The sequence below is a fragment of the Sciurus carolinensis genome, chromosome 2 (assembly GCF_902686445.1).
Source record: "Sciurus carolinensis chromosome 2, mSciCar1.2, whole genome shotgun sequence".
NCBI classification, from domain to species: Eukaryota; Metazoa; Chordata; class Mammalia; order Rodentia; family Sciuridae; genus Sciurus; species Sciurus carolinensis.
Genome location: NC_062214.1, coordinates 100,148,550 through 100,436,907, shown reverse-complemented (window position 1 = coordinate 100,436,907; position 288,358 = coordinate 100,148,550). Strand labels below are relative to the sequence as shown.

At 36.0% G+C, this 288,358-nt stretch overlaps 1 protein-coding gene and 1 long non-coding RNA gene across 2 annotated transcripts; one reads left to right on the top strand and one right to left on the bottom strand.

The window, feature by feature from the left end:
* Positions 1 to 67,242: 67,242 nt before the first annotated feature.
* Positions 67,243 to 71,561, top strand: LOC124972248 (uncharacterized). Its single transcript, XR_007106445.1, has 4 exons — positions 67,243 to 67,412; positions 68,386 to 68,471; positions 69,474 to 69,657; positions 71,506 to 71,561. It is a non-coding gene; the product is annotated as an uncharacterized LOC124972248 (long non-coding RNA).
* A 9,123-nt stretch (positions 71,562 to 80,684) lies between these two features.
* On the bottom strand, positions 80,685 to 286,949 carry Wdr72 (WD repeat domain 72). Its single transcript, XM_047540696.1, has 20 exons — positions 286,780 to 286,949; positions 261,935 to 262,099; positions 253,837 to 253,943; positions 248,453 to 248,531; positions 247,125 to 247,299; positions 246,431 to 246,507; positions 245,214 to 245,333; positions 244,222 to 244,367; positions 243,746 to 243,842; positions 238,491 to 238,632; positions 237,871 to 238,116; positions 235,472 to 235,692; positions 232,975 to 233,170; positions 209,258 to 209,460; positions 167,674 to 168,491; positions 164,823 to 164,914; positions 160,948 to 161,027; positions 155,683 to 155,875; positions 88,337 to 88,441; positions 80,685 to 82,764 (listed from the first exon to the last, which is right to left on the bottom strand). The coding sequence occupies exons 2-20, from the start codon at positions 262,085 to 262,087 to the stop codon at positions 82,709 to 82,711; spliced, it is 3,306 nt and encodes a 1,101-aa protein (XP_047396652.1). The 5' UTR covers positions 262,088 to 262,099; positions 286,780 to 286,949; the 3' UTR covers positions 80,685 to 82,708.
* Positions 286,950 to 288,358: the final 1,409 nt, after the last annotated feature.

Here is a 288,358-nt window from a genome sequence, read left to right as displayed (position 1 = left end):
TCAAAATCAAGTTCGGTAAGACTGTGCTCCCTTTGGAAGCTCTAGGGCAGAACTTTCCTTAGTTCTTCCCACTGCTGGTAGTTGGGAGTGTTCCTTGGTTTGTGATGGTGTGCTTCTAATCTCTGCCTCTGTCTTCACATGACCTTCTCCTCTTCCATCTTTAATAAAGATACCTCACCTTGGAGTTGAGCCTACCTAGTTAATCCAGGATAATCTCATCTTGATATTCTTAACTACTGTACATCCACCAAGATTCTTTTTTTCCCCCCTCCAAATAAGATTGCATTCAAAGTTCCTAGGTTGAGAACTTTTGGAAGACCACCACTCAGTCCACCACAGGGTCCATGTAAAGTTTTCTCTGCTAACTGGAAGTTTTAACATAGGGATGGCAAGAAGCTGTATAGATACCATGGTCTAACTGTGTCCACCCAAAATCCATATAACCCCCAGGAAGGTTAGATGGTATTAGGAGGTGAGACATTTGGGAGTGATTAGGTGATGAAGGCTGAGCTCTCTTGATTAGGATTAGTGCCATTATGAAGAAGATCCCAGAGAGGTAGTGCATCCCTTCTTCCAGGTGAGAACACAGGAAGAGGCCACTCAGCAAACACTGAACATTCTCTACATTCTCAAAATCTACAAGACAAACTAACAAGGGCACAGATGGTTACAATCCAATATGACACGTTCTCTAAAAGAGGGCTGCATACAGAGGTGGTGTAATGTATATAGGGAATGTGTGGAGAAGGTGAGCAGGAAGTCAGATTCCCTTTTATCATAGCAGAACGTGAGGACAGGTGAGGCTGAGTGGTCTAAGATCCCACAGCTCAGACTTGACAGAACTAAGGCTTGAGCCCAGAGCTTCTAACAGTTATTTAGAGGCTATATGCCAAAACCCAAAAGTTTGTCCTGTTAAAAAGCAGATCCTCATGTTCTTGGTAGTTTTTTTGTGAATTCTAATAATTTTTATTACTTTTGTAGAGCAACTGGGGAAGGTTATATAGACTGCTATTTACCTGACATTCTTGCTGAGTATCTCAGAGATGTTTGTCTTTTTTTAACCTCTTTTTCATTTTGAGTCAGTAGGTGCTGGATGTGAAATCCAAACTATTTTTTCCTCCACATTTTTATTGGTGCATTATAGTTGTACATAATGATGGGATTCATAGTTACATATTAGTACACGCACAAAATATCACAAAATAATTTGGCCAATATCTCTCCTCAGCACTTCCATTGTTTTTTTGATAATATACTTTCAAAAAACAATGAAACAGGAGAGCAAGTTCCTAGGTCAAGAAACACTGTAAATTGTAAATTTACTATAAACATGCAGCGAATTGACTTCTTCCTCAGCCTTTCCCCTAGGAGAACCTATGTGAAGCCTGTGGGGTAAACCCACTTTGGTCTTCACCCTTTGCTCACCATCTCCCACTTTCTCTTTTCCAGATGCACAATGAATTGCAGTGGGCACATAGGGGCTTCGGGACTGGATTTACTCAAGACAGTTCCATTCAGTTCAAATGACATTTATTGAATACCTTGCAAGAGTCAGTAATTGTATTTAACAACTACTAAGATACAGCCTCTGCCCTCAAGGAGCTTATTGTCTGATGGATTTTCAGGATAGAGACATGTGACTGAGAAGAAGGAACATGAACATTGGAGAAAAATCCATTGTCAAGGTTGCTGTCAATAGGCCCAAAGGAACAGATAAATAAGTAATACCTGATAGGTGGCTGGACATAGGTCTCACTTGCAGTGAAACATGGAGACTGAGGAAGAATGATTTTTATATTGCACATAGAATAATGGGCTAGATTGAAACTGCAGACAGTTAACATTAGGGATGAAGAGATGGTAGCAAAATGATCCTGGAGTAACAAATTCTTTACCAATCCAAAAATATTGAGTCGATCTTTCTCCCTCAAAGAATTTTGAAATTGAAAATAACCATGCATACTTCCTTTTATGAAAAGATGAAAATCTATAAGAATAAAAGAGTATAATAAGTTATTTCCCACACTTATTGTGCTACCAATTAACCTGGTGTGTCCTCTAGTCCAGGCTCTGTTACTAGGCTCTTTCAGCCTTGGGACAAATGCAAAGCAGTTTTGCAGTGTAGTTTGTCTGAGTCCTAGTTGCCTCTTTGCAAGAGCCAAATCTAGATATTAGGCAACTCTGTTTTAAAAAATGCTTGTTGTTTAGGAATTCCATAAGGAGCTATTGCCATGACCAGTTTATGTAAGTTCTAAGTTACAGCTACTTCTTTCTTAAAAGCTAGTGTAGCATTTTTTGGACCCCCTTAGAGAATATTATAGATGGAAAACCATTTACTGATTGTTGTTTCAATGCCAAAGAAAGTAGTGAAAATGGGAGAAGATGTTAAAGAAGGGAAAAAGGCTAGGTGTAATGTAGAAGGTGTTCCAGTTATATAGGAATTGTCGGAAGTCCTCTGTAGGAGTTCAGGATAATACAAACCCTCTTAAAGTTATAGGGTCCTGAGATAAATGAAGGCTTCTTCCTTAGATCCTGGTATTAGGAGGTGGAGCATTTGGGAGTGATTAGGTGATGAAGCCTGAGCTCTCTTGATTAGGATTAGTGCCATTATGAAGAAGATCCCAGAGAGGTAGTGCATTCCTTCTTCCAGGTGAGAACACAGGAAGAGTCCACTCAGCAAACACAAGGTGGTTTCTGATAATGCCTTTCTACTCCATGAGAATGAGTCAACAGTTGGCATTTCAACAGGCAGCCCAGGAAGAGATCACATTCTGATCTTGGGAAAAGTGATTGCTGTGCAGCCTCTTTATGCATTTCAGATCCTCTCAGTCTCACCTGTCTTATGCCAGTTGCTGCTACAGTGACAGGTGGCTCTCTCCAACTTTGCACAGCTACAACCTGGGAGCCTAAGTCTTCTGATGTACATCTCGCCTCCTGTCCTGGATCTCCTGCTTCATGGGTCACCACAGGAAGCTATTCATTTGACCCTCTGTGTGCAAGGCAGAAGTGAGGGGGAGTTAATATCCTATGAGTGAACCTTTGGACGATGGGAGATAGTTGTTGATATCTCCCATTATTAACAACAAATAACCACCTTCCCCTTTCTTCCTTCAGGAGGCACTTGTATGATGTGTTTCTTATGGCTTCTGAGAGGGTCCTCTGGGATGGAGCAGCCTATGAAGGCTGGTCATGTGATCATATAATATTGCACTGCAACCCCTCCCTCCCGAATTCCCTCTCCATCTTTCCCTTCTACTCCCTAGAGTCATATGCCCAATAATAAACTTGTGCATAAACATTTCCAGAGAATACAAGGTAAGATAGTAAGCCAGTGTTTCTTAAAATGAATTACTATAGTTGACCTTAACAGAATCACACACACTTTTAAAATATATTCTCATTATAATCAATATTGGAAAAATGTAACTACTACAATAAACCCATGATAAGATACTTCCTTTGGAAATAAATTTGCTTTAGTAACAAAAATGAACTGAATTAAAGACAAATGTGTTGATACAAAGAAACTATGAAGGTGATATTGAACTAAGTCTAACTTCTTCGTATTGTTCTCATTATTCCTGACAAATGCATAAGAGTCTATAGGGCAGGTCTTGCTGCTGACTTCACTTAGGGTTGGAAATCCTTAAACTGGGGGAAAAGCAACCTTGGAGTGCATGGAGATGGTCCTGCTCACACTACAGTAAGGTCCCTCAGGAGTCCACGGATGAGTTCCCACAGGCCCAGGTAATTCTCCTTATACTATGGGGGAAGGTTATTTTGGAATCATGGACATAACCCTAGGATTGCATGAAATTTTCTTAATTTTGTATATTTGTTTTTTATGTAATATTTTAAAGTATTTTATCTATTCTAAATGAAAATTTCACTTTTGTAGTGATGATTTGAATTTGAATGACATTTCTAAAAAACGGGTTTATTTCTTAGACTAAGGGTTTCTCTTTGCATGGACTCTTCCTTTATTAAAATTTAAAAAATGGAGGTAATTTATAATGTACTATGCAAACATGTTGTTATGAATTATTATTCACTAAATTATAAAGCTATTAAGACATCCATTTTTTTCTCCAAGGATAAAGATACATGAAAGAATATGAGACAAGTCCTATGTATGTGGGAACTTTAAGAGGTGCAAAATGGTATGCAAATGTAGGTGAGAGAGAGAGAGAGAGAGAGAACTCAATTAAGAGCCATTTGAGAAAGATCCATTGAGTAGACATATTTCAACTTCTGTTTCTTTTCTAAGATGCAGTATGAGAGAATTACCTAGTGTGACAAATTCCAGTGGCAAATTAAAGGGAGCTCTGAGATGAGAGTAAGCCTAGATCCCCAAAAGGAAATTAGTCCCCTCAAATGAAGGAAGCTCACAGGAGCTCATCGAGACTGCCCAATCTGAGACTTCTGTCATATAAAGACCATAGTATAAGTTATGGTGGTGCTGAGGTTTGGGTTTTTTTCTTTTTTCTTATTTTATTGATTCTTTTTAGTTATATGTAACATTAGGATTTATTCTGACATACTTATAAAAGCCTGGAATATAATTTGCTCCAATTCGGCCCCCAGTATTTCCCTTTTTCCTCCCCTTGTTCCTTCCTTGTTCCCTCCCCTCTATTGATCTTTCTGCTACTTACTTTTCGTTTTGTTTGTTATTTTTTTAATAATTAGTGTCTTTAGTATATACAAGATAATGAGATTCACTGTGGTATGTACATATATGCACATAGGAAAGTCAGGTCAGATTTATTCTGCTCTTCTTCCCTTATCCAGTCCTTCCCTTCTCCCCCTCAGTCCTTTTCATCTATTCTGCCAATCTTTCTTCTATTTTGATTGAATCCCTTCCTTCTCTCTCTCTCTCTCTCTCTCTCCCCCTTATTTCGAACTAGCCTCCTCATATCAGAGAAAACATTCAGTCTTTGACTTTCTAAGTCAGGCTTATTTCACTTAGCATGAGAGTCTCCAGTTTCATCCATTTAGGTGGTGAGGTTTTGAGAAGGTACAGACCTAGAAATGAAGAGAAACTAATCATTGAGTTCCAGATTTGACTTTCTAATTGCCAGATTGACTCTTCTATTTTAATATTTATTAGGCACCTTCATAGGAGCAAAAAGGCAGGAATGGCCTACACAGGTAAGGCACCATGACCTAATTGGTTTAATTCTAGCCACAATAAAGGAAGAAAGAGTTGATTATTATTATGACAAGTTACAGTGGGAGCCAAAAGCAAACTTGGAAGAAATGAGAGCCAGAGTCCAAATTAATAGGCCTATTACCTAAGTTCACAACAGAGGGGAACCCTAAAGTCTAGGGTGAGCAGGAAAGCAATTTAAAGTATCCAAATGCCATCACCTCTTCTTCATTAGCATCCCATTGTTCTGGCCCTTTCCTCCCTGGTCAAGGGGCTGTAAGAACCATTTCACTCTCCTTGCCTACAGAGGAACAAAGACAGATGCACAGCCAGGGCCTTGGGCTGGCCCCTCTTTACATCACTCAGTAGCTCAACACCAGGGAAATCAATCATTTAACAAAAAGATACTGAACTGTAGTTCAAACTTTGATTTCCTCCGGGGAATCAGATACAAATGTATCCGTGAATCTGAAACCTTCCCAAAAGTCAAATCACACTATTAAAAATATCCTATTGGAACTGAAGCTTGGATAGCAGAACTATATTTACAGGACAAAACAAATTTACAAATAGTTGCTTTTCTTTTTTTTATTGGTTCTTTTTAGTTATTCTTGATAGTAGAATTCATTTTGATATAATTGTACAAGAATGGGATATACCTTATTCTAGTTAGGACCCCATGCTTATGGATGTATGTGATGGTGGAATTCACTAAGGTGTCTTCATACCAAGTATATAGGAAAATTATTTTGGATTCATTCCACTGTCTTTTGTTTATTAAATCCTACCTCCTAAAATCATTTATATCAGTTTCTATAAAGCTTGACCCTCAGTTCCTTTCTCTTCCACAACTGTACTTGTCTCGAGAGATGACTGTCATCACTCCACTGATCTAATGCCATCTACATACTAAAGATTCACACATTTATTTCTCTAGCCCACTGAACTCTAGACTTGGACATCTGATAACCTAGTTAATTTCTCCACTTGGATATCCAGCTAACATTCCAAACTTTAAAAAAGTCAAATGGAATTCTTAACTTCTCCTCCAAACCCTGTTCTGCTATTCTGCCTTAATTCTTCCTGTCTCCATAAATAACACTACCATACACCCATCTCCCAAGGTTAAAAACCTTAATGTATCCTCTCTGTCCTCTCTTACTACATCTAACTTATCACCAGATTCAATCCACTTGCAAAGTATGTCTCAATCTGCCCGGATTTCTTCACATTCATTGCTATGATCCTTGTCTAAGACTCAGCATCTCTCACCTGCATGACTGCAGTGGTCTCTGAACACTGACACCCCCGGTTCTCACTCTTGCTTCCCTACAGCACTTTCTCCATACAGCAGCCAAAGAGATCTTTTAAAACTGTAAATCATGTTTTGTAATACTTTAGATCTTCTTGTGGTTCCCTATCTCATATAAAATAGTGTGAAAAGAATATACAATGTATGAATCCCACTACATGACATTCTGGAAATAGCAAACTACAGAGATAATAAAAAAATAGCTTGAAACCTATCACTAGTCCTACGAGGTGCTTCTAAAGTAGGAAAAGATTCAAGCCTGGGCATTTAGTTATATTTCTTTCATTAATTTTGGTTGATAATTACTTCACTGATGTACCTTATTCCTGCAAGACAAAGACAGACTATTCTGTCTTTTGACTACCATGCCACCGGTGCCCACAGATTTAATTAGTTCAGGCCTAATAAGTCAATCATTAAATACTTTCAAGGGTGTACTTACAAAAGCTAAGGCTCTCATTGACTTGAATCTCTGTTCTTGGGCCTCTTGTTGTGGTCCTAATCTCTCTAGACTTATGCCAGTTGCCACTTCAAAGGGTTAGTCATCTTGGATGGTTCCACAGTAAAGACTTAAAGTTTGTCTACAAGGCCAGACTGAAAGAGCTCTTTTCCAGTTGAGTTGGTTTTATCAGCCACAATAACAGCCAATCAATGAGCTATCTATGGACACATGCATGGTTGATCCAATTCAGTTGTTAAGGTGTCTGAAATAACATCAATCTCATTGATTGCTTTGCCATTTATGGCAATCAGCCCTTATGATGACTAAAAAAAAAAAAACTATTTGATTGGGAAATTATCAATAGAGTCATAATCATGCCTTGTAGATATGTTCTGAGTGGGTCTCAGGGGACCTTTTCATTTCTTAATTCCAAAAAAATGTGTCTTCCTGATTGGAATTATAATCAGGGAATAGAGTGTGTATGTGATGGGGAAGTGAAAGGGGGAGTCATTTTCTCACAGAGCATATGAGAGGTTCTTTTGATCATAACCAAAGGGACTCTTTATTTTTAACCCCTTTAATTATTATGGCATTACTATAGTCACCTCATTCCTCACAGCAATCTTCTTGTTTTCCCAAATGCAGATAAAATGGCAATGGCATATGGGCTACTTCTTAATTCTAACAGCCACATTGAACTGGTCTTGTGTGCTATTTGAAGCAGTGATTCCTCACATTTTGCATTTTCCCATTTTGCATTTTGTTCCAAGTGGCATTTTTTTTTTTTTTTTTTTCAGTACTAGAGACTGGACCCAAGGCCTTACATGTGCTGGGCAAGCACTTCACCACTGAGTCCTTTTATTTTATTTTGAGATATGGTCTAAGTTACCCAGACTGGCCTTGAATTCATGTATCCTGCTTCAGCCTCCCAAATAACTCAATTGGCAATTTTGAACCTACCTGCCCATCCATCCATCCACAGAGACATATTTATACACACACATGTATAAACTCATATGTACCCAAAACGTGTTTTATTTGTCTTTTGTATTTATCTGGTTGTACTTTGTTTGAACAGATATGAGTCAGTCTGGTCCACTACCTATTCAGAGGGAAGACATATTTTACACTACAAGTTCCAAAATATACTTCATATGGTTTTGGAAGTACATAGAAAACTGAATCATATATTTTTTAAGAATAAAAAACTTTTAAAATCAGAAAATATGTTGAACCATTAAATAGAAAAATGTAGAGAAAGTATCCAAAAAACTATTTTATATGAAAAATAAGATTTCTATAGAATAAAGTGTAAGCACAGAAAACATAAAAATAAAAATATATAAAGTAAAAACATTTAATAGCATTGAAGTACAAATACACAAACCATTTCTCCACTTGGAAAATATAAACTAACTTATTATCTCAGTAATATACCTATCTTCATGTGAAAATATACTTTTCCAATTTAGGCTTTGAGTTAAACAGAAGTTTAATCAGGTTATATAGAATAAGAGAAAACAAAGTAATTTGTAGTTTTTCTTGTTAGAGGACATGTCAACAATAAAACGACTTTCTCCATCCCTGCTTTTGTTCCTGCTTCAACCAACATCCCAATTCCTTTACATTTTAATTTCTTTCTGTTCATTCCTAACTTTCTTTTCACCACTCCTATCCTGGGGGATTACTTCTCCCAGTGTTCCCATCTTGAAGTCTCACTCAGTGGTGCGCACCATTCGCTCTGATAGCATACCCTTAGTAGAGGCCATTCCTACCAGCCCTTTCTACATGTGCCCAGATCTAAAAAAATTCAGAGGACAATGACAGTTTATCACTTGCTCTGGCATGATGATCAATGACAGCCATGCTTTCTTGGCTGTGGAAAAGGTAAGGTACCAGCTAGAAAGCCTCTTTTTCTCCCCTTCAATAAACATGTCACTGTACAAATGCCAAAGAATAAGGTTTCTTTTGGTAGGACTTTGAATAATCTCTACTTAAATAACTTTTGAAAGTAAATAATACTCAGTTTTGGTACTCTATTTTAACTAAAGGTTTACTTTCCACATTCCTCATAACTATTTAGAAGACCCAAAAGTTTCTTGAGTCTATAGCTAGGAAATGCAGTGTCTCTGAAATGGAAATTAACAAATTGCTGTCACAAGTTCACAAGTAATGGCTTCCACAAACAGAATTGCAAAAAGGAAGCCATATATGAAAGAACAAACCTGGCATGATTCCATTTACATAAAGTCAATTAGCAGGATAGATTAACACACAGTGAAAGAAATCTGACACAGACACATTTGTCTGAATTGCTTTGGCTGGGAGGGACCAGAAAGGTTTCTAGGGTTCTGGTGAAGTTCTGTTTTTTTGTCTGGGTGGAGATTATGAGGTTGTATTCACTTTGTGAAAACTTATCACATTGTACTCATGATTTGAACAGTTTCCTGTATAGATGAACATTGTACTGTGTTTGCTTAAAATGAATACATAAGTAAAAGTTGTGCAGAGCCAGATACTCTCACCAGGAGAGGCAACACAGACTAACATAATCCATTGAGTGTTCACCAGTTGCCAGGCTCTGGTAAAGGTCCTGTAGTTACATTATTTAATTTAATGCTTGGAACACTTTGGGAATGCTATTGTGATCTACAGTACAAAGAGATAAATCAACATGTCTACGGTCCTTGCAGGTAGCGAGCAATAGAGACAAGTCATAATGCAAATATTTTTAATAAGAGCACACTCGTCCGAACTGCAAGAAGCTGGGCTAGTGTGCTTGGGGATGAGCCAGTCACTGTCCTGGATCCTCAGCCTCTTTGCCTCTTTTAGCTCTCATATTCTAGTTCAATCTGGCTTTGCTGACAGATTCATGTATCTCTTCACCTTTTTGTTCCTGTTCCCCTACCCTTAAAAAAAAATTCTCCTGGACAGACCGATGAGATATTAGCAGACACATACACCGAGTCTGGAGTGCAATTGCAGAATGTTTTCTTTCCCCTCCTTTTGTGGGTAGGTGGAATGCAGACTTTGCAGTACTGTCTAGATGTGTTCTGGGAGATGTGGCTGTTGTATTGCTTAATACAATTCTATCAACTTTAAGTCCTCGTTGCTGCAGGCCACCGCCTTACAGAGGTTGGTTTCCCTAAACAGGGCACTGTCATTCTGCAGTCATCCTCATTCAAACGGGCTTTTACCTGGATAATGCCTTTTAAGGATTGTATCCCAGAATTTGCAGCAGCTCCCAACTGAACAAGCTGCCATTTGTGATGCCTCCTTCAGGTTAAACATTTTAGATTAATCAATAAGTAAATGGCAAATAAATGGCATGAGCCCCATGTCCAATATAAATGAGATCAACAGAAGAAGCAGAAAAGGGCACTTTTGGCACTGTCCACCAGGCCTTGAGAAGTGCTGCCCTCAGCTCTGTCTACTTGGGATGAAACAACCAGATGAAATGCGAACAATGACGTGCATCACGCAGATGTTTAGAACAGTGTCAGGTGTCCTGTACCTTCATACACAGACTTCATTTTGAGGTGCCAGAGGTACTATTGTTCTGAATTCCTGACATCAAGAAGAAGGTTCATGATTCTGGTGTAAAATTCTCCCTCCTCCAACATAAATCTGACCAGCCAGCCTCAGAATACAGTGGGATGAAAATAATTCCAAAGCCTGAGCAAAAGCATCACTGACTTTTTCATAAAGAATCTCATTCATTTCTCCCAATGCCTTCTGCTAATTTACTTCAGTTACACTTTTCAGATGTGTAATATCTCATTTTTGTGGAAAAATACATTACAGCCCAAAGAGCTGACCTTCGTGCATTTTCCGAGTCTCCACTATGTACCTGACAAATGAGGCACCCAGGTCTTTCCTTATTCCGTTTGGGGGTCTGTCGACTGAGGAATCCTTGGTCATCCCACCTGCCTGGCGTCTAGGATCATGATGAATTGTCTCCAACTCTCGCCTCAGATTGTTTTTTAACATTTAATTTAGTTTCTTCCTGTGCTTGGATGAACATGGCCATGTTATGGATTTCTGCTCTAATGTACAGCAGCAGGCTGGAAGAACAAGCCTCAGCAAGCTGTGGAAATTAGAGAGACTGGATCAATAGGCAAGGTCATGACCCCCGGCTCCGATTCCGTACACTGTCCTGAAATTCTCTCCCTGAAAATCCTCCTGCTGCTTCTAATGTGAATCCTTGTTTTTTTCCCAGAGAGGGATTCATGTAAACATGTCTGCCCCACCCTCCCATCTCAGAGAGGGGCACCCTTAATCACAAGCACTAAGAAATTTGTGTAAACAACAGCCTAGAATATAAACATCTAGGCGTTTGCTCTATGTGTAGTTTGTTAACTCCATTGTCCAAAGGACCCTTTCAGAGGGAGGATAAAGAGACAGATGACCTGCCAATTCTGGAGCACACCTCTAAGAAATGATTCTGTATCATACACATATCTCAAACAAAGGGACAGAATCTTCTGTGCCTATGCCTTGAAATTTTTATGAGACACAGAATTGTAAAATCATCCTGATTTCAGCTCAAAGACACTAAACTCTAAAACTCTCGGTTCAATGAGACAGAGTGAAGAGAAAGCACGTAAAAATATTTCAAATGATAGTAGGTGCTTTTTAAGTCTTCTCAATCAATGTAAAGGACCTATCCTTCCAAACACAAGGTTATATTCTTAACAAACCTATTTTCCTTCTAGAGATTTAGAAGTTGATGCTGTACAGAGTTATAATTTTCCTGGGTGGAAATAACTAATGCATCAAAACTTCAAACCTGCAAAAGCAAATCTGCTACTGGTAATTTATCATGTTCGCTAATCACTAGTTCCAAAATGACCTGACATCAAACTGATCAATTTAGAAAAAACAATCCTAAAGATCTGTCTTTTGGGGAGAAGGTTAAAGGTGTGCAAGAAATGGGAGAAAATGAAAGGAGGTTTGGATCAGGAGGATGGTGAGGAAGTCCCAAGAGCCCCTTTTCATCTGAAATGAGGGTGCCACTTTCGCTTTATAAATTGAAGCAACATAGTCCAGAGAGTGGGATTTCTTTTATTTGGGGAGTAAATTCAGTATAATAAGGCATGTTTTTAGCTAAATTCCTTTTTAGGGAACAAGGCTTTCTAGAGCCCAGTATTTCTACAATGCTTAGTACTTTTGCTTCATAATTTAGATAATTGGGTTATATTCAGGGAGTGGGTGTGTGACCTTCTGTTTAATTTTTGTTCAACTCCTTAGCCAATTTCCTGTGTTTCTACTGTATCTGGGATTTTAAGTGAAACAACATTACACTCTAAATCTCTAGATGGAAAATTAGTTTGTTGAGAATATTGCTTTGTGCTTGGAAATGTAGGTCTTTAATGGCAAAGGATGGTGTTTTCAAGAACTCTGGAAAATTATGATGCTTTCTTTGTCAGCCCAGGAGCTAATTGCAAACAAGAGTAAATCTTGGGCTTTGCTGGTACTTTTTATTGTGATGGGAAGATGCACAGTCTCCTGTTTTCTATGGAGATACTACAAGAATTGCATTTGCTCTCATACTATGGAAGTGCCCTCAGTGAAAGTTCTACATGTGAACAGGGTATAAGACAAGGAGTGATGAGGTAGTGGTTTAGAACAATGTAAAAGATGAAGATTTCTCCCCTACACAATGGGGGCGTTAAGTTTGGGAATAAATCCCACCTTTGATCACAATGGCCAGTCACAATGAGTATTTAGATGAATCAATTAGAATCATCTAAATTTAGAATCAAGGTAGAGCAAGATATAATCTTAAAATTGTTTCCTTTTAGATGAATAAAGTTATGATCTCAGATGGGTCAATTAAGATCCTGAGACATCTTGCCTAAGGTCTATCAGCCAGGAGGTCACGGCCAACTGAAGCAGAGTTATGCACTTCTGTCTCCTCATTCAGGCCTTTAGCTTCATCCATTTCAAGGTTCTACCTTCATAGAAGCTTCCATCCTCTAATGCAGGGCTCTCTTCCCGCTACAGAGCTCTTCCAAAATCAAGAATCTGCCCCAATACAGGACTCACTCTATTCCTAATATAGGGCTCTTTCCATGCCCTCAAGTAAGAATTTACTTCCATTCTGGTCATTTAATGCTACATAATAAACAAAGTAACCCTAAAATGAGTGGCTCATAATAATAGCAGTATATATTTGTTCATGAATCAACAATTTGGACAAAACTTGAGGAAGATAGCTCATCTCTGTTCCATGTGTCATCAGCTAGAATATCTGAAATCATTAGGAGCCTCCTCACAAGTCTCACAGGTCTGGTGGCTGATGTAAGATATTGGCAAGTGTCTCTTTCCCTCCCCAGGGTTGCCTCTCCATGTGTACTGTCCACCTGGTAGTTTGGGCTCCCTCACAGTATGATGGCAGGCTTTCTCAGAGTAGAGTAAGCATCTCAAAAAGATCAGCCTTGGAAGTCACATAGCACACTTTCTGCTTTACTCTACTGGTTAAGCCATCAATCACAAGCCTCTGGCCAAATTCAAGGGGAGAGAACATACATCTCACCTTTCAGTGGAAAGACATTTGATGTCACATCAAAAAGTGAATAAGTAAAAGGGAAGATATTGTTGCATTTAGGAGAATACAATATTCCCTCTGGCCATAACAATTCAAATCTCTTCCATGTGTTCCACCTCCAAAATCTAAAGTCTCATCCCATTGAGGCATTAGATTGCAGTCCAGGATACTATTGAAATAAAGTTCAGATGAGAAGGAGGCTTCTGTAGTGTGGTTTCTTAGTTCTAACTCCTGGAACACGGGTCTTGATATGAGGCTCTGTGAACTGAACAGTAAAAGCTTCATGTGGATAGCTTTTCCTCTCCTCTACTTGGCAGCAGACAGGTTGGTTCCAAGGCAGGGACGGGAATCATCTGAAGTGTCATTCACTAACATGTCTGATAGTTGCTTCTCAATCTTGACTGGAAACCTCAGTATCTCTATAGGTGAACCTTTCTACAAGGTCTCTTTGTGTGGCAAGATTGGGCTTCCTTATGGCTTACTGGATGGCATCCCTAGAATGAGCACCCAAAGTTGTAAGCTGGCTGGATGTTCTAGTCTTTGTGTGTGTGTGTGTGTGTGTGTGTGTGTGTGTGTGTATGTGAGAGTTGGCCTCAGAAGTCATATAGCAGCACTCTTCTGCACTCCATTGGTGGGAACAGTCCCAAGCACTGCCCAGATTCAAGGAGAGGAGCTCTGGGCTCTAGTTTCAATGGGAGAAGCTTCAAGGTCACATTGTAAGAAAACAGGCTGGGTGAGAAATATTACTATAGTCATTTAGGAAAGTACAATCTGCTGGAATGGGTTGCCTTGCAAAAGCGAAAACTTCTTTTCAGTCAGGTTGGTCGCCTGGAAACTAAATGACCAGCAACCATCAAGGTTGTAGAGGGGATTCCCTCTACAAAATTAAGAGAAATTTTGACTAAATGTCCTCTTAGATTTTTTTCTCAGATTCTCAGAGTCTATAAGGTCACGAAAAGATCAACACAACCCAAGTAAAGTGAAATTTTCAGGACTTAACTATATAGCCCTGTGTCATATGAAAGGAAGGTAGGTGAAATGGGCTACATGGATAAATCGAAGGTGCCTTTAAGGAGGCAGCCCAGGATAGCTGGTGTCCAAATACTATGATCCTGTCATATAACAAGAACAAAGTGCCATGACTCAACCAGAGTGCAGAGATACATGCTGTCTAGATGGTAAAGAAGGAGGCATGTCGTGCAGGAATTTATACTGACTGGAAACCGGAATGAACCCGAAGCACAAGTAGAAAAGGATTGTTTCCTCTGTTGGCCCAGAAGGTAGACACAGAAAAATCTATGACTCTTCAGACCAGTAAGAGGTAACTGTGATTGTATGTGTTTTGCATGTATGTGTGTGTGTGTGTGTGTGTGTGAGAGAGAGAGAGAGAGAAAGATAGGCAGAGAGAGAGAGAGAGATAGGCAGAGAGAGAGAGAGAGAGAGAGATAGGCAGAGAGAGAGAGAGAGAGAGAGATAGGCAGAGAGAGAGAGCAGGAGAACGCTTTATAAAGAGCAAAGCATGTGTCAGTATTGTTTATTGTGTTGGGACTCCCATTCACATAGCTGAGACTTTTATAAACGAAGCTGAACCCTCTCTTGCTCTCTATCCCACACACGGATTGCTTACATTTGGTCAAATCACCTTTCCATGAAGTGTTTGTCTGTGTGCATTTCCTGAGAGACCCTTTCTTAACATTCTTAGTCAATCAATCAGTTTGGTTACAATATTGGCTCCTCACCAGTGGCAGGGGTTATTAGCAGACATGGACTCAGAGTGTGTTGCTCTGGGTCTGCTCCTTGTCTCTTGTTGTGTCCCCTTCTCATCAGTTTTTCAAAACCAGGCACTTTTTCTGCTGCCTTTCACTGGGCTGGTTTCCAATCGTACCTTGCTCTGGGGCAGAATAGTACTGTCAAATGCATAATTCAGTGGTTTGTACTTTGCATCTATTAACTGTGGCACCAAATGTAGAAATGACACAATGGTGAGACTTTTGCTTAGATCATGTTTTTCCTGAGTAAAGCTTAACATTCAAACCAATTTATAGTTCCTTTGCATAGTAGATAAGTATCATAATAGTCTTTTAATAGATGACTTGATGGAAACACATACATTATAAGGTCAATGTCTCTGCAAATTATTATAAGAGATGAAATTCAAGGGTCCTAATTCTCTATATCTAACATTTGCTACTAGATTTATGCATAGTACATAGTAGGTTTTTAAAAAATATCCATTGAACTTTATTATATTATCAATAGGCAATTAAATAAAATGCAACTACAAGGCTTTTTATTTTTTTAATCCAAGATTGACTTAAGACACATCTATTTAACTGGTTTGAAAGTCTTGAGCAGATAATAGCTATTATGTTTCTACTAGATAAACAATGGCATGCAGCATAATGGCAAGTAAAATATAATAACATTTTACTTGACCTTGTGCTAGTTTTGGAAACAGAAGTAAGGTTGTAATGGGACACTTTTATTTCTTTTCTGTATCTTACACTTAAATATCATTTACAAAGTTAAAATATTCATAGTTCCATTCATCTACAGAATAAGCCTAGGGGAGATACGGCATAGATACCATTATTCCTGTGTAACAAACAAGGATTAAAAGATTAGGAGCAAGTCATTTTGATTTGGAGCCCAGCCTCATGCCCTGGTTCAATTCTCTTCCTGTTGCATTGTAATATTAGATAATAATAACAACAACGTTGCTATCCATTGAAAGATTATTGTGTTCTAGGCTCTATAATGAGCACGTTACTCACATTATCTCATTTAATCTTCATACTACTCTTGAAGGAGACAGTATTTTTAGTGTCATTTGACAGATGAAGAAACCCAGCACAGAGAATTTGAGTAACTTGTGACAGTCAAAAGGCTGAATAGTAGAAGAGGTGGAATTTGCAACCACACAAACATGTTTAACCACAGTGCTATATTGCTTCTCATACCAGATACCAAGGAGAAAACTAAAGGCTGCAGAAATGAGAGTAGGTGAAAGAAATGGGTAAGGACAAACACTAGTTTTCTTCTAAAATACCATTTTTAATTTCTAACATTAAGAAGAGATTTAGCCATTCTATGAATGAAACTCTTGCTCCTGTAAAGCTGAATCTTCTCCCCTCCTTCCCCATTATATTATTACAGCTCAGTTGATGTTCAAGTGGGAAAGAATGTGCTCTGGGGTGGATTTATATTTTATAAGATGGAATAGGCCATTTTCATGCCCCATTCACTCAGTCCTGTTCTCCATCTGTATCCTGGTAACACCTAAGTGTTTGTCCATTCAAGGATATCATCTAACTTGGATAGGCCAGCTTGTGTAAACCACACTTTCCAGTTGCTCGGTTATCATTACTAATGTATCAAAATCCTTTTTAAGAACTTCTATGCATCTTTCCACCCAGTGAGCCACAATTTTCTTATTCAACATCTTGTCTGTCTAGTAATTGGGCTTCTCTGTTACTGTGATCTTTCTCCTCTGTCTGGTGCTAGGGTCTCCAGAGTAGGCTTCATGTTATCTGCTCTCACTGTACCAAAAACAATGATGGGGGAGTCCTGTTTCAGAATATTTTCTTAAGGACTTTTTCATCTTTTTAAATAGGCTACAATTTGTGGAAATGTCAAATTGAGTCCAGAAGCTTAACTCAGTCTGACCATATGAAATCAATGTGTATTTAAGCTGTCTTGATCCAAGTATCAAATTGGGCAGAGCAGGACCAGGCTTCTGAGCTTCACCATGGTGATACTCTGCCTACTTAACTCCCTATCATAGTCTTAAGGATCACATGATGACTAATTTCCTAAGCAAGAAGTTTGATATTATGTTGGAATCAGCAGTGCTACTGGTTTGCACAAAAACCTATGGCCAAAATATCCCACCACTTTTTCTTTCTAAACCTAAAGCCATAACATAGGTCTAGATACTTCCATTTCTTTTCTTCTTTTTTTGTCCTTAAGATATATCCCCTTCTTCAAGGCATTATCTTTCTAAACACTGGAAAATTTGGTTGAAGTTTCCTTTTGATTACTTCTTTCCTAAATCAGAAGTTTCCATGACTCCCAACAACTTGTTATTCCACGTCATATGTGATGATACCTGTGTTAGTCAGCTTTCTGTGATTGTAACAAATACCTAAGATAATCAGTTTATAATGAGAAAATTTTATTTTGGCTCACACTTTGGAATTATCAATCTATGATCAGTTGGCCCTGTTCATTTGGTCCTGTGGTAAGCTAGTGCACCATGGCAGGGAGCACATAGTGGAGTGAATTGCTCCCCTCATGAATGGCTGGGAGAAAAGAGGGCCGATATCCCATAATTCCCTTTGAGGACACAACCCCCACATTCGGTGATCAAAAGATCTCCCGTTAGGCCCCATCTTTTAAAGATCCCACCAGTTTCCAACAGCTCCGTCCTAGAGACCAAGCCTTCCATACATGGGCCTTTGGGGGATATTCTAGATCTGAACCATAGGACTAGCATGTATATAATGTGTGCATGGACTGTGGGAAACTAGGTCTGTCTATATAATATGACCATCTTCAATGAATGTAATTAAAGTTCTGTATTGACTTGCTTATCTACCATAGTAATTTTCTTCAGGGTTACTAATGACATCCTTCTGGCTAAATCCAAGTAATCCAAAGAATGCATGACTATACATCATTTGATGAATTTTTTTCCCCACAAATGGTGCTTCCATGCTTCTTTTCTTTGGTTTTCTCCCATTTCTCTGATTCTGTTTCCTCCTAGAAGGACTTCACCTCTTGACCATCAGGTCCTATTTTTCTAAAATCTCACCTCAAGAGTATTGACCCTTTCTTGGGTTTCAAGATATCACCATACAGATGACTTTCAAATCTGCCTCTCCAACACAGTCCTATATCCTTATCCTGTCACTTTATAAGAGATTAGCCCATACCAGACCTAACCCACTCTTTCTCCCCCAAATATTTTTGTCCCAGATTTATAAGATGTAAAATTTAAGTAGTAGACCAATGTAGTAGCAGGCAAAGGGAGAAGAAAGAAATTTACTTAAATGTACTTAAATGGCTGATTAGATGTAAAGAATGATTCAGGGTAAAGTATTATTAGTTAAGCAGTTCCTCAGTGTCCCTGATATAGGCTTCAGGTCTCTTGTGACTCCATTCTTGGTTCATGCCTTGCATTCCTTCCCCATCCAGTCAAGGTGTTTAACAATTTTACTTTTATCTTCGGGTCATCATAGCTATTGGCTTTACAAAGTACTTTTTAAAAGAATTAACAAATGCAATGAATGGATCCTATTTTCATCTTTTCCTGAGGAGATTGATGTGACCTCCCAGTGGCTGCCAGCAGCTTTGAATTCTTGTTCTTTCAATTCAGGCCCTTACTGAATACTTTTAGAGGCCATGGTTGTTTCTGTTTTGTGGTTGGGATATCATATCCAAGTGACTCTTGCGTTTCACCTGCACGAGCACTTCTTGGAAGCACAATCATTTCAGAATTTAGTTAATCCCAGTAGAGAGGCCTGTGCTTCCCCTTCCATTTCCAACTCCATTCACTCCTTTCTGAGGACATTTTGTGACTCCTCTGGGAGATAGAATAATGTTCCCCATCCCAAACAAAAACACATCCTCATCCCTGAAACCTGTGAACATATTAGGGTACCTGACAAAAGAGCTCTGCGGATGTGAGTAAATTTAAGATCTTGAGATGAGAAACTATCTTAGATGAACCTAGAGAACCAGTGTAAGCACAGGTGTCAGTGAAAAAGGGAAGCAGAAAGTCAGAGGAGATGTGATGGTGGAAGCAGAGTTCGGAGTGATGCCACTGCTGGAGGGGGCCACAAGCCAACAAAACATGGAAGCTTCTAGAATCTGGAAAAGGCAATGAACAAATTCTCACCCAGAGCTTCCAGAAGAAATGCGGCCCTGCCAACACGTTGATTTTAGCCTGTAAACTCCCGTTTTTGGACTTCTGACATCTAGAAATGTAAGACAATAAATTTGTATTGTTTTGATCCTCCAAGTTTGTTGTGATTTGTTATAGCAGTTACAAGAATCTAATAATCCCCCGAGCCAAACGTTCTTCACCATCATACAATCCCTGGTCACTGCTTGAGATTCACCTTTCTGCTCATTTATCTCCCCAAGTTTTTCTTTCCCCAGGTGCTCTGTGTTCCCTCTGCCGAGGCTTTCCATCATGTTGTATGCAAACACTGCTGTGTTCTCAGACTCCTCACCAAATACATCCCATAACTGCTGGCTATGACTGTAAAATGCTCTTTCCTGAGAACAACAATACCTCAAGAAGATGCCTTTATTTCTCATTCATGCTGCATATCTCATTTTCAAAAATGGACTGTTTCCAAACATTGCATTTTTGTCCTTGTGTGAAAATCCCTGGTTGATAGACTACTCGTGATATTTGACCATATTAGTCTTGACTTCTTGTCACTCTTATCTACTAGTCTTATGATAACTCTCTCCTTACTTACTGAAAAATTTAAACCTACATCCCTTCATCAGATTTCTGAGCTAAACCTTAATGTCACCTTCAGAGATTTGGGAATTCCTAAGAATACACTATCCTAGCTTATCCACATCTTGGTCTCTTATACTCCAATAGCCTTCAGCTCCATTCCACTTCTGCCATGAATTCCCAAGGACCTTGTTGTCACTTAGAATTTCTTCACCTTTGGAACTCTACTTTTAGATTTCCCATAAATGGTTGGGCTAAAACATGACAAAAAATTAAAAACAAATCATCATAATACATTATCTATCCCAATTATCCCCCATCCCACAGGTCACACCTGCTCTTCCTTTCCTGATATCTTGCTCAGGTAGTGCCATCTACACCTGGGCTTAGGGATCTGGGCATTGTCTCCACCTCTTACCTCTGTCTCCCAATTTCCATATCCAAACAATCATTATATCCTGTCTAGTTTGCCTTCTGTTTCTGACACCTGTCCATTTCTCGCCATCCCCATCATCAGTTCAGTAGACAGCCTTTCTTCTGGATTTCTACGGATCTCTTACTGTTCTATATCTACAGATCCCCTCATCCCCAACAAACCTAAGTACTGTCAGGTTTAGGTTGATCATTCTCAAGCACATTATGATCATGTAACTTCCCGATTTAATATCCATCAAGGGTTTCCCCCTGTATTTGTAATAAAGTTCATATGGACATATCCTTAGTGACTGGCTGCTGTTTACCCAGGTAGCATCACCTGGTTTACCTGCCTGATGACATCCCTTCTCCCTCAAATAAACACATTCTAAAGTTGTCCCGAATTACTTTCAGTTTTCCAAAAGAATTTTGCTGTCAGTGTTAGTAATCTCCAAGTTTTTAATTTATTTATTATTTTTTATTTTTACAGACTGCATTTTGATTCATTTTACACAAATGGTGTACAGCTTTTCATTTCTAAGGTTGTATATGATGTAGATTCATACCGTTCATGTAATATTGCATGTATATAGGGTAAAGATGTCTGCCTCATTCCAATATCTTTCATACCCTCACCCTCTCCTCCATCCCATTTCTCTCTACATAAACTAAATTTCCTCCATTCTTCTCTTACCCCCTCATCCCTCCCGCCCCCGTTATGTATCCTCATCCACTTATCAGGGAAAACATTCGGCCTTTGGTTCTTTGGTATTGGCTTATTTCACTTAGCATAATATTCTCCAATTCCATCCATTTATCTGCAAATTCCATAATATTATTCTTCTTTATGGCAGAATAATATTCCATTGTGTATATATACCACATTTTTTTATCCATTCATCTGTCAAAGAGCATCTAGGTTTGTTCCACTTTCTAACTATTATGAATTGAACTGCTATAAACTTTGATGTGGCTGTATTACTGTAGTATGCTAACTTTAAGTCCTTTGGGTATAAACTGAGGAGTGGGATAACTGGGTCAAAAGGTGGTAGTGAGCTATTCCCTTAAATAATAATTGTCTCACATCTTCTTTACTTATTTGATAACAATACATATTCTTCAGATGTTAGCTAACCCATTACTTTTCTGAGAAGTCTTTCTCTGTTTTCCGTCCTGCCACCTCATCTCATCATTAAGAAAGGCTTCTCTTTCATGGGAGTAAACTGTATTTAACTCCATTCTGAATGCTATTCAAATGTCTCTTTAGTTACCTCTTTCTCCAACTGTTAGCAAACTCCTAGAGAAAGGAGAATGTCTTTTTTACTCTTGAAGCTTCAGTGCATGACATAATCAGGAATTTTTTAAAACTCTTTTTTAAAAATTATTTATTTATTTATTTTTTACAGACTGCATTCATTGTACACAAATGGGGTACATCATTTCATTTCTATGTAGATTCACACTATTCATGTACATAAGGTAATGATGTCTGTCTCATTCCACAATTTTTCATACCCTACCTCATTTCCTTCTACATAATCTAAAGTTCCTCCATTCTTCTCTCACTCCCCACCCTCCCAACAAATTAACTAAATATTGACTTATATTTCTCAATATACTCTATGTATTGGATTAACTTATTCAGAGCCACTTATATCTATCCAGATTGGAGCTACTCTTGGATTAGATGATGTCTTCATATGCTTACTAGTGGTTCTTTTTGCTTGCTCTTATTAGCAACCTATCTTTGGCCCATGTTAACTTACATTTGAGATTCCCTGATCCATCATCAGTCCTGTCTCAATCCATTCCCAAGGACCCAAGGACCTATATGCCCAATCTAGTTCAAGTTCAAATGACACAGATATGTGTGTGGTTCCTGAAGTACTCCAACCCCACAACCCCAACAAACTACCTATAATTAAAGAGAAAAGCCAGAAACTAGCTCACAGTTTGTTCCTGAGTTAGATCAAAGCATAAGTCTGACTTCAGAGTGGCTAGAAACTACTTCTACAGAACCCTGTACTCTCAGTTGGTCTTGAAAACACTGATTCAAAGTCTTCCTATTCAACCACAGAGAGAATGGAAATTAAGAAGAAACTCTGAGGGAATCATTCTGATTACATTACTAGTGAGTCCTTTTGTGCAGAGAATAAAAACTCTATTTTCCCTGCAAAAATATCTAGGCTATCACATAACAGGCTATGCAATTGGCTGAAAACTGACAGAAAAGTCCTATGGATTATCTAGAATTTTAAATTAATTCATTCATTATTAATCATAGAAATAATTTACATGTTTTAAAAAATTTGTAGTACGTATACATGTAAGACTGTTGAGCACATAAAATTGCAATAATTATTCTATTTCCCAGGTTTGAAAACTGCTAAGTTTGAAAACTTTTTAGTTAGAAAACTACTAAGATGATTCTGGATAAAGAAACTGGTATATATACACAATAGAATATTATTCAGTCTTAAAGAAGAACAAAATTATAGTATTTGTAAGTAAATGGATGGAGATGGAGAATATCATGCTAAGTAAGACAAGTCAATCCCCCAAAACCAAAGATTAAATGTTTTCTCTGATAAGTAGATGCTGATACATACCAGGGGCAGAGGTTAAGGGAAGAATGGAGGAACTTTGGTTTGTGCAGAGGAAAATGAGGGGAGGGGAGGGGGGAAAGGCTGGGAAAGATGGTGGAATGAGACAGACATTATTACCCTATATACATGTATGATTGCATGAATGGCATGACTCTACATCACGTCCAACCAGAGAAATGAAAAGTTGTTCTCCATTTGTGTACCATGAATCAAAATTCATTCTGCTGACATGTATAACTAACTAGAACAAATTAAAAAAAAAAAAAGAAAGAAAACTAATAAGACCATTCTGACTCTAATGTTGCCCAAATCTATCAGTTAAAGTAATTATCACGAAACTAGTTGGGTGAAAACTTTACCCCACTCCCTTGATTGCCTAAAGCCTGATACAACATTTCTTATATTTTGTACCATGGGAATGTAATTGTTGATTGAAGAAGAGTTCCTGCCCAAATAATCTTGAGAAATTCCCATAATATCGCCCTCTTAAGGATGCTTTAATGTGCATACCATATTAAAGACTAGCACAGTAGAGATATTTGTTTGACATTATTTAATTCAGCATTTCCTATACTTATTTGTTCATGGTTTTTCCTGCACGGGACCCTTATTAGTTTATTATGAATACTGCTTTGAGAAAACAGTTTGTTAACACTTTGGTAGCCAAGGGAGCAGGAGTTCCAAGAGCACCATCTCCCACTGCTTATTACAGGCATTATATATTCGTCCTCATGTGGGAACTCAAGCTGAGTAGCTGTGCATGATAGTCTAAATGATTTTGATCTAGAGATGTGGCCATCTGTGTAAATCTCATGCTCACTGAACCAAATTTAGAACATTGTAGCAATCCTGAAAAATCCATTCGGCTTCCCAAATTACAGTTTAGTTGAAGATCTTTCTGTCCTTAAGACATAACCATCTTTGCAATTTCTCAGATGCTGACCCTTAAGAAGTGCAATTCACAGAAGGAGGTTGATTGGACAACAGCAAAGAGTAGCACTACTACATTAAGGAGGGGTGCTATCAGAGTGGTGTGATGAGATTTCTGAATAATTGCTTGCATCTTCCTCAGCATTCCAGCACACACAAATTCACTGTTTGCCAAAATAAATGCAAAGTGACCCAGTCCTGTTCCTTGTTCACCATAGATATGCTCAGTGTACAAGGCAGGCTAGAGATGACTTCTAGAAACTCTTCTGGGTGTAGCTGTAAGGTCAACAAATTGGAAAAAGCCACAACTCACCCTTGGGAAGGATTAAATACACTGACATCCTCCAAATTGATTTACCTAGATCAGACCACATGTTAATGAGGCAGGCAAGTTACTCTAATTCGTTGTTACTCTTCTAAATGCAAGGACCTTTTCATACTGAAGAGGCGGGACCACAGATTCAAATGAGTATCACTTACTTATGGCTTGTCACTCACTCTACCTAGTCCAGTGTCTTCAAAGAAATCTATAATCACTGTCATCCAATCTTCACCCAAAAGAACTGGACATTATAAGAGCACCGCTCCAAGAAATAAAATGAGTTTTCTTCTCCTATTACCTGCACCTCTGAATAGATGCACACAAATGCTCTTAGCCAGCAAAGTGCAAGCATTTAGGTTTCTTCTGGATGCAGACATTTCTAAGGGCTCTAAGAATTTCTATTATTTGAAGGGTCTCCTTGAAAATGTCTCACCCACTTTTCCTTTTTTACTGAAGGACTCCTCAGTAAAACTGAAACATCATTTGGACCACAGATCTCAACTGTGTCCAAATTAGGAAGTAAAGTCTATGCCTATATAAAAGTAATAGTTATTGGTGTGTTTATGTGATAAGTCATACACACAAAATGATTGGAACAATTGTTTAATAAGCTTTTACTATAGATAAAGGAGAACATAAGTTAAGGACAAGATAGTAAACACTTTAGATTTTGTGGACCATGTAGTCTATTGAACTACTCAACTTTGCCATTATGGTATGAAAGTAGCCAGAGACAATATGCAAATGAATGTGTGTGACTATATTCCAATTAATTTCTGTTTATGGACAATAGTGAAATTTGATTTGCACATAATGTTTAAATGTAACAAAGTATTCTGATTTTGTTCAACAATGAAAAATTGAAAACATTGAAAAATGTAAAATCTGTTCATCGCTGGCTATTCTAAAAAAGGTGGCGGACTGAATTTGGCCCATAGCCCATAGCATACTGACCCCTGCTTTAACCCACAGCTTTGAAACCAAAACCTATAAACTCTTTGCTTACATTTCATTTTTAAGTTCTTTATTGACATGAACTTGCTCTGCCTGATTGAATGAGGAGATCAGTGGAGCCACGAAAACACATGCAGAAGAATTATTCTAATGTGTAAATACTAGTAATTTCAGGAGTTTACTTTTGTAAAGTAAGAAGGAGAATATCCAGGGAGAGGGAAAGAGAAAGAGATATTTGCATTTTTCTTTTAAAATGTGCTTCAAGAAAGATTGTTATGATTTTTCTTGTCTTTTATAACTCCTTGAGTTAAATATTTCCCGTAGAGTACTTCCAGTTTCCCAATGTCTTGTGAATTTTTCTAACAAATGAACACTCATTATTCCTATTAATTTTTTTTAAATTGTAAGAAAAATTACTGTTTCTGATTACAAAATTATATTTGTTTATTTAAGACTATGTAGAAAATGCACAAGAACATAGGTTGCTTCTAATTCAGTAATGGAATGATTTTACCATTTGAAACCAAGAGACCTTCTTATCTTCTTTCATGTGTCTATAGCCACTATATAAAAATTATTGTGTTGGTGAATCAAAAGGTGAATAAAATGGCTGTATATTTGGCTAGAAAACTTACAACTTAACCTTGCATTTAGATTCAAGGTGAAGCAAAGTTCTCTAGTTCTAAATATTTGTTGGTAAATGTTGCTCCATCAGCTACTTGGGAATCAGTTTCCATCAGATTGGGTGAAGGCTGCTAATCCAGCAATGCAGCAATTAGGACTCCAGGCAGAAAACAGCCTCTGTTTTATTCTCTTTGTGCCTATGTAACGTCAGTTTGTCCCCGGCTGCTCCTCCTACATTCCTCCTTCTTTGGTATAAAATGTCTTTGGGCTGCAAAGCCACATCTGTGGGTTTATTAACACGTTTTGTGGCAGGCTCACTGTGCACTGAGGGCCCACACAGGTGTTCATTCTCTGACTCCAGCTTCCTTCAGTCCTCTTGCTCCTGGGCCAGAAGCTCAAAGCAGCACCCTGGAGCTTCCCTTTAATGGGAATATGAACAGTTGGAGTGAAGCTGCGGACTACAGGGCTTTCTTAAAGCAAATTCAGCTCCTTAAAGAAAAATAACAACAATTCTTTGCCTTCAAACCCCTTTCCCCTGCCCCCAGCCCACACCCCCAAATCAGACAGGCCAGATGTTTGTGAAAACTGCAGTTTCCGCAATCAAAAGTACAACATTTACCATAGCTTTTATCAAAGATTTCAATTCCCCTCATCTTAAGGAAAATGACCCTTTTATTTTGTTGTGGACATAAAATTATGGCTCTGGGAAAATTGGAAGCATTTCTGTTGAGGGAAATCAATTTTCTCACTGCCATATATGATCAACATGTCACAGCCATCAGCCAGATAATAATAGTAAAGTACAAGTAAAATGGCTGGTAATACTGGCTTTAAAGGTGGAAAAAGATAGAAGCAAGATAACACCCCTCCCCCCTCTTTAAAGCACGTTTGCAAAAAAGAAAAAGAAGAAAAGCCTCTGAGGGTTATTTTTGTTCTTTAATTTTCTTCCTTCCCAGTCCACTTTCTACCGTTTTGCTAGTGCTTTCTAGAGTATAAGTATTTTATTTTGTGTACTAATCGGCCAAAGCATTAATGAAACTGTAGAGATATGTGTTCTTCCTGGAAAAGAGTAAGCACTTTATGTGTAAACCACTCTGGCTCCTTTTCAATCATCCTGTTAATGGGTGGCTAATTGTCAAAAGATGTGACCAGAGTGAGATGACCCAAGAGTGTGTTTAGGTGGGAGGCAACAGGGAAAGTACAGAAGCAGCTTCTTAATTTGGATCCTGCAAACAAAAGGAAACATCAAATCTGACCTCGCTGCTGGAGTGTTAATGGCTTTCTCCCCATCTCCCCCCTGCCACTTAGCATCTTTTGTGCCCCACCCTGGGAAGCTTCCCGGCAGAAGTGTGCATTAGCAGAACTCTACAGTTACAAAATGCTGCTTACTTCAGACAAGGGGAAAAAACCTTCAGAGTGATTAAATGTTCTTTGGACAAACACATCCACAGCCATAAAAGTGCCATTTTTATTTCAGGCAGGCCTCTCAGTGATGTTCCTGCTGTGGCCACTAGCACAAAGGAGTGTTGTACCCAGGATGTCACTGAAGCCCTTCAAAGAAGATCTAGCCACTATCTTTCTCTTTATAGAAAAGTTGGCTCTCACATGTGGATGTGGGAAACTAAAACCCACATTCATTAAGGCCAAGGTCATATCTGAGGAAACGGCAGACAGGATTTTGGCAAAACCTCAAATATTTAAATAATTCAACCATTTGCAGCAAAACAAAACTGTCGGTTTTAGAATGAAATGACAGTGAGATATGGAGAGGACAAACTCACCAAAGGAATCTAGGCTGATGGAATTTCACAGGTATGAGTATCGTGCACAAGGGCATCTATCTAGAGAATTGTCAAGAACCCAATATCATCTGTGTATCCAGCAAAGAAGGGTTGTAAAATATTGACTATGGCATAAACATTGGATAGTATATTCTGCAGCTATTAAAAATAAGGGTTTGGGGAAACACAGATAATGCTAAAGAAATAAACATATACCATGGGTAAACAAAAAAATGATTATAATGCATAGCTATGGAAAAATGAATGCTCAGAAAAACACCAAAAAGAAACACCCCAGAATGTTATAACAATGGTGTTCTGGGTGAAATATGTTTCCTTTGTATTCTCATTGGTAGTCATTTGGATATTGTATCGATTTAAAATTTATGAACAATAACAATAATAGAGTAGGCAGAAATGACTCCTGAGAAATCTTTTTCGGGGAGGAGGCTGATAACAATATTGTTATGTTAACAACATTGTTCTTTTGTTAAATTTCCCAGATCTTTGAATTTGTAATACCACCTTCTCTCCAATGCTTAGGTAGTAAATTGGGAGCTAAAGGAACCAATGGCTCTTTTAGCCCAGAGGGGTTTTACTCTGTTCCGAACAACGATGCCCCAGTGCCTTTTCCACACTTGCTTTCAAACCAGCATACTCTTCGGTGCCATGATTTCCACAGACAAAGTGACATGAAATTTAGAGATTCCAGACAAAGCCTATGCTCAATGACATCAACCTAGATAGCACCTGGCGTCAAAGAAGCTAACTTTTCTCCATTTATCTGATAACTCCTCTTTCCCCAGACCTGCTTTTCCGTGTGCACTGGAGAAGGGCATAGTCATGCAAAAGTTCATTTCTAGCTAAAACTAAATGTCTTTTTTTAAAAGACCATGAATCGTCCTAGAAATGTATATTCCCATTCATACTTCCAAAGAGGGGCTAGATCAGGTTGGGATATGAATCCCAGATCAGGAAAATGCTGCATCTGCATGGGGGAGATTTGGGTGGCTGGTGCCCCACTTAGCACTGTGGTTGGTGAGGCCCTCAACTCACCAGACAGTGGCGGGGAACCATGTGTTGGAAATTATCAAACTCAGTGGCTTATTGGAGTGGAATGGGAGAGAAGTGTTCAAAGAACACTTCCTGTCAGTTAGTAAAAGCACATCAATAAAAATAAATCAATGCCCGCTTGTTTTCTAGGAATCTGCTTCATATTCAGCAAGAGACTCCATTATGCTGCATTTCTGATAGACTAGCCTAGAAAAGACATGGTTCGAGCTAGAATAAAATTTCTTGAAAAAAATCATTACTCTGAAATGCTAAGCCTTCCACTACAGATCAAAATGCAACACCTAGATAAACTCAGATATACATTTTTTTTAAAAAAAATTAAGAGATGACTCAGAGTAGATGTTTGCAAAACAAATGGAGGCAAATATATGGGTGTGGGAAATCTTTCAATAATTAAAATAATTAGGAAAAGTTTAGTTAAAATGTAAATTTTTGAAGGAAGATAAAGGTATTAATAAATGCCATAAATACAATGTTTTGTGATTTATTTGAAGAGAAGGGGATTATGAACAAATTGCATCAGTTTGAAGAACTTGAGTTGATTGTTACTTATTTATTAACCTTATGTGTGCTTTAAGTTTTCCCTTATTAGAGCCCTGGCTTTTTAAATCACAAAACAAAAGGTTTGAACTAGATTGGTGACTCTAACATGGCACACATACCTCTTCCATGATGCCAGTCTTGTTATCCATTCTGGTCCTTACCTGCCAGTCCTGACTGGGGCCTCAGAATCCATCATCTGACTGTGCTCCTGGTAGCCATTATCAATCAAGTGTAGATATAAAGGATCACACTTTTCTACCACAGGTCAAAATAGATTCCTAAGTTTCTGGTCCTTCGGGACTCTAAATGCTCTTTCCCCACACTCAATGGAACAGAATTAAGTTTTCCACTAGATATGTGAACATCTAACTCCTTTGACACTGCTCCATATCAACTTTACTCCGCATGTGTATCCAAGCCGTTCTACATTTCAGGACTTACTATGCCAATAATACCAGTTTTATTCAAGTGTTTTCCTTTATAGTAGCCAATGTGTACAAATAGCAGATGCAAGCATTTGTCTGGCATGAGTGACCTGGCATTCTTTATTATGGTTATTTCCACTATAGCCATCCTATATATTACAGTAAGAGGATATGCATTATCAGTTCATCATTAATTTCATTAATTCATAATTTAAAATTTCAATACATGACCTACAATTGTGTGAATAACTTTATTTTCTTCCCAAACCTGTGTAAAATAGAGCAAACGTGGGTTCTTCCCAAACCGGGATGTGTTCCACAATCCAATGGAACTGCTGCATTATTTGCTCATGAAAACACACTTCACATCCCTTCTCCAAAACCTAAAGTAAGTCCACTATCTCCTTGGCCCCAAACTCATTGCTTTGTGCTTTATAAATTGTTACCAGTTGGACTTTTCACTGAACTTTCATATCTCTTACTGGCCTTCACATCCTTACTCCATTCAGAGACACCTGCTTGTTGCCTCTTTGTCCAGACAAGAATGTGCCTGGTGAGAAAGGTGAGACAGGGAGCCAACTCTAAAGAGTGAGGCATTCTCTCAGACAACTACTGACTAATCTCCTTGAATTCCCTACATGTCTTACTTGCTTTAGTCTACTTCTGGACTTGCCTTGTCCAGAAATGATTATGGCGAATATTTACCAAGTAAATTATGGCTCCTGTGCTTTATTAATATATTAATATATACTAATGTAATATATATATATATATATGTAGATATATATATATATCTTTTCAACATTCAAAGCCTATTAATATGTATGATATAATTTTATCTTCTCAACTCCCAGAGATACCAATATTATTCTACATAATGAGAAATGTGCAATTGTGAAACACTAAAGCTAGGGAGTGTCAGAGTCAGAACTTGATATCAGGCCTGCATTTGAGCAGAATATTCTTTCAGCACAAGGACACTATTCCCCTCTTATGTGCTCTGGAGAAGTATGCCTTTCTCTTTCTTCAAAAAATCCACAACTTAACTTTTCAGTTCTGATCAATCTCATTTATTCTTCCTGTACCCAAAGATTACTTCTCATTTGTTTTGCAAATAATGTGCATTATTGTCTCTAACATTTTTTTTTTCTTTTTGGACTTGTTTCTTTAATAGATTAGGTATTCTTTGAGGTGATGTATACAATAAATACAATTTTATATTTTTATAGAGCCTGAACTTGTTGGTGGACTTTGTGAAGGATATAGATGTTTTCATTGTTAGTCAAGTTTTATAAATGAGAAAATCAATTGGCATGGAATAATGATGAGAGCTATATATATTGGGGACTTCAGTATTGCAAGGACTGTGCTAAGCAGTTAATATGCAAATTTCATAACAACTAGCAGCATAGTTTTCATGATCACATGCTAAAGATGAGAAAATTGAAGCTTTATGAAACACAGTAACTGCGTAAGTTCATAGCATTTGTAAATGTCAGGGCCTGGATTCATACCCGGGTCTGATTTTAAAACCCATGCTTTTGTGAGATTAGCCCCCAAACTGCAAAACTAATGAGAGGTCAAGTTGGGCCCAGTAGTCCTGACTTCAGCCTGGTTCCCTTTCCAGTGTCCTATTATGCTTCCCATTTTTTTTTCACAAAACAATGTAGGTATTAATAAGTGTTTTTATTTTAAGTGAACTGATGTTAAGAATAATTCTAACCCACATTTGCTTTGCTTTAATGATTTAAAGGTATACTTACTTGAAATTAAAATGTAAGTAGAAATATTACAAATCTCTGTACCTGGTACTTGGTGATAGGATGAATATGGTACAGTTGGAACATGCAAATTTAAAGATGTCTCAGTACAATGTGACCTTCCTTTCTGTGCCTTCAGGCTGGGAAGCCATAACAGGCTGTGATAATTAAGTCCTGGTGGATCCCCTGGGCTATAAGTGTTGTGGGTTTGGGAACCAGTATAGCTCAGGGATGGCAAATATGTAGCATGGCTAATCTATCCCAACCTTTTATCCCATGGGGCTTTGTGTGGCTCACAATCTATCTTAGCATAGAACTCCAGGCAGCCCCTACCCTTGACCAGGGCTGACTCTAGAGAAAAAAGCTATATGATCTCCTCAGTAAAGTGAAAAGTACATAGGCTATGTACCCTAGAGGTGCCACTTTTTAGTCAAGTAGCCCTGGGAAGATTACTTAATTCTGGAGATCTTCATTATTATTGTATCATTATCATTCAGGAAAAAAAAATTGATGACTCCAATATTCCCTCACCCCTTTTTTCTTCCCCCTGAATTCTGAACTGAATCAGAATCATTCTGAGTTTTCACAGAATTATTTTTAAATATTTATTTTTCTTTTTAAATGTATGATGTCATTAGTTCATGGGATTTGGGTCAGCCAGACAGATCTAGGTCTGAAGTGCAATTCTGTTGTTTACTTGGAGACAAAGAGTAAATTGCTTAATTTCTTGAACTTCAGTCTCCTCAACTATGAAATTACAATAACATTACCTACATAGAGTAGTTTTTGAGAGAATTTTTAAAAAGCACCTAACAAGGCACAGGAGCTATAATTTATTTGGTAAATATTCACTGTAATCATTTTTGCAAAGCATGTCTCTAAGAAGCACCCATGCCCATTCTAATGGAAGGAGACAGCTGGCCATGACATTGCCCTTTGAGCTTGTTCTGTTTAGTGCAGTCATTGTGTTAGCTGCTGTTTATCTAACTCTGATGTAGTTACTCAGTTCTTGTCCTTGGCTACTTCCTGGCCCTTGTGCAATATCTCCTGATTTGAAGCTGGAGCTCTGCAGATCACGTAACCCGGTCACATCAGAAGTGGTTGTGCTTTAACTCTCTCTGCACTGTGTTATGAACTATCAAGTAGAAAGACAGAAGGAACTGGGAGGTCAGAGTCGGGGAATACCAGGAATCCTGCACTACCTGATCTTTTGCATGATTCAATAATTATTGATTGCCTACCTCACACCAGGCTCCTAGGGCATAATAAACAGGACACGAGCCAGGCCTCAGGGAGCTCAGTGCCTGGTACTACAGTGAGAACATGTTTCCTCTGAAGTGAACATTACACAAAAACACAGCTGGATATAGCAAGAGCCTCCTTCAAGAAATGTATGTAAGTGTGCATATGCCAACATCAAGGAAAATATAAATATATTTACTCAAAACATCCCTTTGAATTTAACAAGAAGAAAGATACATCTTTCTCTAAAGAAAATAGAACCAAAAGCTACCAAGGACATATACAGACATTTTCAATGTGTGTGCATCATCATCTTTATTAAATTTTCTTGTAAAGTGGAAAATGAATGTTTTTGTCAAGTGTGCATATACTCACACCTATGCATGTCATAATTGTTGAGTTCAGTGAACTTTCACAAACTGGGCACACTTCTGTAACCAGCACACAGATTAAGAAACCTAACATTTCAGGCACCACACAACACTTGCGTGCTTCTTCAAGTCACTGCCTCCAAGGGTGATCAATATCCTGTTGCTATTTTTTTGTTTTTACATTTTATATAAATAGGATCTTAGAATGTACAAACTGAAAAGCATTTTTTATCAAATTCCAATTTATTAGTTGATGCTTTATTCATTAAACTAAACCAGCAAAAGTTGTTCCACTGTGAAGCTTAGACTTGGATTGAAGTTCTCGAAAACTTGCATAAAAATCGCTGACTTTTTCTTTTGTACCTAGATGTCCTGAGTTTACAGGTTATACCTCAGAAGGTAAACTCATTCATTAGAAAACACTTTATTTGATTGAGAGTCAGGTACCTGCTTCCCAGCAACGCAGCTTAAGTAAATGCCCAACTCAGACAGTCAACATTACTGTCTCAAAAATCCTTCATTCTGACCTATTATCACACATTTGTCATTAGGGAACTGCATACTCACATATGTCCATAAATATTTGGTCTTGGTAGACCCAAGTTGACCTGCTTGAGAAAAAGCAGGAAAAAAATATCTTATCTCTGTCCTTGGAAAACATACAAGTGAATGAAGGGAAAGTTTGAATGTGGCCTCTGAGAGACTTCGTTCCTGAAAACAAAATCATTTTGCCCTAGTCAATCAATAACTCTACATGGTAAATGTGAATCTTAGGCTCAGAAAGAGGTTATCGGCCATAACATTTCTTAACACTTTCATAATGTTATCAGGAATTAAAAGGTAACATTTATCAAATATTTACACATTGTGTGGGACACAGCACAGTGTAAACATGGTGAATCTGATAATGTCCAAGCTGCATTTTAAAACAGATGCAAAAAAAAAAAAAAAAACTCAAAAATGTTTGCTTTCCAGTGATGCATTCTCCATCATGTAAAATTTTAACTACTGAGATGCTCTAATGACACATGGAATGGGTCACACAAGAAGGATTCTATCTTAGGTGAAAGGTCAGTATCAACACAGATGCAGGTGACTGCATAGGCAGCTTATGTCCACCAGAAAGGACACACATTTTATAAATAAATATATAGAGAAATAGCTACTATACAATGAAAACGTGGAACAAATATTATTCACTTGCACTGAAGACATATGAAAAGTATGTTCTAAGATGCTAAAAAGAAAGTCCCATCTTCCTGTGGTCAGCTCCATTTTCCTTTTAATTATCAGTGGTGGTGTTTCCTAGGTTCTGTGGTGACAGAAACTCAATTATCTCTCTCCACCTCAGTCTGGGTGGTTTGCCTCTTTGGAGGATTCATCCAGTCGAGCCTCCTTAGCCACCTCCCTCCTTGTGAGTGGATCTTCTGTTTAATTAATCAGAGTTGGGCAAGAAGAAGGGGGAGGGAAAGCAGAGGAGGAGGGGAGGCAGAAAGAAGAGAAGAAAGACTAGGGGGAGAAGGAAGAGGAGGGGGGACAAGAAGAGAGGGAGCAGGAAGGTTTAAGGTGAGAAGCAATAATCTTAATGAAAAGAAGGACACTAACTGATAGAACAGTCCAATAACCCCATCCCACACCCTTCTTGGTCCTGGGAATTTAACGCCCAAGGGGTTGCTGAGAGTCCTAACCTGTGTGCATTTTTTTTTCCCAGTCTTTCTCTTCAGGGCTGAGTGTGAGGGACAGGACTTGGCAGAATTGGAGTGGATTTGACAGTACAGTAAGGTGTGGGTAGACTGATCTGAAGAGTTAGGACAAGGAAATCGCACTTTCCAAAGGAAAAAAAAGTTTGTTGTTGCTGTTGTTTTGTTTTGTTTTTTTTTAAAGCAGATGACGTTGGTAGGGCATTTCTTTCTTTTGCTTTCAGAGTTGAAAGTGTTTTCATTGATAATTTTTTAGCCCTTAAAAAATTATTGTATTTAATTCTACAGTGAATGTGAATGACTGCCAGAATTCGAGTTTGCAAGGGTAATTGGAAGTTAGGCCCAGATGGCCTCACAGAAATAGAACAAAAGAAATTTCTCCTTAAAATATAATTTGTGAGGTTTCTATCAAATTTGAGAAGAGGAATTAAGGTGTAGAAAGAACCAGAACTTGACTCTCTTATCAGTTTTCTATAGAACAGGCATGTGTGTGTGTGTGTGTGTGTGTGTGTGTGTGTTTAATTTCAGGATTCGGTTATGTGTTCAATACTTAAAATTATAACATGCAGTTGTTTTTATTCACATGCATGACAAATTAATAAAATAAATAACATCATAAACTTTTTTAAAATTAGGCTATAAAACATAAATCTGTTACCACTTCATTATATTGGCACTTTAATGGCTATTCACCCTGTATAAATATGGGCGAGAAAATGGAGAGTCTAATAACTAATTGACTTCCTGCCCCGGGCACCCAAGCATCTTTCTGCAACTCTGGATTTGTCCCTCCAGGATACTACTGCCAAAATGATCAACATGAGCTCCCAAAATAACAATTTATTCTGCCCAAAGGACATTGGGCCCGGAGTCGCCTGGCCAGATGAATTGGCACAATTACATCCTTCTCTCTTGCTTTCCCCCCTCAGGATACCCTAGGTGTCAGGGCTATACATGTTGTGATGATTCAGAGCAAAAAAATCTGTTAAGAAAGAAGACACTGCTACAAGCATCTTCTTAGATTCTTAGGTCCAAACTGATGGAGCGAAACACAAATCCTCCATTGGTTTGTTTCCTTCAAAACTTCACTGCCCCTCAGGCACATCCACAGATCAAGTGGAGGGCTAAATCCTTCCCTGAATCCCGACACAAGCGTATTGGGGGTAAACAACAATGACCCCAATTTAGCCAATTTCAAGTCTTTTCTTCCACCTGCCCGGCTACCCCCATCAAGAATTAGTGACTTGGTCTGGGATTGTAGCTCAGTGAGACAGCACTTGCCTAGCACATGTGAGGCACTGGGTTCGATCCTCAGCACCACATATAAATAAATGAAATAAAGGTATTGTGTCCATCTACAACTAAAAATTAAAAAAAAAAGAATTAGTGACTTAAAGACCATGCATAATACAAATGCCAGATTAATCTTAATCTGCTGAGTTACATTTCCCTGCCTGGAGCCAGATACAGCAGAAAATATGCATTCCTTTCTGCTTCAGAAAATAAAAACTTCAACATGGTTGTTTTGTTGTTTTTTTGCTCAGTTTTTTCTTTTTACTGTTTGAGCAAAAACCCACCAAAACCTTGGATCAATCAACCAATAATAAACACAAAAATAAGTCATTATCTCCATGGTTTGGTTTTCCCAACAAATTCTCTTCATAGCAAGTTTTCAGCCAATTCTCTTAATGATCATTCCTTATTTGTTTTGCCTCTTTTGCCTTCAAAGTCTTTCTGTGAGTACTTTACTTTTTACAGACTCATTTTTTAAAAGGTTACTCTTAAGTGTTTTACGCATTTTTCTTTCTGAGTCTTGTTCACTGAGCTCTGAATGAACAGTTTGTGGAGAAGCCCCACAGCTCGCACTGGAGATGTGCTGAGGCAGGTGTGTATCTGCTGCAAAAACTTTTCTCATTGTAAATTAGCTCAAGGTAGAGCTTTTAGCAGAGGGCTAGAAGGTTCGAAAAGAAGGTGGTCATTTCCTCAAGCAGAGGCTCAACATTCTGCCCTCCTGAGGAACAGTATTCATGGATGGTTGTGGATGACGCTAGCCTGCACACCACAGGCACTTAGTGCTTCTGAATATCCATAGCCTTCTGCTAGGGGATTACTTACTACCAGCATTTAATTGCCATTTAAAAACATAATGCTTGTTTTAGTCAGCTTTTGTGCTGCTGTGACAAAAGACCTGACAATTTTAGGAGGAAAAGTTTATTTGGGGGCTCATGGTTTCAGAGGTCTCGGTCCCTAGATGGCCTAATCCATTGCTCTGGGCTGAAAGGGAGGCAGAATATCACGGTGCAAGAATGTGGTAGAGGAAAGCAGATGGGAACATGGTACCGGGAAGCAGAGAGAGAAAGGCTCTACTCGCCAGGGACAAAATATATACCCCACAGGCACCCCCCCAGTGATTTACCTCCTCCAGCTACATCTTACCTGCCTTCAGTTACCATTCAGTTAATCTGTATCAGGTGATTAATTCAATGATTGGGTTAAGGTTCTCATAATCCAATCATTTCACCTCTAAACCTTCTTGCATGGTCTCACACAAGAGCTTCTGAGAAACTCCTAATCTAAACCATAGCAATGCTATTAATTGGTTGTGGGTGAGGAGGTGGGGAGAGAAGTTCAGAGAAGATCATTCCCATGAAAAAGCAATTCTCAATGAAAAAGAAGCATTTATGTAAGAACTCCTCAAGAGTTCTTTAAGGCTAAAATTTGTTCACAAAATTTTGTAGTAAAATGACGTTTAAAAAATTATGAGAAGCCATTGATTTGATCTGAGATTCTTTGCTAAGCCCCTATGTAGAATAACCCAAAATAAAATCACAATTGCCAAGGTCCCATGCCACCAAAGCAAAATCTAAGCTGCCCACTTGTACAATTCAACCTTCCAGAACCAGATGTGGTGGTGTATGCCTATAATCCCAATGACTTGGGAGTCTGGGGCTGGAGGACTGAAAGTTTGAGGACAGTTTCAGTGATTTAGTGAAGCCCTAAACAACTTAGTGAGACCCTGTCTCAAAATAAAAAATAAAAAAGACCAGGGAAGTAGTCAATGGTAAAGATACCCAGGGTTCAATCCCTAATACCAAAAAGAAAAGAAAAGATTCAATCTTCCAAGAAATTGGAAGATGAGTGTCAAATTCCCAAGTGGAACAGCTTGCCAAAAAACCCAATGGATTCAGAGTACCCATTCAAAAAGGACCCAGACAACTTGAGCCCTTGAACCAGAAGAATAAGGAAATCCCCTTTGCTTTTACAAGGAAAGAAACTTGGTGCTAACAATCCACTTTTTGGACAATGCTGCTTCCTTGTTCCTGCTTCAGTTGTGTTACAAAAAAATGACTGTTCTTCCAGGTCCAGTGAAACTGTTGTGTATTTTGTAGTCTGAATGCTTCCCAGTTAATGAATTGCTAGTAAAAGCCATTTAGATCTTTGAAACCCACTTTGCTGATATTTTGTTCTTTGATAAACAAAAACATGTTAGATCTACTCACTACCCTTTCAGCTTTCGGATATCTACCAAGAGGGACATAGCTCCCTTTTGAACTTTAAATATTAAATAGAATAAATTTGTTTGCAGAATCCCCCTCATTTTCCATTTTCTCATTTGTTCATATAGTCAATATTAATCATTGAGTGTCAAGTCTACAGCAGGTGTGACAATAGGTACTGGGGTAACAAGTGAGCAGAACCAGGCATCTCTACCTTTCTAGGTAGATTAATGAGAGACGACTAGTCACACAAATAAGCACAGATTTCTAAGCCCTTCCAGGAGTGAGGCATGTGGTTATGCAAATAATAAAGTTGTTTGGCCTTGTTGGGAAGATGAGAGAGCACCTGATGCAGGGGTCACGGGCTTGGACGTGGGAGAGCGAGTGGTGGAGGAGGGCTTTAGGGACAGGGTCATGCAAGCTCTGAGCAAGGGTCATGTGAAGGAAGATGAATGTCAAAGATGAGTGCTTTCCCTGAAAGCAAGGGAAAGTCATAGAAGAGTTTTCCATAGGAGGATCCCAGGGTCTGATAGTGGTATGATATACCACAATGTGACATAACCAGGTTGGGTTTCTCTGACTGCAGTGTGCTGGTGATGGCAAGAGTGGAAGTGCAGAGGCAAGATGTCAAGATTAAAAGAAGTGAGAGGTCAAGAGTCATTATGCATTAATTTAATAAACCTGATATTGTTGAGGTAGCCCAGATCCTGGTTTTTATCAGACACAACATATACTTCTAACTGGTGGGGCCTCTCCATTTACCCTTCCTCCTGACTCCTAATAGCTTGATCCCTCTACTTGTTCAACAGAGGATTTGACTGTGTAACTCATGGGCTAGAATCACTTAGCCAACCTGTCTGAGAATCCATATTTGTAAAAGGACTAAGTATAGTCTCCTGGTTCTCTGACAGGGTTAGTTATTATGAGGTTAGTCTGAAATAATGGATATGGTGGTGCCTTGTCCACTATATGTGAGATCAACGTATATTGGTATTACTACCATATTGCTCATGGTGCATGACCACCTTCTCTGGGTGTTAGAATATTGATATGAATATTTCTGTAGAAGGAAAAATTCAGACTCTTTCATAGGATACTTATCAAATTCCTAGCCAAGCAATAATTAGAGGAGAAATAAAAAGGCAAAACAGAGGTAGTGCTGTGGTGGGAATTGGATAACTTTGCAACTGCAGTCTCAGGTCTCTGAACTCTGTGAGACCATCTTCTACCCATTCACCACTGTGAAGAGGCACGTGTGACAGCAGCAGAGAGGAGCCATGCTCTCAGGATGTGTCCACTCATGATGGTGAAGAGCTAGACAGATTCTAAGAACTAAGAGATGGCATCTCTGCTGTCCATGGGGAATGTAAGAAGAGTTGCTAGTTTCTCCAGAAAAGCAAACACAGCCACGATTATTGTCTAGCTTGTTTGTGCAAGAGGATTCAAGATTTGATCAAACAAACTACTATAACAAGGGAGGAACCGCCCCAGGGATAAAGGTGGGAGAATTCAGGAGAGAAAAGAAAATAAAAGCATACCAAACTCTTAAAGAGGTTTTCTGTCTAAATACTGTGGGATCCTATGCCACTGCAGGAATCAGAGGAATCTTTGATATCTGCTGTCTCTCCTCTTAACCCACTTTTACCAAATATTGACACATTCCCTGAAGATTTTGCAGGTGGGAAAGCCCTACCCATATACCGGGCAGGGGCAGATAGTCATGAGCTTGTTTGCACAAAGGAGTGGGAGAAGAGAAGGAGGGTTTGGGGAAGATTCCTTTCATTCGTGAGGGTCATCAACAGCACACCTGATGGAGTTAGAGTTTTGAAATGTGAATTTAGATGGGCGCACAATTCAGTTCAGAGGACTAGGCACCATTCAGATTTTTAAAACTTTCTAGCGATTGTCTATGCTTGCGATCTACATGTTTTGTCATTTAATTCTGTCCATAACTTTAGGAGGTAGGCAATTATCTCCCCATTTAACACATTATCAAAAATGAAATTGTAAGAGTTTAGAGAAGTTTTAAAATGGCTACTATATCTGCTGGTGACTCCTGAATTAGAACCCAAGGTCCACTTTCTCTGTTCTGCATCACCCTGCCTGTTATTGCAGATGTCTCAGTCCTAATATCTGAAGACTCCTAGACACCTTGGAGAGGAGTTTCTCAGCCTGTAGAGGGCTCTGCAGAGCTTGCCAGGGGCTGAAAAACAACTCCTGCCCCCAGAGAACCCAGGCTGGAGAGAACATGTGAAGAAGGAGGGTTTTAGTGGAAAATATATCAAAGTCAGTTTAAGAAAAATAACTTTTAAAGTTTTTTTTTTTAAAGTCCTTTTTTATAAAGAAGAAATTTAGAGTAAAAAAGTGTTAGAAATCTTCCCAGGGTAGATTTATTTAGTTATTTGGGGAAATCAAAATGTGTTTTCTATCTGTGGAAATATGAAATCTTCTATTATGGTTTGAATCTGGAATGTGCCCCAAAAGCTCATGTGCTAAGGTTTGCTTTACCGCTAAGGCACTCTAGGGAAGGTGGTGAAAATTTTAGGAGGTGGGGCCTAGGTTGAGGAAGTAGATCATTGGGGGTGTATCCTTGAAGGGTATCTCTTGTCCCCATCCCCTTCTCTCTCTCCCTTTCTGCAATGAACTGAACAGATTTGCTCTATCTCCTCCTCTCTACCTCTCCACCATGATGTTCTGCTTCACCACAAGCCCAGAAACAATGGAGCCAAGTGACCATAAACTGAAATCTCTGAAACCATGAGCCAAAATCAATCTTTCCTCCTCTTAAGTTGCTTTTCTCAGGCATTTTGCACAGCCATGGAATGCTGAGTAACACGCCTCCCACCTCCATAGCCTCGTAGTCTGTTCTGAGTCTGACTCTGTGCACACACAGCCCGTGCTGAGGGAAATGTGCTTGAAATTGCTGTGACAAGCTTCTGCAAACTGTCATGAAAAAAGGAGTCTGTGGATAAAATTATGAGAATGCATTGGTTGGATGGTCCATTAATTGAAGTAAACTTTCACTTTGCCAACTCGTCAGGCTGGACTTTCAGATAGAGTCATTCTGAGTTTGAAACTAATTTTCCCTTCAGTTGACAAGAGAAAGTCAGCATTAGAAGCATTCTCTCACTTGGATCTTGTATATCAATGGCTCTGCAGGGAGAATAAATCAAAGCAGGAGCTAAATTCAACAGCTTATATTTGAACAAGTTAATGTGTTTTCTCTTAAACTCACAGTAATAAACATGAGTTTGATAGCATAGAAGATGTTGATTATTAGTGAGCTAATATTTGTTTGCCAAAACTTAATAGCTCATTTTTGCTTTCCATCACTCTCAGATCCTACACTTAACTGAGCAGTTCCTCTGCACTCAGAGAATTAACATAAATTGTATAATTTAATCTTCATAGTGACCTAATAATGTGTGGTTATTTCCATGTTAGAAGTAAGGAGAAAAATGATGCCCAGAGAAATGAATGATGAATGAGTTATATCTCCTGTAAATTCATTGAGCACTATGCCCATATATCTTCATCCAATCTTCAGAGCTCAGCGAAGTACCCATTGCACTAGAGATGCTCAGTATTATTTGTGAAATTACTTAAAAGTAACTGAATCTCAAACTCAGATTTATGGCTCTTATGGCAGCACTTTTCTTAGAATAACAGGATGGCCTCTCATTCAGTAATAATAGAGAATTATTTTTCTCCATTGGGCACTAATACTAAAGCGTTATATATATACTTTGCAATATCTATTTGGATTTTTCTATCTTTTTAAATAACACACATTGACTGCACAAGAATAAAACTAAAGAAGAACAAAAACAACATATTCAGGTCACTTGAAATTAGCCCAATAAGAAATAACTGCCTCTGTTCTATAATATTCATTGTTCTGATAAAATCTATATTGTTTTCCAAACAAAAGAAGTGTCCTTCCCATTTACTTTTCTGAGGCTCAACAATACTCTTTCTTGGAGTCAAAGAGATTTTTTATGATCCTTCAACAGAATTCAATAGGGTCTTTCCTTGGCTGGTGGACCACAAAGCCTTGCTGGAGTTGGCAAGTCTCCCATTTCAAACATTTTAATCCAAGTGCTGTTAGGAAAAACAAGCACCAAGGTCATCTTCAAAGGGTAACAACTTTGTCTTTCAGGGTAAAGAACAAGTTTAGGTGGGTTTATACTAACAGCAGCATGCTTTCTCCAGTGACTTAGTTAGCTCATTGTGGAGGTAGAGGTATCCATTCAGATGGTGACTAGGGCTTCTTCCAGTCTGAGGATGTTTATAAGAGAGAGAAACTCACCTCTCAGTTTCTCCATGAGCATAGGGTTGTCAACTAGGTGTTGTTAGATCTAAGAAGAATTCACTCCCATTGCTGATTGCTTTATGGACTCAATACCAGTTGCTTTCCAGCTGCCAATCACTGGTGGGTAAACTAACATTCCCTTGTTGATCTTTGGAGCCTATGGACATGGACCTCAAATGAGTCTCCACCAAAACAAAGTTCCAAAATCCTCTCATGAAAATCATATAACCCCTGCCTCTGACTGAAGGATAACAGAATATTCTACTTCCCACTAAAGATGGAGAAACTAGAGGGTGGGTTTCAAGATACTCACAGTAAGATCCAAAGCTGTGACAGATCTGCAGGTCCTGCCTGATGATCTACCTATCAGAACAGGCCATTGCATTTTCCAAGTTTACTTTTACCCCTAGAACTTAGATGTACTGTGTTGTGATTTCTCTGGCTTCATTTGACAGAGTGATAACTGCAAGCTACTTTTGATGGTATGAGACATTAAGAAGAAGCTGCCCTTCCCAGTAAAATTCACTTAGTATTGTCAGCTAGTGTTCTACCCCTCTATTTTCTTCTAAATTCTAACCTCTTCTTGGATCTCTAAAATCACAGTGACATTGTGCTTAGCCAAAATGTGTCCCATACCTCTCTCCCATAGCAATAAATGGACAGCTTTTGAGGGTGGGGAGATTTCTTTTCCACGATAGTAACATCACCTTTACCTTGCAAGAAAGAGCTTTAATTTCTTATGTATTATTTTATTTTTATTTTAAAGAGCTCTGACTTGTTATTTGTGAGAGAGGTGGAGGAAGTATGGCAAATATAGAGAGGAGAGAAGAGAGTAATATGGCATTATCTTCTGTAGAAAAATGTGTTTTGGGTGTCAGGAGCTGACAGGGGGAAAACACACAGACATTCATGACAAAAGTCTTGATGGAAGCTTAGGGGACTAATTCTGATGCTTACTTTATTTTCTTTTTAATGGGATGTCAGTTCTGAAGAATAAACAGTCTTTCCTGAATCCAGAGTTATAAGCACTTATTTGTCTAGATAAAGTACAGAAAAGAAATATTGTGTGCTGCAGCCCATAAGTCATCTTCATGGCCTTTCAGGTAAACCTACCAAGGATTTTTACTGTTCAACTCACCGGAACACAAATTGGTAAACTGAGAGCTAACTGATCATGGCCACTGAAGCAGTCCAGAGCTGAAACCCAAAATTTCATCTTTATTTGAAATGCCACCATCAATTATCTACAAAACTGCTACAACTGAGGATGTCCACAAAAAGGGGAGAATGCATTTAGACACTTCAAGGAAAGCAAAATTTCAGGGACTTATTTGAAATTATTCAAAATTTTTTCCTTTTTAAAAATTGTACCTGCTATTAAAATTGAAATCAGTGATCAAGATGGCTTTAATCCCAGTTTAAATGAAAAAATCTAAAGAATGGTGGTAGAATCAAGCATATAAAGGATGAGAGTATTTATTTTTGAGCCATTTCATCAATTTCATCTTGAAAGCAGGAATATACCATGGCTGGACTCTAGTATGCTTCTGCTCTTGGACTCTAATCCAGTTAATTTTTTTTATGATTTTTTTTTTCTTTTTAAGTGACCATTATATGACAAGCCCATGTCCAAGGTCTAAGGCTACAGACCTCTTGGAAACCCTGCCGAGTAGAATGATAACATGTGCATGTCTATGACACAGTAGACTAAGGGCCATGTTGGTGATTTGATACCAACATCTATTTAACCAGAGCCCTCAGGAGCATGACATTACCTGTGCTTGGAGAGATGGGAAAGATTCTTTGGCTCTGCAATGTCACACAAATCCTCTACCTTCTCAAGCTATTCCTCGGTCCTGTGTACCTCTGAAAATAGTAGAAATAGAGGTTCATGTAGCATAGTCCAAGTTCATGAAAATTACAAATCAAGCAGACAGACTGATAAACAAACTATGGTTTATCTCCATTCGTGGACAAATAGTACTTAATCATCACCTGGAAGACCAAGTTTGAGTTTAGATTTATAGACTTCATGTGGCATCATGGGGTGAGCAGCCCCAGCTTCTGGCTCCTGATTTAAAGATCATCCATCTTCTAGTTCACCTGAGCTCCATACTACATCCCATGGAACTGGGCAGATTGGGCAGTGCTCAAAAGGATGAGCTGGGGAAGAGCACACATGGGCCCAGGGATGGGGTTCAGGTATGCTTCAAGTAATTTTTCTAATACTCTTGTTTCTAAAAGAAACAACATTAGGGCTTCCTAATCATCGGTCCTATCACCTACTTAAAAAAAAATACATATATATATATATATATATATATATATATATATAGTTGTAGATAGACACGACACCTTCATTTAATTTATTTATTTTTATGTGGTGCTGAGGATCAAACCCAGTGCCTCTCACATGCTAGGCAAGCACTCTACCACTGAGCTACAACTCCAGCCCCCTATCACCTACTTTTACTTTGTCCTTTACCCATCTCATCTGGTGACTTCTCTCCATCCCTAACTTAAATTCCAAGGTCAATTCTTAAAATGTCTCTTACTTTTGCTTCAGTATCCCTTGTTCAAGTCTCCTTTATTACACTCCCTTAGAAATTCCTAGCTCTGCTGAACTTTAATACTCCTATTATTCTGTGGCTGCATGCATGAAATTGAAAATTTGGGGAAGCACAAATTCAGGACGCCAGATTTCATGAAATTCGCCAACCTTAACTTTATGGAGGCCTACAATGCTGCCCAGCAAGCATCTTATGCTTTCCTTATACACTCTTTCTCTTCTCTGTGACTGCTTCAGAACTTAAGAGTTCTTAAAACTTCAGATCTTTCCTCTCTGCACTCTCTGATAATAATCTGGCTTTCTGTGTCAACTGAGGATGCAGAAGCAATCTGAATAGACCTTTCAAAGGTTGCCACTCCATATCAGCTGGTTTGCACTTGAATCTACATTTGTTGCCTTCTTGCCTGTTACTATTGGAACTGTCCTTGCTCTTCCTAAGGCAAATTCCTCCTCTTCTGCACGGCATTATCTCATCCTCTCCTGTCTATTCATAAACCTCACTCCAACAATGATCCTTTTGTTCTTCTATATCATCAAAGTTTTCCAACCCATTCAATTATTCCACCAGCATATATACATGCTGTTATTTCTCTCCTCTTGAAAAAGAAAAAAAAAAAATTCTTGGTCTCTTGCCACAAACCTCTCTTCACTTATTATGTAGTTTCTCCACTGTCTTTTACTTGGAGCGCTGGATTCTTCTTCTTCATTTATTTCTTGAACTCACCCGACTCAAGCTTTTGACTCAATTACTTGACTGAAAACACTTCAGACAGGGGTGCTTATGACCTTGATGGACTTAACTCCAATGGCCATGTCTCTCCTATAATAGTTTCCATAAATTTTCTGCAAAGATGGACCTCAGCAATTCCTCCCTCCCAGACTGATGCCACTCCTATCAAAAGATAAAGTCAAGCTAGGGTGAAGCCAAGTGGTAAAGCATTTGCCTAGTGTATGTGAGCCCCAGGGTTTGATTCCAGCACTGGGGAAAAGAAGAGCAAGCCTTATTTCCCTGGTTGGGCCTGAGCTTTGCTCTAAACAGCAGATTAAATTGAAAGTGATGCTCTGCCAATCCCAAGCCTTGGTCTCTTCATTCCTTCTCTCTTTCCCTCTCTCCTTTTTCAAATGCCTAGTGTCTTACACATAATTCATTATAATGTATGTTTAATAAATAACAGATGGTGGGATTTTGAGAGGGGAGGATGAATAAGAAGTCAGGAGTAAAAAAGATGGGAAGAGAATCGAAAGCAGTGAGGCATTAAAATTCGTAGAATGTTTTGGATGCCAAATGGTCCTTTTTCTCTCAAATATTAGGATGGAAAAAGAGCAACCATGAAGCTTGGGCCAGATTTTTTAACAGTTGTGAATTCCAGACTTATCTCTTTAAGTTTGGATCTTGTCCTCTCTAGTCTAAAGGATTTATAGGGGTATGGCTTCCACATGGAACTTTTTAAGTGCAGATCTCAGTCACCTCATCTCTACAGAAACTTATGGTTCCTCCTTGATTTCCACCCCTCTGGGTTTTTATATTTTCTTTCTGACTTTCTTTTACCTTTTACTTTCTGACTCCCAGTTTGTCATCTTGCTAGGTGACAATGCTCACCAGACCTTGAACATGCTGTGTTCTTCCCACGCACTCTTCACTGGTGTTCTTCTTCCACTTGTGATAGTTATTATTCTCATTCCCTTCCAAGTTCTATTTACTCTTCAAGATCTTTCTTTGGCCCCAGAGGCTCCAAGAATTCTTTCTCAGTCATTTTATCCACAGATCTTTTTCTCCATTCTCTGAAGTCATCTTTTAGTTATGGCTGATACAACTTGACTTGGCACTTGATTGCTTTCTCTGTGCGTTATGTGTGCTAGTCTTAAAATCCAAGTATGGAATCAACTTCGTGAGGACAGGACCTACATCCTATGATATATTTTGGTGTTCTCTGTACACTTATGGTGTTTGTGAGCTAGTTACATGGAATAGACCTGAGGAGCCTGCCATCAAATGTTAGAGTTGGGATGGGTGGCAGTGGAGTGTCCTGGTAGTGTCAGTGGTGCCTATGACTTAAATACAAGGAAGTGGCCATTTTATTCTAAAACCTGTTCTAAATGTTTCCTGCAAAAAGAGCAGAGTGTGGCCTCCCCCAGTTCCTAGCACTCCATAGGGCAGCAAATATACAGAAATACAGGTCATAAAATGCAAAGAAGGAAAATGGAACTATAGTGCTAGAGAAACAGAGAAATGAGGTTACTGGAGTAGGTATTTTTAGGAGCCTGTCCTGTTCTAGCATCATGGTTTATAGAAGTAGAACCATAGCAGTTAGGGCTATAGAATAGCCAAGAGTTGATTTAAAATCTGAACCATGTACAATTGCTGAAGGAAAAGCTGTGAATCCTCTGCAATTGGTATGAAAAGTCAATGATAAGAAACAGCTGTAAGTGCAGCACAGAATGACATGAAACAAAATCAAGGAACACAGGACAACCAAACCTTAATGACAAAAGAAAATGTGAAATTTTTCACCATTTTTTTTTTACTGAAGAGAGTTGGAAAGCTAATAACAGAATTGTATTGTCCATCATAACATTATAATAAATATGATTCCAATGGAGATTTTCTTACAAAATTGTTCACATATTGTCATGTTCGAATAATTCTAGCATAATGGGAAACACTTTGAATTTTGTCTCAGACCTCTTGCCTATTGGTATCTGCTCATTTATTCATTCATGTATTCTTCAATTATTCCAACAAAATTGTTTTGAAATTTTGAATTTATGTTCCAGTCTAAATAAACTTAAACAAAAGTTTTACAGTTTTGGAACTCAAAGTTCTCATCTGCAAAATTGGGATAACTATTCTATACTGATGATTTACAATGTCTGTAAGACCTATGGAGAATTCTTTGAGAAAGAAAAAGAATTGAACTACAAATATAACTTTTCTCTTTTTTCTAGAAAGTGAACTTAAGTTCCTTTAATCTGGTCTAAGTAATGTGGTAGTTACCTTAGCACTGCTACTGCAGAAACCATCTTTTGATCATCTAAGCTATTATTGAAACTATGAACAGCATTCAATCATCCATCCCCAGTGCTTACAACACTTCATGTATAGTTCAATTTTACCTGAAAACTGTCAAATATCAATTGGGATTAGTCTGATTCCATTGATCTTTTCACTCAGTTAAATAAAAATATCAGACTTAGAATCTATCACATGAAAAAAAAGGAAGAAGGAAAAAGAAAAAGCCTCTGATGCTCACAAACAGGGTCCAGAGGGCCCCAGAGTCCAGAGGGCCACAGAGAAGGCTGCAGTACTCCATTCCTGCAGGCAAACACTAGTGCTCGTCTTTGAGAAAGCCCTATCTTATCAATCTATGTTCATATTAGATTCAAATTACACTTTGCACTAGTGCCAGCATTTCAACATGCTTTATATAGATTCCTTCCTATGCCTTCCCTTTCCCGGAATGGCCTATCTTTAAGAAAGTATCCTTGGAACCAGGTGCAATGATGCACACCTCAAATCCCACCTCAGGAGGCTGAGGCAGGAGAACCTCAAGTTTGAGACCAGTCTCAGCAATGTAGTGAGACTTGGGTTTAAATAAAAAGTGATGGACATGTAGCTCAGTGCTAAAGCACCCTTGGGTTCAATCCCCAGTACTGCAAAGAAAAAAAAAATGCAATGGAGTAAGAAGACATTATTACATAACCATAAACTCAGTGCTTGGAGAAGCAGAATATTAGTCTGTGCATTTTGTTAGTTCAGAGGTGGAAGAAAGGGAGCACTCTACTTTTCAGTGGTTACTCAAAGAATGAGAGAATGTAGCTGGATAACTACTTTTCTTTCTTTTTTTGGCTTGGCTAATGCACTCTGAGTTTGCATGGATAGAATACAGTATTTGAGTGTAAGGGGGATAGTGCCACTCAATGCTGGTCAGATTACACCTCAAACACATAGTTCAGTTCAGGACATTGATAAAATAAAATATCATCTGTGTTCTTCTGCCACTGGCACCTAGGGATTTGGGCCTAGGGGTGAAAAAATGTACAGAGAACACGATTGCTGTCTTCACAGTAGGAAAGGCTGTCAGAGGGAAGACAGATTAGACTCACTCTGTGCTGCCTGCCCTCCAGAGCCATGCTGGGGTCAGTGGATGGAAGCCGCAGGGAGGCAGACTGGGGCTCCACGGAAGGAAATGCTTTCTAAATTATGAGATCACTTCACTTTGCAGCAAGTTGCCTCGGGAGGCAGAGAGCTCCCAGGTACCAGAAATGTGCAAGTGAAGGCTGAGCCATACTCTGCCAGAGCTGTCAATGCAGGCATTTGAGTACTGGAAGGGGATTTGAGAAAATGATGTCTCAGATCTCTTCTACTCAACATATTCGTGGGTCCCATGAGTCATGGCAAAACAGCCTGCTCAGAGGCTTCTCTCTTGTTTTTAAACACTCTAAACAAGCTTTCTTGAACACCTCCTCCAATAAATAAGAATTTACTGTTTGGGGATAGCCTTTTGAGGTTTTTTTCTCAATTCTTTGTTCCATTTAGGCAGGAAGAACATATTTTACAGTGAAAATGCAGATATCCTCGCATTTCTTATGAATATTTAAATTTAAGATAAATTGACTTTTTTTTTTCCTTTTTTAGAAAACAGAGTATCACTCTGGTGGAATAATGGGGGAACTATGCATATATAGGGTCAGGGAGTGTGATCTTTCCTTTCAATTTTGCTGTTAACCTAAAACTTCTCCAAAAATAAAGGTGATTTAAAAACAGACATAGTTTGTACAAAACGACCTCGACTCTGCCGCATTTCTGTGAAGGGGATTTTGCTGCTCTTTCATGGGTTCTTCTGGTCTTTTTATTAGCAGGAATGAAATGACATACTTGAACTTCATCATTGAGCTAAGTGTAAGATAGGAAATGTTTTCAAAGATGTAGGCAGGGTTTAGGAAAATAGTGCAGAAGCCAGGGTCTGATAGTAATGGGTATAGTTACTCCTCTAGTCCTAAAGAAGCAAAAGGAAGGAGCAGATTGCAAAAAGCTACTGAGGGTCCCTGTAGGAAAAGAACAACTGCCTGGAGCTGGTGGAGTACACAGCCAGCCCAGGGTGACTGGCAGGGAAGGAGCTGAGGGAAACAGTCCTTATCCTCACTCCCCCAACTCTCTGCCACTACTAGTGTCTCCCGTGGACAAAATGCACTGGAAGCCAGTGGGCAAGAGCAGCTGCTGGTGCTGTCCACATGCTCCAAGGCTCACAGAGCACAGAGTTGGGGAGAGAAAGCTTGAGAGTGAATATGGAGAGGAAGTGGGACATATCTGGCACTATTCTTTCCCATAGAACTATTTAGGTTACCACTTATTATCTGCTATTCTTTCAGCCTGAAATGTAGCTCCTGGAAGAATCTATATAATGGACTAAGATTTCTGACTGGCTGTAAAACGATTTAAAGGAGTCATAATTTCAAAAGAAATTCTATCTTTTGATTTTTGGAAACTAAATATTTATCAACAATGTATATTTCAGTGCCAATCAAATGTTTGGGCTCATTTAAGAAAAGGTTTTATACTAGCAGATTTTCTGATACACCAGTTCTTAAAAATATTTTATTTTAAGCTTAAAGAAGATAGTTTCAACATTAATACCTCTTGTGGAGCCTGATTACCAATAGGAGATGAATACTTCGTTTATGGGATATGAATTGTTAGGATGTTGGGAACTGACATGGTTATGACATGAAGTGGGGGAAGGGCTAGATGGCTATCCCAGATTCTGTGCACACATTTCCTCCTCCTCGCCCAGAAGGAATTATCAGAAAACTAGTGAGTCTGGTATTTAAACATAAATTCTCCTGTAATTTGGTGCTCTTCAATGAAGGTTTTCAGAGCTCAATTTCAGTTTCATCTCAAAGTGGAATTTCAGAGTTACTTGACAATAACAGCTTTGCTCTTGAAAAATGAAAGTGGAAAGTGAAGTCTGGATCCCTCCACCCCCACTACACTTACCCTGCTGTGGGCTTCCAGCCTCTTCCAGAGTAAAGAGCATGCTCAGTGCTAATGGAAACATAGTGAGCTACTTTGTGGGAACTACTTTGGTACAGTCAAATGATTACTATAGTGGGATGTCCAAATCTTTCTGATAAATCCACATAACTAAAAACAAAAGTCTTCCATAGTCTTGCAGATGCATGCACTCGACATCCTGTGAGATCTAATGGACATGTGGATTCAATACAATGTATAAGAGGAGACCTGGATGAACTCCCTATTTTGATCCCATATTTCTCTAGTTTTGCAAATAGGAAGGTTTTCTTTGTCATTCTCTGACTGGAGGATCTCAATAAGATGATCAAGAACAAAGATGTGTTATGCCATTCCAAAAAACAAAGAGTCTCCTGAAAAGGAATTTCCCCTAAACAAATGTCATAAATCCTCTGCTTTAGGGACCAGGTTGGAATAAGTCAGTAGAGTTGGACTACTTAGATTCTAATGGGGAAGGCAAACATATATGAGGTGTTAAAGATATAAAATCTGTTTGTAGCTCATAAAATGTAACTAAAATCAAATCTTCTGTTACATATTTTCAAATTTAATTTTATGTAAATTTGATAGAATATGAAACTATTAGTATAATTCATAAAAATTGGGAGTAAAGGGTTGAAAGTGAAAGATGTAATTCATTTCCAGGAATTAAATAGAAAGGTGGTAGAATATGTGTTATCCTGTGGCCTTCATTCAAAAAAGCAGCTTTGCAGATGGCGCTTCTTAATTACTCTATACTAATTACATTTCAATGATAGAGACTCAGTACAGGTCATTCATCTATGACTTCCTTGTGATTTACTGTTTGATAAATATTGCCTGGTGGAGGAAATTTTTTTTCAGATTCAACTTATTGCTTTTCCCAGGAGATATTTGAAATAGATGCCTTTTGTAAGTAAACTTAAACTGATACAGATTTATCAAAGGAACATTTCCAGTTCAAATAATGAAAAGCTAAACATTGGCCAGATAATTGGGGGTTGGGCAGAATGAGAATCCAGAATATATTGCATGTTATACCAATCCTTGTACAAATACATCTTGGGAGACAGCCTGCTAGATTCTTTTGCAATAGAGTTGGTTTGAAAAGCGACATAAAAACCTTCACTATATCATGTACATTTTATACACTTTACAGTTTTTTGGTAATAAAAATATGAAAAGGGTTTGTCAAAGTGTGAAAATGACAAATGATTACATATATGTTTTGTCTTACGTTTCAGGTGGGAATGGAAGGCAGAGAATGGTGTACAATGGTCACAATTTCTCTTAAATTCTTGTCACCACTTAACGAATAAGATCAGAAATAGCCCTGTTTGCTCCTTTTTTCCAAAGTTGTCCCTCAGTGGAAGAAAAATAAAAGCAATAATACAGTTAGCAATGGGCAGGGAAAAGGAAACAGTTTCTGTTTTAGACCAATGATAAAGTGTGTCACTTTCTTTTAGAATCCAACAGAAGTAACAGGACAGAAACTGGACAATTTCAATCCAAGACCCAAAGTCATATTTCTTACATGAGAAAATTTGGACAAAAGACAAAAACTGCATTGTATTTTGATATATTTAATGCATTAAAATTTCTCTGCCATTACCTATCATTTGCAGAGGCTGTTCTTGTCATTCCAAGTGGCATACATGATACTTTGTAATCTGGCTCTTGTCTGCCTCTCCAGTCATACATTCTGACACCCATCCATCCACCCAGGCAGCACCACAAATACATCCCCTTCAATTATTGTAGCTCCTAAGTGGACCATGTCTTCATGGCTCCATGCCTTCCCTTAACTCACTCAATACTTATTTCCTGGCTACCTGCTATGTGCCAGATACAGATGAACAAGTCAATGTGATCCAAATACTGTGCAACAATCCCACTGCCACCAAAAAAAAATGTAAGTCATTACCAATTGTGATGCTGATGAGGGGAAAGAAAAAATAAAACAACAGCAATTCTGAGTGTAGACATAGAGATAATAAAAGGGAGAAGAGAGTGAGGTGTGGTGTTTAGAATTACCTGGAGATGACCAGAACAAATACTTGCGAAAAGAGGAAATAACATGTGCAATCTCTACAGTAAGAAGATTTTGTCAGATTGAAGAACTCGAACAAAGGCCAGAGTGGCTGAGATATGATAATGTGGGGGACTGGAGGTGCAGATGGAGGGAAGGTCGGGTGTCAGATTATGCAGGGCTATATAGCTCATAACAGGGAGAGTTTTATTAGACATGATTGGTTGAATTTAAGCAAAGGGGTGAGATAAACCCATTTGTGCCTTTAAAGATTGCTCTGGCATCTGTGTGATTAATGAACCAAAAGAAAGATGAGAGACAGTGGACTAAAAGGTAGTCTAGATGACAAGAAAAGGAAGAATGTGAATGATTCAGTGCAGAGGTAGAATTAACAGTGCAATTGAGGTTTTCTCTTCCTACTTCCCCTGCCTTAAAGGATCAGTGCAGCATCACTTCCTCTACAAAGTTACTCTGAAGGCCCTTCAGTTCCACAGGATTAGACAGCCTTGTGTTCTCTAAGCAGCCTGTGCCATACTTCCACAACGTGGTATACCATGAAGTTGACCTTCTTGATTGTGACCCTTTTTAGGGCAAAGGCTATGCCTTGTCCATATCCATATCTGTATCTCTAGCCTTAAGCACAGAGATCAGTGCCTTGTCCTTTGCATATCTTCAGCCCAAGCAGAGAGCCCAATTCAATGGTTGTCGAATGAGCTGATGAATCTTGCTCTCTGGACTTTGGAGAGTTCTTCATGGAATGTGCACCATTGAGTGGAAGCCATGTCTATGGGCTTGGGATTGATTCTGATATTGAAAGGACTGTGGAAAAGTTAGTGTATTTTGTGGACACCTATGTCCATTAGAAGTGACCAAGAAATCTCAGACAGCAAGGCAAATTGATTTTTCCAAGGCCATTTCAGAGGAAGGAGTTCTTGACTAAGGTGGACCCTCTCAGAAATATTTCAAGTTCCATTTCTAAACCTGCTGGGACAATTACTGGTCAGAAACACTTGCTTGTAACATATAGCTTAGCACACACTGTCATTTTTGACAAGGAGTTTGCATTTATCAGTTTTGTGTCTGAGGACTGTTGGACAGAAATCATAACCAAGCTGTCACCACAGCCTCCTATTACCTTCAAGCAGATTCATTTTAATTCACCTCCATAAAGATTTAAGTGCCTAACATGCACCAAGTGTTGTACCTGGCTATTAGGGTAGGAATGGATGTCAGAATATTTATAAATGATCTCTTCCGAAGCACTTGCAATCCAGTAGGAAAAACAACTAAATTAAAGGTCACAATATACCATATATGTACAAATATTTTATGTATGTATCTGGGGGAAAATATAAGAAGATAATTTATTTATTCTTCTGGGAGAAGGAAGAGAATGTATATTCAGTCAAAAAGAAGCTGACATGAGTTGTATTGGTAGAGTTTGTTATCAGTCCCTCTTTGTCAATTTCCCGAAGGCAGGTAAGCTCAAGGCTTAAGGCAGCAGCTCCAAAGCTGGACTATCTGGGTTCAGATCAATTACTCTATGACATGTGCAACCTCTGCCAAGTTATTTAACAGCTGCTCCCCTCAGCTTACTCAACTGTAAAGTGGGATAGTTATGGTACATTCCCCATAGTGTCGCTGTGAGAATTAAATGAGTTAGTACATGTGAACATGAATAGGCCATTCCAGGCAGAGGTAAAGTTAGTTCATCGAATATCAAGAACAGCAAATCTTCTATGCAAACAGAGTACAGGGTGCTTGTGGAGAGGAAAATCAGAAATAGTTTCATGGCTCCAATTCTTCATGAGCCTTGGTAAGGAATTTGGATTCTATGCCATTGATAATGAGAACTGTCAGTGATTTCAAACAACAACCATGTGAGCAGGTCTCTATCTTAGAAAAATTGTTTTAGCAAAAAGAGAAAGTTTGAAATAGAAGGAGAAAGACGATGAGAGTCAGGAAGTCTAAACAGGTGGTCACCGTAGTGATCTACAAGAAATAATTTAAAACCTGGCATAGAAGGCAGCAGCTGGGCATGGCAACCTGGTAAATTTAAAGTTTCCCAATTATTTGAACAATATCTTTCCTTATATATCATTCCAAGAATTCTTCAGGATTCAGTTTGGGAAATGCTAAACCAACATTTGCTTATTTGGGGATGTTTTAATTTTACCTCCTTACATCTTTCCGCATCTTCAATTACCTATCCCTGTAGCCCAGGAAGATATCATAATCACAGACAGAGGTAATTATAAACTATCTGATGATGCACAGTTTATCCGATCAGTAACAAACGAGTGTTCCTTCAAAACTGGGTTTGTTCTGAGTCCTCAGGATCTTCATAGCAGCCAGTCCTGCCATAGTGCTCTCTTCCCTCGGCTGCCCAGGAAGCTTCGTGGAGAGGACAGAGTGAGAAAAGTTGTATTTGGAGAATATTAATTGCTTGCTGTTATACATTTTAAATTGGGGGGAGGAAAACATTACTGGGGACTTAACTTTGCCTTTCTAATGCATTTGGTGCAGTCCTCTCTGAAGATAAAAATAACAGCAAATTCTCAGAATGTGCCAGGCATAATTATAAACACCCCACCCTCCCTCATATTCTCTCATTCTCTCTCTCTCTCTCTCTCTCTCTCTCTCTCTCTCTCTCTCTCACACACACACACACACACACACACACACACACACACACCACTTGCAATAACCCTAGAAGGCAGGCAACTTATTATTCCTATTTTTTGGATGAGCAAACTGAGTCCAAAGACAGCAGAAGTCACATAAATAGTAAAGAACAAAGAAGCCAGGTGGGTCAATGGTAATAACTGATATTTAATGACTGTATGAGTGAAACAGTGAGAAAGTGCACAGGATGAATGAGTAAGTAATTGGTGGTAAGAGTTAGAAAAAGAAAAAATTATGCATTCAGCTTAATGACAACTTCAGAGGTCAAAACAGGAAAGGGGTCCCCTTAACCTGGACAGCATTCCAAAGAAATTACTCTCCCAATGAGGGACTCTTTGAAGTAGAGGTAGAAAATAAAGAGTGAAATTTACTCAAGATTACAGAAAATGCTGTATATTGGGACCGTTAGCACATTTCTCTGCTGTCAGGATCAAGCCCTTCTATTACTAGTGGCTCTAATATAAGTGGCATTTGAAACAGATACCTTTTCAAATGTAAAGAGTTTACTGAGTGAGGCCCGAGAAATGTTTTCAACTTGCTTGATACTGTGACCTTGAGAACAAAAATGGTATCTGTGTACCTAGAAGGAGGTGCAGAAGGAGTCCTGGGTGACAGTGCTAAACAAGACATCAGGCCTATCTGCACCTGTAAGTAACCTCTTAGAGTCTAGGAACCTTGCTCTCCATATCTGGTGTCAGAGCATAAAAACCATCAACCAATAAACCATCCTAGAGTATATGCTAGTGCTGAGTTCTAGGATCCCAAAATGGACAAGATAGGAGCTCTAATCTCAAAGTCCTTCTAATCAACTGGAAGGAAGATAATACAAACTCGATCATAAATTTAGAAAGCAGGTTTATAAAATTACTATTCCAATAAAACTTCAAAAGCATATTTAGATCTTACTGGGTATATTTATACCTAGTAAATTATACATAATATATTTATCGTATAGTAAAAACAAATACTTGTTTGTTTCTAAATGTATAATATAAACATGAGTAAGGATGACTCAAGACACAGAACTTGAGAAGGAATTTTAGGTAGTTTTAGATTATTGAGCAGCAGATGAGGAGAAGGGTGATTGAGAAGGAGGGGAAGTAAAGCATCACATGCTGATAAAAGATCAAGGATGCTGTGAAATGGGAAGAAAAGCCCTTGGTCTTCCCTACTGGAGGAGGATTTTACTGACCTTGCATTATAAAATTAAATGCCTACAGAGTACAATGCTAACTTCAAACTTATTTCTTCTGAAAGCAGAGTTCACTCTTAGATCCTCTTAATTCCCCCAGGGTTGCTGCTTGGTTTTGCCGTGTTTTGTTTTTTTGGTCTTTAGAGCCCTGCAAACCTTTTCTTGATTCCAATTCTTTCATTTTCAAGGTTGGCATCAAGAGGTGATCTGAGCCGGGTATGGTGATACACACCTGTAATCCCAGCGTCTCAGGAGGCTGAGGCAGGAGGATCACAGGTTCAAAGCCAGCCTCAGAAAAAGTGAGGTACTAAGCAACTCAGTAAGATCCTGTCTCTAAATAAAATACAAAATAGGACTGGGGATGTGACTCAGTGGTAGAGTGCCCTGCGTTCAACCTGCAGTACTCACCACCACAAAAAAAAGAGGTGATCTGAGTCATTTGTTCAGATAACACAGAAACTCTGCCACCTTACTCATTTAGAATTCTGTCCATCTCTGACCTGTCCTTGACCCCAGAGGAGGCACAGCTGAGCACCTTCCCAATTAGGCTCATCCTTATGTTAAAAAGCAGGCCCTGGCCAGTATCAGTGCTGTTCTTTTCTGCAAGCACATACCTCATGTGTCACAGCAGGCAACCTGGCACTGACTTCCATCCCGCAAACCCTGATTGCCATCAATCTGCTCTCAGAATCTTCTACCCAGCCATCACAAGACAGCATCCAGGGCTGACATCTCTGGGGCCAAGTCCCAGCCTGGAGATGTGTTCACCCTAGGGTTGACAGTCTGATCAAAATGCATGATGGATAGGGCCTAACCATCAAACCATCACTCAAGAGCAAGGAGGCAAAAAATTGTCAAGGTAGGAGTGTCAGGTGTGGGGAGGTAATTCCTGACAGGTGATTAATGCCAAGGAGCCAGTAATCATCCAGGTACTGCCAAGAGAAATGGGCAGTTATATATTTTTTCTAAGACAGTGCTTCCCTTCCCCCACTATTGACCTCTGGTTTGATAATATGTTACAGAAAAACCTCACAGATGACTTTTCCCCCCAGTTCGAAATATTTATGTGCCTCACTATCTAGAGTCTATGTGCTATAATTTGGATCTGGAATGTCCGCCCCCTCCACAGTTTCGTACATTAAAGACTTGGTTCCTAGCATGACACTATTTGGAGAGAGTAGAACCCTTAAGAGGTGGGGCCTAGTGAGAGGTCTTATGTCATTGGGAAAATGCCCTCAAAGGGGATTGTGAGATGCCAGTCTTACGCTTTTTCACTTTTTCTTCCTGACCACTGGCTGAGAGCTTCACCATGTACCCTTACCATGATATAGCCAAAATAAAACTTTCCTCTTTTTAAATTGATTATCTCAGATATCTTGTTACAGTGACAGAAAGCTGATTAACATACTGTATTACACACCATATATACACACACTCATACAAAATGTAATCCTAGCAAAATCCTGTAGCTCTGCCATCTTTTGAAAAACAACTGAGATGCTCCCCAGTTAATGTTACTCTGATTGTCCTTCAGGAAGCAATGGATCCGTCTGCCTATGGTAAATCTGGGTCTCATCCATGACTGAACAAATGATTCTATCTCATTTTCTTCATCTAAAAAATGGGATTGTTTCAGAATTAAGGGAGGGTATCATCTTTATGGTTTATATAAATGTTTAATAAATACTAGGTGGTATTACTATTATTGTACTTCTGCTATGCTTATTGCACATAACAGAAAATTTTCAAAAACATGTAGATTTTTAGGAACATCAGGCACTTGGAGGAGGCAGGTATAATGGACAAGAGCAAAGCCTACATCAGACACATGAATCGTGGTGCAATGGGCCTGTGGTCCTTGAGAGGGGAAGTGGGGCAGGAAACAGAGCCAGAGCCACACTGAAAACTCCTGAAGGTTGGTTCTCTTTTCCCCTAAACTCATGTTCAAGCCCCATCAGCTCACACAAAACATGGAGGCTTTTGTGGAGGTGGAATAGAACCCTGAAGGACCGTGGAGCCCACTGTTAGGAGAAATGCAATTCCAGTGTAGACTTCCAACAGGCACAGGTGCTGATGTGCTGACAGCAGCATGTCTCCAGCTCCAGTCAAGAGGCAGAAGTCAAACTGGTTATTTTAACAGAGAGGATTTAGTAAAAATACTTGTTAACTGGGCTTGAAGAATTCTGGGGTTGAGGAAACAAAGGAAGAGGTTGCAATTATTCAAACTTGGAAACTTGGAGGAAATACCCTTTGGGCAGGCGTCTGGGGTGGGGGCACTGTTCAGCTGCTCCTGGGGGCTTGGAGGAGGAGTGATGAAGCTGGTTTTTAAATGTTGGAAAAACTGGCTGCAAACAGGATGGACCTCCTGCCACTGGAATGTGAAGGCACTTATTGGGTTGAGGAATGAGGCAGAGGTACCAGTGACAGGAAGAAGCAATCTGCAGGAGAAAGGAGCAACCTCCTCCTTCCCCTGTCCTGAAGCTGCCTCTGGCACCCCATGCGGGTGAACCTACAAGGTTAGGTGGAGCCTCTGTAGCTTTCTCTTTCTCAGGCCAGTATCACCCAAACCAGGGAATAGAAGAACGGGTGCAGAGTTGAGAGATGGTAGTTTTAAAATTGGTACACTTCTTTCTAATCTACCTACTCACCCAAGAAACACAGACTATCCATCATGTTCTAATCACTGAGGATACTACATTGTCCTCCAGGAATTTGGGCAAGGGGAAAAAGAGAAAAATAAGTAAAGTATGATATAAACAGAATGTATGATGTAAACAGAATGTGTGATATGGACAGTGACTGAGACATGCAGAACCAAAGCCAGCACCTCATCCAGCATGGAGGAGGAAGGAGGAATCGGGGAGAGGAATGGCCTGGAGTGGAATGCTCAAAACCATTAGGGAGCTGCTCCATGCAAGAGAGGAAGGAAGTCTGCAGAAGCTGACAGAAGGCCAGTCAGGAAGCACCTCATCAGTCATACATGGAATTGTGTTTTTTTCATGAGAAAACACTGGGAGTTTTAGTTTGGCATGATCAGATTTATGTTTTGGTAAAAAAATGCACTTTGAAAGTAATTAGGGTGGCTTCAGAATAGTCATGAAAAATATTCCAATGGTCTAGATTTTTTTTTAATTAAAAATTTGCACACAGAATAAAAAATGAAAAGGTAGACTATGAGAAATCTCACTCTCCTCTACCTACGGTCAATAACAACTTTGAATTTGTTCATCCTTTTAGTGTTGCTTTTATCTAAACACAAGTAAATATAAACATTGTGTTCTTATTTTCCACCCTTTCTTGCACATCCTTTTAAAATTTAATACAATGCTGCAGTGAACAGGCCCCAAGGTGGAGTTTCTGGGTGGGTGGATTGATGCTTCTATAATCTTGGCAGACCTTGCTAGACTTGGTGGCTGCTTTAAGCTCTTTCTAGACGTGGTGCTGCTTCATGCACACCAGTGGGACAGGTCAGTGCCTTCACATTCATGGACAACTTCTTTTTGTCCAAACATTGGGAATTTTCCTTTGTTAAGGAAGGACACAGCTATGTTGTTATGAGTGAAGTCGTACTTTTGTTTCAGGTGTTCAGGGGTTGCTAATATTTCTTCTCTATGCTTTTTTTGTTCATATATTTTAACCATTTTTTTTTTTTTTGGTAGCAGGGATTGAACCCTCAGTGGTGCTTAAACACTAAGCCACACCCTTTTTATTTTTTGTTTTGAGACAAGATCTTGATAAAGTTGCTTGGGGGCCTTGAGAAGTTGCTGAGGCTGACTTCGAACTTGCCGTCCTCCTGCCTCAGCCTCCTGAGTTGCTGGTATTACAGGTGAGCACCATTGCACACAGTTTAACCAGTTTTTCTACTGGTTTATTTTTCATTTTCTCCCAATTTGTAGAAGTTGAAAATATTTTTTTCCCAGTTTGCAATTTCTTTTTTGACATTTGCTCCTGGTTTTCATTTTATTTGCCCGCAGGAGTCAGTTTCCCACTCTCAGGTTATAAAGGAATTCACACACACACATACACTTCATATAAACACATTTATGATTTCACTTTTATGATTAAAATTTGAGACATCTGATATTGGTATATATCAGGAGGCATAGATACAGTGTTACTCTTTCAAATCACCTACCCAGATTAAAGTGGCCATCTTTGCCTCATGGATTTGAGGTAGCATTTGTACTATATTTTAAACTTCCCTATGTACGTGGGGGTTTTCATTTGGAAATTTGTTTGTTCTATTGATTTGGTTATCTATTTCCAAATCAATACCACACTTTTTAAATTACTGATGCTTTGTAATATATTTTAGTATCATATTTAATTATATTACTAATTGTTCTCTTTAAATTTTTCCCCAGAATTTCAGGAATGACTTGTTCTCAATGAACCAATTTTTTATCTGGACTTTAGTTTTATAAATGCCAAAGTGCAACTTTTATTTGTTTTTCTAAAATATATTGTATACTACCTTAGTTTTGAATATGAATTATTGGTTCATATCTGTCTTAACAAATGAAGATCTCTACTAAGGACATTAATAATACACATTCATAATTCACATTCATAATACAAAATAAGACCGTCAGGCATAAAGGTCTCTTTGCCTCTACATGAAGTGTCCCCAGACTGCAAATGCTGCAGATGCTCGGTACAGATCTGCATAGTTCCTGACTGTGACTAGGTCTCCCTGCAGCACTCTGCCATCTTAGCTGGGATCTACAAGGATGATGAAGGGATTCTGACCAAACAGCTTGGAAGTTCCCAAGCACTCATTTGTTTCTCTTCATATTCTAACTGCACAGTGATTCTCAACAAATTTGGCTGGGTGTTCTCTTCTCTTCTGGTAGATCACTACAAGATCTGAGTAGGGTACTTTAATGCAATACTGGTCATGTTTTTCTTTCCTGAATTCTCTTCTTTCCAGGTTCCAATTTATGAATTTAGGCTTCATCCATGTTGTACTTTCTAATGTGTTAAAGTGCTTAGATCAAGTTGTAACTGGTATACATACACAATGGAATATTATTCAGCCTTAAAGAAGAATAATATGGCATTTGCAGATAAATGGACAGAGTTGGAGGATATCATGCTAAGTGAAATAAGTCAATCCCTAAAAATCAAAGGCCAAATGTTTTCCCTGATAAGTGAACGATGATATATAATGGGGGTGGGGGTGAGAGAAGAATGGAGGAGCTTTAGATTATGTAGAGGGAAATGAGAGGGGGTTGTGAAAAATGGTGGAATGAGACAGACATCATTACCCTACGTACATGTATGATTACACGAATGGTATGAATCTACATTGTGCACAACCATAAAAACGAAATGATGTACCCCATTTGTGTTCAATGAATCAAAATGCAGTCTGTAAAAAGAAAAAGAAAAAGAAAAAAAATTAAAAAATAGAGATGTGATTGATATATATAGAAAAAGGCGTATATATTTAATATATACATTGTGATGATATTGGATATGATTACATGCCTGTGAAACTGTCACCATAAAGAAAAAGATTTTATTTTTATAATTTTGGGTTATTGTGGTTATAAAGGAAAAAATGTTGCAAACAAAAATACATAAGTATATAATTTTACAAAGTTATAACTGGATATAGATTTGCTTGATCATATTTCCTTAAAAAGTAGGAGAAAGGTTAAGTTCAAGTGTCTATCTCTTCTGTGAAACTTTCCATAATTCCTCAGTCATATTTAATTTTTCTTCCCCTCTGGACTCAGAGCATCTTGCTTATATTTAAAATATTTACCTGACAGTAACTTGTCGCTCTGTGGTTTATTCACATCTCTCTCTATGCCCCAACACGGTATCTCATCCCATTGTTTCCCTGACTCTGATTTCCCTAGATACTCCCTGTGTCAATTCACATTTGAACATTCTTAAGAAATGTTGACTATGAAAACTAATCATAACTGAATCTGCTGAGTCTGAATACCAGTTGTTCCAAAAGCACTGAGAGTGAGTAAAATCTCTAGACTGAGATGTTCAGACGACCTTGGTCTTGCTGTCTCAAGCAGTTAGGTGATCGTTTCTCTTTCGTATGTACTATAATTGCACTTGGGATCTCTCTCCATTGACTCAATGACCAGGCATTATATTACTATGTTCTGGGCCCTGGCTATAAATCCTTCAGATACAGATCACTTCCCCTTTCCCAACACTCTTTGCCTTGGCTGGAGTGTTTTCTCTTCTGCCACTCTTTTTGCAGCAGTTACTTGAACACCGTGCACTGATGCTATCTCCTCCCTGGGCATTCACTCCTTTCCAGCTTGAACTCTACCATGCTCCTTTTGGTCCAGGCTGATTCCCTGGGGACACCTGACCTCCCAAGATTAGACATTTGTCTACCAGTTGTCTCACTGTCCCTCTACCTACCATCTGCCCTGTGGGAGACTGTATTGTTACATCTCTCTCTTCCTCATTCTCTATATCATAAAAGAATTATTTACTTGAATAGGAACCCCATTCCCCAGGAGACAGACCAAAAATTCTTTCTATACTAGTTCAGGTTTTCTCATTTTTCTTTTGATAAAACAGCGGGATGCTATGACTGATTTTTAAACATGTTACTCTCCATAAGAGTTTCACTGGCCTCAGTGGCCTCTGGACTGCCCTTTATTTTTCCTTCTGTTCTCTCTCCCTTCAATGATAGAGCAGCAAGTATCACTAAACTGTTGTATTTTTCAAGAGCAGCGCCCTGCTTTCTACATTTATTGTCTTAATGGACTACAGTTTCTGATCACTAGCATCAACAAGATTTTTCTCTGGATCCTATATTCTTCTCTTGTATTCTGGGTTTCATACTTACACAGAACTTGACTTTAAAGAGGTTCTTTCTATATTTCTAACTCATTGGTACTGCGACTGAATATTGTGCTTAGCCCATAATAGACATTAAGTATTGTTAGTTGAGTTAAATGTCTCCAAATTTGATCTGTGAATGAAGCACTCCTATTGCCATACTTTGCACATAGTAGGTTCTTAATAACTGGGTACTAAGGGAGTGCACATTCTAGAGTTCAGAGAAGCCAGGTGGTTCACCTTCTATTTTTTCTACATCTCTCTGATGTAGAAATGACATAACAGGATAGGGGAGAGATGAGGATCATTTTAAGATAGCACTTGTGTTACTTAATGTCTGTTAACTTTAACATGACCTTTCTGCATCTTTTCCTCTCATTCATTATTTTCTTCCTAGTCCAGTCCTTGTCCACAAGTCATAATCAGAGTCATGTTGCATTATCTTTACATAGTGCCATTTTCTGAGGAAGTAGAGCTGTATTACAAATACTCTTCAATTTATCCTCTAAGTCTTTAGTGAGGAGAGTAGAGGATATTATTTTATCCTTTTAGTAGACAGGGTTAATTGGAGGCATCAAATAACTGATAGACCCAAACATTATTAAATCAAATGCCTGACTTCTAATCCATAGCATTACCATTGCCAAAGTAAACTTCTCTGTTAAGAAATAATAGAACACTCCTCTCAACCCCTCCCCACCAGATTTAATCAATGAGCACAGACTGTTTTCTACAGACACACCCTATGGATGGAAAGGGAGCACATTTGTTTTGTATCCTGATTACTCTGCTCATCACTTTAAATTCATAAGGTAACTTTGCAGTAAGTGTTGGTATCTCATTTAAAGATGAGACTGAAAGAAATGAAGAAACCTGTCCCAAATCTACAAGTAGAAAATAGCAGAATCCGTTATGAAAAAAGTTTCTGCTTTCAAAGGCATTTGTACCATTGTCACTGTAAATTTAATTTCCACAAACACTTCTTTAAATGAGGAACAGCTAGAATAAGTCAGTTCTTGTTTCTCATGTCTTCACTGTGGTTCAAGAATCATCCCTCCCACTGAAGTAGGAAAGGAAGAAATAGAAGAGATTACCTTTTAGGTTCACAGATTGTATGTATAAAACTAGAGCATAAACCAGATAGGCTCTGGGGGGCCTAGAAAGTGACATGAACCTCTTCCTGCCTTCTCCTGGGAATATCAGGAATGGTGTGTGCAGGAGGGTTGCCACTCTGTACTTTAGGGACTGCTGCATTTCTTTGATAGATGAAGTGCAGATTCCAGGTTACTGCCTAGGGCACTTTGGGAGTCTTGTGAATAGAAGGTACTATGTGCACATCAGATGTTATTATACAGCACTTAGAAAAAAAATGTTTCCACTTATTGGTGTGGATTCACTGCTGAACAGTTTAGAGATGATAGTCATTGCTGGTAATAGCACAGTCAGAATAGCAGCATAAATGGCCCTTTTGCTATACTTTACTTCTTTAATCCAAGATGGCCTACAACAGTATAGGAAAATATTCACTGACAAGACTTAAAAGTAGAAAAATGACTGTTTTTTTGTAGTGATCAAGGTGAACAGCAAGGAAAGAATTTACATGTGTATCATAAACAGAGCACAGGAAGGTTTTTTAAAAAAATGCTAGAATGTGATGTTTTTACTTTTAAAATCCCTGTTTAACATAAATGCTACTACCTTCTGACAGTGCAACCATCATAGTTGGAAATGTGCATGTTTTATTAGTAGAAATTTTTCTTTTTTCAATCTAACCTTGTAATCTCCTTTTAGGACAATCACCTTGTCCCTGAATTATTTTGCTTGGTCAATTGTGCTACCTACCTGAGTCCACTGACTTCCTATTCTTCAAGCTTCTGGAAGAAGCCATTGGAGAGCTGTGCCCATCAATTTACCCTCGTGTCACCAAACTTCACAATCAACTATTGCTTAGCTGAGCAAGTAGTGCTACTTTGGAAAGGAAAATGTTTTGGCTTGGATATAAGGTGTTTTCCAAAAGCTCCTGTGTTAAAGCAGGAACATTTTGAGGTGAAAGGATTGGATTGTGAGAGCCATAACCTAACCAATCCATCCTAGTTTGAATGGACTAACTGGGTGGTGATTGTGGGGGGTGACTGAAGGAGGTACGTCACTGGGGGCATGCCCTGTAAGGGTTCATTTGCCATTCAGTTGCTTCTCCTTCCCCTTCTGCTTCCTGGCTGCCATGAATGGAGCAGACTCCTCCACCAGGCCCTTCCACCATGATGTTCTGCTCACCGAGAGCCCAGAGCAACGGACTCCGCTGTTTATGGAATGAGACCTCTCAGTGAACCCCAAATAATCGTTTCCTCCTCTGTGTTGTTCTTAGATATGATCACAGAAATGAAAAGCTGACTAACACACAAAACATCCCTATTGTTCTTATTCCAGTTTGACCACAATTTGGATTTTTGCTCTAATAATAGGAAAACTTCTATATGACAGAGAGGAAATATTCCTCTTTTTTCTGAAAACTGAAAAAAATTATTCCTACTCATTTGTACCAGTTACCATTTTTCAATTACGGGTATCTATAAACACTCATGTAATTCTCAAAATTTCTTGAGTTAGGCATGATTTCTATTTTTCAGAGAAGAAAACTGAGCTCAGAGTAGTTAAATAAAATGCCCAAGTGTACATAACTACTAAATCAAATCATAATTAGATTTCAAATTCATGCTCTTGATTCTAAATTCTGAGTTTTCCTCATATGAAAGCTGGAACATTTTCCCTAAAGGGTTAGGCAGTAAATATTTTCAGCTTTGTGTTCCACAGAATTTCCATTGCAACTGCTCGGCGTTGCCCTCCTGTCCAAACCACCTCTCACAGGCCCTACCTACAGATACCCTCATGTCAGGGGTTGGGTTTCAATATAAGAATTTTGGGGGAGGCAAGAACATTTAGCCAACAGCAGCCCTCCATAAAAGACTGTTGGAACTCTGTTTTACCATAATTGTTTCTTTCTGTCCCATAACTCCGGGATTTAGGTCAAGAAATATGACCAAGATATCAGTCAGAACATTTCATGTGTGCTTTGAGTCATTAGTTAATTAAAGCCAAATGCAGTTTAGGACTAATAAAAAGCAGCTGTGTGTAGCATTCAGGGTTACAGAAATGACCATATTTCCAGTACTGATGTTTTTAGGTTATTGATTTTAATCAGAGGTGTGGTAACCTTAGTGGTTGGTTCTGTCCACATCCATTCTAGTCTCAAATGATTAACCTAAGCGAGTCCTAATCCTATTTGTCTTGGCAGTGATTGGTTTAAGGATAAGCTACCTCCCAGTCCTGGTCATTAAGATAAGGATTCTGCCGCTGAGGGCTCTAGAAAAAGTTTCCTCCCTCTTAAGAAAGAAGCAAGAAAAGAGGCTGCTCCTTTCTTCCTTAGTACATTTTTCCTCCTGGAGGTTTTGTCTGGGATAGAAACAACCCGCTCGCCAACATGAGGGTGTCAACCGGTCACAAAGATGGCACACAGAATACAGTCAAGCAGAAGTATGGAAGGCACTGGAACTTTTGATGACCCTGGTAACCCTCCGAAGCAACTAACCTGGGAATATCGTTCTTTTAGAGGACAAGGTTATCTAAAGTATTAAGTTCATTTTTTCATTGGAATTTTAATTAGCTTTATCTAGATATAACTGACATACAATAAACTGCACGCGTTTAAAGCATACAGTTAGTTAAGTTTGGCTTACGTGCATAGCTATGTTTAAGTCTATTTAATTAGATATTTGATTCCTTGCAGTCCTGCTATTATAAGCTGGCCTAAAACATTGTTCTTTGATATTTTTATGACTATTTAAAGGCAAAGGCTGAGAACGAGAAATGTTGGGTTATCATCTTAATTCTGCCTTGATTCTCACTGAGTGATTTTCAGAGAATCACATAACTATTCTGGTTTTCAAGGTTTCTATTCATGTAATGAAGAAGTCAGATCAAAGGACTACACCTCACATATATTTCCCTATTCTAATCTTCTATAAGCTTATGATAATGAACAGAATTAAGAACCCTTAATTCTTTCTCATAACACAGTTTCATCTAGATCTGTGCTGTACAATATGTTAGTCAACAGTCATTAGCTACATATATTAGTCCAGACTGAGTTGTACTGAATATATAAAATCACAAAGAGTTTGGAAAATTTAGTGTGAAAAAAGGAATGTAAAATATCCAATTAATTATTTTTATGTTGCTTACCTATAGAGCTGATCATATTTTGGTTACACAGAGTTACATAAAATACATGATTAAATTCATTCCACCTATTTTTTTCAACTTTTTAATGTGACTACTAGAAGCTTTCTAATTACAGATGAGTTCACATATTTTTCAATTGGATAGAGCTCGTTTAGATTGTACTATGTGAACTATGGTTCAGAAAAAGAACTTCTCACAGAGGCCAAATTGGAATGAATCAAAACAAAGAATCCATTAATACAAGGGGCTTATAGAATTTATCTCTGCATCTTACTTCAAGGATAAGATGGTCCTATTTTTATCCTGTGGCAATTAATTTCCTCATTCTAACAAAAGAAATTTATGAAATCCCAACTTAGAAGCAGATTATGGCATCTGTCATGAGGAGAAACATGAAACATGAAGGAAAATTCTCTTGCATATTGAAATACTGAGAAAAGAGCAGGTAGGTATAAATTTGTTTTATCTTCTTATTGGTAGAGGATATTCGAGCTCTGATGATTAGGAAGGTCACTGATACAAAGAAACAAGTGGTGAAAAGGCCTGTGGTGCCACAGGTTTCCGTGGCCTGTGCTCCTACAGTGAGCTCTGCCCAGGCCCAGAACTCTCAACTGCCTGTCCTGGTGCCCGTCTTGCTCACACCATGAACATGGCCCCAGGCCTTCTCTTCTGCGGTCTTCATCAATCACTGGGCGAACAGAACACCTAGTCAGCCTTCAGCATGTGGATAGGAATACAAGCCGGGACAGGCAACACACTTCCTACCTAGATATTGGATCTTCACCTTTTGTACTTTTTCTCCAGATCAGGATTTAGCAAAGTCTAACCTGTAGGCAAATTGGCCTCACGTCTTGAAGGCAAATTGGCCTCACGTCTTGATCCCGGGAACCTAAAATACCTTCTTTCTCTTTGCCAAAAAAGGTTTTTGACCTCTGTTCTAGATATCTGAGAGAGAGAGAGAGAGAGAGAGAGAGAGAGAGAGAGAGAGAGAGAAAGAGAAAGAGAGAGAGAGAGAATGGACAGAGATTTTATGACCAGGGAAGATCCAAACATGTCACTAGATGGCTGCTGCTATCTTTGAGTTTCTGTCGAAGACGTTGGTTGAGAACTTTTTCATGTCATTATGAGCCAATACTAGAATAAGTTGAGGGTAGGCTATCTCTGATGTATCTCAAATTCTACTGATTTAAATTTTAATCACATTTAAAAATACCTTCACAGCGGCCTCTAGGCTGGTCTTTAACTAAACAAGTAGGCATAATAGCCCTGCCAAGTTGACACAAAATTAACCATCCCACTTGTCATGCTTTTTTTCTGCTCTAGAATTCATGCCTTAGTAGATGGAAGATTTAATATTTAATATATGTTACTATGATTATCAAGGACTTAGGCTGTATTACTTTCTTTAGTTTCTTGTAACTATTGCTTTTCTCCTTATTGTCAACAGCATTTATTGTTTTAGAGGAAAGAGAACAAGATTCACAGCAAAGAAACATCTTTGAGTTTCAATAAGACTTTTTCATTTTAAAATCTATAATATGAGGGTATAATGTTTATTTCACAAACAACATAACTGAGAAAAACAAGACAAGTCTGGCTATCTCATTGCTGAAGAAGTAAAGATTATGCAGGTGAGCAAAGAGAAGACAAATAACTTAGATGCAGGTGGATTCCTGAAAAACAAGCTTGTGTCTCTACCGTTTATTCATAGTCAGGTGTGGGATGGGGAAGAGAAATAAGGATAGAAATCAGAACCCCAAAGCAGTGCAGGGTTCTCTTTGGATTTCTGTGGGGAGTTCAGGAGTGCTGCAAGCCCCACAAAATATTTCTGCCTCTAGCAGCACACACAAGTGGTTCAGTAAAGAAATTTGAGACAGCATGTTCCACCTCCTTGATGTGCAGAAAATTCAACTTTTTTTCTGGAGGGACCATATCAGAGAAAGCCATATCAGAGAAGTTTATTGCCAAAAGTGAGGAAAGAAATAACTGAGATATAACCAAAAAGCAGAAACGAATGGAGCAGAACATTTCCCCTTCTGGATGCTGCTGTATGTAATGTTATCCATCCATACAACATGAACAGATGATAACTCAGACACCCACACGTTTACAGTATGCTAATGGGTTGACTTAGGTCTGTATTTGTTTAGGATAATCTTAATTTATACAAGTTGCTTCATTAATTATGTAAATTATTAAGCAGCAATCCCTTTTACTCTAGAAAGGTGACTATATGGTCAGCTGTCTAAGCCCTAGAACTCAGATGCAACCCAGGGGAAAAATGAGAAACCTGAACCAGTTGAAGTTAAAGTTTTTCTACCTGTAAAAAATGAAGAGAGATATCTAAAATGGAAATTCAGTTCACTTGTAAAGAAAATAAGAATGGCCTTTTGGCATATTTGAAACTTTATTTCTCTCCTATTTTAAAAAGCACCTAAACCTCAGGAGTTTACATTGTCAAGTCCATTACACTATGCACAATTCATTACTTAAAAACAATAGCATATATATGAACTTTATATTTTATGTATTTAATTTCTGCCTCGAATTTTTACCATGCCTTTATTCCAGGAACAAAAATAATCTTCACTAGTTTTTATGAGTTGGTAGCAAGCAAGGGCTATTCAGTGAAGAGCTGCATAAGCCCTGCTAAGGAGATTTGGACTGTGTCCCAGGGAGTGAAATAATAAATTTGTGTTTTGGAGTCTGCTTGGGCAGCAGTATGTAGGATGTGATAGACACAGCAGAACCATCATCAGGAGGCTCTTGTGGCAATTCAGATGGGCAATGAGTCTGAACTGAGGGAATGACCATAGGGATGTCAAGAGGACAAACATGAGAACTACAAATAGGCAATCAAATAGAAGATATTTGGAGACCAATTTCATGCTGTGAGTGAGGAAAGAAGAAAAGATTTGTTGTGATAGAAAATAGAGAATGAGGTCAATGTGGGACCCAGGATTGAAGTTCCTGTGGGATGTTCACGAGATGATGGTTTTGCAGGTGAATATGTGACATAGAGATGTGCAGAGGGACATGTTTTGGAGGCTGAGATTATTAGGATTAGAGAAAGTAGTAAACATTAAAAAATTAAAAAGAGAAAATGCATATAGTTACTTTCTCATACTCCTTCAGTAAATTTAAATAAAGCCTGAATAAGATATATGTTAAGGTTCAGGTTAGAGGATATTATACTAAAAAAATAAATAAAACTCTTCATTCTAAAATAAATAAAGTTCAGTAAAGCCTTTCATGAACTTTGGCTTGGAAATCCATGTTGGAAGTATTTTACTTTGGACCAGAGTCTTTTAACTGAGTGAAAATTTTCCCTTGAGGGACATATGTCCAAGGACAGTTTTGGTTGTCCTAACTAGAGGAGTTAATAGGACACTATTATTAGAATCTAGCAGTAAAGGCAAGGGATTGATGTTTGTTATGATTTGGATCTGGAATGTCCCCTGAAGTCTCCTGTGTTACAGGTTTGGTCGCCAGCTGGTGGCGCTAGTGGGAGAAGATGGAAACTTTAGGAGTTGGGATCTACTTGGAGGAAGTAGGTCACTGGGGGCACTGGGAAGTAGGTCCTTGAAGGGTACATCTTGTCCTGAACCTTTTGTTTTCTTTCTCTTTGCTCTTGCTGCCACTAAGTGAGCAATTTTGCTCTACCAGGCCCTCTGCCACTGTGTCCTGCCTCACCACAGACACAGAAACAACTGAGTCAAGAGGTCATGGACTGTAAGCTCTAAAACCATGATCCCAAATAAATATGTCCTTCTTTTAAGTTGTTTTTCTCAGTTATTTTGTCATGGTGATAGAAAGCTAACACACTGCTAAATATACTGCAACTCACAGGACAGCTTCCACCAAAGATGTTAATATTGCCAAGGTTGAGAAACCCCTATCTTAGACAATTGAGCTAACAATTTTGTTGAAAGAGCTAAAATCATCCTTAAATTGTTTTTCTGATCAAGAAACACCACAGAAGGACTTTGTAATGCATGAAAGGACCCTGATATTCTGGCTGGGAAGTCCATTCTAGTTAGCTCTTCTGACTCAAAAGGCCACTTACATGGTCAAAAGCCCTTGTGAACTCCCAAAGCCCTTAAAGCACTTTGGTAGCACACAACATTGAGGGCTCCAAGCAAGCAGGGCACTTTTTACTCAGGGAACCCCATAATACAGGATAGCAGTCAATGCAAGGATAACAAGTTCAATAACATGAGACTAGATGGGAAAGCATATACCATGAAGGGCATCTGAAAAATGGAGGCTTGAAAATGACCACCAAATTTGGATATTGCATTTTCAGATATGAAGCAAAAAGGTGAAAGTTGTTCAACAATATAACAGTGATAAAAAGCACAGTCTGAGTCCAGCTGTCTGAACTTACAAAATGTCTGGTCTTATACTTCTTAGTTGTTGATTTGCAGCAAACGACTTATCCTCCCTTTTCACCTGTAAAGAGGGATAAAAATATCACCTGCCTCAAAGAGTTGTGTTTGGGAGTAAATCACATATGATATGGAGGATCCTACCTGGTATAGTTTGTTATCAATGAAGAAGAAGGAAAAAAAAAACCTAGACCCAGCCCACTATTTCCAGAGTTTCCTGTCACTAGGGACTTCCAGTGTTCAACACAAAGATATTAACAGTATAATGTTGGAAGCAATGTGGTACCTGCTTTTTCTTCCTTCCGGAGTTTTTTGTTTTGTTTTTGGTCAAATCAATAATTTGCTGATTGATATTTGTTAAAACCAGTAACATTTCTGCTGTTTATTCCCCTAGTTTCTGCCATAATAAATGGGAGTAAATGAAATAGATTCATTCTTCAAATTATAGTTCTCATGTCCCTAATAAAACATCTGGAAACCACCAGGCATGGTGGAGCACACCTGTAATCCATCAGCTTGGAAGACTGAGGCAGGAGGATCTTGAGTTCAAAGCCAGCCTCTGCAACTTGACAAGGTCCTAAAGCAACCCAGTGAAACCCTGTCTTGAAATAAAATATTTAAAAGGGCTGGGGATGTGGCTCAGTGATTAGGCACCCCTGGGTTCAATCTCTGACACAAAATTTTTAAAAATTCTGGAAACCACAAGTAAGACAGATAGTTATAAAAGATTCTAAAGTTTAAAAAGATTCTGAATGGTTCCAAAAAGCAGAACCTGCATTCTTATAAACTACACTGTAATATGTAATATGTAATATTTGGTCTTTGGCAAATTATTTAGCCTTTCTGTGTTTCTGTTTCCTTAGTTATAAAATAGGGATAGAATCTATTTCACAATATGGTTGTGATGATTAAATAAGAAATCACATGTGAAGTAATTAGGCACAGCATACCCAGAAAATATTCAGTAAATGTTAGTTATTAGAATTAGAAATGTTAGTTATTAGATTTTAATGAACAAAGAAATCTATGCATTTACCATTTCAATAAATTTTTAAACATAAACTATAGGATGGCAGAGAGAGGTCAAGTTTACAGTGTGCTACTTTGGGGCTATTTTTGCAAACTAGTCTAAGAATTCTTGGTGTAACTTTTTGAGAAGCACAGAAGTAGCTAGATTTCTAGTCCCTGGGACAGCAATGCAGGCATTTAAATATTTTTGACCAATCCTCTTAGCTGATATTCAGAAAAAAACCTCATGAATAATCAGATACTTAATATCGTATTCAGCTGTTTAAAGTTTCACCACTTCATACTCATTAATGACATGTCACACTCACTAGTCATGGTGCAAAGGAGGATTATTAACAACCATGGCCAGATGTGCAGGTAAATGCCCTGTGTAGAAGCCATGCATGTGGGGTCACCCCACAGCCTGGGTTGTGGCCAACTGCACAGAACAGTATCAAATAGGTGACATCACTGTGGAGTTCAGAAGGACCCTGAGACCTGGGTAATTTCTTCCGCCATGGTCCTACACAACAGAGAAGTAGCGAAATCAGAGGGAGGAAAATTAGGACCACATACAGGATAAACACTACAAAATTCTGGATAACTCTATCTGTATATACTAACATTTGTTAGAGCAAAATTCATAAAGTGGAATTTTACCCACTTTTGCTTTAATTTAAATTCTCAATTTTAATATATCTTTAACTGATTATTCTATTTTATTTCTATTTTTCCAAAATAGTGTGTCTATTCTGAAATTGGCTGATTTTTCCTATATTAATGTTTGCTTTTCATATGTGTGTATACACATACACATTATTGATGAAGAGAATAAGGATTAAGCTTTCCTTTACCCCATTCTTGTTCCTATCATATAATTCCCTCATTCTCCAGATAGTTTCATTTTTTGTTAGGTTAATAATTGCTTTGTAATAATTATTACTGCTATTATACACGGTTCAACATATTTTCTCCTAACTTGACACACAGTAGAAATAGAAAATAGATTTACTGAATTGAATAAATGAATGCTACCATGTATTTTTTTCATGGAAGCAGAATAATGATTTATTAGTTAATTGACAAATGAAAGTTGTATTTATGGCATAAACAGGTTGTTTTGAAATATGTATACCATGTATTTGTAACTTCCTGAATATTCTTTTCATCCTACAACAGTGAAACTCTAAATACCCAGTAAGTGTCTCTCATTCTTCCTTGCCCCAGCCCCTGACAAGCACACTCTTCTTTGTAGCTCTATGAATTTAACTTCTCTGGGTATCTCATATGAATGGAATCATATAGTGTTTGCCTTTTTGTGGCTGGCTCTGTTCACTTAGCATAATGTCCTCAAGGTTCACATCACTGAGATGTGCTACAATTTCATTCCTTTTTAAAAAAGTGAATAATATTCCATTGTATGTATATATCATATGTTGTTATACACTCATTCATCCATGGACAGTGGGATGCTTCCACCTTTTGAATATTATGAATAATACTGCTATGAACATTGACATACAAATATCTCTTTAGACCCTGTTTTCAATTCTTTTAAGTAGGTACCCCGAAATAGAACTGCTGAATCACATGGCAATTTCATTTTTCCTCTTTTTAAAGAAATGCCCTGTAACAGTACTATTTTACTTTCTCACCAAACAGTACACAAGGGTCTTCTTTTTCCACAATCTCATTAGCACTTGTGTGTGTGTGTGTGTGTGTGTGTGTGTGTGTGAGTAGCTTTCCTAAACTTAGGTGAAATGGCATCTCATTGTGATTTTGATTTGAATTTCCCTAATGCTTAGTGAGGTGGAGCATCTTTTCAGGTGTTTCTTGGCCTCAGGCTAGTTGTTTTATCAAAAAAGGATCATCTGCCCTTCTCCAGGGTTAATTTGAACAGTTATCAACATTTTGGGAGCAAATCAGAAGAAAGCTGGGCTATGGACATCAAAGTGCAAATTTTCACCCATCCATCCTGCCTTCAGGGGAGACTTGAGTCCGAAGCCCAGACTTCCTCTCATTCAACCTGTCCACAGAGGGGAACTCCAAGTATCACCTGAGCAAGGGGCGGGACAATTGCTTGCATGCAGATGGGGGTGGGAATTGTGAAAGTTAACTTGGCCCTTTCAGTTGAAGCCTTACCTCACTTTCAAAGGTCATGGTCGACTGGGGTTTCTGAACTTTTAAGCAGCTCTGGCAACACCAACCAGCTCACTTCATAGCATCATCCACTCTGACACTCATCTGCTTTCCAGCTTTTGGGATTTTGCTGTTATTCTTTTCCTATTCTCTATTTTTCTTCAGGGTTGATATCTTTTGTTCCATAATTTCAGTGAGGTTTCACATTAGGGTGGAGATGAAGGTGACCTTAATTTGCCCTATTAATCAAAACTCCCACTGTCATTTTGTTATTATTAGGAATAATTAATACTTTTTTCACTGAAGGAGAGGAAGACAGAAGAGGACAGAGGCAGAAGCTTTGATGAAATATTTTACCAAGATTTATTAAAGCAAAAATAAGTTTTCCTCTCTCCATACATTCTATTGGTTTCTACTTTAAATCCTCCTCTCCCCAGATATCCTACCCAGTTCATCCATTTTCAGTGTTTCGTTTAATAGAAAGGCATTTCGAATACATGTCATCCTTGGTAGGAAGGCAGAATTTGATGTACATGGTATTTGACTTTGTATAAAATCTTTCAGGAACTCAATGACTTTCTGAGTTTTAGGCTCACTCTTTAGAAGTGCTTATGTGTTTTGGTTGGTCTTCAAACTCATAAAAAAGCTGTAGAAACATACTTTTAAGGGTCATTTGATTATATGAACACTTAACAGAAGTCAAAAGAGAAGCTATTTGTTGTTTTCTACACCCTTAGATGAACTATGACCAGTCCTATTCTGATATAAAACATTCCTGGAAGATTATCTTTCTGGACTCAGAACACTATATTTGACTGTAGTTTATTTGACTATAGACTATTTGACTATTATTTGTTCTTACCCACTGTGCTTAGGAAAACCTTGGCTTTTAAATCAACTGAAACCAGTGAATCTAGTGTTTGCTCCTGGTAATACTCAGTTCACAAAACAACAACAACAAAACATATTTAAAGAAGCAACTTTTATTAAAATAAACTATTTAGCTTGTTTATGTCAAAATGCTCTATTTAAGCTAAGAAGCCTGCCAAGACTTGGAGTGCCATTATGGTGTTCGTAATTAAGATTCTCAGGCATTTTGGATATGCATAGCAATTTTGGTTATTTGTAATATTGTGTCCATTCATAATAGTATATGCATATAGTCCTTGGGGAATTTAAATTATAAGTCTTCATGCACAGTTGAGGAAATTGCAGTTCTGAATATTATATGAAACTATTTTTCTAATATCAAAGAGCTAGCAAGAAAGTGAAGGAGCTGGGATACAGTACCAGTAGGTTCTACTACATGTTCAGTGTCTGCTATTTTTATTTTTCAAAATATTTGCATTAAACTATATGGATGTGGATAAAGAGATCAAGAATGTGAAAGGATAAAATGAGAGAGGAAGGGTTTAAACTAGACTGAGACAGGAGAAAACACTTTCCTCACCCTCCTCAAACCATTCAACAGCCTGTTTACAGCCTCAGAATCTACTGGCTATCTTACCCACACCTGGAATTGTGTATGTTTTCTTGGTATTTTGGACACATTGACTGACGCTGTGTAGCAAGAACACTCTGAAGAAGCCTTCACAAAGGCTGCCTACATTTGCTATCATGTGCTAGTTCTAGCAAAATGCCAGGGATTGAAGAAAAGCCTATTGGCTCACCAATTTCCAATACTGAGGAAAAGCAAACTCTTACGTAAGGGCAGTGTTCTGGTTTCATCTCACCCTGGGCACAGGGGGAAATAGCTTCTTCAAGGTAGTGAGCCAGGTCCACACAATGACTCAGCATCCCAGCCTCCCCCACCCACATGTGTGCCTTCAGGTCTCACTTCCAGGTGGCCTTGGCCGCCCTTTGATTAAGTTGAATTCAGGCACCTAGAGTTAGGAGAGAAAGTGGCTTCATTTTGAAGATTAAGGGACCATCTCTTCACCAGACTCAAAAGCCTGGATTCTTAGACCTTTGCAAAGGAAAAAAGGATAGCCTTGTACTATTTCCCAAAAAGCTTAGGAAGCAGTAGACGAAAGGTGTTTTCTTCCTTTTTCTCTGCAGAAAGGCTTTAGCCCGGGAAGGTAGAGAAATCAGATCCTTGTAAATAAAGAAACAGAAACTTAATGCTACCAATGTGAACGAGAGCAGAATATGACTTCTGTATTAGGGGAAATGATGAATGTCTTCCCATTATGGGAACCATTTTAAGCACAACCTTAAAATAGTGGTTTAGAGATAGGTGAGGACATGGAGAAATTTGTCTCTACACTTTAAACCGTTTCTCTTCCACAAGGATTTTGTGTAGTAAGAATATGTTTTGGGCTAGAGCTAAAAGAATGAGAAAGAAAATTCCTAGCCTTGAGTGTTGCTGCCACCTACATGGCAGGAAGACTACAAACAAAACCCGGCCCCTTCCCAGAAGGGCCTCCATTGCAGTACACTTTCTGTAAAAACATACTCTCGAAATTCTCAAAATTGTTTCTTTACTTGACTATCCCAATGACATGATAGTGTATATTTTCACTTCACTTTCTATCTCAGGTCCTTGCAGAATTGTACTAAATGTTTTTGTTAGATTCGTGGAAATACACATCATTTGAAACAGGGGCTAATCTGAGGAAATCTTCTTTATCATAAAAAAATCTCAAGTGCAACTCGATCTCCACGTCTGGGGGTAGGGAAAAAGTCCTTACTCTTACAGTACTGTAGATTTTTATTTTTTTCCTTTGGCAGATTCTAAAATACAAAAGGGAAAATGAAACAAACTCACGTTTCCCCAGTTGACTAAAACTGTAAATTGACACAAATACTGATGATGAAGATTGAGAATTCTTTTGATAATAGATAGGATGGGTTATTTCCGATAGGAAATGTAATTGGCACTGCAGAATTAACAGAAAATCAAAAGTCCACAGGAAACTTGTGATAAGTCAAGAACACATCATAAACCATCTTTTTATCTTAGAAGGCATCATCAGAGGCCATGATGCTCTATACTGAGGCTGTGTGAAACACCTTCTCCCTGGAAAATACACAGGGAAGATCGAAAAGTCGATTGATGACTTTACAGATAATTGCAATTAAAATGATTGCTAAGTGAATAAATGATGGGTTTTGGAAGCACATGCCAACTAATTATTGCTGTTACCTAAAGTTATGAATATTGGCATTTTGCTGGCATTTGGCATTTTGCAGATTTAGACATAATGTTGTACTAAACATGAACTAATTATCTTTGGTGCTAAAAACCACGTATCCTTGAATAAAACTCATTGCTACCTTTCAAATTATTAGGATGTTGAAGACAGAAAAGGATTCCCAAAACTGATGTAGGAAAATGTTCTGTTCAATGAAGAAAAGGCATTTAGAAAAAAAAAAAAAAAATCAAAAGGAAGAACCCTATGTGTGCAATATTCCCCCATACACCACTAGAAGTCACTTCAGACATTTTCAATGGGCTATGCCTTTTGTTTCCACATAGTATTAAAATACAAATTTTTACCATTTGTATCATTATAACCATGCTCTTAACGACACAATTGTCACAGTCCATTTAAGTGCAGCATGCATTCTAGTGTAAAGGTGGCTTTATCTTAGACTTAATGAACAAGGCCCAATACTAGGGAATAGTACAAAACTGGATAATCTAGATTAAAAAAATTTATTATACTCTCTGAAAATTTCATTACTGTAAAAAAAATCCATGATATCAAAATTATGAAGGTTTAAGATCTAGGAAAGTCAAGTAGGTAGATCAAGTGAGTAAAGGAATTAAGGCAGGCCTCACCCTCATCTCTGCCCTGCTAATGAGACATTTATGACACCTGCCATTTCCCAGGGGGTCGCATGTTGGATGGGAGTTTCCAGTAGTGGTATGTTCCTACTGGGAGACCTGTTCATTTCCGGTTTATATTTTTCACCTATAATCCAACTGTATAATCCTTGTTGACCAAAGTGCTCCTGAAACCACTGTATATGAAGCCATTTAATGTCATCTGAAAGATATCCAGTTAGGATAGTTTTAACTAGTTGAATTATAGACAATTTTTAAAATATTTAAAAATGCTAAGTATTATGCAAATGTTTAAAAAGCAGTGACTTTTGCATAAAATTAAATGCAACTTTGGTCAATTTATATGTGTGTGTGTCTGTGTGTGTGTGTCCGTGTGTGTATACATGTACATATGACAACATTTTGGAGCAGATAAAAGGGTTTAACCCTACTTTCAAACACCTGAGCAATCAAAACATATAAAACATAAAATTTAAAATACTATGTGGGTCCATTCTGTGGAAATAAGGCTTTAAAATCAATTTGAATGAATGTTTTCTGAATCTTCTTTTTAAACATATGGCATAAGACATTTTTTAAAACTCAGTTACTACTCTGAAGATCAACAAGAAAGAGTATCTTTTGTAAAATGTTGATTTGAGCAATTAAAAAAGGATTTTTAAAATACAGAACATTAGAGGAAGACATATAAGGGAGGAAATAAAAATCATCTCAAATGCTTTCATCAAAAGATAGAATGTTAACATTTGGTAAAGCATTTTCCTATGATTTTACTAACAGGGACATATGCCAAGTAGGTTTGACTTTGTTTCTAAAATACTAAGAGAATATTTGAGGCCTGAGGTATATCGTATTAGAAGTGTTTTACAGTATTTAGACTGCTGGCTGTGAACCACCACACAGAGTCCCTTTGGACCACTCCTGTGATGAAGCTTCTCAATGCAGATGAGGAAATAAGGCTCTGAGAAGCCTGTGTTGCCCAGAGAAGGAAGCTTCTCTCTTAACACTTAGATGCTTTCCAGATTTGTGCTTCTGCAACATCCCACATAGCCAATGTACAACTCCACAATAAATAAAATAATCCAGGCTGTAAAGTTCAAAATATGATATTCCTTTGGGTCATGTCTCTCTTTCTTTCTCTCTCTCAATTTATCTATATCACCAAGATGATTACCAAAAAAAGAATCACAAAATAACATTTTAATGAATTGTGAATTATTTATTATAATGACAAGAAGAATCTGGATACAAACTTATTCACTAATACATTTACTACAGTGGTTACCTAAGGATTGGTATTCAAAAGGACAACCACCAAATTGAGAAGTCAGTCTTGAATTTTTAACCAGTACTGAGTGGGTAAGATGGTAAGCATGGTAATCTAATGAACTGTGTGGCAACTTGCTACTTCAAATCTCCCTATAATGAAAAGTACTGAAACATGTTGAATCTAAGTCAATATAAATAAAATAAATCATTTTAAAACAGACCAGTGAATTTGTTACATCAGTACATTTGAACATGGATATTAGAGTATCATAATTTAACTTTCTCTCTCTAAACTCTCATTTTTGGAAATTAAGTCTTCAGAGTTAATGGTATTGGCCTCCAGAATTAGTTAAACTCCTACATAATAAAGTCAGGTTTATGGCATTTCTAATTTCCTATAGCTGGTGACATCATAAAATAATTATTGGGAATTTAATATTGGTTATATTAGATCCCCCAAAATACTAAGTATGGCAACTGTTGAAACCTATTGTTATTCTTGTTGAGAAGGGGAATAATAGATGTAGCTATAAAAATAAAAAAGCTCATTTTCAACAAACATACCAGAACTCGAGCATACAAATAAGTTCTAACAATTAAAATTTCCCTTTGAGAGAGCATACATTCATTTGATATTGTCATCAAGGTGTTTTTGAGAGTTCTTGTAATAGGCTTGAGAGCCAGCACACGGCATACAAGAAAATAAATTCCATTGCCTTCTTACTACTTTCCTTTATTTTGAAGTTTGTTGGAAGTAGATTTTGGTTGTTTCCAAAGTAGGGAAATGTATATAAGTCAATTTTCAAAGGATGACAATTTTTCACAATTGCTCATATTAACAACATGTTACAGTTTCTGAATTACAACTCAAAAGTAATTTCAAGCAGGGGCAGCACATTTTAGGAAACAAAGAGTTTTAAAGGGGTCACACTCATTTTCTGTCTGTATTCTGGAATATTCATCCAGGTCAAACATTAATTATATGTCTTCAAGGACAGAGACCATTCCATTTCAGGCATAGAGTCCTCTAATCTCCCCATCCCCTGTCTCCTGTACCCTTAGCATTGGACCTGAAGATGGTACTCAAAAATGTGTCTACTGAATTGAAGGGACTTGACATTCTCTGAGATAGAACTATATATCATATATTTAATACTTTATTTACATTTTTCCTATGGATTAAGCAGTATTTGTATTCATAACATATGCACATTCATAGTCTTTGATGATTTTCTATAAGTTAAGAAATTGTGCAATATAAATCATAGCAAATAAATCAGATCACTAAAGACCTTGATAGATGAGCACTTTCTGTCAATTTCTATTTATATTGCTTTGCATATTTTAGTTTTAGAATTCCTGCTAGTCAAGCTTCTTTCTGGGAAAAGAACTGTAAGAGTTTATACTCAATAAGAATCAACTGTGATGTGTTATAAGTAGATTCCCCTTTCCTAGTTCACATCTATATGGCCAAAAAGATCAACCTTTTGCTAAAACCTCAGTGTCATTAGAAGTCCACATTAACCAGACTATACAGGGTACTGCCATACTATGTATCACTTATTTGGACTAATTGATGACTGTGTGGAACTATTTATTTGCTGAAAACATGTCATGCTTAGGAATGTGATTTACTGCAATGATCGGTGTGAATTAAAACATGTACTAAAACAAAATGTCCTAATCTAACAAGTCAAATTTGTTGCAGTTTTATATTAGACACATTGAAGCAACATTAAATTGAGAAGTACTGTGTGTTACCTTAGTTTTAATGTTTCTTATATAATTCAGGGACTGAAAAAATAGAAGAAAATCTAAAGAAATGTTCAATTTGTATGTGTGTGGGCTGGCATTCCTTGTTGGAGATATTATAGAAAATGAGGAATACAGAATGATTTAGACAGTGATTCTCTAGAAGGAGAATTCAGGTATTTTCAATCAGTCAGTACACTTTCAGTATACTCTGGTTAAAGTTTTAGCAAATTCACTATAGACCAAGAACAACATTGCTTTTATGTGACAATAAACACAGGGCTTGTTTGGGGGTCTCTTAATTTGTCCAAATCCATTTCTACAGTGAGATTCCGGTTAGCACACCTTGCAGGAGCACACCTTTGCTATCCATGAATGGTGCTTTGGATCACCTGTAAATAAAATGGATATCTGGGTTATGTGGTGAAATAACAGAAAGAAGCAAGAAGGGGAAGGAAGAGGAGAGGCAGAGAAACAGGGAGGAAGGAGGAAGGGATGGGGAAAGAAAGAAAGGATGTCATTGCTTATAATTTCTAATTTCTTTTCTGTCCTGAAATAAAATAATTTGATATAATAACCAATACTCTTGTCTTATAAACTGGACAAATACATCTTAATCACACACTTCATTAGTAGTTTTTCTTAATTGCCAAAGAAAATGAAAGTTTCCAACAAGATGAATTCAGCTTGAAATTACTAAACTTTCATAAATCCAAGCAGCTTAATGGCTCTTAGAGAAACCCATGACTACAGTTTTCAAATCTTAGAAACATTCCTTGAAATATGGTTTGAGTTATAGACTCAGAAAACATTTATTTTTTATACCACTTGAATGATTATATTTTATGGCTAAAAAACACATTACTTCAATTAATTTGAGTATTAAATCAATTGGAGCATTGTGCCTCCATTAATGATTTTATGTTAATGAGGTGATGCTGAAATAGTAACTCTCACTGCTACTAGAAAAAAAAATTTTTTTAAAGCTAATTGGTTCAGTTTTACTAATACTGTATCCTCAGTGTGTGTGTGTGCATATGAGTGTCTGTGTGTACTTGTGTGTGAATTAGCCTACAATTTTATATTCTTTAAAAAAATTAGTACATCAATGCTTAAATTTTCCCTTAGGGCAAATTAATCAAAATATTGATACTGTTAAACACAACGAGTAGAAGGAGCATATGCATGACTACTGAAATTGTTCCTCGTATAACATTTTCTTAGCACTAGCCATAGGAAGTGTGTTCTTGGTGGCTATGATTGATGTGCTGCTCACACGGTCCGCATTTTTCTGCTTCATGCATCATCATCAGCCATCTCCAACACTCCAGTCCTGAATCTGTCCTACTTTCTGTTACCTGGTTTTTACTGGTGATTCATGAGCCACAATAGTAAAAGAAAAAAATCCACCCTGGCTTTTCACAACATATTATCCTCTAGAAACACTATGCAAAATCTAGTTTTGTTCATCAGATTCATGCAAATGTAATATTGATTGACAATGATGTATATAGATCCACACAGGTAACATGCTACATAAAAACCACTGAAATGTTCTATTAATGGAAGAATGCATGCTGATTATAAACTGCTTCAGAATGATGTGAAAACTCATGTGAATGTGTGGTTTGGACTTCCAAGCTCACTCTTGTCACTACTCTTTTCAGCTGAAGCTACTCTGAAGTGTACACTAGGAAATAAAACTCAATTTTCCAAGCTAATAAGTGATAAAAGCTCAAGTTCTCTCATTACCACTTGCTTAAAAATTGTGAACATTGCTCTAAAGTTTTTATCATGATGAATGTACAGATGAATGGCAAGGAATCACCATTTTAAAAAATATTCTGGAGAAAGAAACAGTTAACAAGAAGCAAACAAGCAAAAGACTCAACTGAACTATTTTTGTGGAAACATCTTTTAGATTCAGAAGCAACCAGGCCTTAAAGAGCCAAAGAAAGCCTAATGGCCCTAACATCACAAAAAAAGGGAGCTGCAAGTTCATGATGTTGTCTCAGTGCTTCTATTACTAGACAGCAAAGCTATTCCCACAGGTTCCAGGAACATATAAATGCCAGCGAAGGAGCAAGTAGGCTTCAGAGTCTAAGATAGAAACTTCAATCTGGGATTCACCTGTGAGTCAAAACTCTTTGCTAATGAATTATTCCAAAGAAAAGGCACTACTGAGGAATACTTTCCCTGGTCCGACAAGACCTCCAGGTTCACTAGCAGGGTCAAAGTAACAGGAATGCTCTGGTCTAAAGGTGCTTTGCCAACCTTAATGGATTCTAGGCACTCACCTGGGTATACAGCTTGAACCAATAAAGAGATCACAATGGCATGATGAATAAGGTAGAGCACCCTGGAGACAAGGTGAACGACCACTCCAGAGAGCTATATCATGACCTACATGCAGACTGCAACCTATTTACAAATGGATCACCCTAGTCAATTCAGTGCTGGAGGAGTGATGTCAATGAAAAAAGAAACAATCTATATACCTGAATTCGAAACTCCTTGTATTCAAAGATGATTCACAAAGTCACTCTTACTATTTAATATGATTCTACAAATTTTATTTTATTAATGACATTTAACAACTATCAACATTTAAAATATCAACTTCATCTATTTTTCAAAAATATACTTTTCTGTGCTTCAATGTCCTGACTTTCTGAATATGAAAATGGGTTGATACTAACAATACTGAGTTAGAAAAGCTAACATAAAATGATATTTAGAGAATTTGCAAAGAAAAGACTGGAAAGAATAATACATAAAGTAATATTCTTGATTTGTGCTTATATGGGAAAATTATTTTCAGTTTTCATTTTCTAAATTATGTTCAAACAACTGGTCTCTTCATGTAAAATGAAGAAATAAGTATAGTAGTCCATTAGCATTGCGTAGATAAAACCATGTAATGTCAATATATCCATTCAAGTTGGAAGACTGACCACGTTCAACTTGGAAACTGGGGGATTTTGCTTGCACATAAAATGTTAAAAGGAATTTTGAATGAGTTATAATATTCCAGGTGAAAATGGGAACAATGATGCATTCTGATTAAAACACACTCCTTCCCATACAGTGAATAATGAATAAGCTGATGCAATTACAAGTTTAGCTACTGAAGCACCTATACTAGTTTTCCAGATCTCACCACTTAAAAACCCCCAAATTTGCCAGGTGCAGTGGTGCACACCTATAATCCCAGTTACTCAGGAGGCTGAGGCAGGAGGACCCCTAGTTCAAGGCCAGCCTAGGGACAACCTGTCTCAAAATGTGCTTAGTGACAGAATTCTTACCCAGCATGTGCAAGACTCTGGGTTGAATTCCCAGCACCACAAACAACAAACAGCAACAACAAACCCTAAAGCCCAAAACTTGGTTTTTATTTTAACTAAGGTGGTGAATATTTCCAAAGAAATGCTACTCACACATGGTAAAGAGATAGCTAAATCACCATAGTAATGCTAACCATTAGTAGCACCTACATTTTTAATTACTTCAGAATTTGATACTCTGAAGTTCATTTTTAGACACTAAAAAGTAGACAGTCATATGTGGACAGTCATATTTTCATAGTTCAAAAAAGTCCTTCTATGTTACCAAATTCACATGAGAAACACAAAACGTATTTTCCTCCATGTTCTGTTCTAAGAATTTTGCCTACTGAATCTCCTACTTCAAGGAAATGCATTCTCTCATCAAAATCTTTCTTACTAAACAAGCACCTCTGTCAGAAGTGTCTTAATTTCTTATCACAGAATTTTATCCACACAAGGAGCAATAAATAATTCATGTCATTGCCTCTTTGTTGTGTGTCCCTGAACTGCACAGAGCTAGAAGGCTGACAGCTGTGTCAGGACAAGCACCAAGGATCTGACATGACAAGTGACTAACAAGTTTCTTTCAGTTCATAGTGAAAGAAGACAATGGCCCAAAGTGCAGAAAGAAATCCTGAAACAAAATAAAACTGCTTCTTTCTTTTTACCTAAGTGTTTGCTATGAGCTTATTTCCAACCCCCAAGCCCTGGTCATTTTATAGGACTGCCCAGCCCCCTTTATTCCTCACACTCGCTTGGCCATTTACGCCTGGCCACGGATCAATATGAGCAATTCTTGGAGAAATACGATGTCTCCATGACAACCAAGCCACAAATTCTCAGTGGAAGGCAGTGAGACCAGTAGTGAACCCTCCAGAGGTTTCTAGGCCTATAAGGCAAGATGTCTTAAAATGCAGGAATGGACAGAGGAAAAAGCCAGAGTAATTCATTCTTTATTACCAGTTTAATGATGTCCCATGTATAGAACGGTACTCACTCTTTAAGTTAAGATTCTTTATCAGCACCTATATTTTCTAATTAATCTTTCTTTTCCGATATGTCCTTTAGTTTGCATCAGTCAGAGTACGTTACATTCGAATCTCACCACAATTCCACTCATATTAAGGGGCAAAGGAATGGTATAAAGCTGACCTGCTCATGTCAAAAACAATGAAACAATGAGTCAAGGTGAACACCTGATTCAGGAATTTAACTGCCTGGCAAAAAGGCTAATAAGAAATGGTTTATTAAGACACTTTAAAAAATTGAGTCAGAATTAGGCAATTTTAGTTCAAACTAAAAGTAATTTTTAAAAAACTTTTATTATAGAAATTTAACACCTACCATTACCCGTACCCTTTTACAATGATCTGCATTTTTCTTTTGGCTATTAGGAGAGAAACTGGGGTTAATTTGCTCATTAAAATTTTCCATCATTGCTAAAGATGCCATTTCTCCCTGCCATGTAATACTGAAGCGAAGGAAGGGTGTTGAGATGGGCACACGGCACCAGAGTAGTTCATCTTCTGAGGATCTTGGTGTAGCAGAGGGGGCTGATATACAATGCCAGAGCCACTGGGCCTATTGGGGTTCTGAGATGACTTAGGGGACCTGACATAGATTGCAGGCTGCACCTTTCACTGAAAATTAAATCTCAGTAGCTCTCCTCAGGGAAGGATCAGGGGACTGTTTGCAGCTGCCCCCTGTCAGTGAAGGCTACAAGATTTGGAAATCTCTTAACTAAGCTGACAGGCCACAGAGAGGATGAATCAAAAATATGATACATGGATCAGCACACAAAGATGTGAGAGGGTAGAGGGTACACAGTAGCCAGATAAAACAGGAAAGAAATATTCTGTGGGGAAGATATCTAACTCTTTCACTCATGGTAATAAGGTACCTTCTAGCATCTGATGGCTTTGTAGTGATCCAAAAATGTCATTCAACTTTTGCAAGATGTTTTTTTTTTCTTCGAATTAACTAGCAATTAAAACTAGGTATACTTCAAAATAAACCAAAAACAAAACCAAACAAATCCATGCTCAAGTGTTTCTGACTGTAGCCTTCTGGTACATCTCTGTCTGTTCTTTCCACAAAGAAAAATATAAGCACAAGTAACTTTGATGTAGAGTAAATCTCATTGCAAGAAGGGTTGCCATCTTCTTTTCTTTTGTTTGACAATGTCATGCTAAAATCCTCTTCTCATTCAGAGTCCTGTATTTAGAAAGGTAAATATACTTGAAAGGATGACAATTTGTTCCTCTTTTCTCTTCATCTCTTCATGTCTGCTTGACTCTTGTTAGATCTCATTATTTGAAATATTAAAAATGTCAACATTTCTCTTGTTTCCCATCTCTCTGTATATTAACCAGTATAGCCTAAAATTGATGATAATGAACTAATAGTGTCAGCTTCCCTTCTCAGTCATAAAGCCTTTGTACTTCCTCCAACTGAATTCTTGATGAAAGAGGAAAAGATAACAGCTCCACACTGTGACCTCTGGAGGTGACCATTAATTTGACAGTGCAGCTGCTAAGAGAAAACAGCATTACAATGTCCTCCCCCATACCCTTCCAAGGACCCCAAAGCTGTGTCAAATTTATCATTTTATACTTGACTATTTTTAAATGGCTTTCACCTGGACTCTCAGACTCTTCCAAGACACATCTGTCAGGCATGTCCTCAGCATCTTGGAAGTTTGCCGAGTTTGAGTTGCTGTCATGCTTGACCGGACTGACTGGAGCTATTAAAAAAGAGAGAGAAAAGGAAGAGAAAGAGCAATGAAAAAGTAGTAGCAAACACCATTAAAACATTTCTTTTCAGTTCTGCAGATATTTCCAGGGATACACTATGTAAACACAAATAATAAATTGAAATAAAATGTATCCTCTAAGTATTTATTGGCAGACATGTAATTAGTTGAAAAATCTATAGATGCGACTTTATCTTAGAAGAAAAATAAGCTCATGGCATCAGCTTAAAAGCTAGAAAGTAACAAAGTGATGCCTTCGAAGTAGAAATCGTGTTTTTAATGCATAAATCTAAAACAATATAGTCAATTAACAGCAACAGGACACAGAGAACATCAGACTACTCAATTAGAAAGATCAGCTCTATACTTGTGGCAAGGCTTCCTTTGGTGGCACAAATCACAGCTAATGAACACTTCATATGCATTTTGGTTCTCTTTCATTAAATAAAAATAATGGCACCAAACACGTGAACACACACGCAAAGTCTTTTAAAAAGTAAATCTTAGTGAATACATTGAAAATGATACAGAGAGTTGGTGTTTTGAATGGAAGGCCTTTAACAATCTGTGATGAAATATTGTTTACTGAGTAGGAATTATAACCAGAAACAGAAGTTAGGGCAGGAGTCCAAACTTTCTATAAATACATTATGCCCACTAACTCTATTCAAGAAACTAGCTCAGGTTTCTGCATTTTCCCATAACAGTTCATCTAAATTATCTCCATAAGTAATATATTCCCATATAATTTTGTTCTAGTAATCATTTGTCAGGGAAAAGTGTACCTTGTCTGCATGAAGAAATTCAGTGGAAAACAAAGACAAAAACAAGATAAAGCAGCCTCCAATCACACATGCTAGGTCCCACTTAAACCTGTCCGAAGTCAAATGCTATTAAAAACACACACACAAACGCACACAGGATTGAGTACAATGGAATTTTTTCTATCGTAAGCTGCTGCAGTAATCACTACTACAGTGTCTTCAGATCTTGATAACACCTGCCATATTTATAAGTCCTAAATGTAATAAACAAAATAACACACACACACACCACAAGAATCAGGGAATATGTTTGCTAGTACAGGGTTACTATTGCTAACCCTCCATTAGAAGATGAGAAAGCAGCACTGAGGCTGGGGACCATTGCTTCACAGTTTGGATGAGTGACACAATGAATGGTGCCCTGCTAATCCACGCAGCATTAGCAGTGCTCATACCTGCTGCTCTCCTCCATGCATTTTAATGGCGCTTGTGAAACAGTGGTGATGAAAACCTGAGGACCACACAGACATACTTTAAAGGAGGCTAGTAACATAATTCTGGTCAAATATTCCCTCCAGATCATTTCATCAACTCTCTCAGTACATAAATGGTACCTCTCTGCTCTGTTGAAATAAAAGCAGTTTAAATTTCCTGCTTCTCTTGACTTTTGTCTGGTAACAAAATATGGGAAAATTATGAAATTCTTATTTTAAACCAATTAACCTGATTTTTTCATGTCATACATTTTTTTCTGAAAAAAAAAATACAAAAGCAAATACCATATTTACTTCATTCATTTCTGTGTGCCCTGTATAAAATAGTACCTGGGTCATAGAAAATATTCTCAAAGGAATTATGAAATGAATGAATGAAAAAATGAGTGAAGCAGCGGTACCAGGCTAGATGTTCTTCTGATCCAAGAGAACATGTGCTTTCAATTATCTTTCTGATAGATCTGTTCAGTTGCTTGCTTAGACCCATTTGAGATCATGGGTGCATATTTGCAAGTGGTGACGTGGGTTAGTTAGTCTGTAATGTGGAAGAAGAGGCATGTATGGCCTACGTAGTCACTGCTATAACTGCCTTTAATTTAATTCTCCCATTTTAAATCAACTATGTATTATTTTTAAATCCTTAGATTTTTGTGAGATGTTTAAGTGGGATAGTTAAATGCAAAAAAAACTGCAGAAAACTATTTTATTGGTCAAAATTTTCAGGCCTATCTTAATGATTTCTATCTCTATATATTTTACTTGTTAATTTCCTGAAGTATTTACATTGCTATTTATAACAGGGAATCAATCATGTAGCTAAATCTTTTACTAAAAGTCAATGAAATATCACCTCTATTTGGGCAAATGCATTATACTGTCATCCAATATATTGTTCTTTCCTAATTTAACACTTTACTACATTCATTCATTTAATCATTTCTCCAACAAATATTTATCAAGCAGCAGATATTTAGAGATACATTCTAAATTAGAGATCTCAAGAAGGAAGAGGATATGGTATTAGAACAATAAAGCACATGCCTGCAATCATTATTTAGTGGCAATAAAGTAGACTCAGCATGAAATGAAGTTCCGAATCTCTCAAGAAAGCTAGAGTTAGATGTACTTTTAGCTGCACCATCTTCATTAAATTTATACCAGTAGGAATCATGCAGGTATTTTTGCCTTCACCTCTGATTTTGGAGGGTGTGGTTTGTGTGAGGGTAATGGAATGAAAAGGATTATTCTTCAGATATTTTGGTTAGTCACACATAAGAGTTTCCAAATTTGAAGCTGCATTAGATTTGTCATTTTTACTGGGTAAGTTTATAGAGTCCAATTAAACTTCCTGTAGAAGAAATGACTGCACTCTGTCAATTGGGAACAACAGGCTTTGGAGAGGTTAATTACTGCCATTCTACTCTTTGTTTGTTTGTTTGATAGACTAATCCTCACAATTGTTCTTTTGGGTGTTTCCTGCTGATGTTTTATCATTAAACTCTGACATGATGTGTGACCAAAGTTTCTCTAATGAATCATTTCAAAAATGGCGAAATCAACAAATATTGATCTAGTACTTCTTATGGGTAGAGCTCTTTGCTAGACTACATGGGGTAAAGAAATGAAGACACTTTTAATGTACCCTCATACAACTTGTGATCCAGTCGTAGGACAATGAACTTAATTAGTTAAGGAGCAAAAGAGAAAATATCCTAAGAGCAGTACGCTTTTTATGAGTGCACTAGAGAATTCCTTTGCACTATGGTAGTTCAGAGGAAAAATTTGCATTAAACCCCCTTTGAGAATGTGGGAAGCCCAATGGGGAGCTCATTCACACCAAGTGAATACAGGCATGATGGAAGAAATACAGCATCCTAGGGCCACAGATGTATTTGTTAATGTTGTTGCCTGCTTGGTATGTATTTTTAATGAATTCTCCTGACTTGTCTCTTTGAACTTTTACTGAATTGCTGTTGTTGGCTAATTCTTCTCACCTGTAGACGTTAGCTATAGACAGATTTTTTTCCCTTGCCCTAGATAGTCAATAATTTGATCTTTACTGATGGTGGGCCCATTTATCACAGTGAGTTGTCCTTTCACTATACATATTGACTTGTATTTATCAATACCAAAGTCCATTTGTAGCTCATCACTAAAGTTCTTGGATATTTTCAGTAGTTTTTGAAGGTGCATTTCAGAGCTTACCAAAGAAATACTTTTGACATCGATAAAGGGCAAATGGTTGCTTAAGCTCATCTTTAGCTAAAAATCAAGGGTTTATTTCCTCTGTAATGGATTCTGAAATAGTCCACCTTTGGAGGGTAGGGGGCCAAAAATACAAATTCTTCTTGACAGTTTTACCACTGAAAGATGTAAGGCCATTCCATTTACTCATCACACACCTCAAAGTATTGACAACCGAAAGGCCAATGTTCTAAATATCTCAGCAATATCTTTGGTAGCTAGAGAGATGTGCTTTGTATGGATGCATTTGACTAGAGCACCTCTAACCAAGAGTCAAATTATTCTAGATCCTAAAGAAATGAATGGTTCTGCCACAGACAATAGGAAATCAGTAATGTTTAAACTACATTCAGGAATGCCTTAAGAAAAATCCTCACAACTTGTATGAGGAAGACTTCGTGTTTAAGAAACAAGATGGTGGCAGGTCAGTGTAATGCTCCTCCACCTCCCTGTTCTCCATTCTGGTTTCAGTTATCCTATAAAAACATCCCTCCTTCTTTTCTCATCATTTGCAGAGAGACGGCATTTGCTATTAAAGGTGGCTAGGTTTAACCAACAAATAACTCCAAGAAATATCTGCCACACTCAAAAAGAGAAAAGCAGTGGGGAAAAATTTCCATATTCCCTGCAACCCAAAGCACGATGATCTTCTCAGCTAGGCCAACACTGTCCAAATAGGGTACTTATTAAAAATTCATATCATTTATGGTGTAAATAAAATCTGAAGCTCTAAATAATATTTTCAATACAAAGACTTATGAATGATTTTTAAAAAGAGATCTCATTCATCATATGTATAGGCTTTTTGGAAGTAATTGGGATATTTATAGTAAAATCATTAATAAAAAGAAATGACAACTTGAAATGTTGGTCAATTAAATGGAATAATCCACAATAGTACCATATGAAGTCCAGAGAAAAAGCTTAATCACTTATTAATCAAGAGCATAAAATAATATACAGGTTACAGAGATCAGGTCTCACAGAATGAAGGACCTGAATGCAAATCTACTAGCTAAATATGGTGTCAAGAGCTGATAACTTTCCTGCTTGAATATGGTCTCTTCCCAATCTGAAGTAGTCACTAAGAAATAAACAAAAGTGTGTAACTAGAGGCTTGAAAGAAAAAAAAAGATATTAAATTCATGTAGAAGAAAATACTAATACAATATTGGCAGATCACACACACATGCATACACACATGTGTGTGCATGCACACATACACACACAAAGCCTGTAATACATTTCAAATTAAAGGACAGCATAAAATTCATGAAATGACTTTAAAAAGTGATAACACCAGATTTGTAAACAAAGAGGATGTCACTTGAACAGACCTCCAAATTCAGTTTACAAAGTGGCTTCTCTTTGGACAGATGTCTTATCAGGAAAGCATATCTAGCTAAAGAGCTATGTACATATTACCCCTACTTTAAAGAGTATCTACTGAGATAATCAAGTCATAGGACCTCTTGATTATATTTGAATAGCAATAGCTACATCTGTATCAGACTTCAGACTTATTCTGTCTTCAGGGTGGATTGGAAACTGAAAAAAGAAATCATATAGAGATAGCACAAATTAAATTAGGTATCTAATGCTTCTTTACAACTAAGTAATAACAATTTCATAGGCAACTTCAATTAAGGGGTTAATAGTACATTTATGGGTTTTACCATCTCCCTGCAATTGCAATCTGATCTGGAGTATTATTTTCTGGGTGGTATTTTATAGTACGAATGTTTTAAGGATGGCATATGTTTCAATTGGCAAAGAAATGATTTTTTACAAAATGCAGTAAAGAATAAGTATTATGTTGGTATCCTTACATAGATGTACAGTGTTTATTATTTTATTTAAATACACATGCACACAGAGGATCACATTATTGGCTAATTAGGCTAAGGAGGGAAATTTGCTTATGGGTAACTTCTCCAGGTGACAAGTATGGCTGAATCACTCAACTAATTTGAGGGAAGGTAAATGTGAAATTTGAGAAAGTGGTATCAGTTGTTTATTGAATTTTTTAAAACACTGCTTCATTCCTCTCAAATATGAAAATTTCTCTGTTATCCAGGATATTTGAGCAATGAGCTGCTTTGGTAAGGCTGATAAGAGCAAACAAGTGATACACCTCTAGACTTCTGCAAGGTACAAGGCAAGTACTTAGGAGAATTTATGAAATGACTCAGTGAAACATGGATTTCTAAGAATGAAAAAAGCAATGATTAATTTTTCTTGCAGTTTTAGGGGGAAAACCTCAAGGTCAGGTCTAGGGCATATAGTTCAAACTTACTCAAACATCCCCCTAAATCTATTGCTAATGTCAGTGGGCAGTTTGCATAAGAGACCCTATCTGCCTTATTTTTTTTTAACAGAAAATAAAAATCCTCATTTTTTAGCACCCAAATACATGTATTAATTTTAAGAAATAAGGATACAAACAATTTCATTATTGAGATGAATTTAAGCATTACCAATGTCTTGTTTTAATCTCACCTCTATTTCTAACAGTGTGACCTTGGGCATGTCATTTCCTTTTCCTGGCCTCAGGTTCTTTATTCAATGAGGGAACCAGACTGGACAGCTTCTTTGATGCCCACCAGTTCTGAGATGCAAATATTCTGCCAGTTAAGAATCCCAGGTCAGTCGACCACTCACTCAGGATGTTTCTGAAGAGGACAGAGAAGTGCCCACTAAACTAGCCTTGGAAATAATGAAGACTGGTGAAGGTTTTTGTTGGTTTCTTTTGTTCTTCCTGAATTAAATAAGTTGGATATTTTCCTACAAGAAGACTAGCTTCTTTGCTTCAGTTATTCGGCCATACAGAAAGTCTCAATTGTTATTTGGCAAATGAATGGAACAGGGTTATGAAGGGGTTTGGTGTTCTGGAATTGTACTTTCCTCGATTCAAACCTCTTGAGAGAAGAATCATTGTAGTTCCAAATCTTTCTATTTTTTCTCTATGTAAGGATGAGGCCCATAAAGACATTTTGTCTTAGTCAAAGCCAACATGAAAAAGCACTCTCATCAATTTATCTCAACTCTTCAACTGAAACAGACTATAGGGACATAGGACGGAGAGAAAATGTGTTAAGTTGGGAAGAAGGAAAGGAAATATCAGGGAATAACGAAGCTATTTCCTTTCTGCTATTTCTTCATTCAACACGAGGTATTCTAAGAGTTACCAGTGAGAAGTTTGTCTCAATTTCTCTATGTTCTCCTTCAGAGTATCATTTCCTTGGCAGTGTTTCAAAAAGAAAGGGGGTAAGTAGATAAACAGGTAATTTTTTTAAAATGTCAAATCAAAACAATTCACAGGACTTTGTTATCTAAACATTATTGAGTAAATACAGCATGTAAATAACTAAATGAAACATTACTTATTATTTTGTAGATTTATTCCTAATTTGAAAAAGAATATACAAGAAATAATCTGGTCAAATCAGCTTTCTATACTACAGAGATTACTTAAGAAAAGGGGTTCAGGAACATCTTATCTCAAAGGACAGGACTTCTTTCATCACTAAAGGGAAACACAGATGATGATGAGTCCTAAGAATGTAGAAATTAACTTGCACTCCATACAATTTAGGGTCTGCAGAAGCCATGACTTTTCTCTCACAAGGACCAAATTCTATAGTAAATACAGAAATTCATTAATTTTACTTATTGTTCAGAACCTCAGGAAAATAGAACATTGAAAGCAGGAACAGTTACCAAAGAAGCAAACAAATAGATTCCCACATATGGACAAATTGAAAAACATTCAGTAAAGGGAGAACTATAGGAGGAATTTATAGTAAACTTCCCAGCTTGTATTTGAAAATGTATAAGAAGGTCAGGAAAACAAAAGATCCTTCAATCAAAAGAACATCAAGCTAGCATTTGAAACCAGAGATAAACATGATTTATATATGAACGTTAAGATAAGGATTCACAATGTAGGGCAATTTAAATGGCAACAAAATCTATAGTTGTCCATATGGGAAAGTACTAGAAACATGCTCCTCCTGAATCTGTGGGAGAAGAAACTGTCAACCTGCACCAGCATTGGAATCTGTAAGAGCAGCAACCTTTCCACAGGGCAAACCTAAGACAAGACCATCAGTGTGGGGAGAATGGTTGGCAGGCAGTCTCAAATTCCCAGCTGATAGCTGTCTCTATCTCAGGGGAAAACGTTTGTCTCAGATGGTTAGTCAAGTGTCAGAGCTCTTTCATCTCCCAGATAGGAAATGGAAAATAAGGAAATCAAATTATCTAGACTATGCCTTCATTTTCTAGTCCTTTGTCAACATTAGGAAGGATGCAAGGAAAAAAGGCCTAAGTTACCATATTTTGTACCATTAGGCTTACTCCGAAGGTGATTTATTTTTATTGGGATGACACTGAAATGTTATGTTAGTATACTTGAGAACTTACTGAAACTGAATGGAAGACATGCTTGGATGCTAATAACAGGGGTTAACTACCATATTACAATGTAACAGGAGTGAGCATCACTCTCTCACAGTCCACACCCAGATAAGCTTTTGTACTAGACATGGGAAGCAGAGGTGGTTGCCATCATCCACTGTTTTATAGGGTTTAACATGTCAAATTTAGCCAGCATTTAAAATATTGATTTTTTTATGGGTAGTAAATAAAGAAATCCTGAAGTTATGTCCTGCATAATGCTCAGTATGTTTGGACTAACATCTCTGAGAGACAGTTGCCTGAAACGTAGAAATGCCCTTGATGAATAGTAGAGAATTTCATTTTGATACAAGATAATTCAGTGAGACCTACAGATAAAAACTAAGAGAAACACACCCAAAGAAAGCAAAACATTTAGGAGAAAATATGCATGTATATTAAGAGAAACTAGTAAGTATCATCTAAGAAAACTTATAGGAAACTAAATTCAATACAAAAGAGACATTATCATAATGGAAGACCTAAGGAATAGTAAACAAAAGAAACATACATATATTTCTAGATTAGACAGTTCCCTAGATTAGTGTAAACTTCTACTCTTACTATATTTTTACAAATTGGAAAAATATACGGTAAAATCACTAGGACATGAAGGGTTCCTGAGTTGTGAAATACTGGACTGATTAGATATGCTATTGAAAACAAGCATAAGGCAGAATCAATGAAAATAAATGTTGCACACACGTCTTGGTAGAGTTAAGTTCTGGGAAGCATTTAAGGGAAACATTGTACAAAGTATATAACATGAACATGGCACTGAGCTATCATTTGCTATGTATCACATAAAAATAGGCAAACTGCTCAGGAGAATGGTGCTTTAGGAAGGGGATGGGCGATACAATAAAGTACCAAAGACAAACCAAGGGAAGCATGAGGTCTCTGCACTTGGAACACTGCATATGTCTCTAGTTCTTATTGTCCATACTGGAAGAAATGAAGAGGGCAACCAAAGATCTAAGAGGAATAAGGGGGAGGAGAGTCTTTCAATATAAGAAAATCTCAGGACCAAGACTCCAGTCTGAAAGTAAATCTGAAAATATTAATAATGCTTGAAAATTGCTGAAAAGTAATAGATGGCTCTAATGTCATTTACTCACCTCCAATTCCTCCAACCACCATGACTCTACTCTCCCTACTTTCCATTATCAGTCACTCCTCTATTTTAATAGGCTGAAAAGAGATATTTCTTCTTTCAGACATTCTTCAAACTGAGTCATGTCATATCTCTAAAACTAAGGCCCAATCTTCTTGTTTCTATGTATAAAACCCTAGAATGATCTCTATTCAATCAGCAATTTCTACTGGAGGCTACCCTCTCTCAAATCTTCCCATCTCAGATTCCTGTATCATGTATTTCAGCAGGACAAGAGCTGAAGTATCCCCAGATATGCCATTTATTTTCTGCATCAGTGTCTTACTGTAAATCCCAAGTTCCTAGTATCCTTCCTCACCCTAATTGCCAATTCTTTGCTTACTAAAATATCACTATTAAAGCTCAAATTCTACCTTTTCTATAAATCTTCCACCCACCAATTCACATATCTCTCTCTTCTTTTGTCTTAATAGTACTTTATCTGACCTTTATCACACTTTTAATTCCATTCTTTGGATCTTATATTTGATTACCCCAGTAGGATGTCATTAATAGGGAAGAAAGATATTTCACATCTGAGAATTGTGAAGTTGATGTCATGAGGACAACTTTGCTTCTCTGTTATGGGATGTCTGGTGTTACAATCAAACTGAGCTGTAAACTCAAGGGCCTGACCCAATATGTACATAAATACATAAAGTAATAAATCTATAGCTCATGGGACAGCTTACTTATGGGCAATGATGGCTAAGGAAATCTACTTTCTATGCATTTCTGTGGTGTTTGCATACACACTGGGTGGACAATATTAAGCAAGATTTCTAGGCCAAAGCATCATTTATACAACATTAACTTCTGTCCCTTCAAAGAACTAAAATAAGTGCTATACATTGCAAAAGATTATATCTATACCCTACAACATAAGGGAAAATTCACTGATTTCTACTTTCTTTTCCTTGTCCTCATAAATCACAAAACTAAATTTACCCCAGAGATTTCACTTTTCAAACTCAATGTACAGGCATAAAACAAATTTTGTTCTCATAGGACAACCCATTTTTGTTTCATTAGTTCAAGGAAGGGGTCACTCAATTTTTAAAGCGTTTGGTTTGATCTTCGCTATGATTCATGCTATCTAACATCCACAGACTCACTCATATACTGAAATGTGTCTTACATATAAAATGTGTCCCCATGGACCCTGTAATGGTAGTACCTTTATGTAATGTACTCAAAAGCAATGGCACAGGCACAAGAGTCTAGGCAAGGCAACCAGAAATAGAAAACAAACTTATTTAATATTTAAGCAGTTATTGTTTTGCATAAGTTCCTATTCTAAGATAGTTTATTTTTTCTCCTTATGAAAGGCAAAACCTCCCCAGGACTAGGAGAGAGAAGGCTCCTAAAAATTCTCCCCAAATATGAGGTCTAAATTTATTCTCTTTCTATTTTAACATTTTTATTCTATGTTCAACAATCTCATTGATATTTCATTCTATAGAGAGGTGATAAAAATTTTATTAATGTAATAAAAGAAAAAAGAAATGAAGATGATTTGTCATAATTTAACTATATAAAATGAATTCTTGTGATCTTAATGTAAGAACAGACTCTGATCTCTAAAGGAATACTGAATTATGGAAACATAATTTTTACATAATAGAACCATTTATACTTACCATTTAATTGTATTAAATAATAATTCTGATGACTTGGTGGCTGATGTGCTTTTTGTCTCTGAATTCTTTACAAGGAATAGTTATTTGAAAAGGTTTTTCTCATTCTATTGCTATTGAGGGACTTTTTCTCTCCTCTAATGTCCCAAATTCTATTTCCCATGCTGGGTATCTACAGGGAACCGTGATCATCAACCTTTGCATAGAACCTCCTTCTCTTCATGAATTAAAGATTGCATAGATTTATTCCTCAAAAACAAACAGGGAGAAGAGATTTAGATTAAACTCTTTTTGCCAAATTATGGTTATTTTGCTTTTAAATCCTGAAGATCTTAGACTGGAGGGTCAAACCAAGCACTGCACAGTTGGATCCCACACAATGTCAGCTCTACCAGGAGGAAGCAGTTATTTCCTGGGTATTTCTGTCTTATTTCCCACAGTAAGGAAGTTGCCCAACTTAGAGGCATTCAGTATAGCCAGAGGAGGGAGGTAAACAAAAATGTCTTAGAAGTCCATTTCATTGATAAATCTAAAACAGATCAAATTGGCCTTTTTCCAAGACTAAACAGCACCCAAATCCCCTTATCCTGTGAAACAGTATCAGAGATTCCAACTCACATATGGCAAAAGACCCTGGCCTCCAGTCAGCCAGCTAGTTATCCATGGAAGTGGCTCAAGGCTGACACTCAGATTGACTGGTTCACACTAATTTACTTCACACAGATTCCATTTATCTCCTAGAAGATCCCCTGGCAGCAGCTTATAATGGCATATCCTAGGATGCCTGCCTGCATGCGTTTTTAAAGCAGCAGTGCTTGATAAATCTGAGTCCAGAAAACAGTTCACAGATTGAGGAGTAGGTGCAATCAGAAAACATCAAGAGGCACAGCTGGGACTTGGTAGCTTGCTTGACTGGTTGGAGCAGCTGAGCATTAACTGTGTCTGCTTTTCTGCTTGCTGCTCACTATTACTGGGGCCAAAAGAGCCACCTCCTTTTTCCTTTACCACTTACCACCCAAAAAAGAAGAGAGAAAAAAAAAAAAAAAAAAAAAAAAGAAAGAAAAGAAAGAAGAAAGAGGAGAAAGAGAGAAACAGAGAGAGAGAGAGAAAGGAAGGTGTGTGTGCCACCATCCAAGTAGTAAGTAGAGTTAGAGAGAAAGCTAATTTGAACATTTAACCTTTACTCTTTAAATAGGATGATATAGCTGATCTTGGTGAATTACAGCTGATAGTTCTTAAGATCCTGGGTAGCTGGACTAGGTCAAAGGTAGTTGGAAAAAGAAAGTAAAAGAGAACTCTAACTTATTTTATTCACTTTCAATAATGAGGTCAGAAGAGGTAGTTGGGACTTAGTGACTGTGGGGTTAATCAGTCACCACCAGAAAAAAGGAAGCTCTGTATTTGCCATAGAGCTCAGGGAAAGGCACAACAGGGCTTCAAATTTATTAAGCGATTAAACGGGGGATGAGTGTGTGAACAGATAGTTTGCTCTTCTCCACTGGACATTTTAGAAATATGGCGAACCACTGGTTACTAACATACTCACAAGGTAACCAAAGGCAGAGGGAATTGAGATCTTTTAATCGCACTGAACCTAAACAATGGAAATGCAGTGACAAATCTACCAAAGCAGCGACATGGCACATTTAGTACTCACAAGGTTAAACACTGGGCTGCAGTTGCTGGCTGATGGAAAAAGGTAGGATTAAGGCTTTTGCATGAGCCTTGACATGATTGTGTGTCTGGCCTGCTGCCTCAAGCTTTGAAAACCAGCTGGGATCATCTTCTTATAAGCTCCAACTCGAAGATGTCCAGGCAGTCCACAATCCAATTAAACGGAGGTAAATAGGAGGAAGAATTTTGCTGACCACCATCATTAGGTTTTTTTCTTAATGAAAAACGGCATAATTGCAGGTTACACAGCTCCTTAATCTCACATTAAATCTAATAGATTGCTGACTTATACCGAGCATGGCAGTGCTGGCTTTCTATGTTGGTGTGCTTAATTTTAGGTCATTATCCTTTATTATGTGACTTGTAATCCTTAAAGCCCATGATTGTGTCTGGATATTTGGCAAGGATTGTACTTGGTAATACAGGGATTGTACTTCTAAGAATGACAGTTTAATTGAATGATATAGTATAATGAGATGTTTAAAGAATTACATATATTGCTTTCCTTTATTTAATTGGCCAGTTTATAATAAGCGTTTTCTTCAACATTGTTTAAGATCACCATTCAGTTTTAGGACTCTTGCTGAAAAGGACATCGTTCACAAAAGAGACAAATAGCTTTTTGTCATGGAAATATTTCATTATGATATTAAAATATCCAATTCAAATAACATCCTGGCTCATCTTCAATCCAGGTGACCTTGATCAAGTTATTAACCTATATGTGTCTAAGTTTCCTCATCTACAAAATAGTAACAAGATGGTGCCTACCAGATGAAGAGAATTGTTATAATCAAATGAGTTAAAATGCAGAACCTGCTTAGATTAATGGCTAGAATACAGAAGGCCTAAATAAATCTAATATTATTTCATTTTAAAAAATCTTCTTTGTCTAGAAATGTGTGCAGATGTCATAAGATGTCCAGTCTTTGGATCAAGGCATTTGTTTTACAATTTTACTAGCAATAGAGTAGCACTTAAAATTTCTCTGACCTAGTAATCTAAGCAATATTTTAAATAGTTATATTAACTTGACCTTAATTTAAGATTGTAGAAATCTAGTGTTAGCAGTCTTTCTGACTTTAACAATTTAAAGAGGTATATGACTTTGTATTCCTTTCATGATATCTATAACCAAATAAAATTCTTCCCAAAGTCATCTACTCTTCTACTTTTTCCTATCTTGAGAGCTATGTATGGAAGGAAATAAAAATGGTTTCTGATAATGTTTGCCAGATAACATATGAGATCTCATTGATGAGCTATTCTAAATAGCTTCTTCTTGATGATAAAGTAAATGGAAATTAAGTTGAATAGAAATGATGACCTGTTGATATCCTTTATATCCCATATATATACCCATATAAAGACATTGGTTTGGGTTTGGAAGTTTGTTATTGTGTGTGCATAACAGAGTTTCAGGTCATGGATATGATTAGATTATAACCTCTTAAATCAACAGCTATTACCTTTTATATTTGAAAGAAAAAAACAAAACAAATCTTGCAACATCACTTATGCATGGTCCTTTATCTCTGGCATTTTTTACTGGTTTCCAGCCACACATTCGATTTTAAGAAACGCTAATATTGAAATTGAAAGTCTAACCCAGCTCAGCTCCATCAAAGGCAGAATCATTACTGGAGGGTGGTCATTTGGTGAAGTGTACAGGGAAGAGTGGCTTACATGTTATTGACATAACAACTCTCTTTTCCTTGAAGACCAGGGTAAAACTTGGGTGAGATGAAAAGCATATTTATACCCATCCTAACTAATCCTAAATTTAAAAAAACTCTGTTGGTTTTTATTTATTATGAAATGCTGCTTTGTTTTTTAAAAAATGGGTTACTTAAAACTACTTTTATATCCAATTCCGATATTGTTAAAAACATCTTGTTTGACCTAGATACTTCTTTAGTTGCTCCCCTTGCCTCTATACACACTGCAGATCACAAAATCAATCAAGTCACTGCATGGTTCTGATTCCTCTGTAAAAACAGCTAAAAAACTGGATCAGAGACTGGTGGTTGGCAAGGTCTTAGCAAGTGTATTAAGTAGTACTCTTGCTCTTGATCTTTACAACATACGGCATAATTTAAAAGAATTATATAAAGAAAAGCATTAGAACAAAAACATAAACTTCCTAACTGCCCCTTTGTGCCCCCCACAAAATGTCAGAGAAAAAGAGATATGTTGAGAAAAATCAAATAAAACAGATCATATAGCAAAAAATGTACATGATTTTATATGAGTGTGTACAAATTTACCAACACTATTAACAAATGTTAATGGACTTTAATTCTCCTATTAGAAGAATATATGGCAAGATTGCTATCAAAATTAAACCTAACACTATGTCGGATAAAATAAACACACCAACCACAAAGAGGAAATATTAAACTTAAAAGAATAGACAGGGTATAAATAAATAGAGTGGTCACAATGTTATTCAACATGGTGGAATGTATACCAAAAAGCATTAAATAAAGATACCAAGAAGAATATAATAATACTAACAGCTACAATTCACAAAGAAGGTATTTCAATGACAAAGCAGAGGTTATTGAAAATGCAAAGAGAAACAAGGATTAATAATAGATAACTTTAGCATAGATAACTCTCTTAATCTAAGAGAGGTGATGAAAACAAAATATTGACAAGTATGTAGAAAACCTATACAACCAAATCAAGAAGGTAGATCTAGCAAATTTTGAATGCCAATAATAGCACTCATTTGGTTTTAGGTTTTAACACATAGAATATTCACTAAAACTGGCCATATTTTAAACTCCAAAGTATCCCCCTCTAATATTCCCAGAAATACAACTTGCATAGACAGCATTTTCTTGATCACAATGGAATAATACTATAAATTAATAAGACTATGAAATAAACAAAAAAAGATATTTCTATCTGGAAATTTCAAAGTAGATCGATAAACAACTCTTGCCTTAAAAGGGAAATTCAATATAAAATTGCAGAAAATTTTCAGAATTGCAGTAATGAAAACATACAGGAATAATTAATACAATGAATTCAGTGGAGAAGGAAAATCTTAAAGCATCCAAAAGCTAATTAATAAAAGTAAAAATGAATTAAATAGTGAACTCAAAAATGTGGAAAACTATAAACAAAAACCAAGAGAAAAGAATTAATAAAGACAATGTTAGAAAAGAGTAAAAGCAGAGAATTTAAGAAAGACAAACATATTCAAAGTCCTTTTAACAAAATAATCAACAGAACCAACCAACTACTAGCAAATCTAATCAAGAAGTAAAAGGAAAATTCACAAATAAAGTTAAAAAATGAAAAGGGGTGGAAGTAACTATTAATAGGAAGGAATCGCTAAGAGATTACAGTACTCAACTCTACAGATTATTTTGAAAATTTAGATTAAATAAGTAGTTTTCTGGAAAAATTTGCAGTTTTCTAAAGGTTGCCATAGTAGAAAAATGGGGAAAAATTATTTAACAAAATTCAGCACCCATTTACATAAAAATACTTAAGAAAATATGATTGCTGGATATTTATTTGACTAAGTACACATGTGAGTTCTAAAACCAACATCCTACTTAATTTAGAAATACCACTGATTTTTCCATCAAAACAAGGAAAACAACAGAATATCAATTATTTCTAACTACTGTTTAACACTGTGTTGAAAGTATTCACCAATTCATGTAACCACTCTGAAAAGCAGTATGGAGATTCTTCAGAAAATTTTGAATAGACCCACCATTTGACCCAGTTATCCCACTTCTTGGCCTATACCCAAAGGACTTAAAATCAACATACTACAGTGATGTAGCCATATCAGTGTTTTAGCAGGTCAATTTACAATAGCTAAGCTATGGAACCAACGTAGGTGCATTTCAATAGATAAATGGATAAAGACAATGTGGTAAATATACACAATGGAATATTACTTAGCCATAAGGAAGAATGAAATTATGGCATTTGCCAGTAAATATCTGAAACTGGAGACTATCATGCTAAGTGAAATAAGCCAATTCCCAAAAAACAATCAGCTGGGGGGATGGTAACAGGATTGGACATGGAAGAGTGGGTAGAAGGGAGGGGAGATGGGAATGGGAAAGATAGTAGTATGAATCAGACATAACTTTCCTGTTTTCATACATGAATACATGAGCAGTGTAACTCCACATCATGTACAACCACAAAAATGGGAAGTTATAATCCATGTATGAATTGATATGTCAAAATACATTCTACTGTCATGTATAACTAAAAAGAACAAATAAAAAATTTTTAAAAAAGAAAGGATTCACCAATTCAATTAAGCCAAACAAAAGCAATAGAGACATAGTAACAAGAAGTAAGCTATTGTTTAATTGGAAGATATAATTATATATCTAGGAAACCCAAAGGATCAATGGAAAAATCATTATAAGCAAAATGATAACTTATCAAAGTAGCATAGTATACAAATCAATGATCTTCAAAAGTGCAAACAAAAACCAGTTAGAAGATATAAAAACAAAGAGTCCCCATTTATAATTTACACACACACACACACCCCAGGGATTGAACCCAGTGATGCTTAACCACTGAGCCACATCACCAGCCCTTTTTATGTTTTTAGTTAGAGGTAGGGTCTTGTTAAGTTGCTTAGGACCTTGCTAAGTTGCTGAAGCTAGTTTTGAACTTGCAATCCTCCTGCTTCTGCCTTCCGAGCTGCTGGAATTACAGGTGTGCACCACCACACCTGACCTATAATATCTTTTTTTTTTAAATAAAAATTTCTCTAAATCTATATGAGGAAAACTCTAAAGCAATTTTATAAAATACTAAAGTTTATTGAGCCAATGGCAAGATATGCTTTAATCTTGTAAGGCACAACTTTGAGCAAGTGATTACCTTAACTCTCAGAATCTGTTAGTATGACATAATGAAATCAAACAAAACAAACAAATCAAAAACAAGTTCAAAGATGTGGTCATGGAAATTCTATTTTAGAAAAAAAGCAGGACCTCAGATATGAACTCATGATTCAGTATTCAATACATTTGGTCTCCCAAGAATTATTATTATTGCATGGGAAAATAGATAGAAATTAATGTGTGTGTGTGTGTGTGTGTGTGTGTGTGTGTGTGTGTGGTTTTTCAAAAATATATTAAAAAGTTGAGTATTTTCATCAAGAAATCGATAAATAATTTGTTAGAAATGAGTTACATGGCGCATGCCTGTGATCCCAGTAACTCAGGAGGCTGAGGCAGGAGGATTGAAAGTTCAAAGCCACCCTCAGGAAATTAGTGAGGTCCTAAGTAACAGTGAGACCCTGTCTCAAAATGATAAGAAAATAAAAGAAAAAGAAAAAAGGGCAGGGGATGTGGCTCAGGGGCTGAGTGCCCCTGGGTTCAATCCCTAGTACCAAAAAGAAACGAGTTACATGAGTATTTCATGTTCTAACATTGCAAAATAACTGAAGAGTTAATACTATAATCTCACTCATTCCATAAGCAACCAGTGCTACTGTGTGGCAGGCTCTGTATGAGGTGCTGGTTATACAATGGTGATCAATAATCTCTGTATTCATCAGGTTTCAGTGGTTCTGAGAACTAAACATTGACTGTTTTACATGAAATCTGCTCATAGGAACAGGATATCTCCAAAATTTCTCTGTAGCAAAAACTGCATTAGGCTCTTTTGGTCACCACATCTGGAATAAATGGATTTCACCTACTTGTTCTGTACTTGTTCACTCAGTTTTGAGTTCTGAGCCTTAGAAGGGATTAATTGATTGGTTGAACTAACCATACCTGCCCACCCCCTGGACATATTGTGGTAATGATAGAAGAATTGATCTGGTGGTAGGTACTTCAGGCATGCTTATGGCATCTGAAGTGGGTGGACAGATTAATTTATTGTCTCTGCAGGAATGCAGAAAACTGAGGTGCTCTCATGCAGCAATGGATGATGGACAGCAAAAAAGAGAAATGTCACTGATTTCCAAAGGTTGATATGATAAGCTGCATGACTTCTTTGTAATTGACCATGTGAAATCATCTGCTGTGTGAATCTACACTAAATGTGAGATCACCTTATTCAGTGAAAAATAACAAGCATAAAATTGATGATATGATGATCATCAACACTGCATACTCTTACAGAAATTTACAGCTATACTCTAATAATCACATGCTTAAATCTTCCTACTAAACAACATTGCTGATCTTCCTTCTAAGTGCACCTGTGCTAAGGTAAATGTCATGGGTAAGATTCCCTAAATTGAGGAGAAACAGGTAGTGCCACCCTTTTCCTAGAGAGTAAGCAGAGCTGACCTGATGGGAGGATGTGAGTACTAAGGTGCACTGTGGTTGGTTTCCATCACACAGTGGGCTTGTGATTCCTGTTGTGTATCCAGACCATGCACAAGAATTTCGGCTGACTTCAAAGAGTGATTTTGAGGAAAGAGAGTTAGTCACCAAAAGGAGAAAGCAAGGCATTAATCTTTGATAAGCTCCATTTACTAATTTATAAAGGCAATGGGAATTGGGATGAGGTTAAAAAGTAAAAGCTGAGGGAGCTATCTGGAGTGAATGGTAATGATTTTCTGGCTGTGTCATGAACCGTGATTTTTTTTTTTTTTTTTTTTTCAGGAGTGGGAATATAGCTTGGTTGTAAAGCATTATGTATTGTTGAGTAGCTTATAAGTGATTATATGAATTAAAAAAATTAGCCTAGTCACTTAAAAATGGAACAGTCATTTGCTAGAAGGGGCTGATGAGTCATCAGTACTTACAGGAGAAAACAAAGAGATTAGCACAACAGTGATACAAATACGGCTTATGTTTGTTTGGTTGTTTGGTTGGTTGTTTCATCTTCTTAATACCAACCCAGAGAGAGCTGAGAATGATAGGTAAGAAGCTCTAAAAAGAATATGAGGGCATTTAAGGAAGAAACAGAACAATCAGCTGTGCCCTGATTATAAAAGAACACAAATATCTAGGTAAGGCTTGTCTGAAGTGGTTAAATATGGCCAACGTTACTTTATTCATTCTTAGAGATTCTTTTTATTTCTTTTAACATGCTATTTGTACAGTCACACACATTATTGGGGTTCCCATCTACATCAAATACTATCCAAGGTGTGCAGGGAGGAAGCTACAGTTACAGACAGACAGGGTTGGTGCCTTCAAAGATCTCTTCGTCTAAAAGGCAAGAGACGTGGAGTAAGTCATTATAATGCAAGCGGGTGAGTACAAAGTGCTTCTGGAACATGCAGGTAAGGAATAGTAGACCATTTTGCTTCTTAGGAGAACCAAAATGCAGCACATAGACTTTTATTAAAAACTGGTTAGTCAAATTTCAGAAGTTCTGGTTGTTGATAGATATAGCCTGAAACACATTATGTCCATTATTATTAAAACAATCATGCCAAGTAAGTGCATGTTTATCCCTATATTGATGAGAACATTTTAACTCAGGGTAGTTTAAAGTAACATGCCCTACTCACACACAGAATAAATGACATTGCTGTCAAAAGAGGGCCAATTTGAAAAACAAGCTGATTTGAAGAATTTTTTCAAAAGGATGAAGGACCCAGATTGACAAAGGGAGGTCATTGTTAGTAGGAGTGTACTAGTGGTTAATTACACCAATATAAAGGTGAAGTTTTACACCAAAAGTCACACTTGCTGTGGTTTTATAATAGTTCAAAGGTTACTAATTGCCCAGACTTTTGTCTTGTTCTTGTGCCCAATTCCATAATATATACCCAAACTGAAATACCTAAACCCTAGGCCCCAGATCCAGGTCCCCAGGTTCCTGAGAGTTATCTTGCCCATTTGTGGTTATTTTCTTTCCCTTTCATTCATGCAGATACTTTCCTGGGTGAACTAATGGTAACTTCCTTAGTAATACAAGTTCCACAAATTAGAAGCTCAATTAAATAAGAAAAATCTACGTTTCATTGAAGCTAATGATTGCTTTTTAAACAGTTCTTAGTGGCAAGTATTGTGGTAAGCGTTGAGAGAACAGGTAGAATGAAACATAATCTATGTCCTCCAATTGCTTCTCTCTCTTGTGAATCTTCACCAGACTTGTGGGGTATATGGTCTCTATCATAATAATTCAATGCTGAAGTGATCACAAAAGCCACTACGATAGCACATGAATAAATGAATGTGTGTGTGTGTTCCAATAAAGCTTGATTTACAAAAACAGGCAGCAGGCTAGACTTAGCTCATGGGCTCTGGTTTACAGACCCCTGATTGTGACCATTTCTGATTGGGGCATCCAACTACCAGCTGAGCCTCAGTTTCCACACAGAGTGAATACTGTGATACTAAGAGCTTGTGAAAGCCTCTGAACCTAGGATTATAATGTAAGAATCTCTCCTTCCATCCACCTTTCCCTTCAAAGCTGTATTCAACCACTACTCTAATTCAGGAGATAAAGAATTGTATACTTTAGCTTCTTTCACAGTAAATGTGCAGAGAGGTTCTGTATGCCTACTGCATTCTCACAGAATCAGGACTCTAGTGTAGAAGTGCTTAGGATGAAAGAGAAGTGATGGCACACTACTTCAAGTGACATTTGTTGAACATCTACTCTAGAATACAGGACAAGCAACCCAAACACACAGGATCGTCATATTGAAAAAGCTCAGAATCTGACTAGGAGACATACAGTAGGTGCATAAACATGAACATGAAAACAAGTGATTAGAAAGAAAAACAAAGGATGCCTTGAGAATAAATAACGGAGTGAATCTAATAAGGTTTGGAGATCAGTGAAGATCTAAGGAAGCTACCTTCAAAGAAGAACTGAGAAATGGGTAGGAATCAGGTGAAGAGCACGTGATGGGAAAGATCTCAGGATGAAGGGGTGCCACTTGCAACAGTTCGTGGAACTGTTGAGGCAAGAAAGAGCTTGGCTTGGAATGGAATTAGAAGGTCAGTGAGAGTAGAACACAAAAGATGGAGAAGTCCCTGGCAAAAATGAAGCTGGAGAGGTTGAGGGATCAGACCACAACTCTAACTGAAATTTTTAAGGGTATAGTATGTATCTTAAATTCCATCATAAGACATCAAAATAATTTATGCAGAGTAGAATGTTTAGATTTACGCTAAACTTAGAGATCATTCAGATACTACCAAATGTGGCTTGGAAGGGAAAATTGATTAAACCCAATCTCCACCTTTCTCCTCCCAGCTCCTTCTCTGTGCAAAGACTCTTAACAACCACGTACAGAACAAGAAGGGTAAAGGGACAAAGTCAGATACCCCTTCCTCAGGCTTCTTCTGTGTCCATAAAGTGGAGACGTTATAGATTTGTTTCCCTGTGCAAATGCAATTATAATGTCATGTGCAAATCATGTACAAAAATTAAGGTCCCACTGATGAACTGTAAAGTCACGATACAAAACAATTACTTTAAGATTTAAACATAAGACATTCTAGACAAAGAAAGCAGGTAAACAGAAGTGGGATCTTTCTTGAAGAGGGTATTTTTCAACTAACTGAAAGGTATCAATGAAGGGGGTGGTTAAAATAGATGCAGGGTAACAATTCAGACACAGATTGAAGAAGACTTGGAATAAACACACACACACACACACACACACACACACACACACACACGCCCGCACGCAATCTGTTGAGTAGGAAGCTTCTGGTCCTGACAGTTGACCTCCATTTAGTATAGTAGTCCTATAAGATCAGAGTGGGGAAGGAAGGATTTGAAGTGACCATTTGGCCATCTGCTACTGAGCAGACAAAAGTGTGGTTGTTTGGAATGTCTTATACCACGTCACCTGACATTTTTAGACTACCTCCAACTGAATTGTTCTACATCTGTGTGTGTGTGTGTACTATTATGTATAAATACACAAAAACACAGAGTCAATATCAGATTAATTTCATATTGGTGACAGAGCTATATATCCAAGTTTAGAGTTGTAGCTTTTGGCTGTACAGCATATTAATGCCTCGCTGGGTTCGCAAATGCCATATATTCTCCATTGTTTGTTTACCAGCTTGTCAAAGTTATTCATCATATGCAGTGTCACAAAGCACATGGTCCCATCTCATATGTCTGCTTCAAGGGCAGGGCCAATGTGACCTTTGACTTTTTGTTTTACAAAGGATAAAATCATTCTTTGGGAACATTGTCTATTTGTACAGCTACACGATCTGCTATGAAGTAGTCTCAATTTTCTGCAATATTGCTTGTTAAATGTTTATAGCTACTTTTATAGTAGAGGGCTAGATGTCTGAATATTTTCAAATGTATTCTATTGAATGGGTTTTAAACTGCTCTCTTTCATTGTATTTTATGAGATGAGATATAGAAAATAGTGAGGTGCTTAGAAAATTCTTTTTCTTGATGATGAAAACTCTGTATATGTAGATTAGAAGAATGTTCCCAAATATCCTCTGAGTTGGAAGACATTTCACACATCTGTCTGTCACTTCCTTCTCTTCCTGAAGCAAATATTGACAAGTAAAAACCTAATGTCATTTGATTTCACCCTCTTTTGCTTTGGAACCTAGGACCTTCACACTCCAGGGAAGTCAGCACAGAGAGGATTATTTTCTGTGTCATTTAGAAGCTCTGTAGGAAGAGGGAATTCCAAATATGTTGGGTTGGACAGTTCAAACCACAGCCAGGAAAATGATTTCTACCACTCTCAACAGCCAATGTCATTTAAATCTCTACAAATCTTATGAAAAAAAGAAAGGAAAAATGAAAACTAATGGCAATTTCTTTAGAGGACTTTTGCACAGTCAATGATTCAGAATGCTACGTTTTTAGATAGGGGAGAAGAAAATCATAATGTCTGGGAGAGGGGAGAAGTAATTTTATTATCTGGCAAGATAGTGGCTTCATCATTAAAAAATTCAACCAACTAGAATACAACGTCCTTTGACCTGGCAGATAAAAGGTCAGACAGCAATTTTGAATAATAAATGAGACCTGTTGACCTCATGACCCAAATCTGGCAGGGTGAGTGTTTCCTCTTTCACCAGATGCTGATGGCAGACGCACACACAGACAGCCCAGCTAATGAGCCTCAGCCCAGGTTTAGGCGCTGCAGCATCCCAGTGTACTACAGCCGGGAGAGACAGGTTTTGAGAGCTGTTGTGTCATGTGGAGAGTTATTTCTGTAAATAAATAAATACCTATTTCTATAAATATAAAAGCACCTATTCTCAGTTCCACATGTTTCTATTTGGCTTTGTTTTTTCCTGATTCTTCACATTTCTATTTTGTGGTTTAACCTAAGTGGACACCTAAGCATTGTGAAAGGTGTTTCTTCTCATTCTGATTTCTGTGATTATTTTATCACTGAAGAAAAGGTTCCTTTTTGCTGTATGAATTTCACTTGTATTATCAGCAAGGTGATTTTCTAAGGATTTTCTGAACATAGGACTCTATAGATGTGATGCTTGTTCTCCTTTTATAGCAAACAGTTCTGTACAAGGGATTTAGATGGGCATGGATAAGCCCAGTAATATTTATGATATAATAATTAATTTAAATATTTAAGCTTATTTGGTTAACACAGTAATGTAATGTAGAACTTACAAGATTTTCAATAAAATGAAAACAACATAAGGCTTTAAACTAAATTGCCCAACCTTATAATTTTAATATTTTAAATTTCTATATTTCTAACATGTATAGTGCATTTAATTTGTGTTTATTTCATGTGCTTTTAAATAAAGAAGGTCAGGATTCTGGGCAAATTTTAGTTTAGCTAATTATATTTATCTTAATAAGTCTCCTTTCAGCTTTCAACTCAATATGATAATTTTCTTTACTTTCATATTAAGTTCTCATCAACTATTGAATTTTGCAGAAAGGACATTTGGTAAAATAACATCCTCTCTTGAAAAACACAGATGAGTAGGGAGTTTTTGAACCATTTTTTGTTTGTTATTTACCATAAGTTGCAAAACAAAAACAAAAACAAAAAAAACTTCAATAAGGGAGAATTTGCAGAAACCCTCACCACATATTCACACAATTTTCCATATCTGCCAAAAATAGAAAGGAAAAAATGGCAACCAAAGCAAACTGCTGTTCAACTGACCTCAAGCTTCTTCAGCTTGATTCAACTGAATGTATGTGTGTCATGTGTGGTGTCCTGATAAACATTATTGTGTTATGTTAAAACGTTTTGCCATGTGCATGTTGAACTTTTTTATGGTCACGAATTTTCCAAAGTAAAAGCTCTTGACCTAGATTTATGGCAGGGGCACATTCTAATTAATATTATGGGCACTATTGCTATACACCAGCTGAACTGTGCTATAGGAGGAGGAAGAAATGAGCTTATAGGCTAGCAGAAAATAAGATGATACCTTATGGTCATTGTGGAACAATTCTTTGTCCCATTAAAACACTTCAACATTTCTTTTCACTTTAACTCACTACAACCTCATGTGGAATATATTCAGGTCTGTTCTGATAATGTTTAACAATCTATTCTAAATAAGAAAAAAAAAGCACATAAGCAAAGACAATCCCTGATTTATACTACTTATGGATTTTCATGGTGGGAATACTCCCACTGTCACCAGTCTCAGGCTTCCAAAGTGACGTCACTGAACACAGAACTGGGAAGAGATGCATGCAAGCCGCTCTCCTGGGCTGGTGCTAGTGGTTCCATTATACCTCTGGATATGGGGCACACACTAGTATCTGCATTTTAGAGTTGAGAAAAATGATGTGAAAGGATTGGTGGAATCATCTGAGATAAAGAGGAAATGAATTATAGAGCTAGTACTAGACACTATTCATTACCAGTTTCTGAATTTTTTCTCTCCTTTATACATAGTGAAGCCATTAAGGATAAAAAGGGACTGTGAGTTCCAGAAGAGTAAGGAAACTGGACTCCGGGAAGTTGTATGCTCTGCACAAAGGAGTGAGCCAGGGCAGACCCTGTAGACCGCAGTAGACAGGCAGACACAAAGGGAAGGAACAGAGGGAGAGGAAGATGCACACACAGAAAGAGAGGAAGAGACAGATGAGGAAGGTGGGAAGGGGGTGGGTGTGCGGCAAAGAGGCGAGAGATAGAGACAGAGGCAGAAAACCAGTAAGTTCTTTAAGCAAAAACCTGCTACCACAGACTCATCTTGCTCCAAAGTCCAATATGGAGATTTCCCTTCTTTCCTGAACAAGAATGGTTTTGCCCTTATCTCATCTACACAGGTACTTGAAAGAAGGAATACACAGGTCTCTCTCTGAATTTATCAAATACTTTTACATCCCTGGTCATGCAGTAGTATACAACTGCCAGTAACAGAATAAAATCTCTTTTTCTGGAGTTCATCATTCTATAATGCTCATCTGAGCCTGTACATCAAACAAACCAGCTTTTGCTGGGTGGAGGCAAGAAGGAAAATGGTCCAATCCACTTAGTCAAAAACAAAACAACAAAACAAAACCAGTTTAATAAGACAGGGATTAAATTTTTTTCATCTGGCAGAAATGCAAAACAAAATTGGCCCAAAAGGCAGAATGACTGTATAGGTGAAATTTCATTTAGGAGATTTTGAAGACCAGAGGGAAAGATTCCACACTAAATATCTAGAACAGCAGGGAGAAGTTTCTGGCCTTTGATTTGGTTTCTCCTAGGCAATGAGACAGATTAGAGATAATATCCTGATTTATTCCTACCACTAGTGAAATTGTAGTTGTAGTTGAAGATCTTTAGCCATGATATCTCAAAATGTCACAAGCCAGTGCACTCCTTCCCTAAAACTTGCATCTCTCTCTTTTTTTGAATGTATATTAGTTTTTCCACTTTGACTCCTTTGTTTATTTCCCATTTATCTCTTCTTCATGCAAGACACGATTATTTATTTGTCATATTCTTTGTAGTGTGAATTACACACAGTAACCATCCAATATTTTATAGTTCTTTCAATTCTCCTATTCTTCCACCATATTACCCATATGCAATTAAAATAAAGTTTGATTTATTCATTTTACATCCAGCCTACTTATTTGGTTATTTTACTGGGTCTGCAGTCTTCAATTTAAAGAAAATGTTTTTCATCACTTCTTTTTTTGCGGGGGGCGGGGGGTACTGGGATCGAACTCAGGGCCTTGTGCTTGCGAGGCAAGCACTCTACCAGCTGAGCTATCTCCCCAGCCCTTCAGCACTTCTTTGTAACATTACTTGGCAAAGAGAACCAGGAGCTTTAACTCATTACTTAAAAAGTCTTCTAGCACTCCTTCAGAAGAAATGGCTATTATTTTTATTTTACAAAAGAAACAAAGACAAAATGAATAAGGTACATTAACAAATAGCAAAGTGCACTAAGGGGTGTATCTGTGTTTCTACATTATTAGTCTGGTATTTTCCATTATACCATGCTATCTCATAATCAAAATATAAACTCAACATTTTAAACACCATTTTTTTTAAGATAAATGTTTGGGTGTGAATGTGTTTCATCATTTCTTTATGGAGAAAACAAATACTCATGCCCCTTTTGCCAATGTAAAGATTTAACTGAGGCATATGCAAGAGGTAGACATTTAAGTGAGGCACATATAATATCCATTGCTAGGATAAAATATTATAACATCAGTTCAATAATGAGATCAAGTAATTGAGCATCAGGATATTGGTTATGATGAAAACCATTTGAACTTTGCAGCATAAGGAAAAAGCGTAAGTTGGTACACTGCTTTTAGAACTACGGATTCATCATCCTGCTCTCATTTTAGTTTTCATTATGTTGCAGTGAAGTTACTTCTTTTTCCTAATCTGCTACTTCACAGAATTCACAGAAGTGTTTCTAGAAGACTGCCTATGCTAAGGCCTGGAAATCAGCAGGGTGACATTCAGCAGTGTTCCTGTACATGGATGGATGGAACTGACTTATCAACTGTCACCCATATCACCCAAATCACCCATGTGAGAAAGGCTGACTTGGCACCGAGTGGGCAATTATCTGGTGAACCCAGCCTAGTAAACTGCCTAGACTGATAAAAGTTCAAAGAATAAATATAATTGCATTGGGAAACCATGAGGAATCCTTTTTGATGATTTAAAATGCAATGTCTTGAATGTATTCAATCCACAACAGCAAGCTCATTAAGTCATCTAATATAAGTAACACCAACTGCTATTACAGGTACTTTATAACCTGCTCAATAAAACTGATCTTTATGAAAATGTATATTATTGGTATAAAGCATTCTGAGTACATGTAGAAAGGTTACACACTGACTAATGTCATACAATACATATCACACACACAATACATGCTTATACATACATTACACAAACACACACACACACACACACACACACTTCTGAAAGAGAAATTCAGGCTATTATAGTAACAATGTAAAGAGTTGAACTCTGAATAGATTTAAAAAAGAAAAAAATGAAGAAAAAATTTATTGATAATACAAATTTTACTTCAGCAATTAAGCAATGGAGATTGCCAATGTCGATTTGGCCAGAATAAGAAACTGCACTTTAAAAGGTAATTTACTTTATTAGCTCTTAGTGTATCAGACTATTCAGAAAGCTTGGATGCCAAGAGGCAGTGTCACAGCAACAGAGAAAAATGAACAATTACAGCACTATTACACTTAATTTTCTAAGGTTAGGAACGTCTTTCTTATTTTCTAAGAGTAAGGAGTCATACCGTGTTCAGAATTTATTAAACCTTCCTGAGCTTTTGGATTATATCGGAGAAACAAGTTGACTGTTGCCTTTAGTATGATTTTAAGAAAGGATGGTTAAAATAGAGGACTGTATGTGTCAACTTATTTTGTGTAAGCTTAGGGCTCCCTCAGACATTAAGATTGCTAGGAGTTTCATCTCACGGGTCACATTCAAGATGACAATGACCAATTGGAAAAATACGTTCAGGGAATTCCTAATCTTATATTTGGACCCAGCAAGAAACAATGCCTTGATTGAAGAATAATATCTGTCAAAAGAAAGGAACTGAGAAGAAACAGCTCCCATGGCACCTTTGGTGATCTTGGGGAATGAGGTCTAGGATGAGGTCAAGAGAGATGAGTCCTATGAACCTGATGGAAAAGTGATCATCGACCATCCTGAGGCATATTTCTTCACCCTTAAATGAAAAGGGTACTACCAGATAATCTCCAAAAACTCTTATTAATCCTGAGATAATTTAATAACACCCAGTGCCTATATATTAATATTATAATTCAAAAGTGTTTTACCTATATAATTTCTTATATTGTTATTGTTAACTTTTAGATAATGAAACTAAAGTTCAAAAAGCTAACCAAGATGACACAGAGAATGGAGCTGGGATTCAAATGTTAGTTTCTATCCGATGAAAACACTGCCTCCCACGTACACAAACATATACTTCTATTGACATACCAAACATATTTTCTATTTTAGCACCTATCAAACTGTCAAGTGCCAATCCCCTCACCCTTCTTTCAGATCCGCCATTCCTTTCCTATGGCAGGGATCACTAATATGTCATGACAGTCTTCCTTGCCGAGCTCAGACACAGTGGGAGACTTCTTGACACCCTGCTGTTGGAGCCAGTTGATAAGGACCCTCACTCAGGAGAGACCAATCTTCTGAACTTCCTCTGCTATCAGGCAGGTCTCCAACCTGAACTGGAAGAGAGTGAAATAGCAAATGCTATTCTTTCTTCAGAACTTCTATCCTACATTGCAGGTCATGGAAACAAATGAGCCAAGATCTAATGGTGTCAATAGAAAGCATTGGAGAAAGCAGCTTAATACCTTTGCCACAATAAACTTGGACAAAAGAGGCAACTCCAAGGAAGAAAATGCTTCCAGTAACTTCCTGGCTGTATATGGATTCTAGGGAAGAGTGAATATAAAGGAATTCTTCCCCGTTGATGTTCAAATACAGCAATGGTGGGAACATGGAGAAGTGGAACAGAGCTCAGAGAAAGGGCTTATTCTTTTGTTTTCCCACTGAACCTGAATGACAGTTCTATTTCTACCATAAAAACTTGCTTAAATCCATCAATCATTCCACAATAGGAATTTATACATTCTAATGTTAACATTATATTCAACCTTAATGGTAACTGTCTTATTTTAGTATATTCTTAATTGTTCACATTTTAAATATTACTGTAATATTTAATTCCACATTGTCTCTTCCTATCACTTAGCAGTTTTGGAGGTCTTACACAAATAGACCTAAAAAATGCAGCAGACCTCAAATGAGAAAAATCAAGAAGTATATAATAATGTATCCCTAATACATGAAAACAAAAGCAAATTATGAAAAATTGACTTTAAATACTACATACAAAATTTCATTAAACAATTTAAACTTCATCAGATAGTATTCCATAGATACTACCTTCTATCTTTGGTCATTAGGGAAATGGCTTAGGGTGGAGTAAAGGAAAAGCAAAGATTATTTGATTATTTCTCAAAATGATGATTCAGCTATTCCACATCCCATTAAAGTATGTTTAATGCAATGTTGATTTCCTAATTTATAATTTAAAAAAAGTTAAAGTCCACTCAATAGGTTGCTGTATAAGAAAGGACCCTATAATGTATTCTGAAAACTCATATAGATCATTTCTAATTTTATGTGCAACTTTTCCTTCCAACTGAGTCAATGACTGAAGCTGGTAATTCTGATTCACAGCAGTAAATGGCACCTGTCTTTTTATTTCATTGTTTAACAGGTTTTTTTGATAGTGACTCAGAAACAGTTTTGGAATATGTCTCATAATGAAACTTCTTTTGACCATGCAAAAAATGGAACATTCTACTTCTTAAGTTAGTCCATTTTAATATGTAAAATGTGCTTTTTATTAAAATTCACATTTTTGAAGTGTTAGAATCTCAGGCATGCAGACAAGCATTCATATTTTCAGTTTATCAATGTATAAACCAAACTCAAGAAGTCAGTCCACAGAAATATAACCAAAGGACAAGGACAACCTTAAATGGTTATCTACTTAAAACTTGCTAATGTGTATTTTAGCTTGAGTGTAGACACTTTTTTTTCAAGGATTAAGAGACATGAAAATTGCTAGTGCCATAGTATTACTCCCTTTTCCTTTTAGCCATGGAGAAGAGTCTTCATTCCCCTTATGAACAATGTCTAATGATGATAAATATATGGATTTCTTTTTCCCAAAAAAATACAAGGAAAGTTTAAAAGAAAACATACAAATTTCCTTTTGAAAAAGTACATTTTAAAAGATTAGGTGAAAACCAGCCTCCCCAGTGCACTTTTATTTTTCCTTACAGTAACTGTAGGAAAAGCTCATTTGCAGACAGCTGCAATGTGAGCTTCCTTTCCTTGCCCTGTCATTGACCTTCAACCTGATCTGAAAGAACCACCTTCTTTCAAAGTGAGAAGTTATTCATTGACTATAATAGCTCTATTCTGGGCCTCCTTAGCTGAAACTAGCAATTGTGCCTAAATAAGAAGGTTTTGTGATCCTGACTGCTGTTCTTACACAAGAGGACAAAACCACTAGGAAATTTCCCTTCCGACAGCCACAGTAGGCAGCCATAAAGCTGATGTTTAAAACTATGGCTGATGTGTGGTGATCACAAAAAGAAAAGGGAAAATCATTAGGAGTTTGGACTCGCTCTGGTTATATACTACGTCTGCCAATTATGTTCTCTTAACTCGACAGCTCATGCATTGAGAAAGCTACTACATTAGAAGTTAGCAGACAGTCTGTTGTGTGCAACTTTAAAATAAAACCACTTTATGAAAAGAAGTGAGAAATATAAATGATTAAGTCTATTGGATAATCATTACAAATAAATAAAAAGCCTTTGATACACGCAATTAGTCACAAGCATTACAAGTTGAAATGCAGTCCAGTGTTAAAGAGACAGTTTAGAAGCGCATGGCACATTTATCACAGCTCCACAGACAAGTTATTGAGCTGTCTGTGAAAAAACAGAGCCAAACAGGAAAGCTTTCAGCACTGAACAGCAGTTGAGGTCCTTGATTGATAGAGCTAGATGATGCAAAGCTGTCCGATGGCTTTCTGCAAAATAAAGTGAAGGAATTCGAGGTCTTTCACGGTGCTCTCTGACCACAGATGAACAGCTACTTTATTATGACCCAGACTGAGGTTGCCCCTTACTTCATATTCTGCCACTTTCTGATGCACATGGTTGACTTGACCAGCCAGCCATCGAATTTAACACAAGGGTCTTCCACTGTTACATTTTAAAAACAAAAACAGGTTCAATATAAAGGAGAGAAGATGGCACTGGTTAAAAGTTCAGATTCTTTACTCCTGCTTACCAGCAACTCTTTTAACTGCATCCATGTAAAGGAAAGTGCTGTCCTGCCTTGCCCAGGCTGCCCAGCTTCTTTCTTGATATGCATGATGTAATTCCAAAGAGTCAGAGCCAGGATGGTAGCTCTCTGACCCCAAGATGCAAGGTGGATTTTCCCCCACAAGAACCAAGATGATGTATTTGTTCTTATTTTTATTTTGTGCTCTAAAATAGGGAATGAGTTTAGAGCATGAATACTCCCAGGAGTATTGTATAAGATTTTTGGTTGCTTTTAGCAGATTTTAGTGACTAAAATTTGTTTTACTAAGGAGTTTAACAGGAACTAATACAATGTTTTAACCTGCTTCCAGGTCAAATCTCGCATCTATCAACTCAATTTATTAATTTCAAAATAACCACTCTTCCTAATTCTTACTTGTATCCCCAAAAAACAAACAAAAAAAAGGAAATAAATGAGAAAAAAGAAGAGACATGCTCTAGAATCATTTAAAAACGTGTTTTCCATACAACTTCCTCATACTTCTATTCCCAGAGTTCATTTTCTCATGGGATGTTATTATTATAGTCCTTTGTTTGAGATTAGAACGTTGTAAACCTTCAAGTTTTATTCCTTTCTTGTTGCGTTAAGAGTTGTATAACTTGTGAGTGCCATAAATGGCATTGTTCGAAACACTTAGAATTTTACCTTTAATACATAAGAAAACCAGTGTGACAAATTCAGCAAAAAGGACTTCATATGAAATTAAGTCTGATGAAGATATACGTATTTCTAAAACTTAAATCTACCATCAAGACGTATGATCTCTTCTCTCTCCAAAAAAGAAAAAAAGAAGTAATTATACTCTTTTAAAATGTCCTGAGAAAGAAAATAAAGCATTGGAGTCTTTTATTCTATCTATCTATAATTCAAATCCATAGTTGCGATATGAAAACAGAAAACAAAACAATTACAAAAAATACAATCAAAGTGGAATGTAGTTTCACTTTGCTTAAATCTGTCAGGAGTGAGGGTATTCCCCTCCATGAAGTAAGTCCATGATTTGCTGCATTCTGATTTAGTTCCTCTTACAGCTTAAGAGGGGTAAGTGTTTTGTTTTTCCCTAAGAACTTCCATATGTTTTCATATCTCACTATCCAAGGTACCTAATTGTCAGAGAAATTCATAGACTATCTGGATCCTCATTCACAAGAGTAACAACTCCCATTCCAGCAACTTCCCTAGATTGATTCCTATGCACATGCAAATTTGAAAAGCCCTACTTTAAAGAGATACTTTTGAATCACATTTAGGATCACCTGAGGATGACTAAAAGTATAGATGCCAGTGCCCTAGATGGATCAATTAAGTAAGAATTCCTGGACCAATTAAATAAGAATTCTGACAGTAGGGCTGAAGCACTCTTTTTAAAAAGCTTCTTAGGTTATTCAAATGTACATTCAGGGGTGGGGTCTTCTGTTCCAAACAATTATATAACCTGCTGTCTTTGCCTTTTTACAGTAACTGCTTGGAAACTCAAACAGTCAACAGGAATCTTTTTAGGCATTTATGATATTATTATTTTATATTAAAAGCAACAATGGTAAGTTAAATTAATGTGCACCAATATTATGCTGGTCACTGCAGTGGGTTTCTTTTTTTTTTTTTGGTACTGGGGATTAAGAGGATCACCAAATTCTAGGCCAGCCTCAGTGGACTCCTTTTTATACATCATATCATTTAACATTCCAAACTGTTATTCTTCCCACTTCACATCTAAGCAAACTGAGACTAGGAAGGGTTGAATAAACTGAGCCAGGTGAGATAACAATGTAGTACAACATTCAAGAATCTGCTGTATTTGACCACAGATGACCTGAAATCTTTATTCTTCTGGTGTTCAGGATTACTTTGTGTATCCAACTTTTCTCAACCTATGGGTTAATTTTCTCTTAACTGCCATCGGCCTGAGACACACATACACATTCCCTACTTAGTTTTTAGCTTTCATTTGGACTTCAGAATGATAAGTGGGACTCATATTTAGTATGAATTGGAATAAACTGGAGAGTTTGTTGAACCACAGGTTGCTGATTCAGCAGGTCTTGAGTGCAGGCCCAAGAATCTATATTTCTAAGAAATTCCTAGGTGATGCCCATGCTGCCAGTCCTGGTTACCAGGAGCAGCTTTACAAATCAGTGGACTACATTAATTGTAATGGACATTATTATGTTACCTGTCTTCTTTATAAGCATTCTCAAACTGTTTATGTAAATTGAATAAGTTATATACAGATAAAAGCAGGAAAGAAGGATGGTGATTTTTAAACCATGTTAATTAGAACAGGTAACACAACTTCAAGAAAGAAAAGTGATTTTCTATACCCTGATGCAAACCCTTCCCAAGAGATAAATGGACTTGAGATTTCTGTTCTTTACAAAGCTAAAATTAGACTTGGTATCTGATGGCAGGCAGCACAATTATTCTAAAAGCCAAGGAAACTTACAATATGACATTGTTTAGGAAATAAATGAGCAATGATGAACAATTTTAAGGTCTTCTATGCTTTCTGTTCCCTAAGTTACTTAAATCATATCAAGATATATTTAATTATTCCATGAAATGTTTTGTTTGAAGTTATAAATTACAGTGTCTGAAACAATAAAAGCAAGGGAATTTTGTTGAATTTATTTCAGTGATTTATGCTCTTAGTGCAAAATTGACAATTAAGATATGCACTTGTTTTTTTTCTCATCACTTTTGGAAAGAAATCTCCCATGTAATGGAATCACAGCTAGGAAGATGGCCTTAATTGTTTGTGTTGGAAATTGGTCACATGTGATTCAGAGAACAGTATTTATATGAATCATTTTCAGTAAAACCACATCTTTGGAAATTTATGATCTTTAAAGTCAACAAGTAGACTACTTTATTAAGTTGGAAATTAGGTATAAAATATGAAATTATTTTGACAGTTTCTTTTCCTTGCCTAAATAAAGTTTCAAAGAAATAAATCTGCATCTATCTCACTTATAACTTCAGTGACATATAATTCATTTGAACTGCTAAAATAAAGATCTGCCTGTTTTTAAAAAGGCATTTTAAAAATGTTCATTAAACTCCCCACCACTACCCTGAGGTTTAAGGTAAAGTTGTTTGCTAAATGATTAATCTAGTAATAGGAATGTCAGCTGGAACACAATTCTTCAGATTTTTTTTTTAATGTGAAATACTGTTCCTGCAGAAAGTTGGTTGGGTGACATAAAGAGCATGGGCTTGCCTATCACACTGATTACTTGATGTAATAGTAAGCAAGCTTAAGTGAACTGTGTGTCTTCAATCTTTCCAATCACTTAGGGATGGGCATCAGAGCTCACCATCCATCATCCCTGGCCTGAAACATACGGTGCATCAGCAATCTTGGGCTGACCTAAATGATAGTAAAAGCCGCTATGCTGTTCACAATAAGAAATTGTTGTCCACTGAATTACAGGTTTGTGATTAGATTGCTAACATGGCCAACTTGATGTATAAGTGAAGTGTCCAGGGAAGATACTCTTTAGGATCTTTTGAAGATTAATTTATACCCTTGAAATGTAGACCAATCACAGAGTCAAAAAATATGTCAAGGTATTTTTCTTGTAACCAAGAAAGCCCAGCTGTTGTAACAGTCATTCATTTATTTCTGGCACCTTTATCTGCAACAGAATTTAATAAACAAGGTGTCTAATGGTTATCATCTTGGTGTGGCTAAAATTGCTTAATATGATAATTAATTTTCTGGAGCTGAGTGTATATGGGAAGTAGTTACATACTCTAAGGAATATAAACAAAACTGCCAACTGTTTCTCACAATTTAAATCTTTACATTAAAAAAAAAATAAATCTGCCAATCTGATATTCTGAGTTGTGTGCTATGTCTCAGAATTGTGCCTAAAGATAACATGAAAATTATCTGGTGTACATGCTATACATTATTTCCTTTCTTAATATTAAAATAACTTGAATTTAAAATTCAAAGAAACTATCTCTAAGTCAACTATACATCCCTAAAAGAATATTGGCATAGGAACTACAAGGCCTGCCTTTGATTCAGGGTTCTGTGTCTAAACCTTACAGAGTTTAGGCCTTAGTCACTTAGCTGTTCTTAGCATCAGTGTCTACATTTAGTATTATAAGAATAATACTCAGAGGTTCATTCAGAGTTTTACCTAGAAGGATGACATTCATTCCTTCTATATTTAATAGATCCCTATTTTCTAATCATAACCCTGAGAACATAAAATAGTGAAGACACAAGTCCTGCTGACTTATGGAGGGAGACAGACAGAAGATGGGCAAGTGTAATAGAAGGTTTAGAGTGCAGAAAAATTACCCAATGAGAATTCTGAGATCATAGCTCAATTTCTGGTCCACATATTTGGTGTGGGGCTCAGATGCATCCTCCTCCAATGAGTACTACTGGTAATTCCAAGGCAGGTAGTCTGACTACAGGAGACTTCTGAGTGCAAGAAGAAAGGCTGGGTGCTATGCAGTACATAGGAAAAACATTTGGTTCAATTCTAAAGTCGCTGAAAAGGCTTTGGGAAAAGGTGCTAGAGAAATAAAAACTTCACAATCGTAATGTGGGCATAGGAAGGGAAGATTGGGGAAAGTATTCCTAGCAAGGGAACTATATACAGAGTGTGTTCTTGGGAACTTCAGGTGTCCCCGTTTAGAAAGTTTGAGAGGCAAAGACAAGAGATACATTCTCAGAAGTTGATAGGAGCCCATTGGGAAGGACATTTGTTTTTCTTTTCAATTGTTTATCTTTTGAACACATACATGTCCATGGAAAAAAATGTGTGAAAAGGATATACGATGACAAATTTTCCTTCTGTCCTCTCCCCATCCACCAATTTTGTCTCTTGGAAGGAGGACAGCTTGTGTGTCTTTCCAGAGATATTAAATACATATATAAGAATTTGCTAATATCTATGAAAATCTATTTTCCAACAAATACAGTAATAAGATAAACTAAAGTATGCATGATTCTGCACCTCGGTTTTTTTGATGATATATTTTTGGATATAGAGCCACACCTAATTTTTGTAAAGAATATAAAATGCTCTGTTATATACACATTCCATCATTTATTTTACTAGTCATCTGCTGATGGACAATTGAGTATTTACAATCTTTTTCTCTTATAAATAATGCCATGAAGAATAAACTTGTGCTTAAGTCATTCCAAATAGGTACACATATGTTAAATTCCAAGAACATAAGTTTTGAATCAAGGGGCATCGGCATCTAACATGTTCTTATATTTACCACAATGCTCTCCACTGAGGCTGTACTAATTCGCAATCTCATTTGTAAGGTACGAGAATGATGGTTTCCTCATTCTCCAAAAGGCCTTTATCTTGAGAACAATGATAGTAAATCAAGGATCTTAAGAAAAGGAATGCCCTGATTAGGCTTCCATTTTAGAAAGCTATGTCCCACTGCAGTACGGAGAATTGGTGAACTGGAATGGGTATCAAAGGGAACAAGAAGGGCTGTTAGAAAACTCTGCAGTAGTAGTCCAGGAGAGATCACCTGGTATGGAGTATGTAGTGGGACAAGGATTTTTCTTGAGCCTATATTACATGCCAGACTCTCCTGAACAATACTTATATTGCATTATCTCATTTAGTTCTTAAAACAGCTCTACTCTAGCTATTGTTATTATTAATTTCAGACAAAATTATAAAACAAAAACTGAGGCTGAGAAGTTAATTACTTGCCCAAGTTAATGCAGGTAGCACATGGTTGTATTAGTTTTTTGTTACTATATAGCAAATACTTGAGATTATTCACTTAAAAAGAGAAAAGGTTTATTTGTCTCACAGTTTTAAAGGATTCAGTTCAAGGTTGCTTGACCCCCATTGCTTTTTGGCCTATGGAGAGGAAGCACATCATTGCAGGGAGTACTTGGTGAAGCAAAGCAGAAGAGTAGAAGAGAGAGGGTCTGGAGTCCCACTGTACCTTCATAGGTATGCCCCTTCAATAAACCTGCCTATTGAAGTTTCCATCAACTCTCAATAGCACCACCCTGAGAAGTAAGACTTCACCACATGAACCTTTAAGGGGGACTCAAAATCTAAAACACAGCAAAGGGAAAATAGGAGATTCAAGTCTAGGGAAAAAATAGCTCAGAGTATGTGCTTTTAACCACTATAAAACCCTGTTTGGGATGGAGGGAAGTTCATGTACTTGAGATTTATCAGAGGTACACTTAAAAGAATTTGGTAACTGATTGAAAAAAAATAGATCAGTATTATCTTCTGAGACTGGGAACCCAAGTGTTTCAGTCAGGTTTTTCACTGCTGTAATTAAAAGACATGACAGAAACAATTTTAGAGGAAGAAAAGTTTAAGAGGTCTCAGTCCATAGAGGGCTGACTTCATTGCTCTGGGCCCAAGATGAGGCAGCACATCATGGTGAAAGATGTGGTGGAGCAAAGCAGGTCATGACATGGCCACCAAGAAGCAGAGAAACAAAGTGCCAGGAGCAAAATGTAAACCCCAAAGGCACATCCCCAATGTCCCACTACCTCCAGCCACACCCTACCTGTCTATATTTACAACTCAGTTAATCCCTATCAGGGGATTAATGCGCTGATTAGGTTAAAACTTTCATAACCCAATAATTTCACCTCTAAATTTTCTTGCATTGTCTCACACATGAGCTTTTGGGGAACACCTCAAAACAAACCATAACACCAAGAATATTTATAATTGAACAGTAAAGGGAGAAGATGGGGTTGAGTTTGATTTTCAGTTTGAGGTACCGGCGGGAGGTAGGATAGCAGCAGGAGGGTCGTCTAGTCTAGAGAGAGATAGATACACATGGGATGTCATCAGTATACAGTCACTGGGCTTGAGAAGTTACTAGCACAGACCAGCTCACCTTATAGAGCAAACATCTAAGGAATGGGACAAGGATGAGGTGAACATGAAAGAGATTAAGAATGAGTCAAGAGAAAAGAAAGGAAGGAAAACCAGAAGACAATGGCATCCTGAAACCAAATTAAGAAAAATATATTTTTGGACTACTTTACAAACAAGTTAACACTCTCTAGCTTCTAAGAGCTCTCATACATTGTGAAAACAACATTCATGAAATGCTCCCCAAACACAAGGAAAGAAGAGGTTACTAAAACATCCCCACCAAAACTGTCCTGCGGAGGTGACAGTCCAAGGCAAAATCGTTTTCCCTAAGCTGGCTGAGAGTCCTGATACATTTCTTTAAAGCTCTAATAACCATGCAGAAAAATGTCAAATTGAGGATTTAAAGGCAATGGCTATAGTCCCAGGAGAGTGTCTGGGAGTGATTCCTATGTACCTGACATAACTCAGAAGCAGGAGAGTCACACTCAACAGCAAGGAGAATTCTCCTGCACCACTTCATATAAATCTACAAAAGCTGCCCAAAGGTTTATGTGAGCTGTGTTTCCAACACATGTTGGAAAATCAGTCTCGTTATATTTTCTCTGTAAATCCTTCTAGGAGTCCTCTAGGTTTAAGGGGGACCTTCACATTTAGAATCCAGAAATGAGTATAGATTTTTTGAGACTGCCTAGACTGTGTAATATGCAGTTCATACAATATATTTGGGGGAAAGAATATGTAGGTGCTGTCAATCAATTGATGGATTCAGTATGGAGAAGCTCCAAATGACCCACTCTCCCCAACTCCCTCCTTGGGAACAACACAAAGACCTGTTTCCCAGAAGGACTAAGTTCTCTAAATATGACTGAACTTTCTATAGCATATCCCATGTGCTGTAACCTGTAGAAATGGGACTGATTTTCTTATTCAGTCTTATAAAATAAGTCTTATAAATTACAAATGTTATTTTGCAATGTTAGCAAACTAAATTCTACTTCTAAATACACCAAAACTGGAAAATATTATTGGCCCAAAAAACAGAATATAAGCACTTTTTCTTTTATTTGTTTGAACCGTTTACAGGAACAGAATCTTGAAAAATCATAGAAATAAAATTGTAACATTATTAAAATATTTTGAAAGGAACAATTGGAAGTCTATATACTATTAATGTTTAATTCAAAATAATAGTGAAATTTATAATAAATAATTTAACCAAATTTTATATTGTATAGATAAAAACAACTAAATATTTCTAAACTTTAGTAGAAATGTGTTAAATTCAATATCTCCCCCATTCTATCAAGTTTTATCTTCAATGTCTCTTGCTCATTATCCTGAGCACAAATGCAGTTACCTTAACCAAGAAAAACTACTGATTATTTACAATGTTCCAAATTAAGACTTGATTGTAGGCTTTCCCCAACCCCTTAGGTAAACTCTACTTGATTTCTAAATATTGGCCAATGAAGATCTGATTTGTAAAAACAGGTGGTAATTTTTAAATAATGTATATCAAATGCAAAAGAAGTCGTGGCTATTGAACATGTAAATTGCATATGTATGCACCACATACATGTGAATGCATGTGGAGAAGTAACAGCTTTAAAAAGCAGCCCTTCTTGAGCCTTTGTTTTTCAGATTTTAAGAGGTTTGGAATAGTGAAATCAATTTCTATGAAGTGGAAAATAGAATTTTTCTAACCATCAGATACCCAAAACAGTGGCTTTGACTTCAACGCAGGCACTGTTTCAGCGATAATGACAAGGAGCCCAGGCCTGATGAGGCAGCCTGTCACATAATTCAGCAGATTTGAGTGTGAATATTTTCCCTTAAATACTATACAAATATTCATTTTCCTATATGTCTAGCAATGGGCTTCTGGAATAACCCCAGCAGTCTTCCTCATTTTTACTAGAATGGTAAAATCTTGTTTCTCCTATTAAGATTTTATTTTTTAAGGCAAAGCATTCCATTTCCCCCATTCTTCCAGTCATGATTTTGAGTCTCATCACTTCCTGTGCTAGCAGCATTACCAATTATCTCTTGCAAGGGTGTAGACTGCTTCATTCAACTATCATAAAGATTTTTGTGTTGGGTTATAATTTCCCAGGAGTTGATCCCTTAACTCCCTCAATGTAAACAGATTATAAGCATATATAATGTGAATGTAGTATGGGTATATACAAGTTTCTGTTGTCTTTTGGAGCTTAGTATGGAGTATAGGAAAATTTTACTAATGATATATTTAAATTATAAAAAAGAATTATAATTTGCCATAATTTGCCAATTTGCTTTAAGATGAAATGGAAGAATTCTAGGTATTTAAGCATAGTGTGGAATTTATTGAAAACATCATGCAAGTTGAAGATTTTTTTTTCCCTTCTGACTTGTTCCTTTCCACACATGGGCTCACTTACTTTCTCTACACACTGGTCTTGTGCTTTGAATTACATGTAGCCAGCACACACCTGTCTTCACATGGTTATTCTGCTCTACATCAAATAGAAACTTTATTGGGTCTCTACAATCTCAGTTTCCAACACCTGGGACAAAAAATTTTATTTTGTCCCAGGTCTCCAGGTCTCCACCCATTATGAGTAAGATTAGAGATGACTAGGGTTACAGGGTTATATGACTAACAGCTCATGCATCTATACCACGGATATAGTCTCCCTCTGAAAGGATGTGGGCAAAAGAGGCATCAATCAGACAGCTAATCTGAAGGGGTAACATTTTTGAACCATGTGTCTACTAGTTAAAACACAGTATTAAATATAGAACAAAGATTGATCCCATCATATAATAAGCCACATTCTGAATCACTTATTCAAATCGAGAGAATTACATACATAAATAGGAATTCCATCTATTATTGTTGCATCAGCCTACAAAGCATTTATTTGCATTCACAAAACTAAATGTTGAAAATGGGTACCAGGAGCTATGACCTGGATATCTCTAAGAAGTATAATTGCTGTGTCTTTATTTAAACCCCCTTCTCAGACCACTCAGAGCTGCTCTCATAAGAGCAATGATCCCATTTTTCATGCTCCCCTAAGACATCATTATGTAAGTATAATTAATTTGCATTGTTTCATATGCCACATTTTTTCATTTCTGCTTATTTGTTTCTTTGAATAAACAGTGAAGCATGGAAATGATGACTAGTTAAAGTAAATGGCTTTTGTGATCTTCACTGAACAGTGTGAAAAGGTGTATTAAAACTTAACAATACAGAAGAGAGGTCATAGACTACAAAAGACTATATGCTTTTGTAGGAACACATTATTTTCTCAGCACATACTTTTGAAAAAATTAAATTTACTTTAAATTTGACAAATAAAATTATATAGATAATATGACGATATGATGTCTTGAAATACTATGCATATGGAATGGTTACACTGGGTTAATTTATAAATGACCTTATTTTTGTGTGTGTGTCAGGACATTAAAACATGCTCTTGTAGCAATTTTCAAGGATACAATACATTATTATTAGGGACAATCACCATATTGTATGATAAATCTCTGGAATTTATTTCTTCTATGTAACTGCAATTCTATATCTATTGACCACCATCTCTTCAATCTCCCAAATTCAGCCCTGAGAACTACCATTCTACTCTCCACTTCTCTGAGTTCGACTTTTTTAGATTCCATATATAGGAGAGACCATGCAGTATTTGCCTTTCTGTGCCTACCTTATTTCACTTAGTGTAATGTTCCCCAGATTCAACCATGCTGTGGCACATGAAAGGATCTGCTTTTTCTTATAGGCTGAATAGTATTCCACTATGTGCATATACCACCTTTTCTTTACCCATATATCCACTGGTGGACACTCAAGTTGGCTATTATGAAAAATGCTGCAATGTACATAGGAATGTATATACCTCTTTGACATATTGATTTCCTTTCCTTTGTATACAAATATAGTAGTAGGCCTGCTGGATCATAATATGGTAGCTCTATTTTTAATTTTTTGAAGAACCTCCAAACTCTTTTCCATAATAACTGTACAAATTTATCTTTCCGCTAACAGTGTACAAGGTTCCATTTTTTCCATGTCCTTGCTAGCACTTGTTTTTTTTATAGGAGCCATTCTAATAGGTGTGAAGTGATATATCATTGTGGTTTCAATATGCCTTTTTCTATTGATTAGTGGTGGTGTACATTTTTTGTTTTTCATATACCTGTTGGCCATTAATATGTCTTCTTTTGAAAAAAGGCTATTCAGGTCCCTTGTCCCATTTTTTTTTAAAGCAAGTTATTTGGTTTCTAGCTATTGAGTTGTTTGAGTTCATTATACATTTTGGATATTAATTCTTATCAAATGTGTGGTTTGCAGAATTGTTTTTGATTCTGTAGGGTGCTTCTTCACTTTGTTGGTTGTTTCCTTGGCTGTGTTTAAGCTTTTTAGTTTGATGTCATTCCATTTGTCTATTTTTACTTTTGCTACCTGTGCTTTTGGAGTCATATATTGTAAAAAATAATCATCCAGACCAGTGTCTTGAAACTTTTCTCCTGTTTTCTTCTAGAAGTTTTATAGTTTTGGTTTTATATTTAAATAATTACTCCATTTTTGGACTTATTTTTGCATATGGTGGCAGATACACAATCTCTCTTTTTTCTCCTTCTTATAATATTTTTCTCTCACATGGAAAGGTTATAATATCTTTGAAAAGTTTACTGATATAAAAATAAGAGAAAACATTTCAGGATCTAGGGCTAGGCAAAGTTACTGGGCTTGACTCCAAAAGACTAATTCATAAAAGAAAAACCAATACACTCGACTTCATCAAAATTTAAAAATTTTGGTTTTGTGGGAAAGAATGGGGGCCTTGCTGCCAGAAACTTTTAACCATTCTCTGGAGCTGCCCTCAATAGATAAGGGCAGGCTTGACTAGGGATATGTGGGAAGGCACACACTTCCATAAGGCTGACCTGCAACCAATGACTGACTTATTCTCTAGTAAAAAGGCCTATGTCTTTGTTGACACCCATGCTGTGCTCCAGTGACTGTTCTGGGATTGCTCCTAACCCTTAAGGAAAGTCATTGTCCAGAGCAATAAGGTTCTCCTATCCAAAGAAACACATTTTCTCAGCGCAACACAAATTTTCCACAAGATACAAATTTTTATGTTAATTGGAAATGCAACTAAAGAAAAGCATTATTGTGTTACTGTAATGATGCCATATACTTACAACTGGGAGAAGGTAAGTGGAAAAATTTCAATTAGGCGACTCCATCCCTTGGTCATGGATTCTAAATAGTGTCAACCAATTTTAAGAGCAAATGTTGTATTAAAAAAACTGTTTATCTGATATCTCTTATACTTAAATACCTATGGATTTAACTTTGTTCCTCTGTTCTAAGTTCCTTGTTTCATCTAAATAATATCCTTTAAATGTTTCTGTAACTGTATGTATTCTTCATTCAAAGATATCATGGAAACAATCACTGGGCAGAAGAAAATTACATATTCATTGTCCATGTTTTGCATCAACTCACAATAACATACAGTTATTCATATGACATGCATCACTTTCTTTCCCAATATCCTAATAATGTTGAAGTCTAATCTTGTGTGTGTTCAAAGGTTAGGATTTTTCTGATTCACTTTAATCACTGCCATTTCATGAATGCCATTTGATGAATTGCTTCTCCATGATTTTTTCGGGGATGGGGAGGTTACTAGGTGTTGAACACAGGGGTGCTTAACCATTGAATCACATTCCCAGCTTTTTTTTTTTTTAAGATTTATTTTGAGACAGGGTCTCACTAAGTTGCACAGGGTCTTGTTAAGTTGCTAAGGCTGGCCACAAACTTGTGATCCTCCTCTTCAGGCGCCCATGTTGCTGGAATTATAGGTGTGTGCTACTGTGCCCAGTTCTTCATGATGTTTGCTTGTGATTTTGACTTCTTTATCAATTTTAAAGTCAACTGGTTCATTTGAATTTTATATTTATTAATGTCCTGACTTTATATTTGCTTTTGCTTCTTTAATGGACATATCCAGGATATTAAACAGATCCTTGAGGGAGTTAGCAGGAAATGTCTTAGTCCTTTATAATACATGAATAGGTTACAGGGACATTCACAGCTTGGGAATTTGATAATCTCTAAAAAAATCTGCCCATTTCTTCTGTCTTTATTCATATTTCTTGGGATTCTTCTATATGTTAAGCAGTATAATATATTTCAGTTTTGTATCACAAAATAATACTTCTGAATAGATTTTAGATGAAAATTAAAAGTCTAAATTTGATTTAAATTTGGGCTATAAGCAGTGCTACTAATGTGAATAATTTCAACTGAGATGAAAATTGATGATTTCTATACACTGCCAAGTTTATGCATAGATAATGACACTCATTCTTTGGGTGACGGGCAACTTTTAACTTAGGTTTACAATTCATTCAACAAGTATATATTTACAGTCTAATATTGACAGGTATTGTCCTAGGTACTGAGGAAATACAGTGAACAAAATCAATAAAATCTTCCCTTTTGTTGTACTTATGTTTTTCAACTATAGAAGGCACTCAGATTTCTATCTCAAAATGGAGAAAAACATGCTCTAGCTTTGGGTAGGTTTCTTTCAGATTTTCTAATTTGACTGTTTCCAATGTATTTACTTCTACTATCTCCTTTTAAAAGATTATATTCTGTAGTATTCACATATTTTCCTTAAAACAATGTTTCTTTCATCATACAATTCCAATGCAAATACAAAAGTATTATATAACAAATGACATAAAATTCAGATTTTTTTCCTTTTTCTATAAAACATTAATCGAAGAATTTCCATAGGATATATTCTATGCATTTTCCCTGTACTTAGATATGGAAGGTGTATTTGAGGGTGAGGAAGGAAGATAGGTATTTTTGATGGTGGTGCTAGGTAGACTTAAACAACTCACATATCATATGAGGAAATATTACAACAGATGCTGTACTAGAATGTATTTAACAGATTACCTGAAATTAAACACAATGTATATGTGTATATTAATTCTATATGCATATAACATATTTTGAAAAGCAAAGTAGGGAACTTAGTAGTAGATTTGTTTTTGAATGAGCAATAACATATCATGTGTTCCAATCTCAGCAGAAGTATCCCTACTAATTGTACTTGAAAACCGCCAAGTAAGCATGTACTTTCATGTGTAAATGTGGACTGAACCTTTGATATTCATGAAAAGTGATTCACAGACAGTTTCTACAATATGCCAAGGAGAACTTTCTATCTGGGTGCTGACGCTTTATGTACTAGGCTATAATCAATACTATTTGCTACATGCTCTGTCACTGAAATTAATCCACAATTGTTCTGCAAGTAAAGTTTTAATTACTAACACAAACATCCCTGCTTTGAAATGTAGGAACCTTGCATATTCCCTAACACGACTTTATTACCAGTTTAAAAAAAAATATCAGCCTAGGATCTTAAAAGGTCTTAACACATTAACATTTAAAAGTTACAACCTTAAACTATATATTTTGTTTTTATGAAAACAGGTCAGGTATTGTAGTAGGGAACCTTAACTCAGTTTCCTTAACTATAACATGAAGATAATAGTTTCTAATTCAAAAACGTTATAAAATTAGATAATGTGTGTAAAGCATTCTAGGATTGCTTCTAAAATTAAGAGAATGAAAAAATAATTTGAACTTTAGTATTGTTTCCCATAATTGGATTAGAGTTAACCTGTGTGTTTTAACAATTCCTTTTAGTGCCCATAACACAGGGATATTTGATTGCTAAAGTTAAGTCTGTGCAATCACTTAGCTCATTATACTATCTCAGAGGTTAGAACAGATAGTCAATCACTTAGGAGTGTTGAAAGAAATTTTTGAACTCACTGAGAGAACTGGATTCTCTATGTTAGTTCCTTCGATATTAACTCATCTACCGTGTTGAGAAATTTATAAATTAAATATCTGAAAACTTTCTATTACCTACAGCATGTATATAAACTGTTTACAAATTGACCCTACCCCAACTTGAAGCCTGCTTCTCCCCCTCACCCATGAGAGTTCTGTAATTAGATTCTACAATAGTCCTTAAGACATTGAGTTATAGTTAGTTCATCAGGTGTCAAATACCCAGCTGGACTATGTATAAAGGGGTCATACCTGAAAGTGTGTGGGGGGCAAACTAACAAGTGTATGCTTCCCCACATCTTTCAATATAATCATACTTGGAAAGAGTTTTCCAGCTGTTAGCATTTTTCACAAGCTACTTGGGAGATCAGTAAAATGAACATTTAAAATTAAGAATGTTGTAAAAAGGGAAATATGTTATAATACCTTCAGGTCCCCCAAAGCATTCCATAAGCAAGTGGGTTTAGCACAGCCTCTCCCATGGTACTAAGCTAAGAACACACTGTCACACACTCCTTGTGTCTAACTCCAACACGGTGACTTGTATGTTGCCCTCACTTATTTAGATATTCAGACATTTAGATACCTAGATAGCTTCATTTCTTTTCCCTTTTATGAATACACACATGTGGGATTTTTACAGGCTAAAGCTACCTCTCTGCAATGTTGAGCAAGTAAAAAATCTCAGATTTCTGGAAGAACCTAGGGAAAATAAGTAAAGCAGGCTTGGTGGGTCCTGAGATTACCTAGAAAGCACATATTCACTCCCAGAAGGACATTCTAAGCAACTGCTACTCAGTTCCAGACCCCTGTTGTCACAGGAAAATGGCAACTCAGTGTGGCCTCTCCTCCTATTTTTTTCATGAAGAGTCAGAGACCCAGAATGTTTTGTGAAATCTTCTGGATTTTTAAAAGGTGACAGTAAGATTTGTTTTGTTGTTTTCTGTAAAATACTAGATAAATTCAACAGAATATCGCTGTAGCCAGGCCAGGTTGAATATTTGCCATAGTTTCAGGGCACGGTAGTCTCTGGAATCACTGCTGCACATTTGAGCTTGAAAAGATCCATTGTTTCTTTGAAAAGATGAGGATGTTACTTGGAACACCCAGGCTGTTCACAGTTGTGCTCTCCTTTCTTATGCAAGAAGTTTGGTCAGTACCTGACTCATAAATTTATGGCTTTCATTTTCATCAGCAAGGAAGAATTCTTACACTGTAAAATCTTATTAAGGGAACTTGATTGCAAATTGAATGTGGTCCAGCACCTCTCCAAAGCTCATTTAAGATATTTGATATTTGAGAGAAAAAGCTTAAATGGGCATGTTAACTATCCATTTACCTAACACTATTCCAAATTCTATCTCTGCACCATCAAAAAGTAATGTCTTGGACCACATTATCTCAGTCAATCAGAGACATGGCTTCTGAGCTATGACTCATCAACATGTCCTTTGATCTTACAAAATGCTAATATGAAAAGTGCCATGTTGAAGAACACATTTTGTACCGTTTGGTTGGAAGTGCATTCGAGGGTGTGACTTAGCACTGTTTTATACAGGAACTCATGTGATAAATCCCAGGAAAATAGTTCCAGGAAAGGGTGGTTATCCTCATAGATGCATCTACATATGTTGCCTTAATGGGAAACAATTTCTTTTCCTTTGTTACCAGGCCAAACTTAAACACTACATTATGTGAGAATAAGAATTCCATGCTTGGGAGTTTCTGAAGCTCTTACTGACCTATCTCCATTATTTTTTCACTAAGGTTAATATTGGCTTTAGGTTTTGGATAATTGGGATCACCCAGTTATGAAGGTTTTATACTCCAATATCTATATACGGTTTGCTTTATTCATAACTATTTTTTTAAATAAAGATAATTCCATCTGTATCACACATTTTGGTAGACATCTGCTCTGAAAATACCTTCTTCATCCTGGATCACAGGACTTGAAAATTTAACAGTACATATTTGAAGTTTAAAATGTATATTGCAATCCTAGAATGTGCTCTTTTCTGTTTATCAAGTATCTGCTGTGTACCTGGATCCAACCTACACATTGGAGATACGATGGTGGGCAGGATAGATATACTTCCCCAACTTTCAGGAGCTCAAAATTTCTTGGGGGGTTGACAAGGCACTATGCAATGACAACACAGGTCAATCAGTGTTGTGATACAGTATAGGCCACCTAACCAACATGGGGGACTAGAAAGTGTTTTTCAGAGGATGCCTAAGACACAGTGGAAGATGGGAAAGGATTTCAGGCTGGGGACTATGGACTCCACTAGGTTGTCTTTTTCACCATTTTCATACTCAGGGCCTTGCTCAATGCTTGACTCAAGGAAGGAATTAGAGTCTTCTTAATAAATAAATGAGCATGCCTGAAGGCTGAGAGCCACAGAAAAACAACTGGTTTTCTGGAGGAATCAAAAAAGAATTTGGTTAGGCTGGGTTTAGAGTTGAAGTGAGGAGGAGGGGGCAAGATGAGACTACAGAGGCATCCAAAGGCCAGTAGTAAAGGATCCTTACAATTCATTTAATTAATCTACACTCAATCCTAAGAGAAAAGGGAAGTCACATGTGATTAAAGAAACTTAACTTTTTTTTTTTTTTTTTTTTTTTTTTTTTTTTTTAAAGAAACCTTTTCCCCTTCCTCCTAAGAACTTGATCTCTGGTTACCGCTAACTGAATTCTCTTAGTAACTTGATAAGGTAGAATGACAACCAAATCTCAAGGCAATATTGTTGATAGAAAAATTATCCCTCATTGATAAATTGCATCTGGACTAGGAAGGACTATAAATGAACCATAAAAATCCAATTTCATAGTGTTGGGATTCCTTAAGAGCAGACCTAGGCAAGCCCAGTCTATGGAATTGTTGCAAGGGGAATCAGGTACAGGGAGACTTTCACAGCCATGCTGAGCTGCTGGGCTGTGCTAAGGATTCCTGAAGACAAAGGCCCACTGCTGCCCTGCAGGCAAGCTGTGGTTTCTACCTCTGTACCTGAGTAGACAGGTGCCAGTGTGGGGCATAGTCACCTGGTGAGCCTGCACATTTAGATGAGCTAAGAAGACACTGCACCACTGAAGAGTTTTAAGTAGGAGAGTTAATATGAACAGAATTTTTTTTTTTTTACAGGATCTCTTTATCTCTTAAAGACAATTTGCCTCTAGTATAGGTTACTCAAATAATACATTGACTTAGTTACTAGCCTTAGATGGAAGCCTGCAAAGGAGGGGAAAAGAAAAATCAGCAACCTTTTAAGTGTTATCAGAAACCTGGAGGCTCTAAGTCCTTCAAGTGGGACTTATAGGAATGCCAATTGCTTTCCATATCTTTTTGGGTGCAGTTCATCTGCCACTTAATGGAGAAAACATTCAACTAGTCTGGTAATTAAGAGAGTCAGAGGAAACAGAAGAAATGCTAAATGAGACCATCAAGCCATTTACAAAAATCAACAAAAGTTGAGAAGGATCATGTTTGAACAGCCTCACTCTAACCAGTGGGTAATCTTAAGCAAGTCACCAGGTCTCTCTGAGCCTAAGTTCCTGGTCAGAAAAAAACAAAGGGTTCCAAATAATCTGATCAAAGGTTCTGTGAGTCCTATTATGTGAATACCACTCATATACCAAGTACTATACTAATTTCAAACATTCCTCTTCCCTCCCAAAAGATGTACAAAATCAAGTAAATATCAAATGCCTGTTAACAGAGATCAAGGGACAGGAGTCAACAGCTGGACTCTGTCTTTATTTTATTTTTTTATTTATTTATTATTATTTTTTTATTGTAAAAAAATGGGATACATGTTGTTTTTCTGTTTGTACATGGAGTAAAGGCATACCATTTGTGTAATCATAAATTTACATAGGGTAATGCTGTTTGATTCATTCTGTTATTTTTCCCCTTCCCCCCCACCCCTCCCACCCCTCTTTTCCCTCTATACAGTCCTTCCGTCCTCCATTCTTGCCCCCATCCCTAACCCTAACTCTAACCCTAACACTAACCCCTCCCACCCCCCATTATGTGTCATCATCCACTTATTAGCGATATCATTCAACCTTTGTTTTTTTGAGATTGGCTTATCTCACTTAGCATGATATTCTCCAATTTCATCCATTTGCCTGCAAATGCCATAATTTTATCATTCTTTATGGCTGAGTAATATTCCATTGTATATATATACCACAGTTTCTTTGGACTCTGTCTTTAGTATAAGTTGGAACTGAGAACTCTGTTATGTTTCTACACCCAACTTCATCCTACATGACATGATGATCATATCCATCCCTGAAACTTTATCATGTGCTTTACTTTTTTATTTCAATTTTTTGTTGGTTCTATTTAGTAATACGTGACAGCAGAATGCATTTCAATTCATTGTACACAAATGGAATACAACTTCTCATTTCTCTGGTTGTACATGATGTAGAGTCATACCGTTTGTGCAATCATACATGTATATAGGGTAATAATGTCTGTTTCATTCCACCATCTTTCCCATCCCTTGCCTCCTCCCCTCCCCTCATTCCTCTCTACATAATCCAAAGTTCCTCCATTCTTCCCTTACCCCACCCCTATTATGTATCAGCATTCACTTATCAGAGAAAACATTTGGTCTTTGGTTTTTGAAATTGACTTATCTCGCTTAGCCTGATATTTTCCAGTTCCATCCATTTACCAGCAAATGCCATAATTTAATTCTTCTTTAAGGTTGATTAATATTCCATTGTGTTTATATACCACAGTTTCTTTATCCATTCATCTATTGAAAGGCATCTAGGTTGGTTCCACAATTTAGCTATTGTGAATTGAGTTGCTATAAACACTGATGTGGCTGCGTCACTGAATATGCTGATTTTAAGTCCTTTGGGTATAGGCCAAGGAGTGGGATAGCTGGGTCAAATGGTGGTTCCATTCCAAGTTTTCTAAGGACACTCCCCACTTCTTTCCAGAGTGGTTGCAATCCCACCAGCAATGTATGAGAGTACCTTTTGTCCCACATCCTTGTCAACATTTGAAAACTTAACACCAAAAATAAAAATAACCCAATCAATAAATGGGTTAAGAAACTGAGCAGACACTTCACAGAAGAGATATAATTAATCAACAAATATGAAAAAATATTCAATATCTCTAGTAATTAGAGAAATGCAAATCAAAACTACTCTAAGATTTCATCTCACTCCAATTAGAATGGCAATTATCATGTGCTTTAGGCCTGGCAAGTGGCTGTGCGACAGGTGACTCTGAAAGGCCAATCTCATCTGAAATCACCCAAGGCGGCTACTCATGTCTCAAGTACTTATTGCATCACTGGCCCATCATAAATTCTCAGTGACTGCTGATGAATGACAGAATTAATAGAGATAATTAATAATTCAATACTCTTGTGTTCATCTACCATTTGAAGTAAGACATGAAATTCACTGTAATTAAGTCTAAAATCTAAAACAAAATGATACACAATGAAAATAGTAATTTTACTTCAAAAATATGTTTCTGAGAGATTTAAGCACTTTTATAACTTAAAAGGACACTAAAATGCACTGACATGGTTATATGACATTAAGAACGCAAAGGAAAAATCTGTTTTTGCAAAAAGTTTTGAAGTAGGAAATTTTAGTGAAAAGAATTGCGTGTACTTCTAGGAAATCTCATCATGATCTCAGTGTAATAGCCATTTGCAAAAGAGCCCTGAACTGAGTACATGCCAGGGAGCATTATTGGAAAAAGGCCCGCTCCAAGGACTTCCTGGAATTCCCTTCTACGCAAGTCAGCAGCTTGCCTGGCATGAGCTGGGCAATGCACTGAGGCAGGGTGTGTTAGGGAGCCCTGGGAAGCCTAAGGGCTGGTCTGCAGTGACATGGCCTGTGATTTATGACCTGGGCTTGAAACAGGCAAAAGCCAAGAGGCCACATTATCCAAATTGTTATTAACGTACAACTAAAAGTGACCATTGAAAGAATCTGAGGTAATTAGGTAAGTATTTGTTGCACTGTCACAATGTTGTATGGGGAGGTCAGGTATGTACAGAAGAAATGACCCTGCCCAACAAAATCCTACCTGAAATCCATATAATCTCAGCATTTCCAAAAGAGAATTACATAATTGTCTGATTCAAATTTTAACTTCAAATAATATACATTATTGTTTATAAACTGTGATTTAAAATGCAAATTTACAACTAGTTGTTAATAAAATGTAGAAACCATAAACACATTGATTTGTGCTGCCAAATCACTGTTTGTGTGCAGATTAATCTGCTTTTTAAAAAAATTATAAAATACATCACTGATGAAAGAAGGTGTAAGTTTGTGTGTGTGTGTGTGTTTAATGATAGTACAAAGCAGTTCCACTCATGCAGAAATCTATAGTAAAGTGCTGTTGGAATATTCTGCTTACCAGGATGAATCAGAATTCTTTTTACTATATTCTACCCAAAGCAACAAATGAAAATGAATTAGATGTTGAGACCAAAAGTTCAAATGACTGTCATCCATTTTAATTTCAAATCTCATACCTCACTGAAATATCCTTCATCTCAGTATTTAATCTTATAAAATATAAATTATTAGAAATGTATATTATAGGGCTGGGGAGATAGCTCAGTTGGTGGAGTGCTTGCCTTGCAAGCACAAGGCCCTGGGTTCAATCCCCAGCACCCAAAAAAAAAAGAAACTTATATTATAAATTTAACAAATAAAATACAGTTTGACTATTTTGTTAGTTGCTTAATTTTTACAAAAGATTCAGATACTTATGAAAGTTTTTAAATATCAATTTAGATCATTTTAAATAACCAGGAAGTTAGTCATTGGTATAGATCTTTAAAACATCTGTGCTTTCTATATAAAATGAAAATTATTGAAGAATCTTGGCTTTATATTTCTAATATTTTACAAATTCTTAGTTATAGCTGTGTAGAAGACAGCATATGAAGGTGAAAACACCTAATTCACTTCATAGTGCAACAATTACGTAGCATCCTCCTAGGATTAAGCAACTGTGTGTATGGAGAGAGCACACAGCTCTTACTTCAGGAATGAGAAATGGAAAATTTAGAACTTGTGATCTAAAGTAGTGCTTAAAATTTTTAAGAATATTATGAAGGTTTACTGGATTTTTTTTTTTTTTATTTCTGGATTTAGGAAAAGGGCTTAAGTTTTGGTAGCTGCTACATATTAAAATAAAAGAGATAAAATTTTATCACATTTGTGATTACAGCTGGTGAATTTAAAAAGCAAGGACTGGTCAAGAAGAAGACAGGGAAAGTCAAATTATATTCAATACAACTAGGACGGGAAACCTGCCAATTGTAATAAATAAAATGACTTATGATGCCTTCACCCTCTTCATACAGCTGTTATAACTGGCACATCTAAGTGCTTTTTACCATTAGTCACTACTGTATCACAGTTTCATTCTTACATTTTTTTGGTACCTTTTATACTCCTGATTTATGCCTGAAGAATAACTAGAAAAACCATGCATGTTTTACATACAGATTCCAGGAGTCAGAACTCAGCTAAGTAAAGTTACTTTTGAAGTTCAGCTCTTGTAATGGTGCTATGGGACACATGGTTTTCCAGTAAAACCTCCTCCTGTAGCCATGTTTTCTACACATGGACTTCTTCCAGGTCTGCACTGCTTTCTTAAGCTATATCATGGTGGAATCTTATCCTTTATAATGTTTTGGAGAAGCGGAGGGTGGCGCCTGCACAATTTGATTTGGTGTAAAAATACACACCAAATCTGATTTCTGTTACATTAAGGCATTCTCTGACAAAATATACAGAACAAGAAATGAAGTGAATTGTGTTTTAGAAATATCTGGTGAGCTTGTTTCCCCGAATACCTGACCACTAATTTAAAAAAATGGATCAAAACCCACTTTAATTGAATATTTAATACATGATTTAATGGTCAAGTTAAGATACATTTTAAATGCTAAATATAAAAATGATTTGTGTTTGCTTACTGGAAATATTTGTAATACAAGCCAACATATATAATAAACTAATATTTAAAGCAAATTTACTGTGGAAGAAATGAAATGGCCATCTTCAATTTATAAATATACTACATTCATCAAACTATATTTTTGACTAATAGTTGGCTTTTATAGTATGAATATCATAATAGTGGATTGCCATTAACAGTAGAAATAGTTTAACTCATTTTTAAAATGTGTAATATATTTTCCCTTAAAATAAGCCACTTGAAATATAAAAATGTTAATATTCTCTTCAGGAAATACTCAAGCTTAGCAAAAATGAAATACACCATTTTTCATAAATAAATGAGCTTTCTCTCTTATAAATTCCATCCTACACATCATGCCCCATGAAACAGAGTACTTTCCAGAAACGAATCTGGGACTGGCAAATAGGAGCGTGAGATCTAGTCAATGCCGTGGTTACACATCATCATGGTAATGCTACCTACATCTGATGTGCCCTAATTTTCTTCTCAATGAAATGGGCAAATAATCTCTTCAATGGATATCTGAAAAGATAAATAAAATGACATGCTAAAACCTTTTGAAAAGTAAAGTATTATATAAGTACCAGAAAAGGCACATGAATCATTTGAAAATAACCCACCCAATGTTTTTTAGTATCTAAAAATAATGCATAAAAAGATATTTGGGGGTCCTGAACTTGTACTCTCTCTTGAATATTTTGAATAGGATTTAGCTACTTTGGAAAGATTGAAATATAGGTCCCTAAGAAAACCCTAACCATTCCTTTGCATCTGTCAACATTAAACAGACTTTATGGGGTTTGAACACCACTGCTATTTGGAGATTCCCTGACATATGTGCCACAGAAAGACAGACTGATTATAACTTTCCATTCTCTTCCCGTATTATGAGAGTCCCAGACGTACAGCAGTGGGATGTCATTGATTCACCCAGGTGAGTAGGCAATTCTGCACTGCATTACAGGTATTTTGCCATTACCTTCTGAAACACTGTGTCACAGTGCAGGGTGTGTCAAATAAAAAATAAATAATACTGCCCAATCTCAGCAGTTTGAAAGAAACATAAATCAATGGCATAAGAGAAGCAGGTGATGTAATGACTGGAATTAAGTACATGGCTTGAAGAGACAGATCATGAAGTTTAACCTTTGAGGTTATTCACTGGATGTTAATATAAACACATGGAAAAGCATATTTCATTGTTACCTTGTTTTGCTGAATTGTATTAGTTAAATCAAGATATTCTTAAAAAGTGGTAAACTGAAATAATATAGTATATTCCTTAAAAATGTCTAATAGCAAACAGTTATCCTGGTTATAATGTTTCAGTTAAGGACATTTGTTAAAAAAAAAAAAAAAAGAGGTCAACAACGTCTCCATAAGACCAAAAAATGATACAATAAACAAACAGATAAACAACATGGATGGTCTAAACTTGTCAATAAATGGTAAGCAACACAAATGAATACAATAGAGATGAGAAATCAGACCAAATAAGTAATGTATGGAAGCTGGAAAAAATTTAAAAGCCAATTTAAAAAAGATGGAATAAGGACCTAATAGAGGAAAAGAACCTCAAGTCAGCACCACAGAAATGTAGAAGATGTAACTAATGAGATCTGAATTCTGACAATCCTAAAAGGCACGAGATAATGTTTGGTCTAAAAGCAAGGAGGCAAAATTTCCTTCCTGTATGTAACATAAACAAAATTTCCTTCTTTGTGTGGGATATGAAGCACTAATATGACATCTAACTAAAAAAGGGAAAGAAAAGGAAATAAAAAAGAAGTACTGCTTTACAAATAAATTATCATATAGAAGGATACTTGACAAAACTTGAACACAGGGTTTCTGTTATCTCATGTTTCTTTGCATTGGAAATGTCCTACTTCTCTTAAAAAAAATTTTTTTTTCATGATTTTCTTCATCTTTCAGAAAAAAGCTCCATACCAGTCTCACATTCTGCATCCTGCTTGGAACGTCCTCATCTCCTCCACACCAAACTCCTCCCCATTTCCTAAGCAGGCTGCACTTGTATGCCTCTGTTCCTGTTTTATGTTATTTCCTTTGCCTGCAATAGCCTCTTACCACGCTCTTTCCCACTAACATCAGCTGGGTCCTTCCAGACGTAGGTATTAGATGGAGTTATAAATGCAAAGGCTTACTGGGAAGCAACATCTATGAATGAAAAAGTGCTAAAGCAAGATTGGGCAGGAAAAACTCTATTCACCATCCAAATCTGACAATGCTTCTACCAACTTAATGGAAACTCTAGAGAAAAGATTTCCCATTAGAAGAAGTCTGCATGGGCTGAAAATGACTAGGCTCTTATATTTTACCCTGCTCGGCCATTATCCCAGAGAGTATGACCTCAGCTGCAATGCTGGGACAGATCTCAAGGTGCTCACAGGTGGAGCCATCCTCCTCACAGCAAATCAAGTCATCCTTTCCATAAGAGGAATCTAAGCAGTGCGTCTCTCCAAGTCAGCCACACCACTCTTCTCTAGAGTCCATGTAGATGTCTACTCCTGCGTGAAGTCTCTAAAAATCAACCCATGGCAATCTGTGACTCTATGCCTCCTTATTCATGTGAACTTTAGTGTCTCACATCATTGTGTCTTCATATGTCTCATGTGGATGTTTGGATGGACAGACTTACCACCCAGATCACCAAGAAGGTTATCCCTTACCGTGGTACAGAGATATCAAGAGATATACCTTGTATGTATCAAGGAATATTAATGAAGTTCTCAAAAACAATAGCATATTTTAATATACTTTAAATACCTAAGGATTATGAATTTTAAGGATACTATGTATCAAAAATTAGGATGCTCTAAATCAACATTTTGGAATTATATTCCCAATCGAAAATCCAATTCCAAAGATAAATAAATTCCATGAATGTATGATTTCTTTCTACCCATTATTCTCTTCCAATTTTCTCTTTGAATTTACAGGTTGGAAAATACTTTGCCTAATTTCAACTTCAAAAGTGTACTGTCTAGTCTATAAAATAATTTAATTAAGATGTAAATTTGGGGGTTTTATTTGATTACCTTTTTGGATAGGGCTTAGTAGCTCAGTAACATCCAGCCTTATTTAATCAGCCAACAACATTTTCTCTATGCTAACCTCAAAACTAGAATTTGAGAACATAAAAATGAAAGTGAATGAACAGGACAAGAAGCTCTTTTTCTAATAGAGGAGACAGAATTAATTCAGGTTACTTACTATACAATGTGGGAAGTACTGTGACTGAAGGGGAGGGCACAAGGAAGGAGGAAACATTGGGAAGCTGAAAAAGGAAATTTTAGAGTTAGCTGGGAATTACTATTTTTGTTTCATTTCCTGATGTGGTTTTAAAAGAGAAGGACAATGTAATGATTCTGCATAATTTTCCTATGTAGATATATGAATACACCAGTGTATCTCACCATCTTGTACATCCACAAGACTGGGGTCCTAATTAGAATAAGATATATTCCAAGCTTTTTTTTTTTTGATAATTATATCAAAATGGATTCTAGTTCTTCATGTCATGTATAACTAAAAAGAATTAATAAAATAAAAAATAAAATTTAAAATGAAAGATTAAGGGTATGATGGAAGCAGAATAAGATGTAGTAAAAAGATTTAAATTATGAGAGGAGAGAGGGGTGGGGGGAGAGAAGGGCAGAAACAAAGGCCACAGAATGTCTACATCCTTTTACCTAAGCAGTGGTTGTTGGCAGGGTTGGTACTGCCCCCTACTGGAGCTTTTGGGAACAATTGAGGTGAGGGACATCTGGGTTTCCCAATGATTGTGAAGATACTAATTGACACTTTGTGGACAGGTCCCAGAGTTGCTTGATGTCCTGCAATGCTCAGAAAAGACCTTCACAACTATTATCCTGCTATATCACATCATTTCCAAATATTACACTGGAAATTCATGGAAGGGCAAACATTTTTATAATTTTCCAAACCCAGAGCCTAACTTTGTCTTATCTGTAAACACATAGGAATATTTCAAGCCTTTTAATAAACTAAATTTTCTAGGAAGGTTACTACTCTGTATATCAAGAAATGACCATATTCTACCTCTGTTATCTAGAACTTGCCAAGAAAATCCACTTTGGTTCCCATGTCCACCACATGTGTATAGGAGTCTGTATCCACAGCTGTTGTCTCAGCAATGGTAGGGGTCTGTGTGTTAGCATTTTGTTATATTTTAATATAGTCATGTCCAGTCCTTTAAACATATTATTTTATTATAAATTACTGATTATTTTTCCTTTAGATGGCATATGAGTGATATATACAGATTGGTTATATTACTTACAAATTTCATTTTAGGATAATAAAGGGGGAAGTCAAAAAATGCTGGCTAGGATTGAGAACTATTATAATTTTTCTGGAATTTCAAAATCACCTCATTGTGATGGGAAGAAATCTCAGAGACTGGAAGTGTCCACATAGACCATGTTCTATGTATATTCAGCAACCAAAGAGCAGTTTAACATTGCCCCCAGATTGGCAGACTCCCTGTCTGGAGGACAGGTGTTCCTGCACAGATATAAATAAAGGGCTTATGCTCAGCAGAGGCAGGAAAAAGAAAAAGTAACAATTTTTCTTTGAACTAGTTGTCTTCATTTCTTGCAGCTTATTCTCAGGGGATTGAAAATGAATTCCCTGCCTTGTTTTTTGCCTTCAAAAGCAGTCAGCATTAATTTTTCCTGGTGGGTCTCTAGATAGATAAATTGGTTTTTGAAGTAAATAGATAAATTTGAAGAAATGCTCCTGAATTAACACTTTAGAAGAAAACAACCAACCCTATAATGACCATGTACATTCTCTTCCTAGCTACAGACTATTAACATGTTATTTAGTACTTCTTCCATTCTGCCTTGAACATGATGCTTGTTTTATGTCAATTATTAGTCTTTTGCTCATTCAGGGAACAAAAATTTAATGAACATGCTAGGAGCATAAGATTAATTAAGTTCCAACTTTTGCCCTCAAGGAGTTCAGAGTAGTAGAAAAGCAAGGCAAATAAACAGAGTGCCAGGTAATACACACTATTTTAGAAGAGTGTACAAAGACTTTAGAAAGTGATATAATTGAAAATCTCAATCCCTAACATTGAAATTTAAAAGCAGTAAATGCTTAAGAGATGTTTTAAAGTTATTCAAATTGTTCCAAAGTTGAAAATTGCCCAGACATATTAAAGAGTTAAAATGGAAAGATAAGGCTCCAGCCAGCAAGACAATCAACATTATGACTGAACAGGATGTTGCAAGGGCACAGGGACAACTGGAGAGTGTTCCCTTTAGTCACCATTTCTCTAGCCATTGCCATGTGCTAGACACTGTGCTATCAGTTGAAAATACAAAGCTCATGAAGGTCCTGCATTTTCTCACAAAAAAATGTAGTCCTCAGTTATACTAAAATTGTTTTCAGGACTAGGAATACATATTCATATTGGCTGATGGAATTGCATTTGATGGAGGAACTAATGTCATGCCAAGTCCCAGGCTCAGAAGCAGGGTTGGGGTCCTAAGGGAGGAGGTAACCCAGGTCACCAGCTTGTGAAGAAGACTCTGTGTCACCTACATAAGGGTTACTGGTTGTAAAAGGTCACGAATGAGTCAGAAGTTTCTGGGGAGACAAAAGAGCCAGGTTCCAGGATGAGTCCAAATGCTGAGGAAACCATGTTTGAGGCAGAGGTTCCTGGAGAAACAGTAGCTGAATGAGGAATGAGGGGAGTCTCAGGCAAGGTTTGGGGCTCTCTAACATGAAACTGAAGGCAGATCACGGACAAAATGAGTGGTGAAGAGCCAGTTACTTAACCATTAGGGAAAAGAAGCTTCTAGAGTTTGCAGACTAGATTCATTGTGTTTCTATTTTTAATTATTTTTGAGCCTGCTGTGTGTACATGACCTGATCCAGGATGATGTAAAACACTGGAAAATACAAATTTCAGTTTGTATTCAAGATCAGGTCTGGATGATACAGGATAGCAATCATCTGCTTTTCCTTCTCTCCTCCTCTTACTAATTAGGAGTTGGCTGAATCTTCAGTAGAAACCATCCCACTGTCCATCCATTCATCCACCCACTCAATAAACACTTATTACCAGCTACTAGGTGGAAGACCATCTCAGGTGATGGGAGGAAAAAAGATAAATAGACCTGTCCCTGTCCTTGAAGGGTCAGTGTAGGGAGGCCAGTCTCAGCTTGGGAGAACAATAGTGAAAACACATCGATTTCAGCAACAGAATCTAGATCACTTTTTCTTTGTCAATATGTTTAAATGGTATGTAGACAATAATCAATAAAGTGGTGCTTCCACAACTGTTACCAAGGAAATATTTAACTCAATTCCTTGATGCTACCACCTCTGTGCAGTTGAGCCAGGTTGGCATTCTGACTGTTCATGAGGAAAATAAGACAATGAAATACTCTAGTTCTTCATATGCCAAGATGAAAACCATCAATCTCTATCTCCGTGAAAAATGAACCTACTTTTGGAAAGAGAATAGTAAACTCTATTGGTCTTTCTAAGGCAATGCAATCTTTAAGATGACATAGAGAGGGCAGAAACAGTGAAGAAGCTCAGAAGAATTTTTTATGGACAAAAGAGAAATTATGAAATCTCTCCATCAGTTTTGTAAGGAGCTGAAAATAAAACCAGACATACATTAGACCCAAATGACTATTGTGTGTTTTGAGAAGCAGGTAATGTATGCTCCATGCTTATCATATATATAAATTAATCTTCACCTAACACATGAATAGTTTGATATTTGAATAAGATTACCTATTGGATAATTCAAATCAAACTCTAAGAATGGTTTTCAATTTCTTCTCTTCCTCTCTTCCTCCAACACCCCCAATGCTTACCCCTTTCAAGTAATATGTATATGCAAATATTTTAAATTTTAAGGATTTACCAGTTTTTCTAGTTTTCAGGAGTAAATAAAAACTGTATTTTTAACCACTAAAACTTTTATAAATTTAAATTTATATTCCAAATAAGTCTTTAATATTAAGTACATCTTTAGTGACATGACTTAAAATACTGCATTTAGAGTTTTATAGAAATTAAAGTCTTCAATATTTGTTGATAGATTTTTTGAAAATCTTTTTTTCTGCTGTCTTTCTACACATCTTCAGTTTTGCTGCCTTATAATCCCCAACTTGGGTAATATGTACCTCTCTGTCACTTGGAGGCACTAGGCAAATATTTACTGAACAATTAATAGTGAAGGAGAATTATGTGTAATTGGGAGGAGTGTCAAATAGTGATGAAGAAGTCTAGGTCTGAGTCCTGGCTGTGTCACTTGTTGGCAGTAAGAGCCCACACAAGTTACTTCACTTCTTTGTTTCCTTATCTTACTTTTCATTATTAGTCTAAAGGCTGAGAGTTAGGATAGGAAGGTGGGAGTCAAAGAGAACACAGATGTTTTAAAGGGAAGAAATTAAAGACAGAGGTCCTCTCTAGTGTTTGGGATTCTCATTCATGCATTTTCATCCATACAATTCTTGGGAATAAAAAAAATGGGCATGGGTGACTTTGTAAACAGCTACCTCCCTCTATCTTGGCTCTTTGCGTGGCTATATCCTGTTCACCCACTGTCCACTTAGGTCTCTGTTTAGGTATCTGTTCTTTCCAAAGACTGGATTAGGTGCTTCTTTAATGTGCTTTCACAGACTCCACTAGGGCATCAGACACAACTTCCTTTCCTAACCCTCAGCCTTCCAGAACGACAAGCATGACAACTATGACCATAATACCCACTAATCCTGATCTGGCTTGGTTATTCTTCATGCCTCACACACCTGTGATGAATTCGGTGCTGGCCTATACCCCACTGCCGAGCTCCGGTTTGTTCTGTGTGGTATCTCCATCTCTTGAATCAATGGAAACAGTGAAGTGACACAGAGGAGAAATGCATAAAGATTGGTTTAATATATTGGAGAAAGGGTAGGATATAAAATCTCAAGTCATCACCCTGCATAACCGAAGGTCAATCATCTTAACTTAATCTTAGCTTCCTGGCTCAGTCTACCCAAAGGCTTCAGATACTTTTTAAAATAAACAACAAAGAGGAACAGTGAAAGATGCATTAGTATGTACATTTGTTTATAATTGATATACATGTTGCTAATGTACTGATTTTATGTCCATTCTAAAATATACACAAAAATAGAAATTTCAAAAGGAAGAAGTTGACAAACATACACACATATATATTCCTCCTGTTAGAGCTTAAGATAACTTGGCAATGTCATTTATATCATTTGCTTTAGCTTGCATTGTTAGTATTATCTTCAATCCACAGTTTCTTGGCAAGGGAATTTTAGCCTCTTGTCAATTTTCTGGGGATTAGTTTAGGTAAAAATACAATATAAAGCCTGTAGATCATCTAGACAGGTATACTTGAAAATGAACACATCAGGGACAGTTTTTTATGAAGTGCATCTTCTGCTCTTCCTTTAGCATACCTGGTGGGTTACAACGTACCTGTAAGTGATGCTGCACCACCCCACATAGGAACCAAGTCAAGGATACCAGAGTCCATCCACCTACCCCTGTACTTGGTTCCTGTACCACAAGGTAACATAGTGCCACTTGTCTGTTCAAATCATTTCTTCTGAGAGAGAGAGACCAAGACCTCATAGTGACACAAAGGCCTTCTATGCTGAATCCCCCATTTTCTTCTCTTTCTTGCTCACTTAATATCACTCAGACCTTTCCCAGATGACTTCTATGGCCATAAGACTGTTTTTCTTAGGCCTGGAGACCTCACAGTGGGTGGACTAAAGTGTGAGGGAGACAAGTACATTTAAAATGACTTTCTATAATCAGACAGATTTTCTTCTGAGAAGCTTGCCTGGCAGAGGAAGCTTGCCCCAGCAGAACCATAGAAACTTCTCTTTTGTATAGATATTTATTTCCTCGATTTACAACAAACACGTGGTTTTATTTAAACAAAAAGCACACTTCTGTTGTTTAATTTTCTAGATAAGTCTTTCAACATGATGCATGTAGTGAAGATTATTTGCAATATCTATATATAATGCATCCTCTTCACAACCACAGTTTAACATGAAATTTAAATTCAGCCAATAATTCCAAGGTGACAGTTTTATCTACAAAGACTCCTTTCCTATTTGAATCAATTTATTTAATGGAACGATTTAGACTACTTATTTAAGCTGATCCAAATAACATTCAAACAAAAAAAGGGGGTATTACTTTCAGATGCAACTTAAAAATGAAAACCATTGCTGTTTTAAAAGCAATGAATTTTAGTTTAAATGTGAGTATTAATTATGTAATTTTTTAAAAAGAGATTCAAGGAAGATAGCAATGTAATCACGGTAAAAATGTAAACAGATAAAATCCACCACTTTCACATAAAACATTGATACTCAAATATTAAGACTTCAAACAAAATACATGCTGTGAAATGTAACAAAACACTGAAAAAAGAAACAAGACACAAAATTACAGAATTCAAACACACATTATCCTTCAACTCTCACTTCATTTGATTTCCAATGTTCCTAGATGCATCTTGTACAAATAGTTCCAGAAACCTGGTGATTTTCTCTATTGTGAGGGCTGAGATGGCAATGATTGAACACTCTGAATTTTCTTTGGTAATAGAAAGTATGATTTATGAGAGAGGAATAAAAATCTAAGAAAACCATTCAATAAATTATTCAATTTTTAGATCAAGCTGATTTAGAGCAAATTTCTGTCATGCTGCCAGTAGAGAGACTATAGCTTACTAGATCAGAGTACAATGTTTAAGAGAATATCTGGGATTGCATCTCTGTTTTTATTCATTTTGTGATTATCAGAAACACAAATAGTCTCTCTTATGTACCAGTTTATTCATTTTAAAAGTGGGATAATAAAAAATAGGACGTAAAAAAAAATAGGACGTATACTTTATAGTTTAAGGCATATCTCACTGGTGGCATTCAAAGTAGCTGGTATGGTTAAGGGTTAATTTAAAAAATGTATCTAATATATATGAGAAATATATGTAGGCAAATGTGTGGGTTGTGTGTGTGTGTGTGTGTGTGTGTGTGTGTGTGTGTATGAATTAAGAACTCAATAATTGCCAGGTGTGGTGACACACACCTGTTATCTCAATGGCTGGGGAGGCTGAGGCAGGAGGATTGTGAGTTCAAAGTCAACCTCAACAACTTAGTGAGGCCCTGAGCTACTTAGTGAGACCTTGTCTCAAAATAAAATATAAAAAGGACTGGGGATGTGGTTCAGTGGTTAAGTACCACTGGGCTCAATCCCTAGTACCAAAAAAAAACAAAAAACAAAAAACAAAACAAAACAAAAAAACTCAATCTCAATAATTGTTTTTATTATTTTTCCTATGATTTATTATCACTGTATTACCATAAAGCTAATAAACCAAATATTCTCCATTCTAGCATCACAAATGTTTATGATTATCCACACAAAACAAAACCATCATCTTTTACTTTCCAACTGATTCACAAGAGTTGTATTGCCAAAAAAAAAAAAAAAAAAAAAAACAAGAAAAAATAATCAGGAAAAATGTAGGAGGTGGATAGAGCTCAGAGAAGACAAAAGAGCAAGATCCTGATAAACTTAAAATATACCACTTATTGTAAGAATTCTTATACAATAATTATATGATACAATGATACTTGGGCTAAGAAAATTTGCCCATGAGATTTGAGGATCAACACACCAGTGAATAGACCCTCCACAATCTTCTTAACTTTGTCTCTGAACATTTGAAATAAAGCAGCTTTTTTGTTTTGTCTTCCAAATATCATGTAATCCAGTTCATATCACTATAATGAAATTCTAAGGTCTTTTCCTATCATTTTACTAAGTTCTTTTGAATCATTTTAAAAATGCATCTTTTCCCAAAGGGGAAAAGGGCAATAATAATTTAATAGAATAGTGTTTGGATAGTTCCCTTTTTAATGCCTGTGATGTGTTTCACATTTAATTTCAACTATAGTTAATATTTTCCTGCAAGTAGTATTTCTTGAGAAAATACATGTTCCACATTTTGTGACTGTGCTATTTGTTTAATAAAATATTCTAAAACTCAACCACCAACATTTAAATTAACTTTAATACTTTGTGTTCCAACTCTTATCAGAAGTTAACCCCAATTTTTTTTAATCGTAGGTTAAGAAAATATTCTTTCATTATTGATCAGGACAGTTAATACCAAACATGAAACTCAAATGTCTTTGGTCATAGTAAGATGAGATTCCACAGTGTCAAGAACAGTTCTTATGCTTGAGAATGAACTGGGGATAAAACTGGGTCCAATCTGGTGAAAGTACAAATGTGGGTAAGTTATGTGACAGCAAAATGTATCTCAAGTTTCATTTTGATAATCTACCAAGAATTTCTTGCTCAGAAAAAATTAGCTATGGGCCATGAATAAGGTAAACTTTCAAGATTAAAGGTAAGGCTCATAAAAGCCACCTCAGAGTTAACACATGATCAATGACACTGGCTTTGGGAACTTGGAAGAAACCTATCAATGGCACCAAGGGTGGCTCTCCATATGAATCAAGAGCTCAAATGTAGTCAATGAAAATTAAGTAAAAAGGAATTTTTCTACTTCTTGCTTGAAGGACGTAATACGAATGCAATCATGTGATACAAAAAATGAACTCTTCACAGATGTATTACCAAATAACCAAAGTTAATTTCTGGAAAACAAATAATAAACCAACAAGTTGAAATAGCCATCTAACTTTGTCAAATTATTTACTGAATTTTGCTATCATCAGGGCCTTCCTGGCACTTAGAAATATTAGTGTGTTTTTTATTCTTTGCCGTATTCTGAATATCCCTTTTTATCTCTCACCACATAACACTCTCACATCAGTAATTTCATAAAATAACAAGTATAAATCATTGTATTTCCAAGAATGATACTGGTTGGTTCTAAGATTTAACCTTTCAAATATGACAACATTTCTGAGTCTCAAATAAATAAATATAAAATCTCTTAGAACTAGAAGAAATAGCTGACAATTTTAACCATCTTGAATATATATGTTTATAATGTGTTTTCCTGTCCCAAACACTCAATTATTCGCAGTATAAATTATTCATCAAAAGCTTACTAATAACGTTTGTAGTTAATTTTTTATGTGTTTTATTTACTTTTTTAAAAAGTCATGGCAAGTAGGATAAAAAAACAGTTAATACTTTACTGTATAAATTCAGATTGACCTGCTAGCCATAAACCATAAATATTATTACTTTTGTTATGAAGCTATAATGACAAGGTTCATTATAAAAATCAAATGGTCCAACTGTAAAACTAGTTTTATTTTCTATACAAAATTTCTTCTTCCTAGAAAAGAAAAATCAGCACATGACTATTATCAAGGGACAAAACAAAAATATTCAGAATGCATTATTATTTGCATATATTTGTAATATAATATCACTTTAGGCTATTATGGTTAATCCTGTCTTCATTTTTAATCACTTAACTTCAAAACACTGTTATAAATAATGTACATTTTACTTATAGAAAAATATGTATTATTAGTGTAGAATCTAGAAGTTCTTTAAAAACCTGACACTTATCAAGGGAAATTGATAGCAGATAAAATAGAAACAGGGCACTTGGTTTGAATCTTGTAGATATGAGATACAGTGAACTTATATTTCAACAGTATATATTATAAACTTATATTCTCATGTAGTATAAAATTCCATTGAAAGAGCAATCCAGTAAAATTTTTACTTACTTTGCAGAGCTGAAGTGTTTCTAATACACTGTAACTCTAGCTCCTCAGCCCACTCCTTCATAGGGATTTGCATCTTCTCACAGTTACCATTCTCTGCTGTGAACACTGGTTGACTGTCAACTGGTGTCTTTCTCAAACTCTTCATGTGCTGTTGCACTTCAGCCAAGAGAACAGCTTGTATTGCTTCAGTTACCTGGAAAGGTCTTTGTTGTAACTGTTTTTGTTTTAGTGAATTATTTTTAATAGTATTATTACAAGGATTGATAGTCTTGTAAAAAACAAAACAAAACAAAACAAAACAAAACAAAACCAAAGCCCAGAATTTTGATTGAATTGGATTTCTATAAATAATACTATTCCATTCTGTTAGACTGGAACATTCTAAAAGAGTGAAAATATGGGAAATAAAAACTGTTCTGCAAATGCAAGATTCTAAATGGATACTTGAAAGAAGTTTTAAATTCTTTGATCTAACTAAGCTATATTAAGTTTCATTAGAAGGTAAAGAAAATTAATGAGAATGTATCATATTGTATTTAAAGACAAGGTTAGTTCTTCAAATTATGTCTAGCTCCAAAGCACCAGTTAGCTGAAACACTGGATTTAAACTATGCTTAATAGAGAAGTTTAAAGAAAGAACTTTAATAAAATATCTCACTAAACTGAATGTATGCATATGTAGTTTTACAGAGATTAAAATACTGCAAGGACTTCCTTCCAGTGTTGTGCTTACCTACTCAAGGAGCTGTGGTTAGTTGAGGGCAGGGAGATGCTTATCGCAGAACATCTAGTCGAATACCTTCCTTCCTTCCTTCCTTCTCTTCTCTTCTCCTTCTTTCTCCTTCCTTCTCCTTCCTTCTCCTTCCTTCTCCCTTCCTCCCTTCCTTCCTTCCTTCCTTCCCTCCCTCCCTCCCTCCCTCCCTCCTTTCTTCCTTCCTTCCTTCCTTCCTTCCTTCCTTCCTTCCTTCCTTCCTTTCTTCCTTTCTTCCTTCCTTCCTTCCTTCCTTTTTTCCTCTAGGGATTAAACCTAGGGCCTTATGCTCAAATACTTCATTCTAAAATGAAGAACTCAGAATGACAGCCAAGATTATAGAGACCTGGAAAACAGGCTTTCTGATACTTGATTCTATGTTCTTTATAGTATGCCACCCAAGGTTCTGTATCCTCATCCATCAATGCAACACTAGTGATTGCTTGCCCAGACTTCTTGGCAAGTGATATGGCAGGGAACAGAGCTAGGTAGTGCCCAAGGAAAATCAGGAGCTGAATCGAGGAGAGAAAAAGAAGGACACCACTGATCTAGGTGGACTTTGGACACCTTCCCATTAACCTTCTCCAGTTGTAGTTCAGTCTTTCATATAGCCACTTCTCAGTGCTTGTTCTGTCTTCCCTCAGAAGCCTGCCCTTTGCCAAGCTGGCCCACATTCCACAATTGCTACTGGTGCCCCCAAACCCTGCCATTATTCCCAGTCTACCTGTGGGATGTGTGGAGTTAGGGATTTGGACACCACCACCTGAGAGGACTGATCTAGAGATGCAATAGCCAAAAACAGAACATGCATTATCTGGACATTCATTTAGTCTCTGTTGTGAATTATGGTAGCATATGAGACTCTTAGGGTCCAGAGCCTCCCAATGAGCTCATGCTAATTACAGATGCTCACTGAGCTACTGGGGCAGAAGGAACCGGGTACCTGACTTATAAAGAAGGAAGCTTTCCAAGAAGAGCTTACTGATTATTGATTCATCCTCTGTTATTGTCCAGCTCACACTCAAATACTTGATTAAGGAAAGAAAACAGGCTAATGAGTGGTAATAATTTTGCTATTGTATACTGTGTATACTAACATGTAGCATAGCCTATCAAGATACAAGTAAGTAATGCTTACTCATGAATATCATGTGATGCAATATTCAGCACTGTAACCTTTATTATATTTTGTGATTCTAGTGTATAATTATAATATCACAATTCTGGTGAATCATGCCTATTAAAATTCACCATTTGATGAAACATGTAATAATGTGTTACTTATCATGTAGGGTAACATATACTACAACATATACTACAACTTTGCTGATTTATGTATATCACAGGATGGGCATATTTTCTTAATTATTAATGAGAGTAATTTTATATCACTGAATATTTCATGCATGAAATATTTTAACTTTTCACATGTTATTTGATAGTACTAATTCTGAGATGTGGATGATATGGTAGAAAGAACACTGGATCAGAAAAAGAAAACTTCAGTTTCTGATCCAGCTGTGACAGTTACTACATATGCAACCTTTGACAAGTCAAACTCCTCTGAAAATTCACGTCCTTACTTACTGAGAGGGGGTTAGTATGAGAGCATCTCAAAACAGAACACTATGTGGAACCCATAGACCACAATGTGTCCAGAACATGAGACAGCCCTTAGACTGGGCAGTTTGGCCATATGCCAACAGTGGGAAAATTATCACCTCTCTGAGAAGTGTTCACAACTGTGATATAAAATATAATCTGTTTCAATGTAGTCTATCAGATATAATATCTTATAATAATTTATAGGATTAAGTTACAGTCTCAGTAATGATAAACATACAAAGTCTGAGAAGTATAATTTATTGATAGTTTTCAGCTATCAGTGCTTGCATCCCTTTAGTTCATAAAAATAGTAGGTAAATTTTGTTGAGCATCAATAGGGGCAGGATTTTCTCCAACAAAATATACATTTTTAGACAGATTTTATATAACTTTGTGATTGTAATGTCGACCTAAAATGGAGTGCTATGATTATAAAGTTATCTTCCAAATTCATAGAAATAAATTACTCTGAAAAGTTAGATATGCAAAGTATTATACTTTTATAAGGAGATGTAAAGAGAATCGAAGTAAGGTTTACAAATCCATTGGCTAGTCAGCCATGATTTGGGCCATATACTTATTATTATGAAGTTACTATTCCACAGCCAAGATAAAAATTTTTGATGATATCCCACTAACACCTTGGAATACTAAAGTACTAAAAAATGGCATCGAGTATCATTATATTCATAAGAATCCCTGTATGCTGCTTGCTGTCTTGATGTCTAGATTGTCTATGATAAAAGCTTTTCCACATCACTGCACCTCTTGTTGGTCTTTCAAGTGTTTGCAGTAGAGAAGCAACACTTCTCCCTGAGGGCCCATGCCAGTATTTGCACCCACTGGTGTTAGAATAAAAAAATCCAAAGCACTTTAGTAAAGTGCCAAAAACACAAATAGCAACCCCATAACTTTCCTGTTTCTCTTTTAGGATTTATTTTTATGTTGACTCTCTGATGAATGAGAAAAGAGAGAACCTCTGGACTGACTCATTCATCTGAAAAATCAACTCATTTTTATCTTCTCCCTTAAAGGTAAACACTTAATTTCTGAGGTCATATTTTGCTGTTTTACAAAAGTTATTTCATTACCACCTAGTGCTACCAAAAGTGCATAAACAATAAATTCAGGCTTAAGTGATTCAACTAACTGCTGAAATAGTGTTATCAAGAATAGCATTGGTTGATGAAGCATTTAAACAAATACTTGCAAGAGTCTGTGTTGTTCCTGGTGGACCAAGAATTTTCCTTCCCACTTTACAAATGAAAAAGATAAAAAATTAAAAAATCCACAAGCTAAATCTGTCTTCCCAAGTCATGCATTAGGCTACTGACAGAGATGACAGGACAGTGAGGCTTGGAGTTCCTGGGCAGTAAGTGATTGATAAATGCTTTGCAAACATCTGCTCGTAGCCACGATTTCAAATAAGGTCACTGAACACAGAAATTTAAAGGTCCATTAGTCCAAACACACCAAACTATATCAAAGTGTAGTGAAATTTAAATGAACAACTATAAAAGATCTTTAGATTCAGGATAAATGTTCCTCCGAATGAAAGATTCTTTGGCCATGGGGGAAAAAAAAATCTCACTTTTAACAAATAGACTCTTTGGAGTGACTGCTAATATGCTGATAAAGTGAGTATGTACTAGTGTTTATTTTGATCATTACACAAAATATTTGCACAACTAGTCATGTATCCATGAAATATTTATTGACTGGCTACTGTCACTACTGCTTCTCTGGCCATTGGTGAAACGGGGTGAATAAGATAAACAAGGTCCCTGCTCTTAGAAAGTTGATACAACAGTGAGAAGACAGAAAATGAGCAAGCAAAAAATCAAATGATATCATTTCCATTAAAAGCAATCACAATAAAGAACATAAGGCTGGGTAACATGATAGCTACTAGAGGTGTGGGATGAGGGGAGGCCTGGTGGCAACATCAACTGGAGTTGTCAGGGACAACTTGTTGAATGAGGCAGATTTTGAGCAAAGATCTGGGGTTGAAAATGGAGAAATAAGAATTCCAGTCCAATAGTACATTAAGATACTGAGGAAATAAGTTTTGTGTTTTCTAAAAATGAAAACCAATGTGACTATATCAGGATAAGAATGGGGGCAGATAAATCATGGGGGAATGAGGTTAGGAAGGAGGCAGACCATGTAGAAATGTGATTTTTCATTGTCATTAAAGCTGTGCATATTTGGTGTTACAGTGGTATTAAACCCCCAAAGTTTGTTTTGACTTAACTTTCTTTGTTTCCCCATAACCAAGAATGACCATTTGTAATTGGAGTTACTGCTACTCTCATCTTGCAAATCTGATGTTTGTCAAGTTCATGAAGAGGAATGAAGTTCCAATAAAAATTCGTCTGATCAGTGCACAGTTATGTATTATACAATATGCAAAGCTAACAGTAAGCTTGCTTTTAGGACTCAAAGAAGCATTAAAAGAGGGAGAAGGACTTAAATTGGACATTGAAAAAAATAGCTCTGTCAGCTCAGAGATTAGGTACTCTAAACATGGAAAAAAGGTTTCTAAATTCACATGACCAAATTCTCAAGAAAAGCACCATAATGTCATGGCATATTTTGAAATCAAGTAACAGACTACTCTGCCTCAAACTAAAACTCCATAAGGCAAGTAGTTACCTATAACAGCAAAAAGCCCCACACTTCACCCCAGTTTATTCATGTCCTTTCCTTGGTGCACCTTTGCATATTTGATTTTTCCTTCTTTTTTTGGCCTCATCTCTGTCTCTACATTAGGCATGTTAAAATGCAAGTCTAGAAGTTCAGAGAAGACATGAGTAACTATTTACTTGTACTGTCAGGTAAAGGAGGTATCAATGACTCTCAGCAGAAATAAACTTCCAATAATTTCAAGAACAGGGACTATATCATACCTGCACAGATTGGTCTCGCCAACATGAGATTAGCTTCAACAGTGGAAGGTCAGCCTCAGGTGTATGAGATTCATTCTTACCTAGAAATACACAGAACACATTAATGCCCACAGAGTATTAGAAATGATGTAACACAATGATCTTATCCCTGGTTGCACATTGGCACCTGGGAAACTTGTTTGTGCAAACACCAATGCCTAGGTTCAATCCTATAGAGTTTCTGATTTAGTAGGTCTAGGGGTCAGGGTGGGGAAGGCAGTAATACTTTGTAAAAATAGCTCAGATGATTTTCACGTATAGTTAGAGTTAAGAAATAAATATATATCCATATACATATATATATACACTTAAATAAATTTAAAATACATATAAATGAGTATATACACATACATGTACACATGTACTTTTAGATGTATTTCTACCAATAATACACAAATTCAGGTCAAATCACATTCGTTTTATGACTTAAATCCATCTTTGTACCTCTTTGCCAACCTAAGATAGATCATCAAATTTCACAATTCTTTCCTCATACAAATAATTCCTGAAATTCAATCGGGGTATGAATCAGTATCTATCATATGCAAAATCAAATAAAAGACTTCCTTTGATTTGTCCTTAGCCAGCAATTCCACTCTGATCAATAGGTAAAGCACTAATGCTTCAATTTGACTCATTTTGTTATGTATTGTTTCTTTTAAGTTTGCCCTTTTAAACGTCCTTTCTATCTGTCTTAATGTTCCATGTGAAATTTAAGGGTGAAGTAGGGCTTGGTCTATTTAAATTGATCGACAGAGTGCCCAGAAGTTCCCTACACAAAAAAGCACTTAATAAGTATCTTTTCATTAATTGAAAATGTACATATAATCACCCAAATGAAAAATCAATGAATTAAGACTTTCTGATGGCTAAGGAATATTATGCAGGTGACAGATCCTAGGAATAAGATGGGGAAGAAAGATGAAGGCTTTCCCCAGTTGGAAAATTGCTACTTTTGAATTGTTAATTTAAATTAATGTACTCATACATGTTTGACTTTCTGATATCAACTATTCAAATTAGCATTGTTCCAATATACTTTTGATTGAATCATCATCCTATAGTACCATGATTGATACTTTGTATATTTTAATATATATTTTATCATATTAATAGTCAAAGATAATGTGATAGAAAGTATTGGATATAATACTTAGAACATAAAAATTAGAATATAAAAAAACACATCAGAAATTTTGACTATCAATATAATTATTTTTTTCTTTAGGAGCATATAATATGAATTTGAAATGACCAGAAAACAGTACCTAAACATATATGATAAAGATTTATGATTCTGAAGTTGTACTTTCCATTTATTCTTGAGCACAGAAGGGAACAGAAAATCTTTTGATCTTGTTCCTTTCTCCCTCTCTCATTTTGTTGACCTTGTGACTCAACCATCAAAGCTAAGTATTGGTCTCAACTGTAACTACTTACTGGCAACATGGGGTACTTCACAGCACACTTTAATGTGATGTTAAAATTTTAATATGAGATAGAAATGAGAGCCAACTTTTCTTGGCAATGTCAGTGAGTTAAAGAATTAATTGCAACTTCAGAGGGAAAGATGAAAAGAAAACATCCCAGGCTTACTAATATAACTCAGTCACTGTTTCTGCTGACAGAAGTGAGTATTGGTTCTTGTCAACCCTTTAGAATGCGTGCCTCAGAGTATTAATTTATTCTTCAGGATCTGGCTTTATAAAATTTACACCATGAAGTAAATACTTTGCTTTAACCTCTCATCTCTCTATTATTAAAAAGAAAACAACCCTGTGTTTTCAGTCTTAACTGAATTTTAAATGGTACAAATGCCTCCTCAAATATCAGAGATATTATTCAGTAATAATATTGGTTGCCTAAGTTGCTTTGGGTGGGGCATTCAGAGGAGAAGAGGGGAAAGCCTTGGCTCTAATTAGGAATTACCTGTCTTTGCAAGAACACATGTTAAAACTTAAACTCTAATACCTTTCCCTGTGTTATAAAAAATGGGAACAACAAATAATTAACTCTAACAAGAGCAACTATCTAAGAAGGCCAGCAACCCAGACCAGGGTCACATAGAGAAAACAATATTTGTAATCATAAATGTCAAAAGTGACCTGACAGAATGGAAAGAAAAAGCAAGGTTAGGAATCAGATTTGGATTGGAATTTTGATTATGAATGAGTCATCTAATTTCTATGAACCCCAATTCTTCTGAGGGTAAAAGAAAGAGTTCCTTCTACTGTGTAGGGTTCTTCATATATTAAATGAGATAATATGTCTAAATCCATCAGTATAATTCTTGGACTACACTAAGAACCCCATAATTGAAAGCTATTACTAAGCTCTTACTTGAAAGAACCTTGAGCAGTGTTTCTGATAGTCTTGTGCCTCTGTGCACATTGTTCAAGTCATCCCATTAAAGACGTCAGGTACTACAAAACTTTGGAAACAACATTCACATCAAGTCTGAGACCTTATCCTCACTTTTAAAATGTAGTAAATAAGGTTTTTAAAAGAGTAAGTAGTAAGCAACAGAGTTGGATCTTAAACCTCAGTCATCTATTTCATTTATTTCTCAAACCATTGTTCTATTCACTACTTATCCCTTAATTTTATTCAGTCACTAGTTTTATTCATTCACTAATTCAAAAAGTACTTGTTTAATTCCTTCTAGTCATTGTTTGAGGAACTGGGGATACAACAGCGAATAAAACTATCCTAAAAGTGTAACCCCCATCAAACTTACATTTTAGTAGCAGGCAGCAGATGACAAACAGAAAAAGTGACAGTGAAAAGGTTAAGAAGAATAACACAGAAGAAAAGGGGTAGGGAGGGCTAAGGAAGCACTCAGTTGGCACCTTTATTGATTAAGTGGCATCTGAGAAGACTTAAAGGTCAAGGTGAGTGGAGGGAGGGCAGGGTGAGCTACACGGGTATGGGGATAAAGAACATTTTGTGCTAAGGTACAGCCAACACAAAGGGCCTGCCTGTCATGGTTGGCTAAGAATAAAAAAGGTGAGAGTAGGTTGAATGAGGGAGTGAGTATGTGATGGTACAGGTACAGTGGCCAGAGCAAATGGTGCCTCATGACCTGGTGACCTCTGAGAAGGACTGTGACTTTGATTCTGAGTGAAAAAGAAGTCGTTGGAAGTCTGTATAAAGAAAAAGGAGGTTCTGAGTTAGATCAAAATGGCTGCTTAATTGGGAATGGAGGGTCTGAGCCAAGAATAGGATCAGGGAGGTGGTCAGGAACCTGCTGTAGTCATCCAGGCAAGATCCTTACGAAGGATGAAGGCTCAGACCAGGGGAGTGAGTAGTCCTGGAGGTGGTAAGAAGCAGCAGGATTCTGGGATGTATTTGGAAGGTGGAACCAACATGATGACCAAATTTTGGATGTAAGATATGAGAGAAAAGGAAAGTAAAAATGATATCAAAGTTCTTGGCCTGAACAACTGGAGTGACAGAGCTACCATTTACGGAGATGAAAGAGAGCCATTTGGCACCAAAAGAAAATCTAAACACCGAGATTATTACTGAGAAGAATTTAAGATTGTTAGAAGAACGTGCTACTTCTGAAATAACAATAAAATTCTCTAATATAATAATCATTCAGTAGTAAAGATATGGATGCAATAAACCTTCTAATAAATCACATATGACCTTAATTTAATATCCAAACATTTCCTTTGCTGAAAGTTTCAGACTTTCAGGCATTTTGAAGATCATTTGGTAAAAATCTATGTTTTATGCAATGTTATTTATTTTAACAATGCCATCCAGCTATAAAAATATTATTTCATTGGAAAAAATAAATCTGATAATATCCATGTCTATAACTTCCTTACCATTTTTAAAGTAACCATAGACGCTTGAAATATGCAAAATATCATTCCCAGGACTTTTCACCTTATTATGTATAGATTCTGATTTGAAGGATCTGTAGGGAAAAAAAGAGAGAGATTTACAGAATATTACTGAAAAACTATGAAAAACAATTTGAGAAAATAAATTGAAGATACGGGTGAATGACCACCTTAGCAAATCTGGGAACTGAACACAGATTATTTTTAGGAATATATTCTATATTAATTGCTTTGTAATTCTTATTTCTGACTAAAACATTAATCCCAATTGAGTGGCAAATCTTAGTTAACCAGGATTATTTGTGACCCACTTTTATAAGAGGGACCTTGCTACTTAAGGATATGACTTCTGGCTATTGCAATAAGTATTTGAATCCTGTATGTTGACATCTGCCAAAAAATTCTCTGCAGTTGCCAGCAGACTTTAACCTAGGTCTGAGTTTAAATTATAGGAATCTTCATATACTGTGAGGGATTTTCTCATAGTCATCTATTTCCTTAAATTTCATTTAAATCACATATCCTTTGTTAAGTATGTAATAATTTTTCAATTTACAACTACAATAAAATGTTAGAAAAGTGGCAAAATTTGTTGGAAAGATTTGGTGTAACAAATTCAATAGATATTTTTGTAATTTCTTAAAAAGAAAAAAAAAGGTATCCAGGTTCCAACAGCAGATCAAATTTGGGGTGAATGACTTAGAGAAAGTGTGCATAATTAATTCTTATACTTCCATTCAATAATATGTTTTTCTTGTGGAGAATTATTTTATGTGTGGGGGTGTGATGGAACACAGGGCCTCAAGCATTCTAGGCAAGTGCTCTAACCAGGGAGCTATACCCTGAGGTCTAGGAGAAGATTTTAAAGAATAAACTAATACTGGCAACAACTTAAAGGCCATTTAATGAAAGGCATGCTGAAAAGCCCAAAAATTCTCCTACAGGGCATGAAATACATCCTCTCCATCCTATATGGATCATGAACAAACTCAGTGAAGACTGTAACCAACTCTCTCATCTGCTCTGTGAAATTATAATAAGCAGACAAAATTTGTTAACCCAAGTTTTTAAGAATTTGAAGAAATCTTAGAAATCATGCTCCTACCCAATTCACTTTGCAAATGAGGAAAGTAAGGCCCCAAAAGGCAAGTGACTAGCCCAAATTTACACAGCTCGTAGGGCAAGAAAACCAGAGTTCAATCCTAGGTTTTCAGACTCCAGGCGCATTGCCCTTTTTTTTTTTTTTTTTTTTTTTTTTCCCTCCATCGTTTGGTGTTGTGTGATCTTAGTAACAGAAAAGTTAAGAAAAAAAGACTATTTGAAATTAAAAAAAAAAAAAAAAGATTTAGGCATTTAAAATAAAAAAAATAGAGGAAAATTGCACATATGAATCAGAAATTTACCCATTTCTTGTTTGCTCATTTTAGGACCAACAAATTGAAAATTAAAAGTCTTGTAACATGGAAACACTATAATGGAAAAAGGCATAATGGTGAATCTGATAGAATTCATTTACACTTCCACCAGACTATAGGTTCACTTGAGGGCAGGGCCTCTGTTACACTGTGCCTTGCAGATATGCATTGAACTGAGCTCTAGTCAAAGAACAGAAATGTCAAGGACCATCTACCATGTCACAGGCAATGCAAACAGCATCTCTTCTAGAAAAGCCTTCTGATGGACTCATCCCACTCTGCCACTCTCTACCCTGACCACCTGACCTTCTTATTCACATGACCAATGTTCTTCCTTAAGTCTTTCCTCTATTTAAGTATTTTCTTTTTTTTCATGTACAGCATGTTTATCATTTGAATGAGTCCCTACCCAAATCATAAGTTCATTTTAAATTTCTTCTGTAGGCCAGTGCGAAGGACATAATTTAATAAGTAAGCACTTGGTAAAACACAGAGCTGTAGTTAGTACTGAAGAAGCTCTGGGACTGGTCTATGCTTAGCCTGTCCTGCTTCTCAGAAGCTGAATTAACCTTGGACTTTACACTTTCTATGAGCTTCAATATCCCCAACACTACAATAAGCAAAACAAAAAATGCTAACGCCCAGCTTTGCTGTGCACAGTAAATGAAAGAATGTATGTAAGGGGATTACATAGTGACTAGCAAATGTTCAACACCTAAGAAACAATAGCTATCATTATTAGGAAACTGTACTTTCTGTAATAAATTACTGGAGAACCTCTTCTATTTTACCATGCCAAAACATATATTTAATATGATTTGATATATGAAATTTTCAAACTTTTCCATTCCTTATAATATATATCTTCATAAGCATTTATTTACATATGATTTGCTCATACTTAATTCATATCATGTACAATTGATTTGAAGATGTCTATAACACACATATATATAAATATATATACATACCTACCTACTTACTCCTTAAACATTTAGTACTATGAATTTCCTCACACATATTTAGAGTACACTGGATATTTGTTGAATAAATTAATTTTAAAACTTGTACATGTATTTCCAAATTATTCTCTAATCCCAAAGGATTGAAAAGATTTCCTTAACTGTGTTTTTCAAAATGTATTTATTTTTATTGTTTTATTTTTAAATTTGTTTTAATTAGTTATACATGACAGTAGAATGCACTTTGATACATCATATAAAATAGAGTATAATTTCTCATTTTTCTGGCTATACATGATATAGAATCCCACCTTAATTATGTTTTGAACCAAGTAAGTTTTTGCATATCTACCCTGATCAGAAGGAAGAAAGGAACACTAGAGAGCTGAATATTGCAACTAATAATTTTTCAAACATCCCAAATTAGAATAGTCAAAATCTCTAGGCATGTCTTACCTGCCAAAATCACAGGTCAATTCTGAAGGCATATTGACTAGTTTATTAACTAAAAAGAGTCTGTTCAATAAATAACCTATGGTATTTGATTCTTTCAAAGTATCACAATTATTTTCCAGTCCTCTTGGGGTTCCAACATGGTTTGGAAGAGTGGCTGTGTATTTATTCGACAAGTCCAAAACTTTTCTGGAAAATAAATTTACTCTTGAGTACTCTTTCTTCATTTCAGTATTGCATAAATCCCAACCTGGCAGCATCAATGAAAAGTGGTCTTCATTTGAAGCAAGCCCTAAGGAAACAGGACCCTGAAGCTTTAAAATATTGAGATGCCTAATGCAGAGATTATCTAATTCTTTATCCACTCCCCATGGCAAAAGGCAGGACAGAAACAATTTAGCTGTGTCTATTGTGAGGTTGGCATCAACGTGTCTTGATTGTTTGGTATGCTTCTTCTTGGAGCTCTTCGTTTTCTTCTGGCTTTTCATATCATCATTTTCTTCTATGAATTTGACAGTATTGTCTCCTTGGGTCAAGCCATCACTGAAAGGCTTGGCTTGTGCCTCTGCTGAGAGAGAACCACTAGCAGTTTTATTTCTTTTTATTGTCAGTGTCTTCTTTTCTACTGTGCTCTTGGCTCTCCTCAGGATTTCACTACCATAGAATGAATTGGAAGGGTCAACAGCATTGAGTGGAGTCGGCAGCAAAAGTTTAACAAGGTTTTCCAGATCAAATAGAAGAATATGAAAGCCAACATTACTCCATTTTGTTTTCACAGGCAAGACATTAAAAGGTGTTGGGGAAGAATTAGCATCAGCAACCTAAGGGGGAAAAATATTTGTGCATCAAAATTCTGGTTTTTAAGTTATTGTATTAAATGCTACATGATGTCAAGGTGTCATAAAAAGGCAAGCACCATTAAGAAAAGTTAAAAATGTCTTGTTGATAGTTTTGTCTTAGCTATAAAAATTCCTTTCTAAATAGAACATTTTAGAGAGCCTACAGAGTGGGAGAAAATCTTTTCCACACTCACCTCAGATAGAGCACTAATCTCCAAAATTTATAAAGAACTTCCAAAATTTACACCAAAAATACAAAGAATTCAATCAATAAATGGGCCAAGGAACTGGACAGACACTTTACAGAAAAAGATACACAGGTGATTAATAAATATTTGAAAAAATGTTCAACATCTCTAGTAATTAGAGAAAAAAATGCAAATTAAAACAACTCTAAGATTTCATCTTATTCCAGTTAGAATGGCTATTATCAAGAACACAAATAATAATAGATGTTGATGTGGATGTGGGGAAAAAGCACACTTTTACATTGCTGGTGGAGTTGCAAATTGGTGCAGCCACTCTGGAAAGCAGTGTGGAGATTCCTCAGAAAACTTGGAATGGACCCACTGTTTGACCCAGTTATCCCACTCCTCAGTTTATACCCACAGGACTTAAAATTAGCATACTACAGTAACGAAGCCACATGAATGTTTATAGCAGCTCAATTCACAATAGCTAGTTTGTGGAACCAACCTAGATGCCCTTCAACAGATGAATGGATGAAGAAACTGTGGTATATATACACAATGGAATATTATTCAGCCTAAAGAAAAATTATATTATGGCATTTGCAGATAAATGGATGGAACTGGAGAATATCATGGTAAGTGAAATAAGCCAATCCCCAAAAATCAAAGTCTGAATGTTTTCCCTGAAGGTGGATGATGATATATAATGGGGGTGAGAGGGTGGGAGGGAGAGAAGAATGGAGGAACTTTAGATTATGTAGAGGGAAATTGGGGGCAGTATGAAAAATGGTGGAATGAGACAGACATCATTACCCTATGTACATGTATGATTATATAAACGGTATGAATCTACATTGTGCACAACCATAGAAAAGAAAAGATGTATCCTATTTGTAAACAAGGAATCAAAATGAAGTCTGTAAAAATAAAAAACTAATTAAAAATAGAACATTTTATATTCTGATATTCTTTGAAATTCTATTTTTGTGAAAGTTTTTTTTTTTCTCCAAGTAAATTTTAATTAGGCTTCTGGAACAAGATGGCACTAGATGAACATCCTTCGATATATACTCACATCTTCCTATTGCAGTTACAGAAACATACAGGAAAAAAATGAGTTTGAAAATCTAAGACACCAACAGAACACCTGCAGACATTAAGCAAGTAGTTTATTTAACATGACAGCTTCTCCAATTTTGCTTAAAATTTGGAATAATTAGAAATGACCTTAATGTTAACCAACATCAGACTGATTTCAAAGACAAAAACAAAAAATCTCACCCTGGGGACTTGCATTTTATTTTGCCCCCCAAATCGCAGTGACTTCCCATACTCAACATATGGCTGTTCACTTTTGATGTCCTCCTTGAACACCCTGTGCCCCTGCACCAACCCGTCACTCTCGGTCCTCTCCCTTGCACTGGCTCTTCCCAGTGCTTATATAACATATATTTCCTACATTGTTTGTGCTCAGTGCCTAAAAAAATGATGCTGTTATACACTTGGTAAATATTTGTTGAATTAAAAATTGGCATATTTATACAATAAGATACCATTTAAATATTTTTAAATGATAGTGTAAAGTATATTAATTGGTTAAAAAAAGGTGCCTATTATGCAAAAAAACCTTATAAACATGTGTGCTTGAATATATAAAGATATTTTAAATATATATGTATATAAACATGCACACTAATCTTACATATATATAGATACACACACACAAGTATATACAACACAGACACAAAGAATATGCACCAAAATGCTAACAACAGTTACTTTGAAAGAGGGAGTTAAAATGATCTTTATCTATCGTTGAACTTCGAAATTCAAATTTTGATTTTCTGAAATTTTAAGTAATATTTTAAATTTATAATAAAAAAATTTAAAAACCATTAAAAATTGCAAACAATAAAAAAGTAAACTGTAAAGATCTTTTTCTACCAATAATACAAAGATTAAAATAATCTTTAATAAATAACTTTCATAAATCAATAAGTACCATACAAATTGAAAAATGGGTAAAGATAATCAAAAGCAATGTGCAAAAAATTCAAATTAAAATATGAAAAAGTGTTTACCACCAGTAATAATTAAAGGAAGTAAAATTAAGATAATACCATTCACTATCTGTTAATTTAGGAGAGTTTCTTACATTATTTTAGTATGCAATGTACATCAGTACAAAGTAACATATAACCAACTATTTAGTCTTTTCAGAATTATCAATGTACAATGGAAATGTTGTATACCAAGAAACATGAATAAAACTATATAGCATGATTACTCATCATTATTCCAAATTAGAAGCAACCTAAATATCCATCAATAGTGGAATAGGTAGCAATATGGATCTTGGTCTTTATATTTGATAAAATACCTATTTGGCTTTTATAACTTTTATTTTCATTTTGATTCTAGGTAGTTTTATATCTATCTAGGAAGTATTCTTTTGTTAGCTGTGTGTTCCAAATAATTTTTCCTTATTTGTAGCTTGCCTTGTTACTATTTTTAAGTGTTTTCTGATGAACATTGAGTTCTTCTTTTAATACTATCAAATTAGGAAACACTTCCCTAAAAGAAAATAGTTTCTGTGTTTTTCTTTAAATTAATATTTCCTAACCAGAGGAAATAAAATTATTTACCTATATTTTTTCAAAATTTATAGTTTCATACAACTTTTTAAATCTTTAATACTTTTATTTTTCATTTTTGTGTTTGGTTTGCCATAGGTAACAGTTTTTGTGTTTTTCTATTTTGATATCCAACTGTTCCAATGTCATTGTGAATTTGCCCCTTTCTCACTGATCTCTATTACCTGGGGCATCTGTTACTACAGAATATGAAATTGTATAGCAGTGTTATAAAAAGATTTAACATCTAGTTGGGCAGGTTCTCGTACCTTGGTCTGTGGGTTTTTTGTTCTTGTATATAAATTTGAGAATATTCATAAAGTTGTAACTATTTATCAAGTTATATCTATCTCCCACTTATTTAGACCATATTTGATTTCTTTTGATAATTTTTATAATTGTGCTAAAGAATGTCTATTATTTGATTATCAACTCTTTGACTCTCTGCTATCTATGAGTCCTTTATTTCTTTATTTTCATTGCCTCTTTTTTTCTTACTAGAAATTTGTCAGTTTTGATACTCTTCTCGAAAGATCAGCTTTTGACTTTGGTTAGCCTCTCAATGGACCACTGTTTTTCTTGAAAGATAGTTTTGCTGAGTACACAATTTTAGCTTGATTTCTCCTCTTTTCAGTATTTTTGAAGGTGTTATCTTGTAGTCTCTTGGCTTCCTTTGATGAAGCTGACAGGTCAGTCAGCTGCTATTCTGTCACTGTCTTTTTTCTCTCTGCTGTTTTTTTTTTTTTCTAAGATCCTTTTGTTTTTAATATTCTGCAACAAATTATTACTTCTAGGTGTGAATTTTCTCCCAAATCCTACACTGTATCTGAGTACAATTCTCATCTTTTATGTATTGAAAGATGGTCAAACTTATCTTTTAAAATACTTTGTTTCCTCATCTTATCAGCCCCTTATGGAACACTGATTAGATGTTTGTCAGAGGTTCTATATTTCCTGTGATTCTTTACATCTCTGGTCTCATGCTGGACACTTTCTATAGTTTTTGTTTTTTAGTTTGCTGGTTTTCTTTTCATCAGTCTCTAATAAGCTACTCACCTTGCTCACTGAGTTTCTAATTTTGGTGTTTACGTTTTTCAATTCCAGAAGTTTGTTTGGTCCTTTTAAAAAAGAAATTAGTCATTTGTATAGTTAATTATTTTTCATATTTTAAAATTCTATATTTTAAAAAAATGCTTGTTTTACTTTCTGCATCTGCATTTCTGACTTCTAAATCTTTTTATTACCCTGCTTTTCATTCTGCTGATGCTTTCCTGCTTTCTTGCATGCCTTGGGATTGTGTGTGTTTGTGTGAAATGTCAACAGTGAGGATCCTGTGAGAAAGGAGGTGAAGACACATTCTTTAAGAGAAGATTTTGGTTTGTGCCTGCCAGGTATCCAGGGATACTACCCACAAGACCTTTTGTAAGCAAAATCTTCCTCTTCAAAGTTTTTCATTCCAGGGCTGAGACCAGCGAAGGCAGATATTCCATTCTGTCTGTCTGTGGAACATACCCCTTGCTTTGGTTCACTTTTTCACTGAATATGCAGCTCTGAGGGGATCATGGATTTATGCAGCAGTCTCCAACATCCCATCGCAGCCTTGGACCTAGTATTCTCTCTAGTCACCTAAGTAGTGGTTAAAATTAAAACTAGAAATTCTCATGGATTGACAAATGCCTTTTCAGTCTTTGCCTGACCTGTTTACAACTATGCTCTCATTTTGTTTTTATCTTTAAGAATTTCCTTTAACTCAGGTATGTATTATTTTTGTTGATATGTGTCTCTTTATTAAAAAAGATACATGTTATGATAATCAGCTTTCCTTTGTTCTAACAAAATACCTGAGAAAAAAACAACTTAAAAGGAGGAAATATTTATTTTGGCTCCTGGTTTCAGAGGTTTCAGTCTGTGGTGGCTTGACTCTGTAATTTTTGGCCTTGTGGCAAGGCAAAACATGGTGGCAGGGAGCACATGGTGGAGCAAAGCTTCTTACCACATAGAAGCAAAGAGAAAAAGTGGACAGAAGGGTCCTTGGTCACAACATCCCTTCAAGAGCACACTCCAAGGACCTAACTTCCTTCTACTAGGCCCACCTTCTAAAGGTTTCACCTCCTCCCAGTAGCACTGCAGGCTAGCAACCAAGCCTTTAGCTCACAGCCTTTGTGGGTCACTTAAGGTCTGAACCACAGCACATAGGAAAAAAACTATTTAGATAACCTTAGCTGTTATTGACATTTTCTTCAGCAATTTTGATTACTGTTTTAAAAAAGGGTTTTCTTTCCAGTACAAGTAAAATAATAGGTTTTACAGTAATTTTTAAGTGATTATCATCAAAAGCAGACATTAAAAATCTGTAATTTTATAAAAAATGGGATTATACTTTTAAAAATCTAGATATTTTCCATCAACAGCATATGTAAATTTCTTCCTATGTCATTGTATATTTACAAGATCTTGTTTTTAATAATCACATCATATTTTGTTGTATACATACACCATAATACATTTAGTCAGCTTATATTGTTGGACATTTAAGTTATTTTTGGCTTGTCAATATGGAAGATCCATCAATTTGTATGATGTTATTCATGTTTATAATTACTCTTTAGGATACATTATTTTTAAAATAATTTCTGAATTTATCCAACACACAACAAAGTTGGTAATCATTTGGAAATAAGTACTTTAGATTGTAAGTATAAACCACTGCTGTTTTAATATAATTCTAGCCTGTCATCACTTTTTGAAATTTTGAAAAGTGTTTATTCAAAGTCTTGTTACTAAAAGGCCTTGAAACCATAAATACCAATATTTTGGCCATAAGTCATATAGAAAAGTGACAATAAATGCCTATAATAGTAATCCCTGTTTTTACATGTTATGCGTTGGGCAGACACAATATTCAATAAAGCTTAGCCAAGTCTGTAAAAATCCTATTTTTACTTATATACATTGTATTTCTCAAACCAAAATTCTTTTAAAAGTAACATGCTAAGCTGGGTCTGGTGGCTCATGCCTATAATACCAGCTACTTAGCTACTCTGGGGCAGGAGCCCAAGTTTGAGGCGAGCCTCAGCAACTTAGTAAAGTGTTAAGCAATTAGCAAGACCTTGTCTCAAAATAAAAAATAAAAAGGACTAGGGATGTAGATCAGTGGTAGAGTGTCTCTGGGTTCAATAGTAGTGCAAAATAATAATAATAATAATAATAATAATAATAATAATAAGTAAAAATAATGTAGCATGCTAAAACATTTCTGAGTGATGTGATAAAATATAAACATATCAATTTCAGAATGATAAATCCAAAACATCATTCCAACAAGTGTTTTAGAAACATTCACCAATCTGGCTAATAAAAAACTTTAAAACAAGTAATGAAATGTAAAATTTATTTCATTCAATAATTCTGTAGAACAGTGCAGAAATGTGAGGACTAAATATAAATTTTAAACTACTTGTTCACATGTTACTTGTATCATGCTCCGTGATTGTCTGACAGATCATTCCCCACTATTCCAGGCTTTGCACAGAGAAGATGCTGCACTTCCCCAACATAACATCACTTTTAGTGCCATTCTTTGGAGTTGCAGGTTCAGCAAAGGAGGAGATATTGTCCACAATCAGGACAGCAAGAGGGGAGCTTGCTAAAGGGCAATTCATTCCAACCTCTGAACTTTGGAGGGGCTCTGTGTGAAATAATGCTGATACATCTACATGTGAATGCATGAACAGCAGGGGAAGTAGGAAAAGGCACACAGGGCTGTGTTCTTTGTCTAAAGTACAGGCTTTGGGAAAAGCTACTGAGTCAGAAAGTCTGCAAGTAGAATTCCAGATGGTCAGCGGGCAGAATTCATTCCTCTACTACTACCTACAAATATTGGAATAAATGACAAGTAAAACTGAAGACAACAAATTCAAACTCAGAACAACCCAAAACATACATAAAAAGGAAAAATGAAAAGACCTAAAAATTTGGAGGAAAAATATAATAGGTGTGAAGATACAAATCTAACACACACGCACATACACACACACACACACATTATAATATATGTAACTTGATTATCTTTTTCCTTCATCCCACTATGTTCTGTTTGTGCCTCTTCTCTTCCTACCTAACTCAGAAAGAGAGGACAAAGTGGTTAAACAAGACTGGTTTTACTCCCTGCCTTTGAAGGTAGAAATGTACTTCTTAACAACATGTTCTGATAAAACTTCTCTCTCAAACATATGGGATCCCCCACTGAGCTTGTTATAAAAGGATATGACCTGCCCAACCTACCACAATCATAAAATACATTGGGTAAAACTGATGCTCAAAATTACCCACATCTCACTCTTGTGACTTTTTGCAATGATATTTAATACAATTATTTAAATACTAAGTGCGGAAACATATAGGTGTTAGCTGCTAAAACATTTTTTATTTTTAGTTACGTTAGAGAATAAAGAATTTAGAAATTGTCTCATATGACTTCTCCTTAAATTAAGGGGACGTGAGAGGCAGAAGTGAAATGATTTGTTCAAAGTGACCCATTTGGAAAATAGCAAAGTCAGGATTCTCAAGTTTGTGTTTTTTTTTTTCCCCAACTATCCTACAGAGGACACGGGTCACTGTTAACTCTTTCAAGAATATAATAATGTATTCCTTTGTTGTTTCTGAGATATACAAATGTCCTAAGATCTAAGCATTCATTTTATGAGATTCCATATTCACTCAGCTATGTAAAGAAGAAAAAGTCATCATTAGATGAATATATTCACCAGTGAACCAATTGCTTATATAGTGAGTACACACACTCTCCTTTCAAACCATAAAGGCTCATCCCTCTCCATTAGTTGGGATCTGAATGCTTATCAGATGACGTAATTTAGTTACAAAGTAGGCAGCAAATCCTGCTACACATGCAGGGTATCACTAAACCCATAGCAGCAATGAAAATATTATTGAAGACATATACACCCAATGCCACTGACAAAGATGCAGCAGAGGAGTCCAGGTAACTTGAGAATATTAACCCAGAGGTGTTCAATGTTTAAAAGTACTTTAATATAAATGTGAAAAGTACTTAAAAGTTTGCTTTTTCTAAAAGCACTGATCTTTACTTGGATCTGCAAATAAATACCAGTAGATACCTGATGAGTACCTAAAAGCAGGATAAAAGTTGGAATCTCTGCCTACATTTTTCTCTGAGTCTCTCCTCTGCTCTGAATCATTCTCTCCTGTAGTCACCTTGGATTCCAGGAACAACAGGTCCAATGGATAAACATCTGGTGATAAGAGCCGAAACTACCCCCAGGCTACAGCTACTTTCTTATCTAACATAAGGCTCCACCTGACCAATCCTGAGATAATTTAATTATCAACCAGACCACAAGACTGGGGACAGCACATACTTCCTGCACCCTGATTTTGTTCCCCTATTTAAACCTGAAGCTCACAGCAGTAGCCCCAAGACAGGGTTGGGGATTCTTGATATCACTATATTGAATAAATTATTCTCCTATCTTTCACATTACCTTTTCTATTTGGTTCCTGGATTGAGTGGCCCATCTGGCCTCTGGCCTAGGACTCTGGTTAGATAAAGAGTGCGAGATCTCTGGAAAACTTGACTATTCTTCAAATTCTTTTCTAAAATAACTCTATTATTCATTTTTAAGGCTTAATTAGAAAAAATATAAAATAAAAAAGTTAATATACTCTGCAGTCAATTAAAAAGTGCATAGCTGTAATCACCATCTAGTCTATTAAATACAAAATATATTATTTTAATAATTCTGATTTCATTTTTAAGTTAAAAATAAAATTATTTTTTAATCCTATTGACAGATCTCCACTCTACAGACTCACAGATTAACTTGTGCTCTCCATTCCTCTGGCCACTGAGAAAGACTCCTTTCTACCTTCTGCATCCTACTCATGGCATCTGATATATTACTTCCTGGTGATCTCAATCCTTTTTGTTCTCAATCTTCTTTTTTGGATGCTTATCACTTTGGTTATTTATTTTAATAAAGCTATGTAAAGAATTAGGGAACTATGTAGAATTCAGTTTCAAGATTAAGAAACTGCAAAATTGGAGAATTCTACAAAATTGAGTCACTCAGAATACAAAGTCTGGTGATCTGGAATGTCCCCTGAGAATGAGTCATTCTAAAAACTACTGGCTAATTAGGTATGAATGATGCAGCTGTAATAGATTAGAAAACAATCATAGAAATATCACAAGAATTTCACACTCTAGTTATTCCACAAATTTTGAAAATCTTTCTATATTTTAAATAAATGAAAATCTCAAGTCACCATTGATACATTGTAAGTATAATTTATACAAAACATAAAAAGAGAATTCTAAAGTATTTATCTATATTCAATGACAGTGTTGCCATCAAAAGATTTATATCAATGCAAGTTTTTATACTGAGGAATGGCAGAAATGATAAAAAAAAACTTTACATTCATGTATTAGACACTATTACTGAGAAATTATTTGATGATTAGCCCAAACCATACGTTTCAGAGACAAGATAACAAAATTTCTAATTCAAGATCATTTTTTGAGAAGCAAGTATATATTGTAGATGAACATATAACCTAACTAATAAAAAACTGTCTTCAATACTTATACCATGGAACACTAGGGAATATGATACCTAGGTAAACAAAGAAATTACAGTAACTGTGTACATCATTTTTATAAAAAAATTCACATAACTACTTTTGTATTATGACAAATTAAGAAATTTTAGAAGTTTTTAAGATATGAGGTGATGAAAATTTATGTGTTGAAGCCTTGGTCCCCAATGCAGAAGTGTGCAAAAGTAGGACCTTTGGGAAGTGACCGGATCATAAGGATCTAACCTTATGAATGGATTAATTCATTCAAGGATTCATAGCTCAGTAGTTTACCAGGGAAGGGCTTTGTTATAAAAATGAGCTCTCTCTTTGCTTCCTGGCTGCCATGGATTGAGTGTCTCTCCTCTGCAGTGTTGTTCTGCCTTGACACAGGCCCACAATCCTGGGACCCAGCTACTGTGAACTAAAACCTCTGCAACCATGAGCCAAAATAAATCTTTCCTCCTTATAACTCAATTGTCTCAGATATTTTGTCATAGTAACCAAAAGCTGACTAATAGAGAAAATTGGTACTCAGAAGTGGGTTCCTTGCTGTGACCTGAAAATATTTTTCAGAAGCCTTTGGAATTGGTTTGTGGGACGAGTTCAGAAATATTTGGAGAAGCAGGCTAGAGAAAGCTTAGAATGCTGTAAACAGAGCTTGAGGGGCAATTCTGGTGGGGTATTAGAAGACTAGAATGCTGATAGGAATGTGGTATAAAGGCCCATCTCATGTTTCAAATGTAAGTAAGGACCCTGTTGGGAAGTGGACTAGAGGTCATTCATGTTACATTCTAGCAAAAACAAATCAAAACAACAACAACAGAAAACCTTACCTACATTTTGTCCATGCCCTAAGACTTTGTTCAAGGCCGAGTTTAAAAAATATGGACTAATTAATCTGGTGGAGAAAATTTTAAGGCATTCTGGCTGTGCCTTGGTTATTGCTGGATGCTTTTATCTAAATTTATAGAGAGAATCAGGAGTAAAATATCAGACCAGAAAGCCTCAAAAATCAGCAGTTTGGTCAAAAAAAAGTACAAAGTTGAGGTCAATGAAAGTGAGGATGCTGAGATTAGGGCCATTAAAAAGAAATCTAGTGCTTTGCTCTGGGACAAGAGAAAAGATAGTGTGACTTGAGGGTATCTCAGGAATCAGAAAGACCCCACTCACTGCAGGTTCAAGCGTATGAAAGAATAAACTCCTTTCAAAAACTTGGCTTTGAGAAGAGCTCCTGAATACCTATCCTGATAGCAAGGGATCATATAAAGAATATTTTCCAGATATTTGGTTCCCTGGATTCAACTGTCCAGGTACTCGGAGGTCAATGAAACTATGGTCCAAGAGGTTCTGGCTACTGCTTCCACTTGTAGCAGCCCTTGGTGTCATCCAAGGTCTACTTTTGCAGGCATGTACAATGTAAGAGTTCTGGGGTCATACTGCCTTCCGCTGAGATTTCAGAGAAAGCCTGGGCAGTATGTGGTAGGATCAGAGTCCCTAGAAGCAACTCCTGAGGGGGCAATGTGTGAAATTATGAAGGTAAAGCCAAAACTGCAAGGGATACCCCAGAATATAAGAGATGCAATTAGTAGAGCCAGCCCCAGAGTGGAACCATGTGGGTTGCTGCTAGAAGACTACAGGGGTGGCTGCATAAGCCCTTTGGAGCTCACATCACTCCAACACGTACCCTGAATGCTAAATGTGGAGCTATAGGATCCAGTGTTAGTTCTGTTGGGTTTCAGTTGGCTTTAGCCCACCCCTTCCCTTCTATCTTTCTATTCCTCTATTTTGGAATAGGTTGGTTTACTATGTGCCATTGTACCTTGGAAGTAAATAACTTTCCTTTTTATTTTACAAGCACTCACAGCTAAGAGTTTCCCTTGATTCTTAGAGGAGACTTTGGACTTGGGCTTTGGAGTAATGTTGGAACTGTTGAGATTTGAGGGACTCTTAGAAATGGACTGAATGCATTTTACAACATGTGATGGACATGAACCTTCGGGGGCTATGGGCAGAGTATTAGAGTTGGGATATGAAATCCTCCCAAAGGTGTGGGCTAACAGTTTGGTTGCTAGTGTGTGAAACAATTGGAAGGTAGTGAAACCTTTATGAAGTGGAGCCTAATGGAATGAAGTTAGGTCACTGGGGCATATTGGGGTCTCTTTCTATTTCTCTTTATGCTTCCCAGCTGCCATGTGGTGAGCAGCTTCCCTCCACCTCATACTTCTGTTATGATGTTCTATCTTCCCCCAGGACTAAGAACAACAGAGCCTAGCAAGCACAGACTAAAACCTCTGAAACTGTAAGCCAAAATAAACCTTATCTCCTGTATGTTGTTTCTCTCAGGTATCTTGTCACAGTGACGGGAAACTGACTAACACAATTGATTTCTAGATGGCAAAATTTATACTATGCAGAAAATTATTTCTTTCAAATTCATAATAATAACAGATTAAATTTAAATTGAAAAAAATTAAAAGGGTTGTTTTGGGTCAAAAATAAAATAACATCTATGGGGACCAAAAATGGAAGAGAAGCACCTAAGGGGCAAATGGAGTTAAAGCCACAGGGCTGCTTAGCTACAGGTCTATAAGAAAGTAGTTAGGCTTTAGGGTTCATTTCCTGAGATTAAGTATCAGGGCCTAGAGGGGTGGAAAATCTGAAAAATCCTAATATAACTTATAACTGAATCAACCCACAGGCTAGTTCACTGATTGGAGAAATATACACCCACTATTAATGCAGTTCATGTCTCTTTCTGTACCAAGAGCCTGGAAAATGCAGGAGAGCAACAATGAAATTCATAGGGAATATTAGCTGAGCACAGGGAAAAAGAAAGAAAAACGAAATATACTAAAACTAAAGAATAAAGCAGAAAAAATAATTCCTCTGAAAATGAACTTACAAACCAAAATTTCAAAACATAGAGAATCTAATATTTAGTGAGATAGTAAAAAAATAAAACTCGAAATGTGGATTTACTCTAGATAAAATCAGTCCTATGGAATTGAACTGAAAAAAATGTATATTTTTAATAATAAAAGAGAAATTGACGCAATGAGATTCATAAAAAAGAGAAGAAACAATAAAATGCAAAAATAAAATTATTATAAAAACAAGCAAATATAAAATATATAAAAAATAATTAGGGGAGGAATTTCTGGATTGGTAGAAAAAGGATCTATGAAAATATGCTCCTTCAAAATAGCCAAAATTGTCAAAATAAATTTTTTTAGAACTCCAGGAAAAAAAAATTATTTGTTATAGTGCAAGGATTTCTTTTTCCTAGAGATATGACTAGATCTCTGTAAGAACAATAAGATTAATGGCATTTTATTTTGCCTTATTTCCATTGCCCCACTCTAACATCAAAGTAATCTTGAAAAACAGTAGTTTAGCAACTGCAGTAGCTGTGAAAAGTAGCACGTATACTACAAGAGAAGGCATATCTTGTTTGGAGAGTGTTTTTGAGGCTCATCTCCAGCTGTTTGTCGATATTTGACCTGCTTCTCAGCTTCTTAAAAAAGTCTCATTCACTGAGCTTGTCATTTTTTGGAAAATAAACAAATATGTGAAAATTTACACACTCCTAAATAATTAATACTTTAAAGGAGGAATTGCAAAGTAATGAAAGAGGAAGCATCACTACTAATCTTACAGAAACGTTTAGAAAAGACATTATAGAAGAATACTATAAATAGTTGTAGGCCAACAAATTAGAAAACCAAGATGAAATGGACAAATTACTTGTGAGACATGAAATACCAAAACTGACATGAGATGAAATAGAAATATGTGCTTTCTTGTCACTGCTATTTAATGCTGTACTGGAGGTTCTAGCCTGGGCAATTAAGAAAGAAAAACAAATGAGAGACAACCAAATTGTAAAGAAGGAATTAACTATGTCAATTTACATATTATATGATCTTTTATATAGATAACTGTAAAATATTAAAAACAACTATTAGAAATAATAAACAAGTTTAGAAAAATTGTGGTGCACAAAAGCATAAAATGTATTACATTTCTATATGCTAGCAAGAACAATTGAAAAGTGAAATTAAAAAAACCATTTCCTTCATGATAGCACTACAAGGAAGAAAATCTTCCATGAGAAAATCATGAAAATTTATGTATCTAACAAAAAGTATCAAAATAAATAAGGTAGCTCTAATTATAAGCAGAAATTTTGACAAAACAACAATCATTGTAATTTTTAACATTTCTATCAAAAACAGTTAACTTGAGATGAAATATTTAATATTAAAACTATGAAACAAAATAGAATTAACAACTTTAATAAAATAAGAACATGTGAAAATATTAAAACATATATATCTATATTTTGTATATGTACATATACACTCATGAAATTTAAAACATACACAGTTTCAAATTGATTCACAAATGACATGCATACACAAAAACATAATATGAACATTTGTACCAAGATACAAAAAAAGAATTCTATTTTGCATACATTGAACATTTTGTAAAACGGAACTGAAGTATTCGCAATAGATTTAAAAGAACCAGTTATTTGCTAAAATCTCATTCTATACCCACACTGCAATTAATTTGAAAATCAATAACAAAACATTAAAGTTTAGAAGTGATAACCTGTCCTCCTGAGTAATTCATGATCTAAAGTCAATAAAAATGGTCAAATATTTAAAATTTAATGCTGAGACTTCAGGTTCTGGTCAAGATAGAGTAGCCCAATCCTCTCAGGTGGTCTTCTCACAATGAAAATACCCGGGGCATGAACAATGGACATGGGAAGACTAAAAAGCAGAGGCAAGGCAGCCTGGCGAGGACCAGACAGAAAGAATGACACTATGATGAGTTCTTGGATTATTTTCTTTCACTCCCATATCTCTCAGAGTTTTACCAGAACTGCAGAGCTTGCACTGCCAGTAGGCACAGACCTAAAAAGCCCCAAGAAGAGCTTGCTCCCCCAAGCCAGAGGACAGGGAAAAGGGGGAACCTAGCAGAAGAGAAAATCCTTTTAATAATATCCACTGTACTCCAACTAACAGCATCAAAAAAACTGACCTTCCCTCTACCTTGGTGTCAGACAAGACCTCAGTTCTTGTGTTATTAAAAGTCAGGGAGGCAAGGTCAGCTGACCCTCTGCTTTTCCACCTGAGCTGGATCAGGAGGGCTGAAAGAGCAGCTGAGTTTCCACCCTCCTGAAGGCAGTGGGGCAGTCAGCTATCCCTGCCACAGTGGTGTAGGAGAGGCCAGGTGCTGATCTTCTGCTCCTACACAGCAGCATAAGCCACGGGTGGGAGTCTGTGCTCTACTTCTGCAGGCAGAGAAGCTCGGTTTTCCCCTCCCCCAACCAGGCCACTGAAGTGACCTGAGAAATGACTGAGGGTGGCAGCCTTTGAGATAGAATACTCTGTTTCACTTCCATCCCTCCACAGCCTCCCTGAGCCAGAAGGAGTGTGACTTAGATATCTGGTAGAGTAAAACACTAAATAAACCTCATTTGCAGAGGTTAAAATTTATCACCCTACCAACCTACCTGTGATGTGTGATACTGTGATGTCATTTTAACTGAAAAAAGACAAAAAATAGGGAACTAACAGTTATGCAATGCAAACCGTGTATGTACATCTATTCTTTTCAATTCAGAACAACTTAGCTTATGGAGAAAACCTAGACAAATTCCTTAACTTATGAAAATGATAAACTCATGATTCCCTAAAGCCATTTTTTCCTATTCTTCTATATCCCTACTGGACCTAGCCAGAAAGGAAGGTTTCAATTTTTGTTTTCCCTAGGTGGGAACCTGGAATACATTGTTTTACAAAATCACTATAAGATATGATTTAATGGAGTCTGAAGTGCTGCTGTTAAAATAACACATGCCATTTACAGCATGGGTTAAGGGACTTTAGTGAGCTCAACTGGAAACCGAGCATCCTTGGTTGCTTCAAACAACAAAGGTACTAAAGTCCTCTTTAAACTTGCTCCTGAAAGTTAGGCAAAATGATATTTAGTGACTGGTACTTTAACAAATAGAATGTCCTTCTAGATTTATAATCAAGATTTTATACTTGCTCTTCATCACATTCTGTTTTGGCACATGCTGGCCTTTCACCAGATTAGAAAGAAACATATTAGGAAGTCAGAAAAAAAACTTCTACCTTTAAAATATCAAAACGGTATTACATGTGCTATAGGAAATGCTTATTAAATCATGGTTACTCTGACACCAAACTTCTCACTAAGACAGTCCATCCCATCCTTGACATCCCTGCTTCTTGTAATGGCAGTAACAGTCCCCCTGTCCACCACACTTCTACCTACATATCATGTTCTCCTTCTCTTCTCTTAGTCCTCTCTTTCTTCAATGCCTCTTACACAATGTCCTCTTCTTTACATTTTGTTCATCATTCGGGCAGTCAAGTGTCTCCTATGTGCTGGGTACTGTTCCGTATGTGGAAGATTCAGTGGTCAGTAAGACAGACATAGTCTCTAAAGCAGGCAGCTTACAGACCAATTCACCTCACTTAAATCCTTGCCCAGCCTCCTTTCCTGCTGGCAGTGAAGTGCGTTGCACTGTTGCCAGATTCTTCTGCTATTAGTAGTTTGACTTGACCTCATAGCCTTTCTGACTTCTCTGCCTGTGTGCCTCTTCTCATCCTGAGAGTGCCCTAACATCCATCTGTAGACATTCTACTCTTAAGACAACTCATTTCCCCTAAGAGACCTCCCTCCATAAATCTTTTCTAATCCCGCCTTCCAGTGGTAATCTTGCCTTCCCAGGGCCAATAGTTTTATTTCTTTTCCAATCTTTATCTTTTGTCATCAATATGTGCAAAAGTATCATCGTTCTGTACCCACTCCAATCTCTAAGAAGTTAGGAATGGGTCATGTTCCATACAAGTTCATAAAACACGAGGTCCTTCACAGAGGCTTCATTGAGCCCACCACTGCCAGATAAGCTTGGATCATGCAACCACTGAAGGAAAACATACTCATTTCATGACTGTCTTCCCCTTCAAGATAATGGCTGAAGAGGTCATTCCAGGTCTTTTTTAAAAAAATAACAAAACCAACATAGTTTATTGCTATTATTAAGTATGATTTTGTTTATAACAACTTGAAATTCAGCCATCAGGCATTAGTCCTACACATTTTAATTAGCCCATCTAACCTCTGTGTGGCCAGAGGAATTCACTTAAGAAACTGTCACCTAAGTGAAAAATAAATGTGTCCTAACACTACTCCATTTAAGCACCTAATTACAGTTCAGTCGGAAGTCAATCTGTTCTGTAACACATTACCACATCATCTGAAGGTTCTTGTCCATTCAGAGCATCAGTTAGGAAGCCCCGCTCTTGGGTCCTAGGGTACTTGGATGACAAGGCCCTGACTTTGGAATATGTCTCCTCAAAATATGACTTACTGACACAGAATTTAGCATAATTTGAAAAAGGATAAAAATTTTCTTTCAGACAATTCTCCAACGATTATAATTAAAAACAACTGCTTTCTATCCCTTCTCTGAATATGTGTGCGCCTGATACAAATGAATACTTCTCAGGTTCCTTTAAAAATTCTTTGAAGTGGAGTTTCAGGGTAAAAAGATATGTAACATTCAAGTGTTGGATAAACAGTTAGACTATGCTCCAGCAAGGCTATTTCAAAACACTTCAGCAAATGCACGTGTACATAGGTCACAGTTTTGTCATACCATTGAAGAACTTAGCACTTCTTTCAATACTTATTAATCCAATAATAGAAAATTTGCAGTTTTTAGTGAGAAATATTTAATAAATAGTCCTATTTTTCCTGTGATTTAAATGTGGCTCTCCACTCAATTTTCTATTTTACTATTTCTTTTCCTCATCAGTTTTTAAAAGCCCCTTTATAAATAAAGATATTAATCTTCTATTGAACCTATTACAAAGATATTTCAGGCCTGTCATTAAGCTTTTAAATTGCATTATAGGTTTTATAATACATTTTTTTATAATTTAAGTAGTAAAAATAATCTTTTTCAATGTGTCTTTTTGAAATTTTGCCACACTTAGGTCTTTCACAATCCAATTACTAAAATACTATCAAATACTTTTTTCTAGTAATTTATCTTTTCATATTTGAAAATTTTATCCATCTGAAGTTTATTTTTGTGAAAGGTAAGGACATAATTTTATATTTTATACAAATTACAATTGATAATAATTATATATAATACAAAAGCCACTTATTCACTTTTATTTATGATTTTAAATGCCATCTTTTCCACCAAAAAAACTAGTTACGATTTATGTACATGCTCATTCCTGGACTGTCTTTTTAATGTGTTTAGTTAACTATTCTTTTTTTTTTTTTTTTTGGTAGTAGAGGGAACTGGGGCTTGAACTCAGGGGCACTCAACCACAGAACCACATCCCCCAGCTCTATTTTGTATTTTATTTATAGACAGGGTCTCACTGAATTGTTAGCACCTGGCTGAGTTGCAGAGGCTGGTTTTGAACTCAGGACCCTCCTGGTTCAGCTTCCTGACCCACTGGGAATATAGGCATGTACCACCATGCCTGGCTAGTTAACTATTCTTGAACTAGTACCCAACTCTACTGCCTTATTATATGTATGCATGTAGGGGGATAGAGAGATAAATAGATGGATAATTTTTAACATCTGAGAAGAAAGCCTCCTCCCCATCATTCCACTATTTTCTAATTTTTCTTAGCTCAATTTGTAATTTATCTTTCTAGATGATTTTTCAATCAACTCATCAAGTTCCCAGAAACACACCAATGAGATTTTTAAAGTCATTGTTTTTAAATACATAGATTTGTGAGTATGAAAATCTTCAAAATATTGTTCTTCTGCAACTACATCATTTTATTAATTCAAAAAATGTATTTTAATAGTATTTGAAATATGATTTTATATGGGTCTTGTTAATTCTTATTAAAACTATTCCTATTTTCTGGTATCGTTATTAAAAATGGAAACTTAATTACAATGCATTTTCTAATTGGTATTATTTGTATCAATTTTCATTTTAACCAACAACCTTGCTATTGTATTAACCAACAACCTCGATTGTATTGTTTTCTGATCTATTAATTTCTTATGCAGAGTGTCCACTATTACTATATTTGAGTAAAGGTAATTGACATCATACTTTTAATTTTTTATTCTTTTTATTTCCCTTTCTTATGTTTTGGCATTTGCTAAAACTTCTGGAAAACAGAAGCTTAACAATAATAGTAGGGATGATGTATTATTATAATATTAACTGATATGAGTATTACTTCTTAAAAATCATTTGATCTACTCATTTTCTTAATATTTATTGGATAAGTTAGAATAGTTTTTCTAGGTCCATTTACATGAGTAATCACCCTTCTTTAATCCCTATCATTTGATGGTGATTTATGCAGTAGTATCAGGAAAATGAAAAAAAAAAAAAAAAAACTGAGTCCAATTTTAATAGTAAAAAGTGGTAAAGATTGCATATTATCATACAGTCCCCATTACCTCCTCCCATCAAAAATCTGACAAAAGGGAAAAGGAAAAGAATATTTATTGGATGCCTGGTTAAAAATCTAACTAGGATATATCTGTATGTAGCAGGTATTGATACAGAAGGACGTGAACCAAATATTTGACTTAAAGCAATTTGTTGATCGGTTTCTGTAATATAATCTCATTTCTATGTAAGAAAGAAATTCATATACATGCACACAAAGACCTATACAAGCTTTTGACTTTATGGTCTAGAAAGCAGCACATTGACAGCATTATAATAACATAGGTTAGCACAGGACTGCGTTTGAAGAGTGAGAGAGGTTCTTTACTATCCATAAATGTCAGGGTCTTCTCTGTACTGTCAAGCACTCACTTCCTAAAATTCAGTCTTGATCCATTAGTGATACATGAAAACCAATACTGCAACACTGTATTTTGGAAAGTCTTGAATTATGACATAAACCATACCTGAAAAGTCAAGTTACTATATGTATCACTGACATGATATCCAGGAAAAGAAAATGCTTTTATATTTTCCCCCCTCAAATACATCAAGGCATTAACTGATTTAATACACATAACCACATAAAAATTTCATGGAAAGTACAACTTAAATGCTATTTTACCTACCTAACCTTCTTGTCTCTGAAGGCTGTTTACTATTGGGATTCAACTTATTCTGGGAACTCTGCTACCTCCATTAGCTGATGGAGAGTCCCATATCAGTTTACCACTTCTTCATCCTTTCCTAAGACTAGTCATTTTCCTAACAAGGTACTTGCTCCTGAGGAACAAGTACCTCCTTTACCTGCCTCCTTGTGCTTTCCCAGAATCTAAAGTAGAAAACACAAGTCAGAAACAAAAGTGAAATAGTTCTTATTACATTTGATAAGGCAACATTTATCCAATGCTAAAACACTTTCCCATAATTTTTACTTTCAAATTATTTGGTATAAAAAATAGAACTGATACAAAAGCAAATTTTACAATTTCTTGGTTTATTAAGTTTGATGATATGTGGCATAATGAGTAGTTGGTTTCCATCCCAGTAGCAAATTAATTAATAAGTCAATTAATATAACAATAATAACTAAATGCTGAATAGAAAACTTTTACTCAGCAAGTCAAACAATCCCTCACATGGCACAAGCAGGTTATGAGGGTTTTTTTTTTTTTTTTTTTTTTGCTTTTTTCTTTCTGAAATACCTCCTGCCATCTGTCCTCAAAGAGACAATGAAGCTGCATTCTAGCCTGAAAAGATTAAGTCCCTATTTGTTTTTGTTTGTGTTTTCTCTGGTACTGGAGATTGAACCCAGAGGCACAGTACCACTGAACACACCCCCAGTCCTTTTTATTTTTAGACAGTGGTTCACTAAGTTACCCAGGTTGGCCTGAAAATTCCCATCCTCCTGTCTCAGCCTCCTGAGAAGCTGGGATTACAGGTGTGTACCACTATCACCATGTCCAGCTTCTAGATGTTTTAAAGTCCAATACATTCCAGTTTCTAGGATAGCTGGCAATTGTCTGGGGCCTCATTTCTATTAAATTGAGAACCTGGCCATCTTAAAGCAGCTGCTGGAGGGAAGGCTGAATTGGGTCTGGGTTTTTTTCTAGCTCCTTACATATCTAGGTCTAGTCTCAGAACAATACTGGATATTGTTTGTTTAAGTTAAAAGTTGAAACGTGTTTGTGTGTAAAAGAAAAAAAAAAACACCCTTTTCAACGTTTCACTGATTTTCATAATCTACCCTGAAATGTCTAAATTTAATTGAAAAGATATTTCCATGGAGATTAACAATATAATTTAATTAGGGAAACTAAATGTATGAGACACAATTTTATCCATTAAAAATGAATACAGTAACAAGTTTTTTATATGTTATTGGAACCTTCAGTTGTAAACTCAAAATCAAATTTAAGTTTTGTGTTTAACATAAATGCTAACTTAAGTGCTTTCTATGTGATTATTTTAGGAATAGATTTCTCTCTTGATTTAAGGGAAGCAGGTATCCACCAGAAAGGAAATAAAGGTATCTTTGAAGTAAACTCAAATATTTGAAGAAATTAAGAGTATTTACATGCTATTGATTTTTACTTGCTTTATAAGGGTGGGGGTATTTTAAAGCACACACAAACATAAACCCCAGACACAAACTGCAACTTTCCTATACAATATACAACTGTGAACATGAAATGATATTTATTTTACCATGTCTGTACTTGCAATTAGGAAAGTCTCTTCTTGTTGCCATATAGTTTCTCTTAAGATATTTTTATAGAAAAAAATCTAGATGTTCAAAAGAACTCATTTATATTTCTCCATGGGAATTTCATCTACATTGAAAGAAATCAGTAAATATTTTTAAAAGGATTTTTTTTTATTGATTAAATGAAAAAGGTCTACAAGGGCCTTGCTTAAACTGCATCCAGTACACTTTAACATTCATGATGAATGACTTAATTTCATAGGAAGTCATAGCAGGTAAATATATGCAAGTTATGAAAGTTATGTATCTTACAAAAATATGAAAAATCTGGAAACTACTGTGGACCAAGAGGAATGAGCAAATATCCCATCAATGTATAAATCAAACAATAAGGTGCAATTTAAAGTGCCAGCCATTCATTTTTAGATTCTTCAAGCCCTAGGTTGCTGGAGATAGTTGTTGGCAGTAAAACTGTCTTACTCCATCTGGTCAGGTGGAGAGCAGCATGATTGGCAGTGCAAATAGAAGACAAAGGAGAAAGCCTTCAATCTGCAGCTGATGCACAGGAAGAACACAGGGAGCTGAGTTTACAATAGAGACAACATTACCAAGCTAATGGCATGGGCAATCATGGGGCCACCACACATCCCGGGTATCAGCAGGGCATCCATTTTCAGCTAAGTGTTAGAGTACCTTTTTGCTTTCTCTCACCACTGCAGGGGTAAAACAACCTAGTGCGTGAAACCCACTGACTGGTAATAAATTACTATATTGGATACTTTTTGTTTTCTTTCAGCAATGACTTTACTGTGTATTCTTGCTATCATTACCAATTAAAGTGGAGGCTGCTTTAGCAAACTGTATCTAACTATATATCAGCCCTGTTGCTCCAATTGCTTTGGCTAGTATCACAGGGTCAAGAGGCTTCTTTGACCTTTATCATCTAAGTCTTTCTGACCACTCACAATTTGAAGCAATCTCAACTGAACAGATGGACACTTCTGCAACACTATAAACTTAGAATATAAAGATAAATGAAATTGTGTTTCAGACTTCAAACTGGTTTATGAGTATAACATATTATTAGTATGCCCTACAAAATCCCTAGTTTTAAAGACCACAATCTCATTCTGGATAATGTGCAAAACTGCTTGTTTCTTTTTTTTTTAATATTTTTAATTATAGATGGACAAAATACCTTTTTTAATGCAGGTTTTGGATGTGAAGTCTGAGGAATAATAGCATTTTGTAAAGAGGATCTAAGAGTCACTTGGTTACATTTTTAACTAAAATGCAGGGTACCATGTGCTGTGCATTTTTTTTTTTTTTAATAATGATACTCTAAGAAAACTCTCATACACATACTAAGACTGTAATGTTGAATGAAATAAAAATGAAGGTTTTAATTTATAGTAGACATAATTTTTCTCTTACATTATGTCATTTACCTGTTAGAGATTCTAGTATATTTACATATCTGGATATAAAAGGAAAAAAATTATTAAGCATTTATTTGTTTTTATCTATTTGTGTTTGTATATCACAATGTGTTATTTGAGTATTTTGAAATTGTTAGGGAATGTGTGTGTATATATAAACACACACACACACACACACACACATATATATACATTTTACTTAAAATAAATGCTGAATCTCCTTTAAAAACAACAATCATAAAATTTATTGTTCAAATAAGGCTATTTTTTACAGTGAAATAGTGTGTTATTAATAATTACACTGGAACAACATATATGAGCCATCTATGAACCTAGATGAAGGGTCAACCTATCTTCAAGGAATAAGGCAATGAGTTTGCTTATTAAAACATAAATGTTTCTGTATCACTCTTAAAATGCGATCACTGTTCTGTAAATCACAATTATAACTCTATAAATTTATTTTTTTTAATGGTAAAAAAAAAAAAATCAACAAGCTGGAGTTGTAACTTAGTGATAGAGAGCATGCATGAGGCCCTGGGTTCAGATCCCCAGCAGTGCAAAAAAAAACAAAAACAGAACTAACTTTTTTCCCTAAAACCTCAAGGTCAATTTTAGTTCTAATTCTTAGAAACAAACAAATGTTTGATTTGTTGTAAATGAAATAATAACCAAATTCCTAATAATATTACCAAATAATTCAATTTTTAAAATTTCTATATTTTGTGCTTATAAAATCCATACAACTAGTATCCTATTGTAGTATTTTCAAAACAACATCTCAGTAATCAACAAAATTTCTGTAACACAAACAGAAATTGTGGTAAATAAAAAAATGATATATAAAATTTAATTAAAGGTAATGAAAAGTTCTTGATACTTTTGAAGAACTTTTAATGACCAGGATAAGGGAGTTAGGGTAAGAGGAAGGAAAGGAATAAGATAAACGTTGCCAGAGTCAGAAGCAATGTTCCAGGGCATCTTAGAGTGGGACTGGCTAACAGACTAGAGAAAAATCTGGCAACAAATCCATCTTCCCTCAAATAAATACCACAACCACACATGTGGCCTCTGCAGAGGAACTGGAACCTCATACCAGATTTAAAATTGCAGGATATTAGAAGTAATTCCAAAAAGCAAACACAATGAATCTTTCTAGACAGTGATTAAAATCCACTTCAAGGAAACACTTTGAGAGAGTTCAGGCGTCGGGGGAGCGTCAATAAGGTTGAGGCATGGATCAAATAGAAATCATGACAAGTAATTCACATAATTGAAATATATATACATATATACATATATATTCACATATATGCATGAATAACTAAAAGTATTTGCTGGTAAACTTATCTAACATTCTGCTGAATCCAAAACATTTCTCTAAATTGTAGGTTATCATCAGTATTAGAGATAATATAGAAAGAATATTCTATCTTGAAGAAAAGCTATGATAAGGACTCCATTAGAATGATAAATAAATCTGGCCATATGTTAGGAACAAAACGTGAAGGTTCATAATTATTTCTGCATACAAACAACCTAAAAATGACTTTATCCATAAAATTAAAAATATATGTTCAATTAATGTTCAACATCCCTAGTAATAAGGGAAATGCAAATCAAAACTACCCTAAGATTTCATCTCACCCCAATTAGAATGGCGATTATCAAGAATACAAGCAACAATAGGTGTTGGCGAGGATGTGGTGAAAAAGGAACACTCATACATTGCTGGTGGGGTTGCAAATTAGTGCAGCCACTCTGGAAAGCAGTGTGGAGATTCCTCAGAAAGCTTGGAATGGAAACACCATTTGACCCAGCTATCCCACTCCTTGGCCTATACCCAAAGGACTTAAAATCAGCATACTACAGAGATACAGCCACATCAATGTTCATTGCTGCTCAATTCACCATAGCCAGATTGTGGAACCAACCTAGATGCCCTTCAGTTGATGAATGGATAAAGAAACTGTGGCATATTTATACAATGGAATATTACTCCGCAATGAAGAATGATAAAATTATGGCATTTGTAGGCAAATGGTCGAAATTGGAGAATATCATGCTAAGTGAGATAAGCCAATCTCAAAAAACTAAAGGACGAATGATCTCGCTGATAAGTGGATGAGGACATATAATGGGGGGTGGGAGGGGCTAGCATTAGGTTTAGGGTTAGGTTTAGAGTTAGGCTAAGGAGAGCAGTAAGAATGAAGGAAAGAAGGACTGTGTAGAGGGAAAAGAGGGGTGGGAGGGGTGGGGGGGAGGGGAAAAATAAAATAAACATCATTACCCTATGTAAACGTAAAAAAAAAAAAAAAAAGAAGATGGAGGGAGGAAGCAAGGCAAACATTGGCAAAAACCAGCACAGTACAATAAGGCAAATATTAATAAATATTCTCCAATGAAAAAAAAAAAAAAAGAAAATCATAATAGACACATAATAAGAAATGTTAACAGACACCAAATTCTGAATTATAGTAGAGATTAAAGAAATTTATATACATTGACAAATTTTATAATTTAGAAAGTGAGGGACATTTGAAAAAGTTCCTAAACTTAAAAAGATAGTTTTTGCTATATTGGTTTTGCCTTTAATGAATAGTACTAATAATGTTTACACAATACTAAAAAATAACACAGATAAAAGAAAACTAAATCATTCATAATCATGACACCTAGGGAAATGCTTAACTTTTTGAAGTAGAAATCTGGAGAGAAACTATACTTTCTTATAAAACCTCACAAAATTTTATAGATAAAATAGAATCTTAGAAATCATTATCCGTGTGCTCACTAGTATGTCTATAAACCCTTCTAGTTCTCTACCTTTCCCAGCAATGACTTCTGCTTCATCAGCCTATGTGGTGAGCAAAGAGCAGAGATCCCTTTTCACTCCAGATTGGCACATGCAGTGAAGAAGAAATAAACTTGTGTTGTCTTTAAATAATGAGATATATGGCATTATTCAATATGATAACAATAGAGGGATGGACCGACAGACTGAAGACAACCGATAGAGGCTTGGTGACCAATTCAAAGTCACACAGCTATTCCTTTCATCAACCTAACTACTGAAGTGCCAAAGATGAAATCAGTACACAAACCGACTACTCACAGTCCAGTGCTCTTTCCATTACCTGAAATGTGATCTCTCATGCTCATGTGCTTTGTGTTTCCCCTAAAAACTACTAGATGACTGAGAAACCACTCTTTCCTCACACTTCTGACAGGGGGTCACAACCACTTGATAGACAATTTATAATTCCACAATGGTCTAATTCACATCTTATTACAAATTCAAAGACACTAATAGAAAAAAAAAACACTTTAATATCAAATTCAAAAGCAATTTCATTAAAAATCCCAATCTTACATGGCAGAAAAGATACTTGTCCCATATGCATTCTATAAATAGCTACTGTTTCCTTAAATTTCTTTTAACCTCTTTTCCAGTATATAACTGTCAATTAAGATAACAAGTATGTGCTACTAAATTACTCTGAACTTAGCCTCTAGAGATGAAAACTAATTAAAAGAAATGTGCTGTAGATACATGGATTGGACTTACTCCAAACACCTTTGCTTCACAACTATGACACTTAAGTCAGTGGCATCATGTCAATGCTTTCTAAACACCACACTAATCAGCTTATAATTGGCCAAAAAGGTCAGGAAAGGTAGAGGTCTGAGGAAAACACAACCAAGTCAGAATTGGTTTACCACTAAATAGACCAAGAGACAAAATTTTACAAAGAGCTTGTCTTTTGAATGATTCTTAGGTATATTAACATAAAGAATCTCCAGCCACAAGGCTTATTTTGGATGTATGTCTCTGTGTGGTCACCAGATATTTCAGTCAATGCAACACATTCTTGTTAAATTGAAATCAATATCTAGAGAGTGCACAGTTTTTTTAAAGTATATAATTTAAGCTAAAGTTTATAAAATGCCTAACTAAGGACATGAATTCTTTCAAAAAATCATACCTTAGTAACCTCTCCCTCCCAAGGAATTGATTGATAAGACCAAGTTTGTGGACTACCTCAAAGACGTTAAGAAGCAAAGGAAATAAGATGGAAACCTCTATAAAGGCAAATTATATCTTTGTATTATAACAAACCAGAGCTCTTAATTTCAGTGAAAATAATGTTAAGTTTTAGCAAAGAGAGAACATTAACAAGAAGGTCGTTAATAACAGCAACCAATCACGGTTCTTCCAGTGGAAACGTTACACTGCTGCTCTTGAGGCCTAATATACACAATTAAAACACAATCTAATCATAGTACTGCTTATTGCAAGGATCAGGAAACCATGGCCTGCCAGCCAAATCATACCTACATCTTCTTGTTGTAAATAAAGTATCACTGGGACACAGAAATTCTCTTTTATTTATGTATCCTTTATGGATGGTTTTGCATGAAAAGGCAGAGTTGAGTCACTATGACAGAGATTGTTGGCCCATGGAGCCAAAAATACTACTATTTGGCCCTTTAGAGAAAAAGTTTGCCAATCCCAGCTTATCCAAATTAACTTTAAATGCATATGAAAAACGTTTTACTAAGTAAAACCATAATATAAAGAATGCAAATTAAAATATAAAATCCCTTTGATTTAAGTAAGTTATATTTTGGCAAGACTCTATGTTAAGACTGTATTGGTTTATGTCACTGAGAGGATTTTCCACTGCGAATATATTATACATTGTTCTTGGAAGTCCAAGTCCAGGAACTACTACAATTCAATAGCAACAAACAAACAAACTAATAATTCAACTAAAAATGAGCTAAGGAATTGAATAGATATTTCCCCAAAGAAAATATAAAACTGAACAATGGGTTGTGAAAAAATGATCAGAATTTATCATGGAAATTTAAATCAAAACTACACTGAAATATCACTTCACACCTGTCAAGATGCTATCATAAAACCCAAATCAAGACAAACAAAAAGCAACAAGTGCTGGGGGATGCGATGGTTACCACAAAGATTGAAATCAGGATTTCAAAGTGGTATTACCTTTCCTGTGTTTCATGTAGCACTATTCTCAATAACTAAGATGTGGACATAATCTAAATGTCCATTGTCAGATGAATCGATAAAAATGTTATATGTATGTGATGGAATAACACTCAGGCTTATAAAAGAAGGAAATTCAGCAAAATGTGCAAAATGGAGGAACCTGAGGACATTAAGCCAAGTGAAATAAGACAGTCACAGAAAGACAAATACTTACATAAGCTATCTAAAAATAATTAATTTCACAGAGTGGTTACCAGGGGCTGGGTGGAGGGAAAATAGTGAGTTATTAATTAATAGGGCTCAAAGTTTCAGTCCACCAAACTGAATTGGCTATAGTAATCTGCTGTATGACATTGCACCTACAGTCAATAATTAGAATAAGTATAAGTCCAGATTCAAATATTTATTTTTCTATAGAATTCACTACATTATTTTCCATTACTCCTCACTATGCATTCTATCTCCAGTCATACCTATACCTCTTCAACCTTCTACTCACCATCCACCTTTATATTCTGGGCTTTTAGACCTACTGTTCCCCATCAAGAGATGATCCAACACAATTTACTGCACTTTGTGAACAGAGTTAGCATCACCATCTATGGAGACTCCTTTGGGATGTAGGTCTACTAGTCATATTTATTATAGCATGACTTTTACCAATGACATTAAAAAACTCAACATCAACTAACAATTTTTGTCTCTTGCTTCAACTATGCAATAGCCTCCTCCTCCTTGTACCATCTCTCCTCTATTTAAGTTTTCTACATAGCAACCTAAGTGTTCTTTTCAAAACAAATCAGAGCATATCACTCATTTTGGGTAAAACCATGAAAGACTCTTCTCCGTACCTGGAACTCAAGCTCTTTTCTTTGGACCGTCACACCCAGCACAGTCAGCCCTACCTTCCTCTTCAGTCAGCAGCTCCTAATTCTCTCCCTTATACACTTCTCTTGAATTACACTGGCCCTTTTGACTTCATGCCCATGTCAAGCTTATTTCTAGTTCGGTTCTTTAGCTGCTTGCTTTGCATACACTATTCCCCCACTGAATATTGACTGACTCCTTTTGCCAGGTGAACAATATAAATGCTACCCCTTCTCTGATATTCTCTGATCACTTGGCCTACAGTAAATTTATAGGCACTCTATCAGGTTGCTTCCCTGCAGAGCCTTTATCACTTTCTGGTATGTGTGTGTGTGTGTGTGTGTGTGTGTGTGTGTGTGTGTGTGTGTGTAAGTTATGATCCAGACCTTATCACTAGAATTCTAAGGACCATGAGCACTGGGATCTTGCTGAAATTCCTAGTATCACGAAAAGTGTCTGGCACATAGTAGGCATTCAATGAATATTTACTGAGTGAATATTCTGTTTTGCATTGCATCTTACAAAAGTTATATAATATACATAGTATTCTTTATTTCCAAGGAGCTTATGGCCTATTTGGGAAGATAATGTGAACACTTATAATTAGGTAATCCTTAGGCAATTTACAAGTTAACTAGTATGGGCATACGGGTGGGATTTGACAAGGTAGAGAGAAGGACATCTGTTGTACATAATATTAGGCAGGAAGAGACCTAGAGACTGAAATCAGCAGAGCCAGCAACACAGAAGTGCACTGACCTACTGGAAATTACGGAAGAGCCTCATTGCTGGGATCTAAATGGGTTATTAAGAGACAATGAAGAAAAGGAAATCTTATAAGGCTAGGAGTCTCCTGGGACTACTAATCCTGTACCACCCTCTGTCACTACAATGGATTATCTAAAAGTATTTAATGTTGAATATATTGGAGTGTAATTAGCCCTCTCTTCTCCATCTTCTAATGAGGAGGAGAGTTAAGCAATGTTCAAATGACCTACAAAAGCAGGAAGCTGTGTTTGCTACTTGAGGGATGCAGAATTGTACTAGAGTCTTTGCATTTGGGAAATAAAACATAAATAAGGCCTCTTCATATTTATTATACTTACATTTCTAAAAGTTATTACAAACCTGTTGATTAGATTGTTGCTGGCTTCAGGGGTTTTATATTGAGGGGAGGGCTGAGTAAAGTAATTATTCTAGGGAAGTGGAGGGCTCACGGTATACAATACGATCCTCAGGCTATTTTTGAGTGCTTATTTTAGATAATTTTGCTACTAGAAAAATGGAGTCGAAGATTTAAGGGCAAGTAAACGGGGTAATACTGTAAACTTTGGTGGTGAAAGAAGTCATCTTAACTACATTGCTTTTTAATCTTTCTAAGTCTTTTTCAGCTCATCATCATATCCACCTTACTTATGGTGATTCATTCTTCCCCAAAGTGCTGAATGTCCTAAATTTCATTACCATTATTTAATAAACTTTTTCCTACAAACTTTTGAATTAATTTAGAATGTTATCTAAATACTGATGAGTTTAGCTACTGTGTTTTAATAACCTTTTTGCTATTATTGACTATTTTTTTCTAGGTCACTACTCTCTGGAAAATCAAGTCACACAAAACCCAATTGGACTTAAAACAATTAATTGAAAAAATAAAGACATGATATTTTCTGGCTTTTTAATTTTTTTCCTTTATAATTCAAAAAAGGAAGTATCCTCCACTTTGTCATCTATTTTTCATGTCTAGACTTTAGTAGCTGTTGGTTCATGAACTTATTCAACAAATATTTCTGAATGTCTGCCATGTGTCAGACATGTACTAGGTAAGATGGATGTCATGATACACTAGTGAAATAGGTCGCCACCCTCCCCAAATTTATAATGTAGTGGAGGGTCAGAAAGATAAAAAATGGTATTAAAAAGACGCTGAGAAGGAGAGTGGGCTGCTATTTACATAATGAAATGACATTGAAGCTTAGACTTGAAGGTGAAGAACCCAAGAAAAAACATCCTGGCAGAAGACTAGCTATAAGTGGAAATATGAGTTTCTTAAATGGAGCCATGTATCTGGACATTAAATATCTGGGTTAAACCTACAGTGAACATTTTATAATATATCTTTCATATGTGCTTTATATTTTGATTTTTATGCCAAGAATGAACACAGTTCAGATTAACAATAATTAAAATTCCATTTTCCAGGCTTTTCTTCCCATCCAGGTCATGCTGGTAGAAGTTGAAAAGTCTAGTTCACAAACTATAATGCAAGTTCAACTCTCATGGCTGAAGGATATCTGTGATCCTTGCAAGATACTTCCCCTGCCCTGGTGATAACTGTCCAAATCAAATTTAAAATTCAGAAGTTATTCTGGATTAGAAAAGTATATGTATAATTCCTACTTTAGTAGATATAATAAAAAAGTCACATAATATTATTGATTAGCATTTGTAATTTAAAGACCATTCTGAAATATTCAGGGGGGGGTACATTCTAGGTTTTGACATGCATCAACATGGCCTGAGTTTGTAAACAAAAAGTTACCAGTGGATGGTTAAAATCAATTAGAACTTTTAATTATAATGTGGTATTGCATGTTTACTCTGAATGAAATTCAGCATATTCTGAAAATGGGAATTAAAAGCAATCATATTAAATGATTTATCAAGAAGACAGGTAACCACAGGAGGGCTGCAAAAGCTTTAAGAGATATGATGTATCATTCATATATAATGAGACTGTAGTAGATTAAATTGCTTGGCCCTATTATACTTCATGATTTGTCTATGATTTAAGTACCCATTTATTATGCCCTTTTTACAGATAGATATAGTAAGGGCCCAAGTTCTTAGATTTCATTCATTAGCGAAGGGCAAAAAGATTTTTATGATTACTCTTGTTATAAAGTATATTATGATAGAATATACAAACTTGGTCCTAGAATTAGAAGACACAGAATATTAAGTAAGACATAAAAACACCAAGCTGTGGGGCCACAGCTGGGCCTTTTGCCATAGGTTCACAAGAACAGTGAAGCAAGTCATTGTGTGAAGTGCAGTGTATCATCCAGGCTCTTGCTCATGGTACAACTCACTGAATTTTCTGTATCTGATCCCAGCTGACCAAGACAGAAGGGTGGATCATTTAAGTCAGGTGTATATTTTAGGGCATATTTTGTTATGATTAATGGAATCATCAAAAGATACACTCCAAACTTACAGTTTTCTGCTACTATCACATTAATTCCATCGTTGATAACACCAAAAATCAAGGTAAAATCATGTTCTAAAGATTATTTAGGGGCTAGGGTCATGGCTCAGTGGTAGACCGCTTGCCTAGCATGTGTGAGGCACTGGGTTCAATTTTGAGCACCACATATAAATCAATGAATAAAATAAAGGTCTATCAACATCTAAAAAATTTTTTTAAAAAGATTATTTAAGCTGATAATTAGCATAAGTGAACATCAAAGGCATAAAGAAAAAAAAATGTGTATAAAACCTTAAAGACAGACAACTGATTATTTATAAACTTGACTTAAACTGTAATTGGTAGGGTTGAATAAATGTAGGTGTTGGTGATTAAAAATGTCAGACTGACAATCACATGGTTTCAATTTTAGATTCAAGTAACCTCCTAGATTTGGGGAGTCATATCAGCTATCAAATGATATTCTTATTTAAGCCTCATGATATTCATCTAGAAAGATGGACCCATGCTATTCTGTCTGTATTCTACCATATAATCATACCATCGATGTCACGCCATGGTAAAACAAAGATTGGCTGGTGAGTCAAGAAAAAGGAAAACACATTTGCTACCAGAGAGTAGATGAAGAATCTCAAATTTTATATAATGACAAGAGATCTCTAGTGGGAGCTAGGAAGAAAATAGTGAGCAGGACTTCGTATTTTGTAAAATTTCCATAATGGCTTTCTAAAAACCATTTGGTCTACGCCGAAAATGTGTGAAGACAAAACAGCCATAGTTTTTTAGTCCTATCTGTGCACAGAATTAAATACATGCATAAGAAAGACCCTGCCACTCACGGCAACCTACTAGTATAGTTTTTATGTCTAGCATGAATAATCACAGTTGGACCAAAAGGTTTACACAGGATTATTTTAATTTAAGATGAAAACATCTGTTTTCAGAGTAGTTAATGAGTGTAAAGAAAATTATAAATAAGCGATTGTCATTTGGGGATGCAAAGAGCTAGTGGCACTTTGGGGATATCACTATTTAAAATCCAATTCAGAAAAATGGACAGAAATATTGGCTGGATATATTTTCTAAAAAAATATATCCATGCTCTTAGTTCTAATAAATAAAGATAGGGTCTTAATACATTTTGTTTTTAATAGTACAGGAGAAATATTCCATGAGAATAAATGCTTTCTTTTCAGAGAATGGCTTCCTGTAACTTTTTTGCATTTGCTGCTCTCTCAAGGCCAGTTCCGACATAAGTCATTGGTACAGAGGTAGTGCTCCTGTTGGGATTTCTTTAAATGAGTCCAGATGGTACGCTCAGTCAATAAGTGATATTACCAGCTTTCAAGAAGAAAGATTTTATTCTCCACCTTTTCTTTCCTGTTATAAGCAACTAACTCTGAGTTAACTCAACATTGAATTTCTACAAACTTCACTTCTTATTCCTGAAAATATCATCCAATGTGTTATTCCTTAAATAGATAAAAACACAAGCTATTCCTAAGGTAAGATAATGATCTGATTTTCAAGAACATTCTGTTTCTTAAAAGGGGAAACATGTATCAACACCTTGTAGTCAGAACCAGCATTATTCCATAATAGAACATCCAGATCCACTGCAGTGAAGTTTGGCCCCTTTAAGAAGGTTAAATAATCCATCTGTTGGGTACTATGAGATGTAACAAATTTTGAAAGTTCCATATTTTTTAAAAAGAAAAAATAACTTACAACTGAAAAGAAAAAAAAAATGGAAAGAAGAAAGAAAGAAGGGGAAAGAAAGAGCCCCTACATGATTATGAGTTGGCAATGTGGTATGAACATGATTACAGAATGCATATTTATAAAAATAAAAATACGAAGGTAAATTTAAAGACATGCTTTTAATAAATTATGTTCGTGTTATACACTGTCCCTAGATTAAGCTAAACACAAAATTAAAATGTCTGATATGCTGAACTTTTCTCCATGTTTTGGAGCTAGATTTGCACAGCCAAGTAAATGGATGACCGCAAACAGAATTTAATTCAAAAGGAGATTTGTAATCTTAGATCTCCAGGCCTCTAACAGGAATGATGAAATATTTGGGGGGAGGGGAACTGAGGTGGGTTTAGGCTAAATTTAGCACTAAAGAAATGATATAAACATACATTCAATTGAAAAATCTTATTTTAGAATTAACAGAAGAGATAACATTTTTGAAATCAGCTAAAGCCAGAGCTGAACAAACCTTTCTCTGGTAGAAATCAGGATTGCCTATCAGCAATTATAAAAACAATAACATCGACCTTGAATCAGCCTTAAAGGTCTTCGTTCACAATTATATTATCAGCTTTATGAATTTTCAGTTGCTATCTCAGCCACAAATTCAATAAATGCAGAGTTGGTCAGTAATGGGAAGACAGTTATTTTAACTGCCTCAATGAAAAAGGCATTTTCCATGTTAAAAATGACAGCTGTTTCAAATTCTGCTCAGCAGACATTTGACGAAGACTTCCAACAGCTCAGGTAAACAATGGTAAAAATTCAAAATCAAATTCAGTCAAAACTAGAACTAATTTAAATAAATTATGTCTATAATCCTAGGAAATCAATAGTGAGCTAAAAGGTTTTTATAACTCAAATTTTTTCATGGGTTTCACGACTTTACCTTGAAACAATCTTTTTCTCATCTTGAGAATATAATTTCATTTCCTCTTTTGTACTTTAAACATAACATCTAGCAACAGTAGAAAAACCTAATCAAAAAAGAGCTCTTGTGTGTAGTTATTGTAATTAACAGATTCAATATCTATTACCACCAGTCAGGTATCATAGCAACCTTGTAGTGCTGAAAACTGCTAGAAAACTCTTCAAAACCAGTAAGACTGCTTTAGGAAAACAACACTGGAGACTTTACTGGCTGTCAGCATCTGTGGGTGTTGCCATGGGCACAGTCACAAAGGACTCTGCCATCTATACAGAAAGGTACACACACAGAGAAGCTGGGAGACAAACTGATCAGAAAAATCAAAAAGAAGAAATAATTGGGCTTGCAAGGTACAATAGGCACATGATTCTGAGTCTCTGATTTATACTAATTCTCTTCTACTAAGTGTAGAAAATCCAAATTCAACTTAGCTGTAATTGTGACTAAACACCAACCAGGGTTTGCAAATCATATCCTAAAACTCTACATTCACACCATTTATCACAGGTCTTAATTTGAAACTCCAAGTAAATTGTATTTAAAACAATATTTAAACTTCCACTTATAAACCGTTGATAGTCATTTATAAATCTACAGAAGGGAAAAGAACAGGTTACTATGAACAAGAACCCAATATTGATTTTTCAGCGGTGCAGTAAGGCATCTCCATTCTATGTGGCTGCTGTCAAAGCCACTCTTTAACAGCTGGAGTCAAATTGCACTATTTACAGCAAGAGCCCTTGTCAAGTGGACCATAAGTATCCTAACAATACACTATTCAAATGGCACTTTGCCACACAAATTGCTGACTTGATGAATAACCTATGTCAATGACTAAGGCCAATATAAAAGTTTCATTTTTATGAGAGGTTTTACATTCACACATTAAGTAAGCTTTCTTTGAAGAACTATTAGGCTATATATTTCAGGCCTTTGGACGCTGAAAATAATTAAAATCTGTTTAAATACATCAAGGGAACTTGACAACATTAATATGGATCTGGTGTTAACTACATTTGTCACACGAGTCAGAACAGTGTCCTTCTGTTGCTGGCACTCCCCGCCGGCACGTGCAGCACAATGCGGAACTCACACCAGCCGTGCACCATGAAATAGGAGCATTCTCCTTTTGTGCCTCTGATTTACATGGCCAACGAATGTTTAGATACAAGCCAGACTTTGAAGTCCTGTGAGGAAATTCGGAGTGGCTTCTGTTTTTTGAGGCAGACAGCTGGAGTCACTTCATGGTGTGTTTCCTACTGGTCCCAGTAACTAAGACCTCCTCAGATGCTTTGAAACAAAGCTGGGATCAGCTTCTCGTAGTTTTCCTCATGATTGAGGTCACTTAAAAAAAAATTTTTTTTCCAACTTGGGCCACAGAGAGAAGGGACATTCTTTATAAAGAAGTTATATCTTAAAACTTGTTCTATATTATATGTTTTTATTTAACTTATAGCAGTTAAAATTATTTATAAAATACTTAGAGAAATGGCTACATATTGTTAAAAATTTGCATCGTTTCATACATGTTCAAAAAGAAAACTGCCTTATATATTTCTCCCCTATTATGTATTTGCCTACCCTGTCTGACTACAAAGGGGGTTATTTAAGCACTAAAGTTTTAAGCTGGGATTAAATCAGAATACATAAAAATTTTAATCTGATGCTTATAGAAAGAAATCACTGTATTTTCATTGAGTGTTCTCATCTTAAATAAGAAGCCTATTTTCTTCCAAATTGTATAAAATCAATGCAAGATAGTTTCCGCATTAGAAAAATAGTTATATGCTGTTTATTAAACATCAAAAAGAACAGAAACCAAATTAATTACTGGTCAAGAAAGTGAAAACTGTCATTCAACATGGAAGACTTATGCTTACATAATGCAATTAATTGCTTTTAAGTAGATACTGTTATGTTTTGAAATGATACAATTTGATAATATAATTAAATAAAAACTACGTTAAGCTGCAAATTGTAACATTGCCATCATGAATTACCATTTAATATTTACATGTAAACTTGCAGGTGAAATGTTCAAATATAACTACTTGGGAACTTTATCAGTTCATTTTGGTTATTTTGTGTGTCAAAATATGAAAGAACTAACTTTTCATTCTGATCAAGTGTAGGTAGTAGTGGGATCGGATCCAATTTTTGATTGGTGTTCTAACAGGGCATCATCTGTGTCATATACAAAGTAGTAGTATAAAGTTCTAATAAGATTTTTCTGGAAATGGCACCAAACATCAACCTAAGGTCAGATAAACCTTAAAAAAATACAACCACATTTCTAGGAAGCTCAACCAGAATATAAACAAATGCAAATGTATTCTTTATTTATAATCATTTTTTATGTTTAGATAAAGGTGAATATATAAGTGCATTTTATAGTCCATTAGATTTCATTTAAAAAATATTTGGATTGGGAGCCATAATATGCACATTTGGTTTTCACAAAAGATGGTTTTCCAAACAGATATAAGTTCCTGGTTTCTGTCAGAGAATAGACTCCATGCAGGGTGTTTTGGATTATATTCCACCCAATACATAAGATTAGCATGAATTGCTTTATTAGAACTTTAGACCTAGAGGAAACAGGAAGCATTGACTCTTTTGCCTATTATCTCCAGTGCAGACAGGACTACATAGACCATGATGAGCTGGCAACCTAGAGCCAGTGCATGAACTCCAGTCTACTCCCTGTTTTTTAAGTGGAGTTTTATTGGAATACAACCACACTTGAAGAATTGTCTGTTGTTGCTATTGTGCTCCAACAGCAGAACTGAGTAGGTACCACAATAAAGATCTGGCCTGTAATCCCTAAAACATTTACTATCTGGTTCTCTACAAAAACTACTTAAACCTGGTCTTGTTCACCATTGTTCAATACAAATAAAAAGCAAATCACGAATCATGTTTGTAATTTGACACATTAAAAAAGGAAAATGGGTGAAATTGATTTTAAGACTATGTTTTATTTAACTCTACATACGATAAATATAACCATTTTAACATGTGGTGCTGGCCATAGTTCAAGTGCTCAGCAGCCACATGTGCTTAATGGCCACCACATTAGGCAAAGCTCTAAATAAGCAACCAGGGGAGCTGCTGAGACCCACTCTACAGAAAGTCAGCTCAGCAGAAGGCATTCCCAGGACACTACAATGGGCCTAAACTGTAGCAGTTAACATAATCCTGCTTTCCTTTTACTCACTTTTCAGGCAAAAAATGCAGAATTTAGGAATTTAAAACCAACCAATCAACAAACAAAAGGCTTTTTCTCCTTGAAATACATGGAAGCTACAAAAATTTCTGCCATGTAGAAATGACATTAGCAAGAATGTTTATTCCCTACTTTGAAGTTAAATTCCTCCCACTAAAATTTAAACAGGTTTTTATCTTGTTTTATCCTTAGCACAATTTAAGAAATGGAGCTCCCCATCACTAATATGATAACACATTCCATTAAATCCTTTATGATTCTGACCAACCTCTCCTACTCCAAAGATTTTTCTTTGTCTAGCTACACAAATTCAACTTCTCTAGCATTTCAAATTGGACCCATTTTCAAAATGCTTTTTTTTGTATTGTATTTACTGTTTTCTTTTAAATCTCTCCCCAAATCTATGTGCAATTTTTAAATATGGGGGTTGGGAGGGACTGAATATGACATTCTAGAAATGTCCAAGTGTTGCAAACACAGAGCTTGCTCACATGTCTAACCTGCTATTCTTTTGTTTAGTCAATTCACTTTATTGTTGGAGAGTATTTCACTTATCTCACTAGTACACACACATACAAAAATATCCTGAAATACAAAGTAACCTTAGACACTCTGAATTTCATGGGCTTACTGTATTTCTACCTATAAAATGAGTGTGATTTAAACCCTCTTTTTAGAAGTTGAATTTTTTCTTCTGAAAGTGATGCAAGCATTTTGCTAGATGAATAACAAGAAGAGAGAACTTAAAAGCACCTTTGAAATTTCTTGCTTATCAAAGTTGTAAATTAAAGAAGATTAAGATAAAAACAATCTCAATAGTCTTAAGATGAAATGTTAAAAGAACAAATTAATGATAGGTAATGAAGATATCTAACAAATAACTGGAGAAGATATAACTTAGAAAACAAAAATATATGTACTTAACATTAAATTCAGTAACAACAGAAGTATACCATGTAGAACAAAGGAGGTGATAGTCCTGTCAAATTCAGTTTCTCTCCAATTATAAAAAATAAAGTTTGGAAATTGTAGTCATTAAGATAAAGGGCACCAGCTAGAAAATAAAGGTGAAATCAGCCTATGAGTAGGAGAACAAGACTCTGGCATTTTATTGCTTTCTGAAGTCAAGAAAAAAATTACATAAAGAAAATGAAATCTATATATACTATAATCACTACCTAAAGGGTAACTCTGAGGTTTTTCAAAAACTGAAAGAAACTGTAATCAGTTTACCTTCCAGGAATTAAACTAGTAAAACTGGCCCTTGATGAATGAGATCATTGGGCATCTAAAATGCACAGGTCAAGAGACTTTCAGCTCTCCTCTACCATTCCAGCAACCTTTGCACGGAGACAGCCTACTGAGTAGAGGGCAGTGCTGCAGCTTTAGGATAGGGTCGCATGTCAGTCAGCTGCACTCACTGACTGTCCTTTATTTACCCCAACCTTATATGTGTGATTCAATTTCCCACTTTACATTCAGTTGTGAAAATTAATGTTTCATTATATCTACACAATTTTTCTTTTAAAACTAACGCTTTTCAAGTTAGAAAAATTAAAAAAACAGATTCTGGCAACCTAGAATAAAAGACTAAATAAGAAAAGGAATAGAAAAAACAAAACTGTTCTGTAAGTACTGAACTTAGCACCTGAAGGAAGAAAGTATAAACAAAGTAGGTCAGTCTAAAATGAAATAGTAAAAGAGAAATACAATCTTTGGGGAGTTTTCAATGTATATCATTCTTGACTAAGGAATATGGTAGCCTAATGGGCTTGAGGAGTTGACTGTATTTGACTCTGAGCTCAGTGAACCATCGGGCTCTGACTTCATGTTCATCAAAGGACTCTCTATTGTAATTAGTACTGTGCCAACCTCTGTGTTAAAGGAAGGACAGAATTCTAATTATATTTCCAATTGTAAAATGAATGTTTTTCTTGTTTATATATTCATTTTTTATGTGTTTGGTTATGTGACTCAGTTTTCAAATTCTGACTCAGTTAATGAATTCTTGACTCATTGATAAACTAAATCAGGTCTCTGAATCTAAAAGTGTAAAGATTATGTGTTAGCACCTCTGTTGCTCTGAGACATGGCTTGGACAGCCTCTTGGCCTTTCTTGATGATAACATTTCCTTTTATCTCTAACTGTATATGTACACATGAGAAAAAAAATGGTCTTATTTAAAGTTGTTATTAATGGTATTCAAATACCATTAAAATGATGGAAAATACTAAGGTATAATTAATTAGCTAAATCTTGACTTAGAAATCCTGCTTTCAATATGTTCTTTAAAAAATTTTAATGAAAAAAATCTAAGGTTGATAGATGAGCTATTCATAAAAGTGAAACATAAAAAACAACCATACATCAAGTCATAAGAAAATAATTTATATCAGTAATAGAACACTGCATGAAGCATGATGCAGCCATTAACAGATAAAATTTACATATATTAGATAACATTATGAAAATATGTTTACATGAGAAAATACATTAGATATGTGTGCATATAAATAGCATAGTTACAACATGCTAAGGGGATAACTTTATAAAGTAAAGAAAAGATGGAAAAGAATCTTTTAAATAAAATGATACCATGTTTAGAAGTGAAAAACAATCAAAGTAGTACAAATTTCTGGTTTATGAGAGTAAATGCAAATTCTATTGTGTTTATTAACTGAGGCTTGGAATCCTAAAGAGGTGGGGATTCCATAGATGCTGAATATATCAAAAGCACTGTCCATGCAATGATCTAGTTTTTTGATAACTTTTTGTTTATTTGCAATTACATTTTTAAAAGTGGCCAAGTTAAAAAAAAAAAAAAAGAGGCCAAATAAGCTCAACTGAAAAATAAATTGCACACACACTACAGAATGTAACTTTTCCTCCTCTTTGAACACCATCTAGAATTTGAGTTAAGATAATATTGACTCAACTTTTGATAAGCCAGAACCGATCTTGTAAAAAAAATGCCATAATAAGCATAATATTCACTCAAAAACTATTCTAATTCACCCAAGATCACTAGGCAGATGCAATCATCTCTTAGTTCCTGTTTTTGTGGCTTAAGTGCCACTACGTATTTATGAATGCATGTTACTTCTTACTCGGGTTGATAATGTCCTTGGTGGGCAGCAATTTGATTTGAACTTACCTTACATGAAGACTCCACCTGCAGACCAGGGCAAGGTATTGGCCCAAGCTGGTGGGAGCTGGAGGATCTCTGTTCTATACTTTTGTGCTTATGTATCTCTGAGGCAACTGAAAGTGCAGGCTCAGGCTTTACATGCTGCAAATCATCACAGCAATTAAGAATATTTCTTGCTCTTTCTCCTGTCTCATGTCTTTCCAAAGTGCCTGGAAAAGAGTAGGAATAAAAATTTAAGCAAAATATTTACCCTAATAGAATAAAAAGAACACAAAATACTCTTAACAGAAGAATCACAATTCTTTAAGTTATCATGTCTCATTATCTTCTTGCAACCAAAACCAAACCCAGTCTGGGAGAATTTTCTAAATTATTCAAATCACCCTCTCCCAAAGCTGAAATTAAGGACTTGAAAAGCTTGCCTTCCTTCATGTGCTTTTTCATCCACTGAAATCAACAAGACATTCAATAGTCTTTAACGTTAAAATCTCTTCTTATTATACAGTATGCAAGTGATCAATAACAAAGAGCGAAGGAATATTTTGGTGCTGTCCCCTAGTGTTCCAAATCACAAACAACAGAGAGTCCATAGTGGTCAGCTTGGAAGCCAGGCAGACAGATTTTCTGTTGGTAATATAAAATTTGAATGATAAGGATAAGTAAGAATATAGATGTTTTGTGCACTCACACCCTTTCTCAAATGCCCCACCAATTTGGTCACTGAAGTTTTTATTGTTGGTACTGTTGGCATTATATCAGTTGGCTTTTATTTCTTATGTTTTTAGAAGGAAAAACAAATCCTTCACCTTCTGCCATTCTTCCAGCTCCAGACGGGTACTGGCAAGTCCAACTGAGAGTTAAAAATGTGCTGGCAAGTCCCAGCTCCGTTTAAATGGTAATAGTAGTGCAGGGACAGGAAACATCTGAAAACTAATTTGCTACAGTATTTAAAAGGACAAGCATAAAATAGAGCAAAAGTGTTAGAAAATAACTCACGAGTAGTTTAGTGTTCTTACAAAATATGATGCCATGCACTCAGCAAAAACTCAACCAATGAATTAATCATGACCTTTATCTGATGAGTTCATTTTCCTTATTAGTACTATAATACATTCTCATCCAACTGAATACAAATGATAAGGAAAATCAACTTGATAAATAATACCTAAAAATGGATGTCATATACTCCTTTTCTACTACTGAGAAAGAAAGCTATGTAATTTAAGGAGAAAGATTATTAATTCTCATTGATGGTATTAAGAGAATATTAACTAAAGCAATTACAATAAGAAAATAGTTATAACTACTATAGACCATAATGGCTTCAGATAGGTAGATAGATTTGAAGATTAGAAATCTCTAGTTCTGTTTTATTTTTCCTTCTCTCTTCCAAATTCTTCCTTAGCAGAAACTAAGCTACTATTAGTTGGTATGTTGGATTCTGAACAAGTAATAGCTACTATGCTTAATCCCGAAGACAGAATTTTAGTCTTGATTCTCTTATAACAATATTTCCTATTATAATTTTTCTATGTTCATAAATAAACATCTTTAAAATATAAAACATATTCTTTTAGGCTTTCCTTTCATATCAAGATTAATATTTTCAACAAAGGAAGCTGGCAATATCAAGAAAATCCTTTCTTTCAAGAATGAAAAACTTCCTCAAACCAAAAATAATAGTTGCTAAGCTTCCTTGAAAATTATCTCATTCCAAAACTTTTAACTGTTTTACTTGTAAAATTCACCATCTTTCTGAGAAGTCTCTCTTGGAACATGGGGTCAGATATTTTCTTCTCATAGGTTTTCTGCAATTCCACAAAATATGATGCTTTAAAAATATTTTGAGTGTTGTTTTGAAGGGTCTTGCTATACTGCTGCTGGCCTCAAACTCTTAAAGCTCAAGCAATTCTCCTGTCTTAGCCTCCACCATGCCCAACTTTTGAAGATTGTTGAGAAATAATAAATAATTTATTGCACTTTAACACATGGGTCATGTGCCTTTTACTATACATTTTATGTATTCATAGGGTTTATTCTATACTGTCTTACACAGGTATAACTATTTCTTGTATTTTTTGCAGTGATGACAACAGCTTACCTACAAACTTGCATTCACACACAGATAACTAATCTGCTCAGGCATCTACTATGTGCTATTCACACTGACAGATGTTGACAATGTTTTGTAAATAAGAATGACTCAGACCAGGAGTACCCGGAGCTCCTTTAAAATCTAATGGTAGTGCAGAGACAGGAAACATATAAAAACTAATTTACTACAATATTAAAAATATATATGCTATTTCCAGTCCTAAGTAAAAATCTCCCATTCTAACAAAATATTGAATAGAATTTTGAACAATAGTTCACAAAATATTTGAAATATTATGGATATTATTTTGTTTCACAGAACTAATTGAAGCACAAATGTGACATAATGTGTTAGAGTCAATTTCCTTAAAAGTTATAGAGACAAATTGAAAAAAAAGCTACATATTCAAAACAGTAATTTGATTTTGCAATAAGTCCAGCATGAGAGCTTTTGAAAGCCCTTAGTCAAATTCTGACAATGGCAAGAGATTCCCATGTGTGCTAGTTATCATTTTATTGTCCCCAAATTAGTTCCAAATTCACCCTTCATTACCTGCCCTGGGAAAGTGGATATGAACTCCATGAATATTGTTCTTTTAGTGGATAGTGCAATGTGAACCTTTGTGAATAGAGGTTGATGGGAAGACCTAGGAAAGGAAAGGGTGTTTCCTTCTTGGTTTGGTGTTCTCTCTTACAACAGAGCACCACAAGGAGGACTGTATCTCTTTTGCATTGGATAAGAGACAGAGTTGTGGCTTCCTGATGTTCAAGAAATATCAGAAACTGAAGTTTTACAAAATTGCTAATTCCAATTTCAAGAAAACATTTGCTTCCCAGAGTTAACTTGATGATAATTAGAATAGGATTTAACTTATACATAGCCATTGGAATCATCTGAACATGACAAGGAAAGATGTAGAGACATGTGTGAGTGAAATATTATTGAAAGTTATAATATTATTCTTTCACTCCAAGTAGAGGTGCAAAAACACCATAAAATCTATCTGAGCATTGTAGAAAATGTTTTTTAGTCAATAGTTTATATTTTCTATTGTTTATTTTACAAATATGCATTTTGGCACAATTTATTTTAGTCCTAAACTATTCCCTGAAGGTTGTGGCACTCAAAAAATTATAGTTATATTGTGTGCATGTACTATAGTATGTAACAATAAATCCCACTATTATATACAGCTATAATGCACCAATGAAAAAGAAAAAGTCTCAGATTTTGAAACCCTTTGGATTTAGGAAGTTTAGATTAGGGATGCTCAACTGGTAAAGTCTATAAAAATATTCCCAAATTTAAAAAAAAGTATAAAACCTGAAACATTCTGATCCCAAGCATTTTGCATAAGGGATATTTAACCTGTGATACATAAGAGAAAGAAGACAATCATAAGGAAAGAGAGCTTAGAACAATTGACATCCAGATAAGCAATTTGGGATCAATTTTCACTGATCCAAAATTGCTTATCCCTGCCCCCTGCCCCAAGTCAGTGCACAAAAACATAAGGACTGTCAAGATCTTAAACCCACATGGACAATATTTTCACTTGTATATCCTGCTTTCACTGTCATTTCAACACATTTAATAGCATCCCTAATAAAAATGTTTAAAGTTACAGCTTTCTAGTGACCATGTGTGCAGCCCTGTGTCCAACAGAAGTTTTCCCTGTCTGTCAAGGTAGACAGCAAAGTGACCTTGCTGCAGGGTGGTTCAGAGTAGACTCTGGCTCCCCATTGCTCTGTACTCAAACACTGGTTTCACTCTTACAGTATGTAAAGCCTTTGGCATGTTATTTTGCATTTCTATGCCTTGGTTTCCTCATCTGTTTAATGGGGATAAAAATAATTCCTACTTCACGCATTACTCAGAGGATTAAATTAAATAAAGATTTGAATGTAGCTTAGAGGTCTGGCACACAGAGATTGAGTGTTGTGCTATATGACAGTGCCCTGTGTCACATGGCAAAGGTTCCCAAGCATCCCTTGTAGGTTGTTTAACAAACCACCTCGGCTATCTGGCTCTGAAATTTGCCTGATACCCAGGCCTGAGGTCACAGGGATATGGAGCTTGAGCCCCACCCTTCTTCCTAAAACTCCAACACGTATAATCAGCCTTTCCTATCACACTAGGTCATAATCAAAAACAGGGTAGGATTATATATTTGACTTACATTTTCATCCTCCTAAGTAATATTAGAATGGGGTTTGGCATAAATTAAAGCCTAACTGACACTCTTTAATGGATTATATGAAATCAGCACTCTAATGATATTTTTTTCTTCTAGGATTACATTTGGGTTTGAATTCAAACTCCTAACTTACAAGTTATATTTTCACCCCTACTTTCTTCTATGTTATCACCCCCTTGCTCATAAATTAGATTTTCTTTTTTGTTGCTCCCCTAAAAAACAAACAAATCATTTCCTCCAACCTCTATCTCATCAGTCAGTGAGGTATTAGCTTGAAGTCCCACCTCCTCAGAGAGGCCTTTCTCAAGTAGCTTCCTCTCCTACTTGCATAGTTTTCTATCTCAGTTTCTCCACAGCGTGTACCACATTTGTAACTGGTGTATTTCAGATGCTTGCTTAGATTCCAGATGGCTTCCTCACCAGATGCTAAACTGTTGGACAAGTATGTGTTCTATAAGCTTGGAACAAAGCAGGACTCAATAAATGTTCACTGAATGGACAGATTAAAATTTACCCTCTCCCAGTAGGCAGTGGAAGGGGGGGGCAACTATAAAGCATCAGAGCATACCAAGGTCTTAGGGTGGCAGGAGTTAACACCAACTGTGCTCATTATGACTTGGACTGTAGGGTCCAGGAGAGGTCAATACTAGAATAGGTGGATTCAGAAACCTAAGCCAGAAGCTCAGTCCAGTTCTCAGCTATGCTGCCAGGTCACTCCTGAAACCCAAGAATTAGGAATTGGAGACTGCAAGTTAGTCTCTGATAATGTCATTTGAACTTGACCTGTGCAGTAGCCATTTCCTTCCCTGTGGATTATGAAGTAGAATATACTAGTCAAAGGAGAAAAAAGAAGAAAATGAAAAAAGAGAGGCAAAGATGAAGAGAGAGGGAATCAGAGAGGGGGTGGTAGGTGCAGACTTTGTAACTTTCTAATTTTGTTTTCAGTTTCTTCCTAAGGACTAGTGCCACTGAGCTCTGTGCAACATACTTGTGAATCCTTACAATAAATGCCTCTTGCTGATAAAACCACCTCTTCTTGGCTCCTTCTACTTTCTACTTATCTAATAGACCCTAATACAGAGAGGATACAGACCAAGTTTGGGGACAGCCTTTTAAATATGCAGCATGTAGAACTCCAGGTGAGATCAGAGCAGAAACAGAGGTTTAAACATTATCAGCAGATGGGCAAGGATTAAATTCCAGTAAAGAAGGCCATATTGAAGGGAATTGGGAGTGAAATGTTTCAAGAGTCCAGTACAAACTCTTTAGCTGTTTCCGCACATCAAGAAGAAAGAAAAGAAAAAAAAAAAAAAAAAAAAGAAGAAAGAAAAGGGAGGATGATTCCAAAACCACTGTAAATCAGGATATTGCTACAATACAGTTATATCCTAAGGCATTAGGATAGCAGTATTTATAGGACACCTGCAGATTTTCTGTTTGTTTTTAAATAGGGGCAATAATCATGTTGTAAAGTACAGGCTATGAAATCTGATTTTGAAGTATTGGGCTATCTTAGGCAAGAACTGTGTATCACAATGGATGCTGCCTTCAATTGTGATAGAAGAGCAGGCAGAAGAAAAGAGAAGACTTACAAAAATATGCCTTAGAGATGTAAAGGAAAGGGAAGGAGCAGCAATAGTCACACTTTAATTTCCTTCCAGTCAGAAGGTCCTCCCTTGATTTCATTTCCATGGTAATTTGCCCAATATTTTAAGCATTTGCTACCTTCCTCATAAATATTTTGTCAACCCCCACTGATACTTGTTTTCTACAACCAACAGAATTATCATAGCTTACTATCAATTAATGGATGGATTTACTATTTAGCACCCTCAAACTTCCTTCTACCAGTAAACAACTAGGTCCACTAAGTTTATCAAAAAAAGGATTAGTCACTATCCCAAAAAGGAAAGAAAGGATTAAAAAGAAATCATAGTCATCTGATGAATTTATCTCCAAATGATTAAGAATAAATTAAGACTAAAAATCATCACCTATATGGATTGAAATTTTGTCACATTAAAAGAAATTTCAATTACTTAAAAATTATACATAAATAAATTTGAGATAGTAAATGACTTTTCCCCTCTCAGAACACTGTAGAAAGAGCACCTCTATAGGAACATGAGTTTCTCCCAGGTCACCGAAAACATAAATAATGTAAAGCAACAAATTTCCACTAACTATTCTACTTATTATGGTACTGTGAATATATCAGAATTTTCTAAAATAATTCCAATTATGAGATTGGTAATGGATATATATTGTACTTACATGAACAAAGATTAACAGAAAGGATGTGTGAAAGGATATATTGTAGGCAGATCTTTTCCAACCAGGCAGGCACTTTCTAACTGAATGTACCATGAGATTGGGCTGAGATTAATAACAGTTATATTTCAAAGTAACTTTCTCTAAAACAAGATGAGGTTCAAAACATGGCCTTGTTACCAAATTTGGTGAACAAATTCATAAAATCAGATTTCAACCAAACAGCTGACTGACAGTTATAATTGAATTCCACTATCAAGGAATTTGACCACTGAGTCTGTTGTTAAAATTTATCATTTATCTTCAGTTACACATGAAGTTTGTTGCCTTCCTCACAGAGTTTATGGAGATGGACACAAGTGCTCCCTTCCTAACAAAAGCATGTCACAGTTACTGCATTTTACACCAGAAAATATGTACCTGATGGGGATTTGACCAAGCATAGGACCCTGGAGACATGAAACTTAGCTAACCTGAACAAGAAATCAAAATGTGGGGAAAGGAAATGGCTCTGAAAATATTAATCTAGGCATAAAGGCCATTATCATCATTCCTTAATATGTTTGCATATAAATATGTAAAATAGACTGTCAAAGATTTGGCTCATTTTATACTGTATAAAGGCCCTAGTAAGATCACAAAGTCATGAGTGGTTTCACATTAACCTTCTGTATTATATCAGCATAGAATACATTTCTTTATTTATTTTTTCTTTTTATTTACTTGTTTTTTATTTTTACAGACTGCATTTTGTTTCATTGTACACAAATGGGTTACAACTTTTTGTTTCTATGGTTGAGCACGATACAGATTCATACCATTCGTGTAATCATACATGTACATAGGGTAATGATGTCTGTCTCATTTAGATTACATACAAGGAAATGAGGGGAGGGAGGAGGCTGGGGTATGAATACATTTCTTTAAAAGTCCCTGACCACTGTAACCTTAACTCCAGCTCTGACACACCCTCCAGCACATTCAGAGCAACATGAGCACTTATCAGCGAGGCCACATTCAACCTTCACGTCTAATTCTGACCACTGACCTCCAGGAAAACAGGATAAGGGATGGGGAGGAATATGACAGGAAAAAAAAAAAAAAAAAGGATTGAAACATCCAGAGTTTTAAGGTTGTTGAGATGTATAAGGATTAGAAATAATGCATTAATTTTAAACAAATTTTAAACTAGTCTTCTTGATGAGGTATTTGCTTATAAAATATTTTTTCTTTTTAATATGTGATAACAACATAGCATCCCTGAGGACTAAATTTTAATTTTTAACCCCACTCTGCAACTAAATATAATTTACAACCAATTTAAGTTGATGTTTGCAGAAAAGTAAAGTATGATGTGTTATGATATAAAGAAAATATTTTTGTAGCTAGCTATCTATCACATATGGAACATGAAAATTATCTTGCTTCTAAATTTTGTAAAATGTTTTTCACTCTGTATTATTTGCATTTTTACACAAGATATGCATATTTTTAACTATAAAATATTTCAAAAGCACATTTTGTCCCTCCTGTTCTTTATTGAAGTTTAGATTATTTATCCTCTTCAAGGACACACTATCCATGAAGAGATTTGTGTTCCTCATTTATTCATTTCTGGCATCAATTCATTTAATTAGGTCAAGATATTGCAGAGTTGAGCTAGAGTTTCTCCTGGAAAGAGGAAGAATATTGGGAAAGGAGAAATTAAGGTATGGTCCCCAGAATAAGGTGCTAACTGAGGAGTGAAGTCATATGGAGAGTCTTTTTTATTTTTATTGTTGATCATTTCTGTGTCTGGAGATGGGAGGACAGAAGCACTTGGGCTCCCTTGGGTCAAACCAACAGTATACTGTAGGGAAATCATGGGTGACCACAAGCTCTAGCAGACAAGTCAGTGTTTATGTTGAAAGCACCACCACCCTCATTATAGCCCCCTATAAAATTCAATATCATGTCAATACCCAGTGATCCAAAAGTCTTCTCCCATCTCTTCACCTTTCCATTTCACAGACTCATTCATTCACGGGGGTCTTCTAGAGACAGTTCTGCCCACACACCAAGGGAAAAGGCAGAATTCTAAGAATAATCTCTAATGACCTTCATCCTTATGTGATTTTGCTCTCCTGTGACTATGAGGGGAAAGCACTCTGGTGGCTGTCATATTACATGGGAAAAAGGACTCTATAGATATAATTAAGGTATCCAATCACTTGGCCTAAAAAGAAGACCATTCAAGCACACCAGGCCTTAGTGAGCCCTCTGAAAGTAAAGTAATGAGATGGACATTATGACCCTATACACATGTATGATTATACTATCAGAGTGACTCTGCACCATGTTCAGCCAGAGGAAGGAGAAGTTGTGCTCCATTTGTTTATGATGTGTGTAAATGCATTCTACTGCCATCTATAACTAATAAGAACAAATTTTTAAAAAATTAAAAAATTAATTAAAAAAAAAGGTAGAGTTCTCTCTAGATGCTGGAAGAAGGGGAAGTCAGGGAGATCTGAACCAGGGAAGAGTGCATGTATTGCAGTTGGCTTTTAAAATGAAGGAGGCTATGGACAAGGATCAGAGGTAACCTCTAAGAACTGAGAGCAAAACATGGTCACAGCCAGGGAGGACCTCAGAACTACAATAGTACACAACTAAATTCTCTGCCAGAATGACTTTGAAAATTAATTCGTCCCCAGAGACTCTACCTTAGAGCTCAGTTGGTAAAACTTTTATTGTGTCCTTACTTGATCCTAAGCAAAGAACCTAGTTGAGCTGCAGTTTACAGAACTGTGAGATATTAAATGATGCTGTTTCAAGCTACTAAGTTTGTGGTAGTTTGTTACCCACCAATAGGAAACCAACACAACCAGGACTTGTGGCAGTATTTTTACTCTGGACCATAGATTTAGACCTCAAATCTTTAATTCTTTTTTCATTATTTCATAGGCAAAAGTCTTGCCTCAAAATAAGTAACCGAATGAATAAAGGCATGAAGATATAAAAACAAACAAATATGAAAGCTGGTTAGATATTTAAGACTCTTTTTCTAACTGTTCTTAAACTTACATTCTGAGTATCACAAATCATTCAGGCATTTACTGATCAGGGATGGAACAATCATATACACACCAAAAATTCCTTTTAAAACATTCTGTATCCTAATAAATCATATATAAGCAATACAATAGTTTCCTTATTTGTCTCTTGTTCAGTTATTCTCATTGTCAAAACTGCCATTATCTACCACTAACTGGATACTTTGTGTTATTTAATTCTTGAATCAATCCATCAAAATACAAAGAAACTAAGGTTCAGAAGAGCAACTGTGACAGGGTGTTCATATGTCCTGTGACTGGGAGGGTGGCAAGGGCAGGTATTTTGACTTTTAAACAGCTGGGAAAGGCCAGATGCCAATTTGTAGAGTTACAATTCTTCCACAGCCCATTGGGACTGGCATGACCAGTCCTGGATTTAAAGTAGGTAAAGTCCATTGGCAACATGAGGAGGAGAGTTGAAGAAAGAACTTGACTGACAAGGTAATCATTTATGGAACTTGTCAATAGTTCAAGTAAAAAGTGATAAAGATGGCCCTGGAACAATTTATTTGTAAATGTTTTTTGTACCTCTAAAAATATATAATTCCATGTTTTATTGGAAGCATACAAAAGAAATGTAGTGTATAGCTGATCTGTCAAATGAAAGTTTAACACTAGACATTGCTGATAGTATTGAGACAGGAAACAGTAATATCCTCAGAATTACTGAGTAGGAATTTCATGGAATAGCTATAGAGTTTTATATAAAGTTAGGCATCATTGTTGAGCTCTTAATTCTAAAAAAAATTTCATTTTTCTTGTTATTTGTCCAGAGTATTCTACCCTTCCCCTTCTTACCACTGTCTCTGTTTCTGTAGTTTATAACTTCTGCTGCTATCACCTGTCTGCAGTTTGTGTGTAGTTGTGTACATCTGATACCATGGAATGGGTTTTTCAGAACATATATAGAATTTCTGGCAGCAGTCACCGTCCTAACTAATTTTGCATTAGAGAACAACCTGCTCTCCTTCCCTACTGAGGCCCCTTGTCTGGTAAAAATCCGAGTGTGGGTGACTGCTCATCCTATGCTACAATATGCCACACTCCATCTCTTAGGATGCATAGGTGGTATTCAAAAGGACTCAGTGACCTTTTGGGTATATACTCAAAATAATTGAAAGTAGGGACCCAAATAGATATTTTTTACACCAATGTTCATATCAGCATCATTCATAGTAGAGAAAAGGCTGAACCAAGCCAAGCATCCATCAAAGGATGAATGGATAAACAAAAAGTGATATATACCTAAAATGGAATATTATTCAAACTTAAGACAGGAAGAAAATTCTGACACATGCTATAATATGGATGAAACTTGAAGACACTATGCTTAGTGAAATAAGTCAGATAAATACTGTGATTCCACTTATATGAGATGCCTAGAATAGTCCAAATAATAGAAATGAAAAGCAGAATAGCAGTTTTAAAGGTTGGAAGAAAGGAGGGGTGGACAGTTTCATGGGTACAGAATTTCATTTTGAAAAGGTGAAAAAATTCTAGAAATGGATGATGGTGAGAGTAGAACAATAATGTGAATACACTTAATGCCACTGAAGTATATACTTTAAAATGGTAAATTCTATGTTTTGCAAAAATTCGACACCTTTGTTCATACTTCACAAACATCTTTTCTTGTATTTTCCCATGATTGTGATAATCTTTTAAAAAACATCTGTGTTGATATGATATCCCAAGGAAAATACAGAGAAAAAGAGAAACACACTAATAATAAACTCAGGAAATAATGAGAGAGTATGCAGAAGTAGGACAATCGAAAAAGAGGGGCCACTGACCATCAGAAGAAGTCAGTGTCACAGAAAAGAAGGATTTTGATGACAAAGTGATTTCAGACAAGTCACTCACCCATGATCTAGAGAATGACAACTGAACCTGGCAGTGAGAAAATCTCAGGAAGATCAGTTCTATTGGAATTGTGTAGGCAGAAGCCAGATCAAATTGCATTAAATGAATGGAAGGTAAGAAAACAAAGACACAGAGTACAGCTGAGATTTTGGAGAAAACTATCAATCACTTTTAAGTAGAATGAAGGAAAAAAGTAAGAACAGTTCACAATCCCTTGTCCAAAATGTGTGGAACCAGCAGGCTCTGGAATTCAGGGTTTTTCATATTTTGAAGAGATAAAACAATGCATATATACATATTATATAACACGCTTATAGTAGAGCCTAGGAGAGCAGATAAAACCAAATGTATATATCTGCAGAGAGTAGTTGGAGGAAGAGGAAGAGAAAGAGGAAAATGAGAAAGAAGGACAACTTAATGGGATAAACAACTTCATGTGAGCTAAGGGTTGATTTTGTTGCTTTACCACACTAATAAAAACTTTAATTTTCAGAGATTTTTAGACTTTTAAAGTTATGATGACAAGAATGTAAGTCTGGATTCCAAGTAATTTTTAGCTAGGAGACCAGAGCTAAACAGAGGGAGATTCTATGAGATGAGTTAGTGTGACACTGTTTTCTATAACACAAGACATTAGATCATGCCTTCAAATTCTCCTTATGTTTATACAGGCATGCTCTACCATCTGATTCTAACTTCCAGCATGACTGGGTTTTTTATGCAATCTGCAATTATATTATAACATATCAAATATTCTTTTAAATCCAGTGCTTAAAGGCAGTTCAACTTCCTTAACAAAATCACTGATGAGTGTTAGCTTTTATAACAGACCAATCTTGGGGAAACCATAATGGTTGTAAGATGTAGAAATAAGAACATTTTAGAACAATAGTCATACAAAGAGGAATATGTAGCAATGTAATATAACTTTTCAAGCCAAGAGCTGATGTTTATGGAAGTAAGAAAAATGTGATGACCAAAACAAGGTTAATCTGCAGTGTAAAGTATGGGTTAAAATTAAATTGTCTTATCAAATAAGTCTTTGTATGCCAATTCTCTTAGAACCTCAGCCCACAAATATCATCAATTTTGAACTATCCCTATAAAGTACAATTCATTTACTTAATTTTCAAAAAAAAGAAAGTCACTAAGTCACTTTATGCTCATATGGTGAACTGTAAGAGAGCATCTTGTGTCCATTAGTGGAGTTTTTGCTACTTTGATGCTTCACAGTGACAGAAGTGGGTCTTATGTCTTATCAGAACATGGGCCTCAGTGGAAAGGTATCTGCTTCATGGAAATGTGAAAAGGACTGGAAGAAAGGAGTGAGTCGATCTATGCCTAGGATTTATTGATAATGCTGAGATTAATAACCAACATTATTTGTAGCACACAAGATAAACTCTGATAACATTCCCACAGTCCAATTCTCTGCTTAGCACTCTCAAGCAAGGACTTGAACTCTGGCTTGGTTTTTACCTGGTTCATTCCTAGAAACAAAATACTTTCCTCGTCAAATCCTAACAAGTTAGTTAATGGTAGAAGTTTGATATTATTGATACACTCAGATGAATCGAGTGCATCCAATATCCTTTATCTCTCAGCCAAATCAGAGAACCTACTTTCCCCGAGAATAACAATCATTACAGTCCACTGAGTCTTGCTTTTCCAATCGTTTCTGTGGCAGCTGGCTACTGGGAAGTTGCTAGGGAATTGAAAGAAGGCAGCGTGGGGAGGGCAGATGGCTCCTTTGGGTTTATTTCCACTAAATGCTGCAGCTGTGAAACCCGCTAACGTTCCAAGTGTCTATGTAAACTGCCTGCAGAAGGGGCCTGGCTAAGGAGAAGTCACAGCACAGCCACCCTTAAGTGTTCCTCTTGAATGCTGTAGAAAAGCCCCCATTAACATTAAATTCAAATATGTGGCAAGCACACTCAACCACACTGATCCAAAAGTGTGATCAAACCACATAAATTGCTAAAAATGACTATGTCCACTATTTTTGTTAGAAAAGGAAAGTCCAAGAAGATAGAAACTGCCAAAGGAAATAATAAAGGAAGCAAAAGGTGCAACTTAATTGGTAAAAGTAATCTTAGGAGCAGACAGTATTTATTTTTATCATTAGTGTGAGATTGTATTGATTCTCATATTTGTATCTGAGCATACAAAATGTTCCAAAGACATCCTGCAAATACCACAATAACATGCCTAATGTATATTAAGATTCCAGGAGAACAAAAAAGGATGGAGTTGATGATTATTTATAGATAATCATCTATCATAGGACACACACACACACACACACACACACACACACACACATACACAATTTTGTAGTCCTGGGGATTGAACCCAGGGGTGCTCTACCACTAAACTATGCCCCTGCTCTTTTAAAATTTTTTTGAGACAGGGTCTCACTAACTTCTGAGGCTGCCTCAAACTGTCTCAGTCTTCTGAGTAGCTGGGTTACAGACATGCACCACCAATCCTGATTATAATGTAGAATTTTAAAAGTAAGTTCCAGGTATCTAAAAGCAATATAGAACCCTGTTCACATAATGTATAAACCTGCAATACTGTGTAGGCAGCTATTTAAATGTTTATAACTAATAAACATTAATAGATGCACAGGTCTAAATTTGAGGAAAGAAAATTGTGAGAACACAACAGACTACCCTATTAGATCATCCTTAAAATCCTCCCTAGGAAAAGAGCAAATGTTTGTAAAATTATAAGATCAAATGAATGTTTATATGATTTCATCAAGGTCCATGTTCACCGGATAGAATTAACAGACAACTACTGTGATAGTGGTATGGGGTGGGTATGTATGTGCACACGTGTGTTTGCACACATAAGCATATAAAAATGTCCATCGAGATTTCATATGGAAGTAAAAATATATATTTGATAAGATAAACACCTTTCTTCATTGCTATAGTATTATTTGATTTAATTTCATTGAAAATGAGGTCACACTCTTTATTATTATTGTATTTTTTTTTCCTGGTATTTTAAAAAAGGATATGGAGGGCAAATGAAAACAGCCTGCCAAGTGAAAAAGCAGATATTGACTTGTACTCTCCAACTGTACCACTACCATTGAGTAATTCTGATGCATCCCACTTTGAAAATCTTTAAGACTAACAGGAGCTCTTAACCTTTTTTAGGTCACAAACTCCTTCATTGGTCTGGGAAAGACCATGAACCCTTTTTTGCAAAAATGTCAATAAAATATATAGGCTGCTAAAGGATATCGATTATATTGAAATGCAAACATCAAAACATAAAATTACAATATAAAAATAAGTATAGGCATAGTTCTGCATATGTTAATATGTAAAAAAAATTAAAAGTCTAATACACGAACTTTTGATAATGGTTTTCTACAAATTCTTGGATTCTGCTGCTTTTTAGCAATATCTTAATACTTTCTGAATTTCTGTGGTTTTTAAATTTGAGACAAAATCAATGTAATGTGTATGTATTACACAATTTAGTGGCATTTAGTACATCTACAGTGTTATGCGGTCCCCACCTCTCTCTAGTTTCAAAACTTTGCATCATCTCATAAGAATACCCTGTACCCATTAAATAATCACTCCCCGTTCACTCCTCCCTCATCTCCTAAAACCACCAAACTATTGTCTCTGTGGTTATTTCACCATTCTAGATACTTCATATAAAAAGAATCATGTGAAAGGTGATTTTTTGTGTGTGTGTCTAACTTCTTTTACTTAGCATAATGTCTTCAAGATTTCATCGAAGTTATACCTTGTATCAGTACTTCATTCTTTTAAAGGGCAGAATAATATTTCACTGCATGTATATACCAAAATTTGTTTATCTAGTCTTCCATCAATGTACAATTATGTAGTTTCCACCTTTTGGCCATTATGAATAGTGCTATGGTAAACATTCATGTTCAATTTCTATGCAGGAACATGCTTTCATTTCTGTTGGGCATATAGAAATGGAATTGCTGGGTCACATGGTCTCCCTGTTTAACTCTGAGGAAAGGCCAAACTGTTTCATTCAGTGGCACTATTTTATATTCCCATTGGCAACATACCAGTGTTTGTATTTTCTACCTCCTTGCCAACACTTATTATTTTCTACCGTTTTGATTCTAAACATCCTAGTTAATGTGAATTAGTAGCTCACTGTGATTTTGATTTGAATTTCCCTGAAGGCTAATGATGATAATAATTTTTTCCTGTGCTTGTCGTCCATTTGCATATTTTCTTTGGAGAAATATCTATTCAAGTCCTATGTCCTTTTCAAATTTGGGGGGTTTGTCTTTTTGTTGTTCTGTGAGAGTACTTTATATATTCTAGATATTAAACTGTTAACAGATGTATGATTTGCAAATAATTTTTCCAATTCTGATAAACTCTCTTTTCACAGTTTTGGAAACTGTGCCCTTTGAAGCACAAAAGTTTTAATTTTATGAAATCCAATTTATTATTTTTTCTTTCATTGCACTAGTTTTCATTATAGTAAGCACGTGATATATGTATGTATACATATGTATGTGTTGCATAAATGTATATATTCTACAAATATTGTATGTTATCATCATCATCATTACCACAAGGAAACTAAGGCTTTGATCAAGTTAGTGACTTGTCTGAGAGCACAAATAGTGGCAGAATCTTTTGTTCTTAAATATTAGGCAATAACATCACTAGAAATGATACACTAGAAATGAATAATGATTCATGCGGCATTATTTGTCCTCATGGAAGCTAAATGTTGTTTTCATTTTTATTTTCAGTTGAATTTAACAACTATTTGTTAAGTTCTTCCTATATATTAGGTGCTACATTAGTTTCTGGGAATAGAGTAATGACCAAGACAGGAAAAATTCTTGCCGTCTTGGTGCTTTAGTCTAGTGAGGACAGAGAGTAACCCTCAAATTGTAAGTATGAAAGTGAGAGTGAATTTCGCTATGGTAATAAAAATAAAAGTAATAAAAATTTCCTTCACAACAATTCCCATCAGTACATTTGGACACTTTAGCATCCTCCACTTACATACTCTCTTACACTTCTTGAACTGTTTTAAAGGTACAAATGCTCCCTGAGATATTGATTCTTTAATGAGAAAGGTTCCATATGATCACTGCAGTGTCCTTCATGGTGGCAGGCACTTCACTGGAATAACAAAGACCTACTGTGCTCAACTAGGAGAGAGAGAGAGAGAGAGAGAGAAGGAAGGTGTGGAGGAGGAGAGAGTTAAGGAGTTAAGGAGGTCAGGGATAAAGAAATCTTAAGCACAGGCAGGATGATAATTTCTAAAGGATTTATAATAAATTCTAGTTAATAGTTGTCAGTGCCAGCAGCTACAGGGACTTAACTCCTCTTTGAGGAGTTAACACTTGATTGGTATGGTATAGATAGGACAAGGTAGAACTAAATTGAAATCTGGGCAATCTGACCCCCAGTGCTCATGTTCATCACTCCTCTGGACACCACCTTCTACATAAGAAATTAAATGTTGACAATTGTGCAGTTATTTAGTTGAACTTCAAAGTTCATATCCGCAACTGTATACATATACATGCATGAGTGTGCAAACACACTCAATACTGTATGAGCCCAAACTGCAAATTATAGTGTGGCTGTGATAACCAGGGTCACATGAAAAGAAATGAAGATTCAAAAATAGGCAGTAAACTAAAAATATATGTTGAGTAATAACATCCGTAATTATTATAATAAAAGAAAAGGGCTTGGAAAAGGTGATATAGGAAAAATTTCATCCTGTACTTTAATGTATCCTATTTTTCTTTTCTAAAAACAATCATCCCAAGAGGGTTCCATCTGTAATCTGCCACAACAAAATAACATGGCTTTAAGAAAATGATATACTGCAGAAACTGGTACCGCAGGATGCTGCATACCCCAAACCTACTTTTAACACCCGTGTAATGGAGGCTTTATATTAGTGCTGACGAGGCAGTTGACACAACATAACTTTGCCCCTGTATCTAGAAAGTAGTGACCTTGATGAGAGAATCAAGAAACATCATCCCTCAGAATGGTATAACTGGTCATTAGGGTAATTTTAAAATTTTTATTTTGTATGTATAGCAATACTAGCCACTATATACTATAAAAGAAGGATAGCAAGTAAAATTTGTGGACTGAAAAATGATTCTTCACATAGTGAACTTGTATGACATTTTGTTATGGCAAAGTAAGAATTCAACCACACAATTCTATTCTATTGGGGAAAATATGATTACATTTCTAGAAAACTGTCCCACATGTTTTCTTCCTATGCCTCACCCTAAGCAATTAAAGTAGACTCAAATACCAAATATGTTTTAAAATACAGCCTATAAACTATTAGTTGATGAAATTCGTCCTTCTTAATTTTTTGAAAAATTTTCTTCTTAAGACTACACACTTTGAAATCATAGAAAACAAATGTTTCATTTATATGGCATCATGGTAAGTTGAATAATTTTTCAGCTATCACTGATTCAAATAAGAAAAAGAATTTGAGATATGAAATTTAATGTGTGCTAAAAATAACTCTGAAACATGTTATTTTTTCTTATTTCTTAATTTCCTATGCATAGGCTTTGTTCCAAAGATGTGCTTATAAAGTGGTTGTGTTAAAACCCAGCGTGCTTTCTTCACAAAAGCCATATTATGACTAAGGACTGGATCCTCAAGTCATGCTATAGTGGGAAAGTCTTCTGCTCAAGGTCACATAGCCCACATTTCCTGAGCAGGAAAAGGAAGAAATTAGTAAAAATGACTCACAGAGTCTCTGCATTCTACCTACTCATTGGTCAGACTTTTGTTCTTTGAACTTCAGGCACCAAGCAGATTCTGAGATGTCCTTGGGTCTGGAATCCCCCATGGATATAATACCTTTCAGTATTCCTTCTGGAGCCCAGGAGTACCTGGGAAGAAGAAAGCCCAACCCTCCAACATGAGTCATAGGACATGGACTAGCAACTGCCCTTGGCCCGTAGAGTTTTCGGAATAGGGGAAACAATTTCAGAACTTTTTTTGGTTTGTGTCTGGTGACTCTTCCTACAAGCTCAGAAAAATCTGCCCTGAGCAGCAAGTGATACACAGCTTTCCTCTGTCCTTGATTCTCATCAGCTGTCACTTCTGCTATCGGAGTGCCTGCCTCTAACAGCCTCCCCACATGTAATTTGCTGTTTCTAATCTGTCATCTGAGAAATCAGATGACCAGAGCTTTTAGAACTATGTGTAAATTAAGACCCAAGCTCTGAGAGATAACTGAAGACCCTCTTCTTCAAAACAGCTTAGAGCAGGTTTCCTGGCAGTCATTTCCTTTCTTCTCAGAGCTTTTCTTATCTAATTTCCTGCTTGACAGTCTCAAAAAGTTGGTCTCCATTCGAAGGAGGTGTTACTATTATGAGGTGCAGTGGAGAACACACCAGAGTGGAAGGAGAAGACATCTGCCCCAGGGCAAGAACCAACACCCAGCCCAAGGACCTTCAGACTCACAACACCTCTGCTCCATTTCTTCACTGGTAAGATATGTATAACCTTACTGTCCTGCCTACCACATGGAATCATGAGGTACAATGGATCAGAAATTTTGACCTACTTTAAAATAATGAACTGTTATGGAAACAACCACCTTTCTCGGCAGTCTATAAACCATGGCTACTGGCTGCCTATTTTTATGAATAAAGTTTTATTGGAATGCAGCCTTACCTACACCTTTGAGTATGTCTGTGGCTTCTCTTGAACTGCAAAGTTCAATAGTTGCAACAGATATCATATATCCCACAAAGCTGAAGATACTTACTACCCAGTCATACACAGACTATGTTTTTCTGAAACGTCATATCAACACTTTTAAAAAAAATGTTCAAACAAACAAGGTTTCATTTTTCCACTAAATATCCACATGGAATATTTCACAGAATGTGTGCTTAATAGAAAAAGACCTTTGTTACTAATAGGTATATGTATAACAAACAAGAAATCTTGTTATACACATTTCCTGAAATGTCAATCCCATATTGTGAACATAAAAGTCCTCAGAATATTTTAAACTTAATTATTCAAAGAATAATTAGCGCAGAGCCAAAAATTACTTCTGGTGTATATTTTAGGGGGAAAAAAAAATCAGCATTACATCGTCCCCATTGTGTCACCGCACCGAAGGCAAAAAGCTGCCCATAGTCATCAGTGCCAAACACACTGTGGGAGCTCAAATATTAATCAAAATGACATCTCCAATTTCTCCCTTTCCTAATCAGCCCTAACCATCACGGGATATCCAGGAAATCAATAAGCAAAACGGGATGCTCTCATCACTCCCAGCCTGGCAGCCCTGCATCTCTAGCTAGGATGAGGGTTCTCAATGTTATGCAAATACTTCCCTACTTCAGCTGTTTGCCTCTTCCATGGAATAAGCATGCCCACCTGTCATCCCAAACTCTGCCCTTCTACATATCTGACCATACCAATTGTCACAGAAAGAAAGACCTTTTACTGCTTCAAGAAAAATAGACCTGGGATTGTTTGGCTCTAGAATATATATGTGCATTCTTCCACTAAGATTCTTGAATGAAGTGAGAATAGGTTATTAAAAGTATTTGTGAAAAACTGAAGAGGGCTCACCTGCTAGCCTTCACACCCAAGGGGATGGCATAGGTCTTGACCCTGCACAGCATACACACCCCAAACTTCCACCAAGGCAGGCTTTGGACACAAATGAAAATTAACTTTTGGCTTCAATCTCCTTCCCTAGCCTTCTGTCTAGGCCCTTTTCCCCAAATTTCTTATCTCACTGACACCTTCTGGTTTTTTCTCTGCCAGTTCTAGATTTCTTCTAGTGCTGAAAGAGCTGAGGAACTAGTTTCATGTGAATTTATTCTTCCTTCATGTATTTAGAGGAGGCAGAGTGCTGGAGAAATAGAACAACAACAACAAAAAAATAGCTCTATTCACAAATAGAATTAAGTTTGAACCCTACAGGGAGGACAGCTCTGAGCAAAGGTACAGGACAAAGGCCCAGGAAAAACTGACTGAAACAGAAAACACATAGAAGTACACAGAGGAGGTGAGACTACCTGTGAGCTCCAGAAACCCCAGAGGCAACTTGGAGAAGAAAGCTAAGGACCAGCTTATGGTTGGGCAACTATGGCCTAAAAACTACCAAAACAGGTCAATGTGAAGTTGAACTCATTTGAGGCCCAAGAACATTTGGGTTAGTTCACTTAATCATCATTCGTTTGTGTGAATAGGCACTTTCCAACTAGGCTCTTTCAAGCCTGTTATGGTCTTAGCTGATATTTTCTCTCCTAACTTCATGACAATATAAATAGAAAAGGTTCTTCATCCAAGATTTTTTCACTTATCCTTTACAGGAAAAGGATAAAGATCAAGTACAGGAAACATGATAGAACAAATTTAGCTAGAAGAAGTCAGCTTGGGAAAGAAAAAGTAGTTCATTAAATTTTAGGCAAAACTGAAATACAGATTAAAAACAACCCACAATGAAGCCAATACCAGACACAAGATTAAAAAAAAAGCATGAACTTATTCAAAAGGAATGAGTATGATAAGGAAAATTGGGCCATTAGCCACCTACACAGGTCATTGAGGGACTCAGATGGGATGGTCAATGGGACAATGCTTTGAAAAAGTGAAGGACACATAATGAATGTGAAGACACTGATACAGTTCCCAGCAATCAAAAGCTCCATTGTAGGTCGAGTTGAGGTTGTTTAAAACTACCAGTGTAGTTAGCATGAGATAAATAAATAGCCTCATTTGGATCAAATATTCTATAGGTTAGTTTGATGATAAATGTGTACATATTATTTGATATGGTAGAGTAAAACAAACATTTTAATAGGAAATGATATAAATAGCCAGCTAAAGGAAATTCCTGAAGTAAAAAAAAATTTTTTTTGGTACCAGGGATTGAACTATGATGTGTCTAGTATGGCCACTATACTAATCACTGACCATTTGACAGCCCACTTGATCCCACCTGTGTCCTGCTCTGTCCACAGTGAGGCTAATATGATACCTAGAACTGGACACCCTTCACCTCTGACTTCCAGAGGGCTTAAACTAAGGGAGGGGACTGCAGGGGAAAGAAGAGAATTTCCCACAATTCTCTGTCTCAGCCTTGAGGATCTGGCTGGAGTTGCCTTCCTGGAATGACTTCAGGTGTGAGCAAGCCCCTGAGCTTCAGCTCTCACTGGATTTTAGTGACACACTCTTCCCCTCTGTGGCTTCAGTCCTACAGGTGGTAAGAGCTTCTTGATGCTGCAGTGTCTGGGTGCTGGGGAACCACACCATCTGTTCCTGGTCTGTTCCCTAATCCCTACCCCTACCTATAAATATTCCTTTTGCTACAGTCTCTTCATTTGACCAACCTGAGTTGAATTCACTTTCCTGCCAGGACCATGATTGAAATACAATATGGATATCTATTTATTGACATGGATAGAAGTCTGACAAAGTAAATGAAAATAATAGCACTTGTGTTTAGATGGTAGAACAGAATTATGTATTTTTCTTTATGTTTACTTATCAATTGTTCAACTACATTTGATTATCTATTTTGAGGATTTAAAAAGAAACAATAAAATTAAATATAAAACGGGAATAAGCCTAACCTCAAGAGTACTTTATTTCTCACTTCATCAAAACTAACATACACAAAAAGTTGCATAGCCCAAAGTTATCTTGATGGGGCAATGAGACCATGAACATGTGTCAGCAATAAGATATTTTGTTATTCTTGTTGGATTCTATTACTTATTAAAAAATCTGTAAGCAAGTGTTCACAATTATAAACACAATTGAACAATTTATAAGTACATGTGTTTTACAGACTTGGATTTCACAAGTCGAGGTCAAGATTTTGCCGCACTCTTTAATATTAGTTAACTATGACTAAGGGCTTACCACCTACAGATACTGAGTGCAAGAGTTGTAGGTACTAGCTTATTAATTCTAGCAAGACAGCAGTGCTATTACTCCCATTCCACAGATGAAGAAATTGTCCTGCAAAGAAGCCAAGGAATCCATCGAAGGTCTCAGAACTCTTCTAGAGGCGAACCTTGGTTTCAGAGCCTATTTTATCCATTACACTCACCTGCCACTCAGATTGGTCCATTACTAAGAATTCTGAAACTCTCCTTATTGTGAGCATATTCTGCAAAGAACCACCAGGGCCCTCAAACTAACTCACCATTTATTAACTGTGCAATCTTGCACATTTACATAACAGACTGACAACTCCTCATCAATAAAATGGTGGTTAATACATCTAGTAATGAGAATCTAACTCATATGAGCAAACAAGCATGTAAACTTTCAAAGACACATAACGAGATTCAAATGTAAGGCTTAGGCCACACCCTCAAAACTTCAGTATGTTAGTCACCAACATTAACATATCATAGTCAAAGGTAAAGAAAACAGCAATTAGTTGGGTGAAGTATGGCACTAAACTATAATATTATAAACTAGCCAGTCTGTTAATAACACCCAACATAAAACCACCACTGATTAATCAATAAAAATCATGCAATAGTTTCAGTGAAATGTACTCTCAAGTGAACTCCCCTGACTCACATTCATTAATTACCTCACCTACTTTGATATGTTCCAGCATTTTATGAAATATGTTATTCTCAATCTTCAGTTATGCAGGAAAACTTTAAAAAAAAAAAAACCTTTAAAGTTCAAACTATACATTCTGTATGGTACAATATCAAAAGTTCAACTGAGCCACTGAGTTTTCAGTTTCCCTGACTCAACTTTTTGGAGTTTTATAATTAATTATATTCCATTATTACTGATCATCAATTAGCTCAAAATGTTGCTGAGATGGTGAGTATGCTGAAGAAGGCAGAATTTAATGATACTTTGAGACCAGTAGGACACTAAATTTCTCTCTTGTTAATAATTAAAGTAGATAACTTGTGTTTTTATTTATAGCTTCCAGAAATATCTGGCTCATTCCTGTGCACTGCCCTGTCAGCTAATCATCAGCTGGTTAGGATCTGAGTTAGGCTCTTGCATTTTATTCTCCACATATGCCTTCAGCTGAAGTCATAATTGCAGCCCAACCAAAGCTTAAAGCAAATGACATCATTACTGTGTCCTCTCTGGAACTTTCCATATGCTTGTATATCAAAAATACATAAAGGATAAGAAAGAGTAAAATATCAGTTTACCTGTTTCAATTTCCCAGATATAAACAGAATCGTCAGCACATTCAACAATTAAAAAGTTCTCAACTGGGTGCCATTTTATCATCCTCACAGGGAAAAGATGCTTCCGAGCACTCAGGAGGCACCTCTTGCCTTCCAGGTGAAGGAGAGCCACAGAATGGTCACTGCACACACAGCAAATTATCTGATCATCCCTCAGCTGTGATAAAACAACAAACATATAAGTAAACAAATGTATTCTTTTTGATTAAATCAGATATTTTCTCCTAACATAGGACATTTTTGTTAAACGCTCATTTATAAAAGGACATTTCTACATTCTGCAGTATCTCTTCACACAGCTCTTGGTAAGGCACTTTAAAAGCAGAGTGCAGTTTAAACTCTACAACCTATCAGGAAGGTCAAGAGAAACAAGTAAAAAGGAGAATTCTAGGCCAGATCTACTTATGAGATAAATGAAGAACTTGATCATCACTCAGCAAATTCAGGCAGTGAGACAGACATCGGAAATAATGCAGAATAAAATAAACCCCAGAACTAATTTGTTGCCACAAAAAGAAGCTATTTGTAGACACAAACTTAGGCCCAAGGGTATCATGAGCTGAGAGTTTCCACTTAAAGCCTCAAAATGTGATTTGGTGCTGTTCCCAGAACTATACAGATTCTAATCCAAACAGGAAACTCGGTGTAGACACAATCTAAAAGAGGTAAGCATTAGATAGTTCCAACTGAATGCACCGTTTCAAAGACACAAGGACAAAAAAATAGGCTCCTGAGGACAGCAATCCTTAAGACACTTTTTAAAAAGTCAGCATGTCGTTACCTTGGCCACAGTGTAGGACAATGACCATCCATGCTGGGTACTGTTGATCTACCCAGAATTTTAGCTGTTGTGTTTACAACAGCACCAATGAAGATCTCTTGAGACCTCCCAGGACCCATCATCAACCTCTCTGTGGGGTACTAGAGAACTTGTTTTCTTTGCTAATTATCTTTTTTTAAGGAGATTACAGAAATCCTGAGGGAAAAAAATTACAAAATGGCAGGTGCTATACAAATGGAACCTAGACTTGTCGAATGGATTAAACATCATTTCTCCCCAACCATAACACCGCTTGGAGAACCTGCCCATCCCATAGCTTCTAGAATGGGCACACCAACGTGTTTCAGGATCCTTACACACACACACACACACACACTCACACACACATGAATACAAATCTTAAGGCCAGGAGTGGATATATACTAGTGATCTGCACAAGGTCAATCAGAATCTGTTTTATAGGCATTTGAAAGATAAAATAATTCACAGAAAGAAGCAAGAGAGGGACGCAATCCACAGGAAAGCATACAAGTATACAAGCATACACTTTTGCATAGGAAAACTTGGTTTGGGTATTTAGAGTTTAAATTCCCCCTAACCCTTGCTGTAATGTTTTGTCCCAGATGTCTCAACAATTTTGGCTATACCCTCTGAATAAATGCCCCTCTGGCATTTTTTTTTTAGCTTAGTTTGAATGGATCTTGATTCTTAGAATTGAATCATCTATGACTGAGGGAGGAGAAGAAGAGATCCAGAATGAAACTGACTTGGACTGCTCTACTGGAGTGAAAAGGAAAGAAAATGATTAAAAAGGAAAAATAAAGAAGAAACTCAGAAATAAAAGATATATTGAGGAATTCCAAATCATCATGTGGAAAATTATCTTAAAACCTTACTTAACCTTGTTTCACTGCTTTATTAAACCATTTGTGTTGCTGAAATATTGTTTTCCTATGTCTTACTACAAAAAATAGTATGTTTTCTGCAAGTTAAATTGTAGCTGATTTTGGTAATATTATACAACCTAATTTACAAAATCACTTTACCTGCATTATCCTGTGTCTCTATTTTAGATGAAACTCAAAACTTGGTTGTTCATTTTTTAACAAAGACATTAGCTTTATGAAATCTGAAGTTAGGTTGACATTTCATGACAAAATTATTTCATTTTTCCCAACACAAGATAGGTGCTCATAAATTTTTTAAATTTCATTATTTACTAAAGAAATAGATAAGTACATAAAAATCCACATAATAAAAATAATGCAACTATCAATATTATTATAAAATGAAAATGTTGAAGGCAAAAGTTAAGCTCTAACTTAGATTCCTACATTGTTTGACCTGTTTTTGCATTAATCTGCTACTTTTATTAACAATGATTCCATGTTCAAAATTAAGACAGAAAAAAGTATAAGTACTTAGAAAAAATTAAGTAGCTTTTATAAAGTTAGAATTGCTTAAGCATTGCTTTAGAACCAAATTATTTATATAATAAAATTTGTATAAAAAGATCTGAAAGAAATATGGAAAATTATTCAGTTACATTATAGGTGCACGGAACTTATTTTTCTCCTGTGGGAATATGGCTTATTTTTCTTTGTTTTTTTTAAATGTTCTGTAATATCAATTGATTTTCAAATTATGTGTTTTGTTTTACTTTTTATCTTAACTTACTCTGAAGTTCTCTGGTGACATCAAAAGACTTGTTACTGGACCAGCTTCCAAAAAGAACTTATGCAAAATGTCTTCAGTAAAGATATTCCACAAGATCACACATGAACCTTGGTCTCCAGACACCATCCAACTTTGGTCTAATTTTGAAGAGAGACCATGTGGGTAAAGTATGGAAGTAACACTTTGGTGGTGGCCTTTAAGAACTTTATGAGAGGGGGAGTCTGGAAAACGATCAAATACCAAACAGTAAAAACTTTATTTTTATCCAGGAAATAATTGAGAGAATTCTTTTTATCAATTTTTAATATAAATACACATTTATCCAAGAAAATTAGTGAACGACACTTAGAACACCTCAAAAAGCAACAGCTTTATCAGAAGCCAGATCATGCTTTTGATGAAGCACTAACATTTGTTGCTCAACTCTTTTCATACCTTAGAATGCTAGCAAGTTATCAATTCTTCTACAGCAAACACTTTTCTGAAAGAATGAGTGATTCATATATTCTGTTCCACAAAGTAAACTAATTTTCTTTAAAATTAGTATGATCAAATCTAACATAAGAGAAAAAGTTTCACAGAACATTTTGCTTTGAAACACCTTAGAGATTACCTAGTCCTACCTCTTTGTTTTATAGATAAAGTCCCTGAGATTCAGATAGATTAAGTGAATTAATTTCAAGCATCAAAAACAAGGCATAATGTTTAAGAATGTAGATTTGCTATTAAAGAAAGCTGTTTTATCTCTGGATTGATCAATTACTAGATGTGTCACCATGGACAAGTTGCCTTTTCCTCTAACCCATAGATGGTGCTCCTGAAAGATTAGAATAATAATCATCCTTGCTTCAGAAAGACCATTGGGTAGAATAAATAAGACAATGTCCATAATTTCCTAGCACTCTGCTTGGCACCTGGTAGGCATAGGGGTATTTCAAACCATGTCTGTACTGGAACACAGGATGATTGACACATCTTTTCTTTTCTGACTAACCATACTCCTTCTTCCTTCTTCATTAACCATACTCTCCCCAAACTGGAGAGGACCATAAGACACAACCTCTTTATTCAAACTAAAGCTGAATCCCAAAGATTCATTATTTCGTTGTAGTTACTTGTAGTCCATCTGGCACACCCCAACTTTATACCCCTAGCAAATCATAAAAAATATTAATGCAGCTTCTAGAAGTCAAAGGTAGGTTTCTGTTTGTTTTCTGTATATTAGGATAAATCAACCTAGATAAAAAATGCTAAGGTCTTGGATTTTTCACTAACTTTTAACAGCAGCCATTTAGCTATAAACCAGTATATTACCTCGCCTCGGTTCATTGCCATTTATTCCCCTACTTCAGTCAAGTACTGAATCACAAGTCAGTAACATTTAGTAAGTAACCACAGTAAACTAAGAACAATAGTGGGCAATGTGAGGACTTGAAAAAAATATTGAGATTCAGTCTCTACCCTTGAAGACCTTACATTCTAATAGGATTTATATAATTTAAAATGGTATATAATTTTTATCCCACATCCTAAAATCACCTCTTGTATTTCCTTTCCTGATCTGACAACTTACTGCATAATGGTATTTATTAAGTAGGCATTTGTTGTGGTAATGCACAAGGATGTTTAAGAATGCATAAATTTCATTAATAAGAGATAAAAATTAAAACAAAAAGATACCTTTTTTTTTCCCTGATTGGCAAAGATTAAAAAGTTTAATAGCAAAGTTGACAGAAGCTTAGGGGAAAGCCATTTTCACAGATGATTACTGGATATGCATGTATACTGATATAAGTTATTTACAAAAACTTTTAGTTATATTTCTAAAATTAAACATGCAAACTAATGTTGATTCAGTAATTTTACTGCTGGGGACTAACAACTGCAGAAATATCCACACATATGTACAAGGATAATCAACTTTTTATTTATTTATTTATTTTTATTTATCCATAGTAGCTAAAGATTAGAAAATCTAAACATCAATGTCCAATAAAAATTTATTATTAATCATTTAAAATGAGTTTATAAAGAATAAACACCAAAATATTTTATTCAGATTTATTTAAGGATATCTTTAAATAAATTTAGAATAAGCTTCTATTTGTGTAATGTAATTTAAAAAATGTATACTGCTATGCTGGTATATGCTTATAAATACATAAAAATTCAATAAAGGGAAAAAGAAACAACTACTTATAGTTGGTGAAAGAAGAGAAACTTGCTTCTCACTGTATAACTTTCTGCTTGAGTTTATTTTTAAAAATCTGCATGTACGTTTTATTTTAATATTAAAAGATGTACAAATGTATCAGCAAAGGCCTCTGAATCTTTTTTAGTGTAGTTTGTTGAAAGTGAAACTTAAAGAAAATTAATAGGGTTAAATAAAATTCAGTCACCTTTTAATAAAGAACCCCCTTCTAGAAGTCCTGCTTTGGCAGCATTCAAAGCTTGTGTAATGAAAATTGTCCCATCTTCACAACCACATATCAGTTTATCAAGACTTGGAACGTACTCTGATGAAGTGACTACGGCAGTTCCTGCCTCATCTTCAAGCCCAGAGAAATGGTCAATAATACTTTGTGACACAGTTTGATGCTTATCAAAATTATCTTGAATGGTCCAGGTGGTGGTTATTGGTATTTCTAAAAGGAAAATACACAAAATCAGAAAACCTGGTTTATCAATTCATAATAGGAAAAATATTATCAAGACATTATTTTTTCAAAAACTATGAATAACAGCTTAATACATATTTATATTGCCACATTCATTCTTTGTTATGTTCAATTGGTGTTAATTTGAATTATGTGAGTTGAATAGTAAAAATCTATAAGCTTTATGTTTATACTTGCTTTTATGTTGGCATTTAATACATAGTGGTTCATGAGAATTTTTTAATAGGTAGTTTCATATTATTCAGCTCAAAGAAAAAGAAAAAAAAAAAAAAAACTAACCACTGAGTTAATTATGAATTAGTTCTCAAAAGACATGTGATTAGAAAAGGAAACTGTCTTACCCCTAGGAGAACCATCAAACTTGGATATGGGAACATCAGGGATGTGCCACAAAGTAATCCTTCCTGAGACTTCTCCAGAGAAAAGTACCTTAAAAAAAGGCTCTTTCCTTTCATTCATGTAGCCCATAACAAAGGGAAGGCTCTGTGCCAAAACAAAAAAAAAATAAATAAACTTTATTTGGAAAGTTTACATTCTAACTGTAGAGAGATAACCAGTGTTAATAAGTGGAGGAACAAGTCTCCCCAGTTGAACTAAATTTTTTTCAGCTTATTTCCTACTGTTTAAAAAATTTCAAGTGGATTAAATGAAATATTCTGTGATTCAGGATAAAAAAAGAACTTCATAAAATAGAAAGCAAAGTCATCAGATAGACTTCAGAGAGTTGGTAAGAGTAACCTTTTTGACTATATTCGCTATGCTTATGTTTTAGTCAGCTTTTTCACTGCTGTGACTAAAAGGACCCAACCAGAACACCTGTAGAGGAGGAAAAGTTTACTTGAAGGCTCACGATTTCATAGGTATCAACCCACAGACAGCCAGCTTTATTCCTCAGGTCTCTTAAGTGAGACAGAACAACATGGCAGATGAATGTGACAGAGGGCAGCAACTCACATGATGATCAGAAAGCAGAGAGACAGAGAGATCTCCACTTAGCAGATACAAATATGTGCCCCAAAGTCATGCCCCAATTCTCTATTTGCTCCAGCCATGCCCCACATGCCCCAGCCACACCTGCCTCCAGTTACCACTCAATTAACCCATCAGGTGATTAATTAACCGATTGGGTTAACGCTCTTGTAATGCAATTATTTCCTCTCTGAACCTTCTTGCATGGTTTCACACATGAGCTTTTGGGGGACACCTCGCAACCAAACCATAACAGCGTATTACACATACTGTTAGATGCACACATAACTGATAAGGGATTTACACATTTTAGTTATATAACCCCACCATAATCCCATAAATTTGGTACTATTATTGTCCTTACTTTACAGATGAGGGAGTGAAAGGGTGATTCACCTAAGGTGAAGGAGTCTAGTAATACTAACTCAGGGCCCATACTGTCCACTAAGGAGGCCTGATCTCTTTAGGGTCCCTTCAGTTTTGAATGTCAGTTAAAACAGCATCAATTAATATTTATATGACACTTTGGTGTTATTAATATGTATTTCCCTTTCTGATGACCATTTTTCAGATTTAACATACATAATTTCAAATCTCCCAAAGTTGTCACAAAAAATGATTCCATAATATACAATATATATTATGTATTATGCATTATGTATAGGCATAATATGCATTATACACATATTTGTTCTATATTGTTATAATTATAAATTATATATATGTAATCAAAATTTTGCTGAAGCAGAGTACATGAATATCCAGCAAAAGGCTCTAAAAGATGTACTTTCCCTAGTGAATATGTCTAGAATCTCCTTAGTGCTTTGGCACAGTGCAGCTCTTCTTAGGACAGGCTTGTATATGGAAATTACACACAGAGATCACAATGATTAAGTGATTAGAAAAACAAAAAACGAGATCCTCTTTTGATGTACAAATAAAAAGCGTCCTGAAAAGAAAGGCAATTGCTGACGTCAGAATTTTAAAAGTCTCTGAAAGTGATGGTTCCTGGACAGAAAATATAGGCTTTTAGGTTGAGATGTCAGTATAAAAGAAAATTCTATAATTAATGTATCTTCAGAGAATATTAAAAACCAAAATACTATTGTATTTAGACCTTACAAAAAAGCTATGAACTATTGTTGATATCACTATTACGGAACTAAGACACAAAATATAAGACACAAATTCAAGGCCATACAACCAAGATAGAAATTCTCTGTAGTCTAGAAATGACAGCACTTTAGAAAACAGTTCCAATTAAGTCAGACAGACAGACAGGATTCAGAGGGCATTTTGAAGTCTTATTAATCCCACAGTCATGATTTTTGTAAATGTTAGAAATGATGTTGATAAAATTGGGCTAAATTGACTACGCAAACTCTCTGGGAGCCTTATAGGAAATTTAGAATTGATTACTCCACCTTCTTTGATGTTTTGATATATAAATGAAGCTCCAGAGAGTGAATGGGGGCCTTACTCATGGTGGCAGTACATCCAGCTCACACTCTCTGCTCCTGCAGGCAAAGTTCTCTGGGGCTGTCATTCCCTCCACCCTCACATTCCATACTGCCATTCCTCAGCTGAGCACATCCACTCCTTGACCCCTTGGTCTTCCTTCTTCCCAATAGTTCCCTCTCTAGTTCTGCTATTCACATAAACCCCCTTTGTAGCCCCTTACCATGAGTTCTGATTTTTCATTTCAGTACCCAGTAGCCATCCTCCAAGAGGCAATAAAATATATTCACTAAGAATATATTTTCTGGGGCCAGTTGCATGGAATCTAATATTGGTTTTACCACAGTAGTTCCATTAAAAGAGTAAAACTTAATTTAAGCAATTTACCCAACCTCTTGTCTCAGTCTTCCCAACTGTGTAAGAGGGCTAATAAAAGCATTTACTGTATGGGATTATGTGAGGAATAATGAATGGAAAAAGATAAGGTGCTTAGATTGATGTCTGGCACTCAGTACATACTCAATAAATATTAACGATTCTTGTTATCCTTTTCTCAGTAAAAGTGACAAACCTATTCCAAAGACATATTAGCAGACCCTAAAGCTAAACCACCTGGGTTCAAAACCTAGGAATTAACTTCTCTGACCTATAGTTTCAAAATGGGATCTTGGTGGCAGTTGAAATAAATGAGGCAGTGTGTATGCTTGATAATAATAAAGATGTAATAAAAGTTTGTCTATCTAGAAGTCCACTGTCTTAGACAAAGGGAAACAAAGGGAAGGGAGTGGGGAGGGGAATAGGAAAAACAGTAGAATTAATCAGATATAACTTTCCTAGCCTTGTATTTGAATACACAACCAGGGTAACTCCACATCAAGTACAACCTCAATAATAGAATCCTAATTAGAATAATTTATACTCCATGTATATATAATATGCCAAAATACATTCTACTGCCATGTATAACTAAAAAGAACAAATTTTAAAAAGTGCTTATCTGTCATCATCACTCTTAGTTCATGTACCCAAATTCCTTATCTGCAATCCTCAGGGTGTTTCTATCCCAGCTACCCGCACCTTGGCCCTGCAACCTTGCTCTTGAACTGAGACATGAGAGTAAGAGTTCCTTAATGGTCAGGAACCTTGCCCAAGGGTCTGAGCAATCACCAACTGTGAAGTGAGAGTCGGGGGTATCCTCAGAAAGCTACAGAATGTAAGGATGTATCCCCAATCTTGCTCTACAATTTCATCAGCAGGTATGTTCACAGGTATTACACTTGCTCTTAGCCAAAAGGCCGAGAAGCAGTTGTTCACAGGTATTACAAATGGCAACTCTCAAAACATGTGACTGCCAAACCTCCAGATTTAATTCTATGGTATCACTCCAAAAAACGAGTATAATCAAAACTATGTTTAAAGAGCAACATTTTTTCTAGGCTCACTGTATCTCTCAAACTCATCCTTCTAATTCTACCACAATGCCTTCATTGCCTCCTAACTGCAGGGGAGACTAAGGTGTGTTATATTTAGAGAACACTGGTAGTGTCTGAACAAAGAGAGTAAGTTTCGCTTTAATGTTTTCACTGGATAAAGGACAAGCAAGGGTCTAAGGATGGGTGATCAATGTCCTTCAGTTTTAGGTTACATTATTTATATTTCACTGACTTCTAAGCACTTCCAACTTTAAAGACACGGATGCAATTATGATTCTCTAAATAAGAATTATTGGTAGAAAACTCATACATTTATATCTTTACATTTTGAAAAACATGGCAATGTAGTTTCCCGTTAGTTTTCTTAAGTTGTTTTTTAAAGTATTATGTATAGCATTGATATTTGCAGTAGTCTAGAAGTTTCTGAAGGGTATGACTTACAATTGGCTTCTAGAGAAAACTGTACTTTATAAAAATAAACTGGAGGAAAGAGCATGCCCTTTAAAATAAATGAAAAGCCTTCCTGAGTAATCCACAGTGCTGCTTCTGTGATAAACAGCAAAACAACAAGAACAAAACAAAAAGGAAATGGTTCTGTTGGTGCCAAAAAATAATTTTAAAATCAGCCCTTAATATATGCCATAATTCTAAAGTTTGTTTATATTCCAGTGGCACTTGGGGTTCTAAATTTTGGCTGCACAGCTTCTTAATCGAGTTCTGGAAACAAAACTTTTCACAGATATATTAAAGGGACAATCATTGAACTATAGGATTTCCAACAGCTCTGATGCCTAATTAAGAAAACCATCATTCTGTAAAAAAGGCATGCTTTCTTGGTTGACACATCAATAATTCAAAACTCTTCCTTCCTCCATGAAATACCTTTTTGGATAATTAACTGAGGACCAAGTCTAGAGGTTTAAAAAATTACTTGAAGGAACACCCACCACTGAAATAAAACAACTGCTTAGATTTTCAGATTTCCTCGAGTGTCAAGGTATAATTCAGCAAAGAATCAAGCTCACAATTATGTTCTCAACTCTCAGCCAAAAATCATATTTGTTTTAACAAGAAAATTTACTCATAAGAGTAGTTAAGTACGCGTGAAAATGATCTTGATACATGGTTAAGTTTTTTTAAAAATCAGGATAAAACCACCTCATAATGTTTCAAAATTAAAGTAGATACATCAAAATGTTAACAATGTTCTGTCAAATCACCTTTCAAGACTGCCAAAGGAAAAAATGTGCATGTATGTGTGTGTGGGGAGAATAAATGTGACAAGATGTTACTAATTGCTGAATATAGATAAAGGATATATAAGTGATCATTGTACTATTCTCACAACTTTTCTAAATATCTGAAACATTTCCATACATGAGAAGGAAATACATAAAACAAAATTTAAAAATTCACAGTACATATTTATGATAGTAAAATTAGAATTTTAATCTCTCCTTTATTTTCTTCAACTTTTGTAATTTGCCTATGATAACTAGGTATTGCTTAATGAGACACAAAAATAATTTTTTATTTTTATAATTTTTAGACATCTAGATTTTTAAGCACCAAGTTTTCTCTTCAGTAGTCATTAACAATTAAACTTGATTTTCTCATTAACAACTTCATGTGATGATTCAAGTTAATTTTTTCAAGAATGAATCTGTTACAAACAAAGCAACACTCACTCAACGGAGGGAAACAGCTTGGAGGTAGCCACTCTTTTCTTACATTACCTTGTTTTCCTCCACAGAAGTAGAGCACAGTAAATGAGGATAAATGGTCTCTTTAAGCACTCTTCCATCAGCAGGGTATATGCTTTTTGAAAGCCCACTACATCACAAAAATGAGAAGCAAACTTTAGAAATTTGCAGTTCTTTATTTGCGCCCCCCCTGCCCATTCTCAAAAGCCGGATGGTACCATTCAAGTTTCTAAACTCTAGTTAGAAAATGTTGGGTTAATAATTACAAGTGACTTTTTGAAAACCCAGCACCAGCTGTACAAGTTATACATGGTTAATCTCATTCCTTCATCCCCTGCTGTTTTGTACAAAGGCTGAAGCCTACCAAGCCCAGAGTAAATCTTCTAGTGCCAAAGTTGTTTTGTTCTGGTTTTTGATCATGGGCAGCATGCAGGGATTTTTCCATAATAAACCTCCCAAAGTTCATTTTCTACCTGAATGTTTTGTATGCTGCCCCCATCTGAGCCCACCTGTTCAGCAGCTGATAGATATAACTGTGACCATCTTCTGTCCAGATGAGGATTCTATGAGCAGCAAGCACCTCTCCACCAGCAAAGAATTGCCCATTTCTACTAACTTCAGTCCACAAAAGGGAAAAATCACAATAATCATAAACCTAGAATGACAATCATAATGCAACAACATATTAAATATTAGTAACAGACCACATGATACTCATGGTTCAAGATTACATTTTACTAGTACTTTTTTTTTTTTCACATTTATTCGAAGGTAGGTTTTGAAGGATAAAGTTTATTTGGTTGTCTCATTCCAGAATGTGCTCATTAAACACACAAACCCTAAATCCTAAATTTATAAATAATTTGATTCTTTTCATGACTAGTCTAAGTTTAACATTTGCAAATTTATATAGCAGAAATCCTTTGTTGTACAATTTACTTTAAATCTTTGTTCAAAAATATATTATCACACACAAGTAAGACAATATAGCTTTGTTCATTGAGCCAGTTATGTGTAACATTAAAGAAAAGAAGAATGCTAGAAAATGAAGCAAAGAAAAACTTAGCTTTTTTCTTGCAGTCTTCGGTCAATATAGTCACAAGAAAAGAATGTATGTTTCCTAGAAGTGAATGTCATTAACAGAGAAAGAAAAAAAAATCTAAAACTAAGATTAATCTCTGTAGGTAAAATATTTTAGTTTTTTTTTTTTTTTAATTCTGGAGAGCACCAACTTTTAAAAATAATTTAGAAATAAATACTCATTATTATTATGGTTTGTTATTAATAAAGTTAGAATATACTATGACATATAATATCTTGAGAAGCAAATTGTCTAAAAAAGGAGTTGAAAACTGATCAGTCATGAAAGACAAGTCATTCTACACTTTTGCAATACCATTATAAATATTTGTATTATATATAAATCATATTCTTATAATTATTGTCATGGACAAAAACTACATTTGTACATCAATGGTATTTATTATGTTATTTTTACTACCTTCCAACATTTAGAAAACACCACCAACAGAAGTCTCTCAGTGTATGTACAAAATCGTATTGTCTGGCAGTTCAAGGAGTCAAGAAACTTGGATTCTTTTTCATAGACAACTTGCTTTTCCTTCAAAATGAAAGAAAAACATTTTAGTTTTAATTGTTAGAAATTTATATTTGACCATTAGAAGACCTAATCCCATATGCCTGAAGTAGACCATTATAGAAGCAAAAGTACCCTAGTTTCCTTTTGAGTGTTTTGAACTAAGAAGTTTCCTTTCAAAAGAATCTGTGAGCAGGAAATCCATTTGAATTCAAAGACTTATTTTATATGATCACTCAACAAACACTCTGGGGAACCATTCTGGATGTGGAAAAAATAAAGATACTGATGTTCAGACATGGCAGAGAGATTGAACAAAAATTGTAAACAGTTTCTAAAAACCTGCAGTATCTTAATTACCAAAATTTTAAAAATGAACAAAGTGCTTTGAAAACAACACAAAAGTGGCCAACAGTGAACATAGACTACAAGGCCCTCAACTGTCCACAGTCATATCACCCTGAATGCACCTGATCTCATTTGAAGTTAAGTAAGGTTGAGCAGGTTTAGTATTTGGATGGGAGACAAGGCTCTCAACAAGGCTCTGATAATGGGTTGTTGGATGAGGTATATATTTCTTGAGTTCAGCGAGCCAACACAATTCCTAGGCTTCCTCAACCTCAAAATTCCTAAAGAGACCCTAGCACTCCTTGGGAGGGCCTAAACAATATTGTCACAAAATAAACACAATGTCCCTTCCTTTGTTCGTTACTTCAATGTGTAGCCTTATGCCAGGAAGAGGTGATATGCTACACTCCTTGGGGACAGGATCCACAGTTGTTCATGGTACTACTTATATACCCAGAAAAAGGGGATCTTCTGCTTATAAGGGACAAAGAGATATTCTGCTACAATTTTTTTTAAATTAAAAACATCTCTGTGTGTGTACATGTGTCTATGTGCACATAAAAACATTTGCAAGGAGAAAAGTCGGAAGGGTACAATCCAACTGTACGGATGCCCACTCCTGGGAAGATGAATGGGGGAAGTAGATGGAGATAAAATGTATATATGTCTACATCATTTGAACTTTTAACTGTGAACATGCAAAACCCTTATAATTTAAAAGTGTCATTAGATATACTTAAAACTGGAGAGAAGACAGTGTATTTCAAGCCAACCTGAATGTTATTGATAGATGAGGAGAGATCCCATACTTTGAGCTCACCAGTTACTGATACCACCAAGAGAGAATCTTCTGTAAAATGAACAAAGATCACATATAAGCTAGCCAGTGCCATACCTGATTGCTGTAAAAACCATTTCATAGTCATTTAAGGATTATGCAGGACTGTGTAGGTAGAAAATATTCAACTTGGGATTTTTCTTAAGTAAAAAGTAGACATTTCATACCATGTTCCAAATTTGCTTTAAAATTTCAAAGTGATTCCTGTGTATAAGGAATGTATCACTAATGGAAGAACCATATTATCAATTATAAGTTGAGAATGTTCAAAATTCTTATTATAAAAATAAGCTAAGGAGCCAGTTTCTACCTTCTTCTGTCATCGTTAGTATGACACCCAGAAAATACAGCAAGGCAAAATACTGCTCAATACTCTTAACATATCATGCAAAACAGGGTGATGGAAAACTAGATTCTCCTCTCTCCACTTATCTTAACATCTTCCTGACATTTTAATGACCCACTGGAGTGGGTGTTCTCAGTTTTTCTTGATCTGACTTTCAGAAATATCTCCACTAACAGGCAAATGTAAAAAGCACTCTAGACTCTTGCCCAATAATTTAACAAATAATTCAAAAGTAGATGAGTTACATGCAATCTCTTAGCAGTGTACAATACCCAACCATTACCTTGAATTCTCATGGAATGAACAATACACATGCAGTTGACCCAATCAGGAGACTGAGATGATGTGAAAGTATGAACAACAGCCAAAGTTTTGGCATCAATTATAAGGACATCTTGATACTCTCCACAGCACAGAAGCCAGCCTTCTCCAGTCATCCGGAATGAGCAGTGGTAATACTGTACAAATGAAAATCAAAGTAAAAATTTAATTATCATAACATTTAATTTAATTTTAGCTATATTGAAGACTACTCTAAATTTTAGTTTTAATAGTCATTCAATTAAAATATTAAACTGAATAACAACAAAACTTTCTTTTTGCTGATTTATTTTATAATCCTATGGTGTTGATTTCACACTTCAGTTTCAGTTGTGTTTTGCCATTTTTCTGGAGAAAGGGGGATCCTTTGGAAAGAAGAAATAGTGTTTTAAATAATGGAAAACCCACAAGTATATTATTTCTGGAGTGTTTTTGCTAAACAGCAACAATAAAAACCTATGTTCTTTAACCTAGCAATGCTACATGTTGATAAGAAATAAAAGTATTTGAACAGCTTTTGAGAAATTCTGGTGCCAAAAGGGTTTTGGAAATGATTATTATTAAAGATCAAGTAGTACAATGTACCTTTAATGAACTCTCTCACTGTGCAGTTTTGGCCCCAAAAGAATAGAAAAGAGTTTGTGGCGATGGCAATGCCAGGTATCAGCACTAAAAGCAACGTGTGACATGTGAAGACTGTCCACACAAATGGAATCATGTGACTACCTTACATATGCTTGGAATCCATCCACTAAAAGCCAAAATCTGTTTTAAAAATTGGGAAGTGGAGCTGGGAATATAGCTCAGTGGTAGAACAATTCCCTAGCATGTGTGAGGCTCAGTTCTATCCCGAGCAATCCAAAAAACAAACAAGCAATAAATAGATATATAAAATAAATTAGGAAGTGGTTATAAAGGTCATGGCTACAAATAAAAGTTCAGAAATTAAGAACAATGAAAAATGAAGACCTTTCCCTGCTTTATAAAATAGTGCATCATTTAAACTGACTTCTTTATGTGTGTCCATGTGGATTTTGTGAGTGTCACTAAGGAAAAATATGAAAATTGTCTTTCAAAAGTAAGATACAGAAATAAAAGAATCAGGGAAAAAAAAATCTATTGAACAGCCAACTTTTGAGAAAGAAGAGTGCCAAAATAGCAGATGATTACTGATGTTTTACTCTAATGACAAATAATTAAAGAATATTCCCCAAAGATATGCCTTTAAATATGTATCATAGCTAATGCTCTAAATGAGTTGCAATTCCGAAATGTTCTGAATGTACTTACACAGATGGCAGTGTGCCTGTAAGGAAGTGTGGCTTTCTCCACACACTGTCCATTGGTGACATTCCACACACACATCTCCCTAGAAAAGATAACTTTGTATTATTCCCTGTCATTTCCACTCAATTGGCTGGAATAATTTTTGTGCCACCAAGTTTATCTTCAGCATCGTGCTTAAGCACAACCTGATCGTTTATGTGGCTTTTTGTTACAGATTACTGGGCAAGAAAATGTTATGGTCATTAGTGGGGTTGACATACTGTATCTGTATCTTTTAGTTTGGGTAATTACACTGTGCCACTGCCTGCAAACCTTACTTAGGACCAACCTGGCCTACAACAAATTGTGGGGATACAGCTATCACAGTCTGTGAGTGACAATACAACAATCTTTCCATGGAAATCGCATCCTTTAGAAATGGTTTATTTCACTGAACTTAAACTACATATTCTGAAAAGTACACTACATCAAGTGCTGCATCTTCTGGAGCCAAGGTATCATTTTTGTAAAATCAAACAGCGCCACCAAGAGGCTACATTTGGTCTATCATTGATGCAGCTCCCTTTTTTTCTTTTTAAAAAATTTTTTGTAGTTGTAGATGGACAGAATGCCTTTATTTTGTTTGTTTATTTTTATGTGGTGCTGAGGATCAAACCCAGTGCCTCACACATGCTAGGCAAGTGCTCTGCCATTGAGCTATAGCCCCAGCCCTAATACAGTGTCTTTTATTTGAAATCCTGAAATCATCCTTGTCACTTAATATTTAGAAAATTCTCAATGCTTTGAAACGTTTACTTGTTTACATAAATGTTACAAAAGCACATAGATACAGTCTTTAAGATGCAGTAACAAAATACACCCAGGTAGGGGAGTTTAAATCGATGACTTCTGTCTACAAAAACAAGAACAGTTATTTCAAAGTTGTTTGATAATATTGTTCAATTTTAAACAGTATTTTAAACTTGTTTCAAAAAAAAATTTACAGGCATTAAGTCAAATGCTATTTATAAGGAAAACAGAGACTAATAACATTAAATACTATATGTATGTGGTAATTGGAGGCTTTGGGGGAGGGGTTCCATCACCAAACACTAAAAATCAGTCTTCTAAATCAGTGGCTTTTAAAATGGAGTGAATTGGATTCCCTTGCCCCTTCCTTCACTTCCCAAGGACATTTAGTAATGTTTGGAGATAGTTTCAGTTGTCACAACTAGGAACACACTACTGGCACCTAGTGGGGAGAGATGAGGGATGCTGCTACACATCCTACAATGCACAGAATCATCTCCCACAACAAAGGCTTGTTTGTTCAGTCCAAAGTATTAATATTGAGGTTAAGAAACCATATTCTAACTATAGAAACAAAATATTCAAGGCTTTCCCCAATCTGTTTCTATCCAAGGATTTGAGGCAACTTGAAAAGCAAGTTAAACAGGAGAGAAACATGTTCTAAAAAATAAGATTGCAAGAAAGGTAGAAATTAAAATAATATAACTCTAAGGCAAAGCAACTAATAATCCACTGTAAAGTTAAATAAATATATCTCAAAGGTAAAGAAACTAAACCTTAAGCATCCAACAATAAAAAAAATCATTAGTTCTACCAGGGATTTGAGTTTATCATCATGGTTTTTCAACTCTTATTATACATCTTCAATCACCTACAAATCTTTCAAAAAATTAACCTCTAGGATTATAATTCCATGGATCTGTGTTGGGGTCCTTGTATGTGGGGTTTAAAAACCTCTTTGTCAATTGAATTGTTCCTAGATAAACCAAGGTCTAAACTAGTATCTCTAAACTCTGACTATACCATAGAATTATCAGAAAACTTTAAAACTGCTGAAGGCAGGAACCAAATCAGACATGAAGTCAGGGTAATTAAATCACATTATTCAGTGTTGAAACTTGGACTTTATTAAAAGCTTCTCCAGTAATATTAACTTTTATTTTATTTTATTTGGGGATTGAACCCAGGGGTGCTTAACCACTTACCCACATCCCAAGTCCTTTATATTTTTTTTAGACAGGAGCTCACTAAGTTGCTGAGGCTGGCTTTTAACTTGCAATTCTCCTGACTCAGCCTCCTGAGTCACTGGGAATACAGGTGTGCACCACTGTACCCAGCATATTAATATTTTAAATACAATACTTTTCCTATTTGTTTGCTTATCATCTTATCTTCTATTTAAACTTCAAAGAAACACTAAAATATCACAAGCAAAAACTGACTCTTTGCATATCAATTCTGGTAGAATAAAGTAAATCTATGGTGTATAAAAAGTAGCAACAACACTTCAGCTTTTTAAAAGATGAAATCTAATTATTAAAATGCATGTTCTTTTTCATTTTCAAATATTGTTTCCGATGATTGTACATAGAAAAAAAATCACCTATAATTATAAAAAAGCAAGTTTACCAACTTGCTTTTTATTTCAATAAGAAGTACAGAGGAAATATCTATAGTATACAAAATTAGGAAACCATTAAATTCTCACTACAAGGCCATAAAAAGTGATTTTTTTTTTCTTATTCAACTCTATATCCTGGCCTTAGTATCTCAATAAAAATTCACTTAGGATACATGTATTAGTTGCTATTCTTCTATACATTTTCCATGTTTTATAGAAATACACTTTTTTTTTGCTTCATTTATTTTTCTCCTATTTGTGTGCTTATAACGCTATTATTGCTTTGCTCAAATTTCAGTGGAGGGAGAGGAGATAAACTACTTGGTTTGCCATCTCAAATTAGAACTCTGTTACATTCTTCAAACCCTTTTCCCTTGCCTTCCATTATACTTAATGGCTTTTCTCTAGTATGGTCAGGTTCCTCTTCTTACTCTGCTTCTTGAGTAGTGGTCCTCCTTAGGTTTTTGTTGTTGTTGTTGTTGTTTTATTTTTTATTTTTTTCAGTTGTAGATAGACACAATACCTTTATTTTTTTCTATGTGGTGCCAAGGATCGAACCCAGTGCTTCATGTGTTCTAGGTGAGTGCTCTACCACTGAGACACAACCCCAGCCCCATCCTTAGGTTTCTGTCTGAGATTCTCTTATATTCTCATACTTGGGTGAATCATCTATTCCCATGTCTTCAGTAACTACCACCATGCTATTGGAAGCCAAGACATCTAGATTTCTACCTGTAACTAGCTACTAGATATTTCCTCCTGGAGGACTTGCAGGAATTCACACATCTTATATTCAAAATGAAACATAGCAGCTTCTTTCTTCAGTTCTTTATCTCAATGAATGATATCATCACTAGCAAATTTCCCATCTTATTCTTGATTCCACACTTTCTCTCACTGGCCAAATGTGAGGTATGTGCTACTCCAAATATGGTCTCTGAGGTAGCAGTATCAGAATATTCTAGGATTGTGTTAAAAATACCAGTTTAGACCCCGGCCCATACCTACTGTTTCCATGTCTCTAGGAATAAGGCCCAGAAATTAGCCAACAGGCTCTGTAAGTGATTCTGACACACACATGGGTTTTAGGATCCCAGTCTTAGAGGCCTGCTAGGTCTGGCACTTGCCTCACTTTCTGATCTCATCTCTTCTGGTGACTCGAAGTTTTATTAATAAGTAATAACCCTCTATACCAGTGCCAAGACTTTTTCCTTAAAGTTTTATTAAATATATATATTAATATAAAATATTAATACAGCTATATCAACCTTATTTTGGTTAGTACACATGTGATAAAAATTTTTCCCATCCATTTTCTTTTAACTTTTTCATGTTCTTATACATTTCTGTAATTGTCTAACAACCTTTATAATTTAACAGGGGGGTCTCAGTGTTATCATATAATTGGAATTACTATTTTATCTTCATTTATTTCAACCATCTTATTTTGCACTTTCTATTGGTCTCATTTTCTTTCATTTCTGATGTCTTCTTTGGATTAAACAACTTTTTATTCTGTTTTACACTGGAAGTGTACCCTGTTTCTTTATTTTTATTTATTTTGTTTGTGTGGACATGCAATATGTGCATGTAGCTTAAAATCTAAAATTAATCAGCATCAACTGGGCATCGTGTCCCATGCCTATAATCCCAGCAGCTCCAGAGGCTGAAGCAGGAAGATAGCAAGTTCCAAACTAGCCTCAGCAATTTAGCAAGGCCCTATGCAATCAGCCAGATCCTGTCTCTAAATAAAATATAAAAAAGGGCTGGGGATGAAAAGTTAATCAACATCTTTACTCACACACATAACAGCAGAAAATATGGAATCTGGAATTGATACTAGTGTGCTGTTGTCAGCTAAGATTATGTGTATGTATGGGGGTGGAAAGAATGTATATCAACAGTATGTCTTATACTCTGTGTTCATTTAAATTTTCTAAATATTTGCTGGTTTTTCTCAGTATTATTTTTTCATCTCAGATCTTCCTTCTGAAATCATTATTTTTCCTACAGAAGAATATCCTTTAAAATTCCCTTATCATGGAGGGTCTGTTAGTCATGAGTTCTCTTAGTTTTTATACTATGTATATCTAAGTATACATTTGTCTAACTATGATCCCCTATTGCTATACTATACCCTCTGATATCTGTTCTGTTAGCCATTTTGTTAAGCTATTGTGTTTAAACAAGTAGGACACCTGATTCTTTATTATTCTTTTGGTTCACAGAGTTCAAAGGTATATAATATCACTTTGGGTGAAAACCAAAAGAGGGCATTCTCTTGTTTTAGCCAGCAACTCAACCCCTCATTCACAAATACAAAATGAATTCCACATTCCTAGTATACTTTGGCAAATAATTCATCAGCAGTCTAGCTCTTCTATTGGAAGACTTCTTCCAGCTAAGTCCTATTTCACTGGAGCAGCTTTGCGTCCTTGAAACTTCAGGCAAATCGTGGTCTATGTTCCTTTTCCTTTTCTTTCCCACCATTCCATTCTCAATTGAGTCCTCTCCTCTGTTAGCATCATAATAGCATCAGACAAGAGAATAATATGAAGAATGTAATAACTGAATTGTTTTGTAAAACTGTAAAAGCTTAGATAAGTTTACTTAAAACCTCAAAGTAACTAACTACATGAAAACAGAAAATCTGCTGAACTTTTCCATTTCCAATTCTATTCTTCCAGGCATTTGTCATTATTCTTCACATAGTAAGGGGGCCAGAAGGTCTGATATATTTCAAAATGTTTATCTTGGTCCCCACCCAGCAAAAGAATATTGCATTGAGAGTCACAATACTGATTACATTCCTTGACACCAAAACAAAATGTACTCAATCATTTAAGATGTATCTTTTCCTAAATATAAAAGGAACATGTTGATTACGGAAATGTCTTTTAGACCTAAAGTCATACCCCACTGCAATCTTCAAAAATGGAGTGGAATAAAGAAGGGAACAAAGTTCCACACATCTTACCCATTTTCAGCAGCACTGACAACATATGGCTGTTTAGAGAAGTCTCTTGCTCTTGCTAAACATGTTACTGAGGCAGAATGGCCAAACAGGAGTTCTTTAGCTGAAATCTGAAAATGATAAGAAGAAGCTTTCACATAACTAAAAACTGTTTGAAAAGTAAAGACATCTGTTATATTTTAGAAATTAGGTGTCCCCCAGAAGCTCACATGTGAGGCGCTGCAAGAAAATTGGAAGGGAAGTGATTGGGTTATTAGTGCATTTACCTAATTAATCCATGAATCTGCTGGTAGGGATTAACTGGGTGGTAACTGTAAGTAGGTAGGGTGTGACTAGAGAATATAGGTCATTGGAGGCATGCCTTTGGGTATATAGTTTGTCTATGGCGAGGGCAACACTCTGCTTCCTGGTGGTCCTCTCCTGAGCTGCCTTCCTCCACCATCACCATGCCCTCCTGCCTTGATGTTCTTTCTCCCTTCAGGCCCAAAGCAACAGAGTTGGACTATGGACTGAAACCTCTAAACAGCCCCAGGTAAACTTTTCCTCCCCTAAAATTGTTCTTTTCAGGTCTTTTTGTCACAGTGGCAAAAAAGCTAAGTAAAATAACATTATATTACATATATGAATTAGGAGACCCTTTTATATCATACTTTTTCTGTACATACATTTCAGGAAAACCGATTTATGCTATCTCAAAATTCATAGAATAAAAATAAGTAAAACAATTGTGCTGTACATAATTTTTTGTTTGTTTTGGTTTGATATTCATCATGAAATCTAAATGATAGACAGACCTGTTTTACAGAATCTAGGTTTTGAATACAAATAAATCAGTGTTGATGCTTATGATATGTAAAATGTCTCCTGAATGACAGTAGCATATAAATGTGTAGATTTCAGAACTGCAATAAATTTATGAAATAACTGAAAATATTACATTTTTTATAACCATTATATTACTTTATTGGCAATAGGAATATAAATTAGTACAGCATTTGGGGAAAAAAATAGAAATTCCTCAAAACATTAAAAATAGAGCTATCCTATGGCCCACCAATCTTATTTTTGTGTATGTATCCAAAGGAATTGTAAATCAGTAACTTGAAGAGATACCTGCACACCCATTTTCACTGCAGCATTATTCATAATAACTAAGATATGGAAATAACTTAAGAGTTCATCAACAGATAAATGGATAAAGAAAATGTGCATATATACATGTACATACATACACACACACAAAGAAGAAGTATTATTCAGTAATAAAATAGAAAATCTTGCCACTTGGGACCACACAGATAAACCTGAAGAACATTATGCTAAGTGAAATAAGCCAGACAAACAAAGACAAATACTGTATGATCTCAATTATATGAAGAATCCAAAATAGTCCAACTCATAGAAACAGAATAGAACAGTGGTTTCCAGAAGTTGGGGGTAAGGAAGGAATGGGGAGATACTGGTCAAAGGATGCAAATGTTGAGTTATAAGATGAATAAGTTTTACAGGTCTATGTATGGCCTGGTAAGTATAGTTGATAATACCATATTTTGGACTGGGGATATAGTTCAGTAGTAGAGTGCCTGCTTAACATGCATTGGGCCCTGGGTTAGATTCCTAGCACCACACAAAATAATAATAAAAATAACGCTGAATATTATTGCACACTTGAAATTTACCAAAAGAGTAGATTTTAAGTGTTCTCATCACAAGCAAAAAATGGTAACTATAGTAGGTGATAAATGTGTAGACAGTGACATATCTTGTGATAAACAATTTATAATATATATGTATATTGTACCATATCAAATACTTTAGACATAAATAATCTTTATTTGACAATTATACATTCAAATAACAAAGAGAAAAAGAGCTGAAATGTCAATAGTCATAAGCCAAACATGAGGCAGAACATTCTAAGCATCATATTTCACTTCTAAGTTATCTAAATTCCCTAAAAGTTTTAAAGTAAACATGTTTCTTATTTATATCAAAAGTAAAGATCAAGAAACAAAAGTAAAGATCAAGAAAACATGATAAGCTAGAGAGTGGGAGAAACATTTACAAAAGATATATCTTGTTAGAAACTATTTATTCAAAATATACAAAGATTTTCTTTTCTCTGTGGTGCCAGGGATTAAATGCAGGGCCTCATGCAAGCTAAACAAACTGTCTATCATTGAGCCACATTCCCACTCCAGAGAATTCTTAAAATTCAATAATAGTGGAGTGAGAAACCTGATTAAAAATAGTTGGAAGCAGACAACAAAGATTATTATTAGATGGCAGATGAATATATAAAAAAGTGCTCCATATCATGTCATAAAAGTAATACAAATTAAAACAAAAATGAAACACCAGGACACACCTAACAGAATGGCCAAAATCCAGAACAATGACAACAATAAGTACTAGCATGGATGTAGAAGAGTAAGAATTCATATTTATTACTGGTAAGAATGCAAAATGATGCAGCCACATTGGGAAGTGGGTTTAGCAGTTTTTTAGGAAACTATACATACTCTTCATAAAACTCAGAAATGACATTCACAAGTATTTACCCCAATGAGTTAAAAAGTATTATCTACACAAAAACCTGCACATTGTTTATAGCAGCTTTACTCATGCCAAAATGTGGAAATTACCATGAGGTCCTTCAGTAGGCAAATGGATAAATAAACCATGGTACTGTACATCAATACAATGAAATATTATTTAATGCTAAAAAGAAATGAGCTATCAAGTCATAAAAAGGGAGATAACCTAAATACATATTACTTAAGTGAAACAAGTCAATCTGAAAATTTTATACACTGTATGATTCTAACTATATGATATTCTAGAAAAGGCAAAATTATGGAGATTAAAAATACATCAGTGTTTATCAGGGGTTCAGGGGAATGGGGCATGGATACATGGAGCAGAGGATTTTTAGAGCCATGTATTCTTCATGATACTGTAATTGTATATGTATATATCATTATACATTTGTCAAAACACATAGATGATATAACACAAGGTATGAACCAATCCTAATGCAAACTGTGGAGTTTGGTAATAATTATGTAGAGTTTCGTTAATTGTAACCAGTACACCACTCAATTATGGCAGGTTGATGGAGGGAGACTAGTGTGTAGGGCAGAAATATAAAGGGAACTCTCCATACCTTCTATTTAATTTTGCTAAGAACCTATTTTAGGGGCTGGGGAGATAGCTCAGTTGGTAGAGTGCTTGCAAGGCCCTGGGTTTGATCCCCAGCACTGCAAAAAAAAAAAAAAAAAAAAAAAAAAAAAGTGAAAAAAAGAACTTGTTTTAAAAAATAAATCAATACTTCATTTGGTTTCCTGTTTCAGAAATAGTAAAATTATCTTTTCTTCCCTAAAACATTTTAATTAAATGATTATTTAAAATATGAATATTTTTATCCTGCATGAGAATTTTAAAAATACAAAATTGAGGATTAATTCTACCATTATATCATGTGTGAAAAAAGTATATTCTTCATTATTTTGTAAAAATGGGCTGGGGTTTTGGCTCAGTGGTAGAGCGCTTGCCTAGTATGTGTGAAGCACTGGGTTTCATTCTTAGCACCACATATAAATAAATGAATAAAATAAAGGTCCATCAACAACTAAATTTTTTAAAATATTATAAAAATTAAGCTACAAAATAGAAAATTTGTAAGGTCTCTATAAATGGAAAATGACAATAATGGACCCAAAATTTAATTTGAGTGACTAGAAAAAGTATTTTGGGTAACAAAAAAAAAAAAATCCATATTCCAAATGAATTACTATAAAAATACCATTGTGTTTTATCTGAGTTATGCAAATATATATGCAGATGATAACCCAGGCATATCAACAAGGATAAATTATTTTGTGACATAATTCTTTCTTTCTTTCATATCTATCATAACAGAAATATTTCTTTAAAAGGCCTATTGCTAGGCTAAGCTTTTTGTACTATAAAGAGGGTCTTATGGTAGAATTAAATCACTTTCAAGCTACAGTCTAACTCTTATTTTTTCCTGGTAAGTCCAGAAGTTTCCATTTTAGAAAATAACATACTATATTGTTCATTTGTCACACTCTGTGGTGCATACCTCCATGAACTTAGTCTCTTCCCAGTGTATTGAAAGGTTAAGTATGGGGTATATCAAGGACATTTCCTTCCTAGAAGAAATGCTACCATGGACAAAACCTCAGAAAGAAATATTAGAAGCCATCATTGCCTTTTACATGAAAACAACTTCTGCTATTAAATCCCCACAAGTATTTGAATAAACTGTGACAATTTTCTGTAGCTTAATTTTGCTGCTGTGAAGAATAAAAAAAAAAATTCTACACCTATGCCTAGCTCTTGTTATGATGACATCCAGGGCACCTTTACTTCTATTCATTGGCTGTACCTCTGTGCAGCATTTGGTCCCTCCCACTCTCACCCTTAGATGCTTCTAATAGCACAAATGGAAGACAGCACAACTTGATGAATACCTATTATGTTCTGGGCACTGATGCAACCACAGACAGTGTTTAAATCCACATTTTAAAGATGAGAAATTCAAGCCTCAAAAAATATAAGTCATTTGCCCAATATCACAGAGTTGGTAAATATCAGGACTAGAATTCAACTGAGATCTGCATTTTATCTTTACACACATTGCTGTTCTTCATTTTGTTTGGTTCATTCTGAGTATTAGGAGGAAAATTAGATCATAGGAATACCAAGGGAATCTGAGAAGATGTTCACCTCACTTTGCTCTATGCATAAAGGTGTGATGAGTATCAGCAGCCAATATCAGAAAACCCAAGTGAGGACGTTCCTAGCAAAAGTCATCTTGTGCTATCTTCACTGGTGCACCCTACACACTAGCAGGCTCTGGAAGCAGACCCAGAACATGCAGCATGCATAACCAAGCAAACAATGAGAAGCCCAGGACCTGAAGACACTTGTTCTCCAGCTCCCTGGCCCCATGGCCCCCTGCCAGCCCTGGTCAAGGAAAAACTGAGGAGCATACTTAGTCCCCTACTGAATACCTATATACTACAAGATGTACTGAACTCACATCACCTCCTTTCCCTCCCTGTTACAACTTCCTAATCCCTTTAACTCTTTTTAAATAAACGATAATATCATTTTATCAATCCACCATCTCACAAAACTCAAACCTGGAAAATATTCTTGACTGTACCCTCTCAATTATCCCACAACTAATTGATTTGTTATTTCCATTCTTTCTTCTTAACATATTCCCAGTTTCCATCTTCACTTCATCCCCACTGGTCAATGATTTGGTTCATGCTCAAAATATTTCCTGACTAAATTACTAGAGAAGCCTCCTACAAATAGCCCCCTGTCCTTGATCTCATCTCCCTTTCCCATCAGCATGCCCTTGGCATTACCAGACAGTGATATTCTACAATACAAACACAATTAAACAGGGGTGTGTTACCGCCTCACAGTAAACATCTTCCAAGCCCGAATCATCACCACTGTTTTTAATCTGCACACAAGGTTGGTTCTTGCAGATGCCATGTGGTGTCTGTCCCATCTATCTCCTCTATTTATCCTCCATGCTCCAGGTCTACTCAACCACTTTTATCAGTTCCCTGATGGCAAAATCATATCTTTTACACACACTTGCCACTCCCACTGTTTGCAATCTCTTCCCTCCTTCAACTCCTGTGCACCCTTTAAAACTTAATTCAAACTCAGCCTCACTCTCAGAAAGCTTTTTCCTTCCAAATTAAAGATACTACTTTATAACTATTAGGATAGCTATTTAAAAAAAATTATTGGTGAGGCTGCAGAAAAATTGAAACACTTCAGCACTGCTGGTGGGGATGTAAAATGGTATAGCCCCCATATTGATTTCTCAAAAAATTAAAATTCCACTTCTAGGTATACACCTAGGACAACTGAAACCAGGCATGGAGATACAACTATCTATATAGCAGCATCATTCACAATAGCGAGTGCAACCCAAATATATACTGATGCATGAATGAATAAATGAAATGTGGTGTGTTGTATATTCACAACAGAATATTATTCAATCTTACAAAGGAAGGCAACACTATCACATTCGATAACACAGATGAAACTTGACAAAGTAAAATAAGCCTGTCATGAAAAGATACTGCATGATTCAATTCACATGAGGTATATAAAGGAGTCAAATTCATACAGGAAATATTACATTTGTACTAATCAATAACTTAGTCACATCAGAAACTTTTCACATGGTGAATTTCCAAATCACAAAACCAATACCATCCCCAATTTAAATTTTCTCAATGATTCCATTTGCCTAAAGTATTCAATATAAACTCCTTCATTGGTCATCAAAACTTCTGTCTGATCAGCCCCAACCCATCTTCTATCCTGGCCTCACCTCTTTCTTATCTTTGTTCACATCTAGGTTATAGCAACAGAAAGCTCTTCATTTTCCTGCAGGTACAGGTTATTTCCTTAACAGGGCATGATCTAGCTCCTCCCAGTCCCTGGCTGATCTGATGCCCATTCCCAAATCACACCTCTAACCCTGAGTTTCTTAATATTAGTGTCATTTGCATTTTAAATGGGAAAACTCTTTGTTGTAGGGGCAGCCACGGAAACTCTTAAGATGTTTACAGCAATTTCTTCTTCCAATTTTGGCAATTAAAAATGCCTGTGGATATTACCAAATTTCCTTTGGATGGCAAAACAGTTGCCATAGTTGCTACAAAGAGAAACATGGTGTAACTTCCCAACTGCACATACAGTGTATACAACTCCCTGCTTGGAGTATCTTGTACTGCAACATATCTGCACTACTTTAGCCTAAATCCTTCCTCAACTACAACTGAAAGCTCCTAGGCAACCAGCACAGGTCTCATTTGTGTTTAAATTCATGAGTAACTAGCATATTGCCTACTTTATAGCTTACATACTCAACGAATGCACTCTGGATAAATAGCAGGAACATATTAAAAAAAAAAAAAAGATCAAGATGTCAGCTTTCCAAGTATCTTAAACTTAGAGTGAACTACACATTACTAGGCAACTAACTGCTTCAGCCAGAAAATAATAATCTGCAACATTAAAAAGATTAACAAGACATTTAAAGCCATTTAGGAGTCTGCATTTAAACCCATAACAGAAAATATATATTTCAAAATATATATGGCCCATCATTTTCAAAGCACAACTATTGCAATAATACTCATTCCTTCTTTCAGGGATGTTCATAAACATTGAGCTGAGTTGCTCTGCTATGTGGGTCTTGGCAGTCCTGTAGTAGAACTGTTCAGTGATAGGAGATGTTAATTAATTACACTATAAAATAGAATTACAATTAATTGTTAATTTAGGTTTTAAAGTGACGGACTTTAAAGGCTAAAAACAGTCTTTGATCTTTAAAAGGCTTCTTAATGAGGGCAGTATACTTTAAGTACATCATTAGTTTAAATGTTCAAATTGGGTCTAGAGACTGCTAGAGTTAAGCAAATATCTATTCCAATATGTTAAATGTTTATGACTTGGGACAGAGACAATTAATTGCTAATCGATGGGCCAAATCCTAGGTGAGATCAGGTTCTGAAACAGGAGGACAATGATAGTAAATTGAATTTAGAGCATTTTGATGTGATCTGTAACAGTCACGTGAAAGCAGAGACCAAAAGAATGGCAATAAGGCCAAGCACAGTGGAAACATCCAGATAATTAAGATATTACTCATTTAGTTAATAGCAGCTCTCAGGGATGCTCTTTGTTTAGATTAATGGGCCATAATTTTTAGAATTATACTTACATGTCTACAGTTCAGTTACTTAAACATATAATTCAGGATATAAAATTATAAAACTCAGCATAGCTTAAAGGGTGATAACATTTAGTGGGTAGTTAAGATTAGCAATATTCAAAATTTTCAAATATGATCTTAATCTACCATATAGCACTTTATTTTCTCTAAATTCATAAGTAAAACCAATTTATTACTTTCATAGGCGTCTTTTTAACAATCTTGTAAACAACCCACTGTCGCCATAGGTAGAAGAAGCAAGCTGTGCTTACTGAGTGAATACTGTCTGTTGCAATACCAATAGCTTTTGCTAACCTTTAGTTCCTGTGAGAGATTCCAGAGACAGAGCTGCCCCTCCTGACTTCCAGTCACAATCGTCTGCTGGTCATCTGTGATCATGATGGCAGTGATGCTGTGGGGAGGGGCATTCTTTCCCCAGAGTGCCACCGCTTGCAGGGAAGTCCTCATGTTGGGTGAATCCTGGATATATAGAGAAGGAAAAAGGTGTACATGGTCATCTGTCATAAACTTGGGGGAATCGATCAAGTTCAAAGTGGATTTATGATGACACAAATTCCAGATACGTTTGCTTCACCATCAATTAGAGGAGAAAGTAGCCATCAGACAGTGGAATTATCTGCTACCACTATTCCATGGAAGAAGAATGTCTTCTCTTTCCATTCTTGATTATTGATACTGATGAACAGAAAGACAGGGATAGTCTTCCCAACATACACCCCGTTCTTACTTTTGTTTGATCCCAAGCTTCTACAAAGTCCAGCTAGGCCTCTCAAGAACAAAACTGTCTACGTAGTACAATATTAAGATGGCTTTGTAGCTTCCTCTCTCAAGAAATGTCACCTTATCTAGGTAACAAATACCTGAATTTTCTGTGACAAAGAAAATCTTTTCCATAAAAAGTGTTTCCTAGTGTTGAAATATTCATGTGTCACTGACTGTCATGATTTCTATCACATTCACATTCCAGTTGTACAAGTTTTTTATAGTGATTTTTATTTGACCCATTTTTGTATTTGGTATCTCCCTCAACAATAAAATTCATGCAGTCACTACTAATCATGAGATAGTTGCAATGGTTACAATGAATACATAATAATCCAAAAACGCTCATCTGAGTAACAGGTAAAATACTACTCAGTGATGTGTCATTACATTTGTGAGATACTAGTTAAATATTCTCCCCAAATAGTTGTTCTTTTCTAAAATACAAATAATTTGGGGATGTAATTTAGTAGTATTGTTTAATCCTATTAAAATGTCAAAAATAGAAGACAGAAAGAAGATACTGAGTATACTTTTCAAATTTGCTTTGAGAAAGTCAAGAAAAAAATATTCTGTTTGGCAGGGTTTATGTAGTAAAGCATAAAAAGATTAAATAACAATAAGAATATTTTTAGAATTATGGTTCCTATTATTTATAACATTCATTTATATATATTTATACATACTCATTCATACAGAGAGACAAATATATAAACCTGGGGTATACATTGATACCATAAATACAAATTTCACATGAACAGTGAGTAATCCACAAATTGGTTACATTAAAAATTTTCACATGTACTTCCATTGTTTGGAATTCTCAATGGTTCATCTTGGTGTAGTATAAAACTATATCTATCTATAAAATACCTGTAATAGTCTTACTTTCATACCAAGAAGGAAGAAACCAAGGTTTCTGTAGAAAATACTCTGAACACTGCAATTTTGAATACCTGAACCACACACATTAATCAAATTACTAAGCTAACCAGAGGATTCTGGTTTTAATAACACTATTACTTGAATTTGGATCTCTTCTGATTTAAACACAGAGAAGTAATATATTGTATACAAATTTAAATTATTGCTTCTTGATGAAGACTGCACTTAAATCTAGAAAATCTCAAGGAGTATAAACAGGAATCTGAAGATCAGTACAAATAAAGAGCTGTGTCAGTTTGTGGCTTTTCTGATGAGGAATTTGAGGATAACCTACTCAAGGACAAGAAAAAGCTTTTTAGAGGTAACCTTGCTCAATGTAATGGGAACCCCCAAAAACTGCACTACTACTTCTAGAAGATAAGAAGGCTTACTGTTTGAATCTTCAGACAAAAATGTACCAACCCTGAACCACAAATGGGTGTGGAAAAAACATATCATTACATATAATGACAGAAACCCCACATGAAAAATCAAGGTTAAAAATTTTCCCAGGTCAATGATACTACTGGAAAGGTTGTCAGAAATACTATATACATACTAGAATGTCTAAAATCCAAAAATAAAAGCCATGTCAAATTCTAGGAAGAACATAGAGTAAATGAAACTCATATACCCATGGTGGGAATGTATAATGGTAGACAGTTTAGTTTTTTCTGACAAAGCCAGAATATGTATCTACTCTATGACCCAGCCAAACCATTCCTAGGTCTTACCCACAAGGGGAAAAAAGCATATGTTATAAAAAGGATGCTGAAAACTGGAAATAACCTAAATATCAGTTAATATGTAACAAAAAATTGTGGTATATCCACACAATGGGGTACTCTTCCACAATAAAAAAAAAAAGAAAAAAGAGTAACATAATGATTCATATAACATGAATCTGAAAATAATTACATTAAGTGAAAAAAACAAACAAACAGAATAAAACTGTATGGTTTTCTTTGTATAAAATTCTAGAAAACTTAAATTAGTCCACAGCAACAGAAAGCAGGTAAGTAATTGCTTGGGATGTGAAAAAGGAATAGAAAAGAATAAGATTACAAATGGGAAGGAGGAAACTTTTGAGGGTGGTAAATGGGTTCATTATTTTAATTGTGGTAATGTGTTCCTTAGTGTATGCATATGTTAAAACTTATAGAATTTTGATTTTGAATACATACAAGTATCCTGCATTCCAACTATACTTCGAGAAAGTTAATTTTGAGTTTTTGTTTTTAAAAGGCATTCTGGAAGACACTCCAATAGCCAAGACTGAATAAAATTTCAATAGAAACCAATAACTTCAACAGCAAATAAATTCAAAATCAAATTATGAAACATTCAAGAAAACAATAAACCATGAGCAAGCAGAGGGATAAGGACCTCAGGAACTAATGATAAGAGAATAATCCAAAAGTACTGCAAAAGAACAAATGTATTAAGTTATTATAAACTACTAAAATGACAAAAGAAAAAGAAGGAAGATATTAAAAACCTTAGAAAATATGCAACCTATGAAAACATACAGGTAGACCTTTAAAAGAAATAAATGCTACTTATAGAAATAAAATATAATCATTTAAATAAAGCAAATGTCAATTAAAAGAATAAATCAAAATAGACTCAAGTAAGAGAGAATAAAAGGCTTAGAGACAATTCTCAGGAAATAATCCAGAATATAGAAAGGAGTTAGTAAAGACATAAAAATTGCTGAGTAGAAAAACAATATTAAGAGTAATCAGAGATATTAAATGAGAAGAACCAATATTTATGTACCATAAAAAAGAAAAAAAAAAAAAAGGAGCTCATTCCCTTCCTGGGTAATTCAGTCTATAATCATCGGACAGAATAAGTGGGGTGACATAGCTGAGACTGAGGAAGGCATTTGCACAGGATATTCAGAGTCAGAGACTGTGGGAGTAGATAGGGTGCTCAAACTTGGGGCAGCCCCTTTTGAGTTACAGAACACCTAACCAAATGAAAAGGATTACAGGGCTATCTGGTACTGGGCATTAAAGCCATAGCAAGGAGAGGAAGTAGCTCACTCTATGAGGCACCTCCACATGGGGTATCAAGCAAAAGAGGAGCCAGGTCCCAAAAGAAGTACTCTGGTGGGGTTGGGGGCAGAGCCTGTGCAGGGTGAGAAGGGAGATCCATTGTAGAATGTAACCCCCAAGCAGAGGAATGGTGGTGTCCATCGGAGGTAAGGAAGCGTTGATATAGGGAGTGAGGGCCCCGGAAAGTTGAAGAGGGCATCCATCTATTTGATGGTCTGGCACAGAGTGTTGAAGTTCAAGGAGAATAAGAAAAGCATATATACTAGGGGATGTTCAAAACCCTGTATTAGAGCCCTGGTGGAGTAAGGAGAGCTACTACCCAAAAGTATAACCAGACATAGTAAAGAAATGCAGTGGGGTTAGCAGGATATTCATACACGGGGGCAGTGAACAGCTCTGCGGGAACTGTTGAAGTCATAAAAATCATCAACAAGGTTTCCACATCAAGGAAAAAGTGGCAGAAATAACAAAATAATGGTTACATATAAAGTATTTGATCAATCACTATATTGATTACTTATCGTAGAACCAGATGTCTTCTTTTTTTTTAATTTTAGAACAGGGAGTTTGAAACTTGAAAAAGAATAAAACCAGAATGATCCAACTGTGGTGTAGAGTGGAATCAGAGGAACTGATGTGAAATAAATGTAGATATAAATACACACACACACACACACACACACACACACACACACACACTTCCTATCTTGTTTGCTGAAGACCTGGGAGCAGCAAAACTCTAAAAGCAGTAAGTGTACTTGGCATCTTCTAAATATCCTCTACTAAAGGATGTGGTTTTTCTTGAAAAATGAAGATAATGGAACATATTGTTAAACCATGAAGATACTGGAACATGTTGTCAAACTCAAAGAGTGAGGTTACATCAAAAAGATGGAGGCCTGCTTGAATGGGCTCAAATCATGGATGATTTGGGCATCAAAGTAAAAAATGCCAGTAGTAGATTATAATTCCTTGAATAAATTAGGAAAACATGAGTTCATGCAAATAGTTATTAATTTCAAAGTTAAAAAAAAAGGAGAATAAATATGTAGTGGAGAAGCTTGGTAATCAACTCCTTGATCAAGTGGTGAAAGGAAACATCACGGGTGATGGGACAAGTCCATGTGTCCCATGACTGGATGCAATAAGAACACAGGGACACTTCTGTGATAGTCCTGCCAAGAATGCATAATCTGAATCCGATAATGGCAAACACAGATTGAAGAACACCTGACAAAATAGCTGTTCTATAGCCTTCAAACATCAAGGTGATGAAAATCAAAGGAAGACTGAGCAACTGCTCCAACTAAAAGACTCAAGAGACATGACAACTAAATGTAGTATGTAATTCTAGACTGAACTTTTCAGTTATAACAGACACTAATGGGATGACTGGCAAAACTTGAATGGGGTCCACGGATTGGTAATAATCCACAGATGTTAATTTCCTACTTTAGATGGGTTTATTATGATTGTAGAGAGGAGGTGTCTGTGTTCTAGGAAATATACACTGTTCTCAGAAGAAGATGTAAGAGAATGGCAAATTATTCTCAGTGTTCATAAATAGTTCTGTGCATTATACATGCTACTTATCTGGAAGTTTGAGATTATTTAAAAATTTCATGGCAGAAAATTCCCTAGGATGTATCAGAAATATGAAAATTTAGACTTCAGAATTTTAATAAGCTTTCGAGTGGAATAAAATAAAAATAAAAGGCCACCGAAATACATCTTAGGGAAAATGCAATGTACTAAAAGCAAAGCATGAAAAACATGAGAGGAAATGACCTAGAAGGGAAAGAGCAAGTGGGTTCATAGAGGATTTCTCCACAGTCAATGAGGGGCAGAGTACATGCAAAATGCTGAGGAGTAAATGTCATCCTAGGGTTTCATGGAGGCAATAGGAGGACGTTTTCCCCAACAGATAAGGCCTGACAAAATACATGTACAGGCCCTACTTAAAGAATTACAAAAGAATGTGCTTGAGTAAAACTATGTTACATTAAAAAGAAAGAAATGAAGTGGAATACAAGACACAGAGGTGAGCAAAGAGCTCAGGGAACACAAATAATCTAAGTACATCAGTACAATAACAACATTAATAATGATGAGGGGGACTAATTGGGAGGCAAAAGAGAAAAACTAAGAGTTTAAATAGTAACAAGAAAGAAGAGAAAGAGGAACCTGTGTTAAATCACTCTAATGTTATTGCAGGTGTGAGAAGACAGCAAAGATGCTGGTTAACCTTAAATTTTGTTAAGGCAAGAATTTATAAGAGATAAGAGGACACTAAAAAAAAAAAAAAAAAAAAGAGGGTGTGACTTCCAAATCAGTGAAGTGGTAAAAGGAAATAAAGAAAACTTACCAATCCAATAGAATGGGGCGGGGGGAAGCAGCACAGGAAATAGAAACTGCCAAGTTAGTAAATTTATATCCAAAAAAACAGAAATTACAAGTAAATGGATTAAACTTAGGAGTTAAAAGACAAAGAGTCTCAGAATTTATCCTATTTACAAAAAGTTCCTAATATAGTAACATACAAAGGCTGAGAATAAAGAGATGGACAAGGATATGCAAGGCAAATAGTAATGAATGAAAATTGACGAAATATGGGAAAAAATCAGTTCTAAAGCAAAACCACTATAAGCAGCTGAAAGGGTCACTATACAATAATTAATCATTCACCAGAAAGGTTGATAGTCTCTAGAAACCCAATACCAGAGACTCAAAATCCAGAAAAAACAATCATATATGATTTACAAAGAAAAGTTAATGTTCACTATTAAAGAGGATAATGACTGTTATCTCAGTCAATAAAAAAGCAGACAAAAATTATTGTACAACAGTTGACCCAAATAATTTATATTTAGAATATCGTGGACATAAATAGATCTCTGCATCCAGTTGATTAAAAAAGCACATTCAATTAAATTATTTGTAAAACTTTGATCATGGTAGACCAGGAACAAGTCTTAACAAATTGCAAAGGATTAATATTGTATAAGCATCACTATTTGACAAAAATGAACAAAAACCTGAAATTGCTTCTTCTCCAACTGCTCAACACACATACAACACAAGAGTTTTATATAGTCCCTCTCCAAATACTGGGAAACTTAAAAAAATATTCTATATGATCTTTGGGCAACCAAGAAAATATAATAAAATTATGCATTATTAAGACCCAATGGGAGTAAAAAGCTTATCTAAAAATTTTTGCCAGATTTAGATCTTCATATTAGAAGGGAAATTATTTTCTTAAATGCATGCAATAAGAAAAGCATGAAAAATTAATAAGCTAAACATTGAAATTAGAATCTTATATAAAAGAAGAATAGGGTAAATCCAAAGAAAGCAGAAAAAAAAATGCAGACAGGATCTCACATTATAAGAAAACAACAATCTACAAAGTGAATCCAGTTCTTGGAAAAAAGAAATAATGTCAATAAGTCTATGGCAAATTTACTAAGGAAATAAAGACATTAGAAACATAAACAGAAAAAGTAATATTTTAGTAAGAATATTAATAATTTTATGTCAAAAATTTGAACTTAAGTGAAACAATTTTATATAAAATATAAATCATTAGAACTGAATGAATATAAAATAGAAACACAAATATACCTGTAACTACTAAAAATATATAAAATTATATGTAAAATGCACATACTGAACTTAGCAAAAACTTTTAATTGGGGTATCACCTTAGGGAATTAGCAGATACGTTTTTATTAATACAAAAAATTTATAATTTATTATAAATTCCCCTGAGGAAACTGACAGTTCATTTAACAACTTGCATATTAAAATCAGTAGATCAGAAAGGCTGAGAGCAAGAAGCAAAAAACCAGGAACCCAGTGACTTCCAAGGGAAGCAAGCACAGGAAAACAAAAGAACCACACTGAAGCAAAAGGAGAATAAACACACCAAAAGGCTGACTTAGAGCCGCAAGATCTGGTCATCTTGGGGCTCTTCATGTAACAGCAAATTGGCCTGAAATCTGACTTTTCAGGATTTCAGTCCAGGACAATTACTGCCCATCATGGGACTGATCTTGCTGAATAAGATAAGAAGCCCCAAACACTCTGTTTAAGAAGGCAAGAATGCAGAAATTTAAAATAGTATTCAACAATTAGAGTTAAGTAGAAAATGTTTCATTTGCAAGGAAAAGCAATTTGGGGGAACAAGCTCACTACGGTGAAGATCAAATAAATGGGATATAAGTGAAGACTGCAGAACTGCTAGTAAGAAGGATCTCTATGGGGGGTGTCTTAATATCAGCTACTAAGAAAGACCACTCTTGACTTCTACTGTTTTCACTACACACTTCTAGGATTCCTACAAGTCATCATTCAAAAATCACTTAGATTTTGACCTTCACTCTTGGCTTTGCTAATGTGTGCTTCTGGGCACTAAGAAGTGGTTTAAAAAAAAGTGGGGGAGTGCTCATGGTCACACAACTCCAAAGGAAGCCGGAAATTTCTGTTTATGGGCAATGTGCACTTTGGCTCTTGTCCAAAAACTTAACTGCCACCTTTCAAACTTTCCTTAGGAAACTAATCAAGGACATTCATCATGCCTACTAGGCAGAACTGTAGGACAAAAAAGTATAGGGGAACACTTCCCAGGGAATTAGTATATTTGTAATGATTAATATTATACTTAAGGTAATTCCTAAGGTGTATTATTCATATCCCTGGAAAATTAGCTTCTCTTATTTGAGTCATCACAACTTTGTCTAGCCAATAATTGGCCACCTGTTATTATTTGGGTTTTGTATCTCAAAATTATCTACTTCATTGATGTCTCCTTAGTGGAATGATACAATTTCCCCAGAGTCCAGGCCTCTCCATAGAGCCTGGTTCAGAGGGGGAACTTGCTAAATATTCTTTTGACTGAGTTGATTTTGATGTTTCTTCCTTCTACATTCTTTGTGAAAGATGGAAATCATTTCTTAATCATTGTTATATTCCCTACCCTGCCCATAGCAGAGTGCTTTGAACACAAGGAAACAATAAATATTGGCTGAATAAATTTTTTTCGTCATTTTATTTAAACTCTGTATCTGAGAAGGGAGAACATTAAGATTAATTTAAATCATATGAGATTTAAATCTGAGACACTTAATCCTCTTAGCTTCAGTTTCCTCATCTCTAACTTGGGAATAATAGTGATACCTATCTCATAGTGTTGCTGTGAGAATGAAATGGGGGGGGGCAGAGAACAGTAAGTAAATCTGTGCTCTTATTTTTATCTTAGTTTCCATACTTCAGGAAAATAGCAACTGTTACCCACAGATCACACACTTTTACCATTGCACTGTACTTTATTCTCATATTTCTGCCTCATTTGACTACTGCTATATTTTTAGGACCCAGAACAGGGTGAAGTACCAATAGGTCCTCAGTAACTTACTACTTGCTGAATGAATGAATGAATGAATGAATGAATGAAGCCTACCTGTTCAGTTTTAATACAGTCTCTATCCATTTACTATTTACAAATGTTTTAAGTATATAGCAAAACACAAAGCACTTGGAGCTTACTAAATCAAATAAATCAAAACATTTCATAGATTAAAATCCTTCATAGCCATGATTTCCAACACAGTCAAATTAGAAAACAAAACACACTAAAGCAAAAGTCATAGGAAATCAGATCCCAACCAGAATTCATCCTGAACAATTCTGATTGCAAAGCATAATGAAAACACTCTTGGAATGTGGAGACCTAATTCTAGGACTGCTTTTACCACTTTTCTCTTTTATTACCACATCATAAAGATAATATATCATATAATGAGAATACTATCACCTGCCTTATCTACATCTCAACATTCTAATGAGAAATAAATTCAATCACATAAATAAAGTAGATGAGTATTAGTATACAAACTATGCTATACTACATCTCACATCTTTCACTCATATTACTTACTCCTATAACTCTAGAATTTAGATCAAGAATGGCCTTGGGGGATCATAAATCTAATCGCTTTCACTTACAAGAAATGGGTTTATGATGAGAAATGTGGTCTAGATAACTCTTAAGATCTCTTCTGATTCTGAGAGACTAAGTGAATCATACGGTGGGATAAAGAATTATATCATTTATTTTATTTATTTATTTTTTTGCAGTCACTTTTTAAAAAGTAACCCTGGGAAGTTAGTACTTTGTTATCAAGAGGTGAGAGTAAATCCATGTTTTTGAGATTCCATATAATTCTCCAGAAATCTCTAATAAAAAATAAACCTAAAGAGAAAAAACAATTTTTATTCCAGAATCTCTTAAGTTAGACAAAAATCTCTGGTGTGGAAAGTTAAGTCTCTGAAAGAAGAATACCTGTTTTGTTTTAAATAATTATGTGTCTAGACAAGTTTTAAAACTGTTGGTAAGGGATTACAAACCTCTATTTTACTGCCCTCAATTTATAATTATTGTACCTCAAGTTCAAGTGCCTGAATGATATTTTAGAATGTCTGAAACAGCTTGTGAAAAGAAGTTTACCCTTCAGTGGTTTCTAAATCTGGTTTACTTAAATGCAATTTAAATCAAATATTTCTGTTGGAGAAAAAGATAAAACAAAGCAGACATTTTAAGAGGCATAGTCTCAGGGATAAAATTACAGATTATACTGTAATGGGCAAATAACTTTCCCTCCTGTGAATCTCCATTCACAGCACTAAGTACAACACTTGAGATTTTGACATTGAATAGTATAAACTTACATATAAGCAATATAATCAGTATCTTATCATATAGTAAATATAGCTATGGAAATAATTATATAAACAAGCACAAATACACACAAAAATCTATACTCTTAAGTGAATCTCGAATAGTTTCTTCCAGTTTTCTTACTGCAGTTTACTTACATATCTCGATAGTAAAATGAGAAGATTAATGTCCTTCAAAAAGCTCACAGCAGCAGGCAGAATACTCATTTAAATGAATTACCCACTAGTTAAGTAGTTATATATATATATATATATAACCCCCATTATTTCTCCCAAAGAAGCTTTAAGACCATGTAACAAGTGCTCAGACTAACACAAGTACTCAAGTACTGTGGTAGCATGTCGTAAGTGTGTTGTGACTTGTAGAAAGTGACTGAGTCACTTAACCTTCCCACTCTTTTTTGATTTTTGCTCCCATCTTTAATAATAATATATAGTCTCTCAAAACCTCTTTTGTGTGAGTATGTGTGTAAAATGTTATAATTTCTCAATGATATAATAAAAAAGCTTAAAGGAAAAAACTTTTAGATTCATTAATTAAAGGATGTATTATAAAGTTGGTTTTGATATAATTTAATTATATATGAAGACAAGTGCAATTGATATATGATTTAAGTAAAAAATATTAAATTTACTTTTTAAAATATTAAATATTTAAATAGAGGTCTAAATTTAGGTACATGCCAAAGAAAACCAAATTTCATTTATGACATGTTTGAATTTACTACCACTTATGGTTAATAAAGTCAAACTGCTTATTTTCCTAAGCTCCACATTTTGTTTCTAAACAAGAGAGGTTTCAGACTATTGCTTGAACATGGTTTTTAAATTTTCACTTTCTAGAAAAAGTGAAAAGCTATATTCAACGAAAGCACTCATTTTCCCCTTTCTACTACTAATTTTAAAAGTAATAGTCAATGTTCTGTATAAGAATCTTTATAAGAGGAAGGTACCCCAGATGGAGGGTGGTCTACCTTCTTATAGTGAAATCTGTAGAATCCACTGTTCTAATTCTCATAGACACAGGATATCAACCACTGTGATCTACTATGATAAAAATTAAATAAGTTGGAACTTCTCAGCAGTGGGCCATGGCACATATGGGGCCATGAATAGTTTATATAAAGATGTGTGAGAAATTGAAACTCTCAACCCTGTAAATACAAAAATAATTATTTTCTCTTTTTCTCTGTTTATGCTTTGATGTGAAGAAGGATTGGAAGCACTGAATTAAGTAAAACTTAACAAGGGACATAAATGATTTAAAGGTAGTGAGGGTTTAAATCATTATAGAGTCTGCCAAACCATATCTGTTCCAAAGACACAGCATGGTGTGGCCGCTGACTGCTGGAAACCTGCAGGACGAGCTCCTAGGGGCTCCCAAACTACTCAGATCTGAAGTGAAAATGTATTAAACAGCATGATTTAAAGCAGAAATAGCAACCATCTACCTACTCTTAACAATAAGAATTTCTGGATGATAATCTAAACCCATAGGACTCTTCAGTCATCAGTGAGGACGTGTTTGGCAAAGCTGTAAAGGTGCATCTGGCAAACAGTGGGTATTCCGATCACTGTCCCATCACTGGCCCCTAGCATGCTGCCAGCCACAGAGGTGACATTCATTAAATATTTCTGAGGTATTCAGCATAGAGAAGTGGGAAGAGATTTGAAGAGTGTGGAGTTAAACTCCTATTTTGCTGATAAGGCAGCAGAGGAAAGCTGATGTGACTTTCAGAAAACCAGACAGACTTCCTCTGTTGAAATTTTTATATTCTGGGGGAAGTAACCACTCTCTAATTCCTTACCTTTTCTCATCAAAACAAATGGAAATCTAAGGTTTGGGATTCTAGGTGGATCATTAGTTTGAATCCATCTCATTACCATCTCTATTACTATAGTTCAAAATATTCTTTCTTATGAAGAAAATAGAATGAGTCAGATAAACTTGGTCTTCTCTCCCTCCTCTACCTTAGTAGCTAGAAAATATTCTTTCAGTCTCATTTTTCTCATAAACAAAATGAGAAAAATATTTACCTTGGAGGATTGCTGAGAGGATAAGCAATTCCATACAGAAAATTCTTATCATTATCCCTCATTCATAACCAGCACTCAATGAGTGCTACTTAATGAGTTATGGAGGTAATGGATCACTAGAGTTTGACACTGTGGCTAGATCATGCACTATTGCTTTCTAGTGATACCTTCATGAGCAGGAGAATATTTCCTTTATTTTTACAAAGTTGTCACTATAATTTCTCTTCTCAAAAGTACTGTGTATATAATATTTGTGGCTATTACATTGGTTCATAACAATGTATAACTTATTATATTACTTTCCAAACTCTATGATGGTCTTCAAGTCAACAACTCCAGAATACACTGGGGTTCATAAATTTAGTAAATAAAAATATAAGATACCAGTTAAATATGAATTTCAGATAAACAATCATTTTTTAAAAATTTTAAGTGTGTCCTGTGAGTATTTGGGACATTCTTACACTAAAATAACAATAGCAAAAATAAACCTAATTATTTTCATTGCATGGAATATTCTTATAAAAATATTTATTATTTATCTGAAACTCAAATCATAACTGGGTCCTACAGGCATCCTAGGGCTTCTGGTAACCCTAGCCTAAAGACAAAAGTGAGACTTGAGATCACAATCACCTCTTCCTTCTTCTAAAGATGAGGAAACGAAGGCCTAGGAAAGTTGATTACATGGTCAAGGTGACCCAGGAAAGGAATGGCTAAGCCAGAACCAGAAACAGTTCACCTAACAACCCATCCAGAACTTGACCCCTGAACACCAGGAAAAAGGTGACCCAGAATCCTCGACCAGAAAACCTTAGTGCTATTCAAAGGAAAACTCCATTGTTATTTTGGTTGTTCTTGGGAAAAAAGAAAAAAGTCAAGCAAAACAACAATAAAACCTTTTACTCATCCAGACTCCAACATAATCTCCATAGCTTTTTAAAGCTGGGTTAGCACTTCCTGGATCTTCCTCCATAAACACAGTAGCCAGACAGCCCAAGGAAGGACAGCACACCATTATAGCTCCTGTCCTCAAGTCCACCTTCACCTTCTTCCCTTAACAATTTGTTTTTACCTTTCTGACTTGTCTGGGACCAGCAAAATAAAGAGTCTGATGCAAATGTGGTTTTGTGGCTGGTGTCTACTGAACACTAGAACTTTTAATCTTGTCATAAATAGCTTTGTACAGGGACACACCCAGATAATGAGTCTCTCTACCTTGCCACCTTCAAACATTGACAAATCTAGAACCTTTGACCAGTGACAGTCAACCAGAAAATATGAAGGATAAATTTCCCAGTTACAAGGCATGGACTTTCACAATAATGTCTTGAAAGTAAACATCTTTGAGGAAAGTAAAAATAGTGTGACCATTAATAATTGAGCTTTGGGATAAAACAGAGCTGAGTTTGAATTTTATATCTAACCCCTACACCTACGTGACCTCTCTGAATGCCATTGGTTAAGTGGAGAAGAATCTTGCCCATTTTTCTTCAAAATGGTGAGGGATGAAAATCAATCACTTCAAGATTCTTTTCTTCAAAACAGAGAACTTTGTCATCTTGAGGCCAGAGGAAGGTTTGCTTTTAAATTTTGAGTTTAGGTGGGGATTGAAAGAGCTTAGATATTAAAATACACTGAATTACAAACTCTAAATGGGTGCAGTGTATTGTGTGTAAATTCTACCTTCATAAACTTGAAAAAAAAATGGAGAGAAGAAAGAGCAGAGCCAAGTAGTGTGGCCAACATGACACAGCTAGCTATTAAATGACAATAGTTTGGGAGAGGGTACAGTGCAGCTCCAGAAAGGAACAAAAAGCAAAAGTAAACTGAAGAAAGCTGAAGAAAGTAACTGGATATCTGTGTAAGCCAGAGTGAGACCTGCTTTAACCACATGGAAATGCAAGGCCAGCAGTCCCTGGAGTCCGTGGGAACTGGAGGTTCCCAAACGGTTCTCAGAAGCCCTGTCCCCTAAGACCTGTTTGCACATGCTTCCTGAAGCAAAAGTTCTTATTTTATCAACAGACTACAATCAGATCATTCCTCAGAAAAGGTAAAAAAACTGTTTCTACTAAGTCAAAGGCTGCCCGAGGCATATTTGAATAACACAAAAAATTCTGTCTGGTCTACCCACTGGAGCATGAATATATCAGAATTAACCCTTAACCAACTTCAAAGTCAAGTTCTTCAAAAATTATTATTATTAAGTGATTAACTGCTATTTAGGAATCTTCAGAAAGTAATGTGTTTTAGGTAAGGAATACCTTGGTAGGTAAATGTTAAAATAACCCAGAGATCAAGGGAGACATTAAACATATATGCAAATTAATCTTTGAACTGCAAAGAGTCATGACATGGAACATGTATAAAAAAGCCAGCCAAGAAATCATATCCTTATCATGACACAGATGAAGTTTCCATCACAGCACACAGCTCTCCCAGCATGTGACTCAAAGATTTTCACAAAGTACTACCCTCAAGCTTCACCTGCTTACTTATTAAGATGCAGTGTCCCTTTTATAGCCACTGTTAAAGAGTTGAGCATTAGGGTGGCAAGGAAAACATGAGACTAACAGGGCAGTTTCTGGGTGCCACCTTTATTTACAACCTCAAAGTTTTAGGCTTTAAGAGGGCTTTTGGTTTGGTTTGGTTTTTATTGTTTTAGTCCATTTTTAATTACATTCAACACATAAGAGGACTAAAAAGACAGATGCAAGCTATTGGGTTGGGCCGTAGAGAACACAAAGAGTAGAAAAACAGAGTCCCCGCCCTCAAAGTATTCACAACTGAATCATCTTATGGTTAAGTTTAACTTAAGTATTTGTACTAATTGGTAAAGCAGTTGTGTGTGTGTGTGTGTGTGTGTGTGTGTGTGTGTGTGAGAGAGAGAGAGAGAGAGAGAGAGAGAAAGAGAGAGAGAGAGAGAGAGAGTCTGTGAACCCATTTCCAGTCTTGAGTCATATATATTCCCCATATCCAAGAATGATCTGAAATACTATGAGACTAATATATTTCTTTAAATTAATGTGCTTTAATTATTAAACTAACCTATGTAAACAAATGGCTCTGGTTTCCTTTGGGTATGGGATCTTCCATCCACACACACCCGTGCCAGCTACCTCACTAGAGCTGACCTGATGCTAGTGGCCTTGAATCTCTATGCTGAACAAAATAAACTTCTCTTCATAAGTTTTTTAAAAATAATACATAAAGTTATATAAATGAGCATATGCTTTGGAATCATGAAGGTCCCTAAATTTACAGAATTTGATGTGCTGGTTATATTTTTCAAAATACCCATTAAAATAATTACTCACCTAATTAACATAAATGCTGGCTGTATACCACCTAAAATAGCAATGGGAAAAATGGCTGCAATTAATTGCCATAGTCAAATCCATGCAAAACCTTACCCCAACTAAATGCATTCCATGAACCCCAACATTCTTAATTGATGATCCTTTCAGTTATCAAGCAAATGAGCCACTTGAACTTGAACTTCCTCTCATCACTTTGTTCTCCTCCTTCATAAAATGGGAATAATATCTACTTCACTTGGCTGTACTAAGAGTGAGGAGCCAGCATGAGCCTTGGGTTACTCCTTGGAGGCAACCAGCATGGACTAAAAGGTCAACTGTATCACGTATGTCTTTGGGAAGGTAATTTTACGACAGCAGGTTAGATTCCTCATCAACAAAAAGAGGATAAATAGTATCAGTCTAATAGGATTAATGTGAGAGTCAAGTTAGACAATCCACGGTGATCATTAAATAGTAAGTATTCAATAAATACTATCTGCTATTATTGGAAGACATTTTAAATCATAAAATGTGTACATAAATCCTGCTAAGTAAAATAGTACTAAGAGGAGCCTTGTTATTTATAATCCTTCATTTTATTTTTTGTAATTTATAGTAGACCCAGCTATTAAGTCAATTAAGCAAGAAATGAAGGTAAGACTTCAAAGATATCTAATTGGAAAAGTAAAATAATTTGAATTTTTGAAAATTGACTTAAGTTATCTACCATCTTTTCATCTTTTATGGGTTTTATTGAATCCACCTCAAAATTAATAATTCTAACTGCAGGTACTTTAGAATATGAATTTTTTTGGAAATAGGTTTCATTGCAGATATAATTAAGTGAAGATGAGGTCAAAAAGGCTTAGGGTGAGCTCCTAACTCAGTATGACTGTTGTTAAAATGGGGAAATTTGGAGACAGACACAACAGCGAGAGAAAGTCATGTAAAGTTGAAGGCAGAGATTGGGATGATCATTTTATAAGCCAAGGAACATCAAGATTGCTGCTACTAGGGAGGTTGAGGCAGGAGGATTACAAGTTCAAGGCCAGCCTCAACAACTTAGCAAGACATTGTCTCAAAAAATAAAAAAAAAAGGGCTGGGAATGTAGATTAATTGTAGAGCTTCCTGGGTTCAATCCCCAGTACCACTTGCAAGGTGTGGGGAAGACTGATTGTAAACCACTAGGAGGTAAGGGAGAGCCAGGAACAAATTTGTTCTCCCAGCCCTTGATCTAGGACTTCTAGCTTTAGACTTTTAAAATAAGATATTATTGTTTAAACCACTCAGTTTGTGTAATACTATTATGTACAATTCTAAAAAACTAGCAGAACATTTGACAGATTTCGTTACTTTCTAGTCAGAAGTTAGTTCTACCTTTCTTTCTGTGTATTCTTGAAACATATTTAATCTGAATTACAGTTGGTCACATAAAAAATTCTATTCTCTTATTTTGTATAAAAAAATCTCCTTTCTACGATACTACAGGCATCCTAAGAATATATTAATTTATTCATCAACAAATATTTATTAAGTTCCTACTAAATGAAAGGTTCACAACTCCAAGTCCTACACATGAAAACAGCCAGTGGGAGGCTGGTTGACACGAGTGTTCCTTAGGTACAACAGCCAGGGGGCTTCTCTCCCACAGTTGTCAGTGGCTCATTCCTACACCTTGGCTTCTCTTGCGGAAATTCTGGATTTTTCCAAGGGTCAGTTATCCCTTCCTTGATCCTGACACTCACTTCCCTTCTCTCAGCTCCAACACAAGTGACACCAGAAGTCAGTCCACACTCACGTCCATCCTTCTTTCCTCCCCAAGCAGATGGCAGCACTCTGGGGGCAGGAATATAGGGTTATGTGGAGGAGTCTGTCTGGAAAAGCCTCCCCAATGCCCATGATTCCAGTGTTTTCTGGTTCTGCACATCAATTAGGAATACCTTCCAGGGAAGACTTAAAGTCTATCCCTTGCATTGGAGGTTTATGAAAGTAGAATCCCATGGCATTTTGTAGAGGTGGTAAAAACAGTACAGGGCCTGAGGGTTATAATATTAAAAAAAAAAAAAAAAACTTAACCTTACTGGGCTATTAATTTTTTAAAAGGATATTTTCTGGGACTCCCAGCTCATTCTAACACGAGTTCCAGACCCAGCAGTTGAACCACTTACAACCACCCTTATCTTTATGTATGTTCTGTCATGAGTCAAGACAAGCTTCATTTCCTGCTCATAGTCCCTGCCTCACCTCTTTATTACTCAGAGAATTTTCCCTGTCCTGGTTCTTCCCATTTTCCCTTATTTCAGAACACATCCCACCTCTGCCTTCATTGTGTTTTCTTCTTTTTCCAAGTCTTAAGGCACAGTGTTAACAAATTTCACTGAAAAATGTTTACTAAACTCCAAATATGCGCTGATGCTCTGTTGTGGCTTTGCCATGCATTTGCTCATTGAATCCACATACCTCACATTAGTATTACCAGGTTGGGTAAATCTGAATCCTTTGGCTAGGATTAATTACATCCTAAGATATGTCTGACTTCAAGGCCCCACCCACTTCTCCAAGGGCCTGAGAGGGAGCTAGCATCATGTGACACCCTTACCTGTTCACAGTTCAGGTGGGCAAGCCAGCCCATCTATTTCTTCAAAGAAAATGAAACAAAGCAAAACAAATACAACTTAGATTCAACCACAGTGTGGTTAAGGTGCCAAATCACTCTTGTCTGTGGGTGAGCCTATAAGTAGATTTTTCTTAATATACAAAACCTATTTATTATACAGGTAAAGAGCATGCATGGGCAGGAGTGTTTTCAAACATCAGACTTAATACAAAAACAGTAGAAAGCCCATTGTAACATTGGGGTCACGAAGCAAGAGTCATCATGCAAAGCAAGATTTCTACTCTGAGAAGATTTCAACTCACTGTATGTCATATTAGGTAGCTGGAGAGACAGGGAAAGTCTTCACTAGACCTACAGGCCAAGAGATACCAAACCCTTTTCTCAGTTTCAGCTTGTTCCAGAAACAGTCCCCACCCGGTAAGGGAGATCCCTCTTGTCTCTACTCTGCTAGGTTTCTACTGACCAAAAAAGTCACTATCCATGGTATCAAGAAATTATGTCCCTGGAGCATCAACAAATGACCAAATCCTAAAGTTTGTGGGTATACGAGAGCCTTAGAGGCCTACAATCGATCCACCCCATTCTAACCAGCAAGAAACTACTTAGTAATACCTTGTTTGTATTTCTTGGAGGAGGGACACCAGAAACACTTATTTCATTCCGCACAATAATTCACCACAATCAGAGGGAGCACAGCAAGGGCAACGCCATCTCCCAGCTGCTGATTACATCAAAGGCTTGCAGCACAGATTCAATTTTATGATGTTAATCTCAGCCTGCCACTCAGAAATTTTCTCTGAGGGATATGATTTTTCTCAGGATTTCATTTTAAGAATGATTTTCTTCATCCACAATCAATAAAGATATGTTTTCATCAAAAGACTCTATCTTGGCAGAATTCAATTGGCTATTTCAATCCCTTTTGGTGACACAATATTAATTAAAATAGTTTATGTTGCACCTCAACTGGAAAAAGAGGTACTGAAAATAGCAGCTACTCAGAACACATGTTCTATACACATCAACATGGAGGGCAGAAAATAATTTTCTCCTTCTCCAGGCGACAGACATTAGCTATTCAAGAGAGTTGCTCTATTTTGGTTTATCTCTGTGACCTCACTGGGAAAAAATAATAAAAATGAAGCTCTTTCTGTTCAAACACATCTTCAAATCCTCCCTTCCCAGAGCTTCAAGAAGAGGAATGATAATTATTGTGTGCCTCTGTGGCATGATGGGCTATTTAGAGTCAGTGTTTCTTATAACTAAATAAATAAGAATAACAATGCTACTAAAATTTTTATCTCCAATTTTGAAATAATGACTGCAAGTGAACATATTATATTTCTCAAAAGCAAGCACAGACAAAATTTTCACATTTAAAAAGAGAAGAAATTTATGAAATGTTACTGAAAATAAAGGAATTATGTTTTAATAGTCACTTGGAAAGTGGGTGTTAATTCACCTAACAAATGTTTACGAACCACCTGACTGTTCTCTACCTAAGATTGAAGACCCCAGTTTCTTCCCCCAAATTCTGTCAAATCATGTACCTGTTCTCCCAGGTGAGAAAGACCAAGGCCTGGTTCCTACAAGGTATGTGGAGAACCCAAAGCATGAGGTGCTTAACTCAGCCTGGAGAGCAGCTCAAGGAGGGAAGATCAGTTACTAAAATACTCAGCGAACAATTTATATCCACATTTTAAAAAAGAATAAAGCAACTTAATCTAATGAAACATGCTATCTTCATAAATCAATCATTCTCATCTTCCTATCCTGAACTCATCCATCCATCATACTAAGGAAGGTGATAATAAAGAAAAAAGGTGTTTTGGATACCCTAAGAAGTCCAAGCATTTCACGGGACTCAAGAGACCACTTTTGTAAAGAGGAGCCTTATCTAATTGTTCAAAGAACACTCTTTTTAGATGAAACTGGATTGATACCATAAATAGAGAAAAAGCATCAAATTAAGGAACAGTATGGAAATGTATATAAATTTAGCCCAAGTCCATACTTATTATTAAAGAAAACAACCAGAAGGTAAGGCGACTTGCTTAAAAACAGAGTGGGCTGGGGTTTGGATTTGGTCGGTAGGTAATGCATTCTAGACAGAGAAATGACACTGTTCTCCAAGGATACTACATGATGTATAACACGGATACCAATGTTGGAAAAACACTGGTCAAAAACAGAAGGAAGCTTCAGTCAGGATCAGTATCGCCTTAGAGATCTGTTAAAATTCAGATTCTTGTGCTTCACACAGTATGAACCTCTAAAGGATAGAGTACAGGAATTTGAATTGAGACTAATTCTCCAAAGACATCCACATTTGAGACTAAGGAACTAGAATCAATCTCAGCATGCCTCCTGCACAGCACAATTAATGAAATATTCAAATTAACTGATTATATTTTTAAAATTCACTGAACAAAGAATGAGTAAATGATCAAAAAGAACAACTCCCCCCAAAATGTTCTTAGGCCAGGTATTCATGGCCCAGTAAGAATGCCAGTAATAGGCCTGACCTGGCCCTTAGAGAACTCTTTTTTTCCTACAATGACCAAAATCTAACATAATTAAATTATTTTGCTATCTACTGATGTCTACATTCATGGAATTTTTCCATGCTTTGTAGGGTACTGCAACACAGATATCTTTTCTTTGAAACCCACATGGGAGAAGAGCTAAAAAGGAGAAAAGTCTAGGTATAAAGTTATTCAGCAAATTTGTACAATGTTTGCAAGAAAGGTAACTCATGTGTGATCAAATTAGAATTTTAAGGCAAATTCTTCCAAATTTAAAGAGATTTTAAAAAAGCTAACAATGCCAAAGAAAAGTCAATGGAGTAAAACTGTATAATAAATTCCTCTCAAAATAGTCAGTTTGCATTTTGGTGCCCCAAATGAATCCATTTTCAATATCTCTTCCACACCAAAATATTTTCTAAGACTCACTTCAGTAGGTAAGACTGAGGCAATGACTTGGAGCAAAAAACTGGATGTAAAATGGCCAGAGATCCTATCATGCAAATGTAGGAATGCAAAACTTTTTCAGCAAGAAAACACTCAAAGTGGGTGGAATTCCTTTCATGAACCTGGCCCCAAAGCACACAGGTTAACAATGCAGCCTAAGATGGAGGAAAGCCTGCAGTGGTTGAAGAAGAAGAGAGCAGTGGTTGTGGAAGTATATATAACCTCTCACTTCATTTTAAAGCATAAGAACAGTTGAAAACATTTCTTGGTCTCCTTTTTGGAATATGCAAGAAAGCCATAAATCCCACCTGTATTCAAGTCTAGGTTAGTGCTCACCTGTCTCTAGTCAGGAGAAGGAGAGGGGTGGAGGGTATTACATTGCTGGAATGCCTACTATACATCAGATGGGAAAGTGTTTTATATACAACTAAGTCTTCTAACCGTGCTGTAAGGGAGACACCCTCATAGGATACACTCAAAGATTAAATTAGTACCTAATAATGTAAAATAATAGTGAGATCCCCATTTTACATTTGAGGAAATCAAGATTCTGAGGTAAAATAATTTGCCAACATCTTGCCAGTAGCCAGCAAAGGATGGGACAGCTTGACATGATTATAGGTGTCTTTTCACCCTACCAAACCAACTTTATACTTGGCTTGGGACACTTTCTCAGCATTTCCACCTGACAAATGCCTACAAAATTGGAGTCTTCAAAATTGAAACTAAATTTTAGTTGCTTTGAGACAGCTCTGGTTGATGTTTAGTACTGTTCAACTCTCAGCCTTCCCTTTTCTAATTATCAGAGTATTTATCACTCTGATCTAGTATTTCCTGTCTATTACCTGAACTCTACCATGAATGCTTAAGGAAGGACTTGTAGATTTTCTTCTTTGCAATCTGTTGGCAGGGAATTTTATATATGAACAAAAGGTCAAAATAGGCTGAGCGGTGGGATGGGGATGTGGCTCAGTGGTAGAACATTTGCCTGGCATGCCTGAGGTTCCAGGTTTCATTCCCAGTACTGCTGTAAACAAACAAACAAAAGTTTATACAGAGTGAACAAACAAACAAACAAAATACTGAGTGGGAAGTCAAAGAATTATTGTATCAGTCATGAGTCACCTCTCTTCTTCCTTCTTCCCCAGACAAATCAGTTTGAAAATGTTCATCTTAAGAGAATAACTGAGCTCTGCACAAAAAGCAAAAGAAAGAGAAAAATATCCTTGACTGATGATGTGTATTCTGATATCTACCAAAGAAGCCTAAAACCATATGAGTTTTCTGGACCTTCACTGATCACTGCTAACTCACAGGTAACACATCAATTAACCATAAGGTTAACTGGTTCAATAACTTACTTCTCTTTCATCCTGTACTTGCTCATTTTTCTAAATGCATAGGACTTTATATTTATCCTAATTAAGTTTCATTTGGCTAAAATAAAAAAGCAGGAAAGTAAGCATTAACAAAAATAATGCTACCCCTTATTGTATTTTATTAAGTGTGTAGACACTATGCTGCTTACTTCTGGTAATCACTTCACTGTATTCTTATGCCCCTAGCCATTATTATCACGTCTACTCTAAACATGAGGAAAATGAGACTTGAAGAACTTAACTTGCCTAATGTCAGAGAGGGAAAACAGACCTGCCAGTCTATAAATCTCATCCTCTTGAACACTACACTGTACTGCTTACGTGGGGTTAGGGTAGTATCCAGCATGTTAGGACATTTTCTGCACACATTCTTCTAGGGTGATGATTCCTAGCTGTAGACCTTGGTTTGTATTTTTAAAAAGAGTTCCAAAGAACCCAAATGTCTTTTCTGTTCAAAGACACGTCCCTTATTTTGAAGATTAAAAATGGTACATAAAAGATAAGGGAATTGCTGAGAACCCAAAATTAATCACAGGACTTGCCAGAACTTCAAAGTTGATCTGGGGCTAGAACTCCATGCAGTTAAATATTTTTAGTCCAGATTCCCATCATATGCCCCTACCTCCAATTTTGCCTAGAGAAGAACTGAATTGAAAAATTTTAACCATTGGGAAACAATAACCATATATACAAAACAGTATTCCAGAGACATGCCCTTTATGACATGCCAAAAGAATTATTAATAAGAGAGCCCCCCTTTTGTGAGCAATAATATTGAGCAGCATTATTAACTTTATTATTACATAACACAAAGAATAAGTGAATTGTCAAGTCCCAAAGTCATATGAACGTAGGCATCTTGAAACCTTGAAATACTCCTGATACTATTATTTCAAGGTTCCCTCAAGTTATTTCATAACTTAAATACACTCTTCTGTTCCTGCAGGCCTCTATGAACTAGAACTTCAGGTTTCTAAAGTATTTCCTCCATTGGGTAGAGTTAACACACACAGGGAGACGTTGATATTGTCTTGATAAAATAATCATAATTCATAAACATCTAGCCCCCAAAGTGGAAATATTGAAACTCAACTAAGAGTATCATTTTCTGTGGTATGAAAAAAAAAAATAATCACTTTGTCAGTGGGGTAGCACTCCCAACCACTGAGGAGGCTGAGGGGGTAGGACTGCAATTTTCAGGTCAGCCTCAGCAACTTAGGGAGACCCTGACTCTAAAAAATAATAATAATAATAAAAAGATTGGGGATGCAATTAAGGGGTTAGGAGTAATGTGTCACTGGGTTGGATCAGTACTGGCAAAATAATAAGCACTTTACTAGCCTACTTCAAGGAGAGTTCCTCTTTCTCCTTCAGCCCTTTGTATTCTTTACAGAAAACACTATGGCACATTTTAATATTGAAGGAACTAAAAGAAGGCTAAGTAACAAGTGATGTTTGCCAGAAAAGCCACAAGACCAAATTAACCACAAATACTTCCATGACAAGAGTGACTGCTTTCTTCCTTCCTGGTCTTCGGTGAGATTTAAGAAAAGTATAGAGATGAAAAGTCCTGCGGATGAGCAGTGGGGCGGGGGTGAGGGCGGGGTGAAAGAAAGGAACTAATAAATGTTTCCAAACACTTTCTTCTGGCAAAAATATCACCAACAGGTGACCCAGGCGCCAATAGTTGACCTTGAACTCATTTAGAATAATGCTGGGAGGAGGAATAAAAGGTTTTATGTAGAGCAATGTTCCGTTTACAAACCATTGTTAACTGTAGGCAAAATGCTATGATCTGTGAGGGCATGTTAAGAAAGCACCGGCCCCTGAAGGTAATATTCCCAGTATGTCACCTTCCCAAGGTTTTTGTGAATGCAGACACCCCCCATATGTTTTCCTGATCTCCATCCAACCTGACAAATGACAAGTCTTGTGCCGGCAGTGCTTATTGCTGGCTCAGCCACAGGTGCGCGCTCAGGGAAGTTTTTCACCAGATCCCCGTCCGCAGCACCTCTAGACTGTCCCAACGGAGTACGTCCTTCCAGCCGGTCTTTTGTTTCTTGACAATAAACTCAGTTGTAAAAGTAATTCAACACACTCCCGTTCCAGACAAAACTACCGATACCCAGTAAACTCCCAATAATGACAAGCAGGTCCCTAAAAGTACCCAGAACACGATGTATGTAAGGATACCGAGTCACCCTCAGCAATTCCCCCACCTTCCAACCAAAAATCAGTTTGACAGATGAGCGACTTTGCAAAGTACCGCAAAGAGTTGAGGGATTTTCCACGTGCAAGAACTTGGAGCAAAAGGAAAAGGTTTTAGCAACAGTTACGCGCGCGCGCCCACCTTCCTTTCGCGCCCTGTAGTCCCCGTTCTGCTCCGGGTTCTGAAAGAAGCAAGCCGAGGGGGCCACTAGCTGGGGGACCGCTTGGGACAAGGAGCCTGAGTCAAGCTCCGGGGCGTCCACCTTACGCGAGCTGTGGCACTGCGATGTAGCAGAGGACGGGCAGCTTGACCGCCGAGCCGCTGAGCACCTAGCGGAGGGCAGCTGGGTGGCCTTTGGGTCTGAAGGGAACTCTCCTCGGTCCCGCCCCCGGCCCCGCCCCTGGCCCCGCCCCTGTTCGCTCCGGCGGCAGCAGCTCTAGGCTGGCTCACCCATCGCCAGCTCCTCCCTCCCCGAGGCGCCGGAATAGGCCGGTCCGCAACCAGCGAATGCCTGGTCCTTTCGGTTCTGGTGAGTTGGAGTTCAGGTGAAGAATATCAGAGTAGCCCAGGCTCACTGAACTCTTGGCCCCGGGCGTTGGGGGCGACCGGGAGCTCCCAGAACTTTGATGAGGAGGTGTGTGAGGAAGTTTTCCACCTGACTGCACTCCCGGAGCAGGCAAAGCGAGATTCCGAAACTGCAAGAGTAGGTAAAAAATTCACCATTGACGGAACCAGCACGGAACCTCCTACGGGTGGGCAAGCACCACGATTGATTGCTTTTCTTAGGTTTCTCAGTTACTTTACCTCCAAACCCTGAAGGCGCCTTTGGCTTCCAAAGCCCCTGGAAACAGGTGAGGAGAGATGTTAACCCCTCACCCCCTTTTATTTTCACGGACACCTGAGTTCCCAAGTTCTATGGTTCTTCTAGCCAGGCCCACGACAGAGCACAAGTTGTAGGTCTCCCTCAAAGGTCTTCCCCTGTGCAGTCTGACTAGAACACTCCTCTGTTTCTGCATCTCTGTGCCTCCTTAGTTCCTGTTCTGGAGCTTCACTTCCCCAAACAGGTTAGGTGTGCGCTGTTCACTCCTAAGGTACCTCACTTCTGTCATAAACACTGTCACACAGTTAATGCACTGATTTCCCCTGCTACATTACAAACTGTGTTAGGCAGGGACACCAAACACAAACTAGATACCCCCTAAATATTGTAGAATAATGATCTGCATGTGACAGTCAACTGTTAAGGCTCCCCAAGCCCACAGTTCTCCAGTGAACGTCCCTCACCAATCCTGACTTTCTAGGTCTGCAGGATCTTACTTAAAAGGTAATACCCTCAAACATACCTCCTCCTCATGCCTTTCTCCTGCCTCTTGAGCAAAGCCTTCTACTTCGGTCTCCGGAGAGACTGAAAAAGGTGTGGGGAAAGATCAGGAGCTATTTTCGATTGTCTGAGCTCTACCATACTGGCTTTGTGACCTTCAAGACCCTCAACTTCTCTGGAACTCAGATTAGGACTGATGTATTTATTAGGTGCAGTGCCTAGGACCCATGATATTTTTACAAAGAACTGAAATGTGGAGAAAAAGAGAAAGGGAGGGGAAAAAAAAGAACTGCTGGATTGAAGAAAGTATTGTAAAAATATAATAATAGCTTATTGATCTTTAAACCAAGGTAGTCACTGACATTGTTGAACTTTATCTTTGCCCTGTGATCTTGGAAA

Excerpts from the sequence above, each read along its gene's own strand:
- Wdr72 (XM_047540696.1), bottom strand. The coding sequence starts at position 262,087 with ATGAGGACTTCCCTGCAAGCGGTGGCACTCTGGGGAAAGAATGCCCCT. Across the intron at positions 247,300-248,452 it reads ACAGGCACACTGCCATCTGT|TATTACCACTGCTCATTCCG; the intron begins GTAAGTACATTC and ends TCATTTGTACAG. Across the intron at positions 244,368-245,213 it reads TGTTTTCTAAATGTTGGAAG|GTTTATGATTATTGTGATTT; the intron begins GTAGTAAAAATA and ends TTGTCATTCTAG.